The sequence below is a fragment of the Ochotona princeps genome, chromosome 25, assembly GCF_030435755.1.
Source record: "Ochotona princeps isolate mOchPri1 chromosome 25, mOchPri1.hap1, whole genome shotgun sequence".
NCBI lineage: Eukaryota > Metazoa > Chordata > Mammalia > Lagomorpha > Ochotonidae > Ochotona > Ochotona princeps.
In genome coordinates, this window is record NC_080856.1 from 3,708,314 (window position 1) to 3,939,913 (window position 231,600).

Here is a 231,600-nt window from a genome sequence, read left to right on the forward strand (position 1 = left end):
GCCTTAGTCGTGAATGAAGGAGCACCCAGCTTACCTGCAAGTCCAGCTTACTTGTTCAGATCCAAATCAGAAACTGGGCTCTGCTTGACCAGCTGAGAAGAATCAAGTTAATTCTGGAAACACACTAGAACTCTTTTTGATAAAAAAACAAGATTGCTTCAAACTCTTAGGACACAGTCATGATTTTAAAAAATATAAATGATCAAAAAGAAAATAAAATGATCTGGAAGCCCATTGCCTTTCAGCATTTTCTCTGGGCATACACATACACATACATACAAGTTTTTCATAAAAAGAAAGAATAGATTTTTGATGCCCCTACGTTTACAGGATTTATTTATTTATTTGAAAGGCAGAGTGAATGAAAGAGAGAGAGAGAGAGAGAGAGAGAGAGAGAGAATCTAGCCACTAGTCTACTCCCCAGGTAACCGAAACAGCCAGGTCTTGGCCAAGCTAAAGCCAGGAACTAAGAGCTCGCAGGGGCCTTTGCACCATTTACTGCTGCCTTCCCACGCACATTGGCATGAGGCTGGATTGGAAGTGGAGTAGCTGATTCTGCAACTGACACTTTGATATGAGAAGCCACCACCACAGGCAGTGCCCTAACCCATCGCATCACAACACCTTCTTCTGATGTCTCCAGGGACCTAGACAATATCATGTATATTTCTGGAAATATGTGTATGGTGGAGGAAGATTTATTTATCCATTTATTTGTTTGAAAAGCAGAATGATAGGAGAGAGACATCTTCCATTCACTTACTCTCTCCCCAAATGCCCACAATAGCCAGGGTTGAGCCAGGTTGAAGTCAGGAGCCAGGGACTTCATCAATAGTAAAAACACAAATCCTTGGGCCTGGCACGGTAGGCAGCATGCGCCTTGAGCTGAACTCAGCTTCTTGCAACTTCTTTTCTCCCACACAAACTCCACGGTGACAAGCCCTTGTTCTGGGACGCCTGTTCTCACGGCTTCATCCTGGACTTCCTCCACCTCTGATAAATGTCTGTGACCTTTCAGCAGCTCCACACAGCAGGGTTTCTCCAAAGAGGTGGGGAGGCAAGCCTGATCCTGCGGACAGCTGACCACAGGTAACTGGGGTAGCCACGGTGGGCCTGGGATGTGGGAGGCAGGTGCCTCCCCAGAGCGGGGGCAGCCAATAACCCTAGAGAGAAGCCCCCTACCAGCTCCTTATGGAGGTGGGAAGTCACTCCGGGGGCAGTCTGGCTCTCCAAGCTTGGGACCAGAAGTGAGTCAGACTTCCCACGCCGGTGACTCACCCGCCCCCCGCCAGGACCCCAGGACCTAGAGCGGCCAAGCCTATGCATTTCCTTCAAGAAAGTAATATGTTTGAAAAGCCACCACACCCCTGAAGCCCTGCACCTCTCATTCAAAGTACTTGTGCATTCATTATTTCATTAGGATACCTGAGTTTCTATTTTGCTTCCAGATTCTTTTTTTTTTCTTCCCTTAAATGCAAAGCTAAGCTGGCACATTCTTATGTGGTTTTCAATGAGCTTTGAAAAGAAAAAAATAATCAGAATTCAATTCAAGACCAAGGCTTTTCTAGAGACTAGAATAAGATCCTTCTCTCTTGTGAAAACAAACAAACAAAAACAACAACAAGAAACAGGGGCAAGGGCTGGGTGTTAGAGAAAGGACCCTGGAGCTTGGGCTGAAACCCAAGTTCTCATCCTCAGGGCTGCCTGCCTCGAAGCAGCTGAGGGTCTTGGCCCAGACCCTCCATCTCTATCTTCTTTGTAAAATGCCAGACTGGAGTTTTCCTGGGGACCTGGGCATTGATATTTGCTCAAGGTCTAGAACCTTCAGGAGTTTATGGCTCAGGCATTGTAACAGGCTGAGGGACAGATTTAGAAGCTAGTTGGCGAGTTTCAGAAGGCCAGCCGCTACGTGGTATGTGCAGCTGAGAGCCCTGCAAAGTGACATCGTGCTGGACACAGTTCCATTCCCTAGACAGTCCCAAGCCCTCTGAGGGGCCCTCCCTGCTGGTGGTGACTGCGTGCAGGGCAGTGATCGGTTAAGGGAAGAGAACAGGCTGTCGACCACTCACAGAGCCCGGTGCTGCAAGGATTGCAGGACTGGTATGCCAGTTGTTGGAGGAGCCACTAGCAGGTGTTAACAGAACAGAAGTGGGACCCTGGTACTTTCCTGGAGGCGTGACCTGAGGAAGGCATGGCAGGCGTGGCAGGCCGGAGTGGAACATCTGGGCTGGTAATTGAGAGACTGGCCCAAGAAAGATGAGAGTCCTGGTTCCTGGCTTCAGCCTGGCCCAGACCTGGCTGTTGTGAGCACTGAAACAGTGAACCAGCAGACAGAAGAGCTCTCCTCTCTGTCTCTTCTGCTGATTTTTAAATTTTCTTATTTTTATTTGAAAGTCAGAGTTACAGTGAGGAGAGACAGAGAGATCTTCCATTTGCTGGTTCACTCCCAAGATGGGCCAGCACAACACCCAGCACAGGACAAGTCTTAAGTCAGAAGCCAGGAACTCCCTCCAGGTCTCCCACATGGGGGCAGGTGCCCAAGGACCTGGGCCAACTCTGCTGCTTTCCCAAGCCACTAGCAGGGAGCTGGATGGCAAGTGGAACAGCCAGGACTTGAACAGGTACCCATAGGGGATGCTGGTGCTGCAGGCTGAAGCTTAGCCTACTTTGCCATGTCACTGGTCCCTCTGTTTCTCTCTTTGCTTTTGAAATAAATGAACCAATAAATCTTAAAAGCAGAAGAAATTGCTGAAAAGAGGGAAAGGGGGACTGCAAGGGCTAGACCGCAGGGACTCTGCTAGCTAGTGCCATCCAAGGTCATTCCTGAAACCCAAGGTCATCCTCCCAGCTAGGTCTGGCTTGAATGGATTCCCGCAGCTGGGTGGATCCACAGGACTTTGTTCAGCGACAGAACTGGAGCAGCCAAGCAGAGTTTGTTCCCGATTTTTCTTATCATAAAGAAGCTTTGTTACCATCTGTAGGCTTCTGAAACCTCACCGCTTTTCCCCAGCTCGCTCCCCCAGAAGCAGAACTGGGCTAACAGGAACCACCACAGGAGAGTGCTTAGTTCTGCCTCAGCCACCATGACTCCCAGCCCCGCAAGAGCAGAGGGAGCCCAGGTCAGTCTGTTCTCTGCAAACACCGCGCTAGGGAGAGCCACCTTCTCCCCGGACAAGATATTTGGGAGGTGTTCAGAGTGTGTGCGTCTCTCATTTGAGTTTTTTTCCTTTCTTTTTTTTTTTTTTTTTCTGTCCTAAACTCGGAATGGTTTCTTCAGCTTTTCTAGGGTTCCCTTTTTAAAAGATTATCCTTGGTATAAAATTACATAATCACTTTTCAAAAAAGTTGAACAAAAAATTACATAATACATCTATCACTTGCAAGCACTGGACATATTTCTTCTTCACTTTTTCTCTTACATATTTTTTTTCTTCTAAGCATAAGAGGTTCACTTAGCTCTATATTTTAGAAAATTGGTTTAAAGTCATGATTAAGATGTAAGAAACAGCATGTAATGTTTCAAGGGCAGTTGAGGTGGTGCAGTGAGCTAAGCTACTGCTTGAAATGCCTGCTCTGTTTTCTACTGCCTGGTTTGACTCCTGGCCACCCTGTTTTCTACGGACTGCCAGCTAACATGACTGGGCGGCAGCAGGTGGCAGTATGTAAGCCTCTGCCACCCTCGTGGGAAAATAGCACGCCCGGCTCCTGGTCCCAGCCTGGCACAGCCTTGCCTGTTGCGAGCATTCGAGGAATGAACCAGCAGGTGAAGACTCTCTCTTTTTCCTCCTTTTCAATCAATGAATAAACATTGTTTTAAACAGCAGTTTGGAGGCTGGTGCTGTGACGCGGCTGACTAAGCCGCTGTTTGGGAGGCTGGTGCCCCATATTGGAGTGCGGGTTCTAGTTGCTGTTGCTCCATTTTCAATCCAGCTACTTGTTTCTGAGCCTGAGAAAACCATGGGTGATGGTGCAAGTACCTGGGCCCCTGCCACCCACTTGGGAGGCAAGTGTAGAGTTCCAGGTTGGTGCTCCAGCCTGGCTCAGATCGAACCTTTGTAGCCACATCGTGAGTGAACCAAGGGAAGAAGATTCTTTGTGTCTCTCCCTCTTTCCCTCTGTCATTCTGCTTTTCAAATTTAAAAAACAAAACAAACAAACCCACAAACAAAAAACACAGATTTTAGCGCCCGGCACCGTGGCCTAGCAGCTAAAGTCCTCGCCTTGAAAGCCCCGGGATCCCATATGGGCGCAGGTTCTAATCCCGGCAGCTCCACTTGGGACCCTGCACCCGTGTGGGAGACCCGGCAGAGGTTCCAGGTTCCCGGCTTCGGATCGGCGCACATCGGCCCGTTGCGGCTCACTTGGGGAGTGAATCATCAGACGGAAGATCTTCCTCTCTGTCTCTCCTCCTCTGTGTATATCTGGCTGTAATAAAATGAATAAATCTTTAAAAAAAAAAAAACACAGATTTTAAAAAAATAAATAAAAGCAGCAGTTTCTTTGGTCTTATCTACAATGACCATTTTTTAACCTTATACCTGTTTCTAGAAAAGTTTTCCTTTTTTTTTACGTTTTATTTATTTTATTAGAAAGGCAGATTTACAGAGAGAAGGTTCATTCCCTGAGGGGCTGCAATGACTGAAGCTGAGCTGACCCTAAACCAGGAGCCAGGAGTTTCTTCCGGGTCTCCCACGCGGGTGCAGGGTCCCAAGGCTTTGGGCTGTCCTCCACTGCTTTCCCAGGCCACAAGCAGGGAGCTAGATGGGAAGTGGAGCAGCTAGTACATGAACCAGTGTCCACATGGGATCCTGGTGCTTGCATGGGGAGGATTACCCAATTGAGCCACAGCACCAAGCCCCCAGTTTTTTCTTTTCTTTTCTTTTTTTTTATCTTTTATTTTCTTTCTTTCTTTCTTCCTTCCTTTCCTTCCTTCCTTCCTTCCTTCCTTCCTTTCTTTCTTTCCTTCTTTCTTTCTTTCTTTCTAAATAAGATACATTTATTTTACCTTAAAGTCAGAATTCCTGACAGAGAGACAGATTCTCTGTTATTGGTTCACTCCCAAAATGGCCACAATGGCCACACCTGCTCTGTTCTGAAGCGAGGAGCCAGGATCTTCTGGGTCTCCCACATGGGTACAGGGACCCAAGGCCTTGGGCATCCTCTGCTGCCTTCCCAGGCCATTAGCAGGGAGCTGGACAGCCAGACCATGAGCCTGTGTCCATATGGGATGATGGTGCCACAGGCAGAGGATCAGCTTGCTACAGTACCACACTAACCTCAGAAGAGTTTCTCATACGAGCTGTGTGGCTAGCTAGGGCTGTGGAGGGGGCAGAGGGTTGGCATGCATCATGAGGGGCAAGGGGCAGGCAGCAGATCTCCTATTAGCAGTGGGGACATTGATCTTCCCTCATGTCAGGGTTGTAAAATCTTAAGTCAGGAGCTGCCAGGGTTGGTGTTTCTGGCTCTGTGACCACAGTGAGTAGGAGAAGGCTGTCAGAGATTGTGCCTGTAGTTCTTTCAAAATTCACTCATGACTTTGGCCTTGTGTAGGTTACTTGTTCAAACTTTCTCAGAATTCTTGACCCACAAATGCACTTTCTGCAAAAATCTATTCAAATTAGATACGTATTATGTTGTAACAAGAAGCACATTCAGGACTTTTCTGTATCTGAGTGAGCTCAGATTCATAATGTTTTTAAGGATAAAATAACCAAAAATTTAATATGTTGGCTATAACCCAAACCAAAATTGTCCATGTTTCAAATCACACTGTCGAGCCCAGCGCAATAACGTAATGGTTAAAGTCCTCGCCTTGCATGCCTGGGATCCCATAGGGGTACCGGTTCTAATCCCGGCAGCCCTGCTTCCCATCCAGCTCCCTGCTTGTGGTCTGGGAAAGCAGTCAAGGACAACCCAAAGATTTGGGACCCTGCATCCGCATGGGAGACCTGGAAGAAGCTCCTGGCTCCTGGCTTCAGATTGGCTCAGCTTCAGCCATTGAGGCCGCTTGGGGAGTGAATCTTCAGATGGAAGATCTTCCTCTGTCTCTCCTCCTCTCTGTATATCTGACTTTGTAAAATAAATAAATAAATCTTTTAAAAAAAAAAAAAAAGAAGTTGCACCATCCTTAGCTGTCAGGAAGACTGGGCAAGCCCAAGGCTGTCCTCTGTTGTGAGCCATCAGAGAGGGACCCTCCAAGCACTGGGCCCTGGCTCAGCAGAAAGCATGGAATGTGAACTCCCTAAGCTCTGAGAGCAGCCTCCAAGCCAAGCACAGGGCCAGCCACACAGGGTAAAACTATAACTGCTGCAGAGGCTCAAGGACAACCTTTGACCAAGACATGCTTCTGCCATCCCAGGGCAAGGCCCAGAAGGCCGGCCTGAGAGAAAGACAAGGCAACATAACCGGGCAGGGACAGGAGGGTTCACAGTGCAAGGGAACAGACCTTGCAAAATGAGTTCAGCCAAGTATTTAAACAAATAATGAAGCAAGCAGTCGTAGCTACAACTTCCCGGGCAAGAAATCTGTATCTATAATTGCTGATATGTATTTTCTAAACTGCCCACTTTAAAAAAAAAAGTCAGATATGCAAAGGAAAAAAATGAAACAGTAAAAACTAAAGGGACCCAGGGGGTAGGGGCTGGATAGACAAAGACTCCGCGGCAGCAGCTGTTAGAAAAAATGTTCAAAGAACTCACTGCAGCTGTGCTTAGAGATGGAGAGGCAGGTGTAATGACAATGCCTTATCAAAGAGAGAAGATGGACAAAGAGCCAGAAGCTGCGAATAAGAACCAAATGGAGGTTCTGCAGCCAAAAACCACACAGCACTCAGAGGCTGATGTGGTGGTGCAGCAAGTTCAGCGGCCGCTGGCAAGTTGGGCATTCAGCACTGGAATTCTAGTTTAAATTCTGGCTGCTCCTTTCTCAGTCAAGGTCCCCGTCAATGTGCTTGGGAAAGCAGTACAAGATGGCCCAGTCATCCAAGTGGACACCAGGCTGGAGCTCCTGGCTTCCAGTTTCAATTTGCCCCAGCCGTGACTGTTGCTGCCATGTGGGGAAATGAGCCAGGGCATAGAAGATAATTTTCTCTCTGTATCTCTCCTCTCTCTGTCACTTTGAGTTTCAGACAAGTAAAATAAATCTTAAGAAGACATGTAATGCCAAAGTGAAGATGCACTTGAAAAGGATAAAAGATTTAATCTCTTGGAAGCAAGAATCAATGATTTTGAAGGTCAATCAGAAGATTAGATAATTGTAAGAATAAAGAGAAAAACCAGAGCCTGTCATGATGGCTCCCCCTTCAAGCGCTGGCATCCCATATGGGTGCTGGTCTGTGTCCCGGCTGCTGCACTGCCCATCCAGCTCCCTGCTTGTGGCCTGGGAAAGCAGTTGAGGACGGCCCAAAGCTTTGGGCCCCTGCACCCACATGCGAGAAGAAGCTCCTGGCTTTGGATTGGCTCTGCCATTGTGGCCATTTGGGGAATGAACCACCAGATAAAAGATCTTTGTCTCTGTTTCCACTTCTCTCTGTAAATCTGCCTTTCCAATGGAAATAAAAAAATCTTCTAAAGCAAGAGAGAGGGAAACTAATAAGCATGAACAGAGCCTCCAAGAGATACAAACTTTAAAAATATATATTTACTTTTATTGGAAAGGCAGAGTTACAGAGAGGAGAAACAGAAAGATCCTATCAGCAGGAGCACGGTCAGCCCAGAGGGCGGAGTCACAGAGGCAGAGCCCCAGGTGCTGGGTCACCCACTACGCAGTCCCGAGGACTGCACTCCTGTCTTTGAATTTTTTTCCTTTATTTATTTAAAAAGCACAGAGACAGCACAGGTGGACCAAAAGAGATCTTCCAACCTCTGACTGACTCCCCCAGTGCCCGCAACAGCCAGGGTTGGGTCAAGCTAACGCCCAGAGCTGGGAACTCGCCCCAGGTCTGTCAACACCCCAGCCTCACCTTCACCTCCAAGCGCAAACACTGGCAGGAAGCTGGACTCTGAGGCACAGGTGGGAATCAATCCAGGCGCCTTGATATACAAAGTGGGTGTTCCAAGCGACTCACTGGCCTCTGTGCTACATGCCTACCCTTGCTCTCTGGCTTTGAAATCTCATGGGATTTGCTCTGCTGGGTGGCAACTTGGCTGTAAGCTAGTAAGTACCCATCGTGTCTCTGCTCTGCTGGGTGGCGATTTGGCTGTAAGCCAGTAAGTATCCATCGTGTCTCTGCTCTGCTGGGTGGCAACTTGGCTGTAAGCTAGTAAGTACCCTTCGTGTCTCTGCTCTGCTGGGTGGCAATTTGGCTGTAAGCCAGTAAGTACCCATCGTGTCTCTGCTCTGCTGGGTGGCAACTTGGCTGTAAGCTAGTAAGTACCCATCGTGTCTCTGCTCTGCTGGGTGGCAACTTGGCTGTAAGCTAGTAAGTACCCTTCGTGTCTCTGCTCTGCTGGGTGGCAACTTGGCTGTAAGCCAGTAAGTACCCTTCGTGTCTCTGCTCTGCTGGGTGGCAACTTGGCTGTAAGCCAGTAAGTACCCTTCGTGTCTCTCCTTTTTCCCCTTTCAGAATAGGATGCTTATCCTTTGCCTGTTTGCCTTAACACTTGAAAAGCATGTAACTTTTTCCTGAAGTTTCAGGTATCTGTGGACAGAGAGGAATTCCATCTTGGCAAGAACCAGTCCCGAGACTCTCACACCTGCTGAGATCACTGGAATGATGAGATGTGGGATTTAGACCTGGTGTTGGGATGGGTTAAGACTTTGGGGCACCTCATATGAGAACCAGTTCAAGTCCTGGCTGCTGTGTTTTTAATCTAGCTTCTTGCTAATGCACCCAGGAAGGCATTAGAGATGGCACGAGGGCTTGGATCCTACATTTTTTTTTAATTTATTTTTTATATTTGTATTAGAAAGGCAGATCAGATTTAAGGAGAGAAGAACAGACAGAAAGAAAGATCTGTCCACTGATGTAGTCCTCAAATGGTCACAACAGCTGCAGGCGACAATCTGAAGCCAGGAGCTTCTCCCTAGTCTCCCATGCAGGTGCAGGTCCCAAGGCTTTGGGCCGTCCTCGACTGCTTTCCCAGGCCACAAGCAGGGAGCTGGATGGGAAGTGGAGCAGGCAGGCAGGACATGAACCAGTGCCCATAAGGGGGCTTGGCACTTGCAATTTGAGGATTTAACCATTGAGCCATCATACTGGGCCTAGCTCTTACATTCAAGTGAGAGAATCCGACAGAGGTTCAGACTCCCGGCTTCAAACTGGCCCAGCCCTGGCCATTGAGGTCGTCTTGGGGAATAAAGCAGCAGATGGAAGAGCTCACTCTCCATCTCTCCTTCTTTCCCTGTAACTCTGGATTTCAAATAAAAAGAAAATCAATCTTAAAAAAGAAGAGGTGGGCTAAATTTTAGTTACACTATCACTTGGTACATCTGTGTCCTTTGTTACATGGTTGGGTTCCAGGTCTACTTTTTAAAATTATTTATTTATTCATTTGAAAGTGGGTGATAGGGAGAAGGGAAAGAGGGAGAGATAACTTTCCTTCACTGCTTTTTTCCAGTGGCTCCAGTGGCCAGGGGTGCGCCCAGCTGTAGCCAGGCGTTTCATCCAGATCTCCCCCATGGGTGGCGGGGATCCTAACGTGTGGATGGTCATCCGCTGCTTTCCCAGGCACAGTAGCAATGAGCAGCGAGGTGGATTGGAAGCAGAGTATCTGGAATGTTGGTGTTGCAAGCAGCAACATTACTCTCTGTGCCACAATTCCAGCCACACTTCTGGTTCCAGTTTCCTGCTAATGTAAATGCTGGCCTGTTCACACACTTGGGTCTTTACTCCCTGTGTGGCAGAACCAGACTGAGCTCCAGGCTTCCCCAGCTGCAGCACGCAAAATAAACAGGTGGCTAGACTCTTCCCTTCAGATAACCTGAAAATAGCAACATTGTTTAATTTAAAAGAAAAAGAGAGAGAAGCAGGGGGTTCACACTGTGGCTCAGTGGATGAGGTTACAGCTTCTGATGGGCCCATCCCCATATTGGAATGCCAGATCGAAGGGTGGCACACAGCTGACCATACACTGACCAGACAGCTCCCTGCTCATGTGCCTGGGAAGACAGCAGGACTGGAAGAGCAGTACTTGGTCCTTGCCAGCCACAGGGGAGATCAGGAGAGTTCCAGGTTCCTGGCTTTGCTCTGGCCTGGATCGGGCTGTTGTGACCATTAGCAAAGTGTACCAGTAAATGAAAGATATCTCTCTCTCTCTCTCTCTCTCTCTCTATCTCTCTTTCTCTCTCTCCAGATGAGAAGTAGAGCAGCTGGACATGAACTCCAGTTCATTTGGAATCCCAGTGCTTATAAGGTGAGGATTTAACCATTGAGCCATCCTCATATCAGGCCCATAAATGTATTGTTTAAAAGGATAAGGGTTCTCAGTCAATACATCTGTCAGGAAGATATGTGTCAATGAATGCATGAGAAAATGCTGGTGAACATGGTTAGTCACCAATCGAACTAAAGGGTGAATGTTAGTTTTGAATTGTAGATTTGTTTTTAAAAAGCAATCTCACAAAACATTATGTGATGAACTGTATTGCTGGGCCTACACCATGGGAAAAAGTAAGACATTTGACAATAGCAGCACAAAGCAGACAGGTGGAAGGAAAGCTGTATTGGAACTGTGAAGAAACGCCAGCAGGTGGTGGCGTGGATACATAGTGAGAAGCAGAGAGAAACTGGATGGATAAGTACAATGTTAGCGCAACAGACTGTAAATACCCACTTACTCTCTTAGTTTCCTGGGAAGTTATCACTGTAGCGATGAACTGAGGCCAGTACTGCGGTGCAGCACGTCAAACCACTGCTTCTGCCTGAGTCCTGGTGGCTCCACTTTCCATCCCACAACCCTTATGGGCACCAGTTCTAGCCCCTGCTGCTCTGCGTCCAATCCAGCTGCCTGCTAATATGCCTAGGAAAGTGGCGGAGGATGACTCAAGTGCTTGGGCCTCTGTCATCCACATGGGAGACCTGGAACAAGCTCCTGGCTCCTGGCTCCTGACTCCTGGCTCTGGCCTGGCCCACCCAGCCCTGGCTATTGCAGCTAGCCGGGGAGTGACCCACTAGCTGTATTTCCTCCTCTCTCTCTGTATGTATGGATGTGTGAAGTTTTGAAGTCCTCTTGTTGTGGGCTGTGGAGCTGATTTACATTGCTTTAGCTGAGCACTCAGGCAGTAGCACTCAGGCAGTAGCACCTGGCCTTTGCAGACTCATTGATGTCCTATTGTCCTGTTAATGGGCTTGGGGGGAAGAGGAGATAATATGTAGCAAAGAGGCTTAGGAGCAGGCCGCTCCCAGCACTTCTACCACCACCACCATGTTCTCCTTGTGTCTGTGCTTTTCGCTTGGACATTCGCCGTGCCTACTATGCCGGCTCAGCGGAAGAATTCTAATCTGTCCAGGCATTTTCGCTATTGTGAGACTGGCTTTTTACACAATGTGAACTTGGAGGTTAATGTCAATGATAATGTCTTACAAAAGGGCCTTCTATTATTCCTACTGTTTTGGGTGTCCCCATTGACCTTATGCTAATCAAGGGACCTGTGTTTAGGGTTTCATCCTATCCTTAATCTTTAGGTTCTCCTTTTCTTTGTAATACAAGATTAGGTTGTAGGATAAGAATTGTAGCAGGAATTCCTATTGTTTTTGGATAAAGCAGATGGCATGGTTGTCCTTAGAAACACCCACTTGACCATGACGTGGAAAGTCTGAGCCAGAGTTTAACTGATTCTGTATAAATAAAGCAGACGGCTTTATTGCCGTGTCCACTATCATCATGGAATCCTAGTGGTCCGTCTCTTTCTTTCTGCGCCTCATCCACGCACCCTTCCCGAGTTCCGAAACCCAGGCTGGAGCTGGACTCCAGCATCCTCTCATATTATGAATCAGAACATCAACCATTCTGAGGCTGATGGGAGAAATCACTCATGGGGAGTTACTCATCCTCCAAACCTGGGGCTTTTGACCAGTGGCCTGGGCTGACTTCCGTGAAGGCAGGACTTAAACAGCTGGGAAGGTGTGGGTGTGCATTAACCTGATTATGACAAGTTGCAGGTGGCTAGGGCGAGTGCTGCCATCTGAAGTGCAGAGACATGAACCTGGGACTTTGAAATGAAACCGAAAGTGGGTGATAAAAATGGCCATTGTGCCTTTTCACCAAGATGGCGCCTAAGGCGAAGAAGGAAGCTCCTGCCCCTCCCAAAGCCGAAGCCAAAGCGAAGGTCCTGAAGGCCCTAACCCTAACCCTCTATCACTGCCTAGGTCTAAGGCAACATGGGCAGCTGCCTTCAGCTGGGGACAGAGCTGCCATTCCTTCCAGGTCAGCTCCTCATGCATCCCGAGCTGTCTTGTGGCCTCAACATGCTCCATTATTTCTGGAAATTTACACCCAGGTCCAACGCACAGTCAGAAAACTGAATTCCATGAAAGAGATGCTCCCTAACCCCTTCTTTGGATGAAGTGGCAAAGGGTTGGTGCCAACCTGGATAGTTTTTGTTCTAAATAGTCCCAGGAGAAATCCAGCCAGAATGGATTTAGTGCAGGGTCTTTCTGGGTACCTCAGGGGTATGAGCCATTTTGGAGTTACCCAGAAGGGCAGGAAAACAGAAGCTGATCTATAATTTTCCTTGTCCTAGGAGGCTGGGCCCTGGAGGGTCAAAACATTATACAGTCAAAATGAGGATGCCCTGAAACTGTAGGGTCGTTGGTGCTATGTTGGGGAAGGGAGGAGACATGGAACTTGGCCAGCAATGAGGAAGGATGGCAGTGGCATTCAGGACTCTGCCCCACTGGCTATAAACTCTGGAGTTCACTTCTGGAAGGAGAGACTTTCTTTACAATGCAAGTCAGCCAAGTAGAGCAAAAGTAGGGCGCCCCTTAAGCTCCTCTCGACTAGATGGGAATCCCGGTTTGCCAATTGGTTACTGAGTAACTGGGAGACGTAATTGCTGTGACCCTCAGGTCTTTCATGGAATCAGCAAAAGCCCTGTAATCATAGGAGCACAAGGTCAGAAATCAGGAGAAATCAAACCCTGAGCTAAAGTTGCAGAGCAGAGGAGTAGGGAGAAATGCGCCTGACCTCCTGTGGCTGTAACGCAGTAGGAGCTGAAGGCAGGAAGTGAGCTTCTGGAAGATTCCAGTCTGCCTCAGAAGGATGGGGCCAGCAAGGATCCACCCAGTGGCCTGCACGTGCATGATCGGTGCTGTGCTTTGGAGCATCTGTGAGTATGGACCCCTGCGGTAGGCTAGGGGTTGCCATGTTCTCATTCTTTTACCCTCTCCTTCTAACCTGCTATGGCTCCGTTGCAAAAATCTCCCCACCTGCTCCCAGGAGTCCCTTTTTCCTCTCCTTATTCCCAAGGGTACAGTTCCTGAGTCTCTTGCTTAAATACTTGAGCACACTTTTTTTGCACTTATCTTATTCTATTGAAAATATTTATTTGCACAGCTCTTTGCTTCCCTGAACCATGGCTTCTGAGGATACAACCCTTTCTTATTAAGTTGTATCTGTGTTAACAGGGCTGGACTCAGACTTGGGTGCATAGGAGAAAGACCCAGTGAAGCCAAGGCTGAAGGCCTGTGTGCTGACCGAGTCCTCCAAGCCTTCCTCAGTGTTACCTTCTGGGCAGTGCTCCATTCACCTTTAGTGCCAGCCACTTGTCTCTACCTGAAGTTCCCAGCCAGGAACACACACTGTGTCCACGCATTTGTACCTTCTCTGTTGTTATCCCTTCACTTGGGAATTGTTTTTTCCCCTCTTTGATCTTGGACACACAACTTTATGCTTAGTTCTGTACCTGCTGGACTGAGGGTGTTTTGAGAGCAGGGGCACAGGGGTGGCGGAAGGGTGGGTGGAGATGGGGTCAGGTGTTGTGGCCTAGTGGGTTACGTCCCAGCTTGGGACACCTGCATCCCATATCAGAGTGTCAGCTCGAGTCCTGATTCCTTTGCATTTGATCCAGCTTCCTGGGAGGCAGTAGATGATCCCCCAAATATTTGGGCTCCTACCAGTCTTCATGAGACTCCAGTGGAATTCCTGGATGCTGGTTTTAGTCGGGCCCAGCCCCTGAGTGTTATGGGTATTTGGGGAGTGAACCAGTGTATGGAAGACTTTTTTTCTCTCTCTGCCTTTCAAGTAAATACATACATAAATCTGAAAGAAGGACAGAGAGAAAGAAAGAATTAAAAAAAATAAAAGGAAGGAAGTATCTTGCTCTAGGTCTTCCATGTGAGTGCAGGAGCCCAAACACTTGGGCCATCCTTTTTTGCTCTCCCAGGCCATGAGCAGGAAACTGAGTCAGAAGTGGAGCAGCCGGGATTTGAACCAGCACCCAAATGGGATGCTGCTACACCACAATGCTGGCCTCTTGCCATTTGCTTAGAAGGAGTTCTCAGGAGAGATAAGACAAATCACTGCAGGAAGAGTTAAAAAAAAAAACATCAGCTTGCTTGAAAGTGGTCAGCAACTCACTGTGTCACTGTGGCCACGTAGTCAACAGCACAAAATCTTCTTGGACTTGCTGTGGGGAACTCGTGGCGCTCCTTATTCCGTAAGAGCCAAGTGGAATCGAGGCAGAAGGCAGTATGGAAGGACACAGCCAGGAGGTGGAAAGCTTAGATGCTGAGGTCACTGGGGATGAGCCAGCTTGGCTGAGTTGGGGCAGGGCGGTCCGTGCTGTTTAAAGAGGTAGCTGCTTCCTCAGGCAAGTGGGTGGGTACTTGCGGGAACTTCAGACCCAGGCTACCTGATCTTCTGTTCTCCAAAAGCACGCCTCTTAGGGGTCTTGCCATTGTCTGGAAAAATTGTTCAAGACTGACATAGGGACAGAAGAGATTATCTGGGTACCTCTCCAGTGGATTGCAAGCTATAGCCACCCAGCCTTCAGGGAAATGTCTGATAATATGGAAGCTAGTACCAGCGGTAGATCTTGAGATGGGGGTACATCCTGGATTAGGCAGGAGGCCCCCTCATAACCACAGGGGCCTTATGCTGGAAGAGGGAGGCAGGAGGACCAGAGGCAGAGGAGGGAGTGTGACCATGGAAGCAGAACCTTTGGGATGATGCAAGTTAAAGCCATCTCTGGCTTTGGATGTAGAGGAAAGAGCCAAGAGAAGGGGGCGTGGGCTTGGCGCCGTGGCCTAGCGGCTAAAGTCCTCTCCTTGAATGCACCGGGATCCCATATGGGCGCCAGTTCTAATCCCGGCAGCTCCACTTCCCATCCAGCCCCCTGCTTGTGGCCTGGGAAAGCAGTGGAGGATGGCCCAAAGCCTTGGGACCCTGTACCTGCATCAGAGACCCAGAAGAGGCTCCTGGCTCCTGGCTTTGGATCGGTGCAGCACCGGCTGTTGCGGTCACTTGGGGAGTGAATGATCGGACGGAAGATTTTCCTGTCTGTCTTTCCTCCTCTCTGTATATCTGACTTTGTAATGAAAATAAAATAAAATAAATCTTTTTTTAAAAAAAAAAAAAGAAGAGGTGAGGGGGCATTTGGCGTCTGGCTCAGCTACACTGGAGGTCTCTCCACCAACCCAGGGACTGGGCCAGATGCTGAAGTGGTCCTAGGATCCCAAGCAGACCCTTCAGAATACAAGCTTGTCCCCAAATCTGGGACAAAGCTGAACGAGATCCCCACCCCTACCCACCCACACTCCTTATCCCCATCCCCACCTGCTCCCAGTGCCCAGCTGCTAGTCTGAGGGAGGAGACCTTACAGCCAAAGGAAACGTCAACCACAGGCAGTGGGGCCAGACCTTGGGCCAGACCTCCACTAACAGAGTCAGCTTACTCCAAGGCCCCAAACTAGCAATTCCCACAGCCACACCCAAGAAAGAATAGGAGAGTGAATATGCGTTCAAGCTGAACAACTGAACAACAACAAAAAAATCCACTAAAATTTACTTACTTACTTACTTACTTATTTGAAAGGCAGAGTTGGGGATACAGGCATGGATCTTAAATCTGCTGGTTCACTATTCGAACTAATGCCATGGCCAGGGCTGGGCCACGATGACGCCAGGAGCCAGGAGCTCTTCCAGGTTTGCCCTGTGGGTGCAGGGGTCCAAGGACGTGGGCCCTCCTCTGCTGCTTTCCCAGACCATTGGTTGCAAGCTAGATGGGAACGCAGCAGCCGGTACTCAAGTCAGCCCTTAGTGCTGTAGTGAGCTGGTGAGCCTGCATTTAGGGGGCAGATAGCTGTTATTTCATGGTTCGTTGTGGCACAGTTGCTGTCAGATAGTCGTGTCCAGAAATTGTTATTCATCACTGTGGTCTGCCTTCTGCAGTGGCAGGCCCCAGCTCAACAAGGCTTGCACAGAACTTCATCCTTGGCGTGATTGCCGAAATGCTACAGCCTAACAACTGTTTACACAGCCCTGCCTCATGAGTAATAGGTGTTGTGGGTCATCTAGAGGTGAATGGCGGTCTGGGGGTGTGCGGAGGCTCCAGGCAATGCTGACTCCTTCTTCCATAACAGACCCTAGCATCTCCAGCTGTGTGGATCGGTGAAGGGTACCAGGACCACCGCGTACAGCTACCAATGATGGCTTCACCTGTAATTGTAACCATCGTTTAGTAGAAGTGACTGCTGTCTTGGTTCCCATTTATATGACAGAGGTAACAGATTGTCTATCAGGACAATGATTTGGAATGTGTTAAAAGGTGTTGGGCTGCACCCAGCACAATGGCTCAGTGGCTAAATGCTCACTTAGCACGCACCAGGATTCCATGTGGGCACAGGGATGTGTCCTGGCTTCTCTGTTTGCATCCAGCTCCCTGCTGGTGGCCTGGGAAGGCAGTGGAAGATGGCCCAGCGCCTTGAGACCCTGCACCACATGGGAGACCCAGAAGTTCCTGGCTCCTGGCTTTGGATCCGTCTAGCTGTGGCTGTTCCAGCCACTTGGTGAGTGAACAAGCAGATGGAAGATCTTTCTGGCTTTTCTTCTCTTTGTAAATCTGACTTTCCATTAAAATAACTAAATCTTTTAAAAATTGGAAGAAGAGGCCTTGGGAGGTGCTTTTTCTCTCCTGCATTCCTGAGAGAGGCACAGAGGAGTACTGGCAAACCAGGGCAGGGGGCGGGCCTTGTGGGGGTTACTGTGGGTCGCTCAGACTAGGTTGCAGCTCCCAGTGGTTTATGTGAGGGCCGAGTGTGTGCTGGGCAGAACCAGGCTGGACTGCAACACCCATTGGTTCCAGTGGAAGACAGGGCTGGAAACAGAACCAACCCAGCAATTGCAACCACCAGCTGATTGGGGCGACGGACTGTGCCAGGCCCTGTACTTGCTAGTACTTACAAGAATCTGGTCTGGGAACACCTCAGACAAAGTTTCTTTGGGGATCTCCCAGTCAAACTGCCGGACTCAGAACCCTAACCATGAAAAGACAGAGGACAGAATAAATCAATCAACCACCTCAGCTGTATGTTGGCAGTGAAACGGAGACTCTAAGATGGACTATGCCAATCAGTGGATTCTTCAACGACCTCATCATGCTTAGAATGGCGAGAGTGGCAGCAATTCATAACTGGTAAACTATCAAAACCACTTGAGCAGGACCCTTGGAGCATGCCCCACATCCGGGACCTGGGGTGGGTGGGAGACTGGGTGGGGCTTGTCCCTTAAAATCCCCCTTTACCTCGGATACATGAAGGAAACAATGTGGAAATAATAGTCTTACCCACTTTCCTGCAGCCCTTGAACCTTTTTACCCTAATTAACTATGTAAAGATTGTCAAAAATATAATAAACAATGGAAAAAGTTAAAAAGTTTTTGAAGAGGAGGCCTTGGGAAGTGCTTTCTCCTGCATGCCTGGAAGAGGCGCAGGGGAGCACTCTGGGTCTCTCCTCTCAAACCCTTTTCTCTCCCTGGGCCGCTCGAGCAGGGTGTCTGTGTGTATCTGTGTGTGTTCTCTTCGTCACCTTGTCATTAAAATTTACTTCAGCACTAACAGTTCTCTTTATGCATGACAAGGACCTGGCATCAACATGAACCCCCACCTCACCCTTCCCCAGCCCACATCCAGCCATGCCAGACGCTGGGAGTTCAAGGCTGAGGACTCTCTCCCAGGGCAGCCTGCAAAGAGACTGGCTTAGAGGGGATTAAATGGAGTGCTTACCAATGCTCTTATCATTGGCGGCTGTGTAAATTTAGGCTTGAAACTGTTTGCATAAAAGCACTTAGCAAGAGAAAATATTCCAGCCAAACTGGTGCTTAGCTCCTGAGAAGGTGCTCTCGTCATCCAGGAATTATAAACGAAAGCTATAAGGTGGTACCGTTACCCAGCTACCAGGTGACTGGCAGAAAAAAATAACACACTGAAAGCTCTCCTAAGTTGCTGATGAAAATATGAATTTGTACAAAATACTTTGGAAAGCTGGCAGTATCAATCAATTTGACAACCCAACAATTCTACTTCACGTTGTAAAGCCAACGAAAGCAGGCACAGGGCAAGCATGTGGCACAGTGCGTTAAGCTGCCACTTGAGACGCTGGCATCCTGTAAGAGCGTGCCAGTTCAAGACCTGGCTGTTGCCTCCAGTCCAGTTCCCTGCTAATGCACCTGGGAAAGTAATAGAAGGTGGTCCACATGCTTGGGTGTCTTGTACTCAAGGCAGACCTGGATGGAGCTCCTGACTCCCAGTTTTGATTATCCAAGAGCACGGAATTGGCAAACCTGCTGGGCATCTGGGGAGGTTTACCTCGTTACCATGGAGGAGGGCGGTGGTGCAAGACGAGACACAGCAACAGTGCTACAGCCATCGTGCCTTGCCTGCTGAGGCCCTCCTCAACACCCAGCTCCTGACACCAACAATGAACACATTCAACCCACAGCAGGATCAACAATCAGAACAGAGGTTACCTTGCGGGTGAGCTGAGACTTGGAGGGAGGGGATGTAGGGGGCACAGGATGGGCACCTGAAGCTATTGATCCCGTCTGTTCCTTGGTCCAGATGCCACAGATAGGGTGGCTCACTATGAGAATTGCTTAAAGTGTACATTTATGTTATGTGTGCTTTCCTGATTCATTATAACTCAATTTCTTTATAAAATTTTAGTTGCTACTATTGTTTACATAGTTGAGAGGGAGGCATGTCCATGTGGGCCTCTGACTAGGGTGGGAGGGTCACACATGGAGGAAGAGGGGCGGGACAAATGTTTCAGGCTACTTTTTTTTCCTTCTGCATCTGCAGGGGAGGAAGGAGAGGAGGGATAGGAGAGGGACGGCGGGGAGGAAACTAGAGGGATACATCTTCTGCCACGGTGGCAGGAAGGGGGCTGCCAGGGCAGGGGAAGGGGCAGGATGGAGAAGAGCCAGGTAAAAAGGGAAGAGGGAAGAGAAGGGCAGGAAGAGGGAGGGGGGGCACACGTGTAGGCTCATTTATACAATCCAGATGAGCCTGCAAGGTGTGTGTGGGGGGGTGGTTGGGGAATTGGAAGGGGCTGTGGGTGGGCCCCAGGGGATTGTAGGCTGACAGTCACAGGTGATTGCCGGAGGTTGATTGGTAAGTGGGCAGGGATTGGTGGGTAAGGCTCTCAGGTAAGTCGCCAGGAGGTTACATCTCATTGGTGGATGACTGGATTGGGCGTGAATTTTGCAAGCAGTGGGAGGGGAAGCAGGAGGCAGCTCAGGGTCTAAGAGGGGATGTTCCCATCACTCCTCACAGCCACGCCCTGGGCTGCTTAAGGCTGGTTGTGACCGGAACGGGTTAGGGGCCCTAGCAGGTGAAGCAGTGACTTCAACTCTGAATCGCTGGGCCTGGAACCGGAGCCCAGGGGTGTGGTGGGGTCCTCCTGCTCTTTCTGGAAGAGAGTGTGCATCCCAGATTAGGCTGGGCAAACACGTCCAGAATTATTTCTCTTTTTCTTTCCTTGTGTTTTCTGTTCTTTGCTCCCTCCCTTCCTTCCTTCTTGTTTTGCTTCTACTTTTTTTTTTCCCCCCAGAAGGCCAGCATTGTGGTACAGCACATTAACTTGCCCTCAGCAGCATCACCATTCCATACAGCACTGGTTCAAGTCCCAGCTGCTGCACTTTTTTTTTTTAATTGGGGAGGCAGATATACAGAGAGAAGGAGATAGAAAGATCCTACATCCAGCGGGTTGGGCACGTGGAGTGGAACTCAGCTTCATTGGCCAACCTTGGCTGATGAGCGGAGGAAGAAGCCCACCCCCTCAGCTGCTTTTTAAGCAGCCAGCACCATCTTTGTTCTGCGGGCAGCCAGTGCACCCATTGGGCACCGGGCTTTGCCCACTGGCCGCCCGCCGATGAGCTCTGGGGACTTGGGGGTGACAAAATATTGCTTAGGGACAGCCATGGGTACGGACATCGTACATGTGAGGAATGACTCCTGAGGGACACCTAATAACAGGGCCACTGTTGTGGCTGGAAAGTGAGGGGACTGAAAACTGATGCCATGGAGGGGAAAGGTTGGAAGATCTGTATTCACCAGCCCACACGGGAGTCCTGAGATGGGCTTGTTAGCACACACCATACCACGCAATAACACATGCCATACCACACAAAAGCTATGGCTGGGGGTCTGTCTAGCAGACCTAGATCCAAGTACCTGATTGAGTGTTGGAACAGGGGATGGATCACATTAGGCAGTGCCATGATACTAACCACCACGCGAGAGAACCAGGCCCGGGGGTAGGTGTTATGGAGGATAAGTGGGCCCAACCCTATGGAAATAGAAGTCCTGCTGGTTAGCACAAGAGTTCGGGTGGTGACTGGCTGAACTAGGAGTGAATATGGAACCCACCAACACTCATGGGTACTGGAGCTGAGTACAGGCTGGGCAGGTCCAAGCTGCAGTACCTGCATGTGCATCCTAAAACAGGGTATAGGGTGGGCCGGCCCGCAATATCCACCAGCTCATACAAAGGCCAAGATGAATGGGCAGGCTATGCTGGGCAAGGACCTAGCACCTGCTGGAGCATGTGAGATCTGGGTCTGGGAGTGGACTAAGTGGGGAAACTGGGAGACTCCCCTACTGGGCCATAGCTCCCGCTGGTGAGCACGTGTTCCAGGCCTAGAGGTCAGGCAAGCTGGGCAAGGTAGCCCCACCTATTGGCAAGAGTGTGGGTTGGTTTTGAAAGGGGGCAGAATGGGCAGGGCAGGGCAGATCTTAGCCCACTGGCGAGTGCAGAAACCAGGTTGAGAGTCAGGTCATGCCGGGCTAAGGTATCACACCTGCTGGTTCACATGAGCCGGGGATGGGAGCAGACTGAACAGGGCCAGGTTGTAGCACCTGCCAGCAAGATCTGGGACTGGGGGCTGGCTAGGTCAGGCCAGGCTACAGCATCCGAAGGCAAAGGCTAAGATGGATGGCGGCTATGCCAGGCCGGGTCAGAGCAACCACTGGCACGTGTGAAATCTGTGGAGGGGAGCAGGCCTGGCTGGGGATAAACAGGAACACTCTGGCTGGGTTGTGATCCCCACTGGAGAGCGCGAGGGCCAGGGCAGGGGCTGTGCTGGTCCGGATATAGCTGCAGAATCCCTCAGTGTGTGTGTGGGCTGGGTATGGGATGCTCCAGACTGGACTAGAATCCAGCACTTGTGAGAACCAGGGTAGGTATAGGACAGGTTAGGCCAGGTCTCTGTCCCCACTGAGCCATGTGTGAACTGTGTCGGGGTATGGATCAGGCTTGGCTGGGCTGTAGTGCCCAACAACAACAAGAACCAGAATGGGTGAGGGCCAGTGAGGAAAGGCCACTGTTCCTGCAAGGGCAACAGGTGGACTAAGTAGGACTGGCCCATGGACCCACTAGTGTGTGCGAGATCTGGCACTGGGAGAGACCTGGATGGAGGAACCTGGGGAACTCCTCTACTGGGACACGCTCCCTGCAGGTGAGTGCAAGAACCAAGATGGGGAGCAGCCCAGACCAGGTCAAAATACGGTACCCACTGGCATACATTTGGCACAGATGGGGGCAGGCCAGGCTGGGTCAGTCTATATCACCAACTGGCAAATCCAAGTTCCAGAATGGAGTGTGGGTCGGGCTGGCACAATACCAGCCAGTCCACATGAGGGCTGGGATTGGGGGCTGGCAGGGCTTGGTTAGGCTATAGCCCCCACCAGCATGAGTTGGAATTGGGGGTGGGCCTGGCCTGGTAAGTGCCGAGGTGAGGGGGCTGTGCCAGACTGAACAGCACCCAACCAGCACATGTGAAACACGGGGGGTGGTGGGGATGGCCCCAGTAAGGGGGCTGCGAAGGCCCCCCCTACTGGGCTACTACTCCCACTGGTGAGCATGAGAACTGGGATGGGGGCAGATCTACATCCAATGGATCAGGGAAAAGCCAGGCTGGGCTGATGGTACCTTCTGGTACATGCATAAGCCAGTGTTGGTGTGGACTGATTGGGCTTTGCTGCAGCACCAGCTGGCAGATGCTGGCACAGGGGCCAAATTCTGTCAGGCGAAAGCATGGCTTAGACAGATGGTGGCACCCACTGGCACCAGTGTGGACTGGATAGTGGGGCTGGTTGGGACAAACTGGGCTTCAATGCCCATCAACATGTATGAGAGCTGAATGAGATATGGGACAGAGGACCAGTCTGCTGTACATCCTGGTAATTATAGGAACCAGGGCAGGGAGAGGTCGTGGTGGGGGTTTTTGCGGGTCACTCTGACTAGACTGCAGCTCTCACTGGTTTGCGTGAAGGCCGAGTATGTGATGGGCAGGATCCGGCTGGGCCCCAACACCATCAGGTTTCGTAAAACATGGGGCTGGAGACAGAACTGACCCAGCAATTGCAACTACCAATGTGTGCGTAGGCTAACTGGGGTGACAGACTGTGCCAGACCCTGTACTTGCAAACACACACAAGAATCAGGACTGGGATGGCCTCAGATGAGGTTTCTTAGACGATTCCCTACCATCTGAACTGCCGGACTCAGAACCCTAACCATGGAGAGAACTGCAGGTTCCACAGGCTGACTGTGGGAGTGGATGTGTCAGAGCTGGGCCTCCTCCGTAGCTCAGACGGAGCAGAGGACAGCATATCCAAATGTACATGGAGGATAGGGCAGTGCATCAGAGCCTCCAGAGGATACCTGGCACCATGGCAGAGGATGGAGGGCAGAACAAATTGATCAATTACCCCAGCCAATCACTGGCAGTGAAGATCTGGGCAAATAGAGACACTAAGGTGGACTATAGTAGCCAGTGGATTCAGGAAAGATCTCATTGTGATTGGAGAGGTGGGTTCACCAGTAACTGAGGACTGTTGAACTATCAAAACCTCTTCAGAAATTCATGGCGTTGTAAACTTCTATTTTTCTTATTGTGGTTGATTTTGTATTGTAGCTTTTCTTTTAAGAGGGATGTGTGGTGACTGTGTAATGGAGACTCTCATGTGCAGATGTGAGGATGCAGTACAGTGTGCATCTCTACTTCCAGATCAAAGATGGACCACTAATGAAACTATTAGCCGTATCTTGACAATAGGAGGCTTGACTCTGCCATTGTCAATGCCCGAATGATGGACATGTGACTGTTTGTAAAGAACTATGCAACAGTAATGATACAGAGGAATTTGGTGGAGTGGAGGGAACTTGGGGAGGGAGCAGGGGAAATAAAAACAAATAAATAAATAACAAAGCAACAACAAAAAACAAAGCCAGCAGAAAATAATCTAGAATATTTCTGGAAAAAAAAAAAAAAGAAAGATCTTTCATCTGCTGGTTCACTCCCCAAGCCAGAATTGAGCCAATTCGAAGCCAGGATCCAGAATCCTCCTCTTCCAGGTCTCCCTCATGAGTGCAGGGTCCCAAGGCTTTGGGCCATCCTCGACTGCTTTCCCAGGCCACAGCAGGGAGCTGGATGGGAAGTGGGGCTGCAGGGATGAGAACCGGCACCTATATGGGATCCTGGCGCGTTCAAGGTAAGGACTTTAGCCGCTAGGCTATCGCGCTCGGCCCTAGCTCTCTGTCTTTTTGAAATAAGGAAATCATGTTTAAATTCTATTAAAAAAAATTTTTTTTAATTGGAAAGGCAGATACACAAATAGGAGGACAGAGCAGGACTTCTGTCCACTGATTCACTCTCCCAAGTGACCGCAACGACTGGAACTGAGCCAGAAGCTTCTTCTGGGTCTCCCACGTGGGTGCAGGGTTCAAAGCTTTGGACCATTGTTACTGCTTTCCAGACCACAAGCAGGGAGCTGGATGGGAAGTGGGGCGTCCACATGGAATCCCAGCGCGTGCAAGGTGAGGACTTCAGCCGCTAGGATACCGCTCCAGGCCCTAAATTCTGTGTTTTAAAGACGGCAAGGATAGACGTGAGAGCTGGCTGAGGGAGGATGACGAGGAAGATGGAAATATGAAAAGGCGAGGTGCTCCTCCAGACACCCGCCAACCCCACTTGTCCCGCCCCTGGGAATCTGCGCCTGCGCGCCCGGTCCCTCCAGGGCGAGTGCGTGCCGCCGCTCCCCGCCGCTAGAGGGCGACGTGGGCACACCGAGTTGGGACTAAGCTAGGGACCTTGGGCAGAAACGGGGAGCATGTGCTGAAGGCGCCCCAGGCTGGTTCTGAGGCCGGAATTAACCAGATTCCTGTCCCACACCAATCCAGCAGGGAGGGGTTTTACACGTTGCTCTGTCTCTCTGTGGAATGAGCTGCGCAGCGAAGGGATGCGAGTAAAGCTATATGCAGTGGATAGATCAGTGGGCTACACATATGCATTCCCTCTGCAAAGGAAGCATTTGGGGGGGCCCACGCTGGAATCCCAGGCTTTATGCAGCAGAAGCCTTGGGGGTTTCTGAAAAGAAGGTTGGCATCAGTGTTTTCCATAGTGAGGTGAAATTTCCCCCTCCACTTTCTTATACACACAGCCAGAGGGACCTAAAGGCCGTGTCGCCTGGGCTTCCCAAGTCCTGTCTGTGTCATCAGCACCCACCTGAAAATCTGAACTGTGGGGTCCAGTGCGCTAGTGTGGCATGCTTAACCTCCAGCTTTGGGCCAGCATCACACATGGCTATCGGTTTGAGTCCCAGGAGCTTCACTTTCTATCCAGCTCCCTGCTTGTGGCTGGGGAAAGCAGTCCAGGATGTCCCAACCACTTGGGCCTCTGCACCCACGTGGGAGACCCGAAAGAAGCTCCTGGCTCCTGACTGGCCCAGCTCTAGCCAGTGTTGGCATTTGGGGAGTGAGCCAGGAATGCAAGTTCTCTCTGAGTCTCTACTTTTTCTATAATGCTGCCTTTCATGTTAAAATCAGTCTTTTAAAAACATGTGGATTGGGCCCGGCGGCGTGGCCTAGCGGCTAAAGTCCTCGCCTTGAAAGCCCCAGGATCCCATATGGGTGCCGGTTCTAATCCCGGCAGCTCCACTTCCCATCCAGCTCCCTGCTTGTGGCCTGGGAAAGCAGTTGAGGACGGCCCAATGCATTGGGACACTGCACCCATGTGGGAGACCCGGACGAGGTTCCAGGTTCCCGGCTTCGGATCGGCGCGCATCGGCCCGTTGCGGCTCACTTGGGGAGTGAATCATCGGACGGAAGATCTTCCTCTCTGTCTCTCCTCTGTATATATCTGGCTGTAATAAAATGAATAAATCTTTAAAAAAAAAACAAAAAACAAAAAACATGTGGATTCCGGTGTCCCACCTAGTCACTGGCTTGAACCATGGCTGGGGCGTGGACGCATGTGTTTACTCATGCACAGGAGCTCCTGCAGCACACACATCTGGTGACTGGGACAGACTGCCAGTGGCAGGAACATTCTCATTCCAGCTTGCTTTGTGCAGCATCCATGGGAAGATGCAACCTGCCCATCTTGTTGGGTGGTGGGGGATAACGGGTACCGACAAGACATTGCATTTTGTGCCCTGCCTCGCCGACTCACTGTATTACTGTTCCAATACACTACAGCGTGAGAGCTTGGGTCCCTCCCAGAACGCTGTGTGGAAGCTGAAGCACCCTTGCCAAATTGAACGACTTGTCTAACATGTTGATGAGAATCAGTGACTGCGATTTTAAAAATTTTCTTGAAGGTGCTCCCATCAGCGAGGACACAACGAGAAGCGATCATGAATGGGACCAGAATATAGCCCTTCCCAGGCAGTGAATCAACAAGCACCCAGACCTCGTACTTCTAGCCTCTAACACTGCAAGAAAAACATTCGAAAGCAGTTGAGGATGGCAAAAACCTTGGGACCCTGCACCTGTGTGCAAGATCAGGGGCTAGCCTCATGGCATAGCAGGCTAATCCCCACCTGTGGTGCCAGCATCACATATGGGTGCTGGTTTAAGTCCTGGCTGCTCCAATTCTGATCCAGCTCCCTGCTAATGACCTGGGAAAGAAGCAGAGGATGGTCCAAATCCTGGAACCCCTACATCCATGTGGGAGACCAGAAGAAGCTCCTGGCTTCAGCTCTGGCCATTGCAGCCATTTGGGAGTAGACCAGCAGATGTAACAGTTCTGTTTCTCCCTATCCTTATTCTCAAGTACAATAAATAATCCTTATCACCAGTAAATGAAGTCATGAATGCCAAGACCAAGGTGGTCTGCTTTTTTTCTATGAATGCATCAGGTGGCTGGAACATTCGTTTGAAATGATGTCAACTCTTTTGGTGACACTGTTACTTCATCACTGACAGTTCCGCAGTGCCGCTAAATCAGCTAACCCGTGGTTGACTGGAATCATACTCTGCCGTGAAACTCGGCTGCGTTTAGATCCTGGCTTTCACTTCAAAACCGTGACCTTGGGCAAGTGACACTGCCTTTATGCTCTCCTTCAAATTCTCGTTCGGGGCCTAGCGCCGTGGCCTAGCGGCTAAAGTCCTCGCCTTGAACGGGATCCCATATGGGCAATGGTTCTAATCCCAGCAGCTCCACTTCCCATCCAGCTCCCTCCTTGTGGCCTGGGAAAGCAGTCGAGGACGGCCCAATGCATTGGGACCCTGTACCCGTGTGGGAGACCTGGAGGAGGTTCCAGGATTGCGGCTTCGGATCAGCGGAGCGGCCGTTGTGGCTCACTTGGGGAGTGAATCATCAGACGGAAGATCTTCCTCTCTGTCTCTCCTCCTCTCTGTATATCTGACTTTGTAATAAAATAAATAAATCTTAAAAAAAAAAAACCCAAAAAAACCAAATTCTCGTTCAGGGCCCGGGAGGATACCTTGGGTCAAGTCACTGAGGCTCAGTGAGAGCGTCTCACTGGTGCTTCCCACACGGTCAACACTGACTGCTTAGTAGCGGTCATCTCTTATTGCAGAGAATATCAACAACGTTGGAAAACCCTTGAACACACTGTGACCTTTTAAGATTTTCCCATAGCAAGGTTTCCCCTCTTCGGTGAGTTGACACTTGTCCAACCACCGATTATCTGATGTGGAAAGCCAAGCTTACACAGAAAGACGCAATTTAGTGTGAAAATGACCCTACATACTACATGCAAATATTTTCGAGTTCCGAGAGTCAGGAGCAGAACTGAGGACCCGCCAGGAGCTTAAGCAGAAATGGCAAAGAGTGCACAGGAATTCTAAGCTTTCTGGAATGGTCTGAAGGCGGCACACAGTTTGGGGATGTAAAGCAGTTCTCTCCTCCAATAGTCACCTGGATCTACAGGGCAGTGGCTGATGTGTCCAGTACTGACCTCCGGGACCGGACAACCGAGTCAGAAAGACCCCAGATCCACCGTGCAGGAGAGGAGGGCAGCTCAGACACCGTCTGCGGGAGACAAGAACGCCAGGGAGGAAGCTCCCAAATGGCTCTCGGCGGCGCCTCAGCCCGGCAGGGCCACTTCCGGGAGGGGGCGGGGAGACAAGAGGAGGCGTGTCGGGAAGGAGGCCGTTTGTAGTGCACCAGGCGGAAGTGGGCCAGGGAGCGATCTGCGCGGCGCTTCCGGTCCGGGCCGACGAGGCTGAGGTCGGCTGCGTGGTGTGTCGCGTGCTGGGATCGGCTTCCGAGAGCGAGTCGGCCCGGGAGGAGGCGAACACTCGTGTCTGGTGGCGGAAGTCGAGTAGAGCGGAAAGTCTGGAGGAAGAAGAAGAAGAAAAAGCCTGGAACTTGAAGGCGACTTCCCTGCTGTTTCCGAGGGGGGCACTTCCACAGGGAACCCCTCTGCTCCGGTAACGGCCAGAGAGGAGGAGATGGCGCCAGTCAGGGAGCGGCCGTGGCCGAGACAGTGAGGAGGCGCGAAGGCGGAGCCGCGCGAGGAGAAGCCGCGCCGCCGCTGCCGCCACCAGCACCCGCACCATGGAAGGGGCCAAGCCGACCCTGCAGCTCGTGTATCAGGCGGTGCAGGCGCTCTACCACGACCCGGACCCCAGCGGCAAGGAGCGCGCCTCGTTTTGGCTTGGGGAGCTGCAGCGTTCGGTGAGGGGGTCCCGGGGGCCGTTCCGTGGGCGCGGGGTCCCGGGCTGCTCGGGGCGCGGCAGGCGGGCCCGGCGGCGGTTGGCCTCGTGCGGTCCTCGGCGGGGAGGAGCCGCTGGCGTGGGGTGGGGCTGCGCAGCTACCTGCCTCCCGGCGGCTGCTGGAGGGCGACCTGCCCTCTGCCCACCCTGAGGCCCCGCGCCGCGGCGGCTGCTCAGACCCCGGCTCCAGCAGGGCCTGTTTTCCTCCTGTCTTCCACCCACGGGTGCTTTCTCGGTGCAGCTGGAACTTCTCTTGCACGATCGCAGGCTGAAGCTTAGCGTTCTCGAAACTTCTCCGCTTTCTGTAGTCCTGGACCTGGGCATTTCCTCTTTGCTTTCGAGCGCAGTGTAGAGCAAGAAACATCGAGTCTGAGTCCAGCGTCTTGGAGAGTTCTCCTTTGGCTTCCTCCAGGCCCCGACTCCCTTTCCTTTCCTTGTTAGGTTTTTGTTTGTGAGATGGTTAATTTCGCCTAAGTGTGAGCATTCAGTAAGGTGTCGTGAGTATGCCCTCGTGTGTCTGCCTCGTCTGTTTCTTGGTCACCCTCACGTTGGCTTGCACTGGCCGTGGGACAGCACACAGGTGCTGGACCACACCGACTCTAAGTCTGAAATGTAGGATGGGCTTCGCCAATTGCCAAGTAAGGCTTTTAGGCCGTTTCTGAATTTTCTACTCAGCCCCTTTTATGGGCTCTTTCTCTTTCTGTATTTTTACCTCCTAACTGCTGCTTAAAAGGGCTCTGCCCTAGTCGATGACCTTCCCAGGCTGCAAGTGTATCCTAGATATTGTAAAATGTGCAACTTTGACTTGAATACTGCCCTGTTGAACATTGAGCTGTTCTCCTGGGCCCCATGGCTGGGTTTACCTTGTGGCAAGACAAGGGTCAGGCTCCCTGCAGGCTGCAGGAGGAGCTCACAGATGGTCTCCCTGAGTCAGTGGCTGTAGTCTGTTTGGGGAGTCATGGCTCCCTGCTCCTTGTGCAGTGGGAGAAATGGTAGACCATAGTACAGAAGAAGACTCTCTGCCACTCGAACTTTTTTATTGTTATTTTGATTATTGGTTATTGAAGATTTTCTTATTTTTATCTGAGAGGCAGATTTGCAGAGACACAGAAGACCTACCATCCACCAGAACATTCCCCAAATGGCCGCAGTGGCTGAGCTGGACCACAGGAGCCTCTGCAGGTCTCCCATGTGGCGAAAGGGGGCCCTAGGCATTGGTCCATGCCCTCTGCTTTCTCAGGTCATCAGCAGGGAGCTGGATCAGAAGTAGAGCAAGCTGGGATGCCTGCACTGCAGGCAGACACTTAATCCACTACTCCATGGTGTTGGTCCCTCGCGATGTGTGCTTAAATTAGTAATTGGGTGCTTAGCATGTATGGAGAACTATGCTGGTGCCAAGCCAGGTAGAAATTCTGCTTACCACATAGGGTAGTTGTGATTGTTAAGTGAGTTAATATCTATGGAAGTTTAGGAAAGTTTGGGGCTGGTATGATGGTTCAATTGGCTAATCCTCCATCTGCTAGCAGCAGCATCTCATGGGTGCTGGTTCGTGTCCCAGGTGCTCTGCTTCCAATCCAGCTTCCTGCTCGTGGCCTGGAAAGAGTGCATGATGACCCAAGGCCTTGGGACCCTGCACGCATGTGAGAGACTTGGAAGAAGCTCCTGGCTCCTGGCTTTGGATTGGCTCAGCTCCATTCATTGGGGCCATTTGGGTAGTGAACCAGCAGACAAAAGATTCTCTTTCTGCCCTCTGTCTCTGTATAATCTTTGAAGTAAAAATAAATCTAGTAAGACCGGCATGGTAGCCTAGCAGATAAAGTCCTCACCTTGTACGTGGTGGGATCCCATATGGGCGCCAGTTCTAGTCCCAGCAGCCCCACTTCCCATCCAGCACTCTGCTTGTAGCATGGGAAAGCAGTCAAGGACTACCCAGAGCTTTGGGACCTTGCACCTGTGTGCAAGACCTGGAGGAGGCTCCGGGCTCCTGGCTTCGGATTGGTGCAGCTCCAACCGAAGCGGCTGCTTGGGGAGTGAATCAACAGATGGAAGATCTTCCTCTCTGTCTCTCCTCCTCTGTGTATATCTGACTTTCCAATTAAAAAAGTAAGAAAAAAAAAGGTTCATGGAACCTAAGTATAAAAATATTGTAGTAGTTTTTGAAATGTTACTGTTCCCTCCTTATTTTCCACTAATCTTTTAGTCTTTTATCATTGTTGGTACTGACACTGTGTTCAGGCGTCACAGGTGGTGTATTTGACAGAACAGTTTGAGGGCACTAGTCCTTATATAGAGAGACACACACTGTTTATATGTGTGTATTATATAGATATGAAATTGTGCTACAGGAAATGGTGTGGTAAGCTGTGGCTGACCTACCCGCGTCTAAACCAGAAGGAGCCAGGTGAGTGAGTGGTTCCTGTGGCTGGAAGAGCGCTCTGGCTGTGGCTGTGTTGATAAGATGATTTGAGGTGATCTTATAGGAAGGAGGCATTGGGCATGAATAGCCTAAGTTTATTTCTCTTCCTCCAGTTTATTTTCTTTATTATTGTTTTAAGATTTATTAATTTTTATTGGAAAGGCAGATGTACAAAGAGAAGTAGAGACAGAGACAAAGATCTTCCATCTGCTGGTTCATTCCCCAAATGACCAAAATGGCCAGAGCTGAGCGATGAGAAACCAGGAGGCTTGTCCGGGTCTCCTACATGAGTGTAGGGGCCCAAGAACCTGAGCTATCCTCTGCTGCTTTCTCTCAGGCCATAAACAGGGAGCTGGAAGGGAAAGTGGAGCAGCTGGGACATGAACCAGTGCCCATGTGGGATGCACGCGCTTGGAGGTGGAGGATTAGCTACTTGAGCTAACGTATTGAGGCCACTATTTCTGTTCCTTCTGCTAGAATTCCCCACTGGCCAGAGTCAGCCAGAAGCCAGGGACAGCGGAACCTGCTGCTAACAAACATGCAGGCCAGCATACTGCAGCTGTGGAGCGTGGAACATCACGTGGTGGCTGCGTTGCTACCTCATGCCCAGGCAACTTTGGCTAAACTGTCAGCCTCTTCATTTTTTTTTTTTAAAGCTAGAGATTTATTGTTATTTTGTGATTAATAAGTCATCAAATTGGTTATAACACTGTCTGGCCCCTTGACAGACAGCCTCTTCATTTTCTTCAACTACCTGGTCACATTGTTTCACTGTGGGTCTCCTTACTGATAAGACTCCAGCCCTCCAAGTCACTAGTTCAGACAGGCTGTTCTGATCACAACCTGCCCTTTTCTCTCTTACTGCCTCAAGAATCTGTAGAATCTCTTATCACTGGTGGAAGTATTGTTTGTTCTGAATGCAAACTTGCTTGTTTTTTGATGGAAGCAGCCCCTCCCAAAGCCCTCATCCAGTCAGGCCTGTTTGTTTATATCTGTTGCGTGATTGTTGTCCTAGCAAATTCCCTTGACTTCTTTCTTGCCTTAGGTTCCCTGATTCCTGGACCCCATGATCTTTTTTTTCTTGGTAGTTGGGTCATTGAGAAGAGCATCCTTGCTTCCTCTTCTTGTTGGCCCCTTCCTCCTGTGCTCCTCTGACCTACTGAGCGGCCTGTAGTCGTGGTTGCTGCTGTCACAGCCCCCGTTGGCGCAGTGAGGCTACGGGGTGCAGTGCACCCCAAGTGGAGGCGTTAATGGACATCATGTTTTCAGTAGATGCCCCAGGACTTTGCTGAGTGTGTTCAAGAGTTCAATCCTGCAGCTTTACTTTCCCAAGTAGATGTTGAGTCTGCTGTTCTGGCGGAAGAACAGTAGGCTGACTGCTTGGCAGGAAGGAAGCCCCGGGGTCTGCATCGCTGCTTCTGGATTCTGTTTCCTGTGTGTCTGCCTGCAGAGGAGCCCGCAGTGGAAGCGCTGGCTGCTGGGTGGGCTCGTTGGGAGCTGGTTAAGTTGCCTGTGTCCTCTGTGGAAATGCCATTCCCTGTGTGATCAGTGTCCTGGGAATGTGTCCTGGGAAGCAGTGATTGGAGTGTTAGAGTCCTGTCACTCATGTGGGGGACCCAAATGAAATTTTGGTTTTCTGGCCTTGGCCCTGGCTGTCCCAGCTGGCATTTAGGGAGTGTACCCGTAGATTAGAGGAAATCTCTTTCTGTGTCCACTGACCCCGCCCCTTCCCTTTGAAGTAAATGAAAATGAATAAACAAACAACTCTGAGCCTTTCTGGGTTTGGGTGCCACACTCAGTTTTCCCTTTAAGTTTCCTCTTCTCATTTGGTCCCCTCATCCCTTCAGGCAAATTGCAACCTCACATTTGGTGGGACAGTTAATCCGTCAGCTTTCCATTCTCCACAGTTCTGTTGATATTGGTCACCTATTGCACTATCTTTATCCTGTGGGTTTTGATTGTTTTTTTTTTATGATTTTTGCTTGCCATTTGTGGAATTTTTGGAGGGCCTGAGGGCGAACAGATGTGTGCATTTAAAGTCCCTGCATTATTTGTTTTAAACAATTTTTGGTTAGCATGTAATACCAGTACTTTTTTTGGGATTTGGTGCAGTATTTCTACACACGCACACAGCATATTGGTCAGGGAGGTCCTTAGTGTCGCCATGGGCTTATCTTTTCTGTTGTGAGCCTGTGAGCTCTCTGTTAGTGCTTCCTGAAGCAGGTGATGTGTTGTGAGCTCTAGTCCTGTGCTGTGGAATACTAGAGCACACTGCTTGTACCTGACCTCCCTCACAGCCCTACGCTTCATCCTTCCGAAACTCTGGAAATCACTGTTTTATGTTCAGATGGACTTTCTAAAGCCTTCCATAATGAGAGAACCAGTGGATGGAAAATCTTTCCCTCTATCTGCTTCTCTCTGGTTCTAATCCTGGTGGCCCTGCTTCCCACCAGCTCCCTGTTGTGGCTTGGGAAAGCAGTCGAGGATGGCCCAAAGCCTTGGGACCCTGCACCTGCATGGGAGACCCGGAAAGAAGCTCCTGGTTCCTGGCTTCTGCTTAGCTCAGCTCCGGCCTTTGCAGTCACTTGGGGAGTGAATCATTGTACGGAAGATCTTCATCTCTGTCTCTCTTCATATCTGTATATCTGACTTTGCAATAAAAATAATGAATCTTTTACAAAAAAAAAAGAGTGGTTGAAATTAGAAGATAACTGTTCTTTCCTTTTGATTTTATTTCATGCATTTACGTAAGAGTAATGGAAATTTTTTTTTGTTTCTTTTATAAGGTTTATTTATTTGAAAAGCAGCATTCCAGAAAGAGGGAGAGAAATCAAGGTATCTTTCATCTGGGAGTTCACGCTGCAGATGGCCCCAGCAGCTAGGCTCCGTTGGGTTGACGCTACACAAGCAGAAGGCTCCATCTGGACCTTCTGTGTGTGTCTTGGGAGGAGGTAGGCACCCAAGAACCAGAGCTTTCCCAGACCCCACAGGAAGCTGGATGGGAAGCAGAGCAGCTGAACTGGAATATATGCTGTTGTGGGATCCTGGCATCATGGCTCACAGCTTAAACTGCTGTGCCACACTGTCAGCCCGGGAATTTTTTCTAAAACCAATTTGCCATGGACTTATTTTAGGGAAGTATGTATAGTTGCCACCTATATTTTACTTTAGCTTAAAAAGCAAACAAACAAAAAATCCCATGAGGCTCCCACTGGGCCGAGTGTTTAAGATGTGTGCCTTTCTTATTGGACCACCAGGGATCAAGTTTTGACTCCACTTCAGATTGCAGGTTCCAGTTAACAAGTGCCCTCAGAGGCAGCGCTGGAGATGGCTCATGTGATGAAGTTCCTGCCACCCAAGTTGGGAAAACTGGGTTGATTCCCGACTCTTGATCCAGCCTGACTCAACTTAGCTGTTGCAGACATTTGGGAACTGAAACACATGGGAACTTTCTGTCTCTGATCAAAATGAATAATTTTTTTTTAAAGATTTATTTTTATTACAAAGTCAGATATACGGAGAGGAGGAGAGACAGAGAGGAAGATCTTCCGTCCGATGATTCATTCCCCAAGTGAGCGCAACGGCTGGTGCTGTACCGATCCGAAGCCAGGAGCCAGGAACTTCTTCCAGGTCTCCCACATGGGTGCAGGATCCCAAAGCATTGGGCCGTCCTCAACTGCTTTCCCAAGCCACAAGGAGGGAGCTGGATGGGAAGTGGAGTTGCCGGGATTAGAACCGGCGCCCATATGGGATCCCGGGGCATTCAAGGCGAGGACTTTAGCCGCTAGGCCATGTCGCCGGGCCCAAAATGAATTGATTTTTAAAAAGCGGAGGCCAGGGCTGTTGCGTAATAGGCAAAGCTGCCACCTGCATTACCAGCATCTTATAGAAGCGGCAGTTTGAAAGCTGACTGCTCTGCTTGTGCTCCACATGGCTGGTAATGTGCCTGGGAAGCCAGTGGGAAGATGGCCCAAGGGCCTGGGCTCCTGCACCCTGTGGGAGATCTGGAGGAATCCCCAGACTTCCTGGCCTTGACCTGGCCCAGGCTTGCTGATGTAGCCATTTTGGAGTGAACTAGCCGACAGAAGCTGTCTCTGTCTCCCTTTCTGTCTCTTGCTGTCTTTCTGTGTAACTGGCTTTCAAATAAAGAAGTAAATCTTTAAAAAAAAAAAAAAAATCAAACCTCAAACTAGGTAACAATAAGCATTATAGGATGCAAATTTATTTGGTTTGGTTGTCTATGTCTAAACACTGTTTTAAAAGTTTTTAAAAGTTTTATTCCAGAGGACACCCCTCACCCTTTTTAAATAAAAAAGATTTAGTTGGTTTTCTGAAAGCCAGTGACAAATCTTTCATCGGTTGGGTCACTCCCCAAATGGCTGTAAGTAATGGGCTGGGGCTGGGTCAGTCTGAGGCAGGACCAGAACCTCCATCTAGGGCTCCTGAATTATTAAAGTGTCTACATTACACTTTCCTTAGCTACCTATAGTGGTGAAAAGATTTATTTATGTTATGCAGTTTAGGAGATGTAAATGTAAGTTAAAGAAAAAAAAATATAAATTATATATATAATTTATATATTCACTTCCCAAATGCCTGAGTTGGCGGGAGGCGGAATCAGGAATGCAGGGCTGCCGTGGAGTAGCAAGAACCCAGTTCTGCTTCCCCCAGGGTCTGCAGTTTTGAGAATTCCGGAGTCAGAGCTGGGACTCTAGCACATGTGATCCAGTGTGGATATGTAACTGTCTTATCTTCTAGGCTGAACTGCTGCTTTCCTGGTTTTTGTTTTGTTTTTAACTTTCAGAAAATTATTTGTAAGGCTGAGGGAGAGACAAACAGAAAGAATTTCCATTTGCTGTGCTTGGGAGACAGAGAGCTTCCATCTGCCATTTCACTCCCCGAGTGGTGTCAACAGCTGGGGCCGGGCCAGGCCAAAACCAGGGCCCTGACAGAGTTGCTCTGTGTCGGCCTTGTAGATTATAAGGACCAAGTACTTAAGCCTTTGCTGCTGCCCTCAAAGTGTGCCTTAGCAGGAAGGTGGAATGAGGAGCAGCTTGTGCCTGTGACGGGAAAGGATGGTAGGTTAATCATTTTGCCAAACACCTGCTTCTGGAGACATTTTTTTCTAAGTTGGCTGTATTAGATTTATGTATAATTCAAACTAAAACTTGATTTGTTTTGTACTGTAAAATCAGAATAATTATGAATCTTTTTGCCAATTTTTTTTTTAAGATTTATTTATCCATTTTAAAGAAGCACAGAACAAAAAGGAGAGATAGTGAGAGGTCTTTTGTTCGCTGGTTCACTTCCCAGATGGCCGCAATGGCCAAGACTGTGCCAGAATGAAGCCAGGATCCTCATCAAGTCTCATGTGGGTAGCAAGGGTCCAGGCACTTGGGCCATGCTCTGCTGCTCTCCCTGGGCCGTCAGCAGGCAGCTGGCCTGCGAGTGCAAAGCCAGGATCCAACCGTTGCCCACATGGCTGTGTCACACCACCGGCCCTTGGCTCTCCTTCCCTGCCTTCCCGTCTTCCTCCCTGTCTTCCTTCCTTTCTGGCATCCTCCCAGCCTCCTTTTTTTTTTTTTTTTTTTTTTTTGCAAATAGTTACACAGGCAGAATTGCATCATATATATATATTATATGTATAATATATATATTTAATGTGGAAGATTTGGTTGTCACTGTAGTATTCACCTCTCAGAGTGAGAGCTGTTAAACTTTGTAGAAGTTGTGACCTGCAATCTCATCAGTTTTCTCCTTAAGAAAAGTTTTTTGTGTAACTTTTCTACCACAAGACAACTTGCTTAAATATACCGTAGCAGCGTGCCAGCACTAAGTGTGTAACTCAGTGATGTAGTAAACTAATCATGTTACTCGTTTCCAGATGCCTCTTCCCAGTAAGTCATTCTCTCTTAGAAATCACTGTTCTGACTTCAGTTAACATGAATTAGTTTTGCTGATTTTTTTCACTTTTGCCTATTTTTAAAAATAACACTTTAATTCACAATTTAAAATTTCATAATTCACAATTAGACTCATCCGTTGAATAGTTTAGAGTTCACTGTTTTTTAGTGTATTGTTGCCACAGTAAAGTTTAGGACATTTTCACCACCGTTAAAGGTGAGGTTTGGATGCATTGTTTCAGAGATAGTGGTAATTGGGCCCAGCGGCGTGGCCTAGTGGCTAAAGTCCTCGCCTTGAAAGCCCTGGGATCCCATATGGGCGCCGGTTCTAGTCCCGGCAGCTCCACTTCCCATCCAGCTCCCTGCCTGTGGCCTGGGAAAGCAGTCGAGGACGGCCCAAAGCCTTGGGACACTGCACCCGCGTGGGAGACCCGGAAGAGGTTCCAGGTTCCTGGCTTCGGATCGTCGCGCACCGGCCCGTTGCGGCTCACTTGGGGAGTGAATCATCGGACGGAAGATCTTCCTCTCTGTCTCTCCTCCTCTCTGTATATCCGGCTTTCCAATAATAATAAAAATCTTTTTTTTTTTGAAACTTCTTTCTTTTTTTTTTTTTAAAGATTTATTTTATTTTTTATTACAAAGTCAGATATACTGAGAGGAGGAGAGACAGAGAGGAAGTGGAGCTGCCGGGATTAGAACCAGCGGCCATATGGGATCAAGATGAGGACATTAGCCACTAGGCCATGCCGCTGAGCTCATAATAAAAATCGTTAAAAAAAAAAAAAAAATGAGATAGTGGTAATTGTACTTCGGAAGATCACAGCTTTGCGTTTAGCAATGATGCTGAAAGTCATGATCCTTTTTTTTTTTTTTAAAGAATTTGTTTATTTTATTGGAAAATCAGATAGATATACAAATAGGACGGGAGACAGAGAGGAAGATCTTCCATCCGATGACTCACTCCCCAAGCAGCCTCAATGGCTGGAGCTGTGCTGATCCAAAGCCAGGAACCTGGATCCTCTGGGTCTCCCACATGGGCCCAGGGTCCCAAGGCTTTGGGCTGTCCTCCACTGCCTTCCCAGGCCGCAAGCAGGGAGCTGGATAGGAAGCCGGGTAGACTGAGATTAAAATTGGCATCCATATGGGATCCTGGCGCACTCAAGGCAAGCACCCTAGCTGCTAGGTTACCATGCCAGCCCCATCATTGTGTCTTTAATTTGTTTGTACAAGTGGCTAATCATGTTGAGCATCATGTCACATGTTATTGGCTATTCATTTACCTTCTTCGGAGAAATTTCTATTCATTGTATATGTATTGTTTCATTGGTTATAGAATTCTCATCTGAGTTGTTTTTGCCTTTTAGGTGTGTCTTCTGGCTTCCTGGTTTGTAGCAGGAAGTCCGCTGTAATGGAAAACATTCAGCTGAATGTTTCATGCCCTGGCTCTCTGGTGCCCTGCATTTCTTACTGTGTGTGCTGTGTTTGGCTGTAGGAGAGGTTGTGCTTGCTTTTGCCTGAGGGGAGGGCTCTGTCCTTTTTGTTTTAGTCTGTTTAGTTGCCCTAGTACCTCACCTTTCTGAGATGTTTAAGCAGTTATTTGTAGTGTGTCTTATAATGCATTGTTAACTGAGAAAGCAGTGTTCTTTCCATGTCTTAGGTGGATATGAAGCTGTTGTTTTTTGTTCTCCATATGTTTTTAAAATTCCATAAGGGTTATTTTTTTGGTTATGTAAGCAGTGCTCATTTTCCCCAGTTACTTGGATTTTCCTTTGCTGTTTGTTCCTGATTTCCAAGATTGTCTTCCCTCTCCCTGAAGAATGCCCTTAGTAGTATTTTCTTTCTTTTTTTTTTTTTTAAAGATTTTATTATTATTGGAAAGCTGGATATTCAGAGAGGAGGAGAGACAGAGAGGAAGATCTTCCATCCGATGTTTCACTCCCCAAGTGAGCCAGAACGGGCCGGTGCGTGCCGATCCGATGCTGGGAACCTGGAAACTCTTCCCAGTCTCCCACGCGGGTGCAGTGTCCCAAAGCATTGGGCCGTCCTCAACCGCTTTCCCAGGCCACAAGCAGGGAGCTGGATGGGAAGTGGAGCTGCCGGGATTAGAACCGGCGCCCATATGGGATCCCGGGGCTTTCAAGGCGAGGACTTTAGCCACTAGGCCACACCGCCAGGCCCAGTATTTTCTTTATTGTGCATCCATTGTAGATCAGTTCCTCCTCTCTTTTTTTTTTTTTTTTTGGTAGTGGTAGTGCATCGTCTTGAAAGGTCTTTATTTCGTGTTTTGGAAAGGTATTTTCTCGGAATAAAATAACCACTGGCAGTTTTCTTTGAGTACTTTAAAGATAGAATTTTAGTTCCCGTTGTTAGCAAGTCGAGAAGCCAGCAGTCAGTCAGATTGCTGTCCCGTCAAAGGGAATTGCTGTTAGGACACATAGTTAATTCCCAAACCCTGGTAAAATGAAATACGAATAATTCATCTCAAACCTGATGATTTCGCTGCGCGGTGCTGTTGGAAAGGCTTCAGCTGTTTCAGGGGCCTCTCCGGACGTACCAAGCTGGACTCTGGGCGCTCTCAGCCCGCATGGCCCCCTTCAACAAGCAGCATCAGTAGGCTGTTGGAGGCTTACCCGGAATCCCAGGTTTCCTTATGGGTGCGGGTCGGGTTCTGCTGTTCCATTTCTGATCCAGCTCCATTCTCATGTGCTTCATATTGTAGCCGAGGATAGCCCAGGTGCCACATTCATGTGGGAGACCGGAAGCAGCTCCTTGGCTGCGGGCCGGCCCTGCGCTGGCGCTTGTGGCCACTTGCGCAGCGAGCCAGGAAACTCCTGCCTTTCTCTCTCTGTGACTCTGTCTTTCAGATAAGTACAAGTGGGCTATTGCCCACCGCCTGGTCTGGCTGGCTGAAGGCTCCCCTTCAGATACCCCAGTGTTGTCTGGGAGGGCTTCAGCCTTACTTTGCCCCAGCGTGCTGTCCTCTTTACAAAGAAAGACTTTTCCACATGACTGGCCACTCCTTATTTACTAAAACCTAACATTTACATCTTTTTTTTTTCTATCTGGTTGTCTGTTCTCAGAATTTTTTTTTTAAAGATTTATTTTTATTACAAAGTCAGATATACAGAGAGGAGGAGAGATAGAGAGGAAGATCTTCCGTCTGATGATTCACTCCCCAAGTGAGCCACAGCGGCCGATGTTGTGCCAATCCGAAGCCAGGAGCCAGGAACTTCCTCCGAGTCTCCCACATGGGTGCAGGATCCCAAAGCATTGGGCCATCCTCGACTGCTTTCCCAGGCCACAAGCAGGGAGCTGGATGGGAAAGTGGAGCTGCTGGGATTAGAACCGGCACCCATATGGGATCCCGGGGCTTTCAAGGCGAGGACTTTAGCTGCTAGGCCATGCTGCCGGACCCCTCAGGATTTTTTTTTAAAGGTTTATTTATTTTTGTTGGAAAGTGAGATATACAGAGAGGAAGAGAGAGAGAGGAAGATCTTCCGTCCACTGAGTCGTTCCCTGAATGGCTGCAGCGGCCAGAGCTGAGCCGATCAGGAGACAGGAGCCTCCTCCGGGTCTCGCATGTGGGTGCAGGGTCTCAAAGCTTGGGGCCATCCGCTACTGCTTTCCCAGGCCACAAGCAGGTAGCTGGACGGGAAGCGGGGTGGCCAGGATTACAACTGGCGCCCATATGAAATCCTGGCACGAACAAGGCGAGAACTGTGCCTGGCCCTATCATCAGTATTTGTAGAGCATTTGAAGTCTGGATTGATGTCTTTTTTTTAGTTCAGAAATTTCTCAACCATTGTCACTAAATAATTTTTTTAAATTAAAAATTTATTTATTTGAAAGTCAGGGTTAAAGAGCAAGCAAGGGAGACAGAAAATTTCTGTTCACTGGTTCACTCCCCAAATGGCCCAAGTAAACTGGAACTCTGATGCAGGTTGCTGGCATTGTAGGCAGTAGCTTATCCCCATTGCTCTTCCTGATATTATCTAAAGATTTATTTATTTATTTGAAAGAATTGTAGAGAGACAGGGAGAAACCAAAAGATTTCTTCTATCTGCTGGTCACTCCCTTAATGGCCACAATGGCCAGGACTGAGACAGGTTGAAACCAAGAGCCCGGAATTTCTTCCAAATCTTTTAGATAGGTAGCAGGGGCCCAGACACTGGGACCATCTTCCATTGCTTTTTCCAGGAATTAGTAGAAAGCTGGATTGGAAGTGGAGCAGCTGGGACTTGAACTGGTATCCAAACAGGATGCTGGCACCACAGGTGGAGGTTTAGCTTGCTATTGCCACAACATCAGCACCACCCCACCCCCTAATATTTATTTATTAAAAAGGCAGAGCAGGGATTGGCACAATGTCCCAGTATTTAAATCCTCACCTTGAATGTACTGGGATCCCATTTGGGCACCAGTTCGTTTCCCAGCTGCTCAGCTTCCCACCCAGCTCCCCTCCTTGTGACCTGGAAAGGCAGTAGAGGACGGCCCAAAGCCTTGGGACCCTGTACCCACATGGGAGACCTGGAAGCAGCTCCTGGCTCCTGGCGCCTGGCTTAGGATCAACTAGCTCTGGCTGTTTGGTCACTTGGGGAGTGATCCAGTGGCTGGAAGGTCTGTCTCCTCTGTACATCTGCCTTTCCAATTAAAAAAAAATTAAGATTTATTTATCTTTACCAGAAAGGCAGATGTACAGAGAGGAAGGAAAAAGAGGAAGGTCTTCCGTCCGATGAATCACTCCCCAAATGGCTGCAACAGCTGGAGCTGAGTCAGTCCGAAGCCAGGAGCTTCATCCAGGTCTCCCACGCAGGTGCGGGGGTCCCAAGGCTCTGGGCCGTTCTCTACTGCTTTCCCAGGTCATAAGCAGGGAGCTGGATGGGAAGCGGGGCTGCTGGGATTAGAACCGGCGCCCGGGCCCAGTGTCATGGTCTAGCAGCTAAAGTTCTCGCCTTGAACGCCCCAGGATCCCATATGGGTGCCGGTTCTAATCCCGGCAGCTCCACTTCCCATCCAGCTCCCTGCTTGTGGCCTGGGAAAGCAGTCGAGGACGGCCCAATGCTTTGGGACCCTACACCCACATGGGAGACTGGGAAGAGGTTCCTGGTTCCCGGCATCGGATCGGCGTGCACCATCCCGTTGTGGCTCACTTGGGGAGTGAATCATCAGACGGAGGATCTTCCTCTCTGTCTCTCCTCCTCTGTGTATATCCCGATTTCCAATAATAATAAAATCTTAAAAAAAAAAAAAAAAAAGAGTGAATCACAGTTAAAAAAAAAAACCGGCGCCCATATGGGATCCCGGCGTGTGCTAGAAGAGGACCTTTTGTTGCTAGGCCACCGCGTTGGGCCCTCCAGTGAAAATGTAAAAATCTTAAGAGAAGAAAAAGAGCAATAGAGAAAGTAAGAGACAGATCTCCTTATGCTAACTCACTGCAGTGGCCACAGTAGCTGGGGCTAGACCAGGCCGAAGCTGGAAGCAGGAACTCCGTTTGAGCCGCCACGCAGGTAATAGGGTCCCACACGCTGGTCACCGTGTGCTGCTTTTCCAGGTACATTAATAGGAAGTTGCATTGGGAGTGGGGTAGCTAGGAGTCAAAACTGGCACTCCAGGATGGAGGAATTGCAAGCGTGTTGAGAGCAACAGTGCCTGGCCTGGAGAGTAGGTTTCCCGAAGAAGAAACTTGCTCACCAGTGACTCAGTTGTCCTTGTTGAGACTCAGGTGGTGGTAGGGGGCTTCCCCAGGTACTCGGCGTGTCCATGGGAGGAGTTACCCAGTAGAATCCTGGTGATGTTTTGGGTGCCACAGTACAGTCCCTAGAGGGCTGGCATGCTTCCTTGTGAGTTGGTCGGAGCCTTCTTAGTGGCAACCCCGTGAGGGCCTTGGAGTTGGGATAATGGGTTGGATGACAAAGGCCCTGAAGCTCATTTTTAGGGGAGAACCGGGGAGCTACTCCCCTACCAAGAGCTGTGCAAAGGGCGCGTCATTTCAAAATGTGTGTGTGTGTGTGTGTGTGTGTCATGGAGCTCTATCCATACAAGTACAAGTGTTTGTTTTTTTTTTTAATTGAAAAGGCAATTCCAAAAGACAATTTAAAAATATATTCAAGGGCTGTTGCTGTGTATAGCAAGTAGAGCAGCTGCCTGCAGCTGGTTCGAGTCCTGGCTGCTGTGTTTCCGACTCAGCTCTCTGCTAGTGTGCCTGGCAGTGCAGCGGAGGATCCTCCGTGTGCTTGGGCCCCCAGCACCTGCATGGAAAATCTGGGAGAACTGGCCCAGCTCTGGCTGTTGTGGCCATTTCGGGAGGGAATCAGTAGATAGAAGATCTCTTTTTCTCTTTGGCTCTTCCCTGCTCTGTGTAAATCTGTCTTTCAAATAAATAAATATATATTTGTACTATATTTTTTAAAAGATTTATTTATTTTATTACAAAGATATATAGAGAGGAGGAGAGACAGGAGGATCTTCTGTCCGATGATTCACTCCCCAAGTGAGCTGCAACGGCCGGTGCGTGCCGATCCGATGCTGGGAACCTGGAAACTCTTCCCAGTCTCCCACGCGGGTGCAGTGTCCCAAAGCATTGGGCCGTCCTCAACCGCTTTCCCAGGCCACAAGCAGGGAGCTGGATGGGAAGTGGAGCTGCCGGGATTAGAACCGGCGCCCATATGGGATCCCGGGGCTTTCAAGGCAAGGACTTTAGCCGCTAGGCCACGCCGCTGGGCCCTATTTGTACTATATTTGAACACTATTAAAGGTGCTTGAAAATTTTGCTTTGCATATATACCCAAACACAATTTTCACAGACAAAAGGTTTTTTTTTTTTTTTTCATTCTATCCCTCATTAAAAGAAATATGTGTATCTATTCAAGAGTGACAGAGTGCCACCATGCATGGTTCAGTCTGCAAAGCCTGCAATGGCCGGGACTTGGCTGGGCCTGAAGCAGAGGCCTGGCCTTCAGTCCTGGCCTCCCATGAGGATGGCAGGGACACAGCCAGGCGAGTCAGAGCCTGTGCCTGCAGGGTCTGCATCAGTGAAAAGTGCAGGTGGGAGCTGGAGCTCGACACTGAACCACAGTACATGGGTGTGGACATTCCGTTTTTGGTCATGTTCATTTTACTTGTAAGTTAGAGGCGATGACAGGTCTTGCTTCCACTGGTGGCCTACTCAGAAGTCCACAACGCCCATGGCTGGACCAGGCCTCAACCAGAAGCCCATCAGAAGTCCACAATGCCTAGGGCTGGACCAGGCAACAACCAGAAGCCCAGAACTCTGGGTTTCCTACACAGAGCCATTACCTGGTGCCTCCCCGCATGTGCATTAGCAGGAAGCTGGAAGAGCCAGCATTGTAACCAGACACTGCTGTGGAATGTGGTTATCCCATGCGGCTCCTTAGCTGCTGTGCCCGTGTTAGCATCTTAACCATTAGGTAGGTCCCTGCCTTTCATTTTTGAAGTCTACTTTTAAGAAGATAGAAATATAAGTAAGTGTGATGCCGTTAGCTGTTTTTCTGCTAGGCTCCACCATTTAGGTTAAAGCACAGTGTAGCACTACACAGTCTTTTTCACAAGGATTTTGACCTCAAAAGTTGGCAAATTTCTTTTTTTTTTTTAAAGATTTATTCATTTTATTACAGCCAAATATACACAGAGGAGGAGAGACAGAGAGGAAGATCTTCCGTCCGATGATTCACTCCCCAAGTGAGCCACAATGGGCCGGTGCGCGCCGATCCGAAGCTGGGAACCTGGAACCTCTTCCAGGTCTCCCACCGCGGGTGCAGGGTCCCAATGCATTGGGCCGTCCTCAACTGCTTTCCCAGGCCACAAGCAGGGAGCTGGATGGGAAGTGGAGCTGCTGGGATTAGAACCGGCGCCCATATGGGATCCCGGGGCTTTCAAGGCGAGGACTTTAGCTGCTAGGCCACGCCACTGGGCCCAAAAGTTGGCAAATTTCAATGGGCAGAAAGACTTCACAGTAGTTTAATAGGCAGTTTTGGAGTTGTATTGTTGGTGGTTTTTTAAATGGAAATGCAGAAAACTAATACAAATGTATGAGTTAGTGAATTACTCTGAGTGTGTATCCTTGGGGCCTCTCCAGGTCAGGAAGTGAACGTGACTAGCCTTTCTTTGAGCGCTTCTGGTGTCCTATTGGACATAACTACACTTCTTTCCTTGAAAGTAGCCCCTGTCCTTTTATAGTATTCCCTTCTTGATGGTTTATCATGCAGTGGACTTTCCTGTAATCTGTAGCCGAGTCTTGTTGGTTTGTTTTATTAAAGATCTGTTTTTCCGTTTGAAAGGTGGAGCAGGGTGGGAGTGCAGAGGAAGTGGAGAGACCTTCTATCTGCTGGCTCATGTCCTCTGTGACTGCATCAGCCCCGGATAGGCCAGCCCCAAGCCCCAAGCACTGAATCCATCCTGGGATTACACTTGGGCCGTCTTTGACTACCTTCACAGACACATTAGCAGAATGCTGAATCTAAAGTGGAGTAACTGGGATTCAGACTGGCATTGCAGTGTGAAATGTGGGCAGTGCAAGCAGCAGCTTAACTTGCTATGCCACAGTGCCAGGGGTGTGTGTGTGTGAGTGAATGAATATACTTTTTGGACATCTTTTAATGTGTAGGCTTTTTTTGGAGAGTAGCTGTTGGCTTAGGAACCTGAGCCATTTGACCTGTACTTTGGTATCTCAGTTTTATTTCCTTCATTTTTTAATAGCTTGATTCAGAGGCTGGTTAAGTTACAGGTTTGAGTCCCCTATCCTTATGGTATTTTGTTGTTTTTCCTTCAGAAGACACATATATCTGTTCTGATTATCTACCACTGTGAAGCAGAAGGCCCTAAAAATGGCTTAGAAATGATTTCTCTCTCAACTTTGCGGTCAGGTTTGTGGATGACCAGGCTTTGAGACATGCACTGGGTGGAAGCCATCTGCTGTCCTCCGAGTACTGATCAGGACCCAGAGCAGGTGCTGCAGAGCTGCCTCTGACCTCACCTTCAGAGTCCTGGAATTTCGTCAGTGAAGCAAGTTAGTGAGGCCAAACCAGATTCCAGGAGGAGAAATAGATTCCACTCTCCATTGAAGGCATATGGAAGTAGCATTGACTTGGCAGTAATCTTTTATGTACCTCATTCCTTTCTGCTTCACCCCTCTTTTTGATGTATTCAATGCATTAATTGTAAGTTGCAAAGTGGTGATACTTTAAATCTGTCATTTCTGTTTGTTCTAGTACTGGTAGAAAGAGACTTTTCTCACTTACTATTAGGTTGCTTCGAGTTGTATGGTTTATTTATGAAAATCAGGATAAGTATTTGATTCTTCCTTTGTAAAATACTGAGTTATGTCTGTTAGTGGTTAGCATGTCTGCTCTAGTGGCTAGTTTTTCGTTACTTATGGATTTTAGTGTATGATAGTTGTGATCTTTGGCAGGTGTTAACCTCATTCAGTTATCTTGGCATTCTGAAATAGCTAGTCTTGCGTAACTTGTGTGCTGTCTAGGATGACAGGCTGTGTCATAAGCTTATCTGAGATGTTTACTTCAGAAATTGATTCTACTGTTCCTTCAAGGAGCACTGATTTCAGTCAGTTTAAAATTGATTTTTTGTTTGTTTTTGAAGATTCACTTTTATCTGAAAGCCTGATTTTTACCAGGTGAAGGAGAGACAGAGAGCAAGATCTGCTGATTCGTCCCCCAAATGGCCGCAGTGTCCAGAGCTGAGGTGATCCAGAGCCAGGAGCCTCTTCCGTGTCCCCCTGGGGGTGCAGGGGTCCAAGGACTTGGGGCATCCTCCAGCGCTTTCCCAGGTCATAAGCAGGGGGCTGGATTGGAAGTGGAGCTGCTGGGACTTGAGTTAGTTTGTATACGGTGTGCTAGTGTTGTAGGTGGAGTATTCTCTTGTTACGCCATAGTGCTCGCTGCCAGAATTGATTTTAAAGAACACAGTGTGACAAGCTGTTACTGACCTGGATATTATATTGATAGTTGAACTAGTGGAGCGAAGATTTCTCACTCTCTTCCCCACCCCTTCTCTCTGCGTTTCAAATGAATCTTCCAAAAAAACAAAAAATCAACGTTTTGGACCAGCGTGGTGGCACAGGTTGATATTCCACGCCTTGGCACACTGGCAACCCACATGGGCGCCAGCTGTTTCCTGGCTGCTCCTCTTCAGCTTATGGTTTGGGGGAGCACTGGGAGATGGCCCAAGGCCTTGGGACTCTGCACCCACATGGGAGACCCTGAGGGGGCTCCTAGCTTCCAGCTGCCTATTGATTCAGCTCGGATTTTTACAGCCATTTGGGAAGTGAACCATCTGATGGAAGCCCTTTGTGTATCTAGATCCTCTCCATGAAGTGTGCCTTTCAAATAAAACTAAATCTTACATTTTTTTTCCTTTTCACCTGTTTCTCTTAAGACGCCCTTATGAAATTCTTCATGGTTCAGTCTCTGAAGTGATCTGCATCTTGAGTTCCTTTACCTAAATTGTGATTATATTTCTTTTTTAATTCTTTTTTTTTTAAGATTTATTTGTTTTTCAAGTCAGACATACAGAGAGGAGGAGAGATAGAGGAAGATCTTCCATCTGATGATTCACTCCCCAAGCGGCCACGATGGCCAGAGCTGAGCCGATCTGAAGCCAGGAGCCAGGAGCCAGGAGCCTCTTCCTCCAGGTCTCCCACATGGGTGCAGGGTCCTTGACTTCTTTTCTAGGCCACAAACAGGAATCTGAAAGGGAAGCAGGGCTGCTGGGATCAGAACCGGCACCCATATGGGATCCTGGCGCGTTCAAGGCAAGGACTTTTTACCCACTAGGCCACCGTGCTGGGCCCTAATTCTATTTTTTAATATCATATTATTTTCACAGTATCTTTAAGCTGATTTTTAACTATTAGTTTTCAGGACTACTTTCTTATTTATTATCTCATTCTCCACCATCCTGCCTGTTATAGAAGATTCTTGGCCAAAGTCAAATATTTTTGTGAAATTCATTTTTCATAACTGGAGAAGGCTTTGGTTAAGGGTGTGTCCAGCAATGTGGAGTGTGGTTTTCTGTTGTCCTGGCGTAGCGTGTCTTCCTTCAGTGGTTTGGCTTCTGAGCTTCTCTAGCTTTGTGTCCCTCTCCTTCCTGCGTCTCCACGATGCTAATCCTGTCTGCGTATGATTGTGTTTGCAGCAGCTGCTCCTCAGTTAGGGGCCCTTTCCTGTTCATTCATTTCAAGGTGTCCCAGAGGCTAAACTGTCCCATCTCCAATTGTTATGTAGGCTCCTGTTTCGTTACTTTTTGATTGAATAAGTAAAAGTATTTGAAGGGGCCAGCATAGTGATGTAGAAGGTTAACTGCCACTTGTGACGCATCCCATATGACACTGATCTGAGATCCGGCTGCTCCACTTCCAGTCTAGCTCCCTGCTAATGTTCCTTGGGAAGCAGCAGTCAGCCGTCCGAGTACTTGGGCCCTTCCACCGTGCAGGAGACCCAGATGCACTTAGGCTGCTGGCTTCAGCGTGGCCCTGCTCTGGCTGTTGGGGCCATTTGGGAAGTGAAACATCAGAAGGAAAATACAGTCTCTCTGTCTCTCTTTTTCTCTATCTGCTTTTCAAATACTTTTTATTTTCCTTAAAAAAGGAACTTCTATTTTCAGCTGCAGTTCTCAAGTGGATGCTTCTGTTTCCAATTTATACCTGTCGGCTCTTTCTGTGTTCCACTGTGCGCTTGTAAAGCCTTTTGATAGCCTGCAGCCTCTGTCTTTCCTGGTGTGGAAACCCTTCTGGTATTGCTCTTTTATCTTAATTCATTTATATTTTGGGTTTCTTAGCAGATAACTTTTAGAGATAATTAGAGAATGTCCAGATTTGTTATAAATTATTCATGAATATTTCAGTTTGCTAATTGCTTAGTTTTTGAGGTCAATTGTGAAGATTCCAAAGCTTTAATAGATTCATTTTGCTATTTAAAACAATAGTTGTAACATAATAAAGATACTGTGACAGCGTATTGAGTTGGAGATATGCTTCAGTTACTGGTTAGATAGAGTGGTTTAAAATTACTCCTGGGAAAGATTTGGTTGAGGGGGAAAGTTGTTGGCTGCCAATGATTAATTCAGTAAACATTTATTGAGTATTTTAGAGACTGTGCTAGGGATAAAAAGTACAAAGTTTAGCAAAATACACCATATATAGAAGGAAATTAATGTTTCGTGTTTGTCTTCTACTAACTTAATATGGCTAAAAGAAAATTTGTGATAGTAAGCCTACAGTTGGATAGTAAGCCTACAGATTCTCTTTGGTTAGTCTAGAAACTGGCGAGCCATCTCTTCTAGCTGCTTTGGGATCACCTTTCTCCTTTCCTTCTTTGGAAAGCCTGTGAGTATGTGCTTGTGAAGTGTGCTCACTCTTTACAGGAAACTGGAAAAGAGTTCTATGATTTATCTTCATAGTTGACTAAATCCAAATTGATATTTTTTTCCAATCCATCATTGCTAATCTGTGTTTTAAAAAAGACGTATTATTTTTATTGGAAAGGCAGATTTAGAGTGACGAGAGAAGGAAGGGTCTTCATCCACTTGTTTACTTCTCAAGCCTTGCAAGGACTGGAGCTGAGTGGATCCGAAGCCAGGAACCGGGAGCTTCTTCCTGGTTTCCCACACAGGTGCAAGGACCCAAGGAATTGGACTGTCCTCCACTACTTTTGCAGGCACATTAACAGAGAGCTGGGTCAGAAGTGGAGTAGCCAGTATCCAACTAGAACTCAAATCGTTATCAGCGCTGTAGGCAGTGGTTTTACCCGCTCCCCCCATAGTTACTTTCAAAATGGGACTCCCTTGCTAATTGTGATTAGCTGTTAGTGACAAGTGCTGCGCTGTGACTTAGGAAGTCTATGAAATTAATTTACTTTGTCCTGCGAAATTGACAGTATAGTAACATGTTTGGCACTTTGTTTAATATAAATACAATAAAGTAATTGAAGTAGGTGAAATACTCATTGAATCATGATAGTTTTCTGTGGGTTGGTGCAGTGATGTGTGTGGCATGCTAATCCTCTGCCTGTAGCAACAACATTCCATATGGGTGCTAGTTTGAGGCCCAGCAACCCCACCTCCAATGTCGCTGCCTGCTTATGGCTCCGGAAAGCGCTGGAGCATGGCTCAAACCTTGGGGCTCTGCACCTGCACCGGAAACCCAGAGGAGGCCCCCGAGTCCCAGCTCCGGCCGTCGCGGCCGTTGAGTGACCCAGCAGAGGCGGCCCCTGAGTCCCAGCTCTGGCCATCGCGGCCGTTTGTCAAGTGACCCAGCAGATGGACCTTCTGTCTCTTCATCTCTGACTCTTTCAGGTTGAATAAATAATTAAAAACAATGTATAAATTTACTAAATTTGAGAAATTCTGCTTTTTATTAGCTAAAGATAGAGAGATAGACCTACTAAGACCAATATTAAATATACTTCCTGTTTGTGAATGTGTTAAAAACAACTTCCAGATGTAAATACCAGAGTGAGCAGATTGTTCATTATTTAATAAATAGTGAAAGGAATATCTGACCTAGATCAGGAATAGGAATTTTATGCAGTGATATTCAGATTTAGTAGAGACCTGCAGAATCTTTGCTTCACACCTGTTCTTCCGTAGTGACTGCTTGCTCTCTTGACATGTAGAAATGAGTCAGGTTTTAGGCCCTGTTTTTCTTGAGCAGGGTCTGCACCTACGTAGTTTTAAGTGTTGGCTTAATTAGTGGTTCAGAGTTTGTCAGATTTTTCTTTCGTTATACTTTGGTTTGTGTTTATGTATGTGTTGAGGTTATATGGAATTCCAATCAGTTGGAGTTAATCCTCTTTACACATCTGTGTTGACTTTAGGTGCACGCATGGGAGATTTCAGACCAGTTGTTGCAGATCCGCCAGGACGTGGAATCATGCTACTTTGCGGCACAGACCATGAAAATGAAGATTCAGACCTCGTTTTATGAGCTCCCCACAGACTCTCACGCCTCTTTACGGGATTCATTGCTAACCCATATCCAGAACTTGAAAGACCTGTCACCTGTCATTGTAACACAGGTAAGTCCTGTGCCTCTGCTAGGGAAGTGTGTGAGCCAGTTGGATTGATGAAGCTTATTTTGATTCACATTGCTGGTCATGTGAAATAATGTTAATTGTAGTACAGACACATTGTTATATTCCTTTAAGTGAATAGAAAGTGTAAATGTTAGTCCTTTGTATTAATTATTAAGTACATTTGGTTTCAGACTAACAGATACCAGCTGTGGGAAAGGTAAGTGTGTGTTTCATGGGCGTGTATGTGCCCTCTGCTGTTGAAATTGTAGAGCTCTGTGTAGTTTCCTTTCTAAAGAATATTTTCTGAGTTGGTTGACTGATGAAGTTCATGAATGAAGTGTTGAACTAGAGCATCTGGCCCAACTCTTTGGACAGAGAACTACGTTTTTAGGGGAACGCTGAAGATTTCTCTGTCTACATGTGTTCTGCAGGCTTTTGGAGAAGGCCTTTTTAAGATGACATTTTGACCATCAGCGGTTCTGATCATTTAGTAAAGTAGAATTTATTTGTCCATTAAGTTCTATGGTATTGACAAAAAACCTAAATATTAATTTTCCTAAGGAATATTTATATTCTTTCATTTTTGTTGTTTTGTTCTCAGTTTTTAAAGGTACTTTTTTTTTTAAGGTCATTTTATTTTTTATTGGAAAGTCAGATTTATGGAGAGAAGAGATAGAAAGATCTTCTGTTTGCTGGTACACTGCCGAAGTGGCCGCAGTGGCTGGAGCCGAACTGACCGGAAGCTAGGAGCTTCTTCCAGGTCTTCCATGTTGGTGTAGGGTGCCAGGGACTTGGGTCAACCTCTCCTGCTTTCCCAGGCTACAAGCAAGGAGCTGGAAGGGAAGCAGAACAGCCAGAATATCAATTGCAGCCCAGTTGGGTTTCCTGCAGCACATGCAAGGCGAGGACTTGAGCCACTACGCTACCGCATAGGCCCTAAAGGTGCTTTTTAAATTCTAGTGATTTGTAACTAGCCTGGAAGAATTTTCATGGGATACATGTAGTTGGGTATGAGAGAGTGAGAATTACTGGTCCTATTATTGGAAAATAGTTGGTTTCTTATTGCCAGTTAACATTGATGATAACCTAATTTGTATGTCTGTTCTGTTCATTTATTGAATCTTTCTTCCTGTTCAGCTGGCTTTAGCAATAGCTGACCTTGCCCTACAGATGCCTTCCTGGAAGGGATGTGTACAAACATTGGTGGAAAAGTAAGTCATTTTATTGACTGTGTGTTGGCATTTAGAATTAACCTTTAAGCTACACAGAGTTGGCAATAGTTAAACATTTGACTGTTTCCTAAAACAGTCAACATGGTGTATATGTTTGTTAGAATAAAAGAAAATCTTGTAAAAGTTAATTTTAACAGAAGTGTGTCCTGTGGTGTATAAAAACCTTCATAGTTGACACACTTAGCCACTCCTTGAGTTAAGTGAGGAGCAGTGTTTTATCGCTTTGCTTTGTGTCTCACTCCCACTAACTGGCATATACCAATTTTGTAAAAAAAAAAAAAAAAAAAAAGTTATATTATTATTTAGGGTTATATTAAGAGTTGTTGTGAATTTATGTCTTTATTGTTTGGAATTTGTTAGGTCTGTCAGGGAACGTGTTCTGTTTGGAGTATGCTATTTTGAATGAAGTATTTCTACCTGAGTCCTGGCATGATAATTTGATATTTACATTTGTTTGGGAAATTATTCTTGAACAAAGTTGATGTCATTTTTTTACTTCCACATATATTGTGCGTTTAAATGCCTCATGTAGTTTATTTTTACTTTTATTTATTTATGTGAGAAGGTGGGAAGGAAGACAGGAGAATGAGAATATGAGCATTCTAGTTTGCTGGTTACTCTCCAAGTACTTAAAATGGCCAGGCAGGCCGGGCCTGAAGCTGAAATCTGGGGTCGAAATCCAGGTCTCCATGTGGGTAAAGTGCCCTCATTACCCTTCACCACTCCCTATCAGGATCTGCATTAGCAGGAAGCTGGATCAGGAGCTAGAGCCAGGTATCAAACCAAAAGTACTCTTAATGTGGGTCTTCACCACTAGTCAGATTCCTGCTTCTCATAGTTTAATATTTAAATATATTTTTAATTAGGCACAATGCTACTTGAAACAACCACACCATATAGAAACTTAAGTACAAATGGCATAGGGTGTTTAGCATGGCAGCTCAGGTGCTGTCCTGCCTGCATGACTGCTAGTGGAGACCCTGGGAGGTGGTGCTGATGGCTCACGTAGGTGACCAGGATTGAGCTCTTGGCCTTGACTTTGGCCCTGCCCTGGGCGTTCCAGGCGTTTGGGGAGTGAACCAGTGAATGGGAGTTCTGCTTGGATATCTACTTCTATCTTTCTCTTTCCCAACACCTCTCACATTAGCAAATGAAGGCCAGGATGGTGGTATAGTGGCCACACAACATTGGCAGTCTATGTGGGTGCCTCTTGAAATGCCAGCTGTTCTGCCTGTGCTGTGCTCCTTCCAGCTCTTCCACTTTTATCCAGTTCCCTACCAATGTCCTGGGAAAAGCAGTGAAAGATGGCCCAACCCATTGGTCCTCGCGCCTATGTGGGAAACCCAATGAAGACCCTGCTTCCTACTTTTGGCCTGGCCCAGACCTGGCTGTTGCTGCCTACTGGGCAGTGAACTTACTGGGTAGAAAGTCGGTCTCTCTCGCTCTCTCTCCTCCCTTTCCTGCCTCCCTCCTTGCTCTTTTCTCTGTGACTTTAACTTTCAAATAATCTTTTTTTTTTTTTAAATTTATTTATTTATTTATTTTTTAAATCTATTTTATTGTATTGTTGTTGACAATCTTTACATAGTTAATTACAGTTAAAGAAAGAAAAAGAAAAAAAAAAGGTTCAGGGGGATAGGGAAGTGGGTAATACTATTATGTCCGTATTGTTTCCATCATGTATCTGAGGTAAAGGGGGATATTGAGGGAGAAGCCCCACCTGGTTTCCCGCCCACCCCGAGTCCCGGATGTGGGGCATGCTCTGTCAAATAATCTTTAAGGAAACTTTAAGAAGAGCTAAAATGAAGTACATAGGGAATACTTTCATTCTATTCCTGTTTTACAAGTAACTACTATTACTAATTTGCTTTATAGTCTTATAGATTGTTACTTAAACATTTAAAAATGCATGTGTGTTTTAATGTACATATATCTGTGCATTTGATCATTTAATGTTTCATTACTTTTTTCACTTAATATATCATGTTTATCTTTTTCATTTTATGACATAGATATCACTTTCATAATACCATTTGTGTTGCAAAGGGAAACTGTAGTCTTATTAAAGTTAAAACTTTTTTTTTTGGCGGCAGAGATCATTGCTGTGGGGTGGCATCCATGTGGCATTGCTGGCATCCCATATGGGTGCCAGCTCAAGTCCTAGCTGCTCCACTTCTGGTCCTACTCTTTGCCTGTGGTCTTGGAGAGCAACAGGAGACAACTTAAGCCCTTGGCGGCCTTCAACCACATGGGAGACCTGGAAGAGGCTCTGGCTCCTGGCTTCAGATCAGCTCAGCTCTGACCATTCTGGCGATCTGGGGAGTGAACCAGCAGATGGAAGATCTCTTCTCTCTGTAGCTCTGCCTTTCAAGTTCAAAAATAAATCTTCCGTCCTTACCCTATTCCGCCACCTTGATTCTCCCTCCAAAAATAAATCTTACAAAAATAAATCTTAGAAAAAATTTCTTTAAAAGATTTATTTATTTTTATTACAAAGTCAGATATACAGAGAGGAGGAGAGACAGAGAGGAAGATCTTCCATCCGATAAAGATGCATGGAAGATGCCCAAGCGACTGCAATGGCTGGTGCTGCACCGATCCAAAGCCAGGAGCCAGGAACTTCCTCCAGGTCTCCCACGCGGATGCAGGGTTCCAAGGCTTTGGGCCGTCCTCAGCTGCTTTCCCAGGCCACAAGCAGGGAGCTAGATGGGAAGTGGAGCTGCCGGGACTAGAACCGGTGCCCGTATGGGATCCTGGAGCATTCAAGGCGAGGACTTTAGCCGCTAGACCACGCCACTTGGCCCTTAAAAAATTTTATTTCAATTTTATTTGAAAGGCAGAGAGACAAAGAGAACTTTTCTATACACAGACCTATTCCCCACATGTTTACAACAGCTGCAGTCGGGCCAGGCTGAAGTCAGGAGCCTGACACTCAACCATGTGTGGGTATTGGAGCCATCACCTCCTAAGATTCACATCAGACAGGAACCTGGATCAGAAGTAGAAGAAAAGGAACTCAAGCCAAGCCCTGCAATATTGAATGGCACTGGTGTTCCAAGTAGTGACACCACTGTGCCCAGTACTCTGCCCCCAGTTTCATTCTAATTAGGGAGGACATTCATTTTGTCTCTTACTGTAAAAATACTACAGTATAGCCCTTTATCTTTGATTATTTACGTGAGTTTTTGGTGAAAGATAAATTGTCAGAAATGAAATTCCTGGGTCAGTGATTATACAATTTGAAATGTTGATAGGAATATCAGATACCTTTGCGAATGCTCGATCTGGATTTTTGCTGTTCCTCTTAACCAGATTGGGGATGCTGCTTTTGTCAGTGTGGGTTATTCTGATGGTTGTTATGTTTGGTGATTGTGTATTTTCTGGCTCTGGATAATGTACATATTTACCCTTTTCTTTTCCAGATATAGCAATGATGTAACTTCTCTGCCTTTTTTGCTGGAGATCCTTACAGTGTTACCTGAAGAAGTGCATAGTCGTTCCTTACGAATTGGAGCTAACAGGCGCACAGAAATTATAGAAGACTTGGCCTTCTACTCTAGTACAGTGGTATCTCTACTGGTAAGCATCAAGAATCAAATTGCTGCCGAAAGGCAGAAAGCCTGCTGGTTATTTTGTGGTCTGATGGCATAATTGTGTACATCAGAACAACCAGAGCGTTTTTCGTACTTCAGCCTTCACACATAACAATTCACATAGAAGATTTCTGTGAACAACAAGGTATTGGGAATGTCTGCCCACTAGCATCCAAGCAGTCCTGTAGCCTTGAGCATTCTTTAGTTTAGCTGAGACTGACCCTGTCTGTCTTCACATCCGATTCAGTAGGCTCAGTCCCCAAGGTTGCAGCCGTCTGCTCAGTTCTGCCTCCTGCCCACCCTAGCTCCTCTACTGCTGTACAGTCTTAAAGGCCATTCGCACACTCCATTTTGCTTTGCTTATTATACTTCTGACAGGCTATAAACCAGATGCCCATAATCCTCTCCTCAGATCGTATTGATTTGCAGAACTCAAAATTTCTGTTTACTTGTTTATTATAAAGGCTATCACAACATGCGCTGGTGAAGAGATGCGTTGTGGGTACCACCCTCCAGGAAGATTCATGTGTGTAGCTGTCTTCCCTCCCTCCCCCCGCCCAGTTTTTAGATTCACCTGAAAGACAGAATCAGAGAGAAAGAGATTGAGAGATCTTCCATGTATTGGTTCACCTCTCAAATGGCCACACGGTCCAGAGTTGGATCAGGAACTCTGTCACTAGTGCAGAGTCCTCTCTTTAAGGCAAATTGAAATTTTGATACTCAGGTGTTTGGAAGACTTTATCTGACCTTTGAACAATATCCCAACTCTACAGTAGCTAAAAGCAACTTCTCTTTTTGAAAGAATTAAATGTGATTAGGTATTTTTTTTAATGCCTTAGACGTTCCCCAGGCAATCAGTGTAAGATCCGTGAGATCACTTGGTCTGGCCCTGCCAAGACAACTGCAGGTGAGAGTCAAAATTCAGTAAATCTATAACAGGTTAATTCTTTTAAAGATTTACTTATTTTTGTTTGAAAGGCATATTTACAGAGAAGAGATGGAGAGAAAGATCTTCCATCCTCTTAAACTCCCCAAGTGACTGCAACAGCTGGAGCTGAGCCGATTCAAACTAGGAGCTTGTTCCAGGTCTCCCACACAGGACGGGTGCAGGGTCCCAAGGCTTTGGGCCACCCTCGACTGCCTTGCTGGGCCACAAGCAGGGAGCTGGGTGGAAGTGGGGCAGCTGGGACACAAACTGGTGCCCGTTTGGATTCACAGCAGCACCTGTTAGGCGAGGACTTTAGCCACTAGGCTATCACACCAGGCCCTGTTTTACTAAACTATAATAATTTTTTTGGTTTGAAAAAGTGAAATGTTGTTAAGATTATGAATAGTTTAGTGTTAGAAATTCATTGCAAAATTATTCTTGTGAGTTAAATGTATGTCTTTATTTTCAGCAGATCATTTAGTTCAAATAATAGTATTTTTTTTTTAAAGATTTATTTTTTATTACAAAGTCAGATATACAGAGAGGAGGAGAGACAGAGAGGAAGATCTTCCGTCCGATGATTCAATCCCCAAGTGAGCCGCAACGGGCCGGTGCGCGCCAATCCGATGCCGGGAACCAGGAACCTCTTCCAGGTCTCCCATGTGGGTGCAGGGTCCCAATGCATTGGGCCGTCCTCGACTGCTTTCCCAGGCCAGAAGCAGAGAGCTAGATGGGAAGTGGAGCTGCCGGGATTAGAACCGGCGCCCATATGGGATCCCGGGGCGTTCAAGGCGAGGACTTTAGCCGCTAGGCCACGGTGCCGGGCCCAAAATAATAGTATTTTAAAATCTTCTTATTTTAATAAAAATTTTACTGGAAATGCAGATTTACAGAGAGGAGAGACAAAAATGTTTTCTGTCTGCTGCTTGACTCCCCAAATGGCTGTATAGCCAGAGCTGAGCTGACACAAAGCCAGGAACCCGGAACTTCTTTTGGGTCTCCTACATTGGATGCAGAGTTCCAAAGCTTTGGACCATCCTCTACTGCTCTCCCAGACCACAGCAGGGAGACGAACTGGTGTCCTATGGAATGCCAGCATGTTCAAGATGAGGATTTAGTCACTGAGCCATCGCATTGGGCCCTGTTTCAAATAATGGTATTGTAGAAAGTTAGAAAATAGGAATAAATCAAATATATTGAAAACATGTGGAGGTCATGCTGCTAATCATTGAGATATGTACTCTGGACATGTTTCCTTATTAACATATGTACAGTTTTCCTTTAAGCCAAATGAGATTGTACTCAAATCTTCCCTCCTTCATCCTGCGTTTTTGGGCATCTAGCTTTATCTTTCTATTTCAGTAAATTATTTCATCTAATAAGTATCCATACTGAATTCACATTTTTTCTATTGCTTTAAAAAGTCATTTCCAAAATAAAAACTAAATAAACAAAAAAGTGTCATCTCCAGGGTTTTCCAAATCCATATCAAGTCAGAACCTTTGCCTTATATCAGATTATTTTTTGAAATAAATTAGTTCTACTTTTTGTTAATTTTTAAGTTTATCTTTTCTATTTATTTAAAAGACAGAGGGAGAGGGGCCAGTGAGGTAGCCTAGTGGCTGAAGTCCTTGCCTTGTATGTGCTGGGATCCCATATTGATGCTGATTTAATTTCCTATTTTTCAAATGAGAATTTTAAAGAAAGCTCTCTCAGATGTTTTTCTTTTTAATTTTTTTCCTTCTAGATTTCTGTTTTTTTGGAGTGTGGACTCATGGACTTTGTTGATTCAGAGTTTCCACTGAAATCATTCTTTGCTCACTGGAAGCGAAGAAGTGCTTGGGAGCAACTTGCAAAGATGACTAACACTCATTACCTCTTTACCCCATGTCGGGAATCCTTGGTTCCTTTTGTGGTCAATCTGGATTCATTTAGAAAAGAAGGAACCCACAGTACTCTTAAAAACAGGATTGTTGAATGTAAACAGTTACTAACGATAACACGATTACAATAATGAAGGATTATCTAGGAAAAAGTAAAGAGAATCTAAAGAATATGGAAATAAGATAAGCATGAGGTCTAGACGTAGCCCTGTTCTCACAGCTTCCAGTGCAGAAAGCCCGTCTTCCTGGGGTGGAGGGGCAGGCCAGTGTGCAGAGAACTTGCTGCTGCCCGTGGGTGGGAGAGGATCACGAGTGCTGCTGGAGGCCCGGCAGTCCACCCTTAGGATGTCCTGTGTCTCCCTGGGCACTCCCCGCATTGCCTCGCTGTGGGACTATGGGGATTGCTGCTGGGCACTGCACACTGGGGACACTGGAGAAACCTACGTGTTGCCTCAGTATACTCATCTGTATACTGGTTGAGGATAATAATATCTGTTCGTATCATGAATATTAAATTAGTTAATATGTAAAGCTGTTACAATAGTGCCTGGCACCTAGTAAGAGTCATGATGGCTCTCTAGCTGATTTGTCAGTAAGATGCTTTTTTTTTTCTTGTAAAGATTTATTTATGTTTTTATTGGAAAGGCAGATGTACAGAGAGAAAGAGAAATATTTATGACCGCTGGTTCACTCCCCAGCTGGTGACAATGGCTGAAGCTAAGCTGATCCAAAGCCAGGAGCCAGGGTCTCAATTAAACCATTGTGGTGGACCTTTAGTGAGATACGTTTTTTGATGTTGTAGGATAGCATGGTCATGAAGAGAGCAAAGGGTAAGATTGAAGCACATTCATCATTCATGTGTTTTCTTCTGCGTTTGGGAAAGATGGATTTTACATTGAATGAGAGACAGAGATCTTCCATCCGCTGGTTCACTCCCAAATGACCACCATGACCAGAGCTAAGATAGTCCAAAGCCAGGAGCCAGGAACTCCATGTAGGTTTCCATTGTGGGTGGTGGGAACCTAAGTACTTGGGTCATCTTCTGATTGTTCCAGAATGCAATGCATGAGCAAGAAGGTAGATGCAACGTGCAGGTGAGATTCCATCCCAGCTACTATGATATAGGATGCCACAGCAAAGCATGTCGCTTAGCTATTGTTATTGTCATCATGATCATTGTTGTACATGCAACATGATTGTAAGAGTGATTTATTTAGAAAAATTAATACTATGTGTTTTAACTTCTTCCTTTTTGTTCAGATGACCTGTGTAGAAAAAGCTGGAACAGATGAGAAAATGCTCATGAAAGTCTTTCGCTGTTTGGGGAGTTGGTTTAACTTGGGAGTTTTGGACAGCAACTTCATGGCTAACAATAAATTGCTAGCACTCCTTTTTGAGGTTTTGGTAAGTAATGACTTATGTATTTCTTCCATCATCACTTGATCACTAACCATGAGACATTTTCTAATGTCTGTCATGAATAGTGAGAGACCAGCAGCATTCTCTTTCTGATGCCAAGGAGCAAGTTAGAGGATCAGTACAAAGTAAAAGAACAGTCTTATGATAAGTGATTTTCTTTTTTTTTAAAGATTTATTTATTTTTATTACAAAGTCAGATATACAGAGAGGAGGAGAGACAGAGAGGAAGATCTTCCGTCTGATGATTCACTCCCCAAGTGAGCCGCAACGACCAGTGCTGCGCCGATCCGAAGCTGGGAACCAGGAACCTCTTCCGGGTCTCCCATGCGGGTGCAGTGTCCCAATGCCTTTAGCCATGCTCTGCTGCCTTCCCAGGCCATAAGCAGGGAGCTACATGGGAAGTGGAACAGCCAAGACACAAATTGGCGCCCATATGGAATGTTGGTGCTACAACGTTGAGGATTAGCTAGTTCAGCCATCGTGTCCATCAAAATTGCCTCATCTTCACCCTAGAATCTTTAAGAAACTTTGTTTAGCCTTGATATTCTGAAATTTTGCAATTATTTGTTTAGGTGTAGGTCTTTGAGACATGTTCTGTTTGATTTTACGTGGTACTTAAATATTAGGGAAAAAATAGAAAAGATTTCCAGTGATTCAAATAGGGAGAAAAACACATGGCATTACATTTTCGTGTTTTTTTTTGTTGTTGTTGTTTGTTTGTTTTTAAGATTTGTTTATTTATTTGAAAGAGTTAAAGGGAGATGGAGAATGACAACTCTTCCAACTGCTGGTTCACTCCCCAAATGGCCCTGGTGGCCAGGAAGGAGCTAGGCAAAAGCCAAGCATTTGATCCTGGCTTTATTCCTTGTAGATCTTCTCACATGGGTGTCGGCCACTGTCTCCTGCTTTTCCCAGGCCACAATGGAGCTGGATCAGAAGCAGAGCAGCAAGGACACAGATTGACACCCATATGGGATGCCATTGTCATCATGACTTTACACAGCTTCATAATGTCATGGCTTCCTTTTTGAAAGACAATTATAAAATAAAAACATGGAAATGGAAATCTTAGGGCTGTGATTGAAATATAGAAAAGTTAATTTCCTTGGCAAATGTTCAAAAAGAATTGAGATGATTGACGGGTATTTGTCTTATAGAAGGCCATGACTGAGGCCGTTATACAGCTGAAGTGCATATTCAGAAAGAGGCTCTCTTTTCCCGTAACTTGGACTACATCTTGTAATGATCCTCCGTTCTGCTTCCCTGTCTCATAGCAGCAGGATAAGACTTCATCTAACCTGCACGAAGCTGCTTCCGACTGTGTGTGCTCAGCCCTCTATGCGATTGAAAATGTGGAGACAAACCTGCCATTAGCAATGCAGCTTTTCCAGGGAGTGCTCACATTGGAGACGGCCTATCACATGGCTGTGGCTCGAGAAGATTTAGACAAGTGAGTGTTTAATGCCGGAGCCCTGGGTTCACCTATAGATCTGTGTTATTCTTTGTTTTTGTTTTTTAAATGATTTGCTTGTCTGAAAGGCAGAATGGGCTAGAGAGAGATCTGTCTATTGGTTCAACCCTCAAAGGGTTGTAGCAACCAGGTCTGGACCAGGCTGAAGCCAGGTGCCAACAACCCCATCCTGTTCTCCCACTTGGGTGTCCGGGATCCAAGGACTCTAAAGACTTGGGCTGTCTTCCACTGCCATCCCAGGCACGTTCACAGGAAGCTGGATCAAAAGTAGAGTAGTTGGAACTCTGACTACCATCAGAAGTATTAGTCTAACACTGGCCTGCTAATTCACTTTGTTATGCATCTATCATTTGTGATTCTTAGTGATTCAGTGTAAATAGGAAAATGGTACCTCCCTAAGCTATTGTTCTATTTTCATCTGAATTTAAGAGTGGCGGATTGGATGCCAAAGGAGAGGTTGTAGAATTGCCAGTCATGCAAAAAACTGTTTTCCTGTTAAAAAGGGGTTAGGGGGCCCGGCGGCGTGGCCTAGCGGCTAAAGTCCTCGCCTTAAACGCCCCGGGATCCCATATGGGCACCGGTTCTAATCCCGGCAGCTCCACTTCCCATCCAGCTCCCTCCTTGTGGCCTGGGAAAGCAGTCGAGGACGGCCCAATGCTTTGGGACCCTGCACCCGGGTGGGAGACCCGGAAGAGGTTCCAGGTTCCCAACTTCGGATTGGCGCACACCGGTCGTTGCAGCTCACTTGGGGAGTGAAACATCGGGTGGAAGATCTTCCTCTCTGTCTCTCCTCCTCTCTGTATATCTGACTTTGTAATAAACTGAATAAATCTTAAAAATGGGGGGGGGGGTTAGGACCTTTTTAAGGATTGCTTAATGAACGTTTTTAACCAAGTGTTTTAGTAATGACTTTGAAATACTGTAGACTCACGTGCTGTGAGAGTATGCCATCAGGTAGGTGTTTGTCATGGAGACTGTAATATAGCCAAGGAGGTCGTTGCTCGATGTCCCTTTGACTGAGGGGCCTTTCATCTGTTTAGTGAACTGTGCCTGTTAATGTGTTTATATGATATCCAGATTCTGACGTGGTGTTCTCATTCCTTTTTCTTCTACAGAGTTCTGAATTACTGCCGTATTTTCACTGAACTGTGTGAAACTTTTCTTGAAAAAATTGTTTGTACTCCAGGCCAGGGTCTTGGGGACCTGCGAACTCTGGAACTGCTTCTTATCTGTGCAGGGCATCCTCAGTATGAGGTAGTGTGTGTACTGTCCTAATGTCGTAATGCTCAAGTGGTGTATTGTGTTTTTTCTACATCTCATTGCCTCTTGCTTCACTTTTGATGTTGGAGAAATTGCAGTCAGGGTTTTTAAGTGTGGGTGTATTTGACAGGCAGGGAGAGATCTAGAGCTGCAGCCAATCCAGGTGACCACATGGTGTAGGGACCTAGCTACTTGAAGCCCTCACTATTGCCGCCCATTGCATTCCTGCTTAGCAGGCAACTGCAGTTGGCAGCTTGAGCCGGGGATGAAGCCCAGCCACTCCTTTTGGAAAGCAGGCATCTTTAATCTGCTGTTCTGTTTGTCTTTTTGTTTTTTTTTTTTTTTTTTTTTTCTTTAACCTGGTTAGGTAGACTAACTGCCCTAACTTCCTCATGGAACCCTTTAGAAAACCTGACAGTGTTCTGCTGAGCCCCTTACTAGTGCCAGATGTTTTTCTACAGCTTTACAGCCAAATCCATACCAAAACCTAATTATACCCCTACAAGTCTACCCCAGTTTTCTTCAAATGAGAGATGAGAAGGAGAGAAACATTTAAGAGTCTCCTTTATTTAAAAATCTTCTAAGACACCCAGTTAGGATTCCTAAGTATTTAAAAATCATTAAGTGCTCCCAAGTTGAACTTTTTATTCTTAAATAGCTGTATTGGCATTTGTATCTTTGATGGGAAAATGTGGTAGAGCCCTCTTAGTGTATCATGCTTAGTCTCAATAGTTCTGTGATTCTCAACTATTTTCACATAAAAGATAATGTTTGTTCTACATAATCTTATGATTTGGGAGAAGTATAGCAATGTACAGTAATATTTCTTTAAATAGTGCTAAATGGAAGATAGGTTGTGAGTAAATTCCTGGGCTTTTTCTCCCATTCCAGAAAGCAAGCAAGGGACCACTTCTGTGGCACAGTGGGATAAACATTACCTGCAGTGTTGGTATCTCAGACAGGCATTGGTTTGAGTTCTGGATGCTCCACTTCTGTTCCAGCTGCCTGCTAATGTGTCTGGGGAAGCAGTGGAGGATAGCCTAAGGGCATGCCCCTGCATCCACACAGAAGACCTGGGAGAGGCTCCTGGCTCCCAGCTTCTGGCTGGACCACTCCTGGCTGTTGCAGCTGTCTGGGGGGTGAACTAGCAGATGGGAGATCCTGTCTATTACTCTGCTTTTTAAGTGCAAAAGTAAAGCTTTAGAACAACCATGGACATGCGGCTGGCGCAATGATGTTCAGGGGATTACGGATGTCTGCCTGCTAAGAAGTGTTTTAACAGTAGACAGTTAATGAAATCATTTCCAGTTTTGAGGGAAAATTCTTTTTGTATTCTTTTTTTTTTTTTTTAGGGAAAATTCTTAAAAAGAGACTTCCACTTCTATATATTCTGTAAATTCAGAATCCATTGTGTTGTAGAAGTTTTCTCATAAGAAAACATGAAACCTAACGCCATTCATCCTGCCTGAAGTTTGGCACCTAACGTAGATACTTGGGTGGGGAGTAACATCCAGTAGAGGAAATGTGGCTTACTAACTGGTCGCTTTATGCTGTTTAAAAGCATTATCTGCTTCCCAATTGCTCTAGTAAATGTAAAACTGTTTTTTAATTCTATTTCTTTCCCATTGGAATAAACAATCTTTTGTCTTTATATCTACCAGGTAGTAGAGATTTCCTTTAACTTCTGGTACAGACTAGGGGAACATTTGTACAAAACTAACGACGAGATGATTCATGGCATCTTCAAAGCTTACATTCAGAGACTGCTTCATGCCTTGGCTCGACACTGCCAGCTGGAACCAGACCATGTAAGTTTACTTCTTCAGTCCTTAATTTCCTTCTCTATTCAGAACTGAAAAGTTAAAGAATAAAGCTAATGGGATGTGGATATATTCTCATTGTACAGCCGACAGCGAAGAAATCAATACCATCATAATGAGAAATACTAGGCCTATGTATGAAGAAATTCACTCCTAGGGAAGGCATTATGGCACAGTGGAGTATGGCACTGCTTGGGATCCCTGCATCTCCTTTCAGTTTCTGTGCTTCAAATCAAGCTTCTAAATGTTGAACTTGGGAGGCACTGGATAATGGCCCAAAACTTGGTTTCTGCACAGCATGTGAGGGACCCACTCATGATTGAGTTCTTAGATTCTGGCTCTAACTTGGCCCCATGGCATTTGGAGAATGAACCAGTAGATGGAAGATCTCAGTGTCTTCACCTCTCTGTCACTCTGCCTTTCAAATGAATAAAAATTTTGAAGGGTGGAATGACATAAAGAGAAAGAGCTCTTTGATCTGCTAGTTTGCTCCCAAGATGGCTGTAAAGGCCAGCTCTGTGCCATGCTGGAGCCAGGAGCCAGGAGCTTCACCCAAGTTTCACACATGGGTAGTAGGGCCTGGCACTTGGGCCATCTTCCATTGCTACTCAAAGACCATTAGCAGGGAGCTGGATTGGAAGTAGAGCAGTGGGGCACAAACTAGCACCCAAATGGGTGCAGAGCAGGTGTGTGTGTGTGTGTGTTTTAATAGATTTTTTTAATGGAAAGCGAGATATAGAGAGGAGAAGAGAGACAGAGAGGAAGATCTTCTGTGCACTGATTGATTTCCCAAGTGACCATAACAGTCAAGAACTGAGCCTATCTGAAGCCAGAAGCCAGGGACCCCTTCTGGGTCTCCCACATGGGTGTAGGGTCCCAAGGCTTTGGGCTGTCCTCGACTGCATTCCCAGGCCACAAGCAGGGAGCTGGATGGGAAGCGGGGCTGCCAGGATTAGAACTGGTGACAGGTATCAGTTTTGCCAACTACTCCACAACACCAGCCCCAACAAATAAAGAATAACTCCAGAGTTAGTAATTATTAATCTAGGATTTTTTTAAAAAAAATAATTCTTCTGAAGGTAAAATAGCTAGTTTTATGTGCAAAGCATTGTCTGTAAATGTAATATGAGACCCAGAGTTGTGTTGCATAGGAAGTTAAGATGCTGACTGTAGTGTTAACATCCCATGTGGGCATAGGTTTGAGTCCCAGATACTCCATTTTGGATCCACTCCTTGCTAATGGATGGCCTGCTAAGGCAATAGAGGCATGCCCAAGAGCTTCAGGCCTGCATTTATGTGAGACACCAAAAGAATCTCCTGACTCCCTGGCCATTCCAATCATTTCTCTTTGTAACTGTGCCTTTAAATAAAGATAAATAAAAACGATGAAAGCAGCATGTAATAGAAATTATCTCAATTGTTTAATGAAAAAAATCTCATGTATACGTGGCATGTGAAGTAATGTTATAATGAACAACCATTTACCTACCGCTTAAATTTTAACATTCATATTTTAATACACTTATTTTGTTAAACTCTAAAATTGTATTATTTGTGTGAAGTTTTTGGGATGGTTGGTTTTGAAGATCTAAAACCATAAAGCTTCAGACTTGTTCAAAGAACTGATCGATTCACAACTCTTAGTTTGCTGCTCCTCTTCACACACACACACACACACACACACACACACACACACACACACACAGCCCCGGAAGTCTCTCAAGGTCAAGGTGGAGGGTAGATTGTATCAATTTATGTACCTAACAGCTTGGGAGACTAGATCAATTGTGATTTAGGAAATTTTGGTTTTCTTTGCTTTTCTTTGATTTAGGAAGCTTTTGAGAGTTAGCTGTGTTTTTTATTTTTTATTCTTGACTTTGTAGAAGTTAACCTCTCTGTGAGTTTAAGAGAAATATTCTCTGATTTCAGGAGGGAGTTCCTGAGGAAACTGATGACTTTGGGGAGTTTCGGATGCGGGTATCAGACCTGGTGAAGGACTTGATTTTTCTGATTGGGTCTATGGAGTGTTTTGCTCAGGTAAGCCTATTTGGAGATTTTTGGTTGTTTCTTGATCACCTGTGTTCACTTCTGTGTCTTCTGTAAATGTTCCATCTTATTTCTTCAAAGACTTTGCTAAATGAAATAATAGATATGCAGGTGCCTAGCACACTGCCTGGCATATAGTAGCTATGTGCATTTAGTACCTCGTAAGCCAGTTACAGTCTAGATGATTCAGACATGGTCTGTGCTTTATAAAGAGCCAATAAGAGCCAGTCTGCTTGAATAGCAGGAATGGAACAGCACAGAAAACCGTGAAAGCTTCCAGGATACCTAGAGTGAATTTTTTAACTAATTGGGCAAAATAGGCCCATTTTCTTGCCTTACTAATTACATAGCAACTCTTAGTCACCTGAGATTTCCTTTGTCCAGATGGTTAGAGTATTGTGCAGTTTCATAGCAGAGTAGCGAAACATGGCACTGTGGTTTTCTGATAATTAGTAGCGTCTTATGTCACAAAGTTGCATTCATCACCATTCTCAGTTAACACATTAAGATAACTTCACAGATTTTTGTGTTACTGGGTCATTCTCTACTGAGTTCTGAAATAGTTGTTTGGATGCTTTGTCGTGGCAAATATGACTTAATCTAATTTTGCTTTCCTGTTTGTTTTAAAATCAACCATTTTGTATGTATCGGGGCATAATATGATCTAGGAAGTTTTAATAAACATCCAAGGTTTTTTTCTTCTGATGTATTAGACAAAACATGTTTATTGGCTCATCTATGAAGATTTGAGAGTCCTTTGAAAACACAGTCACACTGTTAGTCCCATAGGCAAATAACCTATTGGCTCATCCATGAGGATTTGAGAGCCCTTTGAAAACACACTCATACTGTTAGTCCCATAGGCAAATAACCTATTGGCTCATCCATGAGGATTTGAGAGTCCTTTGAAAACACAGTCACACTGTTAGTCCCATAGGCAAATAACCTATGTGCAGATTTTGACTCTTCCCTGACTGGTTGTATGGCCTTGAACAAATCCCTGAATCTCCCCATTTTCAAATTTAGAAGTCACCAGCATTTCCCAAATTGTGTTCTGTACAATATTACTCTCAGGAGATGTTCTTCAGCAAAATAAATGGGAAATTTTAAAGGTACCTAGGTTAATATTAGGAAATGATTTAAATAGTGCATTAAAGGCTCTGAAAAGTTAACAGCAAGAAAATTGCTTAGTTTTGTCATCCCTGAGCAGTATGTGTTATTTGACCCCAGCATTCTGATATAAACAAATACGTAGTCATATCTCCTAGAAGGACATGGCCTGGGGAATTGTGGACTGGGTCGTTCGGCTCAGCTGTGCTGCCATGACGGGTTTCTGAGCAGCTGCTTCTGTCCAGTTGGACTGTGTTGATGCAGGCCAGGGCTTCGAAGCGCAGATTTGCATTCTATCTCCATTCAAAGTGTATTTAGCAGTTGATATTAGGACCAGAGAAAGACACTTGTTAAAATCTTGGGGATCTAAATGGATTCGTTTTAAGATGTAAGTAATACTAGTTCTAGTTAGGAATGAACAATAATGTTTTTCCTAGCTCTGAGAAATACATAGATTTAGAAGCAAGGAATCAGATTTATTTTTAACTAACAGGATTTTTTTGTTTTGTTTGTTTTGGAATTGTTTTCCTTTTAATGGATCCATAATCCACCTCTTCTTCTCTAGTTGTATTCTACTCTGAAAGAAGGCAACCCACCCTGGGAGGTGACAGAAGCGGTTCTCTTTATCATGGCTGCTATAGCAAAGAGTGTTGATCCGTGAGTGTCTAATAAGTCTTTTGCTGGGAACTCTACATATCAAGAGAAAGGAACATTGCACTGTTTCTCCTCTGATATTGTATATGCTTGGAAATTCTTAGAACAACTTAGATCTGTCGTGTTGTCCTGTGTTCTGAATAGTAGGGTCTAATCCAGGGTAGTCGGTATTGTTGATGTCATGTTTTAAACCACATTTTCTAGAGTTAAATTACTTTTACTGTCAGTGCTTTTAATAGTGTGTTGATTTATTTTTCCAATTGAAGTCCCTCTGAAAGTTGTGATAAAAAATTTGGCAGACCAATAAATTGTCGGTACTTGCTTAAAAGCAAATGGAAAGGCATATGCTGCTTTAGTGGCCTTGGGTGAGTTTTCTACTATATTGAATTTATATCATTCTCTTTTTTTTTCAGAAAAAATCATGTGAATTGCAAGACATATGTAGCATTTTACGTAACATAGTAGAAAATCTGAATGGCAGTGATATTTATTGCCATTGAGAAAATTTTAATGATTCAAATTTGATTTCTCATTACTTGGTTTTAGAATTTGTGGCCACTGCTATGGCATAGCATGTAAAACTGCCGTCTGTAACATCTGTTCTTCTCCCTCTGTCTCTCTTTCCCTGTCTCTGTGTGACTCTTTGAAATAAATATATTTAAAGAAATTATATTGATGCCACAAATCCTTAAAGCAGTTTACTTTGTGCTGGGAGTCCGTGCGTTGGCGTCAGATGACTGTGTTTTGATCAGATACCTGCACTGGAGCTGTTTAGTGCTGTGATTGAGAGGTGGTTGGCAGAGAATTAGCAAAAGCATAGTGCATTTTTTGTAGCTGCCTGGTAGGGCCTATTCCATGAAACCTTCTGTTGTTTCTAAACCAGTAAATATCCAAGGAGACAAAATGGTTTTCTATTTGTTTGTTTGTTTTTTTGAGGAAGTCTGGTCCTTAATTTCATGTCCTTAGTGTAATAGCCATTTCAGTGTGTTTCAAATCCTACCTGAAGATGATTAAAATCATTAATATTCTTCTTTTTTTTTTTTTTAAGATTTATTTCTTTGTATTGGAAAGGCAGATATACAGAGAGGAGGAGAGATAGAGAGGAAGATCCTCCATCTGACGTTTCACTCCCCAAACAGCCACAATGGCTGGTGCTGAGCCGATCTGAAGCCAGGAGCCTGTTCCGGGTCTCCCATGCAGGTGCAGGGTCCCAAAGCTTTGGGCTGTCCTCGACTGCTTTTCCAGGCCACAAGCAGGGAGCTGGATGGGAAGTGGGGCCACTGGGATTAGAACCGGCACTCATATGGGACCCCAGTGCAGTTAAGGTGAGAACTTTAGCCACTAAACCATTGCACTGGGCCCTAAAATCATTAATATCCTAACTCCTACATGCATCCGTTTGGACAAAGATGGGTAGTTGTTTTTAGTAATTAACTTAGAGTTCCTGGAAAAGAAGAAGCGTAAGTGAAAGGAGATTTTATATATTTCTTTATTTGGATTTAAGCCAACTCATGTGATTCCAATTTGAGTGCATTAAAGGAGCTTTAATACACCTTATTCGTCAGTATGGTATGCTTTTGTCTAATATAGGGCATTATTTACATTTTAATCATCTTTCATTTCTGGATTAGTTTCTGCCACTTTGGAGGCATCCTCCACCCTGCTCAAAAGAACTTCACCAATACATTTGAGGTTTGAGAGAAAGTAAAGGCAGAGTATTTGGTCGATTTCCGTTTCATGTTTCAAATTAGGGACCTTTGACTAACTTGGGAGTTTATTTTCTTATTTATTCAGTTAATAAGCTAGCCCACTCATACTTTCCCGTTTGTAAGGTTTTCAGTGTTTGGCTGTAAGATGTCTTTTGGAGAATAAGAAAGAATAGAAAGTGGTCAATGGAAGTTACTCATTTAACTGTTCAGCAATATTTATTGAGTGCCCACTATGTGCCAGGCACTGTTCTACGTGCTGCAGATACAGGAATAAAATGAAAAGATTCTTTACAATATGACATTCATCCATAGTAAATGTTTGCTTCTCCAATTTGAAGATCATGTATTTGACATCCAGGTGTCTTTAGACACTTGACTGGCATTCGGGAGATTAAAGAGCAGTATGCATCTCCTGGAAACAATATTTTCATTTCTGTCATTTCCCCCTTTTTGAGAATTTGGAACACTTTCATACCCAGTGTTAAGTATTTATACCTGATGGTTATTTATTTATACAGAAGCCATTAGCCATGCTATGTACTACTGCAGCCTGTTATGTGGCCAGAACTTAGCTTTGAAAATGAGTAACTGTGAGTACCTGCCTTTTGTTTTCAGAGAGAACAATCCAACACTTGTGGAGGTTCTGGAAGGAGTTGTCCGTCTACCAGAGTCGGTCCATACGGCTGTGCGATATACCAGCATTGAGTTGGTGGGAGAAATGAGTGAAGTAGTTGATCGAAACCCTCAGTTCCTTGGTATGTGTTAACTCTCCCTTCTGCTGCTGCTTTTTCTCACTTATTTTTGGTCTAATCATCCTGTTTTCTCTTTTATGGATACGTAGAACATGGACACTAATAGGATATTCTATGTGGTATGTTGCTTAGTTGATAGAATATTATAATCTGCTCTGGGAGTGGACCTTTGAAATATTAAATTTTCGGATAAGGAAACAGTTCTCTTCTGTTACTCTGTTTAAACATGAACATCTGTCATGGTTAGTCTTTTTTTTTTTTTTTAGGTGTTATTTATTTTTATTTGAAAGGCAGATTTTATGGAAAGAAGATAGACAGACAAAAGATATTCCTATCTACTGGTTCATACCCCAGATGGCCGCTACTGCCAGAGCTGAGCTGATCCGAAGCCAGGAGCCTCCTCTGGATCTCCCACATGGGTGCAGGGCCTTAAGGACTAGGGCCAGCATCCGCAGCTTTCCCAGGCCACAAGCAGAGAATTGCTTTGGAAATGAAGCGGCAGGGACACCAGCTGGTTCCCATGTGGGGGTGCTGGTGCCATAGGGTAGAGGATTAACCTGTTGAGCCACCAGGGAGGGCCCCACCTGTTCCTCTGTTACAGACTCATTGCTTGAACTTAATCAGACTCTTCCATCGTTAGCTCTAACGCAGAAGCATCTCAGAAGCCAAAGCAAAGGAAATAATATTTTAAGCAGTGCTAAATGAATATTACATTGAACAACTAAGAATTACCATTAGATGCTAAATACACACAACTTGATATCGATGCCTGCTTTCTACAGTGGAGTACAGAACTTCAGTACTCAGCTTTCTGCCAATGCAGGCTGTGCAAGGCACTGAAGGTGGCTTGAATGAATGAATCTGACACGTGGGAGAACTGCATAGAGTTCCCCGCTCAAGGGTTTGACTTGAACCATCCTCAGCTGGTGGGTGAATGTAGTGGATGTCTGCCGGCCGGTTTCTAAAAGAAGCAGGAAAAACAAGTCGCATTGTAAAACATCTGGCTGCCCTTATTGATTTGCAAATAAATGAAGATCTTTTTGAAAATGAGATGAACTTATTCTAATCTATCGGTTTTTTAGCATTTGGTCCTTTTTTCCCATTTGAAAGACAGAGGGAGTGAGTGATTGATATTGTGTCTGCTGTTTTATTCCCTTAAAAGACAGGCTAGACTAGGCCAAAACCGAGAGATTTTTTTTTTTAGGTTAAAATTATACTGAGTTGTAAAAAAAAAAAAATTATACTGAGTTGTATATTGTTTTGCCCGTCAGTCTGGAGACAGATATACTGGCATTAGCCTACAAAACATTTTTTAAAATTTATTCAGCTTCTTTCATAGTTTGCTGTGATGATGTCTTTTTTAAATACTTGCACATTTTTAAAAATAAGATTTATTTATTTATTTATTTTTATTGGAAAGTCAGATTTACAGAGAGAATGAGAGGGAGAGAGAGCTTCCGTCTGCTGGTTCGCTCCCCAAGTAGCCTCAACTGCCAGAGCTGAGCCAATCTGAAACCAGGAGAGAAGAGCTTCTACTGGGTCTCCCACGTGGATGCAAGGTCCCAAGACTTTGGGCCGTCCTGGACTGCCTTCCCAGGCCACAATAGGGAGCTGGAGGAGAGCTGGGCTGCTGGGACATGAACTAGCGCCAATATGGGTTCCTGGCATGCAAGGCGAGGACTTTAGCCACTAGGCTACAGTGCCAGGCCTGTGAAAAATCTTTAACTATATTGCCTTTCATAGCATTTTTTTCCATAAGTAAAGAGAAAAAAATATCATTTTGGTAAGATTTATTGATTTGAGAATTACAGGGAGAAAGAGCGTTCTTCATTTGTTTTGCTCCTCAAAGGGCCTCAACGGCGTCGCTAAGCCACGCTAAAGAGCCAGGATCTTCATCTGGGTGTGTCATGTGTGTTGCAGGGACCCAAACCCTGAGGCCATCTTCCTCTGCTTTCCTCCTTCCATTAGCAGGGAGCAGCCAAGACGTGAACCAGAGCCCACATGGGGGTGCCAACTCTGCAGACAGAGGCTTCACCTACATTCCCATCTCCTTGATTTAAAGACCTTTGTAACTAAAGGTCAGTTTTAGGAAGCCATCACTCTTAATTGATGCAAGCTCGTTTACCAACTGATTTCATCTCTGAGTGGAATAGTAACCCTTGAGCCTTACACTCTGTCTTGTTTACCATATGTTAATAATTGAATGGACATGTACACGCTTTAAGTCACAGGTTTTTAAGCTGTTCTGTCAATATCCAGGGTAGGCTTCAAGGACCACTAGATTGCTGTGAGGGATGAAATGGAAGATAAATTAGGTGATATTCTGGGCCGCCTTTTATGGTGTCAGTGAGATCAGTTCTACTTTGATGTTTTTTATTTGATGTTTTTTCTGCGTATATTTCATTTTGACAATTCTTTTGCCAAAAGTGTGTAAACTTGTGCTATAACATGCTGGGAATTTCTCGTGAGTCTCGAACGAGTAATCTGTACCCGTTTTTCCTCCTAGACCCTGTTTTGGGCTATCTGATGAAAGGCCTGTGTGAAAAGCCCTTAGCTTCTGCTGCAGCGAAAGCAATTCATAACATTTGCTCTGTCTGCCGAGATCACATGGCTCAGCATTTCAATGGACTCCTGGAGATTGCCCGTTCCCTGGATTCCTTCATGTTGTCCCCGGAAGCTGCTGTGGGCTTGCTGAAAGGTACTTGCTTACTCTGTTAGTCAGTAACTGTCTCCTCTAGGCTGCTGCCTCGTGTCATCTTAACCGCAGTTGTATTCTGGCTTCTCAGTTATGTTGTCCATAGTAGTGGGGGAAATGACTTTTCCACTCAGCAGGCAGTGTGTTGACTGTATGTCCATGCACTCTTAGACTATTTTGAGGCTGGGTAATTAATTCATACAGCCTGCGTTATGTACTGCTCAGAGCAAGATTGTAAATGGAGATGGCATATTTGAATTAAATGAACCAAATGAAACATTGCCATATGCAAGAAATAAGTGGAAATTGAAAGGTAATGTGAGTGGAGCAAGGCCATAAGTAAAACCAGTATTCTGGTCCTTGGCATTACTGATTGGCTTGGGCCAAGTGATGGCTTAACAAGAGGCAAACAGCTTTGTGGTGAGGAGGCCCAGATGAATAGAAAAGGTGGGAATATGAATGTTAGCGAAAAGACTTCAGAACACACTTTAAATATGATAGATATTTTTCTTTAGTTATCTGTTTGAGTAGCAGCAAGACACTTCCTGTGCCCTCAAAAGCTAAAGCTAGGCCAAGGCAGAAGCTGAAGTCTGCAGCCCAGCACTTAAGTCTCCTACATGGGTGATTGGAACCCAAGTAGCTGAGTCATTTCCACTGCCTCTTAGGGATCTGTGTTAGCAGGAAGCTGGAGTCTGGAGCCAGAGCCAAGAACCAAACCGAGCTGCTCCTGTGGTGGACAGGGGAATCTTAACTGCTAGTTAAATGCCCACTCTATGATGGCTATTTTTAAGTATTTGAAAAACTGTCTTATAAAAGAGATTATATTTATTTTATGAGTGATCGGTTGTCAACAATATGTAGAGAAGAACATTTCCTGGTATGAGTAAAGGTATTTTTTTTTTTAAGATATTTAGTTTTATTGGAAAGGCAGGTCAGATTTACAGAGAGAGAGAGAAAGATCTTCCATTCGCTGCTTTACTCCTGAAATAGCTGCAATGGTGAGAGCTGAGTCCATCTGGAGTTGTAAGCCTTGAGATTCCTCCAGATCTCCCACACAGGTGCAGGATCCCAAGGACTTGGGCCATCCTCTGCAGCATTACTAGGCCATAAGCAGGGAGCTGGAATGGAACTGGAAAAGCCAGGACACAAACTGGTCCATAGCATATGGAATTCCAGCAGATGCCGGATCCTCTCATTTCTATTAAACATGATTTCAGGTGGAATTTATCCTTGATACTAAAATAACATCTGCACTTGTGGAAAGTGACCTATAGTTTGTAACTGTTATGTTCTGGGTATAATATATCTTCTTGTGAGTAGTGTTTTGTAGGAAGGAATAAAAGGAAAGTCATATTTAAATTAGATCTTTGCTCTTTCTATTAAGGAAAAATCTAACCCATCCTTGGCTTATAGACTGCCTAGTAAAATCAGTTGTTTATTCAGATTTGAAGGTTAAGGGATTGATTAATGTTCTTTTTTTTTTTTTTTTTTTAATCACCAATTTTTTTTTTTTTTTTTTAAGATTTATTCAGTTTATTACAGCCAGATATACACAGAGGAGGAGAGACAGAGAGGAAGATCTTCCGTCTGATGATTCACTCCCCAAGTGAGCCGCAACGGGCTGATGCAGTGCTGATCCGAAGCCGGGAACCTGGAACCTCTTCCGGGTCTCCCACGCGGGTGCAGTGTCCCAATGCATTGGGCCGTCCTCAACTGCTTTCCCAGGCCACAAGCAGGGAGCTTGATGGGAAGTGGAGCTGCCGGGATTAGAACCGGCGCCCATATGGGATCCTGGGGCTTTTAAGGCAAGGACTTTAGCCACTAGGCCACGCCGCCGGGCCCGATTAATGTTCTCTTAAATGAAAGTTAAAGAAATGGGCCTGGTGCAAGGGCTTAGTGTTTAAATACTTGCCTTACATGCGCCAGGATCCCATATGGGCACCGGCTGATGTACTAGCTGTTCCACTTCCCACCCAACTCCCTTCCTGTGGCCTGGGAAAGCAGTGGAAGGTGGCACAAGGCCTTAGCACCCTGCAGCTGTGTGGGAGACCCAGGGGGGGATCCTGGAATCTGATCTGCTCAGTTCCAGTTGTTGTGGACATTTGGGGAGAGAGGCAGGGGGTGGGAGATCTTGCTATCTGTGTTTCCTTTTCTCTGTAAATCTGCCTTTTTAGTAAAAGTCAATAGACTTTTTTAAAGGAAAGTTAAAAAAAACAAGGTTAAGAGATTTTTGACTTACAAGAGGCCTGCACTAATTTGTGATGCTTTGGCTTTAGGGGAAAATTTTCAGCAACTGGGGATTGTAGCAAGTGAGGGTAAGTGAGAAGGGTTCAGCCTTCCCCTTTGTACTTGAGCCTGTTTATCCCGTCCCTCTAGTTCACATTCCAAATTAAGGTTGTTTTTGGTTTTTTTGGCTGGAAAAGCAAATCAGATTTACAGAGAGGAGAGACAGAGAGTTCAGTCTTCCAACCAATGGGTCTTCCACTTAGTGGCATGGACCCAAGGCTTTGGGCCATTCTCTGATGCTTTCCCAGGCAACAAGTAGGGAGCTGGATGGGAAATGGGACAACTGGGGCATGAACCAGTGTCCATATGCAATCCTGGCGCATATAAGGCAAGGATTTACCCACTAGACTGGTTCTAATCTGGCGACCCTATTTCCCGTCCAGCTTCTTGTGGCCTGAGAAAAGCAGTCAACCTTGGGACCCTGTACCCACATGGGAGATCCGGAAGAAGCTCATGGATTCTGGCTTCAGATAGGCTCAGCTCCAGCTGTTGCGGCCAGTTGGGGCGTGAATCAGTGCACGGAAGATATTCTCTGTCTTTCCTCCTCTGTATATCTGACTTTCCAGTAAAAGTAAATAAATCTTTGAAAATAAAAAAGCTAATAAGCTGATGAAGAGAGATAGTTTAAAATTAGTATCAGTTGTGTCAATGTGAAAGTGAGTCTGTAATCTTCTAAGCCAAATAAAGATAACACTTTAAAACTATGCTTATAGGGCCTGGCGCCGTGGCCTAGTGGCTAAAGTCCTCGCCCTGAACACGCCCCGGGATCCCATATGGGCGCCGATTCTAATCCCGGCAGCTCCACTTCCCATCAAGCTCCCTGCTTGTGGCCTGGGAAAGCAGTTGAGGACAGCCTAATACCTTGGGACCCTGCACCCGTGTGGGAGTCCTGGAGGAGGTTCCAGGTTCCTGGCTTTGGATCGGCGCAGCACCGGCCGTTGCGGCTCACTTGGGGAGTGAACCATCGGATGGAAGATCTTCCTCTCTGTCTCTCCTCTTCTATGTATATCCGCCTTTCCAATAAAAATAAATAAATCTTTAGAAAAAAAAACTATGCTTATAACATACTTTTAAAACTTATTTTGGAGATGTATATATATTGAGAAATCTTCCATCTGCTGATTCACTCACCAGATGGATGCAGTGGCCTGGGCTGGGCCAGGCCAAAACCAGGGGCCAGGAACTTCTTCTGACGTCTCCCGTGCGGTTAGTACTGGTCCAAACACAGGGACTATCTTAGTTGTTTTTCTCAGGCCTGTAGCAAACAGCTCTATTGGAAGTAGAGCTAGCAGGACTTGAACTAGTGCTAGTGAGGTGCCGGTTACAGACATTGGCTTTACCTACTGTGGCACACTGCTGGAAAATTATACAGCTGTGCTTTTTTTTGTTTTAAGATTTTTTTTTTAATTTATTTTTATTGGAAAGGCAGATATACAGAGGGAAGGAGAGACAACAGGAAGATCCTCTATCTACTGGTTCACTCCCCAAGTGGCCACAGTGGCCGAAGCTGAGCTGATCCAAAGCTAGGAGCCTGGAGCCTCTTTCTGATCTCCCATGACTGCTGTTCTTTTTTAAAGATTTATTTTATTTATTTGAAATGTGGAGTTACAGAGAAAAAGGCAGAGATCTTTCATCCACTAGTTTACTCTCCAAATAGCTACAACAGCCAAAACTGTGTCAGGCTTAAGCTAGAAGCTTTATGCTGGTCTCCTGTGTGGGTACTGAGGTCCACGCACTTGAGCCATATTCTGCTGGTTTCCCAGGGAGCTGGATCAAGAGTGGATTAGCAATGACTCAAACGTATCTGTTTGAGAAGCCAGCATCACAGGCACTGGCTTTGCACCTGCTGCAGTGCCAAGCTCCTGTGTTTGTATGAAACCAGCAGAACCTGTCAACTTTTCCTGTTCTTGTTGTCGACCAATAATGAGAGTGCCTTGATTCAGCCTGTATTGATCCCATTTGCATCTCCCTCTGTTTTTCAGGGACAGCACTTGTCCTAGCCAGGTTACCTTTGAATAAGATCACTGAATGTCTCAGTGAACTCTGTTCTGTTCAGGTTATGGCACTGAAAAAGGTGAGTCCGGTTAAATACGACATGAAACAAAACATGGATACTTGCAAGAAAGGAAAATACCTTAAAATATCTTATTTACAGATAATATTTTATCTACCTAAGAAACCCATAAGAATGACCTGGATATAAGTCTATCAAAGTTGTTATAATAAGCAATTATCATTTCAAAATCAGTAGGGTCTTGTTATATCGTTAATGAACAGTTAGAAGATATAATGGGAAAGGACCATTCCAGTGATTCCATGAAGGATATTTTAAGACTGTTTTCTCCAGTTACATTTGTTATATAATAATTGTAGACATACCAATGAGATTTGTTCAAACCTGACAAGATTCTAAATTTGTCTTTAGATATGTACTGGTAGAAATTGCTAAGGAACATTAAAGAAAAAAAAACAACTTCCTGGAAATAATATAAAGCTAAATAAATATAAACATTATTTATTATGTATTAAATGTGAAGTATTATATACCATCTACATTTTAAATATAATGTATAATAATTACAATTAAAGTAAACAGTGAAAAAAGAATCAAATGCTACTGTTTTCCTCTTAGCAGTGATCAGTGAACAGGAGTAGTGGCAGTTCTGGCCTGGATTCAGTGAGATGGAGGAAAGTAGGCATTAAGTTTACACTATTTGATGAACAGATGAGCTGAGGTTGAAGCAGAGCTCATGTGTTAGGATGTGTGTCGTGTGACAGCTCTTGTATTTGTCCACTTAGCTGTTGTCTCAGGAGCCCAGCAATGGCATGTCCTCAGATCCCTCGGTATTCTTGGATCGCCTGGCAGTGATATTCAGGTAAGAGGATGACTCTGGATGCCTCACTGTGATTAAAGGCTCAAATGAAACCATTCTGTAGTCAAGTATACAAGTTCTGCCAAGTACCACCCATGGTCTTGACAAGAGACTAAGCTTGTTACATGGAATTTTGAGGCAAAGATGAATTCTGAGAAACCATTCTTGCTTAGTCTTTATTAAAAAGGTCTTTTAAAGTATAATTGATTCTTGTGGAGTGCAGTTGAATGATTCTCAAACTTGCTCATGCTTTGGAATCACCTTTAGCGCTCATCAGACCACTGAGTGCTATCTCATAAGATCCCAAGGAAAGATTATGATGCTGCTTACTGTTACAGAAACCACAGTTTCAAAATCAGTGCTGGGTAGAGTATGGATACGAGAAAGCAATGGGGTCTCTTTAATGGTTGGGCATTGTGAGTGACTGTGTTTGAACTATGTATCTTCAGTTAGGTAGCTTACAGTTTGTGAGACCTGTAGGTGAACTGGAATGTCAGGCCGATGGTTAGAGGAAGTCTGTGTATTGTTTGTGTTTATTACTGATTATGCTATCTCTGAGTTGGTACAGTGCTTTGTTTATTTGTATAATTGGGAGAGCCTTAATATGTGCTATGAGGAGGGCTTGTTAACACTGACACTATTTCACAATAAGGCGAAAATCTGCACTGGATGTAGATGTCCATAATAAAGAAAATTTAATTTTTCTAAGGATTGATTTATTTTTATTGGGAAGGCATATTTACAGAAAACAAGGAGAGACAGAAAGATCTGTCCACTGGTTCGTCCCTAAGTGAACCAAGAGCTGGGCCAATCGGAAGCCAGGAGCCTGGAGCTTCTTCCAGGTCTCTCATGCAGGTACAGGGTGCCAAGGCTTTGAACAATCCTCCACTGCTTTCCCAGGCCATAACCAGTTTGAAAGGTAGAGTTACAGAGTGTGGTTGGGGGGAGCCCTAGCCTGTGGTGCATTCACTAAATAGTGGCAGAAGCCAGGGTGGGGTGACACTGAAGCCAGGTGGCAGAGTTTCTTTTGCGTCTTCCACACTGGTGCAGGAGCCCAAGCGCTTGGGCCGTCTGCTGCTGCTCTCCCAGGCACATTAGCAGGGAGCTGGATCATAAGGGGAACAGCTGGGTTTCCAACTGAGAACAGGGGATGCCTGTGCTGCAGCCAGTGCTTTACCCACTGTGCCACAATGCTGGCCGAAGTCTAACTTCTGATGGTAGCAGTAGAACAATACTTGGTTCTTCATAGTAGATTCAGATAACATTTTTAATTTAGAGAAGCTACACATTCAGATTACAGGGAAAATGGGATAGTTGTAGTGCCCCCGTGGGCTTCCCATTCATATGAAGTTACATCAAATTCGCATATTCTAGTGGCAGTGGCAAAAACTGAAATCATGAGTTATAGCATGTGCTTGTGTTTGAGTGGAGTAGAAGGAGAAGGTGTTTAGGTAAGGAAAGAACTTTGCATTCTGGCTTTCATTATTTGGCAAGAATGATTCTGTGTAAACACAGATTGGAGCCTGGGCCTTCAGTGAAAACATTCGTTCACTATTTGGGGTTTTGTCTTTTCCCAGACACACTAATCCTATTGTGGAAAATGGACAGACTCATCCATGCCAGAAGGTCATACAAGAAGTAAGTCCTGAGGAGTGCTGTGGGATCATGGCGTTTTTGGTTTCCTCGTACAAGAATTTGTATAGCTTAGTTGAGAAAGTACTATCTTCCATGGTATGATTGTGGTTTCACTCACATGAGGTACAGAATGATCTAAATATTTAAAATATTTAGATGTGATAATAAAACAGGGTGTTGGGCAATATCCTGAAGCTCAATAAAGAAGTAGAAAAGGATTCGCGTGTGCTTTCTGGAGTTGCTGGCAGGCCTTATCAGCAATAGCAAAATGTTTGTAACACAGCTCATGGCTTCAATGTTGCCACTGACCGAATACTTCCCTGCTGCTCTTCCGCAGAGGGTAATGCGGATCAGGAATTGGGGTTTGAGATGTGCTTTTCACATCAGAAAATCACAGCCACACTGAGTATCCACTGGTGCTCAGCCAGGTGATGTCATTCCCCTAACTTCCTTAGGTCAGTGTCTTCCCCATTCCTGAAACTACTAAATATCTGCTGTAAGAATGTACTCTTTTTATCCTTATTCATGAAGTCAGCTGTAGGAGAGTGGCATCTCTTAACAATTAAAGACATGTCCTTCCTGTTCCAAAACGCTTGCCGTGTTTCTCCTAAGAAGTGGTTGAGTTTCAGTGAGAGACAGTGTTAGGAGCCTGTGTACACGCACAGGCACACATACCAGTCAGCAGCAGGCAGGGTGTGACTTCTTTTGAAGGCTTTGTTCATATTTTTAAAAATCCAAATCAGATGTTACCAACTCAAGGCCATTCTATTTTTTTTCTTGCACTTTTGACTCAGATATGGCCGGTTTTGTCTGAGACTCTAAATAAGCACCGAGCTGATAATCGGATTGTAGAACGTTGTTGCAGATGCCTGCGCTTTGCAGTTCGCTGTGTAGGCAAAGGATCTGCAGCCCTGCTGCAGCCACTTGTCACCCAGGTGAGTTTCCCTTGAAGGACAAGGTTACGTTGTGCAGTTTCAAGTAAGAATCACTGAAACAAAAACGTTGCTGATAAAATGAAATGCTTTTCATTTATTAAATAAAACAAAATAAACAAGAGATCAGTACCTATTGTCTGTACACCTGTGGTGTACAAGGGAAACGGCCGATACTTCTTCTAAGTGATGGTAGTTTAAATAGCTACACATTCCAGTGTGAAGTTATATGTGAGCGGAATGACTTATGGGTAACTCAGTAACTGGCAAAGGTAAACATCTTTGTATTAATTTTCATGGGGAAAATGGCAAATCATGCTTTGCTTTCTCTTTCTCTCTTTTTAAAAATTTAATTATTTGAAAGCTAAAATGACAGAGGAGGGACAGAGAAAGAAAATGATTTTGTATCTTCTGGTTCACTCTCTACATGGCCGCAGTAGCTAGAGCTGGGCCAGGGCAGTGCCAGAAGCCAGGAACTCCATTGGGCTTCCCATGTAGGTGACAGGAGCCTTGAACTCAGGCCAAGCCCTGCTGTCTTAGAAGCATCACAGGGAGCTGGATTGGAAGCAGAGTAACCAGAGGACTCACACTGGCAGGTGATGCTGGCAGTTGCAAGCATGGGCTTAAACAGCTGTGCCACAGCACTAGCCCCCAAAGGAATTTTATTCTAACTAGAATTGTTTACATGAGTTTACAACTCCTACTTATTAAAGAATAAATCTTACCCTTTTTATTTCTAAGTTTCATCTGTAATTATGATGGTATACTCACTGTTGGAGTGCTTTCAGATGGAGTGTTCAGTGTGGGACTCCTATGCTTAGGACACTAAGGTATTTGTGCTGGTACTAACCTCATAGCAGGGACAAGACTAGAGTGAAGGAAGTGAAGAAGCTAGGGCACAGGACGTAGGGAAGTGAGATGAAAAGCGGATCTGGCTGTCAAGCCCACGTGTTCTGCTAAGCCAAACTTCCACCTTATGAACTGATACTTGATGAAGCATGAGGAATTGAACTCGTTGTTTGTGGTTTTGCCTCCATAGATGGTGAATGTGTACCATGTACATCAGCATTCCTGTTTCTTATACCTTGGCAGTATCCTTGTGGATGAGTATGGCATGGAGGAAGGCTGTCGTCAGGGACTCCTGGACATGCTCCAGGTAGGCTTTCATTGGGAGGGTCCATGAATCAGGCCTGGAGGACCCCACGTCCTGACTGTGCTCGTCACCACCCACCCTTGGTGATTGCTTAATAACAGAGGTAGAAACTTTCCGAGTTTCCTCTGGACAGGAAATTCATGCTTTGGGAGAATGAGACAGAAAGAGACAGTGTTGGCATTAATATAATCATTACACACTTACTGCTGGGATTTGTGCTTCAGACAATGTGTTGAGGGGAAGGGTGAGTGGGAAAAGGGATTTAAAATAGCACTAAGATCAAACATGATTTTATTTTTAGTGTCTTGCTTGGAATAGCCAGTGAACTAGTTTACTTAGCAGCACGGAGAGTTTGAGGGTTAATAATTGGCAGTGAAAGAGGCTTCTAATATACTGTTTTTTCTTCCCTTCTAGGCAGAGAGTTTGGGGCATAGTGGGGAGGGGGACTGGGGTGTTGTAGATGTATTGGGGAGTGAAAGTGCTGCTCCTTTTCCATTAAGATAGTGGTTTTACCAAGAAACCTCCATCTGATCCTTTCATGGCTTGGTCATGAACACTGTTTTTCGAAATTTGTGAAGCTTTGAAATGGTATCTCAGCTGAAATCCATACCTTTAGCTCTTTCTGAAATCATTCTGAAGTTATGGACGTAATATGTGAAAATCCTGCTCGTTAACTAGGAAAGATTTCAGTCTGTTATTCGTCCTTACTTATTTTAAAGATTTATATGTATATTTGAAAGGCAGAGTTGCCCTTGCCAGAACCACAGGCTGAGGGTTAGCTTACTATTCCGCCACGTCGGCCCCAGTCTTCTCTTGATCTGATTCTTTCATGATCTTTTGTTTTCCCATCTGTGATTACCTTTTGTGTTCTGTGTTGTGTTTGGTGGCAAGTCTGAGTGCTGTTGTATTTTTGTGTGAGCATTTATTTTAGAATCCCTCGTCTGTTTCAGGCACTGTGCATCCCCACGTTTCAGCTCTTAGAGCAACAGAGTGGCCTACAGAACCACCCGGACACTGTGGATGACCTATTCCGGCTGGCCACCAGGTAGGGCATGCTGAAGAACATACCTTTTTTTTTTAGATGATTTATTTATTTTTATTGGAAAGGCAAATCAGATTTGCAGATTGGAGAGAAAGAGAGAGGAACATCTTCCATCTGCTGGTTCACTCCCGAAATCTCTGCAGTGACGGAGCTGAACTTATCTGAAACCAGGAGCGAGGAACTTCTTGCAGGTTTTCCACATGGGTACAGGGTCCCAAGACTTTGGGTCATGCTCTGTTGCTTTCCCAAGCCAGTAAGCATGGTGTTGCATGGGAGGTGAAGCAGCCAGAACACAAATTGGTACCCATATGGGATCCTGTTGCTTGCAAGGGGAGGACTTTACCTACTAGGCTACTGCACTGGGGCTTGAATTTCTTCTTGGTTCTCAGCTAAAGTGTTAGAATCAAATCACTGCTTTTTTTATATATAAAAAGAAGCACTGAATTGCTTATTACTATAAAGCAGTATTGACTGCTTGGTTTTTAAGATTAAATATTGAAATTTTGTTGTTGATGTTAGCTTTGGAACAGGTTAGAAAAGCCTTTTTTAAATGTTATTTTTTTTTTTAAGATTTGTTTATTTTTATTGGCCAGTGAGATATACAAAGAGGAGAGACAGAGAGGAAGATCTTCCGTTCGATGATTCACTCCCCAAGTGGCTGCAACGGCTCATGCTGCGCCGATCCAAAGCCAGGAACCTGGAACCTCCTCCAGGTCTCCCGTGTGGGTACAGGGTCCCAAGGCTCTGGGCTGTTCCCCACTGCTTTTCCAGGCCACAAGCAGAGAGCTGGATGGGAAGTGGAGCCGCCAGAATTAGAACCGACGCCCGTATGGGATCCCGGCGCGTTCAGGGCAAGGACTTTAGCCACTAGGCCACGGCGCCGGGCCCTTAAAATGTTATTGTATTTGAGAAGCAGAGAGACAAGGAGATGACTCACTAGCAACAGGGAGGGTAGACCAGCCTAAAACCAGGACCTGCAGTCCCTGCTGGGTCTTTGATATGAGTGGCACGACCCAGGCCTGTGAGCCATCATCTGTTGCCCCAAAGATACAGAGCACCTGGGATTCAAACCACGCACTCCATGCTGGCATCCTGTGTGATAGATGTACAGGAGTGCCTCAGGTGGCAAGCGAGGCTATGGCACCAGGCAGCAGCCCAGAAAAACCTTTCTTGCTTTCAGTTAGTCATTGACAGGGCTGTCAGCTTGTTTTTCTGAAATGTGTTCCTTGCAAAACTAATCCTTAGAGCTGCTCTTCACACAAATGATATAAGTTTGGGACATACTTGTTTTTTTTTTTTTTTTTTTTACTGGAAAGGCAGATTTACAGAGAGAAAGAGAGACAGAAAGAACGATTTTACATCTACTGGTTCAAGTGGCCCCAACAGCCAGAGCTGAGCCAATCCAGAGCCGGGAGCTTGTTCCATGTCTCCCATGCAGGTGCATGTCCCGAGGCTTTAGCCCATTCTAAACTGCTTTCCCAAGCCATAAGCAGGGAGTGGGATGGGAAGTGGAAGCTCCGGCATGAATCAGCACCCATATGGGGTCTCCGCACGTGCAAGGCAAGGATTTAGCCACTGAGCCGTCTTGCTGGACCAGGAAATATTCTTTTTCATATATTAAAGGAGTCTATAAACACTATATCAGTTTAAAAATACAAAACAAGGGTGCAATAGCATAGTGGTCAATGTCCTCACCCTGAACGCCCCGGGATCCCATATGGGTGCCGGTTCTAATCCCAGCAGCCCTGCTTTCCATCCAGCTCCCTGCTTGTGGCCTGGGAAAGCAGTCAAGGATGGCCCAATGCTTTGGGACCCTGCACCCACATGGGAGACCTGGAAGAGGCTCCAGGCTCCTGGGTTCGAATTGGCTCAGCTCCAGCTGTTGCAGTCTCTTGGGGAGTGAACCATCGGATGGAAGATCTTCTGTCTCTCCTTTTCTTGAATATCTGCCTTTCCAATAAAAATAAATAAATCTTAAAAAAATAGAAAGCAAATTCACTTTCTATTTTGCTTGAGACACAAAGAATCCATGTGCTGGTTCACTGCTCAAAATTTAGTTTGTTAACTAATCAGTTTGTGCTGTGCAATGTTTAACTTCCTATAAGGCAAACGTGTTATGTTACAAAGAGTAATGGTTATATATTTGGACTTTTACAGATTGAATTTTAGAAGTGGGAGTGTAGGATCTTCTCACAATGTTGGGTCCTTGTTGGGGAGCCACTTGTGTAGCATTTGCTTCCAAAAGTGTTTATTACCTTAAGTTCTGGGTGCATTTTATGTGCTACAATCACACATCATTTTTTAATTTAGATGTCAGTTACGTATGACACACATTCCCATAGTACAGAACAGCTTAAATTTGTGGATATCATTGCTATTTGGAGTGGTGCCTGTGTTTTCCCAATAAAACAAAAATTGTAGCAGTAAAATCTATCATTTCACAAATCTTATTTCAACACACAACTTTTGGTTTGGGTTTTGTTTTGTTTTTAGGTAATACTGTTGGTGTCCTAGAAATTGGTATTCGAAGGTGTGTGCTGGGGGAATGCTGCTGTAACCGGACTTTTTAACCCATGAGAATTTCCAGTTCTTAACTGCCTGGCTGATCTTTCATCATTGCAAGTTGTGTTTGGACACATATCTTTTCACTTGCTGATCTAAGATATAGTCCCTGGTTTTTCCTGACATTTTGTTTTTTCAAAAAGCAGGTTCACAACAAAACTACCTGAAAAGTATAGCTTGTATGTACTGCTTATCCCTCTTTCCCACACACCGCGCCTCTCCTGCTGTCAACACCCTGCAGCACCAGGGGGCGGAGGTGGTTAGGCAGCGCCACAGTGACATTAGGGAGGGTTGCTGATATTCGGTGTCCACCATTTAGTGATCATCTGCCCAGAGCATCCCCCAAACTATGTCTCTTCATCCCTCCCTGCCACCCCGGCACCATGTATCTTTGTCCCAGCTGTTTTTATACCAAGCTTCTTTTTTCACACCAGGTTTATTCAACGTAGCCCTGTCACTTTACTGAGGAGCCAAGTAGTCATCCCAATCTTACAGTGGGCTATTGCCTCTACCACTCTAGACCACCGAGATGCCAATTGTAGTGTCATGCGATTCCTGCGAGACCTCATTCACACAGGGGTAGCCAATGATGTAAGTATACACGTTGCACGTTTCAGATTCACTGTTTATATTGTCCTTACTCTTTAGGAGAAAACTAGTACCTTAACATTACCTAATTTAATGTGTATTGGTAAATATTTACCATAATGGATCATTCGCTAACAAAATAGCAATATTAGATCTAAGATGTTGAGTGCTACAAGTTGTACAAAACTATACCTCCTCCAAGACCATTTAAAATCTTGTTAAAGAGATTAACAAATATAAATACTTCACTAACAAGAAGACAATATTTAGTTGTCAAATGAATGGTATAATTATGGTTGCTCTGAGTTCACAGAAGAGAAGGCTGTCAACAGAAAGGGGTTGGGATAAGTGGAAGAGAAGGGAGCTCAGTGGAGCCGTCAGGTAGAGGCAGCATTAGTGCCTAGTGGGAGAAGATAGCAAACAAGGGCGTGAAATCTTACAGAGAAGCTCAGTATGACGGCCAGTGCTGTGCTGTGGCACGTCAAGACACTGCCTGTAGTGCATCCTTCCATGGAGGAGCTGGTTCGAGTCCTGCTGATCCGCTTCCAATTCCGCTTCCTCCTAATAGTCCAGGAAAGCAGTGGAAGACAACTTGAGCACTTGAGCCTGCCATCCACATGGGAGACCCAAAGGAAGCTCCTGGCTCCTGGCTTTCGACCTGCCCAGGTCTTGCTGTTCTGACCATTTGGGGAATGAAACAGCCAATGGAAAATCTCTGTCTATCCCTCTCTCCCTGTAACTCTGACTTTCAAGTAAAATAATAAGGCTTTTTAAAATCTATTTATTTGAAAGGTAGAGTGATGGTGGCAGTAATGTGTCTTATAGCTACTGATTTCCTACCTAAATAGCTACAGTGGCCAGGGCTGGGCAAGGTCAAAGCCAGGAACTCATAACTCCATTCTGGGCTTCCTGCGTGAGTGGGAAGGGCCCACACACCTGGGCCATCATCCAGTGCTTTGGGGGAGCTAGATGGAAAGTATGGTAGCCAGGACCCAAACGGGCACTCCTGTGTTGGATCCTGACATTATCATCCACTGCACAGTGCCAACCCAGAAAGATAATTTTTAAAAGATTTTTCTGAAGCTAATTAGGTATATGTGTATGTACGTAAAGACAGTAACAAAAAGGGAAAAATCAGGATTTTTTAGTAGAAATATTCAATTCTCATTTCAGTTGGTTTTATAAAAAGGAAGTAGCACAATATTTTAAAAGGAAAAAATTAAGAGAATTGCTAATATTAATACTTAACCGTTGTCTCTGCCTTGTAATCTCAAGTATTATGTTTAATTTTTGTAAATGCCAGTTTTCTTGGTACCAAATTCCTAATGTTTTCTTTCAGATGATGAGTAAATTGACTTTATGGATTCATTTGTGACACACTTAACTTTTCTTCATGAGGGAAGACATGAGGCTAATACAGTACTTGGTCTTTGGAAAGTTGAGACTGGGACCACATGTCTTTTGGGTTTGTGCTCTCTTGCAGCATGAAGAGGACTTTGAATTACGGAAAGAACTGATTGCACAAGTGATGACCCAGCTTGGCCAGCAGCTTGTCAGCCAGCTGCTGCACACATGCTGCTTCTGTCTGCCCCCCTACACCCTGCCAGACGTGGCTGAAGTGCTCTGGGAGATCATGCAGGTCGACAGGCCGGTAAGGTGGATTGGTGAGGACTCTGTGCATACCCCATAATAAATGAGCATTGACTCCTTGAGGCCAACCCTGACTTTATCTTTCAAGATATTTTTATATATTTACTGACAGAGTGAGAGAGGCAGAGAGATCTTATATCCCCTCATTCATGCATCAAATGACTGTAACAACCAGGGCTGAGGCTGGCCAAAGCCAGGACCAAGAATTCCATCCGTGTGTCCCACATGGATGGCCTGGCCCAAGGGCTTGGTTCATTTTGTACTGCGTTTCCAAGTGCATTAGCAAAAGCTGAATCAGAGGCAGAGAAGCCAGGACTGGAGCTGGTGCTCCAATATGGGATGCTGCCCTTACCAGCCCTCACTCTGAAACCAGCCCTGCTTTATGTCCGTGGAACCAGTCTTAGCTATAATGCTGTTTATTAAATGGTAGATAAAGAGGCCCATAGGAAGCTAGTCATTTCTTACTGAATTTTTGGAAGTGTGCTTGTGTCAATGTTGTAGAGTTTAACCAAGTTGTATATTATGTAATAGGTGTTTTCTAAGTATAGTAGTAAGGTATACTATAACCTGTGAGTTATTAAAATAGGATTTATGATTTTAACTATTAATATAAAAGCAGTTTACGAAATTATACAAATGAACCTAAAATGAGCTGCCTTCCAGACCATCAGTGGGTAAGAATTCGTACTGAGCAGGACCTTCCGTTCTTGCTAGTTGTGGATTATGCACGTGCCATTGCAGTCTAATGCAATAGCACTCTGCCTTTTCTTAAAGAGTATTCTTTAAGCCCTGAGGGACCACCTTTAGTCTTCAATTCCAAAAGCCTTTGGCTTGAGAAATTAAATCTCTATGGAGACTTGTTATATAAATTTATAAGCAAATTCTTGATTTACAAATATGTGGCTAAGTGAAAGGAAATGAGACCAACAAATTTGAACAGCAGCACACTGAGGAAGCCACATGCATACAAGAACTTACTGTGTAAGTGCCCTACAGCAGCCGAAGCCCCACCTGTGTTGCTGGCATTCCATATCCAAGTGCTGCTTCAAGTCCGGGATGCTCCAGCTCTATTCCTGCTGCCACTAATGCACCTGGTGCAGCTGCAGAAGATGCCCCAAGTGCTTGAGCCATTGCCTCCGTGTTCCTGGCTCTGGTGTGTTGGAGTCATTTGTGAGTGACCCAGTCACTGCAGCACTCGGTTGTCTGCTGCTTTCCCAGGTCATAACTGAGAGCTAGATCTAAAGGGGCAGCAACTAGTGGCCAGCCATGGGGTAGCAGTGTCACGGGGGCTGCGCAGCCGCTTGTGATACAGTGCTGGCCCCTTTTGACTGCATTTGAGTTTAAATCGTGTATTTGTTACAGGAGAGGTTGCAGTTTATGCATGGGTCATTTTTAGATTTCAAAACACTCTGAATTAGAGCTCTGTCTGTCCTGAGGCTTTTACCCATGCTTGCTTTTTTTTGACTTTGTATCCTTTGAAAGTAATGCTCACTCTGTCCTATTTGATCATGATTGAGCATGATAGATACATGTTAATTGAAAAAATAAAAACTGGCTATAAGAAAGTAAATTTATGGTTGAAACTATGACCAAAATATACATCACACTTAAGAAAAGAGTGAAAGGACCCAGTGCGGTAGCCTAAAGGCTAAGTCCTTGCCTTGCACGTGCCAAGATCCCATATGGGTGCTGGTTCTAATCCCAACGGCCCTGCTACCCATCCAGCTTCCTGCCTCTGGCCTGGGAAAGGAGTCGAGGATGGTCCGAAGCCTTGGGACCCTGCACCCACATAGGAGACCCAGAAGAAGCTCCTGGCTCCTGGCTCCTATCAGCTCAGCACTGACCATTACAGCAGCTTGGGATGTGAACCAGTGGACAGAGGATTTTTCTCTCTCTTCTTTTCTCTGTGTATCTGACTTTCTAATAAAAATAAATAAGTCTTAAAAAAAAACAGTGAACGAGGCAGGCAACATGGTACATTTTTCTTATTTTTATTATTATTATTGCAAAGTCAGATATACAGAGAGGAGGAGAGACAGAGGAAGATCTTCCGTCTGATGATTCACTCCCTAAGTGGCCGCAATGGCTCGTGCTGCGCCGATCCAAAGCCAGGAACTTTCCTCCAGGTTTCCCATGTGGGTGCAGGTCCCAAAGCTTTGGGCCGTCCTTGGTTGCTTTCCCAGGCCACAAGCAGGGAGCTGGATGGGAAGTGGAGCTGCCGGGATTAGAACCGGCGTCCATATGGGATCCCGGTGCATTCAGGGCAAGGACTTTAGCTGCTAGGCCACGGCGCCAGGCCCAACATGGTACATTTGTTTTATCTGTCACTTGGGGTGCCTGCATCCCATATTGTAGTGGCTGTCCTCTGCTGGTGCGTGAAGGAAGCCATAGTTGGCTCCAGTACAAGTATTCTAGCCACCACCCGAGGAAACCCAAACTTAGTTTCTGGCTCATGATTTGAGGCTGCTGCAGCCCCAGATGCTGCAAGTATTGGAGAAGTGAACTAGCAGATGGAAGACACCTCTCTCGGTTTCTCCGTCACACAGAAGTGAAAAGGTATGAGTGAAGAAAAATTAGAGCTGACTCAAAGCACAACAGTTAAACTCAAAATAACCCAGAAGAAACCACTAGAATTTGGATTTTTAGTTCAAAGAGGAAGGAAGTAAAGGGGAGTAGAGGCAGATCATTCTGAATAGCACATGAAAGGGATAAAGAGCACAGCTAGAAATAAATGGTCTTAATATCGTAAGTGTCACTGTTCTAATCTAAAGAGCAGGCAGGTGTCCTCAAGGGATAGAATCAGTGCTGCTTCTGCAGAGGTGGGCTTGAGTTCCTCAGAGCCTGCGCTCATATCCATGTGTACTTTCTAAAGTGCTCAGACTTTGTATTCCTGCTCTTTGTGCTGTGTGACCGTTGATATGAACTTGCTGACACTGGAGTTTTGTTACATCCCTTGGTTTTTAAAATGTCGTATACATTTGATTGCTTGAACAGTACAATAGTTCATCTAAAAGAAACTGGCCTTCCAAATGTGTGGAAGGCCTTTTTTTTTTTTTTTTTTTTTAAGAAAAGGATCTATGGACAGAAGGAGAGACAGAGAGAAAGATCTTCCATCTGCAGGCTCGCTTGCTGGGGGCCACAGTGGATGGAGCTGAGACTATCTAAAGCCCGGAGCTGCTTCCGGGTCTCCCATGAGGGTACAGGGTCCAAGGCCTTGGGCCGTCCTGTGCTATACCAGCCCACAAGCAGGGAGCTGGATGGGAAGCCAGGATTAGAACTGGTCCCCGTATGGGATCCCCACACATGCAAGACGAGGACTTTAGCCAGTAGGCTACCGTGTTAGGCCTGCTGCTCCACTTCTGATCCAACTCCCTGCTAATGTGCCTGGGAGAGGAGCAGAGAACAAGCTGAGCACTTGGACCCATGCCTCTGTGTGTTGATTCAGAGGAAGGGTCTGACTCCTGGCTTCTGCCTGGCCTGGGCTAATTGCAGCCATTTGTAAAGTCAACCAGCTGATGGAAAATCTCTTTCTGTATCTCTCCCTCTCTGTCTCTGTAATTCTATTTCAAATAAATAAAATATTTTCAAAAATGTATTAGTGGCACCAGTGCAATGACTCAGTGTGGTAGTCTTCCCGTTCAAGCCCTGGGATCCCACATGGGCACCAGTTTGTGTCCTGGTTTGTTCAGCTTCCCATCCAGCTCCCTGCTTGTGGGAAAGGAGTGGAGGATGGACCAAAGCCTTGGGACCCTGCACCCACATGGGAGATCCACAAGAAGCTCCTGGCTCCTGGCTTCAGATTGGCCCAGCTCTGGCCATTGCGACCACTTGGGGAGTGAACCTGAAGATGGAAGATCTTTTTATGTTTCTTCTTTTCTCTAAAAATCTGAATTTCCAATAAAAGTAAATAAATCTAAATAATAATAATAATAATAAAACTCTTGCTCTTCTTCCTAAACAGACTTTTTGTCGATGGTTAGAGAATTCCTTGAAAGGTTTGCCAAAGGAGACAACTGTAGGAGCTGTCACAGTGACACACAAACAACTTACAGACTTCCACAAGCAAGTTACTAGGTGAGTGGCGCCGCAGCTGCTGAAGGGAATGTTAGCAGCAGTAGCGGTGCATGCGTAAATGGCTTTGTCTCAGGTTTTTTTTTTTTTTTAAGATTCATTTATTTATTTTTTTATTGCGAAATCAGATATACAAAGGGAGAGGGAGATCTTCCATCCGATGATTTTTACTCCACAAGCTACTGCCAGGAGCCCAGAGCCTCTTCTGGGTCTCCCAAGCGAGTGCAGGGTGCCAAGGCCTTAGACCATCCCTAGCTGCCTTTCCAGGCCACAAGCAATGAGCTGGATGAGCAGCGGGGCTACTGGGATTAGAACCGGCCGCTATGTGGGATCCCAGTGCATTCAAGGTGCTGGACCCTTATATATTCTTAAAACTTCATAATTTAGTGTCTGCTTAACATAGAATTGCACAAATTGGTATTGGAAGTCAATGTAAGGGCAAAAATTCAGCACACTGTATATTCCTGTGTCTTTAGGAAAATCTTGGAAATTCATGGTATGAAAAAGTTATGCTTAGATTTTGATATTTTTGCACGAAAGCAAGCTTCTTTTAATTACATTTTTCCATGAACTTTATGAAGTACCCTTTTATGTACATCACTTAAATCCTGTATATCATCTAACTGATATGAGACCTCTGTCTCTAACTCTGCTTTTTAAATAAATAAACATTCATTTAACAAGCAAACAAAGAAACAGGGAACTGGGGCCGGCATATGGCGCAGCACATTGTACTATAAGACACTGGTATTTCATGTCAGGGTGCTGTTACATTGCTTGCTGCTTCCCTCACTGTCCCGATCCCTGTAGAGACACCTGGGAGGGCAGCTGCTGGTGGCTCGGAAACCTGGGTTCTATCACTGCAGCTCCTGGCTTCCCCCGCCCCCGCCCCAGTGCCGGCTGTTGTGGATGGATGGAAGATTTCTGTTTCTCCTCCTCTCTCTGTCTCTGCCCTTTAAACAAAAAGAAAAGAAAAAGCAGTGCAAGTGCCCAGATATGCAGGACAGTGGTGGTTATAAGAACAGTAGTGATGTAGGCTTGAGTGCACTAGATCGAGTAAGTTCCCTGCCTGAAGATCTGAAATCGTCATTTCAGGGGAGTTTTATAGACCACATGAAAATTTATTTGGATTCATCTCCGGATTAACTGTTAGACTGTAAGGGGAGGGGTCAGCACCGTGGCATAGCAGACCTGCCGCCCGGGCATACCTTCTGGCCCGTCAGTCCCCTGGGAAGGCAGTGGAGGAGGACTCAGGTTAAGAACTCTCTCTTTCCCCCTTCTCCCCTTCTCTCTCTCTTTATGTCTTTTCTCTCCCCACCCACCTCCATCTTCCCTCTCTCTCTGTAGCTCTGCCTTTCAAATAAAAACAAGTCTTTAAAAATGCAAAGTGGGAATGGACCTTTGTTGCATAGGTGAAGTCCCAGCTGGAAAAGCCCATATGCAGTATCGCAGTGCCGGGTCTGAGTCCTGGCCCTCACTGTTTCTGAGACAGCTTCCTGCAGGTGCGCCCCCAGGAGGCAGCAGGAGGTAATTCACTACGTGGATGCCTTCTGCCCATGCAGGAGACTCAGTTGGAGGCTCAGGCTCTTCGCTTCAGCCTTGAACTGCTGACAGCTGTAGACATTTGGGAAATAAATCAGGCAGATGGAAAAATCTCCTTCATTTGTATCTTTTTCTTTCTCCCTCCCTGCCTGTATGTGTGCATGTCTTTCAAATGAAAACTAGGGAAAAAAAAAAACTAAAGTGACACTTGTCCGTGTCGGAGTACCCAGGATGAGTCCTAACTGATGAGCCCTAATTTTTGTCTATCTTGACCTGCTGCTAATGTGCGCCTGGGCTGCACCAGCAGATGGCACAGCTTGTGGAGCATGCCAGCCAGCGGGTGGGCCCAGATTGAGTTCTCGGCTTTAGTGTGACCTGCGCCAGGCCCAGCTGGTGCAGGCATTGGGAGGTGAATCAGAGGATGCAGATCTGTTTTTGTGTGGGGAGTGTGTCTCTCTGCCTTTCAAACAAATAAGTAAACATTTTAGCATAATGATTTTTTTGGGGTTTTGAGGTTTTGGCTAGTTTTTGCTGTCAGTATACATTGATGTATTTATTTGAAAAGCAAAGCTACAAAGAGATTTGAGATCTTTCATCCACTGATTCATTTCCCCAGGGGCCGCAGCAGCCAGGTCTGGGGAAAGGCCAAAACCAAGAGCCATGGAATCCATCCTGGTCTTCCCTCTGGGTGGTAGGAAGCTGGACTGCACACCAACCACCTTCTGCCTTCCCAGGCCCTGTAACAGGCACCTGGAGCAGCTAGGATTCCAACTGGAACTCTAGTAGGGAACGCTGGCATCGCAAGTAACAGTTTAGCCCTCTGTGTCACAATGCATATACTTTTTTTTTTAAGATGTATTTATTTTTATTATAAAATCAGATGTGCAGAGAGGAGGAGAGACAGGAAGATCTTCCGTCCGATGATTCACTCCCCAAGTGGCCGCAACGGCCGGTGCTGTGCTGATCTGAAGCCGGGAACCTGGAACCTCTTCCGAATCTCCCATGTGGGTGCAGGATCCCAAAGCCTTGGGGTGTCCTCGACTGCTTTCCCAGGCCACAAGCAGGGAGCTGGATGGGAAGTGGAGCTGCCGGAATTAGAACCGGCGTCCATATGGGATCCCGGAGCGTTCAAGGCGAGGACTTTAGCCGCTAGGCCACGGCGCCGGGCCAATGCATACACTTTCATAATCAGTGTTTTATAGCTCCAAAGATGTTAATTGGTATTATTTTAGTGCTGCTTTTAGTATATATTTAGATTGATTTTACTTTTTCAGTATTAGAGATAATAAAAATTTCCTTCTTTTGAAAATGTTTCTTAAAATTTATCCGCTGAATCAGAAGTTATGTGACATTTTAAAATTTTTTTATTTGAGAGACAAAGTTCCCAGCCATAGACTCATTCCTCCTGGTCCCTACAGTGGCTGGGCCTACCTGAGCCTGAATCTGAGGATGGGAACTCAATCTAATTCTCTCCCATGTGAGTGGCAGGGACCCACACACTTGAGCCAGTATCTCACAGAGTCCTCATTTATAAGAAGCTCGAGTTAGGAACAGTACCAGGACTTGAACCTAGGCTTTGCAGTGTGGGATCAAGCTGTGTTAAATAGTGTCTTAACTGTAGCCTGCCTGAAGGTTCTAAGACTGAATGGTCTTTGATACTATTAATGGCTGCTACTTCAATTGGATTTTATAGCTACCTTGGATTTTATATTACCCTGACTTGATACTCTTTTTGCATGTAAAGTAATAATATGTTTGTGCTAGTATGTATTAACTTGGAAACTGCATAGAACTCCTGGCATTTGGTTCAGCAGTTAGGAAGCTGCAGGCAACAGTCATCGCAGTGCAGTGGGTAAAAACACCGCTCGGCTATCTGCCTCCAGTGTTGGAGTGCTTGGACTGAATTCGTTCATCCCCTGATTCACTCCACAAATGGCCGTAACAGCCAGAGCTGAGCAGGAGCTTCTACAGGGTCCCAAGGTATAGGCCGTCCTCTGCTGCTTTCCCAGGCCGCAAGGAAAGAGCTGGATAGGAAGTGGAGCAGCCAGGACATGAACGGGTGACCATATGAGATGTGGCACTTGGAGGTGGAGGAATAGTCAGTTGAGCCAATACATAAAATTTTAGAATCACACTTTTTTTTTTTTTAAGATTTTTTATTTTTATTGGAAAGTCAGATATACAGAGATGAAGATCTTCCGTCTGTTGATTCACTCCTTAAGTGGCCGCAGCGGCCAGAACTGAGCCAATCTGAAGCCAGGAGCCTGGAGCCTTTTCCAGGTCTCCCATGCGGGTGCAGGGTCCCAAGGCTTTGGAACGGCTTGACTTCTTTCCCAGGCTGCAAGCAGGGAGCTGGATGGGAAGTGGAGCTGCCGGGATTAGAACCAGCACCCACATGGGATCCTGGTGCGTTCAAGGCGAGGAAGGCCACTGCGCCGGGCCCAAGTCACAAAAGTTTCAAAAAATTTTTTTTTAAGATTTATTTTTATTAGATTTACCAAGAAGAGAAAGATCTCTCCACTGATTCACTCCCCAACCAGCCGTACTGGTTAGTGCTGAGCCAATCTGCAGCAAGGAGCTAAGAGCTTCTTCCAAGTTTCCCACATGGGTGCAGGGGCCCATGGACTAGGGCTGTCCTCCACTGCTTTCCCAGGTCCCAGGCAGGGAGCTGGACGGGAAGTGGAGCAGCCAGTGCATGAACTGTGACCAAATGTGATCCTGGCACATTCAAGGAGAGGACTTACCCATTAGGCTGCCATGCTGGGCCCCATAATTTTAAACTTTTATGTAGCATATTTTTACTTTTGTTATTTATGCTTTTTTTGCTATGTGTAGGAAATTATTGCCAAAATCGTGTCAAGAAGTTTCTCATGCATTTTTGTAGTTTGGTTTTAGGCCTTTGATGCAGTTATTGTATATGATGGTAGATTAAGGACCCAGTTTCTTTTACATATGGTTATCCAGTTTTCCCGGTACCGTTTGTCAGAGATTTTGCCTATTGAACAGTGTTGGCAGTCTCGTCAGATATCACTTGACCATAAGCCATGGGTTATTTCTGCTCTCTGCGTTCCTTTGCTCCTATGGCTGTCTTTATGTCAATAGGTACAGTCAGTGGCTTTGTAGTATGTGTTGAAATTGAGAAGTGTGGAACCTCTGCTTTCATTCTTTTTCCGAAGTGCTTTGTCTGTTTTTTTCCATATGACTTTTAAGACACATTTCTATTTCTGCCCCCAAGAAGAATGTCGCTGGAATATTGGTTAGGACTTGTGTTACTTGTGTAGGCTGCGTTAGGTGTCCTGAAGTCTTGGTAGTATTGTTTTTCATTCCGTGAGCACTGCACATCTTTCATTGACCTGTCATTTGTATCAGCAGTGTTCTATAGCTATTAGTGTACAGGTCTTTTGCCTCATTAGTTAAATTTTTTTCTGTTTCTTATTTTGATACTACTGAAAATGGACTAACTTGTGATTTTAAAGGCTGTCGATGATATGCGTAGTAAATTTCTGAGAAGCGATACAAGGGGGACAGGAAGGAGAGGGCTTTTATAACTTTCTCTAGTATTTGCATTTTGTCATGTTATACTTTTAAAACCAGACCTAGTCATTAGAAAGTAAATGAAATGAATTTTTAGCAGTGTTTTAGAAGTTTATCTTTTTCTGATTTGTAAGTGTCACTTTCGAAAATGGTTTGCTTTTGTATCCCTTGAAATATCTCCAACAGTTGTTAATGTTAAAACCCCAAACCATGGAGTGCTTTTATGTCACAGTTTACCTAGTGGCTTAACTTCATGCACCAGCAGTAAAACTGACAGAGCCAAAGATCAAGTGACATGCATGATCAAAAAATAGCATGTGACCAGTTCGTGACACATGTGGTCTGCGGAGGGATTTCCCGTGAAGTAGGACGGCCTCTATTGATTCGGATAACCTCACAGAATCGTGTGGTTCCCTCTGGCTGTGGCTCTTCCCCGAGGCATAGCATTCTGTCTCCAGACTGGCTCACATGATAGAATCCCCCCAGGTGCTGCTCTCTGCTCTGTTTTGACCTGTGTTGGTAGTGTTGGTCATCAGAAGGGCCAGAGCATTGTGAGTGATTTCCTAAGCTCAGGCATGATGCTGGCAAAATCCTTCACAAGTCAGAATGTCAGTGTGTCAGTGTTGGTCCTCCCGTGTTTACCCTTCTGCTTTGAACTTGAGTTTATCTATAAAATAGGGTTGATACTCTTTCACAAGTATACTAAGAGATGCAAAGTGGAAATCTAAGGACGATCTTGCACATAGTAGATGAATAGTGAATTTTAAATCCTTTCTTCTTAGAAAAGAAACTGTCAGAATGTCATTATGTACTTGAAAAACTAGCTGGGGCATGTCTCCTGCCAATTCAAAGGCAGCCACCCACACATTCTGGAATAAGTCTCAACCAAGCCCATATTCCCCCAGTGAGGCTAAAACATGTCAGGTAAAAACAATAGGGTATGTCCAAAATCAAGGTCATCGGCATCATGACCTAATATAAGAGAAATGTTCGGGCAAGAAAAAGGAACCTAAATTTTAAAATGCTATGAACAAAACTGTATCATCTTTTTCCTCTGATGTGGGAACATACAGTGTACTACCAGCCTGGCCTACTGGAGCTGATTGCTAAACAAGTTTGGCAGCTCCCCTGTAGTTCGGGGCCGTGACATAGTGGTGAGAGGTGAATGGAAGAGATTGTGTTTAGGTGCTAGAGAAATGGTTGGAGATCTCTCACCTGCCCATAGTAGCTCTTGCTGGAGTACGTGTGGTGTCCTTAAATCCGAGCATGACTCTGTCTCCCTTTTGGTCTTAAGATCCTGTAACTCCTGCCTCAACAAGCTGCCTTGTTTGCCATCCTTGCAGGGAGGGGAACTGGTTCAGTCTCATCTCAGCAAGTCCCAGCCTGTGTTTCCCATGGTAGTGGTAATTAATTCCCTGCTAAATTGGTCAACTTGAACAAAGCTGGGACTTCTCATTCTAAAATACCATTCTTGCTTCCCAAACACCAGATGATTCATTGGAACCCCAAGAAACACTGCCGTTTGTCTGTGTTGGCGTTTATTGTGTGGACCTTTTAACCAAAATATGTTGAACACCGAAAGTGCTGGCCTTAAAATTAGAGGCCTGGGAGGGGTGGAAATGTCTGGTCAAGCTCTCGGTTGCCAACTACCATTCTCCGTTAACTGGCAAGACTTTAGAGCAAATCAGCTGTGTTTCTCAGCACACCCTTGGGATAGAATTATGGGACTTGAGAAATAATGACCTTAGAGGTATTAGCAAGTATGATGGAACAATTAGAATTTGGGGACTGGGAACTGGAAAATGACAGTTGAGATAAACAAATGAAATGAAAACCTAGAAATAATCAATTAAATGCCAGAAGTAAGGTTCAGGGTTTCCTTTTTTGTCATTAGACACCTTCCTACACAGTAGCTTGTCTTGGTTTCCATCCCTGCTTCCTGACATTATCAGTATGACTGCTTCCTTAACAGCCAGTATGAGTCTGAAAATGGACCAAAGACTACAGTGCTTATAGTAAAGCTTGTTAAATCCACAGAGAGGAAATGGCAGAATCCCAGTAAAACTGGACGATCTTCATTTTCACTACTTTTTTAAGATAGAGAGAGACTGGAAGAAAGCTTCCAGAATCTTCTGTAGAATCAAGTCTTGAGGTCTAATCAAGTTTCTTTTTGGTTTGGAATCCAGATATGGGCATGTTACAGCAGTAGCTTGCATTGCATTTTCGTTTAGTTTGGATCTTAGCAGTTTGCTCCTTTGCCGACAAGTGGAAGATGACTTGTCTTCTCACACTGGCTGTGGGCCTGGAAGAGTCCCAGGGGGCGAGTGCATTCACTAGTGCCGCGACCCCCTCCCCACCCTCCCGAGCTTGAGCAGTCATGGCTGTGGAGGCCGCCACGGGAGAATGCCGCTGGCGCATGTCAGCTGCGTGATGACCAGGTTAGGGCCAAGGGGCCTCTGGGAACAGCGGGGCTGGGTGACTGTTGAGCTGTCTTACCACAGGGGCATTTGCCGGAGGACCAAGACCTACTTCCTCTTCCCCACCCCTGCCTCCTTTTCTGCTTGCTTTAACCCTTTCTGCTCTCCCTTCCTCCCACAAGAGGAAACCCTGGGCAGCTTGTTCAACTAGAAAATCAACGGCTGATAGAGATTTAGTTGCTAGACTGGGCTTTGTAAACAGAATGCACCTTTGGAGGAGAATGGGGAAAGCAGCACGCCTCTGTGCGCCCAGCAGAGTTCACCCGAGCCGAGAGGGCTGTGCTGCGGAGAGCTTCAACCGGGGGCCGCTCTCATCACTGCTGTAGCAGCCTACACTAGTTGGATTGTATTTTGTTCACTATCCTTATTTGTGAAGAATCTAGTGCTAAAAACATCATTAGGTAGCTAACAAATGAGGAAAGTGCATCAGAAATTGGTCACCTTACCCAGGGCGGGCAGGATTCAGACTTGGAGAGTTCAGCTCCAGAGCCCACTGTATACTCACCTAGCTTCTCGTCACTCTCGTTTGTGATGGTGCCTTCTTTCCCATAAGTTACAGAGAAGATCTTGAAGCAGTTGAGAAGTGATGGAGAGGGGCTCTTAGCACAGATGGGATAGTACCCAGTATACCCAATGTGGTCCTTGCTTCTCCGATTGTCCGGTCTGCGCTCTAACCTGCCTTTTCTTTCCAGTGCTGAGGAATGTAAGCAGGTTTGCTGGGCCTTACGAGACTTCACTCGGCTGTTTCGATAGCTCACTGTGCTGCACTGTGCCTGCCACCCAGGTAAGGAGTGGGGGGCACCCAGTGGGACTGGTCCTTCATTGGGATCAGAGAGGAACTTAACAGTTTGTGCTGTGTGGCAGGCAATTGCCAAGACTTGCTTCTTTTGGGCCAAGGCAGCCAGATAATTACCACTTTCACTTCCACGAGAAAATAACTGTTGAGGGCTGGTGCGATGGCTCAATAGGCGTACCCCACCTGCAAACACAGGCGTCCCATGTGAGCACCAGTTCGTGTCTTGGCTGCTCCACTTCCCATCTGGCTCCCTGCTGGTAGACTGAGAGGGCAGTCAAGGATGGCACAAGTTTTTCCCTGCACCCGTGTGGGAGACCCAAGAAGCTTCTGGCTCCAGGCTTCAGATCGGCTCAGCTCCGGCCTTGTGGCCATTTGGGGAGTGAGCGAGTGGACAGAAGCTGTTTGTCTCTGTGTTTTGCCTTTGCCTTTGCAGTCTGCCTTTTCAGTAAAAATAAATGAATCTTTCAGAAAAGAAATGAGAAAGTAACTGTTATAGGATGTCAGAAGAATTCTGTTTCTCTTCCTGTACAGGCATTCTAGGATAGGAAATGTTAACAAAGTGTTTTCACTTGTCCACTGTGGTGAAGACACTGCTGCCCTAAACCTGACCCAGACTGAATGAGCAAGGACTGAATTCCTGTCATTGTGATGTCGAAGGCTGGGCCCAGGCAGGAGTGCAGGGAAGGAGCCGCCCCCTTAGCCAGTGCTGTCCCGGTGTTCCTCATCTCCTAACTGAAGCAAAGCAGGAAGCTGAGCTGAGCAAAGAACAGCCAGCTAGCAGGACTAGGGTGCCACATTCTCTGTGGAAGAAAGGCCCCGTTCTTAGCCCAGCCTGGAAGTTACCAGGGAGATTTGTCCTCCCCGAGTCGGTATGCTCACTGGTGGTTTCTGAGGGGAGCATGTTAGTTGGAGGCAGTGATGCTTCACAGCGCCCTACCTCAGCACAGGTCACTTCTTGAAGGAATAAGATTTCAGATCTTGACCTTTTGCAGAGTCCGGAGTAGCTAATGATATACCTCGTCACGCTAATGAGGGACAGCAGTGGATGCTCGGTGGATGCTCGCAGCTAACATAGAAGTGTTACTAGTTGTCATGTGTTAACTGAGATAATCCTCATACGGTTCTCTGGCTTAATTCTTATACGCATCTAGGCTATGGCTGACAGTTTGCCTGATGTGGAAACCTTCTGGTGCCAGAGTCCCTGCTCTTACCCGTCCAGCTTAGGACCTGCAGTGCTCTTCAGGAGAGTCTGGACAATGGTTTTCACACTTTCAGAAGGAGGCACATCTTCCAAAATAAAATTTTGGGACCAATACAGTGGTGCAGCAGATTAAACCCACTGGCTGTAATCTCAACATCCCAAACATACTGGAGTGCTGGTTCAAGTCCTGCCTGTTCCACTTTCAATCCAGCTCCCTACTCATGACTCTGGGAAAGGAACTAAAGGTGGCCCTAGTGTCTGGGGCCCTGCTTCCTGCTAGGAGAGCCACCTGACAGCTCCAACCATGGAGGCTGGTTGGGGCGTGAACCAGTAATGGAAGATTCTCAGTCTCTCCCTTTCTTTGTAACTCTACCTTTCGTGTAAATAAAATAAATCCTTCAGAAGAAAACCTTACCCCACACCGTGTAGCTACATACTGCTGGGGAGCCTTTTGAGTTGCTCTGGATTTGGGAGGTGAGGGCCGGAACTGCTACATGAGGCTGGTGGTAGGAGGAGGCCGCTGTGGTCTGGAGCAAGCCTGTTGATGGGCTTCCTCTTTTTCAGGAATGTCTTTTTTATTAGAAGACAGGAAGAAAACAAAAACCAGACTGTGTCCCACAATCACAAACCTCCATCGTGGCAGAGGGACCTTCGCTGCCACCAGGGCATTCCGCCAGACTGGGAGCGACTCGAGCCTGCCGAGCCACCCCGAGGAGGTCCTTTGAGGGGTTGCGAGGGAAAATCAGCACGGTTTATAGAGATGGCTGCAACCTGTCCGGCATGGTGGGAGGGGAGCTGGTTTCCTGGTGAACTTGTCTCTAAAAGGAGAAATGATTTTAAGAAAATAAAAAAAAAAAAAAAAAGGAAAACTGAACTGAAACCAGAACTGAAACATTGGCCTGGAAGCGAGTGACACAGGCACACACACAGACACATGCCATGTGTGTGTGCACACGGACACACGTGCCATGCGAGTGTGCACACACAGACAAGGCAGAGCACAAGCCCTCTGCGGCACATCCGCCTAGGGCAAACGTGGCAAGGCCAGTGAATGAAACGCCTGCGACTGGACAGGAGCGGGGTCATCTCTTAGGGCTGTCTCTCGTTTTGTTCTCTTTTTCTGCCCCTCAGCTCTCGTCCCAGCTGCTGCTTCTTACCTTTAGAGTTGTCCAGACAAGGAACCTGTCCTGCTTTAGATCATGATGATGTCAGGGACACTCGGGACCTGCAGCATCAGCATTTGTGTGGGTGACTCCACCTCCAAGCCGCACGAGGTTGTCCCCGCTCTTGCAGAGGGAGTGGGTCACGCAGGAAGGGGCAGGGTATAATGTATGTTCACATCTGTAGGATTTTGTTTTTAAGGGTTTTTTTTTTACCCCTCAGTGAAGTATTCACCCACAGACATGAGACAGAAAAAAGATGAGGGTGGGAGTGTGGAGATAAAAAATGTTTACAGGGCTAGCTATATTGTTCAAAAATGTGTGGAAATGAATTAGCTTCTTGGGGTGAGGGTTTGACCGAAGAGGGAGCCCCAGATAGAGCCCCGTGCTGTGAGGAAGTGTGGCCCTACACAGCCCTCAGATACACAGACACTGTTTTGTCTGGTGTTGGAGTCTTCTCAAGAACAAACCAACAGCAACGACAACTAAAAGGAAATAACAATAAATTTTTAAAATTGAATTTGTGTTTCTTCATTTGTGCTTGCATTCTTTGGCCGGAGCTGTGAGGTAGCTCGGGCTGGCCCGGCCTCTTGGCAGTGGCACTTGGCACCCCGGCAAGGTGGGGTTTGTGACTAAAGCCCCTCTGCCACTGGGTGCTGGCAGCATGTGTCATCCCCCTGGCCATGGTTTCAGTGCTTTGTGGATTAAACAGCTGCACATGTCCGCAGCACAAGAAGATCATTGCTAATGGAAGCTCAGCATGGTTAGGGCGCCACGAACTGCAACATGCCCTTCTCCCTGGGATTTGTTGTCTGAACCTGGGATGGTCCTCTGTGGCGGAAATCTTTAGGAGAAGACTGCCAGAAATTTTGTGTTCATCTTTAAGAAATCAAAAAGGAGGGCTGCCGTATAGTGGGTAACTGCCATCCAATGCTAGCACCAGTTTGAGTCCTGGCTGCTCTGCTCCCCACCCAGCTCCCTGCTGGTGTGTCTGGAAAAGTAGCAGACAACGGCCCAGGTGCTTGGGTCCCTGTCACCCACGTGGGAGATCCAGACCAAACTCCTGGCTTCGAACCTGCCCAGCTCTGTTGTGGCCAGCTGGGGAGTGAACAGTAGATGGGAAGTCAGTCTGTGTGCCTGTAACTTTGCCTTTCAACACATAAATCTTGAAAACATTGAAAGGCAAGCAGAAACCCAACCAGGATTTTCAGGGGCAACTGAAACTCTTAAGAGCGCTAGGAAGGTTCCAGAGTTCATCTGAGTCAGATTGCAAATTCAAGTGTGTTCGGAGACAAGACCAGTCAAGAAGTGGACCAGAGGAGGGAAAACATTCCCCCTAGAGAGCTGCAGCTGATCGTCCTCTGGGAGTGTGTCACATTCTCTGAGAGCATAGATGACTAATTTCTGTGTCAAGAAGAAACTGCCAAGGTCAGATGGGAGGAAAGGTGTTGATCCTTACGGATGAGTGAAAACTCCTGTACTCTTGTATCTACTCAGTTTAGGGCTGGGGTGAAAGTTAACAATTCTGAAACTGCCATATCAATGGACAGCAGAGGAAAGCAAAGCAGGGCTGGGGAAAGCTGCTCTATGATATGATAAACATGGGAGTGAGGTCAACAGAGGTCACGTTGGTAGTATGTGCCACTGACATGGAGGAGAACCCATACTTCACTGCTGTGCCCTTCCCCAGTCTAGCACAAGAAGCATCAGATCAACACACGGTTGCTGCATGTTCAGAAAAGCATCTGGCCAGCACTGCTGCAGACCCTCAACAGCCTCAGGAATGAGTCATCAGAGCCTATCCGAAAACTAAGTCTGGAAACATGGTGAGCTCCTGGCCAGGGATATCTCAGAGACACTTTGGGAACAAGAAAAGGGTAATAGAGAGAGAAACACGGTTGAAACAAATACAGGGCCTGAGACCTGGTTTGATGGCTCAGTGGCTAAAACCTCACCTTGCGAACATCAGCATCCCATGTGGACACCGGTTCGTGTCGTCACTGCTCCACTTCCCATCTAGCTCCCTGCTTGTGGGCTGGGAAAGCAATGGAGGGTATGGCTCAAGTCCTTCGGACCATGAAACCATGTTGTCTAGTGCCATTTCTCATGGCAAGGCCACGTAACTTTCCATGTGGCTAGGTGGCCTGAGCTGGGAGCTTCGTCTAGGTCTCCCACATGGGATGCTGATGTTTGCAAGGCAGTTCAAGTCATAGCTACTCCGCTTTGAGTCCAACTCACTCCTTTGGCCTGAGAGAGCAGTGGAGGATTACCCACATGGTAGGTGCAAAGAAGCTCCTGACTCCCAGCTCCACACCAGTTCAGCTCCAGCTGGGAATGATCTGACAGGTGGAAAATCTCTGGGCCCGGCGGTGTGGCCTAGTGGCTAAAGTCCTCACCTTGAACGCCCCAGGATCCCATATGGGCGCTGGTTCTAATCCCGGCAGCTCCACTTCCCATCCAGCTCCCTGCTTGTGGCCTGGGAAAGCAGTCGAGGACGGCCCAATGCATTGGGACACTGCACCTGCGTGGGAGACCTGGAAGAGGTTCCTGGTTCCCGGCTTCGGATTGGCACAGCACCAGCTGTTGCGGCTCACTTGGGGAGTGAATCATCAGACGGAAGATCTTCCTCTCTGTCTCTCCTCCTCTCTATATATCTGACTTTGTAATAAACTGAATACATCTTTAAAAAAAGATTTTAAAAAAAAATCTCTGTATCTCTTTCAAGTTCAATAAATCTTTTTTTAAAAATTAAAAGGGTCCCAGCACAGTAGCCTAGTGGCTAAAGTCCTTGCATGCACCGGTGAGGACTTACACTCTATTCCCCAGACTACTGGCCATACTATTACCAGCATTACAGTTCCCTGCTTGTGGCCTGGGAAAGCACCTTAGGACCCTGCACCTGCATGGGAAACCTAAAAGAAGCTCCTACCTCCTGGCTTTGGATTGGCGCAGCTCCGGCTGTTGCATCCATTTGGGGAGTGAACCAGTAGATGGAAGAGCTTTCTGTCTCTACTTCTCTCCATAAATTTGACTTTCCAATAAAAATAAATCCTCAAAAAAATTTTTTAACGGGCCTGGTATGATGACTCAATTGGCTGATCCTGTCTCTTCAAGCACCAGGATCCCATATGAGCGCCAGTATGTGTCCTGTCTGGTCCACTTCTCTTCTGGCTCCCTGCTTGTGGCCTGGGGAGGCAGAGGAGGATGACCAAACCTTTGGACCCTGCACCCACGTGGGAGTTCTAGAAGAGATTCTTGGCTCCTATCTTCAGATCTGTTCAGCTCTAGCAAGCATCGCCATTTTGGTAGTGAACCAACGGACAGATTTTCTCTCCTTTCTGTGGGTCTGTCTTTCCAATAAAAGTAAAAATAAGTAAATCTTCAAAAATGAACGAACAAAACCCTTGAGACACTGTCTGCAATGGCAGCAATGCCTGTTGGAGTACCAACTCAGCCTCTCCCAGTTGCTCCATTTCCAGTCCACTCCCTGTGAATGCAGCTGGCGAAGCAGAGGTGACACGCGGAGTCCTGGATAGAGTGCTCCACTCTGGACTTCCGGCAAGCCCGGCCCTGACCATTGCAGTCCTGGGGGGGAGTGAACTCGCAGGTCAGATCTGTTTAGCTTCCTGTCATTCTGCCTTTCAAATAAAAATTTTTTTTTTAATTGCTGCCCAAAAACTGCTGGGGGCTAGTGCTTGCAAAGCCAGCATCCCGGGTCAGCGTGCCAGTTCGAGTCCTAGCTGCCTCTTCCAGTCCAGCCGGCAAGGCGGCAGAGGATGGCCCCTGTAACTCCCACTGTGAGCCTTTTGGGGTGGTCCGGTAAGTGGAACGTCTCCATCTCTGTCTCTTCCTGTCGCCCTGTCTTTTGAGTAAATGAGCTCTAAAGGAGAAAAAGCGAGAACTCTGTCTCCTAACGAAGCTGTAGGTCACAGTCTGGGTGGAAACAAGGCTTCACGGGCACCGTGGGAGACAAGTCGGAACCAGAGTCAGCCAGGTGCCGTCAGAGTGCCAGACACAGTTTCCCCAGCTGATGACAAGTAGTGTGAGAATGCTTGGAACTCGCTTTTGGTGAGTTTTAGAAACACATGCCATTTATACATGAAATATGTTTAGGATCTGCTTTCGAATAGTAAGGCAGATGAAGGTTTAGACGAAAGATGGACCGTCTAGATCTGGCAGACGAGCCACTGACACTGGAAGACCAAAGGAAAACGGGCAGGTCTGTTCGGCACATTTATTCCAAAAATATAAACGCAACTTCCTACCCCCTGCACTTGGGAGTCCCCAGAAGCAGGCCCACTGCCAGCCCTGAGTGTCCTGTGTGGTCAGATTGCCAAGACCCATCCTGGGAGGGATAGCAACAAGGAAGGACAGCTCTGACCAGGGAATCCCCCCGAATCAGTGGGGGGGCTGCTGAGGAGTGGGCCTGGCCCTCATTACTCCTCAACTCCTTTAGACTTTTTTTTTTTTTTAATTACAAAGTCAGATATACTGAGAGGAGGAGAGATAGAGAGGAAGTGGAGCTGCCGGGATTAGAACCAGCGGCCATATGGGATCAAGGTGAGGACCTTAGCCACTAGGCCACGCTGCCGAGCCCTCTCAACTCCTTTAGACTTGAAGAAAAGGGGCCACACCTCAAGGCTGGCCCACTCTGCAGCTCCTCCTCGCTGGCCCGTGGCTGGATAGGCAAGTGCAAGCACAGGACATGCGGGCCCGAGAGCCCTCCAAGCAAAGCCTGCAGGAAGATGCAGAGCTGGCTGTCTTTCTCTCCTCAAATCCCCTTGCAGGAGACCCGGGGGAAGACCCTGCAGTGGCCAGCTTCTGCTCATCCATTCACACAGTCATGCAGCAGGCCTTGTTACTGCATGCCAACTGGGTGCATGGGCCAGGGAGCAGGGCCAGCAGCCAGGCCAGAAGCCCCAGCAGGGGCCGGGTCCACAGGCTGTGCCCGCTGCTGAGCCTGCCAGAGACGGTGGAGCTCCTTGAACTGTGCCACCATGCAGTCTTTGAGGTCTGGGTTGGAGATCTGCAGCCGGATGCTATCTGCCGACCAACAGAGCTCACCGGAGAACATCTCCAGCAGCAACCGAGCTGCCACTGGCACCACCTGCCATTGGGGAGAAAACACATGGCAGGAGCTGAGAATGGACCCAGGACACCCACCTCCTCCAGCCCCAGCGGCCTCGACCTCCACCACACCAGCTCCCTCCCCTGCCCTGCTGGGGCCAGAGGACAGAGGCCGTGGTGGGTCGGGGATGCACCTGTACAGTGATGAGCTTCTTCTCTCGGGGCTTGCGGTCAGGCCACTCCTCCCCAAAACAGAAGAAGATCTCGAAGGGGGGTGGGGCGTCAGTCTGGCCCTTCTGGAACAGGATGAGCTCTGCGTGGAGAGCAAGATGCCCTGGTTAGAAGGCAGAACCGTGCTCATAGAAAGGAGATGAGGCCACCGGCAGGGCACCAGCTCACCGTTGAGGAAGTGTTCCAGGCTGAAGAGCTTGGTGCGGACCTCCCGCTGGATGGGGTTAGGGTGCGAGCCATGGGCTGTGGCGCAGGGCCCACTCCAGAACACCTTGCACTGGCACAGGCGGATGGCATAGAGGTCCTGGCCCTGCAACTGCAGGATGAGTCCGCGGTCCAGCACGTCCAGCAGCTGGTTGGTGTAGTAGCGCTGCTTGTCGCTGGGGATGTCCTCAGGACTGGGGAAGCGCACCTGCTCTAGGCTCACGGGCCCAAAGAGCTCCACCTGCTCCTGGGTGGCCTCTAGCTGGCTATAGAAGAGCCGGCAGCCGTGCGGGTTGCTGACGGTGAGGGCACGGGGCGGCTGCCCCCGATACTGGAACTTGATCTCCAGGTCGGTCACTGCAGGGGCAGGGCCCCGACCAATCAGCTCTCCCTCTGCCTCCCCCATCCACAGAGGCTGGCATGACCAGCTGTCCTCATCCCTCCCCCAGCCTCCAGCCACCATCCCTCCCCAGAGCCTTACAGGGCAGCATGTGGGGGCTGATGAGCAGATCAGGCACAAACTGTTCGCCCGCAGGTGGCAGGCTGTTGGGCAGGGTCCCGGGCTGCACCTCCGGCAGCAGCTGATGCAGCTCCTGAGGGAAGCCAGGCGCGCTGCCAGGTGGCGGGGCCAGGAGGTTGGGGTCCGAGGCAGGTGGGCCCGGCAGCACAGGTGGCACGGTGATACCAGTGGGTAAAGAGTAGGGGGCCACCCTAGGGGCAGGCCCCACTGCTTCTACAGGAGGAGGAGTGGACAGCACTGTGAATGCCTGCTCTCAGATCTGCATCCCAGGGATCCATCCACCCTCTCCCCACCACCGCAGGCACCTGTAACTCCCCTGTGGGCAGACTCCCCCCTCCCCACCGGCTCACCTGTGATGCTCAGGTTTGGTAACATCATTTGGAGCTGCTGGGCAGGCTAGGCAAGGAGGGGGCAGGGAGTCAGACCGGAGAAGGGAAAGCAGAGGAATTACCCTGGGAACCACAAGGCAACGCCCCCAGCCTGCCTGCTACTTGGCTCAAGGAAGACTCTGCCTCTCTCTGGTCCTGCCTCTGCCACCCCCAGGCAGGTCCTGAAAGCACCCAGGGCTTCATTCCCCACCCCTTGCCTTCTGCAGGCACAGCAACCTGCCATGCCTAACCTCGGCTAGGCTAGGTGCTAAAGCAGGATGGGCTGCAGCAGCCCCTGCCTCCTGCCCAGCCCATGCTCACCTCTTCCTCCTCCTCCTCTTCCTCTGGCACACCATAGTAATCCTCAGTGGGCTGCGACTCTGCACAACAGGGCAGGACAGGAGGGGCATCAGTGGACAACCCCAGAGGCTGCCTGTAATTCCTGCTCTTGGCAAAGTTGCCTGATGGCAGGACTCAGGCAGGGCGAGCTAGCCAGAGAGACCCCAGAACCAAGCTGACAGTGACAGAGGCAGGAGCTGGGGACTGGATTCCACTGCAACGCCACTCATGTTCATGTGCTATGACTCCAGAGCAGCATACGGCCTCCCAGGTGATGCCCCCGGGGCTGGGCATACCCGTGGCAGTGGGGCCGTTGGAGCAGACCTCGTAGATCTTGTAGGGCTGGGGCGGCATATCCCGGGGCCCGTCGTAGATGAGGCGGAAGTCGCGACTCTTGTTGAGGGCGCAGCGCAGGTTGGCTTTCCACTTGGCTGGGTCGGCCTCGTCCACACCCTCAGTGTATTTCCCTGTCTCCTTGGCCCAGGCCTAGAGCAGGAGAGGACACTGACAGACCACAAGGAACTGGCTCCACCAAAACTGTCCCTTGCACCTGCCACCTGGGCTGGGCAGGGCAGGGGCTGGGTGCTGTTGCCATGAGCTTTGGGCCCCAGGGCCTTGTGAGTAACTGGGGTACCTGATGTTACTTCTCTCCAGCCAGACAGCAGGTAGCTGCGGGGCCCCTGCTGCATGCCAGGTCAAGTATTTGGTCTCTCTCTCTGCTTCAGTTCCTACCCCACAGCACCCACTTGCAGGGTGGCAATTAAGACACAGAGGCTGATACCCACAAAGCACATGGAACTGCGCCTGCACCTGGACAGGCTCCAGACACCTGAACTGCTGGTATTATGACTTAGTTTAGTTTTTACAGATTTATTTATTTGGAAAACAGAGTGAGAGAACTTCTTCCAGCTGGTTTACTCCTCAAATAGCCACATGACCAGCTTAAAGCCAGGTACCTGGAACTGCATCCGAGGCTCCCACATGTGTGGCAAGGACCAAAGAACTTGGGCCACCTTCTGCTTTCCTCCCAGGCAGGCAGCCAGATGGCTGGGGAAGAGTGGCCAGCACTGGAACCAGCACTCCTATGTGGGATGCACTGGATGGCAGTTATTGATATTAGAATTACACATTTCTAGCCTCTAACCCAGCAATTTGATGTCTAGAAATGTACCTTACTGGGGTGGGCACTGTGGCACAATGGTGAAAGCCACTGCCTAGGATCCCTGCAAGCCAGGATTGAGTGCCACCTCTGCTCCCAGCCCTACTTTTATGAATGTGCCTGGTAGGAAGCAACAAGCATTGGTCCAAGGACTTGGGTCCCTGGCACCCATACCCAAACCCCAGCTGGAGTTCCTGGCTTCTGGCCTGGTCTGTCCTAATCTGCACAGTTGTGGGCACTTGGGGAGTAAAGCAGGTAAAAGATCTCTGTATGGCTATTGCTAACATCGCCTGTCACATATTTGGCAAACTCTGTAAATCAAAGTCATTTGTCCTCCAGATTATAGAATTTTGCACATACCAGCTTATTCAGTTAGTGCGGCACTACTTTGAAAGCAAAAGATTCTGAGGAACCGACATCCACTAACAAGGATCTGGCTAAATTATGGCCAGCCCATAAATTGAACAGGGGCAGCAAATTAAAATGAAAATATATATATATAGATAGATAGATACAGCTTCTTACATACTGACATGTGACAGTCTTCAACAAACATGAAGTGTATGGACAGTGGGGAAGGAAAAGCATTTGAGTGAACAGGGATTTGAAAAATCCCCACGCAGTGGTTCAGTGGTTCAGTGGTTAAATCCTCAGCTTGCATGTGCCGGAATCCCATATGGGTGCCAGTTTGTATCTCAACTGCTCTGCTTCCCTTCCAGCTCCCTGCTTGTGGCCTAGGAAAGCAGTCAAGGATGGCCCAAAGCCTTGGGACCCTGCACCCTCATTGGAAATCTGGAAGAAGCTCCTGGCCCCTGGCTTCAGATCGGCTCAGCTCTGGCTGTTGCGGCCACTTGGGGAGTGAACCAGCAGATATAAGATCTTTCCCTCTGACTCTCCTCTCTATAAATCTGACTTTCCAATAAAATAAATACAAAAAGAAGAAGAAGAAGAAGAAGGTTGTTTAGGTATGGGTCTTTGATCTTTGGCCAGGTGGCTGAGACGATGGTTAGCAGACTTGAGTCCCACATCTGAGTCTGACTAGCTCTGGCTCCTGGCTCTTTATTCCAGACCTTGGGAAGCAGCAGTGATGGCCCAGTCCTTGGATTCCTGCAATCCACATGGGAGACCTAGATGGAGCGTCAGTCTCCTGGGCTCAGCCTTGGCCCCAGGGCTGGTTATTGCAGGTATTTGCAAAGTGAACTAGCACTTCTCTGTAAATCTGCCTCTCAAATAAAAATAAATACTTTTAAAAGGATTGGAGGATACAGTGACCTTGCTGGCTAATACTCTGCTTATGAGGCCAGCATCCCATGTGGGCTTCAGTGGAGAGCAGTCCAGCTCCCTGCTTGTGGCCTGGGAAAGCAGTCGAGGACAACCCAAGTCTTTGGGACTCTGCACCCATGTGGGAGACCCAGAAGGAGTTCCTGGCTCCTGCTTTCAGATCAGCTCAGCTCTGGCCATTGCAGTCATTTGGGGAGTGAAACCGCAGACAGAGGATGTGTCTCAATCTCTCATAATCTCTGTCCCTGCCAGTGAACTGGCAGATATGGGGGAGGGAGTGTTCTTCCTCAAATAAAATAAAGAAAAAGAAAAAAAAAAAGCCTGGACCTACAACGCTGGTATCTCATATGGGCCCCGATTCCCATCCCAGCCTGAGAAAAGCAGCAGAAGATGGCCTAACCTGCCTGGACCCCTGCCACCCAGGTGGCAGAAGCCCCTGGCTCCTGGCTTTGCTCTGGCCTACCCTGGCTGCTGCGTCCAGCCGACAGAAGATTTTTCTGTATGAGTTTGACTTTTAAATAAATCACCAAAACAAACAAACAACAACCACACAAACAAACAAAAAACCCAGAGACCTCTGTATATATATTTGTTTTCACTACTGATACCCAGTGTCTGTATTAGCGGGAAGCTGAAATCAAAAGCGAGACACAGGTATCAAATGTGGATACTATAAAATGGGATGTGTTTATCTGAACCACTAGGGCCAAATGCCCACTCCCACTCAACGTCTTAAAATAAACTCTTCCAGTGGATGCAAGATCTTTCTCTGTCTCTCCTCTTTTTAAATCTGCCTTTCCAATGAAATAAAATAAGATAACTCTTTAAAAAAGATTTACTTTATTTGAAAGAGTGATGGAGAAGGGGCAGTGGGACAGAAAAAGGTCTTTCATCCACTAATTAATTACCCAAATGGCCACAATATCTGGATCTAGGCCAAGGCAGGATCCTGGAACTCTCAACAGATTTCCCATGTGGATGCAACAAAGTCAAGTATTTGGGCCATCATTTGCTGCCTTCCCGGTTGCGTTGGCAGGGCTTGGGTGGGAGGTGGAGCAGCCAGGACTCAGATCTGTGCTAATGTGGGATGCTGATGTTGCAAGCTGTGGCATAACGTGCTATTCAAACATAAATAAATAAGTAAATAAACACTCTTAGGGATGGCATTATAGCACAGTGGGTTAAGTCACCACTTGCAGTGCCAGTCCCAGCAGCTTTGCTTCTGATCCAGGTCCCTGCTGATGTTCCTGGGAAAGCAGCTTGGGCCCCTGAATCCATGTAGAAGGCCTAGAAAAAACTGCTGGCTCCTGGCGTTGGCTTGGCCCATCCCTGGTCATTGTGACCACTGGGGGAGTAATAACTAACAAAGAGATCTCTCTGTTTTTCTGTCTACCTTTCAAAATAAATAAATCCTTTTTATTTTAATTAAAAGTAAACATTCTCTTTGACCCAGCAACTTATTTTCTCAAAAAAAAAAAAAAAAAAAAGGGCTGCGTTTTTTTGAAACTCAAAGCAACAGAGATTCTACTGATTCCCTGCCCTAAATTCCAAGGTCAGGAGCCCAGCATTCCAGCTGGATCTCCCACTTGAGTGGCAGTGACCCAGCCGCTTGAGCCACCATCTGCTGCTCTCCACAGCGCATCAGGAGGAGGCCAATGGGAAACAGGGCAGGGACCCAAACCCTGGCACCCACTAGGAGACACACGTGGACCAAGCAGCACCATACGCTCAGCAATTTCTAACTTTAGGAACTAACCCAAAAGACACCATTTAGATGAATAAAGTGTAAGAGTTAACAGGATCTACAAGGCAATGTGGTTTTTAACAATGAAACAGTAAAGCTACCTAAATGACCAAAAACTTCGACCAGCCAGACCACAGTGCACTAAACCGTCTGCTGGAACATTCGAGCTTCAGCAAAAGTGGTGCAGGTATGGGTTGGCAGGAGAGCTGATCCCAAGGAGGGTAAACAGGAATGCAGAAAGTATGGCTTGACTCCAACTTTGCACTTCAGTTATACACATGCAGGAAATGGAAAATGTAGGTAACCACTCCGCAGTAGGTACACCCCCTTGCGTTACCACGGGTAACTGTCAGCTCTCTTTGGCATATGTGGACACTGTGTGTGTAGAAAGGAGAAGGCACCGGGTTAAGATGCTGCTTGAGGCACCTGTTCTCTAGTCAGAATGTCTGAGTTTGGCTCTGCCAGCCCCCGGCCATGGCTGCCGTTTCTCTGCTGCCATATGGAGAGTGAACCAGCCGATGGAAGGTTTCCTGTCTCCATGTCTCTCTCTTTTTTAAAGAAACATTGAATTTTTTTTTCCAAAGGTTTGGTTTTTTTTATTAGAAAGGTAGATTTACAGAGAGAAGGAGAGATAGAAGGATCCTCTGTCCACTGGTTCACTCTCCAAGTGTCCGCAATGACCGGAGCACAGCTGATCCAAAGCCAGGAGCCAGGAACTTCCTCCAGGTCTCCCACGCGGGTGCAGGGTCCCAAGGCTTTGGGCCGTCCTCTGCTGCTTTCCCAGGCCACAAGCAGGGAGCTGGATGGGAAGTGGAGCAACTGGGCCACGAACCAGCACCCATCTGGATTCTAGAGGTTGCAAGGCAAGGATTTAGCCACTAGGTCACCACCTCTCTTTGTCTTTAAATTCTGTCTTTCAAATGAGGCAGAAAGAGAGGACAGTGGTCAGTAGGAGCAGAGCAGCCCTGCCTTGCTCTGGGCTGCAGATTAGCATGGCTGACCCTGCGGCTATGCCCATGTCATCAGTTTGGGAGAGCAAGTGTGTGTGCACCTGTTGCCTCCCTCTTCCAGCAAGGAGAACCTAGGACATCCAGGCAGTGCTATGGCCTATGGCCTACCTTGAAGATGGTGTTGTCGCCGTCCTGGCTGGGACCGTGCCGGGTGGCATGACGCCAGGGGATGTAGAAGAATTTCCTTTCCCCGTTGACCCACTGCAGCCCTGGGTACTGGCAGCTGTTCACCTGGGCCACCAGCCAGGGCTTGAGCCGCACACGTCGGGGTGGCTGGGGAGCCCCAGGGGCCGGCTGGTTCATGGCCAAGGAGACTGCAGGGCAGAGCAAGGGTGGGGCAGCGTCAGCAGGTGTAGGCTACACTACTGATGCGCAGCAAGCACAGGGGGAGGTCCAGGAGCAGCCTCTCCAGGCTGCCTAGCGGTTGTACAGGCCAATTCTCTCCTGTAACCAGCAGCTTGCCCCTCACAGGGTCACCAAATTGGTGGGGGCAGGAAGGTGGGGAAGAAGGGAGAAGGTAGGAAGAGATTTACAAAGCCTCCCCCCATTCTGGTCCTTTATCCTAACCCCAAGCCAAGGCCTAGGCTAATCTTACTCGCCACCTCTGCACTAGCGAGCTGTCGTCACTTCACAGGCTGGGTTCATTTCTCCCAGCCAGGGGTAGCCGGCCCAAAGCTGTGAGCACAGGACCCCAGGCATGGGTGGGCTAACATTTCACACCCACCATCCCTCCAGCTCCTCCCAGCCTGCTTCCCACACTCCCATCTTAGGTTTCCAGAAAGCAGAGCACAAACATAGCAGGTGACAGAAGCAGGGCCCACGCACCCAGCTTTCAAGAGTTTCCTTCCTGCCTCAGTTTCCCTTGGGGCTGAAACTTCCTTCTTTCTGAACATTTTTTAGGGTAATTCCATCAACCCATTCAGTTTCATCCAGCTAAAACTTATCTCCGCAAGTTGCTGCCGGTTCCCCTAACTTCCCCTCCCACTGCACCTGGGATGCTGCTCCTGCTCACTGGGGGGCGGGGGAAGGTCTGTGCTGCCCACAGCTACAGAAGTAAGGAAGGCTAGGTCCAAATTTGGAGCCCACCTGGCTGGCCACATGCCGCCCCGACCTTCCCCCTCCAGAGGCCACTCCTTCTCCAGACAGGGAACCTGAAACCTTTCACAGCGGGCACCCTCTCCAGCCCCTCCCGGTTGTTCCTCCCCATCCACCCCCCCACACACACGCCCAAGCCTGTGGCCCTTGATTAACCCTGGGACCTCAAGGTTAAAAACTGCAAGGATTGAGCTGCTACCTGACCTAGCCTGCAAGTGGAAACTGTCACTCAGCAAGGGAGGAACAGAGTTGAGTTGGCTCCTAAAATTCCCATCCCAGTAACTTTTTGGGGTGCAGCTGCTATGTGCCGCCTCCAGGCGCTGGAGTCAGCCTCCAAGGGCCTCTGGTCTACAGAGCAGTACCTAGCTCAGCACCCGGCAAGACCAGCCACCAGGGCAGGTGGGCGAGCTGCAGGCCTACCCTGGTGCCTCAACAGTTCCCTTTTCTATGCAGCCTCCACCCAGCCAGCAGGGGAAACGAAAGCGACCAGACATATGGACTGACAGGCAAGAAGCCTGACTCACCAGGCGCTGAGAAGGGAGGGGCGCAGAGGAAACGCACAGGTGGGTCCCCCGGCCCAAAGTGTGCCCCCCAGAGCCCAGCCAAGTACAGCTGCCGGGATCCCTACCACAGGCGCCGCCCCAAGTCCCGCCCCCTCCAGGTGAGCTGACACACCTGGGCCCGACCCGGAGTCCAGACCGGCCGAGGCTACGGAGCAGCAGGTGCGGCAGGAAAAGAACGACTCTCTCTCGGTGTCCTCCCCCCGGGCAGGGGAGGGGAAGGCCGGACGACAGCCGGGGAAACCCCGAAGTTGGGCCTTCGGGGGAAAAACTATCTCCAGAGCTTTCCTGGTGCCCCCATGCCAGGTAGCGAAGCGGAGGAACCCCTTTTGGGGGGACCCCCTCGCTAGCTTCCTCCATCTTCCTGGCCCAAGTCGCTGGTCCTCATCCAGGCTTGGTGGCGGGAGGCTGCCTCGAGCCCGCCCCTCCAGCTGGGGCCTCCCCCGCCTTACCGAGCTTTCTGCTGGGGCCAGGAAAGTCCCCGCGGCACCCCAGAATCCTGCCCACGTCCCTCCAGCGGCCGAGACGCGGACTCGGCAGCAGGTGCAGGTCCCGAGACCTTGCCGCCCCCGCACCACCCCACGCTGGTATTACTTTTCATCCACTTTGAAACTCGCTTCCTTCTTAAACTTAGGGGGCCTGGCCTTGGGAATCCCATTCCACGAAGCCTCGCGCCCCCATCCTTCCCCAGCTGCTACGAGGGTCATCGCCACCCAACCCTCTGTTCCTAGAAGCTCCCACCCTGACCTTAAGACCCGGGGAGGATCTGTGCCCCTGTACTCCCCTCCTCTGAAAGCATGCAGGGAGACCAAGGAAGACAGGTGGGGAGCACCCCACCAGGGGTGGGGGAAAGGTGGGGTGATCGGGGCCTCGCTCCTCCCTCGGCCACTCCAGCCGGCCTCCCCGCTCGGCACCGCCAAGGGAAAGAGGCGCGGACGCTGCTGCCCATCCGGCCTCGGGGATTCCTCCAGGTGCCCCGCACCCCGAGATCATCCGAGCCTGCGAGGGCAACGGAAGCGGTACTAGCGGCGGGCGAGGAGCACGCCCCCACAGCGGACACCCACCCGAGCTAGGCTCGGACCCGCGCCTGCCTGCGGCCAACAGGTGCCCCCGAGAGTGGGGGTGGGGACGGGGGAAGACTGGTGCGGGAGCTGGCAGAGCTCAAACCCCACTCCTTCGACCCGGAGTGCAGAGAAGGTGGCCCGGCGGCCACGACCCACCTGCGTGCCGGGTTCCCGCGTGGCTGCGCCCTGGAGCGCGGGGCGAGCGGGCGCCCTCCGGGAGCTGGCTGCGCCTCCGCCGGGCGGCCAGCCGGCCCTGCACTTCCGCGTCGCGCCGCCCCCGCCCCCGGCCGCTGCCGTCCGGGCCTCGGGGAGCCTGGCGCGCCCCGCCCCGCCGGGCCACCCGCGCCCCGCGCCCAGCCCCGCTGCCCCGCGGCCGGGCTCACAAGCACAGGGGGCGCCAGGCCCAGCGCGCCAGGCAGGGCGGATCCCCGGACTCCCGTAATCGGGGAACCACAGACTCGCCCTTCGACAGCTCCCCGATCTCGCTCCTGTGCAGAGTGGGGCGCGCTCCGCGGCTTCCTCCACCCCCAAGTCCGCACCCTCCCAGGGGGCGCCACACGTACCCAGCCGGCTAGGTGGTGGGGGGCAGCCTGCCAGCCCCCGCCCTACCGCAGTCCCCTCCCGCGCCCCAGTGTGGCGCCTCGCCCCAGTGCAGCGGAGCTCTGGACCTTTCTCAACCTCAGGGCCCCCTCAAGTGACTCACGCCCCAAGCCCCTCCCGGGCATCCTGAGGCTGCGTCCCAGAGCTCTGCAGCCCCGCGCCTGCCCCGCGCCTGCCCCCGCCTTCCTTCTCACCCTGCCGTCACCATCCATCAGCTGTTGGGTAGCACCAGTGGGTCTCTCTCGCTTGCAGGCCGCGGCTTCACGAATCCGGTTCCTTCTGGAACGTTCCTGGGTGGCTCACTGCCGCTCTCTAGCCACACTCTGGCTCCACAGCCCCTTCCCTCGGAAGACTGCGCCCACTTCCCCCCTGAGGCGGAGCCCAGAGCTGTGCAGTCTACCTCCTGGTTCTTGCCCCTGCTGTGCCAATTTCAACTCAAATCAGCTTCCCCTCCAGGGGCCACACCCGGCTTTGGAGTGTTCATCTCCTAGAGCAATTTTTTATTTAACAAACTTTTTTGAAGTTATTTATTTTTATTGGAAAGGCAGATCAGATTGATGGAGAAAAGCACAGACAAGGATCTTCCATCCACTGGTTCACTCCCTAGGTAGCCGCAAGGCCAGTGCTAATCATCTCATCTGAACCCAGGACATAGGAGCTTTTTCAGGTCTCCCTCGCGGGTGCAGGGTCCCAAGGCTTTGGGTTCTCCACTGCTTTCCCAGGCCACAGGCAGGGAGCTGGATGGGAAGTGGAGCAGCTGGGATACAAACCGGTGCCCATATGAGATCCCAGCACTTGCAAGGTAAGGACTTAGCCACTGAGCCATTTTCCAGGCCCTTATTTTTAAAAATTTTAATGGAGACAATGCTGGAGTTGGGATAAATATATACATATATATTCTATTGCTTGGAGAAACATAGAGTCCACCCACTTCACTGGTTCCTTTAGGGCCATGTCTGCAACAGCCCAGGGCTGGGTCAGGTGGAAGCAGAGCTGGGCACTCAACTGAGGTCCTTCATGTGCATGTTCTGTTGGGGACCAAACCGCTGTAGCCATGGCAGCTGCCTCCAGGGGTCTGCATGAACAGGACAGGAGCCCAGAGTGCAGCTATACATGGAAGTAGAAGCTGCTAAGTCAAACTCTCACCTCTAATTTTTATGTAGAGACTTATTTTAAAATTTTTATAAGAAAGGCAGACTTACACAAAGAAGGAAAACAGAGATCTTCCCTGGGCTGATTCACTCCCCAAATGTCTACAAGGCCAGAGCTGAGCTGCTCTGAGGCCGGGAGCCAGGAGATTCTTCCAGCTCTCCCACACGGATGGAGGGGACAAACACTTGGGTCACCTTCTGCTAATTTCCCAAGGCCGTTAGCAGGGAGCTGAATCAGAAGTGGAGTAAACAGGGCTCAAACTAATACCCGTAAGGGATGCTGGTGCCACAGCCTGCCGGCCCCTTTCATTATTATTATTATTGTTGTTGTTAACTAATTTGAGAGACAGAGAATGGTCCCATCCATTGGTCCACCCACCTGTCTGTAAGGAGCATGGGGGACAGGGTAGGTCTCCCATGCAAGTGGCATGGGCTTTGCTAATTACCCACTTGTCACCTGCTGCCTCCCGGGGTATGCATTGACAGGAAGCTGGCAGCTGGGCTGTAACAGCTTGGCACTCTATGGGAGGGTATCCTCACTACAAGGCCCAAAACTTAACCTGGGTCGAATGTTTGTATTTCATTCTTTTTTTTTTTTTAAAGATTTATTTGTTTTATTACAAAGTCAGATATACACAGAGGAGGAGAGACAGAGAGGAAGATCTTCCATCCGATGACTCACTCCCCAAGTGAGCCGCAACGGGCCGGTGCGCGCCAATCCGAAGCTGGGAACCAGGAATCTCTTCCGGGTCTCCCACGCGGGTGCAGTGTCCCAAGGTATTGGGCCATCCTCAACTGCTTTCCCAGGCCACAAGCAGGGAGCTTGATGGGAAGTGGAGCTGCCAGGATTAGAACCGACGCCCATATGGGATCCCAGCGCGTTCAAGGTGAGGACTTTAGCCGCTAGGCCACGCCGCCGAGCCCGTATTTCATTCTTTAGAAACAAAATAGTAATGTCACTGAAAGCGGCCCTAACTAAATGAGAAACTGAGCTTCAGGTCTGTTTTGCTTCACAGAAAAGTGAATGTTCTATGTCAGTCCAGAAAACACACCTGGTGCAAGCCCAGCGTGATAGCCTAGTGACTAAATCCTCACCAGGATCCTGTATGGGCACCGGTTCATATCCTGGTTTCTCCATTTCCCATCCGGCTCCCTGCCTGTGGCCTGGAAAAGCAGTAGAGGATGGTCCAAAGCCTTGAGACCCTGCACCTGCACGGGGAACCTGGAAGGAGCTCCTGATGCCTAGCTTCAGATCAGCTCAGCTTCAGCTGTTGGGGCACTTGGGGAGTGAACCAGCAGAGGGATGGAAGATCTGTCTCTCCTCCTATCAGTAAATCTGTCTTTCCAATGAAAATAATAATAATAATAATAAAGAAAATATATGTGGAGCAAGCTCCAAAAAGAGTTGCCTTTTGTAGTCAGGTAGCGGCATCCAGTTCCGAAGGGGCCGAGAGATCCTGGAGTCGGCACCCCATCCCCCCACCCGCCCCTCTCCACACTGGTCCTGGCCCCTTCCCGGGGCAGAGGTGGGACTCCCATCCTTGTTGTGGTCTCTGAACCGGGTCCACAGCCGGCAGAGACTGTGTGCCCAAGGAGCTCAACCCCTGAGCTTGAGTCCAGCTCTCCTGCATCCAGGATGGGCCACCCTGGGCAAGTCCCGGGCCCATCATTGACGCTTTCCTACGTGTGCGAATGGGAGGGGCGTCTGTCCAGGGATGTGGTGTGAGCCAGTCTGCTGCAGAGACTGGCCCAGAGGAAGCAGGGGCCACAACTCCAGTCCTTTCGGGACCAAAGACTCCCTTGCCCCCGCTCTGGCCTCCTGCTACTGTCTTGTGGGTGGGCGGAAGCCCACGGAAAGAGGAAGTGAAGCTACGCCCAGCCCCCAGGAGGCTGCTTCCAGTTCCCCCTGGCAGGACAGCGAACAAGGAGACTGGTCTTTCCCAACTCCACCAGAACCTCAGCAGCTGCGTGTCCAGGCCCCTTGCCCCTTGCAGCGGGGGAGATGCCCAGCTGGCACCCGCCCCAGGCTGCAGGTGTGCTTAGAGGTCCCAGGCTCAGTGGAGGCAGGGGCAGGCATGCGGGAGTGGAGCCCAGGGGCGATGGCGGGCAGGCTAAGGGAAGGCGTGTGACCAAGGGGAACTGAAAGAAGCTCACACTGAAGTGTTAGGGAGAGAGGACGGAGGCCCAGGGACATCAGCACCAGGCCTCGGCCTCCTGGGACCTCCTCCTCGGGAGACTGGCCCCCCTCCAGGCCTGCACCCTGGGGTGGGGGTGGAGAGGGCTCTCAGGGTGGCCTCTACCGAGGAGCTCAGAGCTCCTGAGAATTTGTTGGCGAGACACCGGGCTCTAAGTTCAGCAGAACTGGGCCCAGTAAGGACTTGGAGCAAACCACTCATTCTGCCGGAGCGGCCACTGCCTGCCTGTAAAGTGGCACCCCGCTTGGCTGTAAGATCCAGTTGAGGTGTGTCCACAGCACTCTGTGTATGTGTCAGCATCAGCCGTGAACAAGTGTCGCCAGCGGGCAGGTGCTGAGCGTAAGCCACGGCCTGGGATACCCAGGGCCCCTCCACTTCTGACTTGAGCTTCCTGCTGTTGCTCACCTGGGATTCAGCCTGGTGGCACAAGGGCTCGGCCGGGAGACTCCGATGGAGTTCCAGGCTCCCAGCTTTTTTTTTTTTTAAAGATTTATACAGAGAGGAGGAGAGACAAAGGAAGATCTTCCATCCGATGATTCACTCCCCAAGTGAGCGCAATGGCTGGTGCTGTGCCGATCCAAAGCCAGGAGCCAGGAACTTCTTCTGTGTCTCCCACACGGGTGCAGGGTCCCAAGGATTCGGTCCGTCCTCGACTGCTTTCCCAGGTCGCAAGCAGGGAGCTGGATGGGAAGCAGGGCCGCTGGGATTAGAACCGGCGCCCATATGGGATCCCGGCGTGTGCAAGACAAGGACCCTAACCACTATGCCAATGTACCGGGCCCTAAATGGTTTCTAACTGAGTTGTGCTTGTCTCTGTATCGAGCTCTCCTTTGTCCCTGTGTTGTCATGCCCACTCAAAGCAGGACAGTCATCTTCACTTGCTTCTTCCTCTCCTGTCTGGGTTTGTTCAGTCTAGGAGGTGAGGATGTCCTCTTGACTCTGGCAATGAGCGTGTGTCCTTCTGCTGCCTGTCTCTGTGCTGGGCTTACCAACCCTGGAAACCGTAGGCTCTGGCTGGCTGTGTGGCAGCTGGAGGAATGCTCGCACTCGATGGACCCCGAGGCTTTCACTGGGCTTGGCTTGTAGCACAGACATTCCTGTAGCCTGTGTGTGGGTCACAGGTGCTGCTGTCACAGCCGGAGTAGGACCGCCTCTGCCCTGAGCGCTGCCAGAACTGTCCGACAGACCGGTCTGCGGAGCGCTCGTCGGGGAGGTACGGATGTGCTTGCTGTCGCTGAGAGCTGTCAATCTGCCACCTGCTGTTGATGCTTTTTCTGAAGCACATGATAGTTTCTTTCTTTTCACATTCATTGCAGCGATGTTCATATCCACTCAAGCATCCCGCTGTTTACTGCTTGCCTATAAAGTGTACCTGTGAAAGACTGAATGTCCTAGTTGAGATTAGCACTGAGATGTTCAGAGTTTTCTGTTTTTTAAACACTAATCCAATCACCCACATTGTTCTGATTTCTTCCCTGTCAAGATTTCCTTTGGGTGCTGGATGTTACTTATTTGAGAGGCAGAGTTGGAGAGAGAGAGATCTTTACTTGTTGGTTCACTTTCCCAAATGACTAAAACAGTCAGGGCTGGGCTGGTCTGAAGCCTGAAGCCAGGAGTTTCATTTGGGTCTCTCCATGTGGGTGCAGGACCCCGAAGCCTCGGACCATACTCTGCTGCTTTCCCAGGTGCACTAGGAAGGAGCTGGGAGACAGGTGGAGCAGCCGGAACTAGAACTGATGCTCATACGGGGTGCCGGTGTTACAGAAAGCTGGCCAACCTTGGCATAGGCGTGTATGTGACTCTTGGGGGCTTGTCGGCAAGGGGCATCCTGCCGTTTCTGACGCGATGTGGAAACTTGGCTAGGTCCAGTGCTCAACATGCCCGGTGGACCTTCTCCCGTCTCTGCAGCGTACCTTTCCAAAAAGGACGGGGCCTGTAAGTGCCCTGCTACACTACCCTGTCATACACACACACCTTTCCTGGACCCGGCTTCCTGGTTTTCCCAACCCACTGCTCATCTGACTGGTCCTGAGACCTAGGAAGCTTCCATGGCCGGCCACCTGCCAGGTCCTGGGTTGTGTAGCTCATCCCCTCACCCTCTGCTCACCTTGCCCTGCAGCCTGCTTGCCTGGCCGCTGCCTCCACACCCCGCCTGGGCCACCAGCCTCCTCACAGCAGGTCTGATTCAGGCAGGCCTCAGATGTGCTTGCTCAGCCTAGTGCCCAAACCACTTCCCCCGAGGCTCCTGGGCTGTGTCACAGGAGGAGCCGCCACCCCCGCCCGCCACCGCCTGTCTGGAGGGCTGTGGCTTGCTCACACTGTGGGGAGGAAGGCGAAAAAGGAAGAGGAGATGACCTGATTGGAACCCCAGCCTCATGCTCCTGTAACGGGAAGGGCTGTATCCCTGGTCTGCGGGGACAGTGGCCAAACTGGTCTTGCAGGGGTAGCTAAGAACCATGGCCCCCTGGTTTCTCTCCCATCAAAATTTTATTAATTCATTTTTTTAAAAACCACACATTTTATCAAGGCAGAGTAAGACAAAAAGAGTAGGAGAGATAGAGAGAGAAACATCTTCCATCTGCCGATTCACTCCCCAAATGGCCACGATGGCTGGAGCTAGGCCAATCCTAGGCCAATCCACAAAGCCAGGAGCCAAGAGCTTCTTCCTGGTGTCCCACACCGGTGCAGGGGCCCCAGGCTTTGGGTCATTGTTTGCTGCTTTTCCAGGCCGCAATTGGGGAGCTGGAAGGGAAGTGGAGCAGCTGGGACATGAGCCAGTCTGCCGCCTCCCAGGGGGCGCATCAGAGAGCTGGGTAGGAAGCAGAGCAGGGACACAGGCCCAGGCTCTGCTCAGACACAGGAGTGCCACCCAAGCACCCGCCTCGCCTTGGGTGTTCGTGTCTGCAGGTGCCTCTGCAGGCTCCAAGCCAGGCCCACGAAATCCACAGTTTGTTGTGTGTTCAGGGCCCCAGGCTCGGGGGATGAATGTCAATTCGGGCACCCTATGGGCAGGATAGCTCCCCACTGGGAGATGGGAAAAGAGGAGAGAGTGGCCTGTGTACAGGATGGTGGAGTCAGCCCAAGAATGTGGGGTGTAGTCACCAGTGGAGGGGTACTCCAGGGATGTTCTGAGACCTTGGAGAGGTACCCTCTGCAGTTGCTGAGGTCAGAGGTCTTGGAAGGGTGGCAGAGGGCACAACCTTCCTCCCATAGGGCCTCCCCACCATGGGGTTGGTCTTCCACCTGTTCCCTTCGCACCTCCTGAAGGATAGTTCATGTTAGGGGCTTAGGAGTAGAGCATTTCTGATGGGGGGCGGACAAAGAAAGGGAGTCTTTGCCTGCAGACAAAGCTGGGGGACAGATATTTGGCCTCTGCCAGCACTGTGAGGGTCGGGCCTTGGGGACCCTGGGTGGGACATCTCCCTCCCAGACCTCTCTCCTAGGAATGCACGGTCAAGAAAATAGGGAGAGCTGCGGGCAGCAAGGCCTGCTGGGAAAGAGGAGGGTGCCTGCCCTCAGGGACAGGCCGAGTGGGAGGTGGGAGGGCTGGTCTGATCTTACCAGCCAGGAGCTGGCAGGGACCTCAGGCTGGCCAGACAGAGCCAGGAATGTGCTGGCGGTGGGCGAGATTCAAGGGTTTCTATGCTGATCCATGCCAGGCCTGAGGACCAGACCTCCTGGCTTCTCTCAGCCTGTCCATCACACCCTCTCCTGGTGACACATGCAAAGCCACAGGATGCAGACCGGCCCAGTCAGTGTGCGAGGACAGGCAGGCGGCAGGAAGAGGCTTCTCTGGCCAGGGTTTCCTCCCCTGGTCCCTGACTGGAGACAGGCTTTGCTGTGCAGGGGTGATCTCAGGGCTACCCAGGAGGATGGCATGAGGGGACAGTGAGCAGAGGAGCCCTGCCTGGAGAAAGCAAGTGTGCTCTGGGCTGGTCTTGACTATGGTTCTGGGCTGTGGGGTCCAGGAATAGGGCAAACAGCTGGGGAGAAGCCAGAGCGTCTCCTGACAGCTACTTGGTGGGAAGGTCAATGCCAAGGTGCCTAAAAGAGCTAACCAGCTATGGAGTAAACAGAGAAGTTAATTTTGGTACTTAAGGCCCTGGAATCTGTGTATTCCAAAAGTTCATGGAAAATACATATTATGGGGCCTAGTACAAAGGGTTAATTGGCTAATCCTTCCCCTGCAAGTGCCAGGATCCCCTATGGATGCTGCTTCATGTCCTGGTGGCTCCACTTCCCATCCAGTTCCCTGCTGTGGCCTGGGAAAGCAGTGGAGGATGGACCAAGGTCTCGGGACCTGCACCTGCATGGGAGACCTTCAGGAGGCTCCTGGCTTTGGATTGACAGCTCCGGCCATTAAGGCCATTTGGGAAGTAAACCAGCAGATGGAAGATTTTTCTCTCTCTTCTTCTGTCTGTAAATCTGCCATTCCAAGAAAAATGAAATTAAAAAGTGGAAATGCATATGATAAAAAAACCTCTATGGGTTCCAATTTTTATATGCACAAAAATTAGCTTTCTTTTACAAAGGTGTGTTTATTCTCACTTTATTTGAAAGGCAAGGAGACTAGAGATCTTCTGTCTGCTGCGTCATTCCCCAAAATGGCCTCAGCAGCCAGGGCATTGGCGGGAAGCTGGATCAGGAGTGGAGGAAGAACCAGCGCTGTGGTATAGTGGGTAAAGCTGCTGCCTGCACCAGCATCCCGTGCAGGTACCAGGTTTAGTCCCAGCTGCTCCACTTCCCATCCATCTCCCTGCTAACACACCTGGGAAAGCAGCGGAGGACGGCCCAAATGCTTGGGCCCTCGCACTCACGTGGGAGACGCAGAAGGTGCTGATTTCAGACCAGCCCAGCTCCAGCTTATTCATTTTAACTAACTAACTAACTAGCTAACTGCCTTCTCAGGTGCCTAAGTGGGGAGCTAGGTTGGAAGTGCAGTGGAGGAGTGCCGCGTAATGGGATGCTGTTGTCTCAAGGCCACGGCTTAGCCACGACATACATCTGCCTTCCTCTCTGTGTGGCATTCTCCCTGTGACACACCTGTATGTACAAGCTTCCCTGGTCACGTGGGCTAAGTCCCCCTCACCATGTGGTCTCTGCGACGGCCCTATTTCCGGATGAGGTCACCTTCTGAAGTGCTGGGGATTAGGTAGGTTTTCAACACACGCCTGGGGGGGGCCGAGGTACTGTGGAAGCCATGACAGGGTTTTACTCCTTAGCTGCTCTGGAGTTGTGTTGGTATGCATGGCAGCTGCACGGGCAGGAGCTCTGTCCGAGTCATGGAGGGAGCCCCTGCGATGACCGGAAGGGTGAGGTGTCCTCCCCCTCCAGGCACAGAGCCACTGTGGGAGGAGGCGCTGGGGTCTGAGCCAGACTTAGCCGCAAGTGGCATTGGATTACTTGGGAGCCAGCCAGACTCCGCCTCAGGTCCTAGCTGAATAACCGTGGACAGGTTGTTCAACCTGTCTGCATCTCTGTCTACGGTCAGCGCCCAAACCGCTGCCCGGGGCTGAGGCCCCGCTGCAGTCCAGCGGGGGCACGAGTTGTGGCTCCCAGTGGGTGCGGCTGGAGGAGGGACATCCCATTGCTCCTGCTGGTCCTGGCGGGGAGTGGCCAAAGCCGTGGAGGGAGGCAGCCGGCGGCATGCAGATGCCTGCTCCCAGCCCCACCCCAAGCTGCCTGCAGGACACGCACAGCACAAAGCACCGCAGAGAGGGCAGGGGGAGCTGTAGTGCCTTTCCTCATGCTCAGGGTATTCCCAGGGTGTTGTCTGTGTCGTGGGAAGGTGGCCCATGCTGCGGGAGGGAGCTGCCTACCCTCAGTCATCCCTTGTTGGAAACAGGTCCGTGACAGGTGGCAGGAAAGGGGAGCAGAGACTGCATGAAGCCGTGGGGACAGCACTGCCACCGTCCTCACAGAATTGCAATATCACATGCCAAGAATGAGCTTTAACATGTAAGCATTTTAGAACAAGACAATTTGGGGTGGGGGGCAGTGCGATGGCTCAATTGGCTAATCCTCCACTTGTGCACCGGCATCCCGTATGGGTCCTAGTTCGTGCCCAGGCTGCTCCACTTCCCATCTAGCTCCCCTGTGGCCTGGGAAAGCAGTGGAGGATGACCCAAGCACTTGAGCACTTGTACTTGCATGGGAGACCCAACTGAAGCTCCTGGCTTCTGGCTTCAACCTGGCCCAGCAATTGCAACCAGTTTGAACCACTGGATGGAAGATTCCTCTGTGTGTGTGTCTCCCCTCTCCCTGCCCCTGACATGAAATAAATAATAAAGTTTTTTTTAAAAGAAAATTTTTAGGAAATGCTTAACTAATGTATTCAGTTTTATCTTCCGTCTAATGTAAGCCAATACTTCTGTATGGTAAATGCCTAAAGGACTAAATCCAAATTAAAAGCAGTGGAGCAGGTGTCGTGGCATATTGGATTAAGCTGCCACCTGCCACACTGGCATCCCACAGGGGTGCCTGTTCGAGTCCCAGCTGCTCTCCTTCTCACCCAGCTTCCTGCTAATGTTGCTGGAAAGGCAGTACCACAATGGCCCAAGTGCTTGGGGCCACTGAACCCACATGGAAGACCTGGAAAAGCTCCCAGCTCTGGCCTGGCCCCCACTCAGCCATCGTGGCTTCTACACATTCCTAGCGCTGCCAGCTGAGTCCCCTGGGGGAACCTCAGGGAACACCTTCTCAGTGGCACCCGCTGGCTGCACAAAGATAGAAAAGCCAGTAGCTGCCTGGCTTCCAACCTGGCTCAGGCTCAGAAGCCTGCACTCTGGCCTCTGCTCTGGGCTCAGGCCTGTACTCTTTTTTTTTTCTTTTTTTAACTCATTTATTTTTGTTGCAAAGTCAGATATACAGAGAGAAGAGACAGAGGAAGATCTTCTGTCTGATGAATCACTCCTCAAGTGACCGCAACGGCCGGTGCTGCGCCGATCCAAAGCCAGGAGCCAGGAACTTCCTACAGGTCTCCCATGCGGGTGCAGGATCCCAAGGCTTTGGGCCGTCCTTGACTGCTTTCCCAGGCCACAAGCAGGGAGCTGGATGGGAAGTGGGGCTGCCAGGGGATTCGAGTTGGTGCCCATATGGGATCCCAGAGTGTTCAAGGTGAGGACTTTATCCGCTAGGCCACGGCACCAAGCCCTACACATCGGTCTTGACTCATCAAACACAAGGGGGTTCCCTGGGCTGTGCATTCCCCCCCCCACATTAATGTCTCCTGTTTGATACAGCTTCTGTGTTGCTCGCTGGCTCCACCCTGTGGCTGGCGCAGCCCTGTGCCTCTCCTCCCCTCGGGCATCCTTTGTCCACTGCCCTCCTGCAAGCGGCTCTCCTGCCACGCCCCCTGCCAGGACGTTGGCTTCGAGGGATGGAATAGGAAGATGGGAGCGTGAGAAGTCCACAGGTAAGCCATCGGCAGCAGGGAAGGTAAACAGTGAAGCACTAGAGAATTAACAGCGTCAGTAGAACTTGTTCACTTGATGTTGAAGAAAGCAGGGCAGGAGGAGAGAGGCAGACACGGCGCTTGCTGGAGCAGGAATCAACAGTGTAGGTTGTTTACACAGTTAACCCAGAATGCGGAATTCAGATGGCAAGGCAAGCCCTGGGGCTGTTGGCCTTTGGTCTGGAGATAAAGTGGCCAGTTGGGAAGCTGGCATCCCATGTGGGAGAGCCTGGGGTTGAATGTCTGCATAGCTCCCAGGGCTGGCTGCACAGCACAGCCAGATTGGCACTAGACTCTGATGTAGGGATGATGGCATCAGGGCCGGTGCTGTGGCATAGTGAGTGATATACTAAAGTGACAGTCTATGATGAGTGTATTCCATTAGCAAGAAGTGATAATTATCAGTATGTATGCATCTTACAGTAGAGCCATACCTCATACTAGGTGCAAAAAATCGCAGCAAAGTAAAACAAATACCTACAGGTAAAAACTAATCCTATAAGACTCCTGTGAGCAAATAATCTTAATAGAATGTTTCCTTATTTACAACACCAAACTCTTAAGCAACCAAAGAAAAATATAAAAATTGGACTTCCTCAAAATCAAAAGCTTTTGTGTTGCAAGGGACATCCAAAAATTGAAGAGATCCCACAGAACAGATAGGCAATTGCCCGTAGAACATATAAAAATATTTTTTTAAAAACATGTATTTATTTTTATTGGAAAGTCAGATATACAGAGAGGAGGAGAGACAGAGAGAAAGATCTTCCATCAGCTGGTTCACTACCCAAGTAGCCACAACGGCCAGTGCTGAGCCAATCCGGAGCCAGGAGCCCGGAGTCTCTTCCAGGTCTCCCAAATGGGTGCAGGATCCCAAGGCTTTGGGCCGTCCTCAATTGCTTTCCCAGGTCACAAGCAGGGAGCTGGATGGGAAGTGGAGCAGCTGAGATACAAACTGGCGCCCATATTGGATCCTGGGTGTACAAGGCAAGGACTTTAGCCACTAGGCTATTGGACCAGGCCCATAAAAAAGACTTTTACAACAAAATCTTGTATTTATTTGAAAGGCACGGAGAGCGAGCAAGAGAGAAAGAGAATCTACGTGCTGGTTCACTCTCTAAATGACCAAATGACCAGGACTGGGCCAGGCTGAAGCCAGGAACCTAGAACTCCATCCAGGTCTCTCATGTTGATGCAGGAACTCAAGTACTTGGGTCTCCTTCTGTTGCCTTCGCAGGCTCAGGAGCACGGAGCTGAATCAGAAGTGGAGGAGCTGGGACTTGAACTGACACTCCGAAGTGGAAGGCCAGTATTGTAAGTGGTTGCTTAGCCCACTGGGCCACCACACCAGCTCCACAACTGAATTTCAGAAAGTAGGCCAATTTTAAAGTGGGTAAAAGGTAGACATTTCTTCAAAGAAAATCTGTAAGTGGTGACTCAGTACATGAAGAATGTTTACCATCGTTCGTTAGGAATCATTAGGGAAATGAAAGTCAAAGTCACCCTGAGCTGCCGCTGTGCCCTGCCACATTGAGAAAGATCAAGCAAGTGCAGTCCGGGCGGGGATGTCTTACGCAACTGGAAGACTGGAGAACAGCTCCGCGGCTCCTTCCATGTTTAAACCTAGGGTTAACTCTCAGGGCCAGCGCACCCATGTGGGAGACCAGGAAGAAGCTCCTGGCTCCTGGCCTAGCCCAGTCCCGGCCATTGCAGCCACTTTAGAAGTGAACCAGCAGCAGCAGCAGCAGCATCGGAAGCAGCGGTAGCAGCCGTGGCCTCTGCTCGTGTACCAGCACAGGGGCCCGAACCCGCACAGCTGTTCAGGGAAAGTGACACACAGTTCTAATACTGCAGCCATGCTCGAGGCTCCCTACACGAAGACTTGCTTAATGCTCTCACCTCTGCTCCCATTCACCTTTGACTCCAGTGTCAGCTGTCAGTCACAGGGCGAGATGTGTGACAGAGGTGTCATCCAGCTCACAGTCCCAGCCCTCAACAGAAATGGGCAGAGACCTCAGGGGTGGCGTCGGGCGCAGGACGGCAGCAGCAGCTGGCTGCCAGCACGGCCACGTGGCGCTTAGGCAGAAATAGAGCCATGGTGCTGACGAAAGGGACCGTAGCACAAGGAGTAAGACCCAAGAAAGGACTTCCTTCATGTTTTGTAAATCTCATTTAACCACTGCAACATTGTAAATCTGGATAACTTAACTTAAAAGCTAAATTTAAAAAATAAAAGTTGATACGTTAATGTGGAGATGTTCCTTTTTGTTTATTGATGGATTAATTGTAAGCAACAAGTGGTCAAACATAACCATCTAAATTGTTTATAGGTTTTCATATTAAACCATAAGCAAAAAAAAAAAAGAATTCACACTTGATGGAGCAATTCCATCCTTCAGTTTACTCCTCAGAGAAATGGAAGTGACGGGGGAGGGGTGGGGAGAACCCAAGTATCTATGTAATTGTGTCACATAATACAATGTAATTACTGAAGTTAAATAATAAATATATATATATATATATATATAAAAAAAAAAAAAAAAAAAAAAAAAAAGAAATGGAAGTGACGGGGCCTGGCAAGGTAGCCTAGCAGCTAGAGTCCTTGCCTTGCGAGCACCGGGATCCCATATGGGCGCTGATTCTAATCCCAGCAGCCCCACTTCCCATCCAGCTCCCTGCTTGTGGCCTGGGAAAGCAGGTGAGGATGGCCCAAAGCCTTGGGACCCTGCGTGCATGTGAGAGACCCATAAGAGGTTCCTGGCTCCTGGCTTTGAATTGGCTCAGCTCCAGCTGTTATGGCTGCTTGGAGCATGAATCGACAGACAGAAGATCTTTCTCTCTGTTTCTCCTCCTGTCTGTATATCTGACTTTCCAATAAAGATAAATCAATTAAAAAAATAAAGAAATGAAAGCAATGTCCACACAAAAATGTGTACAGAAATGTTGAGAACAGCATTGATCCAAGCAAGCACCAAGGCAGACTCAATCTACATGATCATTAACTGATGAATCGATTAAGTGTGGCACACACACGTAGTGGATTGTCTAGCAAAAAAACAGAAGGAAGTGCTACCACATGCGGAAAGAACAACGAAACTTGAGAATATTCTAAGCCTTTGTATATGGGCACTGCTTCAAATTCCAGCTGCTCCACTTCCAATTCAGCTCCCAATTAATGCGCCTGAGAAGCAGTGGAGCATGACCCGACCCCTTGGGTTCCTGCACCTAAGTGAGAGACTCAAAAGAAGCTCCTGGTTCCTGGCTTTGGACAGGCCCAGATGTTTGCACCGCAGGCAGATCCTTGGCTTACCACACCATGGCATCGACCTCTGTACACTGAATATTTTTTTATTGTTTGGAAAAAAAATGATTTGAGAGGCAGAGTTAGCGAGAGAAGGAGAGACAGAGAGTGAGAGAAATCTTCCACCCATTAGTTCACTCCCTAAATGGCTACAACCAGAGCCAAGCTGGCCTGAAGCCAGGAGCCAGGAGTCTCTCACAGGCGTGAGACCTGGGCCGTCGTCTGTGGCTTCCCCAGTCCCATTAGCAGAGAGCTGCGTGGCAGTGGAGCAGCCAGGATTCTACCCTTACGCATATGGGATGCAGCGCAAGGGAGAAGTCTTTTACTCTTTCTCCTTTTTTCTTCTTCTCTCTCAAATTAAAAAAAAAAACAAACCTTAAAAAGGCAACCTTACTTTATAATAAAGACACTCTTGCTTATATGAAAATTTCTAAAATTCAAAAAAAATTTGCATTGCCCTCTAGAGATCCTTCTAGAAGGATTTCTTTATTTGAAAGTCAGAGTTAGAAAGAAGTTCCAGGCATTGGTTCACTCCTCAAATGATTGCAATAGCCAGGAGCCACAAGCTTCCTACATGTGGGTCTAGGGGACCAAGCACTCGGGCCATCTTCTGCTACCTTCCCAGGCACATTAGCCAGATTGATTCAGAAGTGGAACAGTCAGGAACCTTAACTGCACGCATACGGCTGCTGAAATTTCAAATGGAGACTTACCTCTCTACTCCACTGCGCCAGCCCCCAGGGGATCTGCTGTCACCCCTGTTCTGCAGGGAAAGAACCCAAGACTTACAAGATGGTATAACTTGCCACGATCGTCCCGCGAGTAGGGACAGCTGGAGAATGAATGTGCTGGTATGTCGGAGTGGAATATCTGTGCTGCGTGTTTGTTGCTGTCGGTGGCCATGACTTTATTTTTATCATTATTATTTTAAAGATTTATTTATTTCCTTGCAAAGGCAGATCCACAGAGAGAAGGAGAGACAGAAAGATGTTCCATCTGCTGGCTCACTCCCCAAATGGCTGCAATGGCTGGAGCCGAGCTGGGAGTTTCTTCTGGGTCTATCACAAAAGTGCAAGGGTCCCAAAGCTTTGTGCCATCTTCCACTGCTTTCCCAGGCTACAAGCTAGATGGGAAGTGGAGCAGGTGGCACACAAACAGGCACCCATATGTAATGCCGGCGCTGCAAATAGAGGATTAGCCAATTGAGCCGTTGCGCTGGGCCCTGTGAACTTGACTCTGAAGTGCAACTAGTTGGTTAACCGTGAGAGGTTCTCTCGCAGTAACTCAGACACGCTGGTGAAGGCCAAGAGAAGCAGGTGGTGGGCTGGGGTGAGGGGTCCTTGAGCAGGGCCTGCGCCAAGCAGCTGAGACATACGGTGATAAGGGACGGCTGGGAGACAGGCTCTGCTGAGGCCTCCTGGGCTTGATGGACTTAAGACCTGAGCAGCGCTGGAAAAGATGACCTCTAAGCTGCTTATCCCGACTGTCACTGTGTAGCCAGGCCAGTCCTGGGAGCCCCAGCACTTGGCATTGAATCTGGGCTCTGTGGCTGGGGTGCCGTGGGCTGTCTCCCCAGCGTCTCTTAGATCCCCCCACTTGTAAAATGGGAATGAAGGTGCACCGTCCCCCCGTCCCGCCCCGAGTGCTGTGACCCCGGCTCCTGGCCACTGAGGCTGGGCTGAATCATTGCATCCCCTTCCTGCTGGGCACGCGACAGGCCCCAGGAAGCAGAGGAAGCAGGGAACTTGGAGCTTCTGTCTTAATGGCAGGGAGAGTTCCCAGGCAGAGGGCCCCAGCTGCTCGGAGGAGGAGGAGGAGGAGGAGGAGGAGGAGGAGGAGGAGGAGTTCCGCGGGGCCTGTGGGGACACTCCCCCAACTTCCTCCCTTCAGCCCCCTCGGCCCAGCCCTGCCCCTCACCATCCTCTTCAGGCTCAGTCCCAAGGCCAGGCTGAGGCAGCCAAGCCGCTGAGCTGTTGGAATGGCGGAGGGGGGATGACAGCGAGTGTTGTCTCAGAAACTAGCAGGATTGTTCCTGACATCTGGAAGTGACACCTACTGTTGCTGTTTGTTATTTCCATCTGCCCCTGCCTGCCACTTCCTTAAATTCTTCATCTGCACAACCTTGTTACTTCTCACTGCATCAGTAGATACAGATTCCAGTTTGCAAACAGAACAATCGTGGGCCACAGGGAAGGACTTGCCAGGCTTTGAACCCAAGCTCAGCGGGCTTGCAGCAGCAGAAGCTGAGCTGGGACTCACTGGACAACAGACTGACCTCCAAGGCGCAGGGGAGTGGCCCCTGACAGCCCAGAGTGGGGGTTCTCGAGCTGCCGGCCAGGGCCTCCTCCCACACAGGGCCCTTGTCCCCAGCCTGCCGGTTTGGGGGTTGGAGTCGCGGCACTAGGGTTCCCTGCCTGCTGGGCGGAATGAGGCGGGCCAGGGGCCCTCCCTGAACAAAGGCCTGGTGGGAGGCGGTCTGTGTGTCCCACCCCGCCTACCCCAGCGTCGGCGGAGGAGCAGCCTCCGAGGCAGAGCGAGCATGGCGGGGGCTGCAGCGGCCCTGCTGCTGGCCCTGAGCGGGCACTTGGTGAGCTTGGTGCCGGCCGCCAGCAGGCGCGTGGGAGGTGAGTGCCAGGGCGCCTTTGCCTCCTGTGGAGCCCCGATCCTGTGCTCCTGTCGGTGGGATCGCGGGAGAGGACGGGCCAGGAGGCGGATCCCAGGGCTGTGGGCCTCTGGTTCCAGCCCCGGAGGCAGGAATTCATGTTGGCCAGGCACATAGGCTGCCCTGGCGCTAGGAGTCTGAAGTTAATTATTTGTACAGCAATGAGGACAAGGAGGCCCTCTCTGGGAACTCACTTTGTCTGCGCCTAGCCGAAACCCGTCCAGGGCTGGGGGTCCCCGTGGGGCAAGGGACACTGAGCCTGGAGCAGCCAGGGTTGGGCCACACCGCCCCCAGCTCCTGCTCCCCAGGGCAAGGCACTGGCCAGCCCCACGCTGTGCCTAACCCAGACCCAGGTCTTATGTCTGCTCCAGCAGGCCTGAGCAAAGGCAGGAGGGTGGCTGGAGGGCTTGGGAGCTGAGGCTGGCTGAAGAGACTTCCACATGACACTTCTTCCCCCGCCCAGCCATGTGCACCTCAAAGCTGCCTCACCCTCCATTGCTGGCTGGCTGGTAGGCCTGCCCAGCGTGGCCGTTCCAGACCCAAGGTGGTCCTGGCACTGCAGAGTCTGAGCTGGCCCGATCTGGGTCCTGCCAAATGGGGTTCCTGGGACTCACACGACTAGGGTGGACAGTTCATCTTCTCCACCTCCTTCCACACCCCTGCCCAGCCTTTCACTCCTACCTCCTGCCGACTACCTCTCCTTCCCTGAGTGATGGGTGGGGGTAGGGAGAGAGGGTTGGCAGGAAATAGGGTGGTCCGTTTGGAGTCTCGTTTGGAGCTCAGCACCCAGGAAAGCTTGCAAGTCCTCAGCCCCTTGGGGCCCACACTGGATTCTTGTGCTTTTCAGCTGGGGCCAGTCGTAGGGAGCGCCCTGGACTTGCTGACCTCCACAGTTCCCGGCAGCAGGTGCCTGCCCACTCCTCAGCCCGGACTAGGGCCCCACAGGAGCAGTGGCGCTCCCTGCAGGAAACCCTGAGCAGGCTGGAGGGTGAGGTGGTGCAGCTCAGAGAGCAGGTACTAAAGAGGTGGGGAGGAAGGGGAGGTGGTCCTGGGGCTGGGTGTTCTCAATGCGCCTAGAAGGTTCTAATCCGAGCAGTTGTTAACATGGATTCTTTGAAGGAAATGAAGATGCTGTAGGACACTGGTGGGCCATCCCAATTCTCATTCTTTCTTGTTTTGGGTAAACATGGCGCTCATCCTGGGCACGAGGCATCCTCAGGAAAGGTTTTGCATGGGTGAAGGCCTGGGGGGAGGAGCGCTCTGAGCTGGCTGCTGCAGAGGAGGTCCACCTAGTGTGTGGGAACTGCCCAGTTCCCTGCTTATCTTTGCTTTCTACAAACCTGCAAGACCAGCTGGGGGAGGAAGCTGATGGGGTTGATTCCCCTTCCCACCTCCCCTAGAACAAGGGCCTGCAGGCGAGGGTGAGGCAGCTGGAGGCCTGTGAATGCCGCCCTCAGGCTTCTCCCCAGTGCTGGGCGTTGGGGCGCAGCTGGCCTGAGGATGCTCGCTGGGAGCCTGACCCCTGCACAGCCTGTGTCTGCCAGGATGGCGCCGCACGCTGTGACCCCCAGCTCCACCTGCCCCAGTGCCGTGGTGAGTACCACCGTTTCTGCCCTTGGAGGATGGCATCGGGTTCCTGGATGACAGCTTGTGCGCCTCCTCCACAGGCTGCAGCCATGGCGGTCGGGCCTACGGCGACGGGGAGACCTTCTCCCCAGATGCCTGTACGACCTGCTGCTGCCTGGTGAGTGCCCTCGGAAGCCCCTTTCTTCCTTGCCCCCACCAGTCTGCCTCATTCCGGCTACCCGTGGCTGCTGTGTAGTGTGTCAGCTGTAAGGCAATGGACGCTACCCACCCCTTCTCTGGGGCCTGAACCCCAGAAGTCTCATCTTTCTGAAGCTTACTTAGCACACACAGGGTAGGGGTTCCCAGCCTCCAAGGTGCACCTGTACCTGTGTCACAGAAGGCGTGGGAGTCTGTAGCTGCTCATCGCTTCATCACCACATGCCCCTGCTAGTCCCTGCTCTCCCACCCGCCCTGACCTGCTTGGTGTCTGCCCTGCAGGCGGGGACCGTGCACTGCCAGCAGACCTCCTGCCCGGAGCTCAACTGCCTGGAGAGCTACACTCCACCTGGCGAGTGCTGTCCTGTCTGCCGGCCAGGTGACTTCCCATCCTACCCCACCCTCACCTCATCTGAGGGTCCAGCACCCACCTGGGGTTACGCCTTCCCTGCCAACCCTCCCCAGGCTGTGAGTATGAGGGCCAGCTTTACGAGGAAGGGGCCAAATTCCAGTCCAGCTCCAACCCTTGTCTCCGGTGCTCCTGCCTGGTGAGTCCTGCTCCTCCCTCCCCCAACGCACAATCTTGCCATGGCTGCCCTCTGGCAGGGGATGTGGGTCAGACCTGGAGGTGCTACCACTGTAGTGCATTACAGGGGAGTCTGGTTCGCTGTGTGCCCATGACGTGCCTGCCCAGCCCCTGCCCTGAGCCAGTCGTGAGGCCTGGGCACTGCTGTCCAAGCTGCCAAGGTGAGAGCCCCCTCTGTCATGGAGCCCCAGGTAGTCTGTCGTTGGGCATTGGGGTTATTAGCAACTGCCTTTCAAGCTGCATGCCTGAGCTCAAACTCCTAGCAGCGATCCCTCTGTGTCTCCCTTTCCCACTGGAAAGCGCTCATCCATCCATGAGGAACATTATTATGGATGGTGCACCCTAAACATGGAAGAGGTGGGTGGGGTCAGCCTGCGGGGATGACCACCACTAGAGGGCAATGCTAAATCAATATTGGGGAAAAAAATGGAGTCGCCCAAGGCAGGGGGGGGAAGCAGTCTCCAAGAAAGTCTGGACTTAGGAGGGAAGGTACCCTGGGGGTAGCAAGCCCCGAGGTGACCTGCAGGACACAGAACAGCTGGCTGGATAAAGTCTAGAGTAGGCTGGTGGACGGTGGCTAGTAGGAGTGGCGAGGCTTGGAGCTGACACTCCAGCAGAAGCCACACCAAGAATGAGGAATCCCAGACTGGTGGGTCCCCTGGGGGTGTGGCCATTTGGCTCCTGAGAGACCTGGAGGGCCAGGCCAAGGAGCCTAGGCCCTTGAGGGTTGGGGTCAAGGATCAAGACAGAGCTCTGAGCTCCTCTGATCCTGGCTTAAGTGGAGGGAATGTGGAGAGAACTGGCAGGTTAGCTGGACCCCGACATGCAGATCCTTTCTGCTGCCGCCAGCCCCCACCCCAGGTTGCACAGAGGACGGCAAGTTCCGGGAACATGGCCAGGAGTGGACGGTGCCCGGGGACCCCTGCCGTATCTGCCGCTGCCTGGTGAGCGCCAAGTCAAGGCCATGAGGGGACAGAGATGATAGGAGAGGACCTAGCCCTGGGCATTGGAGGGGAGGGGCTGGGGACTGCTCTGCACAGTGATGGGCAGGGTGTAACAGGGGCACAGGGGTGGGCATGACAGAAGGTGGTGCAGGTGGCACATCAGGATGTAGTTAGCTGTGGGTGAAGGGCAGTTCTGGGAGGGGTGTGTGTGGAGCCAGTGTAACATGTGGCCGCCAGGCTCCTGGCCTGGCTGTGGTGGCCACCCAGATGGCACAGGTGGCTGAGCTCATAGGCTGAGACACAGCTCCTGCCCGTGCTGTGTCAATTACGTCTTGAGATGGCCTTTAGGAACACTGGGTGACACAGAATGAACTGTTAGACTTTTATTGCATTTGCCTCTTTTTTTTTTTAAAGTTTTCAAATCTGGCTGGAAGAAAATTTGCAAATGTGTAATATTAAAATGCTTGTGTTCCATTTTTTTCCACATCAAAATAGACTTGTTTTTTGAGGTTTATTTATTCATTTATTTGAAGGACAGAATTACAGAGGGAGGGAGAAAGAGATTGAGATTTTCCATTTGCTGGTTCACTTCCCCCAAGATGACCACAATAGCCAGGGCTGGGGCAGGCGAGAGCTAGAAGCCAGCAACATCGTTCGGGCTTCCCAAGTGGATGCGGGGACCTAAGTACCCGGGACATCTTCCACTGTATTCCCAGGCATATTAGCAGGTTGCTGGATTGGAAATAGAGTAGCCAAGACTTGACCCAGCTCTCCAATAAGGGATGTGGTGTCACAAACAGTTGCTTAACTCAGCTACTCTGCCATAGTCAGCTATCTTTGAGTCCATGTTTTCATGAACGTCTTGAAATGTCCTCATGCAGCTATTGGGCAGCACAGTTGTAGAACCAGTTCATGACAGAGGTGACACTATGGGGCCTGGGGGGCTAATGTCAGATCCACAGAGCTCCCCAACAGCCCATAGGATGCCTTTGAGGCACGAAGCATCGGGCAAGCATGTCCTCTCTCCCTGTCCACCCTGGCCCCCTCCCCACCTGCCATGAGCAGCACCAGCCAGATGGGGCTGGAGGCAGTGACCCCAGCTACGTGGGTGTGCATTCCAGGTTTGGGGGCAGGAGGTGTCAGAAACAGCCCATGGGGCAGCAGCAACCACACAACACCTCCTTTCTCATGGGCATGACAAACTCCCTGCTTGTGGCCTGGGAAAGCAGTAGAAGATGACCCACAGCCTTGGGACCCTGCACCTGCGTAGGAGACCCGGCTCCTGGCTCTTGGCTCCTGGCTCTGGCTCAGCTCCAGCAGCTGCAGGCATTTGGGAGTGAAGCAGCAGATAGGTGGGAGATTTTCTCTCTCTCGCTCTTCTCTATAAATATGCTCTGTCTTTTCAATAAGAATAAATCTTTAAAAAAAAAGAAGTCAGCATGGCAGGGATGCATGCAGTTTTGGGTCCTGCCAAGACAGATGGCTTCCTGGGCCTTAATCATCCATGGGCCAAGAACTTCCACACCTAGGGGTTACTCCCTAACCACCATGGCCACCGAGCCAATTGTTGCAGTGTGGTCAGTGCCCATGGAGAGGACTGGCGTGGGTGTGTGTGACACATTTCCAGCTTGGCTGAAGGACTTGAGCGGCCACCCATCCTGGTATATGTGGGGGATCCTGGAACCAGTTGCCGCCATCGAGGGCCCCAGAGGGACAGATGTGCCCCAGAATGAGTGGCACACACAAAGAGAGCTACTTTCCCACAGTTCTAGAGCCAGAAGTCAGCGGTGGCCACGCGGGCAGGGTTGGTGCCTTCCAGGGCCACGAGGGAGAACAAACAGTTCTCTCCTTGGCTGGACCCTGACGGCACCTTCCTCCATCCACCCCCGCACCAGGAGGGCCACATCCAGTGCCACCAGCAAGAATGTGCCAGCCTGTGCCCCTACCCTGCACGGCCTGTCCCAGGCACCTGCTGCCCCGTGTGTGACGGTGAGAGAGTGGGTGCCGCAGGGCCCCAAGCAGAGGGCAAGCCGGGGAGGCCCCGTTGATTAGGCTCTAAGCACCTCATCCTCCTAGGCTGCTTCTTGAATGGGCGTGAACACCGCAGCGGGGAGCCGGTGGGCTCTGGGGACCCCTGCATGCAGTGTCACTGTGTTGTAAGTGTAGCTACTGGGTGGAGGGTGGGGCTGGCCTCTGAGGCCTGCTCCCTGGGTGCTGACTGCGAATCCTGTTGGCAGAATGGAAGCGTCCAGTGTGAGCCCCTGCCTTGTCCGCCAGTGCCCTGTATGCACCCAGGCAGGACGCCCAAGCAGTGCTGCCCGGCCTGTGACGGTGAGTGCCTAGTCAGAGAGCCTTGGTGGTGGTTCTCCTGGCCCTAAGCTCCCACCCCAACAGGTGAGTCTGCAATACACCTACCTTGTCGTGACCGGTGGGCTCTGTGGCTATGGCAGGAGGCAGTGCAGGGGCACTGGCAAGACTTCTTAGGGCTACCAGGGTTGGGGGACAGATGTTCCCCCTCTCAGCCTGCAGCCCTGCACCCCATCCCTATTTACTGCCACCCAGACTGCGAGTACCAGGGACACCAGTACCGGAGCCAGGAGACCTTCACAGTCCGGGAGAATGACCGCTGCTTCCGCTGCACCTGCCAGGTGGGCAGCCGCACCATTTCAGGCCCAGGTCTGTCCCCTGCTGGCCTGGCCTCTTACCCTGGCCTCCCTCCAAGGCTGGCGAAGTGTCCTGTGAGGAGAAGTGCCCAGTGGCTTCCTGTGCCCTGCCTGCTTCCGGCCCCCAGCTCTGTCCAGGTGTGTGTGTGTGTACATGGGAAAGCAGGGCGGTGGGGTTGGAGGGGAGCAGGGGTACTGAGTCCCCTGCTAACTGACCACTGCAGTGTTCAGAGGCTCCTGAAGTGGGGGACTCCTCGGGGCTGCTCAAGGGTCTGCACTGGCTGGAGTCATGCCTCACTCCCCCCTGCCTCATCCCAGCTACAGTCTGCGTGCTCCATGGAGAGGAATTTGCCGACGGGGTCCAGTGGGAGCCCGACGGCCAACCATGCACTGCCTGCTCCTGCCAAGATGGGGTGCCCGTGTGTGGGGCTGTGCCCTGCCCTCAGGCCTTCTGCCAGCATCCCACCCAACTCCCTGGTGAGTGTCCTGCCTGGCCCGCCCAACCCCTCCCTCTCTTGCCCCAGCCACTGGTCTTGGCTTTCTCTCTTGCTTTGGTCCAACCCACTCTGACCTGCTGGGACCCATGCAGGCACCTGCTGCCCTAGATGCAATGGCTGCACCTACCACGGTGTCGTGTATGCCAACGGGCAGAACTTCACCGATGCAGACAGCCCCTGCCACACCTGCCGCTGCGAGGTACCTGTCTCCCCGAGCCTGCCGAACCCCTCCTTGAGGCCGGCCTCTCCTGGGGTCCATCCCGACTACTCTCTCCCCTTGCCCTCAGGAGGGGACTGTCAGGTGCTCCTTGGTCACCTGCCCTCCCATGACCTGTGCCAGGCCCCAGCATGGACCCGGCCAGTGCTGCCCCAGATGCCCAGGTATGTGCCTATGATGCCCTGACTGGGTTGGGCACTGGGGCTCCCACTGTCCACCAGGTCCACGGGCCCAAACAGGTACCTTGGAAAGCAACAGCTCAGAACTTTCTGGAACTCATAGGGTGCAGGTGGGATCTCCCAAGTCACCACGCCATCCTCCCCTGGAATCCTGCCTGTTTTCTCTGAACATTCCCATCACATGAGTGCATTTACCTATGTAGCACGGGTTCATGTCCCCAGACACCTGAGTCTGCCGCCATGTAGGAGATGGGGTACCCAGTCCTCACTCACAGAGGGTCTTGCTAAGGATGCATGTCACCCACACAGGCACCCTGGCCTGTAAGCCCTTCTTCTCCCTGGGAGTCACATACCTGCTTCCAGGTATAAGGGCTCAGGTGCACACACCTGCACGTGGCTTCCCCTTCCTCCTCTTCCTAGGTGGCGGGGGCGGGGAGGGTAGGCTCCAAGCAGACCCTTCTGTGTGATTCTGAACTCCAGAGGCAGATGGGAGTTGGGAGGGGATGGAATGGGTAGGGAGGGTGGGGGAGAGGGGGTTTGTGAGCCCGCCCCCTCTCCCAACCCTGCTCAGACTGCATCTTGGAGCAACAGGTGTTTGTGGATGGTGAGGCCTTCTCTCACCCTGGAGACCCTTGCCAGGAATGCAGGTGCCAGGAGGGCCATGTGCACTGCAGGCCTCGCGCCTGCCCCAGAGCCCTGTGCCCGCACCCTCTACCTGGTAGCTGCTGCCGGACGGACTGCAGTGGTGAGCTGGCCCGGCTCCCAGAAGGCCCTCTTAGGGTGGCTTGCCCCTGCCCTTCTGTCCCTCTACCCCCAGTCAGGGCTGGGAGGGTCTATCCCACGCTGACACTGCACTCGCCATCCCCACCAGGCTGTGCCTTCGGAGGCAAGGAGTACCCCGATGGGGCGGACTTCCCCCACCCCTCGGACCCCTGCCGCCTTTGCCGCTGCCGGGTGAGTAGGTGTTCCACCAAGCGGGGCGTGGTGCAAGGTGTGGGAGGTGGGGCCTGGGGAGGCCTGCCCACCAGGGAATGGAGTCTTCGCTACCACTTATCTCTACCACTTATCTCGCTCGCTGCCTGTTGGCCCTGCAGAGTGGCACCGTGCAGTGCCTGGCCCGCCACTGCCCTCCACTGGCCTGCCAGGAGCCCGTCCTGGTCCCCGGAGAGTGCTGCCCACAGTGCCCAGGTAGGAGCTGCGCCCCGGGCCCCTGGAAGGGCAGCTGCCTGGGCTCTGACTGACGCACGTGCTGTCGCCGCAGCTGCGCCCACCGTCTGCCCGCAGTCAGGGGACCACCCTTGCCACCAGTGTGTCTGCCGCGACAGAGCCGTGTCCTGCCGTCCGCTGCCCTGTCCGCCCGCGCCCTGCGCGCACCCCAGGCCGGGCCGCTGTTGCCCCTCCTGTGATGGTACCGACCCCGGGAGCCCCAGGCTGGCCAAGGCCCTGTCCTCCGCCCGAGAGCAAGGGGACCCTCTATCCTCCTCCAAGCGCTCCGCCTCTGCCCCCTTCTCCAGGCTGCCTGTTCCAAGGGAAGCAGCTTGCCAGCGGAGAGCGCTTCCCCTCACCCACTGACGCCTGCCAGGTCTGCTTGTGTTGGGAAGGCAGCGTGAGCTGCGAACCCAAGGCCTGTGCTGCTGCCCAGTGCCCCTTTCCTGTCCGCGACGGCTGCTGCCCAGCCTGTGATGGTGAGGGGCGGGCAGGGCACGGGGCAAGTAGGGGGGCATGGGAGGCCTGGGTCATTGCCTTTGCTGCCCTGGAGTGGACCTAGTACATTCATTCCATGTCTTCTCCCACTTCTGATGCTGTTTGCTGTGTGACTTTGAGCTGGTTCCTTAACCTCTCTGGGCCTATTAATAACTCCGTGTAAAAGGAGAGTTGAACCAAACCCAGCTCTTTAGTCCCTCCTCAGTGGTCTTGGTCATTTTTGCTGCATACCTTCCACTAGTTGTAATTTTATTAGTTTTTCTCGTCAATTTATTTAGAAAGGGATTTTCTTCTCATGCTACAACTCAAAAATTATGCTTGCCAGAAATAAACTGTAAGATGAATACACTGAGTATGGGACATTACCAAGGCTTCGGGCCTTTCCAATTTCTCTCTCTTCTTATTTTTTAAAATTAATTAATTAATTAATTAATTTGAAAGGTAGAATGAGAGAGAGAGAAAGGGGGTGGGGATCTCCCATTCTCTGGTTCACTTCCCAAATGGCCACAGTCCAGCTGAGACCAGGAACCTGGAATTCCACCCGCGTCTCCCGTGTGGGCGCAGGGACCAAGCACTTGAACCAACCTCTGCTGCCTTCCCAGGCGCGTTGACAGGAAGCTGGGTTAGAAGTGGAGCAGCCGGATTTGAACTGCCGGAGTGTGACGGAGGACAGGCCAGGGCAGGCAGCCATCATCCTGGGAGCCTGGCCTCTTCCAGATGAGGGCCTGGGGGAGCCCAGCTCAGGGCTGCCTCAGCCAGCAGCATGGGGGCTTGCTGCGGCGCCCACAGAGAGTTAGAATCTGGGGCAGATCTTGTATGGGTTTTTCCTGTAGACTGCACAGGGAGACCCTCGGCCAGTGCAGGCCTGACCCCTCCGGGCTACCTGGCTTCGCCAGCGTTGGTGCCTCCTACCTGTCCTTTCTGCCTCTTTCCACTCTCCCTCTGAAGGCTGTGAGTATCTGGGAGAGTCCTACCTGAGCCACCAGGAGTTCCCGGACCCCCGAGAGCCCTGCGACCTGTGTACCTGCCTTGGGGGCTTTGTGACCTGCAGCCGTCGGCCCTGCGAGCCCCTGGCCTGCAGCCACCCGCTCACCCCACCTGGGCACTGCTGCCCCACCTGTCAGGGTAGGTCTGCCCCTGGCCTCCCCACTTGCAGCCACCATGGGGCCAGCCTCTCCTGGCTTCTCAGGCCAAAATCTCACCCCTTAGGCCTCTGGGCCCTCTTCCACCACCATGCCCACTTGCAGCCACCATGGGGCCAGCCTCTCCTGGCTTCTCAGGCCCAAATCTCACCCGTTAGGCCTCTGTGGGCCCTCTTCCACCACCATGCCCACTTGCAGCCACCATGGGGCCAGCCTCTCCTAGCTTCTCAGGCCCAAATCTCACCCGTTAGGCCTCTGTGGGCCCTCTTCCACCACCATGCCCACTTGCAGCCACCATGGGGCCAGCCTCTCCTGGCTTCTCAGGCCCAAATCTCACCCCTTAGGCCTCTGTGGGCCCTCTTCCACCACCATGCCCACTTGCAGCCACCATGGGGCCAGCCTCTCCTGGCTTCTCAGGCCCAAATCTCACCCGTTAGGCCTCTGTGGGCCCTCTTCCACCACCATGCCCACTTGCAGCCACCATGGGGCCAGCCTCTCCTGGCTTCTCAGGCCCAAATCTCACCCCTTAGGCCTCTGTGGGCCCTCTTCCACCACCATGCCCACTTGCTGTCCCAGCTGTCACATGCTCACCCTCCCTGCCTCAGCGATAGCCCCAAGTTGCAAGGGGCAGCTTCCTCTTCTCCCTTGCCCTTTTGCCACCAAGCCCATGGCACACAGCACCTTCTCGGCAAGTATCTCCCCTCTGCTCGGCACCCCCGGCTCCTGCACACACACGTCCTTCGTGCACACAAACCTCGCTGTCTGTGATCTGATTCAGGGAAGGCCTTTCACTCTCCACCTTCCTCGTCCTTCAGAGCTTCGGGGAAGGGCTAAGGCATGGCTGTGTGCACGTGTGTGCATGCATGCGCATGAGTGCACCTGTTCACAAACATACGTGTGTTTTGTTCATGTATGTTTATGGCCTCGTGTGTGGTCGCATGCATGCGTGTATCGTGCTTGCACAATGTGGAGGCTCCCATGCACGGCAGCCCTTCCATCGCAGCCCCACTTTGCAGGCTGCCACTATCATGGTGTCACTGTTGCCCTGGGAGAGACCTTACCCAACCCGCTTGACCCCACCTGCTCCTTCTGCACTTGCCAGGTAAGCAGGGTAACCCTGCATGCTTCCATCCTGCTCTCCATCCAGGAAGGGCTGGTACCCTCCACCAGGGTTCCCTGTACCTGTGACATCTCATGGACAGCTCTGGGCTCAGGACTCCCTCCTGGACCAGGGGTGGGGGTGTGCCCAGCGGGCTCAGTAGTGCTCCCTGCCATGGAGCTGACAGCCCTGCCAGAGGCTACGAAGGGTGACCTCTCTCCCCCAGGAAGGTTCAATGCACTGCCAGAAGCAGCCGTGTCCCCCAGCTCTCTGCCCCCACCCTGTTCCAGGACCCTGTTCCTGCCCAGTTTGCCACAGTGAGCTGCTTCTCCATGCCCTTCCTCCCCAACTCCCTCTCCCCACTCCTTTCTCCCCTACCAGGCCTAAAGTTGCACTGTGCAAGGGGCATGGGCCTTCCTCCCCAACCCAGAAAACGTGTTCCTCCTCCCCAAACCCTCTCCTTAGGCTGCCTCTCGCAGGGCCGAGAGTACCAGGATGGAGAGGAATTTGAGGGGCCGGCAGGCAGCTGTGAACAATGCCACTGTCAGGTAAGGCAGGGAGCCGGGGTGGGATGGGCTGCAGGCGCCAGGCCTAGGAGGCAAGCGTGGCACTCTACACAACCCCACAGGCTGGCCAGGTCACCTGCAGGCGGCGGCAGTGCCCATCCCTGCCCTGCCAGCAGCACGTCACGGAGCTGGGGAGCTGCTGCCCTCGCTGTAGAGGTGTGCTTGCCTCCCCTCCCTGCTTCCCACCCTCAACTGCTGTCCATTTCCCCCTCCCACACCTCCACCCTGGGACCACGGTCAGCTTTGGCTACCTCCACCTGCCTCTGAGCCTGGCAGGGCCATGCCCCTTTCACAGTCATCACGCACATTCACGGAGCCTATGCCAGGGTCGGGCGCTGCACTTAAACACCTCACATATCATACCATTGAATCCACCCATCTCTGCTGTGTTTGTTCCCATTTCACAGATGGAACAACAGAGGTACAGGGAGGGCGCAGTTTGCCGTGGTCACTTAGCTTGCAGGCAGCAGAGTACAGACAGATATGCCTCCAGAAGCCCATGCAGGGACCAGCATGGAGTCATTTCTGTGGCAAACTCCCATTCCTTCCCTGTGAGGACATGGGCTTGGAGGACGTGAGTCGCCTGGGGTACAGGGTTGACACCAGAGCTGTTCATTTGCTGCCCTGCGCTTAGGGTACACTGCTAGGTGCTTGGCGCGTTAGGTTGCAACATGCTGCCTGGAGCTTGGTCTAATGAGCAGATAAATGCCGCACTTAGAAGGCCCGGTGCGACCGCTCCACTGCAGACGCGAGCTCCGCCCCCTTCTTCCAGGTGCTCACTGTCCTGCTTACCCTGCCCCGAGGGGCAGACCTCTGGGTCTGGCCTCCAAGCTTATCCCTTCTCCTTATTCCCCGGGCCCACAGGCTGCTTGGTGGAGGGCGAGGAGCACCCCGAAGGCAGCAGCTGGGTGCCCCCCGACAGCCCCTGCTCCTCCTGCACCTGTCATGAAGGCGTCGCGACCTGCAGCCGAGTGCAGTGTGTTGTCAGCGCCTGTCCCCAGCAGGACCAGGAGGACTGCTGTCCTCGCTGCCTTGGTATTGGAAGCTGGGGAGGTGGGAAGAGAGGACGGTAAGGGAGGGGACACAGGGGTTCGCCTCTCCCTGGCTCAGTGCTGCACCAAGTCTTGGCCTCTGGAACCCTCTGGGGTGGGAGCAGATGACCTCACCCTTTGGCACTGCTGCCAGCCAGAAGGCTCCTTGGTCCCTTCGCTGTTCCTTCACTTACACCCCTCCCCTAGACTGTGAGCACCAGGGCCGGAAGTATGAGCCTGGACAGAGCTTCCAGCCTGGGGCGGACCCCTGTGAAGTGTGTACCTGTGAGGTAGGGAGGGTGTGTGGTTGGACCAGAGGGGCGGGCAGGGCACTGGAGTTGGGCATGGCTGCCCAGCATGGCCTAGGCCGGGGGAGGGTCTTCCTGTCTGGAGTGTGTATGGGAGGTCTCAAGTTTGCCTGGCAGGTGACGGGGAGCCAAGTGAATGTTTGGGACAGATGTGTGAGATCATTAGGAGATGGGGCTGTGGCAGGATGTGAGGGCAGGTGTCAAAGGTCATAGCAGGCTTCTTGGTGACTGGCTGAGAGGGGACATGGGGACGAGGACCCCAGAGAGGAGGAGTTTAGGGAGACATTGAGTGTCTCTTCTGATTTGAGTCCAACACACCCTGGGGAGGCACAGCAGGCCCCTGGAGAACCCAAAGTTCAGGGCTAGAGTGGGGAGAGGGGCTGTTCTGGCACCCACCACTGCCCTTTCTCTTTGCAGCCACAGCCCGAGGGGCCCTCCAGCCTCCGCTGCCACAGGCAACAGTGTCCCAGCCTGGTAGGCTGCCCCCCCAGCCAGCTGCTGCCCCCTGGGCCCCAGGACTGCTGCCCAACCTGTGCCCGTAAGTCCTAGGATGAGGCGGGAGAGAAGAGAGTCTGTCGTCCCTGGAGTGGTGGGAGCGGGGGTTCTGAGTGTGGCCCCAGGAGTGAGTGAGGACAGCTGGGGCGTCAGTCACCCTCCCATGGCCCCAGCCCCCACACTGGGTTCTCATTTCACAGAGGCACTGAGTAACTGCACAGAAAGCCTGCAGGGCTCCGAGGTGGCCCCACCAGACCCCTGCTACACCTGCCGCTGCCAGGTGGGCCTCCTGCCCTGCTTACCTGGCAGGGGGAGGATGTGGGGGTGGGTGGCAGGACAGGACAGGACATAGGGCGCTACATCCATGTCAGCACTGACCCACTCGCCTGGAACGTCCTTTGTCACCTGCGCCCTGCTCTCTTCCTGCTCCATGGCCGCTTTCACACAGGACCTGACATGGCTCTGTGTCCGCCGGGCCTGTCCTGAGCTCAGCTGTCCCCTGCTGCAGCGCCACACCCCCCCGGGGGACTGCTGTCCTGTGTGCCGGGGTAAGCACCCTCTGAGTCCTGGAGGGAGGTGGGCTGGGTGGAGGGAGGACTGGCCTTCATGAGCCAAACAGGAAAACCAAGGGCTACGCTCAGAACTCAGCTTCTGCTTCTTCCGCAGAAACCCCGGGGTGGTTTGCGCCAGGCAGACGGAGACAGGCCAGGAGCCACGGCTCTCTCCAGGAGGCCTGGCTTGGGGCATACCAGGAGGCTCCTTCGGGCACCAAGGGGTGGGTGCCAGGTGTGGCTCCCAGGACCCTAGGCACACTGTGGCACAGGTGAAAGCCAGGCCCCTAGTGGGAGTCAAGACAGTAGCAGGAGCCATGCACGACAGGGCACAGGTGGAACCCAGGGGTGCCCACCTGCTGACACACTTGGGAGGAACTCCAGGCTTGGAGGGCAGAGCTGGAAGCCCGTGGGCCTGCACACCCACTCCTCTCTCCTTAGAATGTGTGGTGGAGGCCGGGGGCCGGAGAGTGGCTGATGGAGAGAGCTGGCGGGACCCCAGCAACGCCTGTGTCACCTGCACCTGTCGGGTGAGCCAGGGCGGGGTGCGGGGCCCTATGGACAGATGAGGGAGAAGACGGGCAGATGGGGAGTGGGGTACGCGGAGCTAAGGGTGATGTCATTGCTGACTGGAACCCAAGTGGCTACTGCCTTAAACACTCCCACCTCCCCCTGCCCCAGAAGTGTGAGGCCAAAGACCACGGACCCTGCAGGAAGTCCTTAAGGCCACCTTGTCTGTTTGCAGCGAGGCCACGTGGACTGTCGCCCAGAGACGTGCCAGACAGTCTCCTGTCCCGACGGCTGGGCCCGGGTGCTGGAGGCCGGCAGCTGCTGTGAGCAATGCCAAGGTGCCAGGCGGGGACCCTGTGGGAAGGTTAAGCAAGGCACTGGGGAAGGCAGCTGACCCCTCTCCCCTGTCCCTTCAGTGCCGGCTGTGGGCTGTGTGCACCAGGGCCTCCCGGTGGCCTCCGGGCAGCGCTGGAGTGTCGATGCCTGCACCAGCTGCTCCTGCGAGTCAGGTGCCGTGCGCTGCCAGAGCCAGCGCTGCCAGGCACTGTCGTGTGGCCCCGTGAGTGTCGCGGTGCTACAGGTGTAGGGGACAGAGAGGGAAGCTGGATTTGCCCTGCAGGCCCTGAACCCACCCCGCCGAGGAGCCGGCAGCGGTGCAGTTCCCATGCAGCCACCAGGAGGTGTCCTGTGCCAGGGAGGCTCCTGCCCCTTTCTGTCCCGTGGTGCGCAGTCCTGCAGGGTTGGGTGTCTGCGAGGGGCAGCGAGTCCCGCCTGGCTGACGCTGTTTGGGGCTGAGGCCAGGACGAGGCCCCAGCCCTGAGTCCCGGCAGCTGCTGTCCCCGTTGCCTGCCCCGGCCTGCTTCCTGCATGGCTTTTGGTGACCCGCACTACCGCACCTTCGACGGCCGTCTGCTGCACTTCCAGGGAGGCTGCAGCTACGTGCTGGCCAAGGACTGCGGTGGAGGCGACTTCAGGTATGCACACCCGACCCTAACTCACCCCTCCCCGACTCCTGACACCCCCAATCACCCTGCTCATCTGACCACCGGGACACCCACAGCGTGCACGTGACCAATGACGCCCGGGGCCGGAGCGGCGTGGCTTGGACGCAGGAGGTGGAAGTGCTGCTGGGGCACACTGCGCCCTCCGTGAGGCTGCTGCAGGGTGGAGTGGTCAAGGTGAGCCGAGCGGGCTGAGGACCCCCGTGGGCCACACATGCACACTCGTGCTCACCACAGAGCTCCCCCCACTTCTCCCTGCAGGTAGACGGGCGAGTCGTGGCCTTGCCCTTCCTGCAGGAGCCAATGCTATACGTGGAGCTGCGGGGTCGCACCGTGATCTTGCACGCCCAGCCTGGACTCAAGGTTGGGGGGCTCTGGACCACCAGGCTGGGTGCCCTGGGGTGATCTATAGAAGGGGTGGGATTGCTAGGTGCCAGGGGACGCCCTGGAGTGTTCATCTTGGTTTCTTCTTTTAAAGCTGTATTTCTCACTGAAAGGTAGAGTTCAAGAGAGTTAGAAAGAGAGCAAGAGAGATCCTAGCCGGAGGCAGGAACCTAGAACTGCCACCCTGGGTCTCTCATGTGGGTGGCTGAGTTGAGTCCCCAGCATTTGGGCCATTTCTGGCGCACTTTAGCAGGGAGCTGGATGGGAAGTGGGCTAGCCTGGACTTGAACCAGTGAGTTGTAGGTGGAGGCTTAACTGCCTACGCCACTTCTTGTTCCTGCTGCTCCAGGTTTCTAATCAGGGTCCAGCCACCCACACCCTAGATGCTCTCAGGCCCCTATCTGCTTCCTCTTGGGCTCAGTTTGTTCATCCGTGAAGTGGAAAGAAAGCGGTGGCCCCGGAGACCCTCTGAGTGGTGTCTGAGATCCCTCCCACAATTCCCATGAGGAAGGGTGATTTCATGCAGGAAGCCTCCTTCACGCTTGGGGGGCCACATGGCTCCTCTGAGACAGTGATGCCCCAGAAGTAACTGTCGTGCCCTAGGGGTCCCACTGACAGGTGCAGGCAGGAGCACCTGGCCCAGGAGCTATAGGCCCCTCATCCTGGCACCTGTGATGTCCAGGAATGCACAGCTTGTGCCAGCTCGACCTGGACCAGAGTAGCATCCTGTCTGTGGGAAGCCTCCTTCTGCACCTGCTGCTTGGGGCCTGGTAGGCCTGGGGCTCCCCCCAGGGTCCCTCCCTTCCCCAGTCCACAGTCCCAGGCCTTTCTGCACAGGTGCTGTGGGATGGGAAGTCCCAGGTGGAGGTGAGCGTGCCCGGCTCCTACCGGGGCAGGACGTGTGGGCTGTGTGGGAACTTCAATGGCTTTGCTCAGGATGACCTACAGGGTCCTGGGGAACTGCCTCTCCCCACGGAGGCTGCCTTTGGAAACAGCTGGAAGGTGAGTGGCCTGGGAGCTGGGGAGAGGCCGGTGCAGAGCAGCCTGTGTGGAACCAGCCGGCGAAAGCTTTCCGGGTACATAGACGTCTGCTGTTGTCACCCCACCTATAGGTCCCCGATGGGCCCAGGCCTGTCCAGCCCTGTTCCGCAGGCCAGGAAGTGGATCCGTGCTGGGCGGCAGGTTACTGGGCCAGGCGTGAGGCCAACGCCCGGTGTAGGGTGCTGAAGGCGCCCCCATTCAGCCGCTGCCACGCTGTGGTGGCCCCAGACCCCTTCTTTGCCGCTTGCGTGTACGACCTATGTGCCTGTGGTCCTGGTTCTTCAGGCGACGCCTGTCTCTGTGACGCCCTGGAAGCTTATGCCAGCCAATGCCGCCAGGCTGGGGTAACGCCGCCTGCCTGGCGGGGCCCGGCGCTTTGCGGTGAGGCATGGTACCCAGTGCACACTGGGGGAGGCAGCCAGTGGTTTCAGGGGGCCTGCGGGAGGTGAACTCAAGGTGCGATCCTCCATCCCAGGAACCCATTCTCTTTCCTTTGCAGCGGTGGGCTGTGCCCTGGATCGGGGCTTCGTGTTTGATGAATGTGGCCCGCCCTGTCCCCGCACCTGCTTCAACCAGCATGTCCCCCTGGGGGAGCTGGCCGCACACTGCGTGAGGCCCTGCGTCCCTGGCTGCCAGTGCCCTGCAGGGCTAGTGGAGCATGAGGCGCACTGCATCCCACCTGAGGCCTGCCCCCCGGTGCTGCTCTTCGGGGCCGCTCCCTCCTCAGCAGGAGCCTGAGCCGGGGCCCCTCTGAGTGAGTGGGCATGCCGGAGCCTGGCACAGGTCCTGCTGGGCTGAGTGTGAAGCAGTGAAGCCTGGGCCTGCCCGGTGCCAGGCGCCCGCCGGGCTGCTCGGATGTGAGGCTGAGGGGTGCTGTCCCTCAGTCACAGGCTCACGCCTGGGCTGCTTCCCCTGGCCTCTCCCTGGTGCTGTATGGGAAACCCACCACAGGCAGGAGGCAGGCCACCCGAGGCCCTGCCTGGTGCTCAGCCTGTGCATTGGGCACACCCCACATCCTCCAGGCCTCGGGACCTTCTGTGGATCCATGGAGGGACTCGGGAGGGCCCAGTCCACCCTTGACTTCCCGGTTCCTCTTGGTACAGTGGTACCCAATGCTCAGGCTCCTCCTGGATCATTCTAAGAGCAAGGGACATGGCTACCTCAAGGCCTGGCTGGAGAGAGAAAATAAACAATGATGAAAAAAAGGTGTGCCCACGTGCACACACACAGCCCATCAAAAAACCGATGGTCAGACACAACAGGTACGTGTGTCTGTTCCTAGACACACAGAGCCCACATGGATGGATATGTGGGTGGCACCAAGACATTGTCATAGTAGGGAAGAGAACATAGGTGTAAAATAGCAAAGTCCTTGGAGCTCGTGCTGTGGCAAAGTAGGCTAAAGCCCAGTCTGCAGTGCCAGCATCCCATACTGGAACTGGTTTGAGTCCTGGCTGCTTGACTTCTGATCCAGCTGTTTACTAAAACACGTGGGACAGCAGCAGAAGCCGGCTCAAGTCCTTGAGACCCTGCACCCAGAAGAAGCTCAAAGCTCCAGGCTTCAGAGCAGCCCAGCCTCTGCCATTGTGGCCGTTAGGGGAGTGAGCCAGCAAATGGAGCATCTTTCCATCGCTACTTCTCTCTGTACATCTGTCCTTCACATAAAAAACAGAAATGGCAAGATGCAGATCATGCTTTTCATTGCTCCAGCCGTGTGACCTTGGCATTGGTGTCCTTGGCCCCGGCTGTACCGTCAGTAGCGGTCCCTCCCTCGTCGTGACACAAGTGGTTTCTACAGCTGAGAAATGGGTTAAAAACCACACATGTTGGGCCTGGCACAGTGGCCTAGCGGCTAAAGTCCTCGCCTTGAAAGCCCCGGGATCCCATATGAGCACCGGTTCTAATCCCGGCAGCTCCACTTCCCATCCAGCTCCCTGCTTGTGGCCTGGGAAAGCAGTCGAGGACGGCCCAATGCATTGGGACACTGCACCCGCGTGGGAGACCCAGAAGAGGTTCCAGGTTCCCGGCTTCGGATCGGCGCGCACCAGCCCGTTGCAGCTCACTTGGGAAGTGAATCATCAGACGGAAGATCTTCCTCTCTGTCTCTCCTCCTCTGTGTATATCTGGCTGTAATAAAATGAATAAATCTTTTTTTAAAAAAAACCACACATGTTGGGTCTGACACGTGGCTCAGTGGCTAAATCCTCCCCTGATAGCACCAGGATCCCATGTGGGCGCCACTTCATGTCCTGGCTGCTCCACTTCCCATCCAGCTTCCTGCTGTGGCCTGGGAAAGCAGTGGAGGATGGCCCAAAGCCTTGGGACCCTGCACCCGTGTGGGAAACCCAGAAGAAGCTCCTGGCTCCTGGCTCCGGATCGGCTCAGCTCTGGCCATTGCGGCCATTTGGGGAGTGAACCAGAGGACAGAATATCCTTCTCTGTAAATCTGACTTTCCAAATAAATAAATACATCTTAAAAAAAAAAAGTTCTCTGGGTCTGGCCGTGTGGTGGCGAGTTAAACTACCACAAGTGCTGCCTGTGTCCCACATTGCTGGATTGCGTCTCCGCTGCTCCATTCCTATTCCAGCTTCCTGCTCACACATTCTAGAAGGCTGCCAGTGATAGCTTAAGTGCTTGGGCCCCTGTCATTCACATGGGACACCCGGACGGAGTTCTGGGCTCCTGGCTTCAGTCTGGCCCAGCCCTGGCTGTTGTGGCAAAAAAGGGAATGAGCCAGCAGATGGAAGATCTTTTTCTCCCTCACTGTCTTACTCTCCCTTTCAAGTAGATGAGAATATATAAGGCTTGAAACAGAAAAGGCTGTCTGAGTGCAGGCAGGCCTGGGAGGCTGGGCTGCAGTTGGCTCAGGTGTCAGGGTCTGCATTATTGAGACGGCCTTGGCCTCGGCCTCACCACAGAGCACAGGGAGCATGCGTGCGGGGCATCTGCACCAGCCACCTGCCCATGGCACAGGTGGCCCCTTGTGGTGGGCGCGGGCTCTCCTCCAGCCCCCAGCGGGCCTTGGCTCTGTGCCAGTGCCTCTTCCAGGACCACGCAGGCCTGGGCAAGCTCATGGCCGCCCTTTGCCATGTGGAGAAGGCAGGACCCTGCCTCAGAGGGGGAAAGTGGGAATCTGTCTCTCTCTCCCCCGTCCCTCAAGGACAAGAAGGCCAGGGCTGCCGCCTAGGGCTGGAGCTGCGTACTGTGTTGCTGCAGATGGAGCAGAGCCAGAGGGCCCAGAAACAGGTAGGGACAGGGTGGGACGAGCAGGGGTGGGGTGAGTAGGGAGGTTCAGGGGGTGATGGGGTGAACAAGAGGAAGGATATGCAAGGGGATGATGGGAAATGAGCAGGGGAGGGGGACAGTGGGTACCTTTTTATGCCTGGGCACCCCCTCCTTCCTGCAGCTCCTGTGGGATTTGGAGTTGCTGACAGGGGCAGGGCTGGGCCTCTTCTGGCCCCCTTGGGCCCAAGCCTGCAGGCCGAGGGGCCAGGCCCAGCAAGCACAGAGTCAGCCCCGCAGCGGGTCGGGCAGGGAGGAGAAGCAGCTGGTAAGCAGGGCACTGCATGACCCAGGTGTTCGTGGTGGTGGCTGGCAAACGGAAGGCGAGAGGGCTATGGTGACAGATAACTCTGGGTTCAAGCCCTTGCCTGCTGCTCCCCGGGGCCTGTAACCCCTCTTTCCTGAGCTGTAAGGTGCAGGCAATGATCACTTTTCTCTGAGGGTGTCTGCAGGCCCATGGGAAGAGTCTCGCACAGCCCAGCGACACCTGGCAGCCTTTCAGCACGGGAGGCCAAGGCCCTTTGTTACCTATTGTGCTCTTGAGGTGGCAGCAGGAGCAGTGTGTGGTTATTGAACCCAGAGCAGAACTCTGGGGGGGGGGGGTGGCGGTGGAGGGGGATAAGAAAAGGGGCCCCCAAACCCAGTTCTGTCCTGGGCTGCCCAGGGCACTTTGGGCAGGTTGGCCGCCATTCTCTGAGCTGTAGTAGGAGGGCGTGTTAGTGGTGACCACCAAGAAGGGGCCTGGTCACCATCCCCCAGTAGGACTGCAGGTCCACGTCCCAAGCTCCTTTGCGTGGAAAGGAGAGGGGAGCAGCCACACAGGGCACTGGCACCAGAACGCAGGAATGCCAGGGACCCATGGGGCCATGCGGGGGTAGGGGTACTGCCCTGTGGATGAACGCTTCAGGCTGCACTTCATGCCCCAGGCCAGGAACTCGGTCAGCTGGAACCATCCATTGCCAGCACGGTGAGTCTCTTCCTGTGTGTTGCCACGTGAGGTGGCCAAGACCCGAGCCCTATCTCCTGTCCTACTTGCGGCTCCTCCTGGGCTATCTGCTCAGTTGCACCCAAGCATGGCTCAGTTGCCATGGGAACACTGAATTCCAGTTTCTGGGGCCCAGCAGCAGGTGGAAGGGCTGGGGAAGGCCACCCTGGGTATTGCGGTGGGGAGTTGCAGCAGCCTGCTGGTTGGGGTGGTACTCCCGCCTCACTTCAAAGCCCGCTGCCCCCAGAGGTGCACCTGAACTCCTGCAGGGGGCAGGCTCCAGACCTGGGTGAAGTGAGGAGTGATGCAGACACCAGGTGCCAGAGCCCAGGGGTACCTGGGGAACCCACAGATGGAGCAGAACTGGAGGGCCCAGGAGCAGGTAGGGGCCAAATGGGGTGCACAGGGAGGCGTGTGCAGGATGAGTGGGAGGATATTGGAGGTATGTTGGCAGGTGGAGGTGAGAGTCCCTAGGGCTAGCGTGATGAGACTGGACTGAGAGGAGGTGGCACGTATTTACCAAGCTCATTTTGAAGACCTTTCTTCATTTCTTGTCTTTTGATTGGGTGCCAGAGCATCCAGGATAGCAGTGTGGGTTTGATTTTCTGTTTCTGCTGCAGCTGTCTCGGGCACTGGGTGCACACCGATGCTAGAAACTCAGGGGAGGGCACCGGATGTGGCCATGGCTGACTGGGAGGCAGGAGGGCATGGAATAGCAAGTCCAGGTCATCTGCTTGCCAGGCACTGGGCCACTACAAAAAGTGAGGGAGACGTGGTCCCCACCTCTGAACTCACAGGCTGCTGCGAGACTGAGGTCACAGACATCTGGCATTCTACGATCCTGCGGTGTGTTACATTAGATGAGAGGAGTCACAGGTTGTTAAATTATAAATCATACATCTAAAGCAAAGCCAGCCATTTTTAATTACTCCCTTAAATATGTAAGAGAAGAGTGTCAGTCACAGCTTTTTGATTGACAGAAAAAAATCTATTAGTGTTATGTCACTTGGGAAGCCAGGGAGATCGGTGATGACATTCCTACTGAGAGACTAATTCTCCAGTAAAGCGGCCAACCAGAATTACAGGGTGCTTTTCACAGTTCAGGGAAGAAATTGGCAATGACTCGCAAGGCTTGTAAGACTCTTTCGTTCAAAAAAAACCCTTCAAGAGATTGGTGTTCACGGAGAACACACCCATTTGATAGGCTGTGAGTGTCCACGTTTCTGTATCGCATGGGAGAATACGATGCACTGTCTTGTGCCGGGCATTGCTTCCGGCCTTGGGGACGGGGCGCTGGGACCTCACCTTACGGATGTAGAACGGTTTTCCCTGCTCGGGGAGCATCACTTGCTTTAGATTTCTCTTGTTGATTAGGAGACTTTGCAGTTTATAGGCCAGGCTCGGGCCCCCAGTTGTGTTTCATTTTGCTGTCAGAAGCTACTGGCTCAAGAACTTTCCTTACGGACAGCACATCCAGTGGGTTTCTTGTATGGGCCTGAAGGGATGACACCAGGACCAAGTGGAGTGTCCTTCCCTGGCGATCTGGGAGGAGAGGGAGTGCCAGTTGCTCGGCAGTGCTGTTTCTTGGTTGGGGGAAGAAGAGGAAGGCTGGGCTGGCTGTTGACCAGGCACAGCTGACAGCAGGTGCATGGCAGGCTGTGCACAGATCAAGGCGGCACGATGAACCGTGGCAGCCTTGGAGCTCAGAGTGCTCTTGGAGCACCACCAGGCACCCAGCCCATGAGTCCCTCCAGGTTCTGGCTTCCAGTTCAGGGGGAGGCTGTGCGATGGGCAGGAGCAAGGTTGCCTGTTCCCAAACGTTTTTGTTGTTTTTTTTCTCAGCTTTGACACCTGTTACCTACAGCAGCAGTTACACAGAACTGGGAAACTCAGAGTTCAAGGCACCCCAGGCCAGGATCCTCCCAAATGGGGTGCGAAGAGTATTGGGTGGGGTCTGTCTGGGAGGAGGAGGAGGCTGCTGGGGTGATGTGGGGCTGCCCACAGGTGACTGGGGAGGGTGGTGATGGTGACATGTTCAGGACATCACTGGAATGGTGGGCTGCCCAGGGGCAAGGCCCTGGCTGAGGTTGGGGTAGGGGTGGGATTGCTTGGCTAAGGTCGGGGTGCAGGGAGTACTCCAGCCTGGGTCCCAAGTGCTGTTCCTACCCAGGATCTGTCTCAGAGAGAAGACGACAGCTCAGCAGAGCCCACTACGCAGAAGGCCCACCGACAAGGGAGAAGGCTGGCTGAGGAAACCCCAGAGTCCTCAGAGGGCCCACCAGAACCCCGGGATACGCCCACGGAGCGGGGCTCGGGCCTGAGCCACGCCACAGCAGAATGGGAGAAACCGGTGAAGAATCAGGGTCAGACAGCAAGGTCACAGGAAACTCCGAGAGGGGAAGGGGCTCAAAGCCCGAGGGCAGAAGACGCTGGGGGTCAGAGAGGAGGGGCCTCCCCTGGCGAGAGTCTAGGGGCTCGGCCAAGTCCTAGAGGAACTAGTCCTCTTGGGAGCCAGCAAAGGAAAAGCCTTCCGTCCTGGGGAGGAGCAGCCGGGGAGCTGGCCCCGGGAGAGGCCAGGGCTGCTCAGCCCGGGGAGGAAGACTACTCTCCCGGCCGCCCTGGAGATGGGATCGCACAGCCGCAGGGACGAGAGGGCCCAGGTCCCCAATGTTGGAGTCCCCCGCTGGTTCAGGGCAGCATTCTAGGGCAAGGGCAGAGTCGGCAGGCAGCACGGGCTTTTTGGGAGGGAGCATGCACTCCTCCTCCTAACCGGAGCCCAGCAGCACCACCGCTGCTCCTGGGGCCGAGAACCACCAAGCAGGTGGCGGCGCAAGGCGCGGGAGGCTCTGAGCCTCAGCAGCTCGCTCCTGAGGCGAGAGACCCACCGGAGAGGGAGGAGGAAAGAGGGGCGAGGCTGCCAGGTCCCCAGGCTGCTTGTGCCGGAAGGGAGAGGGTGTCGGCGAGCGTGGTGCAGCATCTGCAGCGGCTGCTGGAGCTGCACGGTGCTGCCAGGAGGCGACGGCGGCGGGAGCGCGAGCAGCAGCGGCTCCGGGTGCGCACAGACCGGGTGGGGACACGGGGGTAGGGCCAGGAGGCTGGCCCCCCAGCTGACAGCAGCCTTTCCAGGTCCTGGAGCGCCTCTGCCTCGCCAGGAACCGCCAGTGCCGGGTTCATCCCCTAGGGCTCAGCCGGACTCAGGAACTCCCACCACAGGCAAGAATCCCAGCAGTGGGGCGGACCTGGGCTTGTGGGCAGTCCTTGTGAAGGGCCTGCCCTTCTGAAGCACCCTGCCCACTGGCGTCTGCCGGGTGCTGCCTGCCCGCTTCTGGCTGGCCCCTTCGCGCCTGGGTCAGAGGAGCTAGCACCGGCTCAGTGCACTCTGCTGTCCAGGAGGACGCAGCCGGATGGCGGCGCGCTCTGCAGGAGCAGCTGGAGCAGGTGTACCAGGAGAGGACCTGGAGGCTGCGGGTCCTCAGGGCCAGGTGCGGGGCGGCCAGGGAGCTTGGTGAGGGGTTGAAGGAGGGAGGAGTCCCTCCCCCCACATCTGGATGACACTTCCTCTCCTCCTAGGAACTTCCAGGAACTCCTGTGGGCCCCTGGTGCTGAGAAACCTGCCCCTGGGGAATAAGATTGCCTGGTCCCAGCGTCCCTTGGTCTGAGCTGGGTCCTCAGGTCTGATTAAGGAGCTGTGTGGGTTAAAACAGCAGTCTACAAGTTAGAGGTGACTTCCAAAAGGCTCAAAGGCAGCCTTCCTTCTCCTAATCCCCCTTCCCCCAAGCCAGGGAGATTCAGACATGCGGGAGCTTCCCCAGCTGGAGACTCTTATTCCTTCTCCCTTGTCCTAAGACCCGGTGTCTGGCGCAAGGTCAGAGGGCCAGGTCCCGGGGGTCAAGCAGTGCGAAGGCCCCGTTCTTGCGGAAGAACGACTCGATGCGGCACATTTTGCAGGAGACCACCTCTTGCTTGGCTGGGGGACCTGGGGGAAGGAGCGGGCGGGAATGGGTTCCCTGGTAAGAGATGTGTGGAGCAGGGCAACTCCATCTGTGCGCAGAGCCCGGGAACCTATCCACATTGTGTGTGTTGTATAAAAGAAATAAAATCTCCTCTTGAGGAGTGGGAGTAGATGCTGGAGACAAGTGTGTGATGACGGCAGGTGGCAGTGCGAGGCTCACCTTGGCACCACTACCTCCAGCTTCAGGATCCCCAACTGGGGAAGAGCCCCCTGCCCCCCATCTGTCCCAGGGAGAGATGTGGCTTGTCTAGCAGGAGCCGGGGAAGCTGAGTAAAATCTCCACGGTAGCCCCAGCTATCTCCTGCACTCATGACACTCCCGTTAGAACAGGACTGAGCAGTCTCTCTGAGCAGCAACTCACAAAGGGGCCCCCAAGCCCAGCTGGCTTGTTCCTTTCCAATACTGAATCTCCTCCCCTCCCAGCTGACGTCACTCCTCAGCCTGTCAGCCTTCTACCAGCTGCCACCCCCAGCCTGGCACTCTGCCTTCTGCCTCTCCTCCTATCGGACCCCTGGGGTGAGGTTGCCATCTGAGTAGCACTTAATGATTGCTGTTGACTCTGCATCTCCTGCTCTGACCTCCCTGGGGGGGGGGCTGTCGCCTCCTGGGACCTCCTGCCTGAGCCCAGACCTGGGTCCTGTGCACCTGCTAGTCCTGCCCTCGCAGCTTCAGCCAAACACACCTGAGTGTCACCATGGACGTCTCTCACCCTCTATCCATGAAGGAGTTCCACTGAGTCTCCCTCCAGAACATCCCAGCTTTCAGCTCTACTGCTAATCCTGCTGGCCGGGGGCACTCTTACTTCCTGCCAGGGTAACTCAACACCAGGGGCCTAAGTCACCTGTCAGCTTCCCCAGTCCCCTCCCCTTTCTGCCCCTTGTCACTTGGGATCTCACCTGGTCTGCGGCAGCCCCTGCCCCCTGGCCTCCACCACACCCCCTTCCAGGATGGTTTCTTGCTCTTCTGTTGCCCAGAGCTAATGTCATCTCTGCTCCCTGGCACCTGGCAGTGCCTGCTTTCCAGGGCGTCAGCGCTCACCTAGCTGCCAGCCGTAGGTGAAGTTGGTGGTGATGGGGAAGAGGTAGCGTGTTTCTGGCAAGTCTAGCTTCCGGGTGCTGAGGTAGCGGTGGCGCCCCTGGAAGTCGTGGGAGATGCCCTCATACAGCAGGGCCCGGGTGGCGGGCAGCACCGGGTACATCTCTGACTGCAGAGGGGCCTCTGCGACAAGGCTGGGGGTCGTGACAGGGACTGCCCTGGGGGCAGGCGGCGGGGAGAGTAGGGCCTTGGGGTGGAGAGTGGGCAGTCTGAGGGGTAGCCGGGCCGCGGCCTTGGCCTTCTGCTCGGCCTTCACCAGCGAGCCGTACTTGCGGTACCATTTGCAGCGCAGCATTTTCTCCCTCAGGTAATCCTCCTTCCAGAAGTCCTGCCGCAGCGTGTCCATGTTGAGCTGCCGAGCCATGGCGGCGAGTGAGGGCAGGAGGGTGAACTGGCCAGCAAGCACAGGCCTGCAGGCAGCAGGTGGCTGCCTGCCCTGGGAGTCACCTAGCAACCAAGCCTCACCTCACACAGGGCCAGGGTTCCACCTGCTGTGCCCACACACGCCTCACATGCCTCAGGTCCCAGTGGCTGTGGTCCTGATGCTGGACAGTCCTACAGGCCCCAGGCTGATCTGGTATTAAAGGCCTTCAACTTTCAAACTTGTGCTTTCTGCATGTTGCCCTGGGGCCAGGCCCCTTTTCTGCCCATGTGGGGAGCCACTTGGGAGGCTCAAGCCTTCCCCACCCCCAGCCGGTCTTTCTGACCCCCGAGGCCCAGTGCTTGAGTTAGGGCTTCAGTGTTCAGTAGAACATTCTCCATCAACAGCAAGCTAATCTTCCCCTGTAGTCTCACCCCATACGCTTCCTCTCCAGCACCCAGCTCATTTGGACAGAAGCCAGAATATTACTTTAATTTAACATCGACAACGACACGAGGGGACAACACAGGGAAGAGGTAGTGGAAAGAGAAGACAGGCACGCCTCCTGCTCCTCACCAGCCTGGGTTTAATGGCAGAGTCCCACGACCCTAGATGCACCTCACACAGCCTCTGAGTAGGATGGCAGGGAGCAGGGAACTGGAAGTCAGAGACTAGGAACATAAACGGCGGGCTGAGGGCCGGCCTGCGGGGCAGCCCCTAGCGCAGGTCTTCGGCAGTGAACATGCCGCGGGCCCTGCGCAGGATGGAGTCCTTGGCAGCGTCGTAGGGGTGCTCCTTCGATGGGATCTCCAGCACGGCCGGGATGGAGCGCTGGTGGGCGTCCAGCGCATGCCTCACCATCTCCGCGATGTACTGGTTGATGAGGATAATGCCGATGTCGTCCCGGCTGAGAAACTGCCTGTTGGGGGACAAGGGAGGAGTCCAGAGCAGCTCTGGGGCCAGTCTCTCCAGCAGGCCCCGCAGCGCCCCGATTGGGAGCGGAAGATGAAGCTGACCCAGGAAACAGAGAGAGAGGCAAGAGGAAAGGTTGGTTCTGGCTGGCTGACCCAGATTCAATTTCTTTGTTTTTTATTTATTTATTTTTTGAAGATTGATTTCTTTTCACTGGAAAAACAGATCAGATTTACAGAGAAAAGGAGAAGACAGCGAAAAATCTTCCATCTCCTGGTTCACTCCCCCAAATGGCTGCAACAGCCAGAGCTGGGCTGATTCAAAGCCAGGAGCTTTTTTCACCCTGGGTCCCTAGTTCAAGTTCTGCCTCCACTTCCAATTGCAGCTGGCTGCATATGACTCCGGTACTTGGGTCCTTGCCGTGCTTGTGGGAGACCCACACTGAGTGCGGGGCTCCCAGCTCCAGCTTGGTCCAGGCCCCGCAGTCAGTAGCCTTTGGAAGCTGAACCAGCAGACGGAAGAGACCTCTTTCTCTCTGCATTGCAAACAAAAATAAATACACCTTCTTTCCAAACAAAACAAAACAAAAAATACAGGCATGGTCCCTTCGTATCTGCATAAAGAAATATGGGAATGCTAAGAAAGAAGCAAGCTGGCCACCTGCAGGGGCAGACGAGGGACACGAGTGGGAGCAGGGTACAGTGGGGCTGCTCCACACGAGCCTGTTAAATACTGATTTGCAAACACATGAATCTCTCAGAAGTAACCAAATTCAGTACATTCTCTGGGACCGTGGGAACATGGCGCTCTGGGGACCTCACAGGTTCCAGGCCTGTGCTGACGGAGCCACATCACAAGCTAGGAGGAGCAGCCACTGGAGGACTCACTGCTTCCACACACGTGGACTAGGGGCCTTGCGATCACCCAGCCGTTGGCTGCTCTCTCTGGAAGGACTCTTCACTGAGCACCCACTCTCTGCCGGGCACCGGGGGAAGCTGAGACTCAATGACTGCTGAGGTTCCTTTAGGTGGCAAACATGGAAAGTTCTCCAAGTAAACTTCGTCCTTCCCCCATGACGTCCCAGGTCCCCGTGCCACATTCCTCGGCCCTCAACAGCCTCCCAGATCCAGCCCAACCTGTACCCTGGGAGGAACTAGTTTCCACCGGCAGCTGGTGGTCGGTTGTTTAGGGGAAAACAGGTGAGGGTGGTTTGTTACCACGGCTCCATTCTAGAGGTCACCAGGACACTCGGAGGATTAAAAGGCATGCTTGCAACCACCATCCTGGATGCAGCGTAGTAAATGAAAAGTTGGTCTAATCATACGATCCTGCTATATCCCCCTCCTGGGAATATATCCGAAGGAAGCTAACTCTGTATGTGAGGGAGCGACCTGATGTGCAAGGTTTTAGTAAGGAGGCCAGAGCCAGGCTGGGAGGAAGGGCAAGCATGGTCAAGCCCAGAGCCGGCCGAGGAAAACGTTCCACAAGTACAGTATCCTACCTGGCTGAAGACCAGAGCAGAGGGTTGCAATGGCCTGGGTTCGAGACTCAGCCTTGCCTCTTCTAACTGGTGTGCCTTCCGGTGTGTGCCTCAATAACTTTGAGCTTTGTTTTTCACACCTGGGAAATGGAAACACTAACCCCTAACCTTCCCAGGTCAACTGTGAGTCCCGAGAGGAGAAGCACTGTACAACAGAACTTGGTCCTCTGGTCAAGGACCTCCGTGGGGCCACGTGGACGCTCAGCTGTGCCGAGGCCAGGGTTCTACAGCTCTGCAGGGGACCTTGGGGGACCTCCGTGGGGGCCATCTGGACAGCTGTGCCGGGACAAGGGGGTCCAGGCCCCGGTGGGTTCTACAGCTCTGCGGGGGACTGTCGGGGACCTCCGTGGGAGCCATCTGGACGCCCAGCTGTGCCGGGGGCAGGGGGTCCAGGCCCGGCGCCTGTGGTCAGCTCTCTTCCCTTCTTTGCTGACACAGAGTCATGTGGGAGGAAGCTCGCGCACCTGACACTGCCTGCATCCCACCGCACCGCGACAGGGAAATGGAGGCGCCGAGGCCTTCCTGCAGGCCGGCACCGGGTCGGGAGTCTGACACCTAGGTCCCCCAGGCAGCCTCAGCCTGCACTCCCACCCAAGCCGCTGGAAGGACCCGTTCAGGCCCCCCCGGCCACCGTACCGGAAAGTGTCTTCTATCTCAGTGATGGTGGTGTCCTTCTCCACCACAAGGAAATTAGGGTGGCGGTTCTTGTTGAGCTCCCCGATGCCGCCCAGCAGGAAGCCGGTCACCGTGTCCTCGTCTCCGATCACCGCGATCAGCTTCCCTCTCCCGGCCATCCTGGAAGCGGCGCAGAACCCGAGTCCCCGAAGCCCGGCTTCCACAACAGCTCGCCAGCTCGGCCCCGCCCCTTCCGCCGCCTGTCACACATGCGCAGTTCGCCCACACCGCCTCCAGGACATGCGCAGTAACGGCGAGGCCGCCTCCTCCTGAAGCCACCTGCGCCATAGAGAGGTCGAACCCGCGGACTACGAATCCCAGAAGGCTGCGCGGCACCACGGCCTCTGGCTGGTGCGCTAGATTTGTTCCTTCCTTCGCGGGCTCGTCGGCTCATCAAAAGTGGCAGTGCTGGATTCGGGAAAAGGCAAGACGCTTCTCAGGGCGGGCACGTGTCTGTGTCGTGTATGTATGTAAATGAGACTCATCGTTAACCATACACATAACCTCTGAGAGAATGGCATCAAAAAGTAAACTTAACACTGGTGCAAAAATGTTTTTGAAACCCACGCAGTGTTTTCATCGTACGTTGTTTAAAACATTTTATTTGAAAGGCAGAGTTAGGGAGAAGGAGAGACAGAGATCTTCCATTTGCTGGTTCACTTTCCAGATGGCCACAGTGACTAGAGCTAAGCTGGTTCGAAGCCAGGTGCCTGGAGCTTCTCACAGGTCTCCTGCGTGGGTGTCAGGGCCCAGGGCCTTAGGCCATCCTCCACTGCGTTCCCAGGCGCGTCAGCAGGGAGCTGGGTGGGAAGGGGAACAGTGGCCATAGGGATGCCAGCGCTTCAGGAGGCCCTAACAGGTGTGATTTCCAGCTGCCCCTGTGTCCGCTATGTGTATTTAGGCGGGGCTGGGGGAAGCCAACAGGGGTGCCTCTGTGCTTAGAGATGGTGGTGACCCCTCTGCAGCAGTGGTCAGAGAAGCCCAGCTTGGAGACACCGCAGGCCAAGTGGGGTTTTGTGTCTGCTTATTTGAGAGGCAGACAGAAAGCAAACTGACTTTTGCTGGTTCCTGCCCCAGATGCCTGCATGTGGTCCAGGTTTCCCCTGTGGAGGGCAGGAACCCAGTTACGGAGTTGTGATCGCTGCCTCCCGTGCTCTGTGCGGTCAGGAAGCTGAGGCAGGAATGCAGCCTGGTATTCCAGGGTGGGGTATGTCTCTCCTGCTCTCCTTTATTTGAAAGGCAGTGTTACAGAGCAGAGATGCGTTCATCTGTTGGTTCACTCTCTAAACGGCTGCAGGAGCCAGAGAGTCTTCATGTGTCCTTCCACGTGCGCACAGGGACCCTGCACTTTCCAGGCACTTTAACAGGGAGCGAGATGAGAAGTGCAGCAGCTAGGACCTGAACCAGCACTGCATGGGATGCCGGCACAGCAGGCAGCAACTTTATGCACTCTGCTTTTGCCACAGCCTCCCTCCCTCTTTGCTCACTCTCTCTAAATTTAGTAATTTATTTGAAAATCAGAGTTAAAGAGAGAGATCTTCCATTCACTCTCCAAATGACCCTAATAGGGCTGAGCCAGGCCAAAGTCCAAAGCCAGGAGCTTTTCTGGCTCTCCCATGTGGGGTGGAAGGAGACCAAGGCTTGGGCCATGCTCTGCTGCTTTCTCAGGCCTTTAGCAGGGAGCTGGATCAGTAGTAAAGCCTCTGGGACCTGAACCAACCAGGTAGGATTGTGGGAAGCAGCACTGCAGGTGGCTTTGCCTTGTGTGCCATCATGTGAGCCCCCTGATTGGGGTTTTTTAACCACTAGGCTAAACACCTGCTGCAAAATTGAGTTTTTTAAAGGTATTTTTATTAGAAAGCCAGATTTACAGAGAGAAGGAAAGACAGAAAGATCTTCCATCTGCTGGTTCACTCCCCAAATTGCTGCAATGGCCAGAGCTGAGTCGAGCCGCTCTGAAGAAGCCAGGAGCTTCTTCTGGTTCTCCCACGCGGGTGCAGGGTCCCAAGGCTTTAGGCCGTCCTCGACTGCTTTCCCAGGCCACAAACAGGGAGCTGGATGGGAAGTGGAGCAGCCAGGACATGAACCGGTGCCAGTATAGAATCCCAGTGCTTGCAAGGTGAGGATTTAGCCAATATGCCATTGCATCAGGCCCCCAAATTGATGTTTTTTAAGATTTTTTAAATTTTTATTGGAAACTCAGATATACATAGAGGAAGAGAGACAGAAAGGAAGATCTTCCATCCGATGAATCACTCCCCAAGTAACTGCAAGGCTGGTGCTGCGCTGATCTGAAGCCAGGAACCAGAAACTTCTTCCAGGTCTCCCACATGGGTGCAGAGTCCCAAGGCTTTGGGGCGTCCTCGACTGCTTTCCCAGGCCACAAGCAGGGAGCTGGATGGGAAGTGGGGCTGCCAGGGGATTAGAACTGGCACCCATATGGGATCCCAGCACGTTCAGGGTGAGGACTTTAGCCACTAGGCCATGGCGCCGGGCCCCAAATTGATTCTTATTTGAAAGGTGGGGAGGGAGGTTGTGAGAGAGAGAGCTCCCATCTACTGGCTCACTTTCCAGACGTGCCAATAGCCAGGGCTGGGCCAGACCAAAGCTGGGAGCCAGGAACTCAATCAAGTCTCCCACGTGGGCAGCAGGAAGCATTACCTGCCGCCTCCTGGAGTCTGCACTGGCAAGTAGCTATAATTGGGAGCAAAGCCAGTGAAGTCTCGGACCCAGGAGTTCCAACAGGGGGTGCAGGAATTGTAAGCAGCCATCTTACCCGCTGTGCCACAGTGCCCACCCTGAAACTGATTTCTGAGTTGACTGTTTGGAGAGTAAGGGAGAGGAGCACGCAGGTTGTTAACTTGGGCAGCTGAATGACAGGAGTCATCTTCCTGCATGAGTGGGCTCTGAGATGATTAGCTGGAGGGGAAAGGGCCTCTCCTTTGTCCTCCCCTTTAGCAGACAAGCAGGTACCCCTGGCGTGGGGCACATGCTGTGAGGGTGAGAGCACATGAGAGCCGTGTGGCCTGGAAGGTGCAGCTGCAGCACTTAGGGAGGTGCTTCTGGACTCACTAGCCACGGTCTCAGAGCCTTGGTTTTCCCTGCAGTGTGTCTACCTCCCGGGGCTGTTTAGGGAATGAAGCAAGAAACGGCCCATCAACACACCCAGTGCCCAGAGTCATGCTGTGGTTGGGCAACAGTGGCTTGGCTGGGACACTGCACAAGTGGAGGGTGGCAGAGCCTCAGTGGGAGGGGCTGGGGTGGGACAAGGGGGTGGGAGGGTGAGTGTGGGAGTGCTGAGCGCAGTGCTTGGAAACCTGGTACGGTAGCTCAGTGGCAGAATCCTCGCCTTTGTGCCCCAGGCTCCCATATGGGCGCCACTTTGTGTCCCGGCTGCTCCATTTCCCGTCCTGCTCCCTGGTTGCCGCTTGGGAAAACAGTGGAGGATGGGATCCTGCATTTGTACGCGAGACCCGGAAGAAGCTCCTGGCTCCTGATCAGCTCAGCTCTAGCTGTTGTGACGCTTAGGGAGTAAACCAGGGCATGGGAGATCTCTCTCTGTGTCTGTCCTTCTCTCTGTAAATCTGCCTTTCCATAAAAATTAATAAATCATAACCAAAGGCAAGCAAGCAGTGCCGCAGTGGGCTTGTCCGGTCCAGTAAGGAACAGAGATGTCACCATGTCCACTACACACTGGGGGCCGAGGATGCAGGCCTGGTGAGAGGTGAGGCCGTGCGTGCTCAGGAGCTTCCTGCAGGACCGAGGGTGTAGGTGGGCACACAATAGGGAGGCTCCTGGGAGGACCCCGAGGGGCAGGATACAGAGCAAGAGGAAGGAGAGGGGAAAGTCCCTCCATCTCCGCCGAGGAAGAGAGAAGCTGGAAGCGGAGGGAGGGGCCAGGCCAGCTGCTGAGTGTGGGGTGAGGAGGGCCTGGCCGGCAGCTGCAGTCACCTCGTGCCACAGTCCCAAGGGACCGGCATAGAGCAGCAGCAGGTGCCTGTAGTGAGCTGTGCGCTGGCCCAGCCCGGCCCCTCAGGTGTTCTTGTCCTTGTTTGTCAGCACCTACAGAAGGGCTTCTCAGTCAGAAGCCATCTGGTGGCTACGAGGGTGTGGGCGGAGATGAGGGTGGTGGATGCGGCCCAGGTGGGCCATGGTGGCTGGGTTGCTGCCCCAGGGAGCTTCCTGTTGGCCAACAGCAGGATGGGGGCTGGGAGAATCTAGGGCCCAGAGGAGGGGTCGGAGGTGGACAGTGCAGTGGAGCAGTGGGCACACTTCCTGAATTACCCTGGTGGGGAAGCTGGCGAGGGCCGTGAGCGCCTGGGCTGTGGCCAGGAGCGACAGGGAACCTCTAGAAAGGCCTGAGAGCTGCCCTGTGCAGTGGGGCATAGCCCCTTCGACGCGATACTGCAGTAGCTACAGCATGCAGGGTGGGCCACAGGGAGCTGGCCAGGACCAAGGTGAGGCCAGGCACAGCTCCTCTTGCCTGTGGGGTGGGGAGCATTCCCGAGCCAGCACCCACTTCAGGTCCTAACTGGAACATGCCTGAGGCCAGGCAGAGCTGCCCCTGGCCTCTGGGACAGGCTCCAAAAGCCCCACTCAACTGGCCACCACCATTCCTCCAACTCCACCCTGACTGGCCACCACCCCTCCTCCAGCTCTCTGAACCCGGACTGAGCACGGCTTGGGCCTCGGTGATTCAGCCTCTGGTCTCCAGGGTCAAGAGGCTGGAAGGCGGCCAGCACCCTGCCAGCCTCACCCCTGAGCGCACACCCGCAGAACCAGCCGAGCCTCTGCGACAGCCACATTTTATTTGGAGTTTTCCCACCAGAACAGCTCCCAGATGAGCCACAACACATGTGCAAAAAGTTCCCCCAGGAAGCTGGGCCTCGCAGTGTGTACAAAAAAGGCCCCTCATGGGGCACAGCTGTGCAACCGTAAAAAAAAAAAAAAAAAAAAAAAAGAAAGAAAGAAAAAAGAAAGAAGGAAATGGAGAGAAATCAGTCCCCAGGGAGCCTGACCGGGCAGGGTTGCGTGGCTCACAGCCAGTCCACGCGTGGCTTGCCCGGGGGCTATTCTCTGATTGTACTTGCTTTTCCAAGTCTTCACAGAAGGGCCAGGTACAGTCCTTGGAGGCGGGGTCTCCACCCCCACTGCACCCAAGGCCAGCAGTTGGTTTGAGGGTGACTCTTCTCACACACACACACACACACACACACACACACACCAGCACCAGGCCTCCCCACTGGCCTTGGCCCAGTCGGTGGTCCTCAGGCCACTGCCTTCTAGAGGGGGCCCATCTTGTTGAGGGACACAGCAGCGCTTCCCTCACACCCAGCGTGGGTGCTGATGAGAGTCTGTGTCTGCGTGCGTGTCTGTGTGCATGCATGTGTGTGTGTCTGGCCGGAGGAGGGGGCGGAGGCTGGGGGAGGCACTTCCGGGATTCAGGGCACGTTGACCTTGAAGGGGCTTCCGGGCACGCTCTCATCGCCCCATTTGACAATGAGGATGTAGTCCCCTTTCTCCTTGACAGTGTAGGTGACGTTGTACACCCGGTTCCCCATGTGCTTCACATACACCTCCTCGCAGGGGGTCTTGGGCCCGTGCACACCCACCATCATCATGTTGGTGCCTGGAGAGGAGGCAGAGGCAGACACATTTAACGCCAGCCCCCTCTGTGGTGGCTCGCTCCCACCCCTCTACCGCCAGCCTCCCCTGATCCACCAAGGCGAGCCCACCCCAGGGGGACCCTGTCCAGGCTTGCCTGCTTTGCTGCAGTCCACGGTGAAGCAGTTTTTCTGGCCCACGAAGGCCTGGGACAGCCCAGGGCCCCGCGTGACCACCTTGCTGGCATCCGAGGAGAACTTGGGGATGGAGCTGGAGCTGGAGCCCCGGCTGGCCGATGACTTGGTCACGGTCTCCACCAGGACTGTGGATGTCTCGTGAAGGCTGTGGCCTCCAGACAGCCGGGGACCTGAGGGGCCAAGTGGGGTCACAAGCCGCTCAGAGGGGGCTTCCTGCCCTTCCCTAGGCAGTGGGCCCTCAGCTGACTGGCAGCTTCTGCCCGCCCTGCCCGGAGGGGGCACTGCCTGCCTGCCCACTTCCTGTCCTCAGCTCTATATTCTAGGAGCAAAGGCCATGCCAGAGCCATGCCCAAGGCACAACTCGCTCTCCCCTTAGGTGTGGGAGCCCTGATGGCTCCCGTCTCTCACCCCTTCAGGCCCTGTCGGGCGACTCAGGTTAGCTGGCGGAGGAAGATGCTTTGCCAAAGGAACACCCACCCAGGGGCTCCTTCAGGCAGCTTTGGCTAAACAGTCACTGTCCCTTCTTGGAAACAAGTGTAGGACAGCCGGGGCAGGGAGTGGGGGAAAGTTCAACAGGGAGCCGCTACAGGTGAAAACGCAAAAGAGGCCTGGATTTATAAAGATCCTACAGGACTCCATGGGAGGTGTGCGGGGTACAGCCAGGCCCACCTCTGTCCCCAGCCACTTGCCAGCACTGTGGGAATGTAAATGGCCAAAGCTGGGCAGGCTGGGCTGGCTGCAGCGTGGACTGGGTCAAGTGGACTTCCTTCAGCACTCTGGGGTACTCACCTGTGACCTTGGCCTTGAAGGGGCTGCCCACGATGTGCTGGGGGCCACCATACTTGATGGCAATGAGGTAGTTGCCAGGGGCCATAGGAGTGTACGTGACCACGTGGCCCTCGGGACACTCCCGACAGTCCAGCTGCACCTTGGAGGGGCCATCGATGGTCACAGATAAGGCTCCTGAGCCAGCATTCAGGGTGTTCACGATGAATTCTGACGACACGCCTGGGGGCCAGAGGGAGCAAGGCAGTGAGTACGGGGCGGTGGGGGGGTGTGCTCAGCAAGCACAGGCCCTGCCTCCCCCAGGGCAAGGCAGAACAACGCGTGCCTGCACCCTGTACTCACCGGTGGTGCCCCCCTCGAGGCCAGGACCGTAGGCTGACACCAGGCCTGGGTCACCGGCCTGACTCTGCTCCCCAACACGGATCTTGAAGGGACTTCCAGGGATGTGGGCGCCATTGAACTTGACATCGATGGAGTGGACGCCATTCTCATGGGGGATGAAGCGGATGGTGTGCTTGTCTGTGGGCAGAGGGTGGATGGGTGAGCCATCTCCTTCCCTGCCCCTCTCCACAGGGTCCTGTCCAGGTGAGGATTGGCAAGGCGCAGGCCCATTGGCTCACCACTGTCCAGCTCAGACACGTAGCACTCCTCCACGGCCCCGGAGGGCGTATGCACCCTGGCGTCAATCACACCCCGGGCACCATTCAGCTGCACTGCGAAGGATGCTGGCTGGTTCACCTTGAGTCCTGTTTCCTGCAAAGACCACAGAAGAAGGCTCAGCATCCTGGTCGGTCCATGGCTGAAGCCGTCTTCTCTGCAGCCTGATGCAGCTCTCGCGGTCCTGTCAGCAACACTGGCCCCAGCCCCCAGACCCGACTAGAGGCAGGGGCTGCCTCTCTCCAGTGCCATCTGTATAGCCATGCAGGGGTCTTAGCCAGCTGGTCCTCCCAAGGCCACCGCCAAGCCACACACCTGGAGGCTGGTGACGGTGAGACGGCGAGCGTCATCCGAGAGGGAGGCCACAGGCACCACGAAGGGGCTGTCGGGGATGTGTTCATCGTTGAACTTGATGGAGACCTCGTAGTCACCTGGGGTGGACGGACTGGTCAGCAGAGGCCATGCCCACCTTGGGCTGAATCCCCCTAGGGTTCTTGGGGTGGAAGAGGACAGGGCCGAGGAGCGGTGGGGAACCCAGGTGACAGGGAAGCCTACAGTCCCAAGTATCTTCTGCCTGGCCAGTGAGCACAAACCCAGTCTGGAAGGTCAGACAGGCCCAGCTTCCCCGGTCCCCGCACCTGGTTCCTGGACCACATAGGAGACGCCACAGGAGCCATCTTTGCGGTCCTCAAATGCGATCTCCGCCTTGCTAGGGCCCTCCACGGCGATGGATAAGCCCCCAGCGCCCGCCTCGCGGGTCCAGATGCTGAACTCAGCTGGATGCAGAAAGGCAGGGCAGGAATGGGGCTTGAGCATCACTGCCCCTTACACTGGGCACCCAGACCCCAGCCCAGCTCCCGGCACCCCCTGGCCCAGGCCCCTCACCTGGCACACCGGCCACACCTCGCTCTAGCCCTGTGCCTCCGGCCCGCACCTTGTGGGCTCCACCTTCACCCAGGGGGCCTACGGTGAACTGAAAGGGGCTGCCAGGCACATGCTGCCCACGGTACTTGACGGTGACCGTGTGGGGCCCCATCTCCTGGGGCACGAAGCGCACGCTGTAGGCGCTGTCCTCCCCCTCGACGATTTCAGCAGCTTCCGTCTTGCCCGACGGGCTGGTCACTTGCGCGGTCATGTCCTGAGAACTGGCCTCACCTGCAGGGGTGTGGTGGGCAGAGGGGAATCAATGTGACTGCGGGGCCATTTCCAGCCTCCCTACTTCCTCCTCCAGACCAGGCCTGACCTGTCTCGGCTGGGGTATGGTGGAGTCCCTGGGCAATGTCACCCTATTCCCTAGCTGAGCTGGAGCCAGGCTCACCTTCCTGCTGCCGTGTGATGCTGCCGAAGGAGCCCAGCCGCTCCCGGCCCAGGAAGTCCCCGAAGACGGTGGGGAAGGGGTCCCCGCCGACCTGGGTGGACTCCTCCACTCGCACCTCGCGCTTTGTTTCACCACCACGTGTCTTGCTGATCTCCGTGCGCTCTGTGCGAGTGTATGTGTGGCTGCTGCGTGTGAAGGTGCGCGTCAGGCGCTCCTGGGCAGACACCATCTGGAACCAGTTGCCTGTTGGGAGGAGACAGATGCCAGAAAGCCAGGGTGAGAGGAGCAGGGAGACCCAGGCCACCACCTGGCCTCTGCAGCAGCACCACTCTGACCCACCCAGACCCTCCGCAGCAAGTACCTGGGATCTTGAGGTTGAGGTCACAGGTGCTGCCGATGGTGGCAATGGACGGGGCCTGCCTGCGCCGCGTGATGCTCTCCTTCATGCGGCCCTCGCCAGTCACCTTCACTGTGAAGGGGCTTCCTGCAGTGGGAGATGGGAGTCAGGTCCCCTCAGGTCACCACTGCTGTCATCCTGCACGGCCTTGGTAAGTGCCCCTCGGCCTCACCTGGCACATGCTTGTCAGCAAACTTGATGTTGATGATGTACGTGCCAGGCTCGGTGGGACAGTAGGTGACTCTGCACGTGCCATCCTCCAGGTCCTCACAGTTGATGTCCACCTTGCTGGGCCCTTCGATACTCAGTCCCAAGCCTCCGTAACCTGGCAGAACAGGGAGGGGACATGTTGGCCTCATTCTGTGCCACCTATGCCTCCCTGCTCTCCCCGCCCCTAGCTGTAGGATCCACCCAGAATGGGCATACAGGGTGCACCACAGCCAGTAAGGCAGAAGGCACAGTGGGAGGCGGAGGGGTGAGCCAAGTGCTGACCCAGGACGAGGGCCATGGGATAGGCAGCCTAGAAACAAGTCCCTAAGCCGGGCTTCTGGGATTTCCAGCAAGCAAAGGTGGGACTAACCCAGTGCAACCCTGGAAGCCCTCACCTGGGGACAGTCATCTCCCACTGAAGGGCCAGGACTGTGAGTCCCATCAGTGAGTAAGCCCAGGTGTGGCTAGGGGTGCTGGGCAGGACAAGAGCCACCAGTGGTGCCGGCTGGAAGGGGGTCTTGAGGGAAGAAGGTGGGGAGAAAGTACCAGCATTCCGAGTGTCCACGACGAACTCAGCCACCTGGAAGGTCTGTCCCTCGGAGAGCCCCTTGCCCCAGACGCGCACCTTGCTGGCGTCACCGATCTCCGACGGCCCCACCAGGATCTTGAAGGGGCTGTTGGTGACGTGCTTGCCGCTCTTGCGCACACTCACCACATGCTCCCCCACCTCCTTGGGGGTGAAGGAGATTCCTGTGGGGAGGGAAGGCAGATCAGGAGCAGCATGCCCCTCTGGGCCACCTCCCTGCCTGGCCTGGCGCTCAGCTCACCAATGTGCCGGTTGGGCAGGCGCTTCAGCAGGCAGGGCTCCTCATTGCCCGAGGGGGCCCGGATGCTGGCAGTCAGCTGGCTCAGGTCGCTCTCCGTGATCTTCAGGGACACATCCGTGGAGGTACCCACATTCAGCTGGGACGTCCTCATGGAGTCATCCCCTGTGACGGGGGCGGGGCATGGGGATTTGTGACTCCAGGTGGGTCCTGCCCTCATGGGACTTGGGAAACCTGCTCCGGGCTGACCATGCGGGACCGAATGCACTGGCAGCCTTGGAAGGCAGAGTCTGCATTCACATAGGCCCCGCAACCCAGCAGATACCCAGATCCGCCTGGGCTAAAACGGAGATTCTGAGCCTGTCTGAATCCTGCATCACCCAGATGCTAGGCTGGGCCTTCCCTCTAAGTGAGCGGCTCAGCCTTGGGGGCACAGGTCTTCTCATCTGTCCACAGAATCCTTGACACCCCCACCCTCAAGGGGTTGCAAAGTGCCCAAGTGGCTTCCTGTCTGTGGCGGAGTCTGCAGTGTGCCTTGCATTTATTCCAGATGACCCAGAGAGGCCATGAACCTGTGTCTGCCTGCACACATTTCCCCCCACCTGTGATCTTGGCAGTGAAGGGGCTGCCTGGGATGTGCTTGTCATCGAAGCGTACGATGATGCTGTAGTCCCCGGGTGCTGTGGGCAGGTAGGACACGGTGCAGGTCCCGTCCTTGTTGTCCTTACAAGTGATCTCTGCCTTGGAGGGGCCTTCCACGGCCAGTGACAGACCCCCTGCAGGTGGAGATGAAGGTGAGGTTGAAAGTGGGGTTGAGATCACAGATTCTGCCCCCAGTTCTGCACCCAACCCCCTGCAGCTCGCCTCCCCTCACCTTCCCCAGCATCTTTGGTGACAATAGTGAAGGTGGCTGGCTTGTTGACCGTGCCGTGGCTCAGACCTGGCCCGTAGGCACTGACATGGCGGCTGTTGATGGCATCCACGTAGAACTGCAAGGGGCTCCCTGGGGGCAGGCAGACGGGGGTGCTAGATCAGCAGATATCTCCCAGCAGGCTCTATGCTGAGAGCTCCGGCTTGGCCACGGAGGTTTGGCTCATGGAAGCCTGCCTTCCCCGGGACCTAAGTAAGCCTGCCCAGCACCTCCAGGGCATGTCCACAACACCTGCTCAGGGGAGGGAGGCAGCATGGAAACCACCACAGTTCCTGTGCCATGCCCACCCTAGCCCTGGCACCCCAGCCAGCCCCACTCACCAGGAATGTGGTTGCCATCGTATTTGATGCCCATGTGGTGCAGGCCTTTCTCGGTGGGCGCGTACCTCACCGTGATGGTGCCGTCCTTGTTGTCGGTGATGTTGGGCCGAGCTGTTTTCCCGGATGGCATGAGCACCTCCCCTACGGAGTAGACACAGTTACATGGGGGCTGGGGGGCGGGGCTGCCCTGCTTTGCTCTGCTGCCCCACCCTGCACTCCTGGCTCTGCTTCTACCCCCAGAGGCCTATAGCAGTCAGTGGGGGGCAGTGGGATGTAGCTGCCCCAGGGGTGCAAACAGCCCGAGCTCCAGCCTGCCCCCCCTGCAACTTGCTGTGTGACACTGGCTAGCTCCCTCTGGCCTCTCTGGACACCCAGTTCTCATTGCCAGGAAAAGGTGGTGGGGCCTAAAAGAGGGGCTCTGCCTCCCGCCTAGGGTCCCCAGGGCCCTACCTGTGAGCTCCCCTTTCTGCACGGTGAAGGGGATGACCAAGTTGAAGGGCCTCAGCATGGATTCCAGGGGTTCCACAGGCACCACTGGCTCCTCCGTGGCCTACAGGGGTGGGGAGGTGAGGGCCGACAGTCATCACCTGGGGGAGGGCCTTCAGAAACTTGACCCCAAGCCGCGACTTCACTTGCAGAGAATGAAGGAAGGAGCAAGAGGCTTAACGGGAAACAAGAACAGCCTGCAGCAGGAAAGGTGGGCACCGAGTCCCGCGGGGGGGCTCCCTGACTCCTGTCTCCTCCCCCAGGAGGTCTCTCCCACCACCACTACCACCACTAAAACCAAGCCCCAGCCCCGTCTGCTGCGGAGAGACAGGAAGAAGAGATGAAGGCAGGCGAGAAGGAGGCTGCGCCAGCGGGAGGCGGCAGTACCCAGTGTGAGCCGGGCCGGGGAGGGGCGCCGGGCTGGCGCAGGGGCAGCACCTGGGAAGGTTCCTCCTCGGGCGGCAGGGGCTCACACGCCTGGGGAGGTAAGGCATGGGGAAGAGGCGGAGGACACAGGATGGGGCAGACTGGAAGTGCTCAGTGCTCGGCCCCACGCAGGGGCCAGGAGCAGAGCCGCTACACTCTGCCAGACTGGTGGGTGGCAGCGTTGTGCTCCTTTCCTCCCCAAGGGTCCCCCAGCACGTACAGGGACAGCTTCTTCTGGGCTCCCTCGATGGCAGCTAAGTGGGCCCCGGGTCCCGCCCCTGCAGCCACCCAACCTGGCTCTGCCACCTCCGTGGGACTCACCAGCACGTGGAAGGGGCTGTTGGGGATGTGCTCGCCCCCGAAGCGGATGGTGATGACGTACTTGCCCGGCTCGGGCGCCGTATAGTAGATGTCAAAGGTACCATCATGGTTCTCCACCACGTCCACGTCGAGCTCTGCCCCGTCTGGGGTGGACACCGTGCATGTCACCTTCCCCTTGCCTGCTGCCTTGGCGTCCACCGTGATCACCGTCTCCTCTCCAATCTGGATGCGGGGACCCAGACAGGCACCTGCAGAGGGTGGAAGAGTCAGGTCAGGGCTTTTGGGTCCCCGTGCCCAATTCTGGCCCTTCCCGGCTGCCCCTGAGCACCTCAGCCCCTAGTAACAGGAGGAAGGCACTCACCCAGGCCGTGGCCTCCAATGGACACTGGAAATAAAGAAGAGTGTGAGCATTGGGGGTGGGGGAGGGACGCGGGACAGGGAGGCGGGGAAGGGTCGAGGGGCTGCCCTGGGTGTCAGGCCCGGAGGAGTTTGGAAGCACTCAAGGGGGAGGCGGTAGGCGGAGCATGGGAGGGGTGGCGGGGAAGGTGCCTACCTGTGACAAGGCACTTGCTGGCATCCCCAGTGGGCAGGGCGTGAATGCGGAAGGGTGAGTAGGGAATCTCATCACCGCCATACTTGATGGTGATGGTGTAGCGGCCGCTCATGTCCGGCACGTAGGACACAGTGTAGGTGCCGTCCCCGTTGTCCCGGATGTTGGCCTTCTTGGGCTTACCCTCCGGGTCCTGGTGTTGGGACGCGGAGAAGCAGACAGCAGTCAGCTCTCACCTGTGCTGCCCGTGGCCTGCCCCAGGGGGTGAGAGGGTGGGCTGTGTGTCCACCCACCAGGATCTGGACAGTGAGCAGCCCCTCCCCGGCATCCCGGGCGTCGATGGTGAACTCCACGGGCAGGCTGGCTGGGATGCCAGAGGCGTTGAGGCCAGGGCCGCTGGCCCGCACCTTGCTGGCATCGTGGGCAGGCAGCACCTTGATCTTGAAGGGGCTGGGGAAGGTGGCAGAAGAGATGGACTATTAGCTGGAGTGTGTTCTCCCTGTATGCCAGCCTGGAGCCCTCCCAAGTGGGTGCATGCAGAGGGAGGACTCTGGGACATGGAGGAAATTCCATTCCTTAGGGCCAGACCACACCCCGAGTCTTCCGGGGACCCCTGGGGACATAACCTGAGCAGTTTCTCCATCCCCACGGAGACCCTGTGGAGGGGGGCTCTGGATGATGCCTTGTCCTGGCTGTGCCACCCCCAGGGCCAGGGAGCAGCAGGATGGGGCACAGGGAGGCTCAGGCAGTGGACAGGGCCCCCTCCCCAGGCCCCCGCAGTGACTCCAGCGCCCAGCCATAGAGCTGGGAACCCAAGGCGGGGTCTCACCTGCGTGGTACCTCCTGGTCAGCGTACTTGACGGCCACCGTGTAGGGTCCGTCCGTGGCAGGGGTGTAGTGGACAGTGTGGGTGCCATCCCCATTGTCACGCACCTCCACAGGCTCAGCCACACCTAGACAGGGCGAGCGGAGTCAGCAGGGCCTTCTGGTATCCAGCACCCACCCCTCACTTCCCCCCATGTTGCCTCACACGGCCTGTACCTGTGGGTCCCAGCACCGCCACCTGCAGGGGGGCCCGGCCAGCTTGACTGCAGTCCACGGTGAAGGTCTGGGGTACCCGGGCCCGGACACCAGCTCCCAGTCCCGGCCCTGAACACTTCACCTTCCCAGGGTCCACCACGTCCTTCACGGGGACACGGAATGGGCTTCCTGCAAGGAGAAAGACTTCAGCTCCCACTCACCTGCTAGGATGGGGGCCTGGCGCCAAGGAAGTCCCCCTGCCTGCGAGAGGCCCGCAGCACCGGGGAACCTGCTGGAAACATGCAGACAAGAACCAGTGAACATGGCTTCACACGGAGGCTGCGTAAAACTCTCCCATTGGGTGAGGTTAAACCTTCCCAAATGAAGAAATTACTAAAAGTGGAATATTTGTTTAAAAAATAAAGTGCAGGCAGGTTAAGCCTGTGTCTGCAGTGCCAGCATCCCACACGGGTGTTGCTTCAAGTCCCAGGATGCTCCATTTCCAATCCGGCTCCCTGCTAATGCTCCTGGGAAAGCAGTCGAGGCTGGCCCTTCAGCCTGGCCCACCCCTAGATGGGCGATTTCTGCCTCTCCTTTTCTCTCTATGACTGTGCTTTCAAAGAAACAGATTTAAAAACAAATTAAAAAAAAAAAAAACATATACAAGAAGACGTAGTTCTGACATTGTGGCTGATAGAGAAAACGTGGTAGCTGGGCCTGCAGGAGTACAGCGGCGCCCTCTGTTGGCAAGGAGAACAAGTGGCTAGACCGTCCCCAAAAGGCCAGTGTCTGAGCGGCCAGCCCCACAGCAAGGGCAGCACGGCCTTGCGCTCCAGGGAAGGGGCCTTTGAGAATGAACTGGAGGAGCTGGCACCACCGCAGTCCTGCCTCTTGTCCTCCCTGCTGTAGGGTGCCCTGTCTGCCATCGTCCACAGCCAGCCAAGCTCCGGCGCCTCCTCTCCCCATGAAGTTGGCTGCCTGCCGCAGCCTGCCCGACCCCTCCAAGCCCCCCGTTGCCCACCTGGGATGGGCCGCCCGCCAAAGGTGATGTTGACGTCGTAGTCCCCTGGGGTGAAGGGGATGTACTCCACAGTGCAGCTCCCGTCCTTGTTGTCCTTACAGGACATCTTAGCTTCAGAGGGGCCCTCGATGGCCAGACCTAGGCCCCCGGTGCCTGCGCCCCTACAAGGACAGGACAGTCTTCCTTCAGCTGAGGGAAGGGGCAAGGGCGGGAAAGGGAGTGGGGAGCAGAAGGAAGGGCTGGCCACAGGGGCTGACTTGCTGCTGATGAGACCCCCAAGAGAGGATGGGGTGGAGGTGAGGGTGGTCACAGCCTCAGGTCAGGGTCACGTCAGGGTCGGAATACCTGGTCTCCACCGTGAAGCGGTTGGCCTTGTTAACCAAGCCACCCTCCAGACCCGGCCCGAAGGCCCGCACACGGGTGGGGTCACAGCCCTCTGTCACGCCCACTCGGAAGGGGCTCCTGGGCACGGGCACGTCATCGTACAGGACCTCCACCAGATGCACACCTGGAAGCCAACGCCAGAGTCAGCCGCGGAGGGAGTGGCACCCTCACCTATCCCTGGCTGCCCCAAGCGGGCCTCTCACCTTCCTCATAAGCTGTGTACTGCACGCGGTAGGTGCCGTCACCGTTGTCTGTCAGGTAGGTGTCCGTCTTAGCGCCCGAGGGGTTGAGGACTCGTGCCGTGATGTGGTTGCCTCCCGTGGCTGTCAGGGATCTTGCGTCCACGGTGAACTCGGTGGTCACCTCCCGCAGGACACCTGCATCCCAGGAGATGCGTGTTTAGTGTGGGACGGGGCAGCCTTCCCCTCCAAGACTCTGCAGGTTCTCAGCCAGGCAGGACCAGGGCATCCTCCCCACTCCCCTGGGAGCGGGAAGCCTCGGCCACAGCCCCAGCCCTCATTGCCCTCTCCATTCTGTCTCCACTGGGCATCCCGGGGGCCTTGAAGGTGGCGCCCCTACTGGGAGCCCCATCAAGCCACCCTTCTTGACCTCCGGCAGCTGGCTACCCGCAAAGCTTCTCCCTCTGTGTTTGCTGGGGCAGAATGCTTAGCTTTTCTGGACGAGCAGGATCTCCCCAGAAATATATCCAGGGACAAATGCCACTTCCAGGCCCTGCTCTCATGTCTAGGCTCCTCCTGGGGGGGTATCTGGCCCCTAAGACTGCCTTTAGAACCCCTAGTCTACACTACTCGCCTCCTGCCCTCTGGACCCCTGCCTCCCTCACTCACCGTGTGGCTCCACTCCAGGCCCCGAGACCTTGACGCCGCTTGTGTCCACGGCAGGCTGCACATGAACGCGGGTGGGGAATTTGGGCACGGGGTGGCCCCCATACTTGATGGTGATGGTGTAGGTGCCAGGGAAGGCGGGGCTGTAGGTGATGTGATAGGTTCCATCGGCGTTATTGTGGATCAGCACCTCAGCCTTGACCCCAGCGTCCGACAGGATCTCGATGGTCAGCTCGGCGTCCCCCGCCTCTGAGCAGTCCACGGTGAAGGAGGCTGCCTCGCCCGCCTTGCCGCGCTCCAGGCCGGGTCCACTGGCCCGCACCTTGCTGGGGTCGAACACGGGCCGTACAGTGGCCTTGAAAGGCGAGCCAGGGATGTGGGCCTCAGCAAACAGAATGTTGATGGTGTACTCGCCGGGCTCTGTGGGCAGGTAGCTGACGGCGCACGAGCCGTCGCCATTATCCTGGCACTCGATCTTGGCCTCGCAGGGACCCTCCACGGTCAGCCCCAGGCCACCTGTGCCGGCGCCCTTGGTGTCGATGGAGAATGGGGCAGGGGTGCCCACCAGCCCTCCTTTGAGACCAGGGCCGTAAGCACAGACCTACGGGGAGGGAAGCAGATGTGTCAGTTCCTGACTCCCGCTCTCCCAAGAACCCCTCCCCCTTGCCGGGGAAGTAACTACCGCCGACCAAGTCCAACAATTCTAGAAGGAGATGCAGATGTGGACAGGAGAAGCAATTTGTCCCAAGGGCAGGCTCTTTACAGCTAAATCATCGCCAAGACAAGTCCTGGGTGGAAATGGCCTTGGCCCTGGGTTCTGTGCTGTACCCACCCCAGGTGCCTGAATCCCTTTGGCCTCTGTCCCCGTGACTCAGTCACAGCCCTGAACTCCTCACCTTAGAGGGATCTGGGGGAAGGACACCTTCCACAGCAAAGGGGCTGCCAGGCACTGGGTGGCCGTCGTAGGTGATATCCACCTTGTAGGGTCCCTCCTCAGGGGGCATGTAGCGCACCGCCTGGGCTTCGGCACCGCCCACGGCCTCCAGCTTGCAGGGGATGGGTCGGCGGGAAGGTGATGTCATGCGCACATCCAGCTGGCCCTGACCGCCAGCCCCGCGTGTGTTCACGGAGAATGCCTGCTCCTGTCCCACAGCCACCTCTGCGGGCAGCACAAGGGTGGCTGTGAGCAGGGACCCCGGCTGAGCCCATCCCAACAGCCCTCACTCCCTCCGCAGGGCAGCTCCTGCCCCACTTACTGCTGTTGAGGCCTTGAACTTTAACTTTGCTGAGGTCCAGTGGAGGTGCCACGTTCACCACAAAAGGGCTCTTGGGGACAGGGTCCCCACCATAGGTCACTGTCACTGCCATGTTGCCCTACAAGGTACAACAGGAGGTCAGAGCTGGGTGGCACATGCACATCCTATAGCAACTCCCTGGGGCTGAGGGAACCCTCCAAGGCACCTCCAAGAGGGATTCCCCAGGAGAGGATGGGAGGCAAGCAGGAGCCAGGGACCACCCGAGGTTGGAGGAGGGACAGCCAGAGCCCCAGGCAGGCCCAGGACACACCTGCTGAACAGCAGTGTACTTGACGGTATAGGAGTAGTCGTGGTTGTCTATGATTTCAAAGTCCTTCACAGCCTCACCCTTGGCTGACCCAGCAAAGTGCACGTCCAGCCTAGCCTTGCCAGCTCCCTTGGTCAGCACCGTGAAGTGAGTGGGCTTGCCCACTTCCACACCTGGAGTGGGGTGGGGTGTCCAACCAGAGAACAGTGATGAGGGCCTGCTGGCTGCCTCAACCCCACTCACCCCTGCCATGGCCTCTCTCCTTAGACACCTACCCGTGCGATTCAGTCCAGGGCCCTCGGCCTTGACCTTGCTGGCATCATGGGATGGGTCCACCTTGATGTGAAAGGGGCTGGCAGGGATCTCCTGTATGGGGAAGAGGCTCGGTCAGGACCCTGCAGAGAAACCACATCCCCCATGCTGGCTCAGGATGGATGCCCAAGGGACACCACATGGATGAGGTGGCCTGGGACAGAGCCTCTGCCTCCCACTGCCCTATGGCTTCATTCGGGAGCTGGGCAGGCCGAGGACCAGGGTACCTGGTTGGCAAACAGCACCATGATGGTGTAGTGGCCGGCCCCAGGGGGCGTGTACTTGACAGTGAAGGTATCATTGTCGTTCTTGATGATATCAAAGTCGATGTCAGCCTCTGCAGGGCCCACCACACCGGGAGCGCACTTGATGCCAATGCTCACGTCACCTAACAGACAGGCAGGCAGAGGCCATGAGTGGGTGCCCAGCCACCTCCCAGCCCACCCTGCCTCCTACAGGGGCCTCCCGGATCCTCGCACCTTGGCCAGCCTCGCTGCAGTCCACGGTGAAGTAAGTGGGCTCATTGGCCTTGAGGCCAGTCTTCTCCACACCGGGGCCGTACACCTTCACCCGTTCCGGGTGACTACCCTCTCCCACGTTCACCTGCAGGGAATGGTCCATGCTCAGCCTGGCCGCTCCCTGCTCCAGGACTGCCCCCACTCAGTGACCCTGGCCTGAGGCTAGGACCCTGGCAGCCAGCTCCCCTCCCCAGCCCCAGTGGCAATAGTGGGAGGAGGGAGTGTTGAGGACTTGGGCCTCCTGTATGGTGCCTCTTGTCCAACAGGCAGGGCAGGGCTTGTAGGGCGCACCCGGAAGGGGCTCTTGGGCACGTTGACGCCGCCCCAGGAGATGATGATGGTGTGCTTGATGGGCTTGGTGGGCACGTAGGAGCAGCGGAAGGTGCCGTCGCCGTTGGGGATCACCTTGATGTCAATGGGGCAGCCGTCGGCGTCCTGCAAGCATCAGTGGCCAGCAAGGTGTTAGTGGTCTTTCAGAGCACCCCGCAGCGCCCTCTGCTGGCCACGGCCGGGCCAGGCGCCTGTGCCTTTTCCACCCCAAGGACCTGATGCGGATCATGTCACAAGAGACTAGGGCCAGGTGCTCCCATGTCCAGGGCCTACCCTGGGAGGCAGGAGACCCAGCCCGAGGCTGGGTCTGTGAGGGGTGGGTCACCCTCCAGGATCCTGGAACACACTCGTTCACCTTTCAGGGCACATCAAACACCAAACTGAGCATCTTGTTAACATCTTAGTTAAAAAAATCAGGTGCACCTTACAAAAAGGCGTTTTATCCTAAGAAAACATTTCCGATTGTCCCCAGATCTTCCAGCCCTGCCTGACTTTCTGTGATGCTATTACAACTTCCCACCCTGCAGGGGTTAGTGAGGGGCAGCAGAGGCCAGGCCATGTCCCACCTGGGCATAAAGCTTCAGGTCTCCCTTGCCAGCGGCGCGGGCATCGATAGTGAACTCGGCAGGCTTATCCACGATGCAGCCAGTGGGCTCCAGGCCAGGGCCAAAGGCCTTCACCTATGAAGTGGAGGAAGGAAAGAGAGAGAGAGCTGGGTTAGAGACTGTGGGTGATCAGCTAGCCCCCCCGGCTAGGATAGCCTGTAGGAGCAGGGCCATACCTTGTCCGGAAAGCAGTCAGGTGGGGCTGGCCGGATGTGGGCGATGAAGGGCGAGTCACGGATGTCTTCATCGTCACAGATGACATGCACGGCGTACTCCCCGGGCTCCGTGGGCCAGTACCGCACATCACAGGAGCCGTCCCCCTTGTCATCACACTCAATCTTGGCTTGTGATGGCCCCTCAATGGAGAAGCCTGGGGGTGTAGGGTGAGAGGATGAGGTCACACAGAAGCACCCTGAACATTGAGAAAGTCCCCCAGCCCCTGCTCAAGTCCCACCTGCTGCCACAGCTCACCACTTACCCAGTGTCCCCACCTCTGTACCAATGGCCTCCACCACGAAGTCGGCCGACTTGCCCACCTGGCCAGTCTCCAAACCAGGCCCCCAGGCCCGAACCTTCTGCATCCCTGCCTCAGGGCTCACCTGGACTTCAAAGGGGCTGGAGATCCCAAGAGGAGCTGGTATTAGTACTGGGAAGGCCCCCTACCCGCTCCCATTCCATAGCACACACACACCCGGGACACAAAGGGGTGGCAAGGGGAAGGTGCTCACCTGCGGGGGATGGCATAGCCGCCCCATGTGATGGTCACTACATACTTTCCGGGTACCACAGGGTAGTATTCGCACTCAAACACACCGTCCCCGGCCTCCCGCACTTTGACCGGCTCCTCTGTACCCTCTGCGGGAAGTAGGAGCAGGGAGGATGGAAGCCAGAATTCTGTCAGCCCCTTTGGAACTGTGTCCCAGGGGGAAGGGACATTCTCCCTGGATGTCAACTTGGTGCTTAACAGTCCAGAGCAGTGTTGGGGGGAAGACGGGTAGGGGAGCCTCAGACAGCCTGCTAACTGGGCACAGGTGTCTGAGGTCCGTTGCCCCTGTCCTCAGGGATCAGACCCTGCCCCATCCTGCCACATCGGGTCACACCCTTCCCCCTCCCCTACCTGCTTCAGCCTCACCCCCACCCTGTGCTGCCTCTCCCTGCACCATGCCCGTGTCTCCCAGGCCCTGGCACTCACTTGGCCCCTTGACTGTGACCTTGAGCTCTCCGCTGCCAGCACCCTTGGTGAACACCTTGAAGTCTGCCACCTCTTTCACGCGTACACCCTTAGGCTGCAGGCCCCGCCCAGTAGCCCGGCAGGCGTTAGGATTACAGGCTGTAGGAGGGGAGTGGGAAGGAAGAGAGGTAAGGGGGTGTTGGAGGGGCCCAGCCACAGCCTTAGCCCTGTTCTGGACACTTCCTCTTATCCCCCCCACAATGGGGCTGCTGGCAGCTGTACTAGGCAGGGAGCTGGTTTCCAGAAAATTCTTCCTGCTGGGTTTCTCCCAGCCTTGCATTTGGGACAGAGGTGCATCTGAATGTGGGCTGGGAGTGGGCTAAGAGCAACGCGGAAGGCCCCTGATCCACACCCAAGAGCTCATTCAGCCACAGTCACCCAGGCCTTCTCAGAGCCAGTGTAGTCACCCTGGGAGTGAAGTGCGTCCAGAGCATCCTGCAGGGCCGTGGGACAAGAGCTGTTCTGTCCCGCACACAGGCAGGCCAAGGACCTCAGCTGGGGGCGCAACAGCAGGGGCCTCAGCCTGGCATGGAGCCCATGTGAGTGCCACCAAACAGGCAGCCCATCTGGGCATGCCACAGAAAATAAGGCCAGAGCTCACCGAGTATGTCCTTTTCTCCCACATGGTCTTGTCACTTCCCCTCAACCCCTTCATGGTGGTGGCCCCTATCTGTAAGCCTTCCTCATGGCTTCTGCACCCTCTTCTCACTGGGCCCAGCTACCTTGGGCTGGGCAGGTGCACACGGTGCGGACGCAGTGTGCCCAGACCCCCTCCTTGGCTGCCCCCACCCCCGGAGCCTGCGGATGTAGTGTGTCACAGCCCATAAGTCCTCAGACGCAGAGATGTGCCTGGCAATGCTCCCAGCCCAAGGTGACGGCGAGGGACGAAGCAACGCCGGAGAGCCCTCACCTTCTGCCACGTGGACGGGGAAAGGGCTGCGGGTGATGGGTGCACCGGCAAAGGCCACGTGCACCGTGTGCGGCCCCTCCATCACTGGCCTGTAGGTGCAGCGAAACGTGCTGTCGCCCTTGTCCTCCAGGGCCACTTCCACAGTGTCCCGCCGGCCCTGGGGGTCCACGATCACCACGGCGACATCACCTGTGCCCGCCCCTGTCGTGGGCAAAGGCAGTCAATGTCCCTGGCTCCAGTGACACCCTGGTCCTGATACCACACAGCCTTGCCTTCCCGGCTCCAGCTCCTGCCTGCCACCGCCACCACCACCCTTACCTGCGGTGTAGATGTCGAAGTAGGTGGGCTTGTTGGCCACGTTGCCCACAGGTTCCAGGCCAGGGCCATGGGCCGAGACCTTGTTGGCATCCCCTAGGGCCATGGCCACATTTACCTCGAAGGGGCTGCGCTCAATGTTCTGGCCAGCAAAGAGGACAGTCACCTGGGATCAGGGGTCACACATGAGCTTCTGGGAGAACAATTGTGATGGGAAGGGGTGTGGACGGGGAGCAGCCTGAGAGCAGAGTGCTTTGGCCAGAGCTGCAGAGGTGAGCAGCAGGAAGGGCAGGGTGTTCTATAGGACATACCTTGTGCAACCCAGCGACCTTGGGCACATAGGAGACAGCATAGGTGCGGTCTTTGTCATTATTGGGAACCACCTTGGCCTGTCGGAAGGGGGACAGTTTGAACACCACGGTGGTCGTAGCCCTTCCTGACCCCCGCAGCATGCTGATTGGCCTTCACAGCATGCTGAGTGGCTCCAACAGCCACCTTCGGGCCTTTCCTGATGAAGGGCGGCAGCGGGAAGGGTACCGATCCCATGGCTCCCCCAGGCTTCGCCCTACCTCCTCCGTGTGACCCTCTGGGTCCTCGATGTAGACTAGCACCTCGCCTAAGCCAGCATCCACGGTTTGCACGGTGAAGTGGGCGGGCTGCAGTACAGTGTTGCCCTGGGGCTCGATGCCTGACGGGCAGAAGTGGGGCCAGGTCACCCAGAGCACTCCCCTGTGCTCCTACACACACCCACACAAACACGCGGAACCAGCCTTACAGGGCTGGCCAGGGGAGGGTGGCACGTACCAGGCCCATAGGCGATGGCCTTCTTGGGGTTCAGCTGCTTGGAGCGGATAGGGGCCCCAGGTTTGAGCTTGGCTTTGGGGAACTGGGACAGGTAGGTCATGACAGAGTGCTCATCCACGTTGGGGTCCACAATCTCCTCAGGGGCAATCACCTGTCACATGTCAGGAAAACAGTTTGTAAGGAGGAAGGGGACTTCTCGAACCAGGTACCCCAGAGACCCGATCTCTCCCTTGTCACCAAGCGCCTGTGCCCCACAGCAACCCTTCCGTGAGCACACCTGGGGTACTCCGAGCCAGTCGTCAGCCTGCTGCATAGCTTCCCGGGCGTTCTGCACGGGCTGGTTGGGGTCCCAGGCCTCCCAGTCCGGGCAGAGACCTGCAGAGATGGCGGTGAGAGGGAAGCTGCTCAGCTAGAGCCTGGAGCACCAATTCTTCCCACTTCCTCAGCAGATGGCGGGGGCGGAGGCTCACACCCCTTTCCAATCAGCTCCAACTCGGACCCGCCAGGTTCCTGCTGTCACCGCCCACTGCTGCATACACCTGCTGAGCCACCAGTGGGCAAGCAGAGGCACCGCAGCCCTTGCTGGCACCAGCCCTGCCAGCCAGCCTCCTATCTGCCCTGGCCCCTGGACACTGACCCCCCCATGATAGCACTGCCCCGTCTCCACTCCTACCAGACCCTTCTTCTCCTGTTCAAGGGTACACAGAGTTCAGGGTCCCTGTCCCGCAGAGGCCTCATCCTCCAGAAGTCCCAGTGTTCTAAGCTCTTCTCATGCCAAGCCTGAGGACATAAGAGCTACCTCTCCCTAACTGTCCACCTGGGGAAACTGAGGCATGGAAGGACCTCTTAGGGGAAAGGATGATTTTTTTGCCACAGCTGTCGAGAGCCTGGCCTCGGGGAAGAATACAAGGCAGCTCCGAGGCCATGCCGCAAGGGGGGTGCATGGTGGCAGGGTGCCCTGTCCGGGCTGTCAGCACTGGAAAGGGTAGGTGCCATGCCTCGATGGGGAGGGGGTGGCTGAAAGGGTGGAATCCGTGAGTGGCTGGAGCAGCTGAGCTCATTGCTGGCAGCTCTGCTGACTGGCTGCAGGCAATAGTTCAGCAGCTGGGAATGCCTCCCAGGCAACATGCACCCCTCTCTTCCCGCTCCCTCCACGCCCTGCTCCCCGGCTGACCCCATACCGAGGGTCAGAAAGGGAACTGGACATGGCAGGGGTGTGGGCAGTGATGGGGGTGAGGGGTTTTGCCTGCACTGCCTTGGTCTAGCCCCTACCTCATCATGTCAGAGACTGTAGCCAGAAAGTGGCAGGGCTGGGTCACACCAACCTCATCCCACATCATCCTGAGCCTCAATCCTTTCTCCAAGATGCTCCCAGCGCCTTCTCAAGGGGTCTTGCCCAAGAGGTCCTCACCCCTAGGGCCGGAACGGGTCCCCGGCTCTCAGAGGGCTCATGCCTGCTTGTCCCTCCAGACCAGGGGCTCTGCGATGTGCCCACCAGCCCACTCACCAGGAGCGCAGTTGTCCACTAAGGCGCCCAGGGCTTTGCCGTCCTGCCAGTCTCGGTTGAAGTTGGTGATGGGCAGCTGCGGCACCTTGTTCTGAATCCAGCCCAGCAGGCGCTGCTTGGGTGTCTGCTTGCGGGCGTCCTCGTCGTCCTCATCCTCCCACATGGGCATGGAGATGGAGTAGTGCAGGATCAAGGTCCAGATGAGCCCCAGAATGAGCTTCAGGTTTCCATCCACGATGGCCTTGCTGTCTGCAGGGCACGGCAGGCAACCCACTCAGGATGGCCCCCTCTCCCCCACCTACGGCCTGCCCCCTGCCCTTGGAGCCCCCGCCCCCTCACGCATCACCTGCTCAGACACTGGGTGCTCTAGGGTGCGGCTTCTCTCGCTGACCCGAGTCGCGAGTCCGTCTCCTACCTGCTCAGTTCCTGTACCTTACCGAGGTGCATGGGCCACACAACCAGCTTCACGGGTTTGAGAGTAAGGACTGATCAGCCCTCACAACAGGCTTACCCATGAAGCCACAGCCACAAGCAAGACTCAAGCATATCCATCACCCCTTTATAAGGCCTCCCTGCCTCCTGCCTGTCCTGCCCCTCACTCTGCACCCCTAGAGACTGATTCCCATAGACTAGTCACAGCCAAGTGGGATCACAGAGTAGAAACCTTTCTTTTGTGGGTCTGGCTTCTTCCACTCTAGGCTGGGTCTCCTCTTCCTTCCTTCCTTCCTTGCTGAGCGCCTACAACTTGGTAGGGTCACCTCCATAAATACCAATTGGATGAATATTGTAAAAGCTACAATTGGGAGGGGGAGGGAGATGAGGCAGGTTCAGCCTGGACTATGCCAGACACTGGAAAGGCCTTTTGGAATGGAGCAGTTCTGGGGAGGAGGCAGCTTGGGAGTGCTGTTGTCACCCACACAGAACCCTGACTCGCAAGCCAAGACATCTTGCACTTGTCACCTGTGAGGCAGGTTAAGGGGTTAGGGTTAAGGTTAAGGGGTCTCACTTCCCTTCTTAAACAGCCCCAGAGGGTGGGGCCAGAGGGCAGTCCTTTGGAACCAGCTCTGCAAAGGACAAGGCCGGCCTGGAGCTTGCCCCTAGGAGGCTGGGAGGGGACACAGGACAAGCCATGTTTACTGAGGTTGCCTGGGAGATGGGAGAGGGTGGGGCCCAGACTCCCCCCTTACAACACAGCTTGTCCTCTCTGCCTCCTCCAGGTCTTGGGTGTCTGTTAGGAGAGAGACTAAGGGGTTGGGGGAACTCGGGCAGTGTCCCCCACCTGCCAGGGAGCCATGTGCGTTTGCCTGGCCCAGGGCCCTGGGGCTCCCCTCTCCACCCTCACCGATTCATCCTTCCTTCCCCCCCAGCCCGCCCCTTTCCCCTGGCTCCTCGGCAGCACAATGGCTTGGCAGCTCTCAGATTCCATGACACACTCACTGTCGGCCCCCTGGTGCTGCCTGCTTTCCTGCGCGCGCTCTCTCTCTCTCTCTCTCTCTCTCTCTCTCTCTCTCTCTCTCACACACACACAGGCCCACATTACTTTCACACAGGCCGGATGCCACGGGTGCCCCTGATGGCCTTCAGCCTTTGCCACTGAGCTGCACACCCCCTGAGAAAGGCTTCTGGCCAAGGGCAAGCCAGCCCCTGGGAGGCAGCCCTGGAGGGAGGAGGCTGTCGGGGTGCAGAGGGGACGTGTTTGTGGGTGAGGGAGCATCAGTTGTATCTGCTGCAGCCACAGCTTGCTCCCCAGCAACTGGCCCTGGGCCAGACAGCAAGTGGTCCGGGCTTGGGCCCAGAGTCCTGCTCTGGGAGCAATGACCTTCCTCCTTCTCCTGCCCCCACCAGAGGCCAGGCAGAGGGAGCTCCACCAACGGAGCTGCTGCTTTTCCCTGAGCAGCCTTCAAGCCAGTTACCCCCTCTCCCAGTTGGGGGTACCCCCAAAGGGGTAGCAGGGACCCCAGAGCAAGCCCCAGAGACCACCCCAGGCCTCCAGTGGGGAGGAAAGAGGGCTGGGCTGAGGGAGAGACCAGGACAGCTGCTGTCCCCCCCAGCCCCTCCCTCTGCTCTTGGCTCCAGAAGGACTAGCAACTGGGGAACAGCTGCGGGACAGAGCCGCCTGCTAGGCCTCTTTGTTCAGAGGGGCTTGAGGGGGCAGTGGGGGCCTGCACAGGGCTGCCTGGGAGGGTAATGGGGATAGGGAAGGGCACGGGGCTCCTTTAAGCCCAGCCTCTACCCTCCCCCATTCCTAGCTCCCTACCCTAGGGACCCTCACTTCCCTTCTCCAGGAAAAAGGGGGTCTTGTTGACCCCTCCCAGGTATCCAGATGCTGGGTTTTGGTTCCTGAGACAATGCGGGGGGGGGGGGGGTGGAGGAGGGGACTGGGGTGGTGGTGGAGGGGGAGTGGCAACCCCCAGGACAGCCCCTTCCCACACTAAACCTGGGGCAGGGGTGGGGGGTTAGGGGAGTTGTGGGCAGCAGCTGAACTGCTGACAGCTTATCTCATCAGTGAGCCAGCCACTTGGCCCAAACGGGCCAGCTCCCCGCTCCCCTTCCTCTCTGGGAACTTCCCACACGCCCCCTCCAACCAGAGCTGACTCCTTCCCCCTCTGCTCTGAGCTGGCCCCTCAAAGCTGTCCAGCCAAGTCCCTCTCCGCCCACCCCCTACTTCCAGGATCGGCGGAGGGAGGGGAGAGGTAGGCAGGGAAAGGAGGAGGCCTGGACAGGGGCCCAAGCCCCCTGCAGCCAGCAGGGGAGGGGCAGCAGTTGGCTAGCACGTTCCACAGAGTCCCTTGGAGACCCCACCTGGGACAGTCTGTCCTGCTGCCTGTCAGATACTAGCAGGGTACCTGCCCCCCAAGCCGCTCCAGGCCTGGCTACACACTCACACACACACACACACACACACACACACACACACACACACACCAGCGCCCCGCCCCCACCCCCTGCCCTCAGGCTTGTCCTTCTGGAAAGCTCAGAGACATCTGCTGTGTCACGGAGACAGGGCTATTTCCAGGCCGGGGCAGGCGGCTGCTCAGGGCGGGTGGGGGAGGGAGGGGGTTACAGGGGGAGGCAGTATTGGGATCGGCGAGGTAAGGCCCAGGGAGGGCACTGCACTTGGGGTAAAGCCCCCCCCCCCCCCCGCTGACCTCAGTTGCTAATTCAGGAGGCCTGGAGATGGCCCTGTGGGGAGAGCGGGGGTTGGACAGACACATGTCCACTTGTGCCGGGCTAGTCTGTGTGTACTGGGGACCCACCTGGCCCTGTGTGGAGTTCCCTTTCCAGGGCTCCCCTCCTGTGCCAGGGGCCAGGCAGGGCTGAGGAGAGGGGGGTCCCTCAGGCCGACGGGGCCGACGTGCCTCCCCACCCCCACCCTCACTGACACACCTTCCAAATCTGGTTAGGCTCAGACTTCCTCCCTTCCACAGGCCCTTCCCTCCCCGGCTCGCAGACGCCCGACCCTTCAGCCCAGCCAATCCCCGGCTCAGGGTGGGCTGGGACAGGACCCACTCCCCAGCAGGCAGCAGCTCAGCCGGGAGGGCAGGCAGGGGTTAAGGCTTCCCAGCCCTTGCTCCGTGCCTTTTTAGGTTTCCGAGGCCTGAGCCCTGGAGCTGCTGCGTGCGCGCCTCCCGCCGCTCTCCTGGCAGACACCTGGCTCAGCCTGCCCCGGGCCCTGCGGAGGGGGCTGGGAGCCATTAGCTGTGTGCACCAGGGCCGCCGCCCCCCAGCCATCAGTCGGGAGCCCTGGCCCTGTCCTCTCCAGGCTGGAGAGAGTGCGCGTACGGCGCCCGTGTCGCGCGCCCACTCCGCGTCGGTGAGGTCTAGCCCCATCCTCCCCCTTAGATCCTCGCTCGGGGCACCCCCAAAAAGGAGTGCGGACACCAGACAGTCGCCCGCGGTCTCGGGGCAGCCCTCCCCCGCTCCCCACGCCTGTGCCCGGGGTGGCCCGCACTAGCACTGACCGATGGACACGAGCTTGATGTGCTCGCGCTCCAGGAACTCGAGGGCCACGGACACGTTCTCCAGCTTCATCTGGCGGAAATTGGGGCGCGGGTGGAACTTGCGGTACATGCGCTTCTGGCTGAGCACCTCCAGCAGCGCGATGAGCCGCAGCCCGTCGCTGAGGTCGCGCTGCAAGTCGGTGAGCCGCTTGCCCACACACTTGAGGTGCTCGTTGCACCAGCGCGTGAAAGTGTTCTGCTGGATCTTTTTCCACGGCGCGTCCTCCGCTAGGTCCTTCTCGGTGGACGGCATCTCGTCCGCCTCGTCGCCCAGGCCGAAGCCGGCGGGGTCTGCGTAGCCGCTGTTGTTCATCATGCTGGCTGCTGCGCGGGGCGCTGTCGTCGGGGCGCGCGGTGCGGGTGTCGTCTGGGCTCTGTCCGGCGCTGCGGATCTCTCCAAGTTCTCGGACGACCTGGCTTGATGGGGGACTTTGGCGAGGACTCGGGCTGCTCGGCCTCTCTCTCCCTCTTTCTCCGTCTCTCCCTCCGGGGGCAGAGCGGTACTGGCGAAGTGCAGGCCAGGCCGGGCCGGGGGGTTTAAGAAGCCCCCGGGGCCGCCGCCCCCACCTCCCTCGCCAGCGGCTCGCCCGCGGCCCCCCGCTCCACGTCAGAGCGCCGGCCTCCCAGGAATGCCGCCCGGGCCGCGGCGGGGGCCGCCCCGAGCCCCGCAGCCCCGCCTCCGCCCCGCACCGCCCCTCGGCCCACGGGAGGGGCGGGGCGGCGGCGCCTGGCCGAAGCCCCCTCCCCTAGCCCCAGCTCCAGCCAGGGACTTGAGGATACTGAGGCCTGGTGTGGATTGAAGAATCTGGACGGGTTGGTTGGCACGGGGCGGACTGTGGACCTGGACCTGGGAGCCCTGGCTGCTGGCCCAGGGTATTGTCCACCTGTGCACAGGAAGGAAAATGTGTGTGCGCGCTTGTGCAGACATGGCCCGCCGAGAGACAGAGAGAGAGAAAGCGCGAGTGAGCGAGTGCAGGGCAGACATGGCCACCCAGGCCAATTAGGGGGCAGGTTTGGGGGGCGTACCCCCAACCCATACCATGGCTCCACTTCACAGGTAGAAAAAAGCAAATCCCTGAACTCTGCAGTGGGGGAGAGGTGGAGGACACAGTCCTCCTGACTCAGTGTCCCTGTCACCAGCCTCTTGTCGTTAGACTCACAGCCTCAGAACGGAGCTGAACTCAGGGACAGGTAGCCAGTGAGTCACACGGAGTGTGTCATCCCTCTCCCAGGCATCACTCAACCAAGGTGATGAGAGGGAATGAGGGACCCCCCCTCCCAGCAGGTGCTCCCCGTGGAGAAGGGGTGGGCTGTCCAGACAGGCCGCAGTGGGGACAGCCCAGCTCACTGGGGAGCTGTGACTGGGTGACTGGGTGGGTGGAACTAGCAACCAAGCTGGCAGAGAACCCGTCAGGATGCCCAGGCCAAGCTGGGCTTAGCCAAGGGTAGTGGGAAGCTCAGGCAATGGTCCCAGTAGGGGAATTAGCGCCCCCCCCCCCCCCAACACCAACAACAAAGGAGCGACCTGAGAGGAGGAGAAAGCTAGGGGCTACATAATGGACATGTATATTGCTTCTGTAACATCTGTCTGCTCCAAGCCTCCTGTCTACCACAGGCTGCCTGCTCTTCTAGACCCTGCAGGTGTTAACCTGCAGCCCGGGTCCCCATGTCCAGCCATGTGACAGCTGGAGTATGCAAAGGTCAGCCTGGATCCTTCTAGATGAATCCTGCTTTACTAGACGGCAACTCCTCTGGGTGTGTGAGAAAGAAGTCAGGACATTGGGCATCTTTAGCCAGGCTCTCTCTTCTCTCGCTCTCCCATGGTCAGGAAGAGGCCAGACCTTGGTCAAGGTTTTATGGGGGCTGCGTTTATGGCGACAGGGGTCCACCAATCCTTTCTTTTTTCCCCTCTCAGGTAATGAGATTGCCTGGTCTTTAGGTCAGGGAGGTGGGGCAGGAGGTGAGAAGGGGCCAGAAACAGAACAGGGACCTGGCGTGCATGGCTGGGAGGGAGGGGGCTCCGGGCAGCCTGGTAGTGACAGGGGAGGTATAAATAGCTTGGGCCCTGCAGCTCATGTTCTGTCACTGCCTGTGACGAGCTGCTCAGGAATTCCACGCTCTCCCTGACAGACCTCTCTCTCCGTCTCTCCCTCCTGCTGCCCCCTCCCCATCCCTCCAGTCATTTCCATCCTACGCCCAGGAGGCTGTCCACCTGAGGGATGTCCTGCTGTGGGATACACGGGCTGAGTCTTAGGAGGGGGCTGAGTGCCTGTCCATGTGTACCCACGCATGCGTAAAAAGGCAGGCTTCTGGGCGGTAGCTGGAGGTGCCAGGGCTGTGCATTCAGCCATGTGGCCTTTTAGGTCCTGAAGCAGAGATGCAGGGCTGGGTTCCAGCCTGGGCTGCTGCTGAGGGCAAGGGCGAAGTAGGGGTTCCTTTACAGACCGCCTGGCTCAGGGTACAGCTTTTGTATGCATAAGCCCACCGCTCTATCCCTGCAATGGTCCATGCAGGGCCATGGCAAAGGTGGGAGTGTCCTGGGGGAGACAGAGCACCCCCAAGCTACCTGCTCTCATGCTCTGGCCCTGACCATTGTCTGGCTTCGGGGGGAGTAGTGGAAGGGTGCGAAGTGACAAAGGATGGTTCCCGTCACCACTGTTGGAGAAACCCGAGCCCGCTGCTCTCCAGGATAAATTGGGGCCTGAGTCAGGCCTGCAGCCACTCACAGGCTGACCCCGGGGCTCATGCCGGTGACTCAGTCCTCAATATAGCCCATGAGCAGCGGCTCCAGGCCCGGCATTGTGGGTCGGAACGGACCGTGCGCAATGCTGTCCTGGGGCCTGCCAACTGAACCCCTTCTCTGGGGATGAGGGCCATCGTGACCCTCCCCAAGCCAGGGAGGGATGCCCAGAGGGGCTTACAGGGGGTTTCATCAGCTCAAAGTGTGTTGCGGTGGGTGCCAGCTAGGGTCACAGGCTGTTTATAGCCCCCTGACTCACCAGCGACTGATTTCTCTAGGGAGACCAGGTTGGTTGGCTCTTCACCTGAATCTGCTCCTGCCATCAGGGGCACTGCTCATCAGCCACCACCGTTCGCCTTATTTAATGCTTAATCAGCATGAACAGGTCCCAGTTGGGAAATCCTGTTGTTATGGAGTGCAGCCAGTGATTGATCCTTCACCTCTCCTTGAATACGCTTCCCCCACGTCCCCCCATGTTGAATGCAGATGAGTCCAATTAGCCTTTTTAGCTACAAACCCAGTTCCTGTTCCTGCCCTTTCTGGTCAGGTGTTATCATTACTCTGACTCTAGCTGACCCAGGACAGGTAATCCCCTGAACATGGTCCCTCTGTACTGCTTAGATGGGACGATGGATATATTAGCACTGTTTCTGCTTTGTGTGCTGTCAGGAGTTCCAGCAGAGGTGAGGCCTAGCAGTGATGGAGTGTGGGCAGAGAAGCCGGGGGAAGGTGAATGTCCAGGTGATTCATTGCATGGCTCTTAGGATAACTTGTATTGTTGGGGAAGCTGGGACATAGGTCTTCAGTTTAACGGATGGACTTCAGGGTAATGACCATTTGTTCCCTTTGGATTGTGTTTGGTTGGATTATGATTGGTTGGATTGCCGTATGGACTTGTTATCTGCTGTTTTTAGTATGTTATATTATCACCAAACTTGGTTAATAAAGACTCCTTAATAAAACCTTAGACATGTCTGCTGTGATCTTGCTCGCACCCCGTAACACTATTTTTTTTTTTTTTGTTCTGGGACCAGTGCCATGACATAGCAGGCTAAGCCTCTGTCTGAAGTACTGCTATGGGTGCCGGTTCATATCCCGGCTGCTCCACTTCCCATCCAGCTCCCTGCTTATGGCCTGGGAAAGCAGTCGAGGATGGCCCAAGTCCTTTAGCCCCTGAATCTATGTGGAAGATCAGGAAGAAGCTCCTGGCTCCTGGCTTTAGATTGGCTCTGCTCCTGCCGTTGTGGCCATTTGGGAAGTGAAACAGTGGATGGAAGACCTATTTTTCTCTATAAATTTGCCTATCCAGTAAAAAAAAAAAAATCTTTAAAAATTTTATTGAAAAGGTAGATCAGATTTACAGAGAGAAGGAGAAACAGAGATAAAGATCTTTGTCTGCTGGCTCCCCAAATGGCCACAACAGCCACAGCTGAGCCAATCCAAAGCCAGGAGCCAGGAGCTTCTTCCAGGTTTCCCTCGCGGGTGCAGGGTCCCAAGGTCCTTGAGTGCTTTCCCAGGCCATAAGCAGGGAGCTAGATGGGAAGCAGAGGAGCCGGAATATGAACCAGTGCCCATATGGGATCCTGAGCCATTGCACTAACCCAAAAAGAAATGAATCTTAAAAAATAAAACACTGGGGCCCGGCGGCGTGGCCTAGCGGCTAAAGTCCTCACCTTGAAAGCCCCGGGATCCCATGTGGGCGCCGGTTCTAGTCCCGGCAGCTCCACTTCCCATCCAGCTCCCTGCTTGTGGCCTGGGAAAGCAGTCAAGGATGGCCCAATGCATTGGGACACTGCACCCGCGTGGGAGACCCGGAAGAGGTTCCTGGTTCCCGGCTTCGGATCGGCGCCGGCCCGTTGCGGCTCACTTGGGGGGTGAATCATCGGACGGAGGATCTTCCTCTCTGTCTCTCCTCCTCTGTGTATATCTGGCTGTAATAAAATGAATAAATCTTTAAAAAAAAAAGATTTTTTAAAAAAAGATCTTTCTGTCAGTCTCTCCTTCCCTCTGTAAATCTGCCCTTCCAATAAAAATAAATAAATCTTTAAGATAAATCAATCCATCTTCCAAATAAAGACTGACTTGCTGTGCTGGTGGTGTTGGGATCCAGGCCCTCCTTGCACCTGTGTCCCAGATCTCTATACTGCCTTCCTGCATCTTTTTAAATATTTATTTTTTTAATTGAAATGTCAGATACACAGAGAGGAAGAGAGACAGAGGAAGATCTTCCATCTGTCTGATGGTTCACTTCCCAAGTGACTGCAATGGCCAGTGATGCGCTGATCTGAAGCCAGGAGCCAGGAACTTCCTCCAGGTCTCCCAGGCGGGTGCAGGGTCCCAATGCATCAGGCCATCCTTGACTGCTTTCCCAGGCCACAGGCAGGGAGCTGGATGGGAAGTGGAGCTGCCGGGATTAGAATCCAGCAGCCCATATGGGATCCCAGGGCTTTCAGGGTGAGGACTTTAGCCGCTAGGCCACGCCACCGGGCCTGCCTTCCTGCATCTTAACACTCCACCTCCCAGAATCAGAACCATAGAGATGTGTGAGTCATCTCTCAACAGCAGGTGGCTGTAGGCTAGAGTGGAGGCGAAGGCAGAGGGTGCTGGGAGAAGAGGTAAGAGGGCGGTGGGCAGGGAGAGGCTGCTGATTGGGTTAGGATCCTTGGGGCCTGCTGTGCCTCGACTTCACGTATGCCTGCCTGTGCTTTCCAAGAGAGCCAGGAGACTGCAGTAGATTTACAGTCCATTTCTCCTTGCTTTTTACATGATTTTGTTTTGTTTTTCAAGGAAAGGAGCAGTCTTTTTTTTTAATATATATTTTATTATATTATTTATGTATCTGAGGTGAAGGAGGAGCAGTCTTTTTTAAGATTTATTTATTTTTATTGGAAAGGTGGATATACGGAGAGGAGAGAGAGGAAAATTTTCCGTCTGATGATTCACTCCCCAAGCGGCCGCAATGGCTGGAGCTGAGCCAATCCGAAGCCAGGAGCCTCTTCCGGGTCTCCCACGCAGGTGCAGGGTCCCAAGGCTTTGGGCTGTCCTCCACTGCTTTCCCAGGCCCCAGGCAGGGAGCTGGATGGGAAGTGGGGCTGCTGGGACTAGAACCAGCGCCCATATGGGATCCCGGTGCGTGCAAGGTGAGGACCTTAACCACTAGGCCATCGCGCTGGGCCCAGGAGAAGTCTTTAGAAGACATCACTTGCAGTGTATCAGTAAGACCAGTCTGTACTAGGGGGAATTCTAGCCTGAGCAGAGATGCGGAAAGGCTTCTGCCACCTGCTCTGGCTTCTACACTGAAAGGCTGGGCACAGCAGTGCCAGGTCCCTGGCATGGGATAGGCTGTCCTGACCGGGACCCTGCTGCCCACTACAACCTGACCTTTATTTTGGCTTCCTGATTTTTTTTTTTAAATTTATTTATTTTTTAAAGGAAAGGCAGATTTACAGAGAGGAGAGACAAAGGGAAAGATCTTCTATCTTTTGGTTCACTCCCCAAATGGCCTCAATGGCCAATCTGAAGGCAGGAGCCAGGAGCTTCTTCCAGGTCTCCATCATGGGGGCGAGGGAGCAGCGACCTCCCACCAGAGACCCCATTCCATTGCATTTCTCCATGCTCGGCGGAATTCCTGGGGATAAGCAGAGACCAATCCATGATCCATGCAGCTCACAGCTCAGGGAGCCAGCCTCACCTCTGAGGTCACCTGGAGGTGACCTGGTTAGAGAACTCTTCTGTCCTTGGTCTGGGTGGGAGGTGTCGAAGCGCTTCGGAAATAAAAAGCAACACCGTCTCAGGTGATCTGGTTGATGTTTAATTACAAGGAACCCAGGTTCTTAGACAAGGCAGGAGGTGGGAGCCAGGAGCTCCCATAAGCCTGAGTGACTGAGGCTAAGGAGGGGGGCACACATGGGACACAGGGCTGCGGGAGGGGCTCTGGCACAGTGCATCCTGCCCAAAGGCGAACGTGGCTGCTACCGCTGCTGCTGGAGGTCTGCCCAGTCCACGGGCCCAGGTGTGCCATCACTCCATGAGGCAGAGCTGTGTCTCCTGCGGTCTCATGCTGGGTAACACATACAGAGCCGCGGCCGCAATAGCCAAGAACACCATGGGCTTCCACATCCCAAACATGTTCTGTGGGGACCAAAGCAAAGAGGTGAGTGCCCAGCCTTCCCAACCCTTCCCTGAGTCAGACACCAGCTGCCTACTGCTGCCCGAGACAGGTGCCCTGGGAGCACAGTGTGTCAGCCTCTTACCTCCTGGGCAACCGTGCACACAATGTAGGCTCTGAGTCCTGACCCCACCAGATTGATGGCATGGTACATGCTGGAGGAGTCCCCATGGCTCTGGCTGCCTTTAGGCCTCTGCCTTCTCCCGGGAGAGGTGGGGGGATGAAAACACAACTCCTATGTGTGGAAACAGCTCAGACTTCAAACAGGTGCAATGGGAAAGGGTAGGTTGCCAAGCAGAGCAGCAGCGAGTCCTTAGACCCTTGAGAAGAGGGCTCATTGGCGTTATAAAGAAGGAAGGAGTTCAGACGAGGGGAAAGTGAAGGAAGTGCAGGTCAGTAGTTCTTAGGTGGTCCAAGCTGCTGCACCGGATGCAGCCAGTTCAAACCTGTCATTGGCCCTGGGCCACTGAAACACCCTCATTCACAGGTGTGTTGACTGACTTGCTGATGCATGCGGAAGAGTGAGGCTTTCCGACTGAGGGCCATGTGGGGAACCCTGCCGATCCATGGGAAAATGACAACACAATCAGATGATACCCAGAACAGCATCGTCTAGGAAGTATGCCATCTTCAGGAAACACCCATGTGGGGAAGCAGTTCCTGTTATTAGCTTTGTAACCGTCTCACCTGGATTCTGAGTCGTGAACTATGGCTCAAAACAATTTTAGGAAAAGGCAGAGTAGGGCCTTGTTTCTGCTAGAAACAGAATTTTTCAGAGAATAACTGCTCCGAAGAGAGGCTTCGCGTCAACAACAAAGAGCAGAGGACCTCCCAGATGTGGAGATCAAGTTACCGAGAGGAATGGACGACAGGCAGCAGAAAGCAAGCAGCACTGGAGGTGGGTGCTCAGGGTGGCTCAGGCAAGAAAGCAAAGGAGAAGGGAGCTGGAGCCAAGGCTTAGCCTCCCACAGGGCTGAACGTGGCAGTGTGGGGGTCTCACGGCAGGAAGGGCAGAAGGCCACCTGGGAGCATGGGTGCACACGCCACAGGTAGAGGCCCGAGTCTAACACAGGATGAGCAGCGGGAAGCTTTGGGATCCTGAAGGAGCACGTCACACCCAGGCTTGGACCACAGCTGTGGAAACCATGTCTGCAATTCCACCCAGGTGATTGATAAGATTGGCTGTGGATTCTGCAGGTAATATGTGGAAATAAGAGCAGGACGACAGCGTGGTCTTTTGTACGCCCTGTTAGGTGACCAAGGAGCTCAATAAAGGAGAAGCTGGGGCAACACCTCAGAGGAAACCTGTTCCCCACTCACACCTGGATGAGGACAAGGAAGTGCGCTAGTCACCCCGAAGGACAATGGGAACAGTCTGAAGCCGGAGGTCAAGGTGGAAACCTCTCGTAAATCTTCATAGGAAAGTTCTGTCAATGGATCCCAACCTTGAGTCAGGGGCAGAAGGGGCAGAGGACGCACAGGGACTTCCTAACCAACACAGCAGGATAACGAGTGATCCGTTAACACTGACGGGCTGGTGTTGCATAAACACAAATGGGAGTCCATCGAGGAACAGTGTACAAAGCAAGAGGGGTGCTGAGGGGAGCCAGGAGCAGAACTTCATTGGCATCTGGGCTTCAACTCTCACAACCCGACTTAGCTCTCTCTGTACAGGGATGACGCCTGCAGCGGCAGCTTGCTCGCAGGGCTGTGGCGAGCAGTAATTGGCTAATGCCTGTACCGTGACTGCAAGCACCCAGATTTATGCATTATGAAGGTGCATGCTCTGTTCATGATTTGCATAGTGATTTGTAATCTATCAAATGCTTCCGCACACATGAGTTCATCCGACCCTCCCAACAACCCCATGAGAGCAGAGCTTATGTATCTTTTGCTGACATCTGAAGAAACTAAAGTTGAGAGGATGCTTTTTGCTCACAGGGATGGAGCCTAGAAGAAGATTCAGACTCAGCCTGCCTTGGCATCACGGCTCAGCAGGCTTCCTGGGCGGGGAGCTGAACCACGAGATGTGGCCAGGGCTCTGCGGAATGTAGTACCCCCCCCTCACCAGCAGGTCTCTGCTCTCCCCATGACCTGGCCTGGTAGGGGTGGTGCTGCCCAAGACATGTGCCAGTGACTGTACAGGAGAACCATAGGTAGAGAGAGAGCCCTGTTACTGAAGGGGTTAAAGATCGCCCATGAGGAATAACAGGAATGCTTTAAAAGCAAAAAGGAGAAGGGGATGTGGGTGGGGGGTGACACAAAAGAGGATAGAAAAGGAAATAGTGAAAAGTGCTAGCAAAGGATGTCTCGGGAGTTGCCACTCTGAACCCTACACTTCCCATGAAAACATAGGCAGGGATGGAGCGGGAGGGGCAGCAGGGAAAGAAGGAGAGATGAGCCAAAACAGGACAAAGAGAGACTAGCTTATGGGTTCCAAGAGGCAGGCAGAACCCTAGGGCTCTGCCTTAGGCCACAAGCATAGTTCTGCTTCCTGAATAATATCCTGGTGTCAGAGCAGACCCCAGGAGCTGGGGCCAATCGCAAGGAGGCCAGAGGCATGGGCCCTGACTTCTGCTCCTCTCCCCAGTAGTGCCACACACGCTCCTGGGAAACCAAGCTTGAGATGCCAATTCAAATGGAGTTTGGCCCCCAAGAGGGATAAACCAACTATGAAATACTTCCTGACATTCTGTTCTGTTCTCTGGAAGCCAGAAGTCCCAGACCAAGGAAGCATTCAGGGCCAAATGTCTAACACGGTGGACGAACACGGTGGATGTCCAGTCTGTTTCACCGAGGCTGAGGGTCACAGCTCTGTGGCAGATCTTTCCTCGCACCCAGCGGCAGAAGGAGTCACCCCTTATTTTGCCCCCTCCGGCAGCAACAGCCGCGAGACGTGGGCTCTAGAGTTAAACAAAGGCAAGGAGCCCAGGCCAGCCCTGCAGACAGATGTCAGCTCACTGGAAGGAGTCAGGCAGCTCTAACAGTAGCAACAGTTGCTGGGCGTATCCTAGTGTTTCCTAGCCAGGGATAGGAAGCATGTTCCAGGTGCCTGAGACTTGGGAAGACTCTCAGAGAAGTTACCAGGCTTTGCAGTAGCCCAAGGAAAAGCCAGGACTAAAACTCGGCCCCGAGCACCAGCTCTTGTCCAATGGCAAAAGAGGCAAGCAGCTGAGAGAAAAGGCAAAGAGAGGAAGCGATACCAGTACCTGTGTTAGGACGACGTCTCAGCCCACCAGCACCAGAGCAAAGCCGAGATGACCACCAGACCTACAAGAGGCAAGGAGAAGATGGGGGGATCGGGGACAGGGGATGGCTGCAACACGTCAGATGAGGAGGAGGAACGAGGGACCAGGAGATGCAAGGTGGCATAAAGACATAAACACACGAATCCAACAGAGAATGAAGATGAGAAACAAAGGGAAAGAGAAAGCAATCCACAGGTTAAAACCAGATAGGTTCCAGCTCTGCTCCAAGCTCTGCCCCTGGGCCCGGGGCCTGGTTCCAGCTCTGCCCCTGGGCCCGGGGCCTGGTTCCAGCTCTGCTCCTGGGCCCGGGGCCTGGTTCCAGCTCTGCTCCTGGGCCCAGAGCCTGGTTCCAGCTCTGCTCCTGGGCCCAGAGCCTGGTTCCAGCTCTGCCCCTGGGCCCGGGGCCTGGTTCCAGCTCTGCTCCTGGGCCCGGGGCCTGGTTCCAGCTCTGCCCCTGGGCCCGGGGCCTGGTTCCAGCTCTGCTCCTGGGCCCAGGGCCTGGTTCCGGCTCTGCCCCTGGGCCCAGGGCCTGGTTCCGGCTCTGCTCCTGGGCCTAGAGCCTGGTTCCGGCTCTGCTCCTGGGCCTAGAGCCTGGTTCCAGCTCTGCTCCTGGGCCCAGAGCCTGGTTCCAGCTCTGCCCCTGGGCCCGGGGCCTGGTTCCGGCTCTGTTCTCGGGCCCAGAGCCTGGTTCCGGCTCTGTTCCCGGGCCTAGGGCCTGGTTCCGGCTCTGCTCCTGGGCCCAGAGCCTGGTTCCAGCTCTGCTCCTGGGCCTAGAGCCTGGTTCCGGCTCTGCCCCTGGGCCCGGGGCCTGGTTCCGGCTCTGTTCCCGGGCCCAGAGCCTGGTTCCAGCTCTGCTCCCGGGCCTAGAGCCTGGTTCCAGCTCTGCCCCCAGGCCTGGGGCCTGGTTCCGGCTCTGCTCCTGGGCCTAGAGCCTGGTTCCGGCTCTGCTCCTGGGCCTAGAGCCTGGTTCCAGCTCTGCTCCTGGGCCCAGAGCCTGGTTCCAGCTCTGCCCCTGGGCCCGGGGCCTGGTTCCGGCTCTGTTCTCGGGCCCAGAGCCTGGTTCCGGCTCTGTTCCCGGGCCTAGGGCCTGGTTCCGGCTCTGCTCCTGGGCCCAGAGCCTGGTTCCAGCTCTGCTCCTGGGCCTAGAGCCTGGTTCCGGCTCTGCCCCTGGGCCCGGGGCCTGGTTCCGGCTCTGTTCCCGGGCCCAGAGCCTGGTTCCAGCTCTGCTCCCGGGCCTAGAGCCTGGTTCCAGCTCTGCCCCCAGGCCTGGGGCCTGGTTCCGGCTCTGCTCCCAGCTCTGCCCCTGGGCCCAGGGCCTGGTTACAACTCTGCTCCCAGCTCCGCCCCTGGGCCCAGGGCCTGGTTCCAGCTCTGATCCCTGGGCCCAAGGCCTGGTTCCAGCTCTGCTCCCGGAGCCTTTCGACTGGTGGCCCTCAGGGGCTGCCAAACGGAAGGAGCTGAGCAGGTGCTAGGTCCAAATCAGGTGGTGAGTTGGACTTTCCATCTTGTTGTACACTTCTCACGTCTTGTCCAGCAGCAGGTACCTGCTCCTAGCCCATCCTTGTGGGTCTATCATACTGGCAAAGCAGAGCTCCAGAAAGCAAACTGGGCTTCTGCCAAGCAGCACTGCATGTCCTGCTGCCTGGTCACTCTGGATATAGCCAGGTTTTGTACCAGGCCACCTTTCCGGGCTAATTTCCAAGAGTTTCAGTATCTTGACCTCTATCTAGGTCCGGTGACCTATCAGGAGTTAATGCTATGACTGTGAGACAAAATACATTAAAATAAGCCAGTCAAGGAGAAGGGATAATTCTTTGTTAACAATCTTCCAGAGAAAAACAAAATGCGCAGGTGGCAACACATGTGTTTGTAGAAATGCCTTAGGGCAAGGCAGCACCTTCACGGGTGGGCATGGGGAATGGGGTCAACCTTGATGTACAAAAATCAGGTCTGCCTTTAGAAATGTGGCATACAAGGTAAAAATAAAACCGGTGAGGCTCTAAGCCAGGATGTAGTTAAATATGATGGTTTCAAGGAAATACATTTCAAGGAGAGTGTCCCTGCTACTCTGCATATCCTAAATGAGGCTCCTTGGCCACAGGGTAACAGCAAAGTGCACACAGGGTCCTTGGCTGCTGCTGCTTGAACTGCTGGAAAATTCCAGATATCCCTCAAGCTGACTGGGTAATCCCACCACAAGAGAATTCTTTTATTTCCCTGTTTTCAGAAAGAAGCTGTGTGGGAACCAGGGACTCACTCAGAAAGCTTTGAGTTGGACTTAGCCAAACTCCTACACTCAGTTAGCCCCGGGGTTGGAAGTCAGCTGGTGCATGTATGCACAGAGGTAACAGCTGTTAAAACATGGAAGCACTTCTGAACAGGTGGTACATTGCCCTTGCCATCTGGGCACCTCTCCCTTGACAGCCTCTCCTCAGCCCCTCAAAGATCCAGCAATGCAGGGGTGGGGGTGAGGCTGGTCCCCCCAGACTGGTCAATGTCCCTGCCTGTTGGACAAAGACTTTGGCCAACATTCCTTGGCACTTCCAGTCTGCGTGTTCAAGTCCTCAAGTCTACAAAGGCACTGCCCGCCTCACCACACCCTTCATCGCAGTGACAAAGGTGAACCTTATTTGTCCAGGATGCCCAGAAGTGCCCTGAGGGCCTCAAGTTGTCACCGTCCCTCCTTCAATGCCCTGCAAGGCAACCCTCTGAACGAGAAAGGTGTAAGTGAAATGACAGACTCCAACGAGCCACCTCGGCTCTGCTTCTGCGTATTGGTCTACACCGGCCACTTCCTGCAGAGTGACTGTCCTTCCCAGCTGCCCTCTCCGTGTCCCCCTCCCCAGGGGCCATCCTGGGGAGTGCTCTGGCCTCTTCTCCTGGGCCGCCGGTGGGCGGGCCACCCCTCCACACCAGAGCACTGGAGCCCAAGGTCCTTTCTTCCCACCTGAGGCAGCCTTCGGCTGTGGTTACCTTTTTACTCTCAGAAAGTCTGAGCGGGTTGTCTTCCTCAGATGTCTCAGGGCGAGAGTCGCTGTTTTCCTCATCTTCATCATCTTCTTCCTTGTCTTCCTCTTCTTTGTATTCTTCATACTCCTCCTCCTCCTCCTCGGTTGGTTTAATCTTCAGATCTGCTGGCTCAGTAGCTTGCTTGTCTTGGCATTCCTTCTTCTCTTTCCCTTCCGGTTCTCTCTTTTTATCCTCCTCCTCCTTCTCTTCTTTTGCTAGCTTCTCTAACTCCGACTGGCTGACCTTGTAGTACAGCACCACCTCCAGGCTCTGTGGGGTGGGGGCGGGGCAGCCTGCTGTGGCTTGGGAAGGGTCCTACTCTATCTAGGGAATGCCTTCCAGCAGTGAGAGTCAGCAAAGAGTTAACATCCTTGAACATAGTGGGGGCAGTCCCCCAGGCCTGGCCTCTTGGGGTACTTGGGCAACCACTGGGGGTTAAGCCACTTCAGTCCCCAGACCGAAAGGTTCTTGGGGCTCTCCTCTTCCCACCCCTTCTGGAGACTCTCTTGCTCTCTTGTATTGTCCTTTCTTGGGCATATAGCCTAGGTGAGCGGGGAGCGGAGCCCAGCAAAGCGGCTATGGTCTTTAGGGACCGGATCCCCACTCCCCAGGACATCACAGGAAGAGGGCATAGAGACTCCCTATGAAGATAGAGCTACTGTCAACACATGATTGAGATTCTGGGAACTTTGCTTACAAATGCCAAGGGTGTTCAAAATGGTCATAGAAAATGAAACTGTGCATGGATTTCAAAAAGTAACTGGCGCCAAACTAAACTTGTGTTTTCCTTCTCTTTGCCCACCAGCTTTTTGAAGGTCCTTGTACCTCAGCTGGCCGTGGCAGTGATGGGAAGAGCTCTCCTTGCGGGGATCTGCCCTGCCCTCCTGCCTATCTGGCTGCCAAGTTGACCACTCACCTTTTTGGTCTCAAGGTTGTCCTCAGAGCTGTCCGAGCACGTCTTGGGCACCTTTTTAGTCTTCACCCCACTGGCGTTTTTGTTCACATTCTTGCTGCTGCTCTTGCCCTTGTTCTCCTTGGGCACGGTGGGCTTCTTCTCTTTGAGCCGGCCCAGCTCTTCCTGGCAGCACTGCAGCTGCCCTTCCAGCTGCTCCTGCACGGCCAGCAGCCGCCCCTGCTCATCCATGCTGGCCTGGTACTGCAGCTGTAGCTCCCGGAGCTTGGCCTGCAGTTCTTTGATCTGTTGGCAGTGGGGAGGTGGGTGGCCAGTTACCCAGAGCTGAGTCTGGAGTCCAGGCAGGCAGCCTGGGCCCTGCATGAGTGTGTATGTAGAAATCTCCCAAGGAAAAAAAAAACCAAAACCCCTAAAACTGCGGAAGGCAAGACTCTGACACAATGCTGCAAAGAGCTTCCCCTAATTTGAGGCACCTGTTGATTTACATCTAACATATTAAAAGAAATAGAGGACTTAAATGATGTTATTTTTCATCACGGCCTGTCTGGAAAAGGGCTACAGGGCTGCCAACCACTTCTCAACCTCAGGGATTTATCAATAAGCCTTTTAATGGGGATTCTTCCCTCAGCCGGCCCATCTTTCTCCTAGGCAGAGCAGCTGGAGGAAGTGTGCCACGCACTCCTGCATCGCCTGGTCGGGGCAGCGGAAGTCACGGCCTGCACCCTAGTCGGCTGACGCTAGCACCCAAGGACCTGCTCATCCGTCTGGGCTCCTGTGCGTACTGCCATTTGAACACATATACACAGTGCCCCCCGCCATCACTGCCAGAAATAGAACTTTCTGTGCCCTTCCCCGTGGGGGTACAGCACTCCGCTTGGCACTGTATGAGGTCACAAAGAAAGAAGAAAAACCCCTGCCGTTGGGGTGTTTACAATCTGAGGAGACAAGGAAAAACACAAAAATTGGCATGTGAGAAAAGGCTGCTCTTCAGAAGTGCCCTGGGACTCCAGCAGGACAGAAGAAGCAAAGGAAAGCAGCAGAGTCCTGATGTCCAAGGTTGGCAGACGCGAGGGGCACCTAGCACCTGGCACCTGGCCCTGTGCAGGTCCTTCAGTGATGCCCTGCTTCCTAGGATGTGGTCTCCCTGAGCTCCTCTCGCTCTAGGGGATCCCGGGGCAGGTTAGGGGGAGCCCTGCGTCTCAGCTCTAGCGGCTCCTGCCGGAGGAGGCCCTGCGTTACCTCATTCTTGTCACTCTGGGAGGCCGAGGGCTTTTCCAGGCCCTCCATGCACTCCTGGAACTCCTTTTCACAGGCATCCAGCTCTTCCCGCAGTATTCTCTGCTGTTCCAGCAGCTTGTTCATCCGCTCTTGCAGCTGGTAATGCTCCTCCTCACTCATCTGGCCCAGGGCCTGCACGGCCTGCAGCTTGGTCAGCACCTTGGCTACCGACTCCTCAAAGTGCTGTGGAGGGCGGATGGGCAGTGGCAGCACCCCGAGACTGACCTGACCTCCGTCCCACTCTTGGGGAGGCCCTTCCCTGGATATGGAACTGGAGCTGTGCAGGGAGATGCTCTCTTTTTCCCCATCAAGAGCCCATGACTGTACTGATGAAAACCCCCGAATCCCAGGCCTCCAATCAGTGGGGGCTGCAGGGGCGGCAGAGCCGCTAAGGACAGAGGGTCTCACTTCCTGCCAGCGATCTCCCAGCTCAGCCCTGCTCCTCTTCCCGCCTTCCTTCTTACACCCTGGCCCTGGTGATGCAGTTCATCGTCTTCCCCTGCCTGCCCTGTCCTGTGGCGGCTGTTACCTCCATGTCTTCAGACTCAGCCAGGTCCTCACTGGTGCTGCTGCTGCTGGCGTAGCTCTTGTGGTAGGTGTCAGAGCTGTTGGTGCTACCGTAACTCTTCTTGTAGGAGCTGCTGCTGCTGCTGCTGCTGCTGGAGCGGTAACTCTTCCCATAGCCCTCGCTGTTGCTGCTGTCATGGCTCTTGAGGAAGTTCTCGCTGCTGGCCTCCGTGCTGTCGTAGCTCTTGTGGAAGTTCTCGCTGCTGGGAGCCACGCTGCCGTGGCTCTTCTTGTAAGACTCCAGGCTTGCCTTGGCAGCCGGGGACTGGTCTTGGAGCAGCTGCATCTCTTCCAGGCAGAACTGCAGGTCAGCCTGCAGCCTCCTGCGCTCCTCCAGGAGCCTCCCGTGCTCCTGCTGCAGGAGCTCCTGCTCTGCCATGCTCTCGCTGTACATCGCCTGCAGTGCCTGCAGCTGGTCCCTGAGTAACTGGGACTGCCGGGGTTGGGGGACAGGGAGACAATACCATTACTCCAGGCCTTTGAGCTATGTTTCTGCCAGCGCAAAGGCCTGCGAAGTGCCTACCACTAACTGGAGGGGTCAGTTTGTGGCACATCAGGGAAACCCCCCAGGGCAGAGGCTCCCATTCCTGCTGGCTCCGGTATTGTGCCATTTCCCTCTGTCCTCACAGGAGTGCTGAGCAGGTCTCACGAACACCCTGGATCCTCACCCCTCGGCTTCTTTTCGGTCAGTGGACCCCTTAGCCCAAGCTTTAGGGTCAGTCTTCTCCTGCTCCCAGTTCTAAAATCAACTCCTCGAGAGCAGGGGCCTACAAAGAACTCGTCCCCAGGAGATGTGGGCTCGGCTTCGAGGTCCTCTCTGAATCCCTGCATCTCTTGCTCCAGCTCTCAGTCTGGCTGCTGGGCACGTCTCCCAGCCCCCTGGGCCTGGCTTCTTGGCTTTGGATGCTCAGGGACCACCTGCTCAGCTCAGCAAAGATGTTGTAACTGGTGCCCACTTGCACCACGGGGCATGCAGCTGGCACGTCTGATGCCGTGCAGTGGGGGCAGGCCTCACAGCCCCGGTGGCTGGCTGCTGCTCCCTGGCCCTCCCGGCTCAGGCCGACCAGCTGAATGAGCAGGTTGAGCCTCAGACTCACCTGTCTGGGGGTCTCTGCCTTGCTAGTGTTTGGATGTACCCATTTTCTGGACTAAGTCTGATCTGGCTCTGTCACGGCACCCAAGTTCCACCCAGGGTAGTATGATCTGTCTGAAGAAATGTGCTGGGAACCCTTCCCTTGGAAATGAATGGGCCCACATCTACCTCATGTAGCACACCACAAGGTTACTTCTCTGCTTGTAAGGACAACCCGTCCTGAGTCAGTGCACAGGAATCCCCGCACACATTCGAAGCACTTGCAGCTGATGGGACCAGTCACCTGAGCAGAGCACCAGCCCTCCAGGCCATCACTGCTCTGCCTAAGTGGCCACAGTGTTGCCGCAGGGCATGGCCTCAGGTGAGCTCCGCCAGCTATAACTAAAGCTGCATCTCAGGGAACCCTGGCTGGCTGAGGGGAGGTCTTAAGCCTCACCACTACTCCTGGCCACACAGTCCTCCTAACCCAGCCACTCCTGCCCTGGCCCCCTGCAAGGCTGCCGGGCTCAGGACTGGCCCCCTACCTCTTGCTGAAGTTACCTTGTTTTCACATTTTGAGGACTCAGACCATTTGGGGTCATCAGGATTCTCCGTGAACTGTCGCAGTGCTTTGTGCGTCTCTAACTGTTCTTTCAGTATGCCTTCTTGGCTCTGGATCAGCTTTTTCTGCTCATTCTGCATGCCTTGGTAGAGCATCTGCAGTTCGCAAAGGTCCTGCAACTTTGTAAGTATATCCTGACTCTGTAAGGTGGGGTGGGAGGAAGGTGTTGAGGTGGTTAAGCAGCAAGCCTGGGGTCCTGAGTCACATCCCCGCTGGGAGCCTTTCCCTTCCACAGGGCAGGCTCTGTGCTGGCTGTGCCCCTTCTGGGGCTTGAGCCACTAACAGAGTAGCCATGACCTCTTCTGTTTGGATGTTTACAAAGGGCTTTCAGGTGCGTCTTCTCCAAATGGGCCAAATATCTACAATATAAGATGCTGCACAGATTCCAGAGGTGAAAAGCCCTCATCAGCTCTATTGAGCTCTTTGGTTTTGGGGAGATCATTGAGAAAATAACGAGTGAGTGGTTGAGACAGCAAAATCCGTCAGGTCCCACCCTTTCACGATGCCCCGAGGACAGCTACATGTCGGCTACTTCTTGGAGCGGCGGGCTGGGCCAGCAGTCACCCCCTAGCTGCAGTTACCTTCCGGAAGAGGCCGCTTTTGGGCAGCGGGAACATGAGCTTGTGCAGCTCCTCCTGCAGCTGGCCCTGCTCCTCCTGCAACCTCTTCTGATCCTCCAGGAGCTCGCACTGCTCCATCTGCAGCTGGCCCAGCTCCTTCTGGCTGGCCTTGAACTTCTCCTGCAAGTCTGTCAGTCTGGACAGCAGCGCATCACACTGTAGGCGTAGTGAGGGGAAGGGACGATTATTCCGTGGGGCGTACCTCCACAGGGGCTGGCCGAGTGCGTCTGCTCTCTGGCTGCTCGCGGTTCGCTGGGGTCTGCCTCCCAGGAGACCCGGCTGGGACTGCTCACCCCCGGTGTACTGTGCCCAGGCAGGCCAGGGCCTGCATGCTGAGGGTGGGAGATGCCACAGGGTGCTGCACTGCCACCCCTCCTGGGGAGGGCACTCAGGAGGGCTGTTCACCAAGCCCTGCCTCCTCAGCTCTCCCTTCTCCGGCACTTTCCTTGGATGGCCCATTTTCCTACTCTGCTAAAAACACAGGCGTCCATGACACTCACTCTCTCCAGATGTTTTCAGTCCAAATTGTGCTCCTTACTAATAAGGACTTAACAACTTCCTAAGTTTTCCTATTTTTGTTGTCTTAGTCCATCTCTCAAAATCTTTTGAACAGTATCAGTGACCCTGCATACACGTGGGAGACCTGGAAGAAGATCCTGGCTTCGAATCGGCTCAGCTACGGCTGTGGCGGCCATTTGGGGAGGGGGTGGTGAACCAGCACATGGATCATCTTTCTATAAATTTGCCTTTCCAATAAAAATAAACAGATTCTTTAAAAAAATTAGTGGCTGCTGAATTTGAGTAGTGAAAACGAAATCATCCCATAATTCCACAAACCTTCTAACGTATCAGAAGCAAATTCCAGTGGTGCCCTGGGACTGGAGCCAAGCCAGCCCTGGGCAATTGCACCTTCGCCTCTCCCCAGCTGTTCCCACTAGGAGAGAGAGGATGAGCATGGGCCCTGGGCCCCCAAGTTGAGTGAGAACAGAGGAATAGGGCCCAGAGAGGCAGCTGAGCACAGAGTGCTGCATTCCTCGTGTTCCCAGGCCTCTGGCCCAGGACGGCCTACTGCTGCCAGTGGCGGGGAGCTGCCAGGGGTCCCAGCACCACAAAACCAGCTCCGCCACCTCTGGAGATCCTAGTGCCTTCTCTCCAACCTGCTTCAACACCTTTCCACGTCCTATCGGTAACCAGGAACGGAAAATGCTCAACAGGGTGAGAGATAATAGCTTTTATGCTCTACAGAGAAAGGAAAAGCGAGTAAGGCTCTACTGATCCCTATCAGGATTTATTCCTAACAGGAAGTGACAATAATGTGTTCCGCTAAAGATAAAAGAATCAAGCTCCAAAAACTGAACTAGTCCAAAACCATAGAATCAATCCTGGAAGAGCTCCCTTAGAGCCTCTGAACACCCAGTCAGCACTCCGAACGTGTGACTGCACCCACTTCCCCCAGACACCGGCCCCTCCTCCTAGCTCCAATAGGAACAGTCACGGGTGTGTGCCATCCTCTCCACATACAGCTAAGCTCACTAGTTCAATACCAGCATACCAACATCCACACAGGCGGACTCACGTAACGGACTGGGATCCACAGCTCCCACGCCTAATCAGTTGTGGCTCTGGCTCAAAGTCAAGGTCAAGGACAACTGTGATTACAGGTAGCAGCAAGAGGCTGTGCCAGCTTCCTGGCTCAGGAGCCCATCAGACCCCCTGGTGGGGCGACTCCCTCTCTTGCCCAGGAGCGCAAGTTACCTTGTTGGCACAGGAGCCATGGTCTTCGGGGAGCGGCCGGGTGCTCTTGAGTTCATTCAGCTCCAGCTGGCAGAGCAGGTAGTCCTGCTCCAGCTGGTCATAGATGTGCTTCTGCCGCGCCAGCTCGTCCTTGCTTTCCTGGTACAGCCGCTTGACCTCCTGAAGCTGGGCTTGCGTCTCTGCGTTCTGGGAAGGGGAGGCAGGCCTGGCCATCACAGGGCGAGCCACCGCAGCTGTTCTCCTCCCAGGCGAGGGACCAGTCCATCCCAAGGCCCCTCCACTCCCCAACCCCCATCTTTCTTTCAGCTCCAGTGTCATCCCAGCCAGGGATACCCAAGACAGAGCCATCCCTATGGGGCTTGGAATAGAGAACTCTGGGCTTTCTGTTTTGGGGCAGATGAGGAGGGGAAGCGACTGCCTTTCTATACACGAGGCTGGCTTTCTGACTTGAAAGCAAAGGTCGCAAGCACCCAGGACACCCTGTGATTACCCCTCCACCCTCTGGCTACAGCCTCTGGTGCAGCTTCTGTACCTTTTGCTCACTCTCCCGGAAGCAGTCCACCATGTTCTTGAAGCGCTGCAGCTCTGCCTCGTGGCACCGCAGCTCCTCCTGCAGCTGTTGCTGCGCTTGCAGGAGCTTCTCCTTCTCCTTTGTGCTGTTCTGGTACTGCAGCTGCAGCTTCTGGACCCGGCACGCCCACTCCTATGGGGGAATCAGGGAGCCTTGGGTAGTGCCCCTGCTGCCCGAGCTGGCCAGCTGCTGATGGCTGGGGGCGTCTCTCCTCCCTGCCCTCCACCTGCTGGTGGTCTTCTCTTGGGTGGCCTGAGGGGGCTGTGGTTTTAACTCTGCTCTCACCCTCTGTCTCCCATGACCTTAGGGCTCCGGGTGCCCCTGGCTGCCCCCTCACCTTCTCGGCCTGGCTCTCCATAACTGTGGGTGTGGCGACCTTGAGCTGCTGGAGTTCGCTCTGAAGTTGCAGCTGCACTTTCAGAAGCTCCTTCTGCTCGTCCTGGCTGGCGTCATACTTTTGCTGCAGGGCACACAACCTCGTCTTGAGTTCCTCGTTCTGTGGTGGGTGAGGGGGCATGGGAAGAACCATCACTCTCCAGACACAGCAGTCCACACCCTCCGTACAGCAAAATGGGGTTCTGTTCAGGACAGACATCCCAAGGGGCTCCCTGAGCCGAGCAGGAGGCACCCACTCTGTAATGGCCACCATCTCTAGTGTCGTGCTGAGAGGCTTCTTCTCCCAGGGTTCTCCAGGGGGCTGTGGCCATGCAGTGGGCTGGGAGCCGGTAGGGGAGGCCTTGGGCTCTGTTCCCATCGTCTGGGGAAGGAGCAACGATGCACAGGCCCACTCACCTGGACAAAGTTGTGAGAGGTCTGGAAGCGGAGCACCTCATTCTGTGCACACTTGAGCTCCCGCTGCAGCCGCCTCTGCTCCTCTTCCCCGACCCGGCGGTGATGCTGCAGCTGCAGCAGCTCAGTACTCAGCTCCTTACACTGTCCGGGGAATGGAGCACGAAGCTTGGTTAACGGCACATGCCACGCACACTCCAGGACAGGCGAGGGGAAAGGATGCATTCCTTTGATTGGAATGCAGTCATGGGGCTCTCCATGCCAGCAGCGATGTGTTCTGAGAAACACACAAGGCACACCCTACTGCCTACCTAGGTGACCTGGTTTTCACACACACATGATTTCGTCTATTGGCCCTAGGCTCACAATAAACAAAACAACATGAGGTTAAATCTAGCACAAGAGGAAAACAATGAGATCCGGAGAGGAAGTAAACACAAGTTGCCCGAGGCTCCACGTTTTATAGCCAGCTTTTCTGCTAGGGAGAGGAACTCACTCTAAGTCAGTACATGTGCAGGCACCACTGCCATTGGTTATCAGTAGCATGTGCCACATACTGCACGTAATTGCACTGCCACCCCTGCGTGTTGACTGCAGGGCAGGAGGTCCATCTACAGCAACACTGTCACAAGCTCTGGAGGGACGTGTCTCCCAATGAAAAGAGGATGTCTACAATACCACTAGGCAACATCTTAGCTCCGCCAGAATCTCACGGGGTCATCCACTGTAGGTGCAGCCCATTGCTCATCAAGCACCGCCACACGGCAAGTTGGCGAGACCCCTGGCTACTCTCTACGGCCACATCCATCAGGGCCTCCCTTCAGTGCTGTGTCTACCCCAGGCCAAGGGAGGTAAGGAAGGGGGAACTGGGAGAGGGGCCTGCCTGCTCTCCTCACCTTATTCTTCATGCCATACACCTGCTCCTCAGCACCTAGGAGCTGCTGTCGCAACAACTGTAGTTCAGGATCCGGCTCTGGGAAGTCGACTTCGAAAGTCTGGGATTCTGTTGACATCATGCTCTTCAGCGGTTGGGACTCCAGCCACCTCTCGGTTGCTCTTCGCGTCCTGAAATCCAGAGCCCCAGAGCCATGGTCATTGGGAACCCGAGCTGGCATCACCAGCTGAGTGGGCACCACCCTGATGCCTTCAGCTTCAGTCAGGAGAAAAGGGGCCCTTCCGCTATGATGTACCTCTCAAATAAACACTCTGAGAAGATGGCAGGGCCTCCAGGACCCCATCTGCAGAGACACGTGGGCTTTGGAGCCTCAAGGCTGGATCTGACATCAAGCCAACTGCAGCCTGGCTGTACTAAGCCATTAGACCTAATCAAGTCTGTGTGGACAACACAGGAATCTCTTCTAAATGTACTCTCATACAATGTAAAAAAAACCCCACCTATCAATAGTGGGAGAAATCTAACTTTACTTTGGAAGATAAGAGTTGCAAAGAGAGAGGGAGAGTCAGAGGGAAACATCTTTGATTAACTGGTTCACTCCCCACATGGCTGCAATGGCCAGCACTGGGCCAGGCCAAAGCCAGGAGCCAGGAACTCCATCCAGATCTCCCATGGGAGTGGCAGAGGCCCAAATGCTTGGAGCCATCTTTTGCTGCCTTCTCAGGTACATTAGCAGGGAGCTGGAGCAGGGAGAAGCTCAGACTCAAACTGGTGCCCACATGGGATGTCGGCATCACAGGTGGTGGCTTTACCCACTATGCCACGATGCAGGCTCCAAGAAAGCTAAGGATTAGAACCCACTCAGCTGTAGTGTTGGGTTCCTATGCTTATTCCTAGGTGGCCTCTGTGGCCTTTGGGTGCCATTGGAAGGACTGGGTCTCTAGGATCAGGCACCTGCTCTTAGGGATGCCCAAGGCAGAGTCTTGCAAACCCCCCAGCCCCGTCCCCTGGTTGTACCTCTCACTCTCGAGTTCTGCAAGCTGCCCTGTGAGGCTGCTGTTGCTCTCCTGAAGGGCCCGGTACTCCTCGTTCAGGAAGTGGTAGCGTTCCCGCAGCTGCTGCAGTTCCTCTGTGGAGGATAAGCACAGCAAGATGAGCCCCTTGTGGGAGTGGGGGGACAAAGCGTCAACAAGCTCCCCTCCCCCAGGGCCTCCTGCCTGGAAGCCTGACTGCACGAGTCTCAACAGCCTCACTTGCTTTGGAAAACAGGCCAGAGATTCCACTCACCGAGGCCTGGGAGACAGACAGGGTCTGGGAAATCCCCTGACGTCACAAGCTGGCTTCCAGATTGGCCCCAACAATAGCAGGGTCTTAGGTTTTTAGGGCCTTTGCGATTTTAATTGGGCGACTGCATCAATGCTTGCTGTCTGATTCTATGTGACTGTGTTTTCACAGAGAGACCTGAGCTCTGCCGGTGACACCGGTGCCTGCAGACACCCGGTCGATGTTGGAGCTGTCCTTTCTTTATCACCAGATCCATACTTTGGTCTTCAGGTGGTCAACAATTCATCTGAATTATTTTTTGTAATAAATGCAAGCCTATTTTTTTTTAAAGATTTATTTATTTTTATTACAAAGTCAGATCTACAGAAAGGAGGAGAGACAGAGAGGAAGATCTTCCGTCCGATGATTCACTCTCTAAGTGACCGCAACAGCCGGTGCTGTGCCAATCCAAAGCCAGGAGCCAGGAACCTCTTCCAGGTCTCCCACGCGGGTGCAGGGTCCCAAAGCATTGGGCAGTCCTCGACTGCCTCCCCAGGCCACAAGCAGGGAACTGGATGGGAAGTGGAGCTGCCGGGATTAGAACCGGCGCTCATATGGGATCCTGGCGCGTTCAAGGTGAGGACTTTAGCCGCTAGGCCACGCCGCCGGGCCCAAGCCTATTTTTTTTTTTTTAAAGATTTATTCATTTTATTACAGCCAGATATACACAGAGGAGGAGAGACAGAGAGGAAGACCCTCCGTCCGATGATTCACTCCCCAAGTGAGCCGCAACGGGCCGATGCGCGCCGATCCAAAGCCGGGAACCCGGAACCTCCTCCAGGTCTCCCACGCGGGTGCAGGGTCCCAATGCATTGGGCCGTCCTCAACTGCCTTCCCAGGCCACAAGCAGGGAGCTGGATGGGAAATGGAGCTGCCGGGACCAGAACCGGCGCCCATATGGGATCCCGGGGCTTTCAAGGCGAGGACCTTAGCCGCTAGGCCACGCCGCCGGGCCCAAGCCTATTTTTTTTTTTAAGATTCATTATCTAAGGCAGAGTTAGAGAGAGAGACAGATCTTCCATTTGCTGGTTCACCCCCTAAAGAGTCACAATGCCCAGGGCTGGGTCAGGCCAAACCAGGAGCTCGGAATTCCATCTGAGTCTCCCATGTGGATGGCAGGGTCCCTAGCACCTGGGCCACCCTCTGCTGCTTCCCAGGCCATTAGCTGGGAGCTGGACAGAAGTGGAGCAACCAGGACTCAAACTAATGCTCGTATGGGATGCTGGTGTCACAGGAGGCCACTTAGCTTGCCATGCCACGATGCTGGTCTCTCCAATGGGCCTTCATTCCCTGGCATATCACCCCAAGCTTCAGGTCAGGTGTAGCAGAACTGCCCCACTGACCCTAAGGACAAGTTAGTGATTATTTTTTAAATACTGTCGTGATGTGAACATCCGTATGTTTTGTTCTCCCATGACTAAGAACTATATCTTTTAGAACACTAATTCTACTGTTTATGAATCAAGGCCTATCTTTCCCGAAGGAAAAATCAAGACTCTTGATGTCCTTTTCATTCCAATCAGAGCCCTTAGGGCACTGCAGAGGACCACACAAGGGAGGCAGGCCACTGCTGTTTAACACAGGCCAACTGTGTGCCGAGCACCGCCCTCGTGATGTCAGTCTCCACCAGCGGGGTGTGAGTGCTTGCACTGTGCCAGACTGGAGGCTTAGCCCTCCAGTCAGCCCTAGAACAGCTTGCTTTCTTCTTCTTCTTCTTCTTTTAACAAACTTGAGGTTGTAGAATAACTTTACATTTAGGAAAAGACCGCAGAGAGTAGAATTCTCTAAGAGAGTTCTCTTGTGGCTTCCCCAACTGTTAACATCTCACATTATTACCCTGCTACATGTACCCTAAGTAAGGATTCAAGGTTTCACATTACTATAAACTGTGGGCTTGATTCAGGTATCTCTACATTTCCCCCATAGCCCTCTTTCTGTTCTAGAATCCCACCTCGCTGTAAGGGTTCAGTAACCATATTTGAATTTCATACTGCCTCCGCCCAGATACAGAAGCGGAGGCTCCAGGAGAGCTGACAGCCACACTAAGTTCATTCTGTTGAAGAGCGGCGCCGTGTTTCTGTGTTCAAGCCAACTGTGCTCTAGCCCAAGCCTTTCCCGCTCGCCAGCCCCCATGGCCCAGCACCATCAGCCAAGGCTCTTCTGGGAAAGCTTGAAGGTCTCTGAGTTCTTGTTGATGGCCTCTGCCTTGACCTGGCCAAATCCAGGGCCTCTATTGTGCTCAGCTCATAAATCGAGGCCCAGCAGAAAGGCACACTCACTGAAATCACGAATCCCAGCAACCAGCTGGGAGGCTCAGTGGCTGCAAGCAGAGCTCGATGCCATGACTGCCTCGAAGACCAGAGGCCGTCTCCTCCCCTCCAGCTGCCAGGCACTCTGCTCAGTTGCCGCGGAAGCTTTCCTTGGCTCCAACAGCCTAAGAGGGAGCACTCTGGAGCCCTGGAAACAGGATGTGGCCAGGCAATGTGCCACGATGCCAGGGCAGCAGGAAGGTTCCCAAGGTGACTGGTCTCCTCACCCCCACCCCAGACCTGGACAACATCCCGGGAAGGCCTTCCCCATGATCATGTCAACCAAGACACCCTGGTGATGAATCTGTAGAATCAGAGTGCATTCTCTCCCTTAGTGTCTCAAGTTCAAACGGGAGGGGGTCTTCCTAGAGGTTCCCAATCCATGGTCTAAAACCACTCCTCTCCCCACCTCCCTCCACACAAGCTCCTCTCTCCTGCTGGACCAGGAGGAGGACTTGCTCTCATACCTTGCAGCCCAGAAAAATCCGAAAGACTTAAGCTGTTGGAAGGGTCAGAGCCCTTCATCTCCATTTCGGCGCGGAGGGTGGCAATCTCCAGCTCGTAGTCTCCCCGGATGCGCTCCATGTCATCGAGTTCATTCTGCATCCGACAGAGGTCCTCCTGCAGCGACGCCATGTCACTCTCATGCTCGCTCGCTGAATCTGCTGCTGCCTGTCGTAGGTTATGGATCTCAGCCTGGGCCAAATGTAATTCCCGTTCTATTTCCTTAAGCTCACTTTCTTTCTCGCGCTCTAACAGGGAAATCTCCTCCCGCAGATGTCGCAACTCGCCTGTAAACCCAAAGATGGAGACAGTCAAGAGGACAAGGCGTCTATCATCCTCTAGATGCACAAAGCTAAAGCCAGGCTCTCGGATTGTCTGGCTAGGAATAGCAGGAACATGGAAGGAACAGATTTCAGAGAGAAAAAACAGAGACAGATCTTCCATCGGCTGGCTCATTCCCCAAATGCCCGTAACAACCAAGGCTGGGCCAGGCTGAAGCCAGGAATCCAGAACTCCATCCAGGTCTCCCACATGGGTGGCAGGGATCCATGTACTTGAGCCACCATCTGCTTCCTGCCAGGGTATGCATAAGCTGGAGCAGAAACAGAAGACCAATGAGTTGAACTGGGTACTCCAACATGGATGCAGGCATCCCAAGTAGCAAGTGAACCATTACATCAAAATGCCTACCTTGTGGGACAGAGTGAACCAGTCTGCTGCGCACACTGTAGCGTATCCAGCGCTGGGGGTGGGCCTAGTGGGGGCTATTGGGGGTTGCTCTAACTAGGCTGCAGTTCCTGCTGGTGTGCATAATGGCAGAGTATGTGGTGCGCAGGGTTAGGCTGGACCACAGCATCCACTGATTTGAGTATGAGATGGGGCTGGAGACAGAACTGACCAGGTGACTGTAACTACCAGTATGTGTGTGCAGGCTGATGTGGGTGATGAAGTAAGTCGGACCCCCCACTGGCTGGCACATGCATGAGTCAGTTTTGGGGTCACTTCTGGCGAGGTTTCTCTGGGGACTCCCTCCCAGCTGGATGACTGGACTTAGACTCCAACCACAGGGAAGACCACAGGATCTGTGGTCTGACCATGGAGCGCATGTGTCAGAACTGGGTCTCCTCGGTTGCTGAGGCCTGTGCAGTGGACAGCATGCCCATTTGCTCATGGGGGTCATGACAACCAGTTCATTGGGGCCTGCAGATGATGTCTAGTAGCACAGAGGGCAGAACAAATTGGACAGCTCTCCTGGACAGGTATCTGGGCAAGTCAAGACTCTAAGGTGGACTGTGTCAGCCAATGGACCTTGGAAAGATTTCCTCAACCTTGGAGCAATGAAATCAACAGCATTTCAGAACTATCAAAACCACTTATGCAGTGTCCTCAGAACATGCTCCACCTTGGGGGCCACGGAATGACATCAGGTGGGCTTCCCCCATTCTTGGGTGATGATGCAGCTGGGTTGCTGGGAGAAGTCCCTCGCTCTTTCTCTCTCTAATTTCCCCAGAAGGAAAAAAGAGACCGGAGCAGTTTTCTCATTCACTTTCCCCCAATCCTCAACCTTCCGCACCTGGAAGTCCACATGGGCCTGCGTCCCGCTCAACCATGCAAACATCATCAAAAATAGAATAGAAGTAGTAAAAATAATTAAATGCCATCCCTAATTTACAGTATTTTATTGATGCCTGAGTTTTTCTAAAAATTCTCTAGCTAGAAAAAAAATCATGAAAATGATGTTCACCATTTCAAGGTGGTAACTTGGAAATTACAACTCAGAGATCCCATGAACTTTCTATGTCAGGACAAGATCCAGAAAAATCCCAGCAAAAATCCAAATGTTAGCTCACTTTATGTGATGTCAGCACTGAGTAATCACCTGATCGTCAATTGGGAATGACTTTTAGAGCGCACACAGTCATTCAAAGTGGTGGGTCCATACTGAAACTACAAGGTTCCCACAACATATCACATAGATGGGAAGACGAGCTGTGAGATCTGTGGCATTCTCTAATTCTTGCCAAAGGTCTTCTCATGTGAAGTACATAACACACACGTGCAAACAGACCTGGGAAAGATCTGCCCCCTAGACACCCACGGGCCTGTTTCTGGGGGATGGAACAGCACCAGATGGAGGGTATTTTTACTTTCTCCATCTTCTTTATCTGCCCTGTTTGAATGCTGACAAAACCTGTATTTCAGAATATACAGAAAAGTTGCAGAGAAAATCGTGTCTGAGCTCTCTATATGAGTAGCAGCTCAGGGCTACTGCCCATCTGGCATTGGCAGAACCTCCAGGCCGGGAGAGACAAAGGGCACAGGCATTACCTAAGAGGAGTCCTGGATCTGGCATCCAGGAGGAGGTACCTTCCCACACACCACGCCAGGCACCATTCTCCTCAGCCCCTAGCCCCAGGCTCCGCCCACTCTACTTTTCCCAGCTTCTTGCGGCACCTCCTCAAAACACAAGGCTAGGGCCTCTGTGCAATGCTCTGCCCTGGCGCCTGGAGCTGTGCCGCGCAGGTGCAGCCGCTCTGCCTGCCTCTTGGGCTGCAGGCTGTAGCGAGGTGGGTCTCTCCGCTCTGTTGCTCATCACCAACAGCTCCAGGACCCGGTACTGTGCCAGGTGGGTAACCTCCAGCCCAGCAGGCTCTTCCTGCATTCACCAGCATGCGTATATTCAACAAACGGTGACTGAGTATCTCCACGTGTCCACAAGTGCATGCTGGGTATTTTTTCAAAAACTGGAAAGGAACAAAGACGCTTGAGAAGGCCAACGCAGACCCTGCCAGCAGACGGGGCATCTCAGGGTTAGAGTTAGGGTTAAGGTCAGGTGCTGTTGTGCCCCCATGTCTTTGGCCAAGCCTTCCTAGCTACCACCAAGCACCGGGCCTCCTCTCCTCCGGGAATGCCACAGGCAGGAAAGGTTCTGACTCCAGGCCAGGTCACCCACACGTCCGGTAAACCGACCATTCGGATGAAGACCTCCGATGGAGGGTCTGACCACGTCCACGCCCCTAACATGCCCATGTGGTTGCCTGCAGCGGGCAGGACCGAGCCCAAGGCCCGGCTGCCCGGAGTTGGGGAGGATGGGGTTGCCCTAGTCGGGGTTCCGAAGGGGCTGGCGCCGGTTGGGACCCATCGGCGCAGCCCAAGGCTCCGCGGTCGGGCTGCGGGACGAAAGGGGTGGATCTCACTCACTGGTGATGGCCTCCATGTCCCTGGCCCCCCGGCTAGCGGTCTTCGGGGGGCCTCCCACCGGCCGGCCGGTCCCGGCCCCCGAGGGGCTGTGGCGGCCCCAACCGCCCCCGACACCAGCGCCCTCTGAGGCCGCGCGCGTCCCTGTGGACGGGAACGGGCGCGGCGCGCGGAGGGAAGAACGACGCTGAGGCTTGGGCAGGTAGCTCCTACCTGTCTCTTGTTCGGACTTCCAGCCTATTTGAAAGGAAGGGTGCGCCTTTTGGAGTTAAGGAGACTGTCTTTTTCTCCTCCACGGGATCCTCATTCTACAGACAAGATCTGGCGGATTACCTTGACAAAACCAGAAACAAAAGCTTTCTCCTGACTCCAGTCTCGAGCCTTTATTTCTCCACCAGTTGCCTGCACTCACCTACATTTCCCCTCTTCCTTCCCCTTCAGTTCCAGTCCCATCAACCTCCTGTCTGCACTGGGGTCTGCACAGCATCCTCTGGCCAAATCCCACCACCATCTCCTTCCCTTGTCTTAGTAACTTGGACAGTGCGGTGTCAGTGTCCAAGAAATGTTTCATTCACTGTTCATCGCTCTTGGACCGCTCCTCCCACCCCGTGCCCAGGGGTCCATGTAACAGTTTGGTCATGTCCCGTGGAGTCCACTGCTGTCCACAGGCTCATAGATCTCAAGGTGATAGTTCCAGCCAGGATTCCTCCCTGGTCTGCATTTGTAGATCCAATTGCCCCCCTAGCACAGCCAGTCAAGGGGCAGGTGTTTGGCTCAGAATCCAAGATGCCCCTCCTCACAGGGCCTGGGTTGGAGTCTCCGCCCCAGAGTTCAGGTTCTTGCACACGCACCCCCTGGGACAAGCAACAGCTCAAGCAGCTCAAGCTGCTATCTGCGTGGAAGACCTGGTAGAGCTCCTGGATCCTGGCTGTAGCCTCACCCTGCCCCAGGGCATCTGGGGAGTGAACCAAAAGATGGAAAAACCTCTTGCAAATAAGTCGTGTTTTGAAAAAAAATTTTTTTTGTTTAAATAAATCATTTAAAAAAAATTCTAAGTTGGGCCTGGTGCCTAGCAGCTAAAGTCCTTGCCTTGCATGCGCTGGGATTCCTTATGGGTGCCGGTTCTAACGCCAGTGGCCCCATTTCCCATCCAGCCCCCGCTTGTGGACTGGGAAAGCAGTGGAGGATGGTCCAAAGTCTTGAGACCCTGCACCCGTTTGGAAGACCCGGGAGAGGCTCCTGGCTCCTGGTTTTAGATCAGCACAGCTCCGGCCACTGCAGCAGCTTGGGGATTGAATCAACAGACAGAAGATCTTTCTCTCTGTTTCTCCTCTCCATCTATCTGCCTTTCCAATAAAAGTAAACAAATCTTTTTAAAAAATTCTAAGTCACTTGGGTGTTCATAAAACATTTCAAACTCAATTAAAAAAACTCTTAAAGCATTCCCTTAGTTCCCACATTCCTTCCCGACCCAGTACAGGACACCACCACCCATCCAAGTGCTCAACATAAAAGTATCTTTTGTGCTTTTGTTGTCCTTCTATTCATTCCATCAGCAAGTCCTGAAGTTTCCACCTTCAAAAATATGTATCAAGTCATCTCAGTGGATACCGCCTGGATCCGAGGCGCCCCCCCCCCCCCCCCGAGGAATGCCACAGCCTGCCAATCGAACTGTCTTGCTTCTCTTCCAGCCATCCAGTTTCCACACAGTGGCCGAAGAGTACTTTTAAGAATGTAAAACAGGGCATGGTGAGGTACAGTCCATGAAACCACTGCTTGGGTACCTGCAGCGCACAGCAGAGTGCCTGGAGTCAAGCCCTGCCTCGGCATCCACCCAGCTCCCTGCTAAAGCCTGTGAGGCAGCAGACAATGGCTCAAGTCCTTGGGTTCTTGCCAACCCGTGTGGGAGCACTGATGGCGTTCTGGGATCCTGGCTTGGGCCTCATCCAGCACGGGCTATTGCCAGCATGTGGGGAATGATGCATGGAAGACTTCCCTTCTGGGTCTGAATAATTTTTAGAGGCCAGCACAGTGACTCAACAGGCTAATCTTCCACCTGTTGCAGCAGCAGCCCATATGAGCACCAGTTCTAGTCTTGGCTATTCCACTTCCAATTCAGCTCTCTGCTTCCGGACTAGGAAAGCAGCAGAGAATAGTTCAAGTCCTTGGAGCCCTGCACCTGCATGGGAGACCCAGAAGAAGTTCCTGGCTCCTGGCTTCAGATCAGCTCAGCTCCAGCCATTGTGGCTATTTGGGGAGTAAAACAGCAGATGAAAGATCTCTCTCTCCTTCTCTCTATAAGTCTGTCTTTCAAACAAACAAAAATAAATCTTTTAAGCAATAATATATTTTTTCCATTTTAAATGATATAAAAAAATATAAACCCAATTCTATCACTTCAACCCTGGCCAAGGCCCTTGATGGCTTTCCACTTAATGTAAAATGCAAGCCAAACGCTCCCAGCCGGCCTGCAGGACCCATTCTACTAACTGTTCTCTGGCTGCCCTTCACAATGCTCTTTGACCAGGATGCTCCAGGGCACTTTGTCCCCTTGAGAAGTCCACCTGAATTCAGTTGACTCTCACTGCTGGCCTTGGCCGTTGCTGTCCCTTCTGCTTGATGTGCAGCACACACGAATGGCCGGGATGCTACTTGTGGCTCAGGGCTTCGCTCCAGCGCCAGCTAACCACCCTATTCACGGCAAGCATCCGTGCCAGCCCCTCCATCTGCATCATTCCAGAATGCTGCTGTCACGGCACTCTGGGTGCCAATGCATTTATGTGCACGCTCTCTTCACTGGGGCAAGAACTGTCCTTTTCTCATTCCTACCTGGCCCTCCAAGTTCAAGTGCACTGAATAAACCAGTACTAGCTAGCAGACAAGCAACTGATTTTCAGAAAGAAAAAAGCGACTTGCCCAAGATCCCTAGCTTTGTGCCTCGCAGAGTAGGGGTGATCTGAGACCAACACCTCCTGGCTCCCTCTCCCTGGCATGTTCGCATCGTCCGCCTTCCCTGCTTTTGCTTGCGTCACTGTCCCCTTTTTAGCGCCTTTGCTTGCCCCTCTCCAGGACCGCTTCCCGCCCTCCCTTTTTTCCCCTTCCATTTACCCGGCTCTTTCTGGCTTGATCTCACTTCTCCCTGTGGTGTGCCTGCTGTTTTCTAGGGCAGCTCCCCTAAACTTTCCGGAGGCCCCACAGGAGGAACAAAGCTGCTGCTTTACTTAGAGGTGCAAGCTGGTTTCCAGAAACAAAAAGATGTGGGCCTAGGAAGAAAGGGGCTGTTGGGGGAGCAGGCACAGGTGCACATCTGAGACAGCCAGAGAGAAGCTCTCCACGGCTCCTTTCTAGGCAGCACACAGTCACTTCTCGGCAGCTCATTGCTCCTTCCTGTGATGCCCTTGGAAGGACAGGTGAAAGGAAGCAGACTCAGAAGTCAATCCCAGCTACCCACCCTTGGCATGGACCATGGGCCCAAAGGACTGTGGGAGCTGTGTGAAGGGCAAGGCTAAAGGAGAGAGAGAGAGAGGGAGAGAGACAACAGAGAAGAACGAGAAACAACAGAGAAGAACGACGAGACAGTAGCATTGGGCTGTTTTTCTTTGCCATGCTTCAGTTAAAACCCAAGAAGTTCTCGGTTGACCAGGTGGCTGGCCACTGGCCTCCACATGAGTTACCTTGCAGCTGCTGGATCTGCTTGGTGAAGGCCTCTGCCTGCTGGGCGCTGGCCAGCCGCTCATCCTCCAGGAGCCCTGCAATGAGAGGGGGCCAATCAGGTTCCGATCTTGGGGTTGCACTGAGCCTTTTGTGGGGGTGCGGGCATGCACTCACCCTGCAGCTCCAGGGAGTCATCCTCATGTTGCCCAGCCAGCTCCCGGGTCTCCTCCAGCTCAGCCACCAGCTGCAGCACCTGCGCCCTCAGCTCATCCAGCTCAGTCTCAGTGAGGCTCAGGCCCCGGTGCTTGCTGAGGGACAAGGAGCCTCTGCTGCTGCCCTTCTGCACTTGGTCAGTCTCTTCCTCCTCCTCTTCCTCTTCCTCTTCTTCATACAGTGCTGGCAGCAAGACCTCTCCTGGGAGACACCCACCCCACCAGAATGCTAGACCTGGCTTCCTTGCCAAGGCCATTTCAGAGACCTATGGCACCAGGGCACAGATGGAAGGGCAGTGCCCCTTGGTGTACCCTCCACCCCAGGAGCCTCCTGTGCCCATGATGGGTCCTCAAGCATAAGGGGCAAGTTGGCAGGTACCCTCCCCTTCTCAGATCCTTCTGGACCTGCAGCACACATGGTGGTACCTCCCCAGCCCCTACTCCAACCTGTGGGCAAATCATCTTCTGGCTCAGCCCAGGGAACTTGCACAAGCACTCCTGAGCCTTTTCTAAGCTGTTCTCTGGGGGAGAGGATGAGTGGGCAAGAGGATTATAGCCACTGAGTATGTCTTTAGGCCAAAAATTGGGCCAGAGTTGGAGGGTTCGCCATGGTGTAGCAGGCTGGGTCTCTGCCTACAGTACCTGTAACTCATACAGGTGACGGTTTGAGTCCCAGCTGCTCCAACTCAGATTCAGTTTCCTGCTAATGCACTTGGGAAAGCAGCAAAGGATGGCCCACATTCTAGGGCCTTTGCATCCACGTGGGGACCCTAAAGAAGCTGCTAGCTTCTGGCTGCAGACCAGCCTACCTCCAGCCATTGTGGCCATTTGGGAGTGAGCCAGCAGATGGAAGATCTCTCTCTCCTCTCTGCATAACTCTATTTTTTCAAATTAAAAATAAATTAATTAAAAAAACACTATCCAGGTGGCTTGTGCAAAATTAGCCTTTCTATAATAAAGTCTTCCCTATGAGTAGTTAGAAAATATTGAAGGAAATGATTCTAAATGTTGTGCTGGACAAACACCAGTGCCCTTTCCAATGCTACTTTCTCAAATATCTTTTTTGAAATTTTCTGCAAGGCCCTCTTGCTTGGCCCTGCTGGCTTCCCCTCCCTGAGCAGGACTTGGCCCCTCGTCCCTCATGACTCCTCTTCCCTGCAGTTTTCAAAAGTCGCAGCTTGCACTAGTGTGCAAAAAAGCAAACCAGTCATTTTTCAAGAAAAAAAAAAACAAACCCTACCAACAAGGGTTGAGTGCCTGGTCCCTAGCCTCTGATTGGCAAGTACCCCCTCTTTCACTGCAATGCAGCTCCTGCAAATAGCAAAAATCTTGTTCATCTTTAACCCTTGGAAGCTCCACTCTAACTTTGTGTGTGGGTGGCAGCCCAGGGCTCCTCTGAGACAACTGCTGTCAGCTGCCCCTCTTCAAGGCAGCAGTGTAACCCACGCTGTATATGCAGAGGGGGCCTGGGGATATCTCCCAGAAACTCCTAGCTAACACACCAGCCAGCGTCCATCCAGGGGCCTGGTGCTGGCTGCTGTGCCAAGTCACGTGGGTGTGACGAGCATACACGTGCACTGCGGGCTGGCCCCACCTGCTCTGGCAGAGCCTAGGGAACTGAAGCCCCAAGAGTTCGCTTTGAAGCAAACCATGATGGCCCCAGAAAGACCAGGCCTGCGCCCATGCCTTCGCCTTTTAAAAACCAGAGACAGCTTGGGATCTGGGTCGCCGGCAGTGAGCCATTCCCCCCTCCTCCAAGGCTGCTCCAAAGCTGTGTTCATAGGGGCCTCCTTGTCCAGCAGCTCCCCTGGGGGAACACACAACCCAGCTAGCTGTATTGTCATGTCCCCCCACCTGCAGAGATGCACCCTGAACTTTCCCCAGCACCTGGGCCCTGGGGAGGACTTGAGTTCAAATCCACAGGCAGAGGAGCCCGAGGGGAAACAAGGGAAGGACTTCGTGCTGGCTCAGAGGGTCAAAAGCAGGAAGAAGGGCCAGGAGAGCGGCCCTAGGGGAGAACTCACCCTCCATGGCCTGCATCCCTCGCCGCTCCAGGGACCCCCAGCGTTGGCCTTTCTTCCGATCACAAGCTTCAGACACCTCAAAGGAGCCTAAAGTGGTTACTGTGGGTCCTGTGGACATGGGGACAGGCTGCACTGTGGCAGCATGGGTGCAGGGGGAAGTGGGAGATGTGCCCCCTAGCACCCTCCCCACCCCAGCCCTGGCAGCTGCAATTCCGGTGGAGGTGCCTGACTGCCCAGCTCTAGGACTACCCTGCGGGGACCCTAGCTCAGCCCTACCTGCTCCCCTCCCCCCATTTGGCACTCCCAGCCCCAAAACACACCCTACTCCATTCCAAGCTATTCCAGCTCGGCCTCTGACACTGGCAGAAAGAGGACAAGCGTACATTCACCAAAGGGGACAGGGAGGAGAAGAGCTGGGATGGGAGGAAGAAGCCAGTTGAGAGGTTGCAGTCAGAGAGAGCTGACGGATGGGGGCACATGAAGGGGTCCAGGTGGGGACGCCCCCTGCCCACCTCGCCCCTCCTCACCCCTCTTCTTCCCTCCTCTCTTCAGTCATCATATCTCGCCGGGTGTCCGGGAGCTCCCAGGGCTAAAGGGGCTGCAGGGGCTGGAGCCCACCCTACCCCATTCCTCCCCGCCTCCCCCGACAGAGAGGGGAACGCCCCGGTAAGGATGCGGCTGCTGTGCAGATACCCTTTGCTGGAAAGATGGAGGCCGGCCCCGGGGAGGGCGCGGATGGAGGGAGGAAGGCTGAGGGCTGAGGGGTGGGCAGAGGAGGGTCAGGGGCGTCCGGGGTCTGCAGGCAGGCATGCGGGAGAGGGAGGGAAGGAGGCTCTGACCTGGGCCAGGGCAGCTCCAGCCCGCGGCTCCCGCGCCGGCCCCGGCGCCCGCCTCCATGGCCGCTCTGGAGCCCAAGCTGCAGCCGCAGCTGCGGGGCCGGGACCCGAGCGAGGCGCGTGGGGAAGGAGAGGAGGGCGGGCCGCGGGGCGGAGCCTGTGTCCGGGCCACCTGACGCCGCCGCCTCCCGGAAGCCCTCTCTGCGCGCGTTCTGGGAGCCGGTGCTAGCTGGCGGGCGCGCGAAGGTGAGCATGCCACGCTCGGAGAGCGGCCGGACCTGGACAGCACACGCGCGCTGCTCCGAGGTGGAGAGGCCAGCTCCACCTGCTGTGTTGATGGGCAGAGACCTCAGTGCAGCCCTTGCCAGAGTCAGATCTTCTCCCAGTGACTGACGGAGGGAACAACGACGGGTCCCTCTCTTCTGTCCTGATCACAGCAGTGAGCGAGGCCCACCCGGCGCGGTGACCCCCTCCAAGCTCTTGCTGGGCCTCCGCGGTCTCCATACTCCTAGCAGCCAGAACCCGGGACTCTCGCTGGGGCCCCAAGGCCCCCTCGCCTCCCGGCCCTACCTCTGGTCGAATCCCCCGCGGTGGTGGAGCCGGCTCCGGCTGAAGCTGGCGCTGCCAGTGTGGAAGGGGGCATGCAAGAGGGGGTTTTCTCTTCCTCAACTTCTTCCGGCATCGGTGGATGCCAGCAGCTCTCACCTCTTCGTGGGTCTGAGTCGAAGAGGGTGTACTCCGGGTCGGGGCTTCTGGGCACATACAGAAGCATGGGAGGTCTCCAAACCGGAGGCACACACTGGTCCCTCCTCGCCTTGCATATCCGCCGCTAAGGTCACGGGTACCTGCGAGTATTATCTGCCTTGTTCCCACGCCCCTTCCCCTGCTGCCCAGGCCCCCTTGGCCTTGACACAACCCGACGCTCCCCAGGCCCATGCCCCTTCTGAGTTCTGTCTAGGTCCCCTGTGTACAGCGCCATGGGAATCCAACGGTGCCCACGGACAATCACCTTGCCTCCCTGCACGGCACTGCCACTCGCTCTGGCTTGGTCTCCCCAGTCTGATCTTGGGGGTGTGAGGACGGAGGAGGTGTTTCTTTCTTTCTTTTTTTTTTTTTTTTAAGATTTATTTTATTTTTATTACAAAGTCAGATATACTGAGAGGAGGAGAGATAGAGAGGAAGTGGAGCTGCCGGGATTAGAACCAGCGGCCATATGGGATTAAGGCGAGGACCTTAGCCACCAGGCCACGCCACCAAGCCCCGGAGGAGGTGTTTCTTGCACCTGATGCCCAGAGGCCAGGATTTTGTCCCAGACCCTCCCTGGCATCAAGTTATGAGGAAATGCAGCCCTTGCTGAGCCAGTGGGGCACAGGGTGCTCGTGGCGGTGCTGCGACTTGGGCAGCACGCTAGCCCTTGGAGTGGCCATTGCAGGGCTGTTGTGGTTCTGTCTGAGCCCGTGGGATCAGGCTAGCTTCCTCTGGGTGGGTGGAGGGTGAGATGGGAGGAGCAAGTTGTCAGTTGTGACCTCCTCAGGGATGTTCTTTTTGGGGAGCCCTGATCCCCAGTTAGGACTAATCTCCTGCTGGCTCCTGAGGTTGCAGGTCACCAAGCAGGTCACATCCAGTCTGGCAGCATTCAAAACAGGGTCAGTCTGTTCTTGGAAACTAAATGAAAGCCTCCTTTTGGCTCTTGCCGGTGCTGGGCTGGGGGGTGAGCAGGTGGGGGTGCATCTAGGAAGGGCTGGGCTGAAGGTAAGCAGGTCAGCTGGTGATCACCTTATGGGATGATCTGTGTTCAGCCTTGTAATCCCTGGGGCTCAGACCTGCCCGTCTCCTGATCCCATCCTAGCAGATCATCCTCTCCAAGGGCCCGTGCTGCCATTTATCCCCCGAGTTCTGTGCCAGCGTCACGTTGGCCTTAACCCTTCCTTCATGCCCTTGATCTGGTCTCTTGCATTTCCTGTCATTTTGCTCACTTGGTCTTAGCCCGAGTGACTTCAGCACTGCCTACCAGCTCACTGATTCTCTTTCACTGAAGCTTAAATTATTATTAGATACCTCACCAACCAACACCAAATTTTTCATTCAATTACTCTGTCTTCAATTTCTTAGTGTTGTATTTATTCATTTACTAAATTTTGGAGGCCTTAATGATTATTAATTTTTTCCCCTCCATGTCTCCCCTGTGGATGGCAGAGGCCCAACCCTTGGGCCATCCTCCTCTGGCCTTCCAGGCACATTAGAGTGGAGCAGCTGGAACCTGAACATATGTCCATATGAGATGGATATGCCCACTGCACCACAGTGCTTGCCCCTAAAGCTGGGCATGGAACCCTGGTGCTCCAACATGGGGAGTTTAGCCAGTGTCTGTAACCACTGCACCAAATATTGAGTTCTTTGTTTAATTTATTTTATTGTTATTATTTTTAAAGATTTATTTATTTTATTGGAAAGGCAGATGTACAGAGAGGAGGAGAGACAACGAGGAAGATCTTC

The 231,600-nt window shown here is 52.3% G+C and overlaps 7 protein-coding genes across 12 annotated transcripts; 2 read left to right on the forward strand and 5 right to left on the reverse strand.

Moving 5' to 3' along the window:
* Positions 1 to 27,850: 27,850 nt before the first annotated feature.
* Positions 27,851 to 212,624, forward strand: TNPO3 (transportin 3). 2 transcript variants are annotated; one of them, XR_009244230.1, is made up of 24 exons: positions 27,851 to 28,361; positions 50,566 to 50,766; positions 51,901 to 51,974; positions 55,418 to 55,574; positions 59,660 to 59,803; positions 61,093 to 61,268; positions 62,405 to 62,543; positions 64,211 to 64,357; positions 66,299 to 66,406; positions 68,091 to 68,182; positions 70,504 to 70,643; positions 73,147 to 73,338; positions 77,604 to 77,695; positions 78,421 to 78,497; positions 80,072 to 80,132; positions 80,924 to 81,064; positions 82,101 to 82,217; positions 83,165 to 83,259; positions 86,253 to 86,409; positions 87,890 to 88,057; positions 92,018 to 92,130; positions 100,373 to 100,464; positions 102,242 to 102,332; positions 212,615 to 212,624. XR_009244230.1 is itself a non-coding variant. In XM_058655037.1 (23 exons), the coding sequence occupies exons 1-22, from the start codon at positions 28,242 to 28,244 to the stop codon at positions 100,431 to 100,433; spliced, it is 2,772 nt and encodes a 923-aa protein (XP_058511020.1). In that variant the 5' UTR covers positions 27,851 to 28,241; the 3' UTR covers positions 100,434 to 100,464; positions 102,242 to 103,357. The 2 variants fall into 2 exon arrangements, 1 of the variants encoding a protein (XP_058511020.1); XM_058655037.1 differs by lacking the exon at positions 212,615 to 212,624 and having other exon boundaries at positions 102,242 to 103,357.
* On the reverse strand, positions 107,442 to 118,462 carry IRF5 (interferon regulatory factor 5). The gene is made up of 9 exons (XM_012929050.2): positions 118,274 to 118,462; positions 114,869 to 115,074; positions 109,863 to 110,052; positions 109,549 to 109,607; positions 109,210 to 109,243; positions 108,821 to 109,072; positions 108,304 to 108,696; positions 108,099 to 108,217; positions 107,442 to 107,944 (listed from the first exon to the last, which is right to left on the reverse strand). The coding sequence occupies exons 2-9, from the start codon at positions 115,061 to 115,063 to the stop codon at positions 107,696 to 107,698; spliced, it is 1,491 nt and encodes a 496-aa protein (XP_012784504.2). The 5' UTR covers positions 115,064 to 115,074; positions 118,274 to 118,462; the 3' UTR covers positions 107,442 to 107,695.
* KCP (kielin cysteine rich BMP regulator) lies at positions 134,719 to 152,764 on the forward strand. The gene is made up of 40 exons (XM_058655047.1): positions 134,719 to 134,803; positions 135,689 to 135,855; positions 136,242 to 136,434; positions 136,509 to 136,585; positions 136,906 to 137,002; positions 137,089 to 137,171; positions 137,277 to 137,370; positions 138,059 to 138,153; positions 140,049 to 140,142; positions 140,230 to 140,309; positions 140,391 to 140,484; positions 140,716 to 140,801; positions 140,876 to 140,954; positions 141,135 to 141,293; positions 141,406 to 141,512; positions 141,601 to 141,694; positions 142,281 to 142,454; positions 142,581 to 142,663; positions 142,804 to 142,897; positions 142,971 to 143,117; positions 143,224 to 143,394; positions 144,362 to 144,538; positions 145,572 to 145,657; positions 145,881 to 145,971; positions 146,120 to 146,202; positions 146,283 to 146,376; positions 147,085 to 147,255; positions 147,459 to 147,541; positions 147,977 to 148,097; positions 148,255 to 148,334; positions 148,503 to 148,602; positions 149,047 to 149,135; positions 149,351 to 149,453; positions 149,532 to 149,674; positions 149,917 to 150,089; positions 150,176 to 150,293; positions 150,378 to 150,479; positions 151,338 to 151,502; positions 151,613 to 151,922; positions 152,041 to 152,764. Exons 1-40 carry the CDS (start codon positions 134,719 to 134,721, stop codon positions 152,277 to 152,279), a joined length of 4,881 nt encoding a protein of 1,626 aa, XP_058511030.1. The 3' UTR covers positions 152,280 to 152,764.
* On the reverse strand, positions 159,609 to 161,329 carry SPMIP1 (sperm microtubule inner protein 1). The gene is made up of 2 exons (XM_012929068.2): positions 160,860 to 161,329; positions 159,609 to 159,785 (listed from the first exon to the last, which is right to left on the reverse strand). Exons 1-2 carry the CDS (start codon positions 161,278 to 161,280, stop codon positions 159,676 to 159,678), a joined length of 531 nt encoding a protein of 176 aa, XP_012784522.2. The 5' UTR covers positions 161,281 to 161,329; the 3' UTR covers positions 159,609 to 159,675.
* On the reverse strand, positions 161,743 to 164,616 carry ATP6V1F (ATPase H+ transporting V1 subunit F). The gene is made up of 2 exons (XM_004592522.3): positions 164,366 to 164,616; positions 161,743 to 162,196 (listed from the first exon to the last, which is right to left on the reverse strand). Exons 1-2 carry the CDS (start codon positions 164,521 to 164,523, stop codon positions 161,995 to 161,997), a joined length of 360 nt encoding a protein of 119 aa, XP_004592579.1. The 5' UTR covers positions 164,524 to 164,616; the 3' UTR covers positions 161,743 to 161,994.
* On the reverse strand, positions 169,758 to 193,434 carry FLNC (filamin C). 2 transcript variants are annotated; one of them, XM_004592519.2, is made up of 48 exons: positions 192,759 to 193,434; positions 188,797 to 189,045; positions 187,567 to 187,664; positions 187,290 to 187,440; positions 187,055 to 187,173; positions 186,797 to 186,874; positions 186,489 to 186,651; positions 186,171 to 186,371; positions 185,222 to 185,359; positions 184,758 to 184,884; positions 184,508 to 184,644; positions 184,206 to 184,399; positions 183,991 to 184,104; positions 183,386 to 183,529; positions 183,056 to 183,179; positions 182,804 to 182,964; positions 182,540 to 182,630; positions 182,268 to 182,437; positions 181,958 to 182,075; positions 181,598 to 181,860; positions 180,705 to 181,302; positions 180,060 to 180,233; positions 179,818 to 179,980; positions 179,473 to 179,633; positions 178,473 to 178,640; positions 178,261 to 178,384; positions 177,725 to 177,881; positions 177,435 to 177,624; positions 177,243 to 177,266; positions 176,882 to 177,129; positions 176,522 to 176,611; positions 176,099 to 176,198; positions 175,649 to 175,789; positions 175,272 to 175,400; positions 175,000 to 175,173; positions 174,401 to 174,562; positions 174,120 to 174,323; positions 173,536 to 173,688; positions 173,328 to 173,450; positions 172,967 to 173,209; positions 172,534 to 172,803; positions 172,287 to 172,424; positions 171,964 to 172,079; positions 171,612 to 171,744; positions 171,334 to 171,510; positions 170,995 to 171,213; positions 170,166 to 170,375; positions 169,758 to 170,033 (listed from the first exon to the last, which is right to left on the reverse strand). In XM_004592519.2, exons 1-48 carry the CDS (start codon positions 193,111 to 193,113, stop codon positions 169,846 to 169,848), a joined length of 8,172 nt encoding a protein of 2,723 aa, XP_004592576.2. In that variant the 5' UTR covers positions 193,114 to 193,434; the 3' UTR covers positions 169,758 to 169,845. The 2 variants fall into 2 exon arrangements, with proteins under 2 accessions (XP_004592576.2, XP_004592577.2); XM_004592520.2 differs by lacking the exon at positions 176,522 to 176,611 and having other exon boundaries at positions 192,759 to 193,433.
* On the reverse strand, positions 199,328 to 229,180 carry CCDC136 (coiled-coil domain containing 136). 4 transcript variants are annotated; one of them, XM_058655033.1, is made up of 19 exons: positions 229,108 to 229,180; positions 228,269 to 228,376; positions 226,207 to 226,446; positions 226,053 to 226,127; positions 219,144 to 219,467; positions 216,062 to 216,173; positions 215,046 to 215,214; positions 214,153 to 214,293; positions 213,698 to 213,856; positions 213,322 to 213,492; positions 212,790 to 212,975; positions 210,996 to 211,190; positions 210,354 to 210,554; positions 208,683 to 209,153; positions 208,115 to 208,336; positions 206,879 to 207,160; positions 205,927 to 206,232; positions 202,915 to 202,975; positions 199,328 to 199,668 (listed from the first exon to the last, which is right to left on the reverse strand). In XM_058655033.1, exons 1-19 carry the CDS (start codon positions 229,163 to 229,165, stop codon positions 199,352 to 199,354), a joined length of 3,798 nt encoding a protein of 1,265 aa, XP_058511016.1. In that variant the 5' UTR covers positions 229,166 to 229,180; the 3' UTR covers positions 199,328 to 199,351. The 4 variants fall into 4 exon arrangements, with proteins under 4 accessions (XP_058511016.1, XP_036353169.2, XP_058511018.1 ...); XM_036497276.2 differs by lacking the exon at positions 202,915 to 202,975; XM_058655035.1 differs by lacking the exons at positions 226,053 to 226,127; positions 226,207 to 226,446; positions 228,269 to 228,376; positions 229,108 to 229,180 and adding an exon at positions 222,382 to 222,519.
* Positions 229,181 to 231,600: the final 2,420 nt, after the last annotated feature.

Bases quoted from the DNA above. Each gene is read 5' to 3' on its own strand.
- TNPO3 (XM_058655037.1), top strand. From the start codon at position 28,242: ATGGAAGGGGCCAAGCCGACCCTGCAGCTCGTGTATCAGGCGGTGCAG. The intron at 59,804-61,092 runs GTAAGTAATGAC...CCTGTCTCATAG, and splicing joins CACTCCTTTTTGAGGTTTTG to CAGCAGGATAAGACTTCATC. The intron at 82,218-83,164 runs GTAGGCTTTCAT...CGTCTGTTTCAG, and splicing joins GACTCCTGGACATGCTCCAG to GCACTGTGCATCCCCACGTT.
- IRF5 (XM_012929050.2), bottom strand. From the start codon at position 115,063: ATGAACCAGCCGGCCCCTGGGGCTCCCCAGCCACCCCGACGTGTGCGG. The intron at 110,053-114,868 runs GTAGGCCATAGG...CTCCTGCTCTAG, and splicing joins GCGACAACACCATCTTCAAG to GCCTGGGCCAAGGAGACAGG. The intron at 109,244-109,548 runs GTGAGCATGGGC...CCTGCCCAGCAG, and splicing joins AAGAGGAGGAGGAGGAAGAG to CTCCAAATGATGTTACCAAA.
- CCDC136 (XM_058655033.1), bottom strand. From the start codon at position 229,165: ATGGAGGCGGGCGCCGGGGCCGGCGCGGGAGCCGCGGGCTGGAGCTGC. The intron at 226,128-226,206 runs GTGAGTGCATGC...CTCTCATTGCAG, and splicing joins TGACTCCCTGGAGCTGCAGG to GGCTCCTGGAGGATGAGCGG. The intron at 206,233-206,878 runs GTGAGTGGTCAA...CCCACCCCACAG, and splicing joins ACAACCTTGAGACCAAAAAG to AGCCTGGAGGTGGTGCTGTA.
- SPMIP1 (XM_012929068.2), bottom strand. From the start codon at position 161,280: ATGGCTCGGCAGCTCAACATGGACACGCTGCGGCAGGACTTCTGGAAG. The intron at 159,786-160,859 runs GTGAGCGCTGAC...TCCTTCCCCCAG, and splicing joins CACCTACGGCTGGCAGCTAG to GTCCCCCAGCCAAGCAAGAG.
- KCP (XM_058655047.1), top strand. From the start codon at position 134,719: ATGGCGGGGGCTGCAGCGGCCCTGCTGCTGGCCCTGAGCGGGCACTTG. The intron at 143,118-143,223 runs GTACCGACCCCG...CCCCTTCTCCAG, and splicing joins CTGTTGCCCCTCCTGTGATG to GCTGCCTGTTCCAAGGGAAG. The intron at 150,480-151,337 runs GTTGGGGGGCTC...CTTTCTGCACAG, and splicing joins ACGCCCAGCCTGGACTCAAG to GTGCTGTGGGATGGGAAGTC.
- FLNC (XM_004592519.2), bottom strand. From the start codon at position 193,113: ATGATGAACAACAGCGGCTACGCAGACCCCGCCGGCTTCGGCCTGGGC. The intron at 173,210-173,327 runs GTACTTGCTGCG...TCCTCCCAACAG, and splicing joins CCTCAACCTCAAGATCCCAG to GCAACTGGTTCCAGATGGTG. The intron at 172,425-172,533 runs GTGAGGGGCCTG...TTCTGCATCCAG, and splicing joins AGGTGTGGCCGGTGTGCCAG to CTGAGTTCAGCATCTGGACC.
- ATP6V1F (XM_004592522.3), bottom strand. From the start codon at position 164,523: ATGGCCGGGAGAGGGAAGCTGATCGCGGTGATCGGAGACGAGGACACG. The intron at 162,197-164,365 runs GTACGGTGGCCG...GTCCCCCAACAG, and splicing joins GAGATAGAAGACACTTTCCG to GCAGTTTCTCAGCCGGGACG.